The following is a 277,837-nucleotide window of genomic DNA, read 5'->3' on the forward strand; positions in this document are numbered from 1 at the left end:
AAGACAATTGTTAGCATTTGGGGGGCTTTTCTATATGTAGACTTTTTAAACTTTTTAAAAATTATTTTAAACAATTTTTTTAACATTGATTCATTTCTGAGAGACAGAGAGAGTACGATTGAGGGAGGGGCAGAGAGAGAGGGAGACAGAGAATCCAAAGCAGGCTCCAGGCTCTGAGCTGTCAGCACAGAGCCCGACTCGGGGCTTGAACTCACAAACTGCGAGAACACGACCTGAGCCAAAGTCGGATGCTTAACCGATTGAGCCCCCCAGGTGCCCCTTTTTAAAAATTATTTGAGAGAGAGAGAGAGAGAGAGAGAGAGAGAACGAGTGCAAGTGGGGGAGGGGCTGAGGGGGGTTGGACAGAGGATCCCGAGAGGGCTCCCAGCTGACAGCAGAGAGCCCGATGCAGGACTCAAACTCACGAACTGCAAATCATGACCTGAGCCAAAGTCAGACGCTCATCCGACTGAACCACCCAGGCCCCCCTATATGTATGCTTTTTTAATGTAGCTGTGGTCATATCATCTATGTGTTGGATGTCTTACTTTTTTTCACTTAACACTACAGCATTCGTGATACGTTGGAAATGATGCATATTGATCTATTTGATCATTCTGGAACAGGTTGCTTTTCAAATATATGCTATGATAAAAATACAACCTGAAGCATTTTTAAATTTTGCCTTGGGTAGACGAGGTGATTCTTTAAAAAGTGGGTGATCTCTGGGGCGCCTGGGTGGCTCAGTCGGTTGAGCGTCCGATTTCAGCTCAGGTCATGACCTTGAGGTCCGTGAGTTGGAGCCCCGCATCGGGCTCTGTGCTGACAGCTCAGAGCCTGGAGCCTGTTTTGGATTCTGTGTCTCCTTCTCTCTCTGACCCTCCCCCATTCATGCTCTGTCTCTCTCTGCCTCAAAAATAAATAAACGTTAAAAAAATTTTTTTAATAAAAATTTTAAAAAAAGTGGGTGATCTGACCTCAGGAACCCATCCTGGTGACCCTCGATTTCCAAACCCTGCCTCGGTCCGCCCTCCCCAGCCGTGGTGGGCAGGGCATTCTGTTTGGCATCCCAGATACACCCAGCTTCACCCAGGGAACCACACTGGATTCTCTGGTGATAAATTCATCACTGGGATGTGGCCACCCTCCTAAAATTCTCTTCGGGGAACGATTTTCTGAGGTCTCACTTCGTGCCTAATTGACAACTTTCTTTAATGGGCTGGGATGATAACTCTTTCTTGACGCCACAAATGATGATTAATGGAGCTCCAACAGGACACGGGCTTTGCTTTATTCTCACCTTCATTATTTTAATCTCTCTCTGAATGACCGTCTAATGGATCTGTATTGCTGTCACACTGCGGGAATGGTGGGTGGGTGTCCATAAATCCTGCAAAACCACGAGAGGGCCCCCCGCTGGAATGCCGAGGCCACGGACAGACTCAGTGAAGAGCCTTCCCAGCCCTTGGCTTCAGGAGAGGTGAAGGCAACAGGCAGAAATTATTGTAAAGTGGCCGGGTGGCATCAGTGTCCCCAGAATGGCACTGAGAGTTCAATTATAGTCACTCCTTGAGGGAAGGGATGAGAGGCAGAGGTTGAAATGGCAACTTGCAAACTATCCGGAACGCAAAGGATGGTGGGAAATTAAATAATGAAGCTGCGATTCATTCATTCAGTCCTTTGACATTTTACTGAGTTTATTGGTCGGTGCCAGGCACCGGGAAATCAGCATAACTGCAATGGCCCAGCCCTCCAGAGGCTCACAGCCTCCATGTTGGAAAAGACCTACAATCCAACGATGGCCATGAGCAAAGTGTTTCGAAGTGACGTAGGTTAGCAGGGTGGGGTTCACAGGCACAGGACCTGTGCAGTCCCACGGGCCGCCCACGTAGAAGGACCTCGAACTTGGGTTAATGCTCTGCTTTTGTTAGCCTTTAAACTCATCCATTCTGGGGGCGCCTGGCTGGCGATCTCGAGGTCGTGAGTTCAAGCCCCATGTTGGACGTGGAGCCTACTTTTTTTTTTTTTTTTTTTTAACGTTTATTCGTTTTTTGATAGAGACAGAGCGTGAGTGGGGGAGGGGCAGAGAGAGAGGGAGACACAGAATCCGAAGCAGGGTGGAGCCTACTTAAAAAAAAAAAAAAATGCATTCATTCTGCAAAGACTTATTGAGTGCCTACTATGGGCCAGACACACCTCTGGGCGCTGAGGACGACACAGACACAAATCCAGGACAGGCAGCAGCAAATAATTATGGAAAACTTGTAAGGTGCCAGATGGGAGTAGGTGCCCGGGAGGAGGGCAAGACTGGAGACAAGGTAAGGGCAATCCTAGGATGCTCTCGTTTGCGCAGTCTGCAAATACAGAATGACCGCCTACTATGTGCTATCACCTCGCGCACCTAGGCGGCTGGGATGGTTAATTTTACGTGTCAACTTGGCTTGGCTACACTACGATATTCAGTTGTTGGTCAAACACCAGTCTAAACATTTGCTATGACATTTATCAGATTTTTTAGATGCAATTAGCATTTAAATCGATAGGCTTGGAGTAGAGCAGATTACCTTTCAAGATGTAGATGAGGCTTATCTAATCAGTTGAAGGCCTTATGAGAGAGTGAGAGAGAGAGAGAGAAACTGAGGTCCCCTTGAGGGAGAAGGAATTCTGCCTCCTTACTGCCTTTGGACCCATCAACCCTTCCTTCCCTGCGTCTCCAGCCTGCCGCCTCCCTGCAAATTTCAAACTTGCCAGCCCCGGCCAATTCCTTCACATCGCTCGCCCTCTCCCTCACTCTCCCTCTCATTCTTGTTCTTTCTGTATACCTTTTTAACCTACCTCTCTCTCTCTCCCGTTGGTTCTGTTTCTCTGCAGAACCTGAACCAATACCGCAAAGCACAAGGCACGGCTGCTGGTTCCCCGTTGCTCCCTAGCTGCCAGGGTCAGAATGCAAAGGGACGGAGGTGCGTCCCAGCCCAGGGACGCGTCTCAGGACTCCCCCCCTTGAAGTCTCTACCGCAAAGAGCGTGGGAGCTGCCCTTACCCGTGCCAGTGGTCAGATCACAGGTGCCTTCCCATTTCCCCCTCCCGGGGGTCTGGGGGCGGGAGAGCCCCCCACCTTGCCCCTCGCCAAAGTGCCCAGCGGGCCCTTCGTGCAGAAGAGAGGCTTGCTTTCTTCCTGACGGCTGCTGTGTTCGGCTTGAGTTGGACCGACTCGGGATGGACTCACCTTGTGGCAGGTACGGCCCTTAAATCAAGCCCAATAAAATCTCGCAAAAGCCACTGATCACTGCAGCGGCTGGCACTGTGCATGCAGTCATCTGCACACACGGTCCCCACAGACGGACTGTGGCCTGCGAGTGGCCGGAGGCTGCTGCTGCAGCCATCTGGACGAGGTACAACAAGGCCTTTTAGTGAGAAGTACAGGATTCTCCGAAGAGATTTTTGCTGGAGTGCCAGGCTCTGCTCCTTTTTTTTTTTTTTTTTTAACATTGAAACGCGTGTCATTGTTCCAGAACGCTGTTGTCTTCTGGGAACAAACACAGAGGCCCATTGTTTACACTGCCAATTAGGAGCGGTGATTGACCCCGACGCACAAAGGCCGGGTTGTGTCCCAACGGCTGAGGAGAGTGTCTCCGATTCACTGACACAGGTCTTGGGACGAAGGAGCCCGGGCTGGTCACTTACGGGATCCTGCCGAGCCATTTTCTCAGGCTCTGGAGCTGGCGGTGCAGCCTGGAGCTGGGGGAGGGCCTTCCAGCAGTTTCCCCCGTGTGGCTGCAAGGCCCAGTGGGGCTCTCCAAGGTCATATCTCACCCGGGGGGGGGGGGGGGGCAGCCGCTGGCCCTGAGGGCATGCGGCAGTTCCTCCCTGAAGAGCTGAAGAAGAAAGGTGGGTTCGAAGGAGGAGCTGGTAAACTGAGGCTTCCTGGGGGGGGAGGGGGCGTGTGTATGCTCCCAATGGACGAAAATCCTTTGCCACCACACAGCCAACCCGGAGCCACCGTGAGCAGCAAGCCACTTGGCGTCCGGGGGCTCCAGAAAGAAGCTCTGTTGGGGGGGGGGGGGGCAGAGTCACCCAAAGGCAACGACCATCTGCTTGAGTTTGACTTCTGTCAAGTAAGCCAACCCAATTCTTTCATCTGCTTTAAAACTAAGACCGGGGCGCCCGGGTGGCTCAGTCGGTTGAGCGTCCGACTTCATCTCAGGTCCTGATCTCGCGGTCCATGAGTTCGAGCCCCGCCTCGGGCTCTGTGCTGCCGGCTTGGAGCCTGGAGCCTGCTTCGGATTCTGTGTCTCCCTCTCTCTCCGCCCCTCCCCTGCTCACTCTCTAACTTTCTGTCTCTCAAAAATAAACGTTAAAAAAATTTTTTAAAGATAAGACTAACGGGGGGAGGGGTATCTGGGTGGCTCAGTCGGTCGGGTGTCCAACTTCGGCTCAGGTCACCATCTCCCGGTTTGGGAGTTCGAGCCCCACATCAGGCTCTGCACTGACCGTTCAGAACCTGCTTGGGATTCTCTCTCCTTCTCTCTCTCTGCTCCTCTCCCACTTACACTCTCTCTCAAAATAAATAACTTCAAACAATAAAAGACTAAGTGGGGGCAGCCAGCTGTCTCAGTCAGTGGAGCAAATGCCTCTCGATCTCAGGGCCACGAGTTCAAGCTCCACACTGAGCGTAGATCTTATTTAAAAAAAAAAAAAAAAGAAGAATGAACGGACATAAGACTTTCCCAAATAAATGCAGCAGTAACTAAAATCTGTTCTTCAGGGGTAAATAGCAACGATCAAACAGGTGGAAGAAAGCCAGGGGAGCTGCTTTTTCTATAAACAGCATTGACCCCCTCCACATGGCATCTTTTCCAGAGTGGCAGCCCCAAACAAGACCGAGAGCCCCCAGGTCCCAGCAGAGACAAGGACCTAGATCCGAGACCCTTTTGTATCTAGTAGGAGATTCGTTACGCAAATTATGGCCTGTTCGTTTGATAAAATGGTGTGTCTGCCATTAAGATGGTTTTCATAGAGTTGGCTGTGATAACGTGAAAAATTACAACGTGAAAAAGTTTCTTCCTCCTAGACTAAACATGTTTCTTTTTTCCCCAGAGAGTAATTCAAAAACAATTCGTGGACTGTGAACATGTCCACGGCTTTTTAAATTACGCTAAGATAGGAGTCTGGAAAGAAACACTTTTAAATGTGAACATAATCTCGGGGCGCCTGGGTGGCTCAGTCGGTTGGGCATCCAACTTCGGCTCAGGTGATGATCTTGCGGTTCCTGAGTTCGAGCCCCGCCTCGGGCTCTGGTGCTGACAGCTCGGAGCCTGGAGCCTGCTTCAGATTCTGTCTCCCCCTTTCTCTCCGCCCCACCCCTGCTTGTGCTCTGTCTCCCTCCCTCTCTCAAAAATAAACAAACATTAAAAAAAAAATTAAATGTGAACATAATCTTTGAGGACCAGGATAACGTGATATTTTTCTTCTTTCTACCTTTCTGTATTTTCTACCAGTTTTCATAAAGAGTGGGTATTATTTTATATCTGCAAAGAATAAAATAAACATAAAGAAACAAACAAGTGGCTGCTGTGGGAGAACAAGGTGGCAAGTCTATTATCTAGCTTTTGCCTTGTTCCCGTATCACGTTTGCCCGTGTTCTGACAAGTGACAGCTGGGAGCCCTGCCCAGGCCTCCTGGTCGACTCCTGACCACACCAGATGCCAAATTTAGAGGTTTGGCAACATCTGAATTTTATCAGGTTTGGGTTGTTTTATTTTTTTCCCCTCACTCTGGCTACACACACACACACACACACACACACACACACACACACAGAATCCACACATTTTGGCTCATGGGGCTCAACACGCGTGACAGCTTTACAAGAAGCAGATTCACAGGGTACTCGACACAGTCCCCTTACGGGAAGATGACCCCCTTTCATCGAGTCCTGCTTTCCGTTCTTCTCCAAGGGACACTGACCCTGGATGCCTGGCTGTGGGTGAGACAGATTCCCGGGGTCATGCTTTCCAACACAAAGGCTGCATTCCAGAGGTGACTTCTAGAGTCAACACAGGGTACCTCCCTGAGCTTCCTCCCCTGGGTCTAAGAGCAAGACCAGTCCCCGTAGCGGCCAGAGTCCTGTCTCTCTGGAAAATGCCTCTAAGTCTTTCATCACGGCCACTTAATCTCCACATCCTCAACGTCTGTCCTTCCTTCCTTCCACAAACATGTCCTCAACACCGTCTACAGGGTGCCAGACACTATGCAAGGGCCGGGGAAGATCAGCAAGCAAAGGAACAAGCACTCTCCGCTCTCGTGGGAAGGACAGTCTAGTGAAAGGAAGGAGCGCTACCAATGGTCCATTTGTAAATGTAAATGAGGAAGTCGAAGGGATAAATGAGCGGATGAACGAATGCCTAAAAGGCCAAGGACCTGGACTGTCATATGATCCTTACTCTGTTCCATTCCACTGTGGTGCTGCCTGGAGAAGTATCCCCTGGTCCTCCCGCTCCCTTCTTCTCACATCACTCCCCTGCATAAAACTCTCAATGGCTCCCTACTGCACACCAGATTACATTCTAACTCCCCAGCCTGGTGGCTCTCCGTGCTCTAGTTCCAAGCTACCTCTCTAGCTTCACTTCCTTCGAACCCTCCAGGATAACCTACATACTATTATAACTGTTGCTGTGTTTACTTTGCCTGTCTAGAAAACTCACCTCTGCCGTTGAAATCTTACTCATGTGAGGGAGGGGAAGTATGCAGGATACAGGATTTGGTGAAGATCCAAATACTCATCTTCTAAAGTGGGAAGTCCAGGGGTGCCTGGGTGGCTCAGTCAGTTGAACGTCGGACTTCGGCTCGGGTCATGATCTCACGGTTCGTGAGTTCAAGCCCCGCGTCAGGCTCTGTGCTGACAGCTCGGAGCCTGGAGCCTGCTTCGGATTCTAGGTCTCCCTCTCTCTCTCTCTCTCTGCCCCTCCCCCATTTGTGCTCCATCTCTCTCTCTCTCAAAAATAAATAAAATGTAAAAAAAAAAAAATTTTTTTAAGGCATGGATTTGTCTGTTTTAAAGCATTTTTTAAAACCCTTTTTAGAGTGAGCTCTATGCCCAACGTGTGGCTTGAACTCACAACCCCAAGATCCAGAGTCACATGCTCTACTGACCAAGCCCAGCCAGGCGCCCCTAGTCTGGTTTTTAAAAGTTGTTTTCTAAAAGTTGTTTTTCATGCCCAATGAAGCAAGATAAAAATTTAAACAGGGACTAAAAATATTAAGTGAGATGATGGCTCTAAAGTGCACAGCATAATGTCTGGCATGCAATGAGCAGAGAAGAAACAGTCATCACTACTTGGGTTTTTCCCATGAATCCTGCCACCAAGCAGAGGCGGGAGTGGGGACACCAGGCTCTCCCAGGTCATTTCATGTGGCAATCCCACAACAGCAACCTAACCAATTTCAATTCCTCTGTTCGGGGTATACTTTCTTCCCCTTGCTTATTACAGCATCCGACCGCCCAATGGCATGTTCATCTAACTAAGACTACTCCCCATGGAAAGACTTTCTCGAAGGTCTTCTAGTGTGCGGTGGGGCAGTGGTAGCTGCTGGAAAAAACAAACAAACACCAAAGTCTAAACAGGGCTTCACGTGATACAGGTGCATTTTTCACTCATCTGGCATTCCAAAGAGATGTTACTCTTGACGTCTCTGGAACATAAGCCCTTTTCGTTTTGAGGCTCCTCCACCCCCTGGAGCCCTGAGATCCTCTCCACCCAGGAAGCGGGGGGTGGGGGGAAGGAGCAAGGGAAGACATAACTGCTTCTCTGCTGTCTCCGTGTAGAAGTGAAGCACATCACTTCTGGTCACGTCCCATTGGCTAGAAGTAGTCACATGGCCCAACCTAGATGAGAAGGGGATGCTGGGGAATGTAGTCCCCGGCTTCACAGCCTCTGCTCAGGGGAGACTCACACTGCGGAGGGAGGGATGCATTTCGATGGAGGCATCTCGGCCACCTGCAGAATGACCTCCAGAATCTTCATTTACTTATCCAAACTGTGTGGGTCCTGCCTCCCAACAGGGCCCTTCTGTAGTCCCAGCTGCCAGTCTTGTTAACATCTCTCCCAGTTAGTTCTGTATGTTCATTCCATGGGGCCATTCCATCCTTCTAGGGGTTTTTTCAAATACAAACTTTTTTTTTTTTTTTTTTAAAAGAACATATTTTTTTTTTCAATGTTTATTTATTTTTGGGACAGAGAGAGACAGAGCATGAACGGGGGAGGGGCAGAGAGAGAGGGAGACACAGAATCGGAAACAGGCTCCAGGCTCTGAGCCATCAGCCCAGAGCCCGACGCGGGGCTCGAACTCACGGACCGCGAGATCGTGACCTGGCTGAAGTCGGACGCTTAACCGACTGCGCCACCCACGCGCCCCAAACTTTTTTTTTTTTTAATGTTTATTTATTTTTGAGAGAGGCAGAGACAGAGCGTGAGTGGGAGAGGGGCAGAGAGAGAAGGAGACACAGAATGGGAAGCAGGCTCCAGGCTCTGAGCTGTCAGCACAGAGCCCGACGTGGGGCTCGAACTCACGAACCATGAGATCATGACCTGAGCCGAAGTCGGACACTCAACCGACTGAGCCACCCAGGCGCCCCGAAGACTTTTTCATTTCTATAACCCTGCACTGACTCACTGAAACGGAATTTCTGAGTTATGGAGTTTGAGAGTTGGACAGTTGGCAATATGGTCCACCCGCCTGATATAAGAGAAGGGAAATGAGACCCAGGAAGGCTGAGGGAATCCCCAAAGCGTGGCATTCAGAGCAGACCTGTTTGCCCTGCATGTGAACCGTTCAGCAAGAACTTCGAAGGCAGCGACAAGTCATGATCTGAATTTTGCTGAGCCGGGAATTTGAATTATATATATGTACAGGGAATGAGCCTGGCTGACCTCCAAGCATGGTGTCTCCTTGTTGTGATGGGAGCCAGCCTCCAAGATGGCCCCATGGGCTCTGTCTCCTGATATTCACACCCCATGTAATCACTTCCCACACTGAGCCACGGTCGGTCTGTGTGACCTACAACATCTGGCAGAAGTCACAGCGTGGTTGCTTGTAATATTTGACTATAGAGGACTTTGGCTTCTGTCATGGCGCCCCCTCATTCTTGGATCGCTCACTTTAGGGAAACCATGCCCTGAGCAGCCCTATGGAGAGGTCCATGCGACAAGAGAGCTGAAGCCTCCTGCCAACAGCAATGAGAGTGAGCTTGGGACAGATCCTCCGGCCCCCATCACAGACTCAGCCAGCACTCGCCCCAACCTCATGAAAGATTCTCAGCTAGGACCACCTTTTCGGCTGCTCCGGGGCTCCTGAGTCTCTGAAACTGTGCGATGCAGCACGGTTGCTGTTTTAAGCTGCTAAGTTTGGGGGTGATTTGTCACTCAGCAACAGATAACTAACACAGCCATTGTGGTTTTCTACTCAAAATCACATACGCGTTTTGGTTTACCTGGGAGGGGGAGAAAATCGAAAATCATAAAATATATTAAAGGTCTCTCTTTTTTAAATTTGGGTTCTACAAAGTTCTCATAAAATGCCAATTGTAAATGCCCAACATTCTGGTATTTCTTCTGTGTGCTGCCCTGAGTAACCAAATAAACGGAGAAAGAGAAAAAGAGAAAGAAAGGAAGGAGGAAGGGAGAGAGGGAAGGAGGGAGACTCCTATTCGTATTTATGGAGCACCCAGAGCCAGCACCCAGAGCCAGCTCTGCTCTGGGTGCTTAAGATTCATTAGTGAACAAACAACACAGAAGGGTTTTGCACTAATGGAGCTCACATCCTAACCGGAAAGAAGGAAACAATAAACACAATAAAAAGTAAGCTGTGTACCACGGAAGGTGATAAATGCTGTGGAAAAGAGTAAACACAGGACAGGGAGACAAAAGTGCCTCCAGCTTGATCATGGGTCCTCTGTTAGGGGCTCAGGAGGAGTTACCGGTGAACTTGAAACGTCTGCAGTGCTTTGCGTCTGCCAGGTGCTTGCAAATATTTGCTCAATTCGTGCAAGGCTGAAGGAGCTAGCCCCGGAATGAGGGGTTCCCGCAGATGGCAAATCCAAGAGTTACTGGCTGCTGAGACACTCCTAGGCGACCATCAGATCTGTGAGCAGATTTGGGCCACAGAGAAGCCCAGCTGAGGGACAGCCTGGGAGGGAAAGCTTGCTTCTGTCCCCAGTGACAAGAGTCTCCTTTCATTCATTTCAACATGAACCACCTTCTCGCTCTCCGGGACACCAGATTGCCAATTTGACAGAAGAAACAGCAGTGCCCCCAGAAGACTTCTGCTCAGTATCACGGGACCCAGACAAACGAGGCTGTTTTACATCCCCGAGCCCCTCGCAGAGGTGACATCCTCCTCGTGACTTCATCAGTCTTATGTTCTCATAGAACATCCTACATTCCGTACTCAGGTGACCTCGCAGATTCTCACCCCTGAGTCTAGAAGGAACAGACGCGAGTAGAAAGTGAGCATCGAGAAGTGCCCAGGTGCTGGGCACATGCAAACCCAAGGCTTGCCTCCAGAACATTCCAAATGTCACATTATGATTCAGACCCAAAGAAACAAAGGCAGACAAAATATGCCTCCCATGGTTTAGGTATGCGGTCCCCTATAGCTTGGGGTTTGGGATTTGTTTTAATAACAGGCAAAGATAGGAGAAGTATGTCTTCCTAAGGGCTTAATACACCACAGACAATAAGTTAAAACACATTACTATTAATGTAGAATAAAACAGTAATTTGTATTTAAATAGCTGTGGGTTCCAAAAGATCTAGAAAGAGAATTTTAGACCCATAAGGAATCTTAGGCTACTTTTAACTTTATTTAAAAAAAAAGAAAGAAAGAAAGAAAGAGAGAAAGAGGGGCGCCTGGGTGGCTCAGTCGGTTAGGCATCCAACTTGGGCTCAGGTCATGATCTCACAGTTTGTGAGATGCTGTGTGTCCTTCTCTCTCTGCCTCTCCCCAACTTGTGCTCTGTCTTTCTATGTCTCTCAAAAAATAAATATTCAAAAAAATTGAAAGGAAGGAAGGAAGGAAGGAAGGAAGGAAGGAAGGAAGGAAGGAAGGAAGAGGGCTCCGTGGTGGCTCAGTCGGTTAAGCATCCGACTCCGGCTCAGGTTATGATCTCACCACTCGTGAGTTTGAGCTCTGCGTCGGGCTCTGTGCCGATGGCTCAGAGCCTGGAGCCTGCTTAGGATTCTGTGGCTCCGTCTCCCTCTCTCTCTGCCCCTCCCCTGCTCATGCTCATGCTCTGTCTCTCTCAAAAATAAGTAAACGTTAAAAAAATTAAAAAGAAAGAAAAAGGTGGCATGCCTTCCATTTTTGGCAAAACATACCCTACTCCAGTGCACACGTGCATGCGTATACACACACACACACACACACACACACACACACCTCTAGTCTCAGTAACAGAAGTGCCCCCTCCCCTGCATCTGCCCAAGGCCCTTCTTACTCCAGGCTTAACCCTTTCCAAACAAACAAACATCCTCTTTTCTGGCTCTTTCTTCTCGGCTTATTCACGCACTTAGGTGTTCCCTTTAAAAAAAAAAAAGAAGCAAACAGAAACAAAATGACTGAAAAACCACTCTCTTGGCCTCACCTGCCTCTGTAAGTCACATTCTCCCTTCCACGGCTTTAGCAGCGTCCTGGCCCTGCAGATGTGGGGTAGCACGTACTTGGGTGGCTTAAGCAACGGAAATTCATTGTCTCCCAGTTCTGGGGTCGGAAGGGCGGGATCCCGGGGTGCTGCTGGGGGGTTGCTGGCCACCTTTGCTGCTCCTTGGCTCAGGGATGCATTCCCCCTGATCTCTGCCCTCATCTGCACATGACCTTCTCCCTGTGTTCACGTCTGCGTCCACATGTCTTCTCGGGGTAGGGCCCACTCAAATGACCTCAACCTGACTGTATCTGAAAGACCCTGTCTCCCAAGAAGGTCCCATTCTGAGGGAGGTGGTGGGGTTAGGACTCCAGCAAATCTTTTGGGAGGAGAGACAATTCAACCCATAGAACCGCCAAACTTAAAAAAAGGGGTCCGTCCTTACTCTTCCCGCTCCCCGCTTGCCCCACAGCCTGCTGCCCCCTGGCTCCTGCACTGCCCTTGCTAAGGACTAAATGACCTCATGGTTGCCCAATTTGGTAGAACTTTCCTGACCCTAACAGGTGGACCTTACTGTCACACGGTGTCACACTCCTGCCTCCTTTGGCCCCTCCAGTTCCACCGGGATTCCGTAGGTTGGGCTGGCATGTCCTCCTCCTGGGTGTTCCTGGGCTCAGCACCCAGCCACCCCAGCTTCTCTCCTAACCCCCGCCCCAAGCTAATCCTGTGTGCTCCTGCCTTTGACCTACACCCCGCCGAAGGCCATCCCTGACCTCGTCAGCCCAGACGGTTCTCCCAGCTTGCAGATCTGACCATCTCTCCTGGCTATTCCTCTGGTGCCTCTCAATCAAATGTACTCCACCTGATCCCCACCCCACCCCCGGGGGTCTCATCTAGGGCCTTCTGCAGCCCCTGTCTTACCATCCCCTGCCTCTAAGAAAACCAGGATCATCCTTTACCACCTTTACCACCTCGCTCATGCCTCATATACATCAGTTCCAAGTCCCCAGGAGCGAAAACTCTTTCAAATGGACCCTTGCTGTGTGACCTCTGTTGCCACTCTGATCATTTCTCTAGGTTCTAACTTCCTGCCCCATGGCTTTGCTCCCACCCTGGGCCATCACCTTCTGTCCCACCTTCTGTCTCGTCCTCTTCTGTGTCATCGACCACGATGTCCCCACAGTGATCTCTTGGACAGCCAAACATGGTGTTCAGAATCATTCAAGGGCTCTCCATTGCCTTCAGGATGAAGTCCAAACTCCTAAACGTGACATGAGATGCTCCTTATGATCTGGCCCCTGGTCATTTCTCCCGCTTCCTTTCCACCCATTATATGAGGGCTGTTTCATCCCTGCTGACAACTTTGCTACCCCCTGAAAGTGCTGTACTGCTCTTTTATATTTCCTTCATACCCACTGTTCCCTCTGTCTTCAGTGCCCTTCCAACAGCTTGTGGCAATCTCCCCTCTGGCATCTTTCAAGAATCAAACCAGAGGTCCTTCTGGGAAGTCATTCTGAGCCCCCTAGAATGACCTAGGTCTTTCCTCCTGCCTTTCTTAAGCACCTTGTTACATATTATAATCCTGGCTTTCAGCTTTAAAGCCCTAGTCCACTGCCTGACACACAATACAGCTTCAATAAACAAATAAACTGATGAGTTATCTCTAACTCACTGGCGGATACAAAGAAATCTGAAGTCCTCATTCATATTTTAAGGTTCTTGTCTCTGTTCTAGGATTTTCCTCAGTGTAGTGGGAGGACGATAGCACCAGAATCCCTCGGGGAGCTGATAAAACATGCAGCTTCATGGACAGCACCTTGAACGTGATGAATCCGTATTCTAAACAAGCTACCTTAGTAATTCATGTGAACAGGGTTTGAGAACCAAGGCTCTGGAAGGCCTTTCAAGCTTATCGTATATATTTTTTAAAGTAACCTCTACGTCCAACATGGGGCTTGAAGTCATGATCTGGAGATTAAGAGCCACGTGCCCTACCGACTGAGCCAGCCAGCTACCCCAAGCCTATCACATTTTAAAAAACGTTTATTTATTTTGAGAGAGAGAGAGAGAGAGAGAGAGAGAGTCCGTCCCAAGCAGGCTCTGCACTGAGTGTCATGCAGGGCTCAAAATTTGCCCCCAAACCTTGCATCCACTGACCCTAAGTCTGCCTCCTAGGATCTCACAGAATTTACCTGTGCCTATTTGTACATGGGAGTTCTTTAAAAATTTGAGGACAATCACCCTGTCCTGCCGGCTTCTTCTTCCCTATGTCGACTTCTTCCACTACCTCAGCCCTGCTGCATGACCAGAGGATTTCCATCAACGACCTGACTGTCTTTAAGCTTGCCAATTTCTTTTGCCTACCATATAGTGCTCAGAACTGGCCATGATACTCCATGTGGGATTTGGCCAGCTCAGAAAACACTCTCATGAACTGGACGCTATTTTTTAAAATTTTGTTTTTACGTTTATTCGCGCGTGAAAGACAGAGAGAGACAGAGCACAAGCAGGGGTGGGGCGGAGAGAGAGGGGGACACAGAATCGGAAGCAGGCTCCAGGCTCTGAGCTGTCAGCACAGAGCCCAATGCGGGGCTCGAACTCACAAATTATGAGATCATGACCTGAGCCCAAGTCGGATGCTTAACCGACTGCGCCACCCAGGTGCTCCGACCGTATGTCTTGTAACAACCCATTTTACATGGTTAGCCATGTTGAGCATATGGTCACCTGAAACTAGAATTTCTTCTTTTTATATGAGCTTGTGTCTAGCCAGGTCTCCTCCAGATGTCATTAAGTAGCTGACTTTTTAACCTAGGAGCTACATTCAACATTTAATCGTCTTAAATGTGACCCTGGGGTGCCTGAGTGGCTCAGTTGGTTGAGTATCTGACTCTTGATTTTGAAACATGAGGCATCTCACGTGTTGTGAGGTTAAAGCCCTGTGAGGTCAGGCTCCATGCTGATAGTGCAGAGCCTGTTTGGGATTCTCTCTCCCTCTCTCTCTGCCGGCCACCCCTGCCCCCTGGATTTCGTGCAAATGCACTCTCTTTGTCTCAAAATAAATAAACTAAGAAAAAACGTGATTCTGTGGGTTTTGCCAATTAGCATAGATTATTAACTCACATCTTAACTATGAGATGGTAATGACAGGGCCCCTCAGGGGATGGAGACCCCAAATAGGTACTTACTCATTTTATAACTTTGCTTGGGGTCTTTACTCATTCTTTACTCAGCTCAAACAGCCATGAATGAGTGACACTGCGTTCTGCAATCTCCACACTCATGGCATATGTCTCCATGTTTCTGGGTCAACTCTCATTTTATTTTATTTTATTTTATTTTATTTTTAAAAAATGTTTATTTATTTTTGAGACAGAGAGAGACAGAGCATGAACGGGGGAGGGTCAGAGAGAGAGGGAGACACAGAATCCGAAGCAGGCTCCAGGCTCCAAGTTGTCAGCACAGAGCCCGACGTGGGGCTCAAACTCACTGACGGTGAGATCATGACCTGAGCTGAAGTCAGACGCTTAACCGACTGAGCCATCCAGGCGCCCCATCATTTTATTTTAAAATGTTCATTTATTTTGAGAGAGACAGAGAAAGAGAGAGAGAGAATACAAGTTGGGGAGGGACAGGGAGAGAGGGGGAGAGGAATCTCAAGCAGGCTCCACACTGTCAGTGCAGAGCCTGACTCAGGGCTCGATCCCAAAAACTGTGAGGTCATGACTTGAGCTGAAATCAAGAGTCAGATGCTTAATGGACAGAGCCACCCAAGCACCCCTGGACCAACCCTAATTTTAAATATTCTTTCTGGTGCCACAGGTCCTCATGCCAAACTGCGAGTCTAATTTTTGGTTCAGAAAATATGGTCAATATAGTGCTGCCTTTCCACCAAGTGTTTATAGTCTAAGATAATAGGAGGAGACAATTGTTCTGTCTGGTTGAAGCTGAGGGAGGCAAGCAGTAAAGAGAACAAGACAGTGGAAAGGTGAGAAGTTACAGCACAAATTTAACATCAAGAACAAACACTAAATAATGTAACTTTGGTTCCATTTCCCCCAAATTTCTGCTTACTACAATGATTGGTCTACCCAAGTACCTGGATTCCTCCATTGATTTAGCAGTCTTACTTAGTGGATGTTGCATATTTTGAAGATGTTATTATTTTGCACTCCCTCCTGGAGCATGTGGTAACACTTCTGTTTTTGAGAAAGACGAAAAAACGCAGGTTTCTCTGCAGTCAAGAATTAAATTAATGTAAATAAAATCTGACTTCAGATCCTTCTAAGGGATGTGGGTGTGGGGGAGGGGAAATCCACCACCCAGACATTTGAAGAAAGTGGTTTGTGAATCTGGCTCAAAATATGGCAGGAAGAAAGAGTGCATGACGCTCACGAGACCCTGATGGGAAACAAGAGCGGAGAGTTTGTTGTGTCTCTTTCATCCACGGACTTGCAAAGCATGACACTTGCGGTAACAAAATTGCATTGCCTGAGTACTGTGTCATTATCTGCTCTTCAAGATGGGGACACGTAGACAGGGAATGGCCTCTTCCAACGCGAGCAACTTTCAAGGAGCACCGCTGAGCTTCCTTCCACCCCCACGACGGGGAAAGCCGGCCTGCTACCACGACCCTGCGTGAAAACGGAGAAAATTCTTGGTTGTAAAAACAATTCCTCGTCATTGGTACCGCAAGTTGAAAAGAGACTTTTAAATTGCACATCGCTCCTGGCCCTACCTACGGTTAATCACTACTGTCTACGGAAGAGGAGCGGCGGCCTGGAGAACCACCACCCGGTACCCAGCGCCGGGGCGTCAGGGTCCCGCCCTGTCCGGGGTCGGCGCGGTGGGGGCGGAGTGTTCGCTCTCGAGGGCACTGCTGTCCTCCCCGGGAGGCTGTTTCGCAGGGAGGTTCGTTCGGCTCGCAGCAGGGAGCTCCCCGGGGGACTGCTGCGTGCAGGGGCAGGCTGGGAGGAGGGCGGCGAGCTGGATGCTCCGGGGCCCGGGTCGGCGCGCCTAAGTCTGTGCACGGTGGGGAGGTGTAGGGCGTGTGCACGGCACGGGCGGGACGCGCGCCGGAGCGGCCGCCGGTCGCCGCTGCACAGAGGGCCGGCGCCGCCGGGTGAAAATACCGCGCAAAACCGGGGCCCGGAAGCCTCAGGGCGCCGGCGGGGGGGAACTGAGCGGCCTCGCAGGGCCGGGCCCGGGCCCCGCCGTCCAGTGCGCTGACACCGAGCCGCAGCGCCCACACATCTCGAAGGTCTCCAGGCACCGCAGGCGGAGCGCGGGCCCCCGAGACCTGCACGCGCCCGGACAGGGGGAGCGCGCGCACCCGCTGGCGCCCCGGCGCGCTCCCCGCGCGGTCTGCGGAACCACAACGCGAGCGGGTATTAAGGGGGAAGGACGGGGCGTGGCCTAGGCGGGATGAGCCAATGGGCCGGGGAGGGGCGCGTGGGGGCGGAGCTCCGGCGCGGAGCGCCGATTGGCCAGTTCGCCCTCCGGTATGCAGATGCGGCGGAGTCACGTGGCAGGGGCCGGGACGACTTCCTGTTGGAGGCCAACGCGGGGCGGGGAAGGGGGCGCGAGCGCCCCGTCTGGCTGGAGCGGGGGGAGGGGGGTTCTTGTCAGTTAGAGCAACAAGATGGCCGCGGTGGCAGCTCCGCACCTCAGCGCGACGGCCCCGGGAGCCGCAGCCGCCGCCGCCCGCCCCGCCGCCCCGCAGCCCTGAGCGCCGCCCCGGCCGCCCCCGCCGCCCCTGACAGGGCCGTCCCCGCGCCCGCCGCGCTCCTGCCGCCGCCGCCGCGGGCCCGCCCGAGCCGGAGGCGGAGGGAGCGGAGCCGGCCGAGCGCCGAGCGTCGCCGCCGCCACCTCGGATCCCGGGCCGCGCCGGAGCTGCCGTCCCGCTCGCGGGCGCGAGGAGGGCGCGTCGCGGCGTCGCCGGGGCCGGACCTGGACCTGCCGGGACGCGCCGCCGCCGCCGCCGCCGCCCACCCGCCCGCGTCGCCGCCACCGCCGCCGCCGCCCGCGCCGGGACCTGAGCCCGCGGCGCCGGCGCCGAGCGGGCCCCTGCCGCCCGAGCGCCCCGCAGGCCCCGGGGCGGCCGCCCGGGTCGTCGTCGCCGTTGCTGTTGCCTCGGCCGCCGCCGCCGCCAGGCCCGCGCTGCCGGAGCCCCGCCGAGGAACCGCCGCCGCCGCCGCCGCCGCCACCGCCGCCGGGGACGGAGCCCAGGTGAGCGCGGGCCGGGCCTCCGAGCCGCCGCAGCTGGCCGAGCTGGCGGCGTCGCCTTTGTTCGGCCGGGCCCGGAGCGCGAGGGGCCCCGGCGGGTCCCGGGCGGGAAGGGATGCGCGGCGCGGGAGGAGCCGCGGGCGGCGCGGGGCCGGGGCGTGCGTGCGCGCGGGGAGAGAGGTTCGCGGAGCGCCGGGTGCGGGGGAGCCGGCGGGGTCGCGACGGGTGGCGCGGCCGCACGCCAGATGTGTGCGCGTTCCACTCGCGCGGTTGCTGGAGCCGGGTTCCCCCGGAACGGTCACCCGTGGATTTTTGCATCTCTGATGGCACGCACGAGCCCGAGGCGTTTTCGGTGGAGGGCCTCCCGCGCCGTTGTTGGGGGGAAGAGCGAGCCCCGGGCGTGCTTTGGGGGAGGGTGAGGGCTCCCCTCGGCCCTCTGCGGGTCTGGAGTCAGGTGGGCTGCTAGCGGTGCTGCAGACTGCGGAGCAGTGCGCACGAGGAAAAGGAGCCGCGCCACGGCTGCCCTGCTAGCACATCACGTAACCCGAGCGTCCCAGTGCCACCTCCGCTTGAGCGACGCCTCGCTTGCACCTTTGCCTTGTGGATGACAATCAGTTGATTCGTGGCCGTTCAAACGTGCGTGTGCGACTGGACGGGTTCCCTGCGTGTTAGCCGGGCCGAGGAACCGTCCGCTTGCAGGTCACACGGGGCTTTGGGAAGCTCCCCGAAGATGCACGATCGGTGCCGCGGGGGGCGGCGGCGGAGGAGCCGCACATCCCGGCTGCACCTTCCGCGTTTGAAGGCACTTGACCGCATCAGCGGTTCTGTACAAGATGAATGGAATTGCCGCGAACCTTTGCCTCCCTGTCGGATTAAACCTCCATTTGAGTCGTCTGCTCGGTGATGTCTAGGCATGAACTGCAGATTCGGAACTCAAAATGGTGCTCTGTGCATGTCCAACTTGAGCGCCTGGAAGGAAGGAGTTGCGAGTTGGAGGCATCTGGCTGGGTTAATCCATTGTGTGGCCGACGGTCGGATTTTCCCCGGACACCGCGGTGCTGCGGTCGGTGTAGGTGGTCAGTGCGCGGTGATCGCTGTGTAGAGACGGCTGCGTCCCCGAACGTAATCTGACCCGCAGAAGGCTTATTGTATGCAACTTGTTTCCTGCGTTTAGAATCCAGTAACTGTAAGGATGCGTTGGAGACCCTGGAAACGTGGCTTGAGTGATCTCCGCGGACAGCGGACGGTTTGAAATATGTAGGGGTGTTGACAGTTCTGTGCATGGATTCCAGACTTCCTTCGGTCCTGGGAGACAGAGTAGAGGAAAAAAACTTAGCCCCGGGCCAGATGAACTTGGTTGGCTGAGGGCACCTTGAAGACATTTGCATTATCCACCCCCCCCCCCCCCAACCCGAACCATGGAGGTGGTTCGGGTCTCGGTGCAGCGCTCCCAGGATGCTTTGCTGGGGGGAAATGATGCTAAATGAGGTTTTAAAAATGAGCGGCCCAGTTATGTTACCCACGCTACTTTTATTGTTGGTATTTACAGAAGATAATAATGGTCTAAGTAGCTGCTACTTTATTTACCTACCCTGAAAGTTAGTTTTTTCTACAGAAACTTTTTGATGTTTGCGTTTCATAAGAATAGAGGTTCTTAGTTAGAATCTGTTCTTCTTTCACACGTTGGGTCATGGGAAATTGATAGCTCAGAAAATGGTAAAAGTATTGGTTAAGTTCAATTTTACTTCCGGTGATGTAGAATAATTTCTTAAAGTTAGCATTTCCTTAAGCAAGAGAGAATGGACCCATGGGTCCCAGGTGTTTTGTACATATATATTCAGACTTGATTTTATTACGAGGATCTAGTTTTCAAAGACGGATTCTAAGCCTTACGTGTTTCTTGTCCAAACGGAAGACCTTACTGATGGATACCTCTGCTTTACTATTAAACTATTAAACTAGATAAGGTGGACACTGAGGCTGTCACAAGGCTTAATCCTCACTATTTCATTTTGGAATCTGGCATTTAAATATTTTAGTAGTAACCTGGGTACATGTAAATGTTGACTAGGTTTTTCTTCTTACAATGTTTACTATTGTTGTTCTTTTTCAAGTGGCATATGTTTTAACACTTTGACAAAGATTGTTTTGTAGCAGGTTTATATTTATACTTCGTCAGCTCAGGAGTTTTGGAACAAATAGTTGCATTAGCGTGCTGATTATGAGGGAAAGTAGGGGTGCACGGTTTCATTGGACCCACGGGGATTAAAACAGAAGTAAGGCATGGGGGAAATCTCCTTTCAAATTACAGTATTTCTCACCACCACCACCACCTTTTGGTTAAACAGCCGGCTCTACTGAGATAAATGTGTGCTTTTCCAAATGCTGTCATCTGGCTCACTTCCAAAACCAAGCTGGAGGAGGAGGAGGTCAGGGCTGGAGTGGGGCGGCCTTTTTCCTCAGTGAAGAGAGCTTTCAGTTGGAAAGAAATGGAAGATAAGATTCCTGTAGCACTGGCTGCAAATGCAATGTTTGCATTACTGCCCCAGCTTCAAGTGAGGGCCAGGAGGTCTGAGGGTAACCTTATTCTTGTTTGACTCAAGAAAATGATGCTAATCTTAAGTTTTTAAAAATAGAGTACTGGTGGAGATTAGTTTATTTATCCAGTATTGGATTGGAGTATACGGAATGTCTTGGCATCATAGAACTTTCCTCACAACATTTTACGGCTTACGGGCCATTTTAAAGACTACTTGTGGGTCTCTAGGGCCTTCCCCAGTAAGCATTAGGTCCATGAGATTACGTCGCACACGTGTGTTTTAGATGACCCTACCACTCAGTCAGGGTTTATTGTGCAGAGGTTGCTGTCTGAGAAGATTTTACAAGGAAGAAAATAGATTGTCAACTCTGAGACCGTTCCCCATATCAGAACAATATATGAGATCATTAAGATTTGGGGATGCAGCAAACACAGATTATCTAGCCGTCGCAACCGAAGCCCCAGGGGCAGGGGTGGGGAGCATGAGAAACGGAGAGGAGACAAGGGACAGATTTCTAGAAGGCCTTGGAACCAGGAGAAGGATGGGTTGAGGGAGCAGGAAGTGGAGCCTGGAGCAGGCAGAGCCTAGAAGGTCTAAGTAGGGGAAGAACCAGGCAACTTTGTTTTGTGTTTGTTTTCTTTGAAATTCTTACGGCCCCTTATTCATGGTTTTGAGAGAAGTGGGTTTTTACCTTTCGTGCCAGCTTTATTTCAGCTTTATTTCAGCTTTATTTTAACATCTCTTGATGTTAAAGATGAGCTGTAAGGAAATCTTTTGAAGGAGCATTGGTGCTGCAATCTGTTTTGTATGATGACTGGATTATTTGCTTAATTAAGACAGTTAGCATCTTAATTTTGTTTGGAGACGTCATGCATAGATGTAAGTAGAGAGAGCAGAATATCACATGAGAACTGGCCCCTCCCCCCTTTTTTCCAGGTAGATTTTACAGATTTTCTTTAAGCCAGTCTAATCACGGATATCTAACTTTTTACAGATTAGCTTTTTTTTTTTTTTTTTTTTTTTTAACGTTTATTTATTTTTGAGACAGAGAGAGACAGAGCATGAACGGGGGAGGGTCAGCGAGAGGGAGACACAGAATCCGAAACAGGCTCCGGGCTCTGAGCTGTCAGCACAGGGGCCCGATGCGGGGCTCGAACTCACGGACTGCGAGATCGTGACCTGAGCCGAAGTCGGCGCTCAACCGACTGAGCCACCCAGGCGCCCCTACAGATTAGCTTTAAAATAATCGTGTAGTCAGTCATGAGGAGAGCATTCTTTGCTCTGCAAAATAATAGACCGTAAGCTTTCTTTAGATAAATTTTTAATGCAATAATGATGTTCTCAATTATAAACATCCAGCTTATAAACAACTTTTCAAGAATATAATTACTTAAAAGTGTAAAGATTACCTGTCAGAAAAAAACTATAACCTTGTGTAGAGATTGCACGTGTGATGTTGAAACCAAGAAATATGTAATCCTTGCCCAGTGAACTTGTTCGAATAACTCGATTAAGATAATCCTGTAAATTTCCTATTGTGCAAAGCATGCGTTTCAACAGTAACTTACTTAATGAAAAGTAAAATGCGTATTTTTAAATTCTCCAACTGGGATGTGACAAGGTTTTGCATATTAAAAACGTGGTGAAAATTCATACCCTTTGTGCCATTTTTAGAGTTGACTAAAAATGAACTCTTTTCTTGGCCACGGATGCTTTCAGAGAATGAAGAAGCTCTTGCAGGGATGGAGAGCTGTTTGCTAAGAATGCATTCTCCCTCTGTAGCCTCCAAAGGCTGTAGAGCTGTGCGTGGAGCTAGACAATCTGGGCACCCAGCCATAAAACATCACTGCTGAAGCACAGATAGCTGTTCGCGCCCTCCTGAGCCCTCCTGGCTGCAACCACAGCAGAAGGAATGGCCTTGGCAAAGCAGTGTTCGCTGCTACTTTGAACTCTTAATACTCCATGTGGCTCTTTGGAGTTTTCGCCGTGCACTGGGACTTTGGTTTTCGAAGATACAGTAATGATTAAGGATGGGCAAGAATACAGCTTCTGAGATCTGTCTCTTCTAGGCCAGTAGATTTACATATTTGCTCTAAGAAGTAGGAGTAGTGGGTTGTCTGTCCCGTGGTCTCCCTTTCTTTATTTGCCTCTTTGTCACAACACTCCTCTCCTGTGGGAAGAACAACCTGCCTGAAGACAGGTAGGGTCACTGGGCCACTGGGTCACAGCACCCAGGGCCCAGAGGGTCATCTGGAATCTGTCCTCCAGAGAGCTAACCAGAGGAATTGGTCATGGCCCGGTTCCCACTTTGCTTCCTCATAAGCCTTTTTTGGCGCACACACACACACACACACACACACAAAATTGAAAATTAAAAAAGTTTTTGTGCAAAAGTATGACACTGAAAGAGTGTGCAGATATATCAGCTCATCGCCATTATAAGGTTACAGCATTTTCTGTGACCAACATCTGTTCATATAAACCCATGTGATCCCCTGTGATCCTCTGAAATACAAACACCTGAACAGCTCTTTTCTTCTTTAAAGACCCTCTCTGTTGCCCTTCTTTGGAGCGTTTGAGAAATTAATACTCTTATGTCTTCATAATGCCCTTCCTGCGAAGGCCTGAACTGCACACCTGCAGTTATCACCGTGTCGAGCCGGATTATTCTCAGCAGGGGGGTGACGCCTGTCTGTGGTGGAGCCCCTTGCTAAGGTGCAGACTGGCCAGTGTCAAGGTGCTTTTTGGGGAATATGTGCTTTGTTGGGTTCATTTTATGTGTACAGTGTAGCTCATTAAGAAGAGTGTCTCTCTCGCAACTAAAATCAGTTGCTTGAGTTGAGCCTGGCAAAGGTATTGTTTACTTTCTATTCCCAAAGATAATTTCTTTTTAATTACTCTTTTAATAAGCGGGGAGAATCTAAGTTAAATTAGCAAGTGGGAATTAAAGTTAAGATCTGCGATTGGGAAATGGCAGCGTTGGTACAATTTACCACCTTTCCAACCATTCGTGCTGTGAAAAGATGTTAACGGAGTTGTTCAGAAATTACGGGGGGGGGGGGGGGGGGATGCAGAATTGCTCCTTTGACTGCATTCTGTTTTCTCACACTGTGTACGAAATAAATGCGAAAAAGGAAGGGAAAGAGTGTGTAGGAAGGGAATTTAACAGGCTTTGTTCTTCAGGAGGGTGATGTTTAAAATGAGCGGGTTTGGGTGGGGAGACGATGAGGTGAGGGAGGAAGATGATGGCTGTGTGGAAGGAAGGCTGTTTGAGTCTCTGGGGGACAATGGAGAATTGGGGATGGGGAACAGGGGCATGTGCGGGTAACCAGGCCTCCACTTAAAATAATCTTCAGGGGCTCCTGGTGGCTTAGTCAGTTAAGCGTCTAGCTCTTGGTTCCGGCTCAGCTCATGATCTTGCGGTTTTGTGAGTTCGGGCCCTGTGTCAGACCCTGCTTGGCATTCTCTCTCTCGGCCCCTCCCCCACTTGTGCTGTCTCTGTCTTACTGAATTTTCACAACCCAGCATTCCTGGAAAATGGTTGCCTTTATTGTCCCCAATTTACAGACCAGGAAAGGGAGGCCAGAGAAAGATCCTCCAGCCTGTAGGAAGTAAAGCCAGAATTCAAACTCAGACTTTAAAGCCTCTCTCGCGGATAAATGACTTTGACTATTGGAATAACTTTTTAATTGGTCTCTCTTCTGGTCTGTGTCCTCCCAGTCCATCTGCTAACATTAACTGGATGCCTTTTGGGCACTTTGTGTGTGAGATCCATTCCTGCACAGTAAGTTGTAAGGTAGCTCATGTTACTGCGTACATTTTCTAGATGGGGAAGCTAAGGCCCACGGAGGTTGAATGACTTACCCAGAGGCAGAGCCTTAGTGATGCGTTCGGTCCTTTGATGCAGGAGTCTGAGCTCCTTGTCACCACCCCCCGCCCCCCACGCTGCCTTCTAAACCCCAAGCCTGGGCACAGCATTTCTTTCTTTATTCCACAAAAACTTCATGTCTTTTCTGAGCGGTGGCCTTGGTAAGGATCGACATCTCCCTGCCCTCCTGGAGTTTGACTAGTGAGAGGGGCAGGCACCAAACAAAAAACAAAACAAAAACGGAAAAACAATTAAATGTTGTGACACGTCCTTAAGTTAACAAAAACTTCTGGCAGCATATAATTATACATATTCCATATCTGCCCTCTTGAAGATGCACGTGAACGTGCTGGGTGCTCCGAGAAGCCCAGCAGAAAAAAATGATTTCCTTTGTTAGCCCAGTTTTCCCCAAATGTATGTGACCCACAAACACTGTTTTCACTTCATACTGCCTTTTGCTTCAGTGGAACCAACTTTGGGAACGCAGAAATAAATAGAGTGCCCGGTCATTCAGAAGAGGGAGAGGACCCAGGAGTCCCAGTGATGAAGGCAAGACTTCACTGGAAACAGGTCCTGGAAGGTTGATAGAACTTGGCTGGATGGGGGAAAGTTTTAGCGAGTCCCTAACATAGCAGCTGGAACTCAGTATTTTTGCCGAATAAGTGACACTAGGACCTTCTGTAAATGGGAGTTTTGTGTTGGCACGTAGGCTTAGAAGGGGCTGTTTGGGTACAGACTCCGTTCTTCGGCTGCTTGGGAACTATCGATGGTTGTTGATGGGCATGACATAGACCAAGTGTTAGATTAGAAACTTCTTTTGAGGCGAAATGTAGCAGATGGTTGGAGGAGAAGTGGGAAGGGTGAGGACCATGGCTCTTGTAGTTGTCTGTGTAGGTGATGCAGGCTTGGACAAGCTTGATGGCAGGGTCATACTGAAAAGGTGCCAGGAAGAATCAGCAGGACAAAACAATACAGAATGACTGGTGTGGACTGTTGGAAGGAGTAAGTTCTCAGAGGTAAGACATGCTTGCTGCTTTTCCTGGAAGTTGCAGAGAAGCTTTAAATTAAGTAAATAAAGAAGCTAAAGTTAAAATATTTGGTAAAATATATATAATGCATCCTTTTAAAACGCTGATTGGGGAAAGATGGCACATAAGATAGCAGCTTTAGGGGAGTTTATTATTTGAGGTTCTGGGGTATAGATTTGACTCACAGCATAAATCCCAGTATGGAATGAGCCATGTAATAATAGGGTTCTGCTGTTAATTAGGGTGAGTACTCTCAACGAAGTCGAATTTTCTTGGTATCATACCCATAAAAATATCTTAACTCAGACTTTATGTAACAGTCCTAGATATGTCATAAATTTTATGGGAATAGGATATTGACAGAAAAGAGAGACAACAAATCTTCAGTATTTCCAGGAAACATAAGATCAGATTATGACATAACAGATCAGTTTATAACATAAATAGCAGTGTTAGTAGTTAGGCTGTGTTGAAGTTACTAGAACTTTTTAAAGGTTAGATAAATGTAATAGAATCCTTAAACCAAAGTGATTGGAGATTCTGTTCTTTACAAAGAAAACAACTAAAACAACAAAATGGGCTCTTTTTTTAAACTGTACACCCCACGATAGAGCGGGGTGGGGAAGCCTTAAAGCAGACAAGAATCTTATTTATTTACCACAGTCAGGTGATGAGTAAGAACCTTAGCCACAGTCGTACTTTTGTATATATTATGGTTTTGTATTTAATTGATGAGCATGAGTCATTCTTGTTCATTTCAGACTCTAAACCCCAGCACAGCCCTTTACAGATTCATGCTTTACAAAGAAACCTTCATTACCATCATTTCTCTCTTAGATTTTGAGTTACTTGATAGCAGGGATGATGGCATGTTCATCTTTGTAATGTCTACAGTATTTGGGGGACACTAAGATCAGAATTTTCAGTTTTGTTTTGAGTCGTCTGTTTCTTCAGAGATGTTGCCCCCACCAGTGAGAGTAGGGAGAGAGAAGAGGCTGAGAAATGCGTACTTCTCTGTGTTTAGTCTTTTGAGGATAGTGACCGACGGACCATATCTTCAGCTAGTCGGCCCAGCCTGTTGGGGTGTCTGTGGTTGTGGGGAGAGCTTCAGAGGTGAGTCCACCTCCATAGTCGGCCGTGGCTCACTTGCACTGGATTTTCTTTCTTTCTTTCTTTCTTTCTTTCTTTTTTTTTATTTTTTTTTAATGTTTATTCATTTTTGAAAGACAGAGAGAGAGACAGAGCACAAGCAGGGGTGGGGCGGAGAGAGAGGGGGACACAGAATCGGAAGCAGGCTCCAGGCTGCGAGCTGTCAGCACAGAGCCTGACGCGGGGCTCCGACTCACAAACCGCGAGATCATGACCTGAGCCGAAGTCGGACGCTCAACCGACTGAGCCCCCCAGGCGCCCCTGCACCGTATGTTCTATTGGCACCCATAGCAGCCGGCTGTTACCTTTCCCAGGGGCCCTTGGGCTCCTCCAGGAAAAGTACCGCCAACCGAATGATGCTATTTCTTATGGGCATTTGAATTTTAGGAATGGTAGATAAATCACAAAATAACTCTGGGTTTACCTTCTACAGATTTAGTAACTATCTTCGGATACTAGCCCATTGTAAAAATGAGTATTTTAAGTAATGGACTCATTCTTGCCAAGCCAGAATATGTGGTTAGTATATATTTAACGTATTATTATATTCTCCATCAGGGGAACTCTGGAAATTAGATCAGATTTTAAAAGGATGTTGTCGAAATTCTTTTTCTTGAAATGAGTTTATGTTGACTCATAACTTGAATACTCCTTTGGCAGAATTATTGAATGTGGTTCTTAGCTTGCATACATTCCTGATTTTACTTTCAATGGCAGAATTTTCATTGTGCAGATCCAATGGCCTAAAAAAGATGTCTTTTCTTTTTATTAAAAAAAAATTTTTTTAATGTTTATTTATTTTTGAGAGAGGCAGAGACAGAGTGTGAGCGGGGGAGGGGCAGAGAGAGAGGGAGGCACAGAATCCGAAGCAGGCTCCAGGTTCTGAGCTGCCAGCACAGAACCCGACGCGGGGCTCGAACTCACGAGCGGTGAGATCATGACCTGAGCCGAAGTCAGATGCTCAACCAACTGAGCCACCCAGGCGCTCCTGTTTTTTCTTTTTAAATTGTGACTTTCTAACTAAGTCTCAAGTCAGTGGACATCAATTTCAGAATTCAGCCTTTAAGATCACTCAGAAGTTTTTCTTTTGTTTTTCCCATAGCCTCACCCCCGACCTTTTCATTTTATTTTTCATTTCTCTTTCCTGAAACTGCACTTTGGAAATGGGGGTAAGGCCTGGTTTGGCGATAGGGTGAAGAGTCCCCTTTTTTCCATTTCAGTGCACTTGTGTTGCTAAGCCTGTTTGCTCCGAAGGTATAAATTCACAGCTGGAGAAAGGATTCCAAACTTCATAATAGCTATGGTGTTTTGAGGGCTTATCACATGCTACGTATAGAAAGCCTACTATAATCTCATTTATTTTCATCGATAGCTGAAACCCCGAGGTACCTTGGAGAAGTCGGGTCTGTCTGACTGCAGTAACTGTGCACCTGACCACCCTGTTGCCCACTTCATTCAGATGGGCAGGGTGATTTTCAGTATTTTTAAAGATCTAAGAGATCCTTGGGGCCCCAAATTTGAACTGTGGCATCTGACCTATTTTAATAAAACAGTTTTATTAAGTGTCACATAAATAACCTGTGTCTAATGGGTTTGTAGTTCCAGACAGTGTCATTGTGGGCTCTAAGAGTATACTAAGAGAAAACTGACATTGATGTGTTTATAAGAAATGTTGTTTAAATTTGAAACGCTTGATGATGGATTCTCTTTTCTCTCTGATTTCTAACTCTGGCGTCTAGAATGAAGCTAGGCAAGAAGGGTGTCTGTGAGACAAACACACATCTCCTGGATTATTTCTTTTTTCTGCCACGGCAGCAGGTTTTTCTTGAAACATTATTTGAAAATTAACATCACTGGAAATTTTAAGCCTATTTAAAGGGATTCTAGTTTTGAGCCACATTATTAAAAGTGGGAAGACATTTCTGTAAAACTCTGTGTCACCTTGAAACTAGAATGCTTTAGTTAATGGGGTAAGCTGGAAGTAAGCTGCCTTTGATATATAAGAGCAGCATACAAATGGGTGATAACTGTCTTTCTTCTAATTCACCCACTTCCTTTTCAATCTCAAATCTCAGTTGGAAAGCAATTTCCCTCACTTGACCCATTTTTCTTCAGTATTCTATCTTTCTTCTGATTCTTCAACAAAAAAAGTTTGCAGGAATGGAGTGTTGTAAACCCTTGAAGACTTATATGGTAACAAGATTCAGACACTTGCTTTGGAATAAGCATGTTATCTTTTGTTTTGTCATGTGGTTGTCTGGCTGGAGGGATAACAATTTTGCTACTGCTTCTTTCTTTTTCTTTTTTTCTTTTTCTACTTTGCAGTGGTTTACTTGCCAAATAGTTGGAAAGGACTGTTGGTTTAAGAAGAAGCCCCAAATCAGTACAGCTTTTATTGCATCTTTTAAATATCTCGAGGGGCACCCGGGTGGCTCAGTCAGTTAAGCGTCCGACTCTTGATTTCATCTCAGGCGATCGTAAGATCAAGCCCTGCGTCAGGCTCTGTGCTGACAGCGTGGGGCTGCTTGGGATTCTCTCTCTCCTTCTCTCTTCCTCTCTTTCTGCCCCTTACCCGCCCGTACTCTCTCTCTCAAATTTAAAACAAAAAGTTTAGAATAACACAAATAGGTCTGAAAAATCCTCTGGCATCCTGCTGTTTCTGTACAACCGGACAGAACTTAGATCTTGGTCATTAGCCTACTGAACTGTTCCTTTTTCAGAAAAATCAATACCATCCAGAAATTTTCTGATACCCTTATTTTGAACTGTTGTGGCTTGCTGAATCCAAGCAGCTGAGTTTGTTACAAGTTCAATGTCATTTCCTTCAAGAATTAACCCATCTTTTGGGGCTTGAGATACTGAACAAGCAACACCTGGCCTCTTCCAGACCCTGCGGATGTCTTTTTCATCCAAGCAATTTCAGATTTCCACAAGAGGACCATTCTCCTAAGTAGCAACATTGACGGGGAAGTGAGCATCCCCCGACCTCATCTCGTAGCAGAAGCCCAGGGTAACACCCTTGACCATGTTCTGTAGGTGACTGCAGGTAGTACGAGCAGCATTCGTTTCGTTTCTTTTCTACTTCCCCATCATTTGTCAGCTCAGAGCCTCTCCTTTTTCTTTCCAAGGAGACTGAGTTCTACATTGATGTGATTGAAGTCCCTCCGGGGCCTTTCACAGTAACAGTGTGCCCCTTCAGAGTGACATTCCTGAGAATGGTCTTCATTCCCGCAGTAGAGCAACAATTTTGCTCCTTTGATTTCACGGTTTTCAGAAGAGACATATGTTAAATGACTGGTAGAGATACGGACAGAAAAGTAAGTGTGTGAGGTAAAGATCTTGTTTTAGGAACATGGACAATTTAAGGGCTGTTATCATTTTAGCAGACATATATACAGTAAGCCTGACATAGATGTATGCATCCGTATTGTAAAATGTCTATTTATATGGAGATCTAGATCTCTTAATATCATTATCTTCAGCGCCTCCATTAGTCACAGATAATGAGGTGTTATTATGTGATAACATTTATTTTACATCTGTGGCTTACAGAGTGCTTGAATTGCCTTGTCCTTGCTAGATCAAATTCTAAATGTCCTAACATACCTAAGTTAACAACAGTCTCCTTCACGAAACTGTCTCAGACTTCACACACGGAAACTTTCTTCTCTCTATGGACATTCACACCTTTGGTAATTCAGTCCTGTGACTTTATATACCACACATGCCCTGAAGACTCCTAAGTTTTATATCACCAGCCTGGACTGCTCCCCAGACTCAGTATTTGCATATCCAATTGTCCATATCCCCACGTGACTGTTGCGTGAGAATATCCACCTCACATGTCCCGGACTGAACTGCTGCTCTTGCCCCTACGCCCACTGCACCTGCGCCCCCCCCCCCCCATCTCCAACAGCACTTCCCTCCTTATAATTGCTCCGGTAAAAAGTTTTGGAATCCCTTTGGACTTCTCTCTTTGTCTCCATGTGTAGTCCATAAGAAACGAGGCAAGAGATTTCTGAGTAATTGGGTCAAAGAAGAGATCACAAGGGAAAGTCAGAAAGTATTTTGAACTGAATTAAAAATAGAAAACACAACATATTAAAATTCATGAGGTGCAGCCAAACTGTACTAAGAGGGAAATTTATAGCTTTAAATATCTATATTAGAAAAGGAGAAAGATCTCAAATCAAAAATTAAGGTTCCACCTTATGAATCCAGAGAGTGAAAAACAAACTGAAAAAAGCAAAAGGAAGGAAATAAATATTAGAGTAGAAGTCAATGAAGTAGAAACAGAAAAGTAATAGAGAAGATCAACAAAACCAAAAGCTGGTTAATTGAAAAGATCCACAGAATGGACAAACCTGTGGCTAGATTGATGAAAACAGAGAAGATATAAATTACTAAAATCAAGAATGAGTATTGATCTTACAGAAATTAAATAGGAACTATGAATAACTTTATACCAACAGATTTCATAGCTTAGATGAAATGATAGTGGTAGAAATGGACAAATCACCAAGACATTCAAAAAGAGTGAAAAATCTGAATGGGCATATAACAAGAAAAGACATTTATTAGTAATTACAAATCTCTCTGTCTCTCTGTCTCTCTGTCTCTCTCTGTCTCTCTCTCTCTCTCTCTCTCTCTCTTTTAAAGTAAGCTCTATACCCAAGGGGGGCTTGAACTCATGACCCTGAGATCAAGAGTTGTGGGCTCCACTGACAGAGCCAGCCAGGAGCCCCCATAATTACAAATCTTGCCACAAAGAAAAACCCAGGTCATCTTGGGTTCACTGGTGAATTCTAATTCAGAAGTAAAGAACTAATACCAGGACGTCACAAACATTTCCAGAAAATAAAGGAGGAAGAAATGCTTCCTAACTGATTCAGTGGGGCCAGTATTGCCATGGTACCAAAGCCAAAGACATCACAAAAAAATAAAACTGCAGCCCAATATTTTTTGTGAATGTAAACACAAACATCTTTAGCCAAATATAAGGAAGCTAAGTCCAGCAAGATATAAAAACGATTATAATCAGGTTACCCTGGCTGGCTCATTCAGAAGAGTGTGCGACTCTTGATCCTTGGGGTCGTGAGTTTGAGCCCCATGTTGGATATAGAGATTACTGAAAATAAATAAACAAACTTAAAAAAAGGGTGGGGGGGGGGGGAATAAGTGACCAAGTGACACTTATTGCAGAACTGCAAGTTTAGGTTAACATCCCAAAATCACTTTATGTAGTACACCATATCGATTAGAATAAAGAATGGAACCACATGACCATCTCAATAGATTCAGAAAAAGCACTTGACAGAATCCAACACTCCCTTGTGATAGAAACTCTCAGCAAATTAGATATGGAAGGGAACTTCCTTTTTTTTAAGATTTTATTTTTCTTAAGTAATCTCTACACCTAATGTGGGGCTCACACTTAGAACCCTGAGATCGAGAGTCAGGGGTTCTGACTGAGCCAGCCAGATGCCCTTAGTAGGGAACTTCTTTAACTTGATAAAGGGCATGTAAGAAAAACATACAGAACACAAGAAGTTAACATCATACTTAAGGGTGTGTAATGAATGCTTTCCTCCTAAAATAGGGAACAAGACATAGAATGTCCATCCTCGTAATGTCTACTCAACGTTGTGCTGGAGATTTTAGCATGTGCAGTCAGTTTATAAAGGAAATAAGGGCACCCGGGTGGCTCAGTTGGTTAAGCATCCGACTTTGGCTTGGGTCATGATCTCACCATTCGTGAGTTCGAGCCCTGCGTCAGGCTGTCCGCTGTCAGGGCAGAGCCCACTTCAGACCTTCTGTTTCCCTCTCTTTTTGCCCCCCTCCCACTCACACGTGCTCTCCCTGTCTCAAAAATAAAACAAAACATGGAAAGGAAAAAAAAAAGAAAAGACATCTACATTGGAAAGGAAGCAGTAAAACTGTTCTTATCCACAGATAACATGACTCTGTATGTAGAAAACCCTAAGGAGTCTGTAAAAAAAACAACAACAGCAACAAACTGAGGGGCTCCTTGCTGGCTCAGTCAGTGGAGCATGCAACTCTTGATCTTGGAGTTGTGAGTTCAAGCCCCGCGTTGGGTGAAGAGATTACTTAAAAATACAATCTTTAAAAAAAAGCTACTAGAACTAGTAAACAAGTTCAGCAAAGTTGTAGGATACAAGATTAATATACAGAAATCATTTGTATTTCTATATACTAGCAGGAAACAGTTTGAAATCATTTTCTTAATTTCATTCAGTATAACATCAAAAAGAAATACTTGAGAATAAATTTAACAAAAAAGTGAAGGATTTTTACACTGCAAATTGCAAAACATTGCTGAGAGAAATGATAGAAGATCCAAGTCCTTGTAGGGATAGCCTACATTCATGGATAGGAAGACATGATGTTGTTAATGTAGCAATTCCCCTTAAATTGACCTATAAATTCAATGGAATCCCTATCAAAATTCCAAAAGGCTTTTCTTTTTTTTTTTTTTTTTTGCAGAAATTGACAAGCTGATTCTAAAATTTATATGGAAGTGCAAAAGACTTAGAATAGCCAAAGCCATTTACCAGATAAAAAGTTAAAGAAAGGACTTCAAATTCCCAATTTAAGAATATACCTTAAAGCTAAAGCAGTTAGGACAGTGTGGTATTGGCACACGGACAGACATCTTGACTAATGGAGCATAATTGAGTGTTCAGAAATAAACCTTTACATTTATGGTGAACTTATTTTTGACACTGTGCAAGGCATTTTAATGGGGAAAAAATAGTCATTTCTTTTTTAAGATTTTACTTTTAAGTAATCCCCACATCCAACATGGGGCCCGAACCCACAACCTCGAGATCAAGAGTTGCACGCTCCACTGACTGAGCCAGCCAGGTTCGCCAAAATAGTCTTTTCGATACATGTTCTGGGACAGCTGGATATCTGTGTATCCACAGGTACACCTTTTTTTTTTTTTTTAAGAAGGTGATTTAGACCCTTGTCTCACATCATACACAAAAACAAACTCAACATGGATCATAGACTAATGATTTAAAATGCTACAACTGTTAGAAACGTAGCAGAAGACCCTTGTGACCTTTGCTTAGAGTTCATAGATGTGACACCAAAAGCAAGTTCCATCACTTCATCAGAATCTAAAACTTTGTACTTCAAAAGACACCATTAAAAGGCATTAAGAGCATGAAAAGACAGTCCAGACTGGAAGAAAACATTTGCACATCATAGAGCTGATAAAGGACTGGTATTCAGAATACATAAAAAGAACAACTCTCATAAGTCAATAATAAGACAAAGTGCCCAGTTAAAAAATGGACAAAGGATTTCCATAGACATTTCACCAAAGAGGATAACACAGATTGCTAATAAGCACATACAGCGCTCAACATTGTGAATCATTCAGGAACTGAAAATTAAAACCAAGAGGTAACCACTCTGTACGCACTAGAATGGCTTTGGTTGAAAGGCCAGGTGAGAACACGGATGTGGAGAAATGGGGAACCTCACGCATTGCTGGTGGGAATTGCTTGGTATAGGTGCTTTGGAAAACAGTTTGGCGGTTTCTTAAGTTACACGTAAATTTACCGTATGACCTGGCAGTTCCTCCCTGCGTATCTATCTCTGCGGTGCAGACAAGAACGTCTGCTGACACAAAAATGTGACCGTGAATGTTACTCAAAAGAGCCAACAAGTGGAAACAATCCCAGACCATCAACTGGTAAATAGATATCGGAAATGCGGATAGCCGTGCAGTGGAATATTATTCAGCAATAAAAAGAATGAAATTCCGATACATGCTGTAGTGTGGATGAATCTCAAAAACATCATACCAAGCGAAAAGAGCTGTGCTTAATGTATGGGCTGTTTCCACAAAGGGCAAAACCATAGGATCCAGAAGCATGTTTGGAGCTGTCTGAAGCTAAGGGTGAGGCTACAGACTGGATCTTTGTGGGTAATGGAAGTGTTCAGAAACTGGATCGTGGTTCTTAAGGCTGCTCAACTCTAAACGTACTGACTCCTTAGAGAAGGAAAAGCTGTCCTTTTATCTGAAGGCTTTGATACGCATCGAATATGAATGTATTCTGTAGACATTTTTTTTTAATCTTGTTTTTTTGAGAGACGGAGAGACAGAGCACGAGTGGGGGAGGGGCAGAGAGAGAGGGAAACATAGAATCGGAAGCTCCAGGCTCCGAACTGTCACGTCAGCAAAGAGCCTGACGTGCGCTCGAACCCACGAGCTGTGAGATCATGACCTGAGCCGAAGTCGGACGCCTAAACGACTGAGCCGCCCGGGTGCCCTTATTCTTCAGACACTCTTACTGTATTTTTCGTTAAAAATATGAGGATTTTGTGTGTGTGTGTGTGTGTGTGTGTGTGTGTGTGTGTGTGTGTGTGTTTGCTTAGTTTTATTCGGAGTTTATGTTACTGTTGCTATTTAACGTTCTCTATAGTCAAGGTGATGATGCGTCAGCAACAGCAATATTATTATCAGCATTATATTTTGTGTGCCTGCTGTGTTTTTAGGAATAAGTCTTAATTAATGTAAACTACTTAAAATTCATGGATGTTTGGGGTTTCTAGGGGAGAAAACTGAGATCCAAAGAGGTGGCATGACTTGCCTGAGATCAGACAGTCGTGGGTTCAAACCCAGGTCTTGGAGAAAACTAGTTTTTTTTTATGCCTTTTGGCACAAAAGAGCAAAAGGGAAGACAATTGTGAAACAGGTCAGTGAGCAAACATATTGTAAAAATTAATCTTGCCAATAATCAGAGAAAAGCAAATTAAACCAGATTCGGAGAGAACACATTCAGCTGGCAACGTTTAACTAGAATCCTCAGGACGATGAGAAGAGAAATTCTTCCACTCCTGTGCTGCTGGTGAGAATGTGGCCTTGAAGATGGTAATCCATGTCAGGGGACGGAAATACATGCTGACCTGTGAGCGTGTCTGTTGAGATTGAGCAGTAGAAGTGGGGGGTGGGGGGAGCAGGGCAAGGAGATGAGACCCCGAGGGACCCCTGGAAAGACGGCAGTGACAGGAATGGGGGTGCCTCCCTTAGAATTTTGCCTGTCAAGGAGGCTACACACAGCAGTTTTAAAAAATGTTTGTCGGGGCGCCTGGGTGGCGCAGTCGGTTGAGCGTCCGACTTCAGCCAGGTCACGATCTCGCGGTCCGTGAGTTCGAGCCCCGCGTCGGGCTCTGGGCTGATGGCTCAGAGCCTGGAGCCTGTTTCCGATTCTGTGTCTCCCTCTCTCTCTGCCCCTCCCCCGTTCATGCTCTGTCTCTCTCTGTCCCAAAAATAAATAAACGTTGAAAAAAAAAAAAATTAAAAAAAAAATGTTTGTCATTCTTGTGGAGAAGTAGGTATCTCCTAAATATGATTTGATCAGACCTTTCTTTTTGAGGGCGAACTCTGTTCTTTTGAAAACACGGAAAGGCATTGTGGTTAAGACTCCGTACACCAGTACAGTTACAACACAGAAGTGGAAGCCAGCCTATGGTTGCCATCTTTTAAGTGCCACGTAAGACACTCAAAAACCACCGCCATCCACCCTTCTCATTATAAAAGAAAAGACGCTCCCGTGCAAAGAACTACAAAGGACACCAGCTTCGAGGAGAGTCCTGTAGCGAGTGAATGTAGCTTTATGAAAAGTTTACCTGACGTCATCCTTCTTTTTCCTCCTGTGGAGTTATCTTGAGTAGCGCGCGCGTGTGTGCGTGAGTGAGTGTGACAGGGGTACACGTAGAACAAAATTCATTGAATGGTACACTTTAAATATGTGCAGGGTATTATTCTTGTCAACTGCTAACCAGCATTTGGGGACCACTGGGGGAGGTGTGGTCTTGGGAATTGTCGACACAATTCTAGGCTAGGTTTCTAGGGATGCTCCTTACAAGCTGAGTAACTTTGGGTTTATTTTTTAATTGCTCTGGGCCTTTGTTTTCTTATCTGGAAGGTGGGAATACTAATGCCTACTACAGGGTTATTATATGTTTTAAATGAGAGAGTGCGTACATTTGACACCTTGTAGGTACACATTATCTTCTCTGTGTCCAGGCCTGCAAAGTCTGTTCCTCACTAGCACGTGTTTGCATTGTCATTATCTATTTGTGGGTGTGTGTGTTGCTGTAATTTCAGAGGAGTGATTCCGGTGCAGAGGGTGGCATTATTTTAATCCTGCCACAGACATGGCCATGTAATCGCTTTGGCCTGATTTATAAGGTGTGTGGGGTGGTCAGGGCGCAGGGTGTGTTACTCTAAAAACTCCACATAAGCTGACATAAAATTATCGTGTGAGCAAAGACATGGGATAGAGATCGAATTCGTATTCTTTGTAGACTATTAGGATTTGTTCTTGTGACGATCATATTGTCGGTTTAATTTGCTGGATTTCACACAAAGAAGCCCCAGTCAGTGTCCCAGAAATGCTTATAAATTGGTCTCCTGTGGCATTTAATTACCATAATGCGTAAAGCTTTATTCACTAAGATGAGATACTTAAGAAATATACAGTCGCTTAGTCATTTACCTATAAAGCGTGGTTTCCTCCTTCGTTTTAAAGGTATGTTAAAGAGGGAAAATAGAATGTTTAACTTGTTGCTACTTGGCATACAGATTGTATGAATTATTGAATGACGGGTGATTCTGGTTGGTAGCTAGCTATCTTATGGGACGTGGAATTTCTACTTTTTATGATGATTGTGTATGTATGCATGTTTTCTTCTATTAGATTATAAACTCCTTGAAGGCAAGATTCAGGTTTAATTTTTTTCATCTTTTATAAAACTGAGCTTAATATAGAGTATGCACTCAGTAAATAACTGCTTGGGTGAATAACTAAATCTTCATATGTGTTAGATTGCTGACTTCTAATGGCACCAGTTCTCTCCCCCCAAGTTCAATGAGATTCCCAGCAATAAGGAAAGTAAGGTGATACAGTTTCACAGTATCTTTCCTACATCTGTGCTCTCCAGTAATGGTAAAGCTTCAGGTCATGAAAAGCAACTCCCTGACTCAAAATGGTAGATATTCATGACCTGGTGCAAAACAAAAAGAGAACTTTTTAGGTCAAAAGGAAACAGGAATTGTTGAGTCGTAGCTTTGTGCTAGGACAGGACCTTAACTTTTTAGGTAGTCACAGACCCTTGGAGAATCCAGAAAATCTAAGCAGAACAGGAAAGACATTTTAATTGTAAAAGCATTTCTCTCCAGAAAGTTTCTCCTTTTCAGATAATGTCAATAAAAATTAATTCTTTCATATTTTTAATATTTACTGTGTGAATCGTCTAAGAACTTTATTACCTTTTTTATTTGAAAGAGAGAGAGAGACTGCGCACATGTACGAGCAGGGGAGAGGGGCAGAAGGAGAGAGAGAATCTCAAGAAGGTGCCACACTCAGCATGGAGCCCGATCCCCCAACCCTGGGGTCATGACCTGAGCCAAAATCAAGAGTCAGACGCTTAGCTGAGCCACCCAGGTGCCCCTAAGAACTTAAAAAGGAGGGAAAGGTGTCCTCTTTATGAAGCTAGCATAATTATGATACCAAATACTTGAAAGTGATAGCAACAAAGCTAACTTAAATTGCTGTTACAGAAACATAGTCTGAAAATCTTAAACAGTTTACCAACAAGTATAATTTGTCAGTATTAATACTGTTTCTTTAACATCTCTAAAGAGGGGCGCCTGGGTGGCTCAGTCGGTTAAGCGTCCGACTTCAGCCAGGTCACGATCTCGCGGTCCATGAGTTCGAGCCCCGCGTCGGGCTCTGGGCTGACAGCTCAGAGCCTGGAGCCTGTTTCAGATTCTGTGTCTCCCTCTCTCTCTGACCCTCCCCCGTTCATGCTCTGTCTCTCTCTGTCTCAAAAATAAATAAATGTTAAAAAAAAAATAAAATCTCTAAAGAAAGTTTGAGATAAATTGAGCAGCATATTAATCAGGAGAATGGTAAGACCAAGTAAGGGTTACCTTGGGGATGCAAGAAATCTAACATTTCACTGCACTAGTAGATCAAGTAAGAAAACTCCCAAGGTGATCCTAATTGCTACCTGAAGAGTTATTGAGTAAAATCCAGTACGTTTTGAGACTTCCTTTTCTGGCTAGGGCAGACGAGTTGTGTCAGACCAGCACTGCTGCCAAAAACAAAAAGTACTAGGTAGACCAAAGAGCAATGATTTGAAGGCATTAGAGGCGGCCAGGGCATTGAGGACTGTGAGGGGCCAACATCCCTAGAAGAAGAGAGGTCTGAGGAGGCAGGATCAACATTTGGTGCTATTTGACCCCCAGAGGCATTGCCAACACAGAAGCTGTGACTGAAAAGCTGAACAGAAGACAAGTCGAGACGCTGAGCAGAGTGTTCAGCAGACTTACGAGCATGGGAGGCACAGAAACTGGAGTTCAGAATGACAGCGGAGGAGGGACCCGGTGAACATCCCGGGCTCAGCACAAGTCTTGGCGTAGGAATAATGATGAACATAAGGATGACCCTGAAATCCAGTTCTCAGAAAAACTAACACTCAGTTTTTAATGGAAATACATTAAGATGATTTCCCTCTTCTCTTTTTCTGTTTACTTATTTATTTTGAGAGAGCGTGCACGCACAAGCAGGGGAGGGGCAGAGAGAGGGAGAATCCCAAGCAGGCTCTGCACTGTCGGCACAGAGCCCGATGCGGGGCTCGCTCTCGCCAACCGTGAGATCATGACCTGAGCCGAAATGAAGAGCAGGACGCTTAACTGACTGAGCCCCCCTCGTGCCCCTGTCTCTACTCTTGGGTGCCTGTAGAAGGAGAAGTAAATCCTCTCTGGAGGAAGATTCCATCTTTCAGAACCTCAGCTTAGCTCCACAAATTTTCACACACAATAACAGTCAAAACCCAGGCGTATAAAAAGATTGAAAATCAGGAGAAAAGAGAGGCAACAAGGACACCCACAGAAGATCCAGATATAAGGGTCATCGGCCTTGGACTTTAAAATAACATTGATGAGGAAAAAAAGTAACATTGATGACTATTCTCAGAAAATTAAAAATGGAGAGTTTCAGTAGAAAACCGGAACTATGACAAATACTGAGTAGAAATTCTAGAATTGAAAAGTACAGTAACAGAAGGGTTTCCTAGCAGATTAGTCACAGTTGAAAAGAGCATTAGTGAACTGGAAGATAGATCCGAAGAAAATATCCATGCTGGAGCACAAAGGTTGAATGAGGAGAAAAAGAAAAACACATTAGAGACAAACAGGACACTATTAAAAGTCTAAAAATAATTGGAGAGTCAGAAGGAGAGGAGAAAGGACAGAGGCAATATTAAGAGAGATGGTGGCCGGGAATCTTCCCAAAGTGACAAAAGCTATCAAGCCACAGATTTAGGAATCACTGTGGACCTAAGCAGGATAAAAATAAAACAAAACAAAAAGAAGGGGAAGGGGGAGAATAGGAAGAAAACAAAAGAAGGGAAGAAAAAGGGAAAATTGTTAAAAACCAAAGAAAGCCTTAAAATTAGCCAAAGGAAGAAACAGACGTTACCTTCAAAGGAGCAACTAACACTTGACTTTGCAGAAGAGATGGAAATCTGAAGACCAGAGAACCAAATCTTCAAAGTGTTGCAAAACAACAACAAAAACTGCCAACCTCAAAATTTGTATCAAGCAAAAAATGAAGGTAGAATATAGACATTTTCAGACAGACAAAAACTTGTGCGAATTCATCACTGACCGATTCACACTAAATAAACTATAAAGAGAGTTCTCAAGGTAAGTGGAAGATTATCCAAGATGGAAGCGTGGAGATACAGGAAAGAAAGAACAGTGGAAAAAGGGTAAACGGTGAATAAATCTGAAGTAATATTAAATGCGTAGAACAGTAAAATTAATGACAACAGTAGCACAGAAAGCAGGAAGAGGCTAATTATAGTTTCAACATCCTAAGGTCCTTGTAATTTATATTTAGCAAGATTAAGGAGTCTGGGATAGAAGATACAATACCTAAGGCAGCCCGTCTCTACCGTGTTTAGTGAGAGAATCATGTCCTAATGCCCAAAGACAGGGGATTGACAAGCTTCTGCCTGTGGGCCAAATCCGGCCTGCTGCCTTTTTAATAAATAATATGTTTTTTAGAACACAGCCGTGCCTACTAGTTTATGTACTGTCTATGGCTGCTTTCATGCTCTCGCGCCTGAGTTGAGTAGTTGTTGTGGAGACCGCGTAGCCCACAAAGCTCAAAGTATTTACTACCTGGCCCTTGATAGGAAAAGTTTGCTAACTTCTGTCTATGCTAAAGGATCCTTTGTATCTAATGAATTAGCTTATTTGCATCTAGAAGGGCACTGGTTATGTATCAACCTTGGAAAAATTAACAAAAGAGCCACTCAGATTGTTTTCTGTAAGACAGTTCTCTCATGGAGCTTTAATTGCGAGAAGCTGCTCTAGCATAACCACTAAAAGGATAGAAAGAGGGTTTATAGCTACCATGTTAATAGAGGAGGAGAGGGGAAATGAGATAATAAAAACTACTTACTCGTCAAAAAAAAGACAAGAAAGGAGAGAAGAGAAAAAAAAGAAACGTGGGACAGATAGATCGGTGAGACAAGTTACAAAATGAGTAGTAAGATGGTCAGTTGAAGTGATGTTAGGCCAAGTAGACTTCAAAGCAAAACATATTCATAGAAATGAAGAAGGAAATTTCATAATGAAAAATGAGTCAATCCACAAGGAAATTTGTATGCACATAATAACATAGCTTCAAAATGCAAACAGCAAAAATCAACAGGATCAAAAGGAGAAAAAGAGGGGCACCTGGGTGGCTCACTCAGGTAAGCGTCCAGCTTCGGCTCAGGTCATGATCTCACGGTTCGTGAGTTCGAGCCCTGCATTGGGCTCTGTGCTGACAGGGCAGAGCCTGCTTGGGAATCCTCTGTCTCTCTCTCACCTTGCCCCTCCCCCGCTCATTCTGTCTCCTCCCCACCCCCCTCAAAAAGAAATAAACATTTTTTAAAAAAGGAGTTGAGGTGTTTGGGTGGCTCAGTTTGTTAAGCAGCCAACTTTGGCTCAGGTCATGATCTCACGGTTTCTGGGTTCTGATCCTGTCTCCCTCTCTCTCTGCCCCTCCCCCACTTGCTTGCTTTCCCTCTCAAAAATAAGCATTAGAAAAAAAAAATTTTTTTTTTTTTTTGAAAAGAAAAAGATCTGCTATTGCTGTTTCTTCTATTAGACACAAGTTAGGAAGAGTAGGGTATTTGTTTAATGTGGTATAAATTCTCAGACCAGCTTTCCACATCATACTTAATGGTAAAACCCTAAAAGCAATCTCTCACTATTATTGTACCTAGTAACCCACTTGCAGAATTTCTGCTTTCCATCCTAGCAACTTTGAGCTTGTTGGTTTGGAGTTCTTATTTTCCCAGCGGGAGGGAGTGCTTCTCCCAGAGGATACAGGAGAGTTCCACTGAATTAGAATGCAAGGCTCCCACCCATTTGCGACTCTCTTACCACTGAACCGGAGGGCCTACTTTACTGCCTGGAGTGCTTGATCCTGATACTAAGGGAAAATAGGGGTGATGCTACACAGTGGGGACAAGGAAGGCTATGCTAACTCAGGATTCTCTGGGGTGTCTCTCGGTAAGTATGCACTGTATTGAAGAGTAATGAACAACTGCAGTACCCCCAAAAAGGCAGGTCTGATGGGTCAGATCCTTTAAGAATGAGGGGTAGCATAGGGTGCCTGGCTGAGCCAGTTGGTTAAGCATACAGCTCTTGGTTTCGGCTCAGATCATGATCTCATGGTTTGTGAGGTCAAGACCCGTGTTGGGCTCTGCGATGATGGTGCAGAGCCTGCTTGGGATTCTCCCTCTCCCTCCCTCTCTCCCTCTCTCTCTCTCTCTCTCTCTCTCTCTCTCTGCCCCCTCCCTTGCTTCTCATGAGCTTGCTTTCTTGCTCTCTCTCAAAATAAATAAACTTAAAAAAAAAAAAAAGAATAAGGGTTAGGGTTATCCTGTCATGTTGAGAACTCTGACTACGTGAGGTTCTGATTGAAGACACAGGAGATATGGGACAGGAAGTGGAAAAGGAAAGTTGTGGACACCATCAGTGACCTCATGACCTGGTGCAGAAATGAGAATTGTAGTGAGTTAGCATTTTTTTCTTTGTTATATCTGTGTGTTGAACTCTTATTTTTCTTCTTCCCCGTATTTTATATAGAAATTTGGGGGATTTAATTTGACAATTTAGTCTTTGGAGAGGAGACTGTTTAGTGGAGCTGTACAGAATTTAAGAAATAATTAATATAGCCAGTGATGGATACAGTGGCTGTTAGGACTGTGGCTCCTTATTTTGGTGAGAAGGTGAAAGCATCTTCATTTATAGGAAGATAGCTGCGTGCTATTCGGTGGAAACAGTTGTTTGGTGCTGTATGTAAGTTCAGGTGTGCGTAGAGGGCATATGTGGAAGCCGAGTAGCCTGAAGGATAGCGTGTGCCCATTACCAATTCGTCCCGCATCTTCTAATCTGTGTAGATCCGACTCCCTCTTTGCCTGGCCTGTGATACTAGAGCTGGGCGCTGTGAGCATTTCCCTTTGGCTGGCTGACATCATGTTAGTCTTTGTCAATAGAGGGCGCTGGAGAGTAGAAGTGGGGAGAGAGGGACAAAAGGGGCTCTGGTTCAGGTGTGCTTCCTTTTTTTTTTTTTTTTTTTTTTTTCTTTTTTGGTGCAACAGTCAGCAAGCCAGCATCTGTAGTCCTGGTAGTTCTCATCTCAGTGACGCTTATGGCAGCGTGGCCTACCTGTACCCTCGGGACCATTAGCCGCCACCCAGTAGGGCGCCTGCGTGGACCATCTCTGACCTGAGCCCTCTGTTAGGTCTCTTTGCCGCTGATCGCCTGTGTGTCCTATGGCAGCCACATCCCTCATGGTCCTCGTGCAGAGCCCCGTCTCTCAATTCTTAGCCCATTATTTATATGCCCTCAGACCAGAGATTTCTGCTTTCTGCTTTGCTTCTTCCAGACCCCTTAAAGACTTTTCCCCTCTCTTAAAAGTTAGCCAACTTGTACTAGTTAACAGATCTTTCCGTTAAGTCCACCCTGTTCTCATGATCTCGTGGGCTCATGGGATCGAGCCTTACACTGTCGGCACAGAGCCTGCTTGGGATTCTCTCTCTCCCTCTCTCTCTTCCCCTCCTCCTGCTCCCACACACACTCTCTCCCTCCTTCTCTGTCTCTCTCAAAATAAATAAACATTAAAAAAAAAAGTCCACTCTGTTCAAATTATTGGTGTGGTTTCTGACTCCAACTATTCCCTCACTGCTAGGACTCACTAACTTTGTTATCTAGTCTTGTCTGACATTGCCATCTGAGTTCCTACCAATTAAGTAAGATAGGTGTGTTGGTTTTCTCTTGCCGCGTAACAGGTTACCGCAGACTTGGTGGCTTCGGAGAACGACCAGTGTTAGTTTAGTTCCGACCAGTTCTGCAGGCCGGGAGTGCTGGGCCTCTGCTTGGGGCCTCACAGGCTGAACTCAAGGTGTCGGCCAACGCGAGTTCTCCTGCAAGGCTCTGGGGGAAAAAATCTGCCTCCCGGTTCATGCTTGTTGTGGCAGAATTCAGTCCCTCGTCGTCGTGGGACTTGCTGGCTGTCAGCTCTGAGAGGCCGCCGTGTTCCCCGCCACGTGCCCTCCACTTCAGGCCAGCACCTGCTGTTCTTTCCTTCTCATACTTTGAGCTTCGGACTTCCTGTGTCTCTGACCTCTAAACGTCAAGGGTTCCTGCGATTAGGTGGGGCCCACCTGGATGTCTTAAGGCCAGCTGATTTGGGACTTGAGTCACATGTGCAGAACCCGTTCGTGACAGTGCCTACACTCATGCTTGATTGAATAACTGGGAGAACATATGCATACGCCAGGGCCCAGAACCTTGGTGGTGGGGGCCGGGGGGAGGGAGTCTGAGAATTCTGCCCAGCACAGTATGAAATAGAAATAAGAAATAAAAAGGTGAAAAGATATTTTTGGTACATTTTATACCCAGGAAATCCAAGATGATCAGCTGAAAAGTGATTTGATGCAACAGAGATAAGTCAGTAAGCTGACTAGACCCCTACCATCGGTAACCATTTAGGCCACACGTGGAATGTTTGATCGTATTATATCCTACACAACAATAAAATAAAATATCGTAAGATACCTAGAAATGAGCTTAACGTATATATAGGAAATAGGAAGAAAATGACAGTTTCATTGAAAGAGGAAAGAAGGAGATTTTCTCAAGCAGGAAAATTAAATCCTACAGAGCTTTCAGTTAATTTATAAGTTTAAAACAATTCTTTTTTTTCTCTTTAAGATTTTAAGTAATCTCTATACCCAACATGGGGCTCAAACTCACAACCCTGACATCAAGAGTCACATGCTCTACCGACTGAGCCAGCCAGGTGACCTGAGTAACTTTAAAAAAAAAAAATTTTTTTTTTTAAATCTTTATTTATTTTTGAGAGACAGAGAGAGACAGAGCACAAGCAGGGGAGGGGCAGAGAGAGGGAGACCCAGAATCTGAAGCAGGTTCCAGGCTTCGGCTGTCACCACAGAGCCCGATGCAGAGCTCGAACTCAACGAAACGCGAAATCATGACCTGGGCCGAAGTCGGACGCCCAACCAACTGAGCCATCCACGTGCCCCCTGAGTAATTTTTTTAAAAAGAGAAATGAAGACAGGAACCTGGCTGGCTCAGTCGGTTAAGCGTCCGACTTTGGCTCAGGTCATGATCTCACGGTTTGTGGGTTTGAGCCCCACGTCGGGCTCCCCACTGATGGTGCAGAGCCCGCCTGGGATTGTCTCTCCCTCTCTCTGCCCCTCCCCCACTCATGCTCGCTCTCTCCCTCTCTCTCTAAAAGTAAATAAACTTAAAAGTATGAGCAAAATGAGTGGTAGATAACAAAGATTTTATGAAACTGGACTAAAATCGTGGGGTCCTAGCAGAAGCACCTACGTATTCATGGAGCAGAGTGGTCTTCAGGCCCATCTGTTATATGTGACTTTGATGTATAAAGATGCAGGGTCACAACTGAGTAGTGAAAGGAAGGGTCATTTAATCTGGGGCACTAAATGATGCCCATGCATTCTGTTAGCTATTTGGTTCAAAAAGAAAGCAAGGTAAATCCTAATGTCTACCTTCCACCTAAATAAAACTTAAATAAAGCATCATCTATCTAAAAAAAAATTGAGAAATCTAGAAAAGAAAATAGCAAACGTAAAATATGAAAGCTTTCTGTGGGATTTTATGGAAATTTAAAACTTCTGAATGTGAAAAATAATTAAAAGGCAAACCAAAAATAGTAGAAATGTTTATAGCAACGTGATAAATGGTTAATCACTGAACATATATAAACTCTTATAAATTGATAGGGAAAAAGCCTACTGAGAACCCAAGGGATAGACCTAAATATAGAAACAGTTCATAGAAAATAAAATTTATGCAGGTTAACAAATATAGGGAAATATATTCATTAACAATCAAGGAATTGTAAATTAAGGCCAATGAGATACTTTTTCTATTTGATTATCAGCAAAGGTTAAAATTTAAGATACTCAGTGCTTGAAATAAGCATCTTATACTCAGCTAATAAAAGTACAGATTATTAAAATACTTTTTGGGTAACAGGTTATAAGTATTCATACCCTTAATTATACCCTTTTGTTTTAGTAAGTCTGTTTCTGGATATCTCTCTTAAGGCAGGAATCACAAATTCAGAACAAACTACACAAGAGGGAATTAGTGATGAACATAGTATAAAATGGAAACTCCTGAATAAGCACGGGGGAATTGTTGAGAAAATTATGGTCTACGTACACAATGAAAGTGTTGTGTTGTCTTTAAGAATGATATTTATGAAGCTTGTTTAGTGTGAGAATACTTCGTAAATGAAAACAGAATACAAAATCCTATATAAAGGATCATTTCAGCCATGTCCTTTTTATAAGTTTGGGAAATTCTCTGAACTGAACCGAGTACTTGTGAGAGCGTGAGTTCAGATGGTGGTCGGCGGTGGCTTGCCGCTTTACGCTCTGTTTTCCAGTATTTACCACCTGTTTATTCTTCATTTGCATCTTCCCAACATCAGGATTTCTCTGCACTTGCCTGTCTGTGAATTCATCTCACAGGAGATCGAGGTCGCTCCTGAACATGAGTGGTTCCTTGGTGAGAAACTCACAGCTCCCCCCCGCCCTCACCCCCACCTTTGCTTTTCTCTTTTGAGCATATTTAGAGTCCAAAACGGCTCGGTTACAATTAGCATCTTTTCCACGAGGGCTGCTGTATGGCGTATATTTCTTCTTAGACTGTAGAACTTCTTTGGTGGGATTTGAAAGTACACAGTTGCTTTTCCAGTGTTGGATGTCATTCGTTGGGTGCTGAATGTTTACATTTATGTTTTGGCACATGTGTCGATAAATGACCGCTTTAATGGGGAAAATAACATTACTTTTCAGAAGGCTGTTTATACTTTGCCCGAGAGATACAAGGTGCATAGATTCAAAATATTTCAAGTTGTTGTGTATACACTACAGTGTTCTAAAACGTGAGCTCTGTGAAGGCAGGAAGAACACCGTCCGGCACGTAGAACAGTCTCGGTAAGCCATGCCGAATGAAACAGTTGCCACTTGGTCACTTGGTGGAAGTGTCTGGCGACTGTCACGTGTCGCAGATACCGTTTCTCAGAATTTGTGTCATTTAGCACAGTGTATACTTTGTTGCCTTAAAGCAGTAGTTCTCAACAGGGGTGGTACCGACCCCTTTGAGGGGCGTTTGGAAATATGGACATGTGGTTAGGGGTGCCACGTGATTGGCGTCAGCCACAGTGGCGTTCAGCGGGTAGGAGCCAGAGATCCTGGATCTTTTCTGGTGCCCGGACCAGTCCCATATAATACAGACTCATACTGCGTCCTTCCTGCCTCGGATATCCCTCTAGACGGATGTCTAGGTAGGTGAAAAACCAGTTTATTTTAGTGCAGAACCTATCTTATGTGTATACTGTACGGTTTTCTGTGCTGTTGTGATAATATACACTGAATTTCCCGGGAAAGTACCTCTGGTGTGAGTTGGGGAAAGATTGTACTCTGTGTGGGATTTTCTCAGTAGTCACTTATCATTTTGGAAATCTCATCACTGATTTAGTGCCATTCATAGTATTTGAGTTGCAAAGCCAGTTTTATTTTCTTCATAACACTTATCACAAACTGAAATTACCTTGGTCGTTGACTTGGGTTTTACACTAAACTGTAAGCTCCTTAATAAATGGGGATCTTACATATCCTGGGTATCCGAAGGATACCTAAAGGATACCTAAAACAGAGTGGCACATTGTGGCCAGTTATTAATAACTGATGCATAAACAATGAATGGACGTTTGGACGACTGTCTCATCTATCTGAGCCTGACCTTTACATGCTGATGTTCCTTAAGCTTCTGCCCCAGGCCCTCCTTTCTGCTGCTCTAACCCCCTTCTCTACTGACCACAGCTATGAGCATGGCTTTGATTTGTATTTCTACACTGACATCTCTGTAGATTTTTCTCGAAATTTTTCTTTTCTCGAAAGAGCCCGAATCTTTGCTCTGAATCCAGAATTGCATATCTGTCTGCCAGCTCCCTTCCCAGCTTCATGCTCACACATCTCAAAGTCAACATGCCCTTCTCCAGTGTTTATCTCTGCGAACGACGCCATTATCTTACTTAGTCACCCTGGTGGGAAACCCAAGGGTTATCTTTGATGCTTCCCCTTCCCTTATGCCTATTTCTACTTAGTCACCAAGCCCCATTCATTCTTTCTCTTAAATAATTTTCAAACCCTGCTTTCTAGCCCCAAACCCCCTACCCCGAGACACCCCCTAATTTGGAAATCCTCAAATCTAAAGTACCAAGTCTAAACTCCCTCTGACTGACAGCAGGAGCCTACTCATTGGTTTCCACTTGTCCATTCTTAGCCCCTTATAATCTGTTCTCCATAGTAGCCAGAATTGTGCTAGCCATTTCTTCACTGCTCCCATGCTTTAAGCCTGCTAATCACTTGCTGTTTCCCCAACTTGTCTTATTCCTTCCCCGCTGTAGAGCTTCCATGGTCCGTGCTGTGTCCCTTGCCGTGGCAGCTGGCTGTCCTCCGGAATTTCGCTCACTTCCATAGGCGACCCTCCATAATCTCCTGACGAGGCCAGAAAGCCCTCCCATCCTGTGCTCTCAACAGCACCCTGTGCTTCTTAGCAAATTGTAATGAGTGTGTTATAAAGGTAGCTGTTTGTCTTTCCCACAGAATTGGGTTTTGTTTTGTTTCTAATTCCTGATGTATAGGTATGGCCTCAGTATATTTATATTATCATCATAAAGGATGGCCTAATAGCAACTATAACAATTTGTCTTCTAAAATTTAATTGGTTTTTATCCAGTGATTTTATAGGGTAGATCAATTTGATACGTTTTTTCGGGGGCGTACTCTATTTCAATGGTTCTAAGAAACGTTTTTCTCATTTTCACCACATCTGAAATAGGCACACATCTTGTAGATAACGGCATATTATGGTGCATTTGGCAGCATTTTTCTTAGTAGCACGTAAATTAATGGTGCATCTTACATCTGAAGGCCTCTTAGATTAGATACAATTTGGTATTTTGTAACCAGTTCATTGTGGAAGATTGACTGAGAACCTTGCCGTGCTCAGTCATTCCATGGAAGCATTGCTAAGATTTTCCTGTAGCCACTAGCAGGTAACTGGTCACTGATCCCTTGAAGAAGTTTCTGCCTATAGTCATTTTGGTCCTACTCTGCCGAGTTGAATGTTGGGGACTTGGTTTGTGTATCATTCACTCCAGTAACACACAGATTCAAATTTGTGTATGTGTGTGTGTACCTGTTTTTTGGAAGAACTTTTTTTGATCTCTGTGTAGAGGTGGGCCGGCCATCCATTGGTTCCCGAGGCTGTCGATGATCCCTCTGGAATGCTTTCTGTCCTTCCTTTTGGAAGAAGTTGTAGCTGTGCTCAAAGAGACATTTTCCGCTGCCCTCCTTGGATCTAGGCACGGGCACGCGGGTAAGTTCTGACTGGTCGGATGTCAGCAGAAATGAAGCGTGGGCTGCCCAGGAGTGAACGGAAAAGGAAATGGCTTGCTCTCCAGTTCCTCCTTTCCCCCTTCTAGTGAGAAGAACGTGGGTCCCTTGGTGACCTCATGCAACAGTGATGCCTGGCCAGCCTGTGGGCCGCGGGGGAGAAACATCTTGAGGACGTTGTGCTTGTGTTTGGGGGCCTCTTATAGCAGCTTTCCCTGTGCTGCACCTGATGATCATCGAAGAGACCGTCCCGGTCGGGCTCTTCTGTTTCTGACAACATGAGGGCAGCCTCACCATGGGTGTGTCTCAGGTGTGAAGCAGGTGGCTCTCACTCTTGGACCACAGCGAAGAGTATATGTGCTCTTCGGGGACGCAGTGTGGCGTGATGGATGAAGCACATGCTTGAGATGCGGTCAGGCCTCCGCTTGAATGGCAGCTGTCGCTTACTGTCAGTGTCACGGTGGGCTACTCACGGACGTCCTCTTCTTCTTGTTTCTTTAAGTAATCTCTGCGCCCAGTATGGGGCTCGAACTCACGACCCCAAGGTCGAGAGTTGCGTGCTTTACCGACTGAGCCAGCCAGGTGCCCCTCAACGAGATTCCCTTGAGGAACGAATGAGATCATCTATTTAAAAGGCCTTCCTAGCCCAGTGCTTAGTAAATGACAGCTATTGTCATCGTTAGTTTTTCCAAAGACTACAACCCCAGGCTGTCTGCTGCCCTAGTATTTTTTCCTTTGGGCTTGGTATTTATGGAGGTTTGTCTGATCTTCTAGGTTATATCTTTGGATTAGGCAAAATCATCAGAAACCTTCATGTTTGGACCGTGTTGCCTTGGTTCCCCAGAGAACTGCTGAGGTTTTGAGAGTTTCCTGAGATTTCCCATCATGCTTTTGGCTATGGGGAGGTTGTGAGAGATTGTTTAATCAAGCCTGCCCTGTGCGTGCCCCAGGGCACGGAAGAGGCTGTCCAGGCCTGGACTCTGTCACCTATGTGAGGTATCCCCTGAAAACCTTCTTTAGACCTGAGGGCCAGGGAAACTTTTTCTACCATTGTAGAACTGGTGTGTGTTCTCAGGGTTAATGAGAAGCCATAAAGGACAGAGAAAGGAGTTGAATCATAAATAGTAACATAATTTGGGAAATTGGTAGTTGCTTCCACTATAGGGCAAATTGTAGGTTAGCTCTGCATACCTGTATTAATCTTGACTAGCTGTGGTTCCATTAAAGTCCTTTAAGGAGGTAAATTCTAGGCTTTTTTTTTTTTTTTTTTTTTTTTTTTTTTTTTTTTTTAAATCAGAAAGCCAGAATGTTGGCAGCTAGCAGAAAGGTAATTTTATGAGCGTAATAGGAAATACTTGCTTAAAAAAAAATTTTTTTTTTTATTTTTAAGTTACCTCTGCATTCATTGTGGGGCTCAAACATACAACCCTGAGATCAAGAGTTGCCTGCTCGACCCACTGAGCCAGCCGGACGTCCCAGAAACATTTGCTTTTAAAAATGGGTGTATGAACATAGTATTGGAGACGCAGTTCAGGAGACTCCTGAACTTTGAGTGTTAGAATTGGGGGGTTGTGGCAGTAATTCCGAGATAGCAATTTAAAGTGCAGGGACAGCAGCCTGTGACTGGCAAATACTTGTTAATCCACAAAGCATGGGACTGAGCAGGTCAGGGCCTCAAACTGGCTCAGTAAGCAGTTCACCTTGAACGACTAAAGACTAAACCTGGATGTATAAGAATAGTACATACAGCAAATTATAGAATGCTTTCTTCCTTAACCTAGGTGGGAACCGTAGCATCTGTCTGGAGTGTTTGTTTGTTTGTTTGTTTGTTTGTTTCCATATGAACTTGGCATGCATTTAAAAACAAAATAGAAAATTAAAATTTCAGAGGCGCCTGGGTGGTTCAGTCGGTGAAGCCTCCGACTTCGGCTCAGGTCGTGATCTCACGGTTTGTGAGTTCAGGCACCATGTCGGACTCTGCTGACAGCTCAGAGCCTGGAGCCTGCTTGGGATTCTGTGTCTCCCTTGCTCTCTACCCTTCCCTCGCTCTTGCTCTCTCTCTCTCTCTCTCTCTCTCTCTCTCTCTGTCTCCCTCTCTTTTTCTCAAAAATAAACATGAAAATTTTTTTTAAGAAAATTAAAATTTGTTTATATAACTGAGATTTTTGGGTAGGTTTTCTTGTTCATCATTTCTGAAATACAGGTTTCTACATTTCACATTTTTGATGTGAAATATTAACAATCCTTTTAATACCTGTGGGATGTTTTTTTTTTTTCTTTAGCACGTATAATTGGTCATTTTTTTCTACCTTATGTTTCATTATGGAAACTGTTTAGGCGGCATTTGACTCCTTTACCAGCTTGTGAGTCCAGTGCATATCTGTGAACCCTTCTTTTCTGCTGTCCTTCCATACAAACCCTGAACTTCACAGATGTTTCCAGATCAGAGGACTGGCTGGATGGTGGTATCATCTCTTTTTATATTTGACTTTCCCCGTGTGCAGATTGTCATAAAGCTATTTCTGCTCAGGTCTTGTGCACTTGCCTGCTCTCCCAAATTAGAATCCAACCCTGAGCACAAGTTAGCTTAATGGCTTCCAAAACTGAATCTACAGTGAACAGTCTTTTTAGTTCACAGAATTGCAGAATTTCCTAATAGAAAGTTACCCTGGAGATCATCTGCAGCCCAGAGCGCTCATTGATAAGTGCCCCAGGCGTCGGCTTCGTGGCTTCAGGGAGTGCCCCGCAGTCGTATGGCGCTGGGACTTTGTCCTTTCTTTCATGATCATGAAGGAGAGCCTTTTCTGCATTTGCCCAGATGTACCACAAGTTTTAGAACACAGAGGTATAATGGAGTTTAAAAAAAAAAAAAAAAAAAAAAAAGGAAAAAAAAACAACACAAAACACTGGACAGATTCAGGCAAGTGGTCTTTTCCTCCATCTATCAGGTTTCATATTTGAGGTCTGTGTTATTATTTAAGTGTAACTTGTAGTTATATACTTCAGTGCCATTTATTTGTCATTTAGACACATCTGTGGTTTTTATTTGCTGGTGTGACCGTATCAAAAAGTCCAGTTTATTGACAGAATTGAAATAGGCTCTGATTTAAGGATTCTTCGATCAGTGAGGAGAGAGAAACCATGCAGCAGTGTGAACTGGGAAAGTTTAAGGAATCGCCAGCTATAGCAGGGGATTGAAGTAAAAGGGACTGGCTAGGTAGAAACAGAGTTTTTGAGAATGTGGGAATGGGGGGGAGAAGCAGGACCGCTGCCCCCAGGGCTGAGATGAGGCGCCCTGTGAGAGCCTCCCAGGCTGAGGTCCAGACCTCATTGGAGAGGGCACAGCTGTGGCTCATGGGATAGAGGCGAACTCACTGAGCAGGGGGAGCAGGGGAGCAGCTGGGAAGGAGGTTGCTGGGTGGCCGGGAGCATTGCAAGGAGCCTGCCAAGGAGGGAAAGAAAAAAAAAAAAAAAAAAAAACCCCACCACTCTTCTTCTGCCGTATCTCTCCAGCGCCCTCTACTGAACAAGCGTAGCGTCGTGCCAGCTGGCAAAGAAAAAACGTTGAAAGGCCCCAGATCAGTTTTCACAGAGCGGGCCAAAAGCTGAGTGTGGAGCTAAGAGGCAGGAAGTCAATAGCCAGCTTAGCTCCCTACCTCCAGATTCCTTAGTATTTGGAAGGAGACACTTGGGGAAAGCATGCTTATCACTGATTACACACAGGGCGTATTTTGAAAATTTGTAGCGAACAATGAAATCCTGATCATTAGTAACAACCACTTGGTAGGTACACACCAGGACGTGGCAGCAAGGACCACTGTGTCTGAGAGGCTGGTTGGAGATTCGCTTCTGTTATTTTAAGCATGTTTAAAGTACACATATTCAAGTGTCATTATATAAATTGACTCTGAAAACGGAGTAGCGTTAAAAATTGTAGTGTCGTTTTCATTTTGAGGCTGCTTTAACTCAGGAATGAAATAAAAGGTTTTACAAAATGGCACTTGTGACTCCTACACCTGTAATTGACATGTTAATATGGTAATACGAAAGCAGCTTTTATAGTGGTTAAAGTGTTTACTGAACCTGATTCGTTTTGAGACAAATCATAGTTAAATAGTGCTGAATCCAGTCAGCACTTCCCTTTCTATGCAGGCCTAAATTAAATAGATTATTGAAAAGTTATTGTGTCTATCGGTTCTTTGATTTAAGGAGGGAAGGGAAGGGGGACTTCGGGGATGCTAGGAGGCAGCTGACATCACTGAAGGCAACACCAGAAAGCTCTCGGGACCTGGGTAGCCAGCGCCAGTGGACGGCTTTGCAGGGAGCAGCCGGTGAGACGCATCTGCCCCAGCTGTCTGCCACTCGGCGCAGGATTCACATTCCGAGGAGGGACCAGGAGCGCCAGGCACGGGCAAGGCACTGGGGTGCCAGACCAAGGAACAAGCTGTTTCTGGGCTCCAGGGACATAGGTCCTGGTCCTGGAGACTCCATTCTCACTCCATTTCTCAGCTTCTCTTCCTTGGTGTTGGTTTCATTTCCAGGCCTCCCGTGGTTGGGAGATGTTCCAGCAGCTTCCGTTCCTCTGATCCTGTTAGGTCCATCCCTGAACCTTAGAGTCGTCCCTGAATCTAGCGGATGGCTCGGGAGTGTGGTACCTTTTGATTGGAGCCACTGCCCTAAAAAAGTCCATGGAGTTCAAGGGAGGGAGGGCCTGGTGCTCCAGGGGAAGTTGAGGGGTGCAGTTACCAGTGGAGAAGTAGAGGGAGCTGCCTGGCAAAAATAACAGACAGGGGTAACCAGCCTGATGGTTCAGAGAAACGCCAGCCGAAATGAGGAACATCCTTTTGTTCTGTGATAAAAAGCCAGCGGAAGAAGATAACAGAATGTAGGAACACATTGGTGAAACCGGGAAACGGATGTACCTGTGTGGTGGACAACCAGCACCCTGAAGGTGAGAAGCAGGAAAGGCTGTTTCGCAAGTCTCTGCTGGGTCAGACTTCAGTAGCCGCTGCTGAGGCGCTGTCGGGTGGTCTGGTTCGGTGTTGTAGACACAGCAGCACGTCTTGAGACCTGAATCCTGGGGCTGGAGGCCTGTTAGCACTAAGATGAAAATTACGTCGGAGTTCCTTTGAAATGCCTTCAGGCCTACTGATTTTGCCGTGGTTCTTCTCCATCCTTCCAAAGCCCAGGTTCCTGCAGGATCTCTTCCGAGTCAGTTTCTTTGTCCTTTCCTCCAGAGCTTCCCTGAGTGCCTTGTGGCATTCTGGTCCTGTGGGAAGTGAAAACCCTTAACCCTGGCCCTTGTCCGCCCCCAACCCCATCCTTTTACTTCAAACCCTTCCTCTCCTCAGACCAGGAATGGAGGGACAGGGGGACACATGAGGGAGGGATTCAGCATTCTCCAGAACCACACCCCCTGCCATGACCATTTCTAAATCATTATTTCTTTGCTTTCGCTTTTTTTTTTTTTTTTTTTTTTTTGCTTTCGGTTTCTTTGTTCTTTTCGCTTTTTAAAAGTACATGCAGTAGAATTCACTCTCTGGTATCCAGTTAATGTAAGTCCCAACAAATACATGCAGCGTATATGTAATACATACATGCACATAACCACCCCCACCGTCAAGATTTATTGGGAAATCCCGTCACCCTTCACAAACATTCCCCTGCTCCGCCCCTTCGTGGTCAGTGTCTCACTCCACCCCGGGCCCCAGGCAATCCCTGGTCTGTTTGCTGTTCTATGATTTTTCTTTTCCCAGAGTGTCACATAAATGGAGCGAAACACCGCATGGCCTTTTGAAACTGCCTGCTCGTATATGCTTAGTATATGCTATGCCCCAGTATGTACTTAGTATATGCTATGTCTGAGTGTGCTTTTCTTCTAGTTTATCCCTATTTGGAGTTCACAGAGCTTTTTGAATCTCACCATATTGGGGAGGTTTCCCACCATTGTCTTTTCACACGAGTCTTTCTCTTCTACTTCTAGAGGTCCAATAACATGAATATTGGGCCTTTTGATAATATCTAAGGGTCTGTGAGGCTCTTCATTTTTTTTTTTAATCTCTTACCTTTCTGTTCTTCTTCTATAGTTTCTATTTATCTGCTGTGAACTCCCAAATTCCTATTTGTTTCAAATGTATGTACCTTTATTGCCTCCTGGAACAAAGTTACAATAACTGCTTTAAAGTTAATTCCAATCGCTTCTCGGCCTTTTGGCTAAGATCAAGTGTAAAGTTAATTCCAGCACCCGGGTCATCTGAGAGCCAGCTTGCTTTGTCTTTTGTCCTGGCAGTGGCTACATTTTCCTGGTTCTGTGTATAAGGAGTAATCTTGGATTCTATTCGGGACATTCTGAATATGTTGTGCAGATTTTGAGTCCTATTATAAACTCCGCCAGAGTATGTTGGTTTTTGTTGCCCTTGTTTTCTCAAAGCCTTTACTCTGCTGTTCTGGATCTGTCCCACTCGTGGGTGACTCGCATGTGAGCCCAGAACTGGGAACGTTTATACACCGCATTTAGAGGTCTTCTCCGGCCAGTTCCTCTCTGGGATTCCCCCACACTGTGTTGCTCTCAAGAGCTCCTTTTCCTAATCCTCTGTTAGAAAGAAGAGGTTCTCTCAGGGCGCCTGGCGGGGCTCAGTCGCTTGAGTGTCTCAGTTCAGCTCAAGTCATGAGCTCCTGGTTTGTGAATTGGAGGCCTGCATCAGGCTCACTGCTGTCGGCACAGAGCTCGCCTCGGATTCCTGCCCCCCTCCCCCTCCCCCCGCCCCTCCTCGCGTGCGCTCTCATTCTCTCAAAAATAAAATAAACATTTTAAAAGGAAAGAAAGAAAGATGGGGTTCCCTCAGTTTTAGCTGCCTGTGCCACCACTGCCCCAGGACAGCTCTGTGACTGGGACCTACCCGTGGACAAAATAACAGGCACGAGAGAAAAAGGGAAGAGGAGAAACTCACCCCCATACGGGTCACCTCCCCAAGTTTGTTTGTTATTTTATGTTATCTTTTTTTTTTTTAATTTTTTTTTTTTAACGTTTATTTACTTTTGAGACAGAGAGAGACAGAGCATGAATGGGGGAGGGTCAGAGAGAGGGAGACACAGAATCCGAAACAGGCTCCAGGCTCTGAGCTGTCAGCACAGAGCCCAACGCGGGGCTCGAACTCACGAACCGTGAGATCATGACCTGAGCCGAAGTCGGCCGCTCAACCGACTGAGCCACCCAGGCGCCCCTTATCATTTATTTTTTGAGAGAGTGCGAGCAGGGGAGGGGCAGAGAGGGAGACATAGAATCCGGAGCAGGCTCCAGGCCCTGAGCTGTCAGCACAGAGCCCGACGCGGGGCTCAGACTCACAGATTGCGAGGTCGTGACCTGAGCCGAAGTGGGACGCTTTACTGACCGAGCCACCCAGGCGCCCCTCTCCCCAAGTTTTAAGTCTGCTCCCTACCCCACCTGCTTTTCACTTTCTTTTCTTGCTGTGTTTTTGTATTTACATTGTACTTCATCTGGTTTTTTTATTGTAATCAGCAGCTGAGAGAGGCTCTTGTGGGCTTCCTCCGTCTCGGTCAGCCCCAGAAGTCATAAATTACTGCAGTGGTTTTCCATGCCGCATAACAGATCACCACAAACCTAGTTAGAGCCTAACACTATACATTCAGTATTTCACAATGTCTGTAGACAAGGAGGCTGGGCATGGCTTAGCTGGGCCTGCTCTAGGCTGCAGTCCAGGCCTGGGCTGGCTTTTCATTTTGGGGGGTTGCGGGAGGGGGGCTTGACTGGGGAAGGATGGGCTTCCAAGCTCACTAAGGCTGTTGACAGAATTCATTTCCTTGCAACAGTAGGATTCATGGCAGCTGTGTCTTCAAAGCCAGCACCCAAGAGGGAGACTAAAACCCGTCTGCTAAAAAAGGGGGAGTCTTAAATAACGTAGTCAAGGGAGCAGCATATCATCACCTCTGCTATATTCTAATGGTGAGAAGCAAGTCCTGGGTCCCTCCCACACTCACAGGAGGGCATTTATACAAAGGTGTGAACATCAGGAGACCTCAGAGTCTCTATCAACTACTTTATCCTTTGATCCTCAAATAAAAACTCTCCCTCTGCTCTTAACTCATCAGAGCCGTGGTTCTCTTTTCCATCCCTAGTCCTGGTGTAATGCCGAGTGACTTCCTGGTTCTTCTAGACAGTCCATCCAGCACCCGGACCTGTGAGTTCTTGACCTCCTGTATGCTAGTGACCTTTACTTTAGAACCCTGTCCTGAAATCCCAAGCATATGCTCTTTGCTACATAATTCTGTTTATTTCCATCATCTATCACGTATTAAGGGTAATTCAGGTCTTAACTTCACTTTCCTATTTATTAGATTCTCTGTCCCTTGAGGTCCAAGTCTGTTTTTATGTCCCCTCCCTCTTGTATCGCCCACAGGATCTCCTGAGTATTTCCTGCACATAGCAGGTATTCAAACACATGTTGAAAAATTAAGAACCTTAAATATTTCAGTGACAGCTGGACAGGATACCACTTCCTTCTTCCCTTTTGAAATTTGTCTCATAACACTTTATCAGCCCTTTCTAACCTAAACACTGCCAGGAAATTCTAATTGGATTAGCCAAACTTTGAAAATAATGGGATGAACACAAACACACGATGAATTGGTGAGTGCTTTAACAACTAGGCATTGGAGTCTAAGCGGGATAACTTCAGAGTATAGGCTGTGGTGGGTCTTGTAGGTGAAACTAAGGATGAGGACTGACTGTAATTTCTGGTAACTAAACCTCCAAGGCAGAGACAGGCCCACCCTCTTATTGAATCATGCTCTTGTACAAAAAGAAGAGTTATCAACTCACAGAAAGGCTGGAAATTTGGAAGGTTTTGCAACCAGCATAGTTTTGCGTGGGGTGGCTACATTCCCAGTCTCCCTACATAATTGTATCTTTTGAATCCTGGTGTCTCTGGGAAAATGTGAGTTTAACCAGGAATACTGAGATGATTGGTACACATCGAGGCTTCAATTATGGGGATTCCCTACTTCCCAACTCTCCCTTCTTCTGGCTGCTTCGAAAATAAGGGTGTTGCTCCTTCCTCCACCCAAGGCCTGCTAGTAAGCCAGTGATTGCTAAACTATTTGAGAATAAAAGAAAGGTTAGATTCTTAAAACCCAGATTATTAAAAATACTTTCTTTCTAATCCAGCTCAGTATAGTGGATATGCCTTGTCATGCAGAGTATAGGTGATTTATTATCCAGTTTGGCCTTGGGTTCAGTTTGACATCCAGAAGTTGAGCCTCATATCAGATTTTCTCCTTACCCAGTTTTCACTGCTACTGAAACAAGCTGTACCACCAGTCAAAGCAATGCTGTTTTCTTGAGCAGAAGCTGGACAGGAACGCGGGAGTTACTGGTGGTGGTGGTGAACCAGAGGGGAAGTGCATGTGTACGAACAGAAAGGGAGAGGATAATGTTCCCACCATGGCATATTATGTAGCCATTAGAAATAATAGATTTGGGGCACCTGGGTGTCTAAGTTGGTTAGCGTCCGACTTCGGCTCAGGTCATGATCTCGCGGTTCTTGGGTTCGAGCCCCGCGTTCGGGCTCTGTGCTGACGGCCTGGAGCCTGCTTGGGATTCTGTGTCTCCCTCTCTCTGCCCCTCCCCCACTCATACTCTGTCTCTCTGTCTCTCAAAAATAATACATGTTAAAAAAAAAAAAGAATAGATTAGATCTATCTGTTGGGGGAGGGGATGAGGAGATTCACACATACGTACTGAATGAGAAAAGCAAGATGCGAAAAAGTTTGTACAATGTGTTCCCAGTTTTACAGAACTGACCAAATGAAATGCTTCATAAGAAATGTGTAGGTAGGTATGTTTCCATACCGTCCCAGGAGAGTGGGGAAAGACCCAGAAGGGTGCGAACTAGGTGGTTAATTGGGATTATCTGGAAGGGCAGTGAGGGCGAATGGAGCTTTGCTGTGGTTGTGGAGGGAGGAGGAAGGCCAAGCCAATGAGAAACTAAACCGCAGAGTATGCTGGGAACAGTATAGGGTTACATTTACACACGTGTATACAGCTGTGCATTTACATGTAAGATTTAAAAGACAAAATTGAAATTAAAAATTAAAGTTACAAATGAAATTCTCCCAGCCTGGCCATCCCGTTTCTTTCTGCTGCTTGCAGCTTAACTTGTAAGTCCGCCTCGTACTTGTCCCACGTCAGAAAAATACCGATTAACTCTATACGGTTGACCCTTGAACAACAGGAATTTCACCTGTGGGGCTCCACTTACACATGGGTTATTTTCTTTTGGTAAATACAGCACAGTCCCATAAATATATTTTTTCTTCCTTATGATTTTCTTCACATTTCATCTTCTCTAGCTTATTTTATTATAATAATACAGTATACAATATATATACAGATATGTGTTAATCGACTGTTGATGTGATCAGTAAGGCTTCTGGTCAACAGCAGACCCTTAGCAGTTAACTCTGGGGGGAGTTAAAAGTTACATGTGCATTTCTGACTGCTTGGGGAGTCGGTGTCCCTAAGCTGCACAATATGCAAGGGTCAGCTGTATAGTCGATACTTGATACATGTTAGCTTTTTCCTCTTCCACTAGGTCAAGAAACTTACCAAATCTAAGGGTGGTTTTTCTTTTCTTTTTAAGTAATCTCTACACCTAACTTGGTACTCAAACCCATGACCCTGAGATCAAGAGTTCGTGCTCTTCTGACTGAGCCAGCCGGGCGCCCCTCCAAATCTAAATTTATAATCTTCTCACTAGCCCTGAAAGGTAGATAGAATCTTATTACTTGATCATTTCAGGTAGTAATAAGGTGTCCCTTGGAAAGAGAGTATACTTATGGAAGATGTCTTTTTAAAGTAAAAAATGTGATTTTTAAATCACATTTAAAATGTTGATTTTTAAAGCACATTTAAATCACATTTAAAACGGTGATTTAAAAAAATAAAAATAAAAAAAGATTTTTAGCAAGAAATGGCCGTAACTGTGTGTTGGAGTCAGAGGTAGAAGTTACTGTTAATTGGGGGAAATCAGATAAAACTGTACTGAAGACCATATGTGTGAATTGCGCCTTGTCATACACACATGAGCTCGGGCAGGTAGGGATAGGATACCTCGTGGCTACTTGGGCTCTTTATTTACAACATTTTATTTTACTGTTACGGTGAAACCTTAACTGTGCAGCTGGGGGAGTAGCCGGCTCTAATTACTTTAATTGTCAGAGCAGTAGAATTAAGCAATCTTTTTTTTTTCACTTCAGTTGAATACCTTTTACAAATGTACCCATACTTGCCTATCTTACTAAGTTTAATATCTGAAGATAATTTAAGGCTTTCATTGTACTGTAGATTAAGAAAGTGTAACAATAGAGGTAGGCAGCCACGACTTGGTTTTTATTTATTCACTTTGTTCCAAGACGTGTGGCAGGAGGCATGACGATTATAGCACTGCACCCATCACTCACAGACTTGCCTGCGCCTTATAAGAATGTTTTTTTTTTTAATTTTTTTTTTTAACGTTTTATTTATTTTTGAGACAGGGAGAGACAGAGCATGAACAGAGGAGGATCAGAGAGAGGGAGACACAGAATCCGAAACAGGCTCCAGGCTCTGAGCTGTCAGCACAGAGCCCGACGCGGGGCTCGAACTCACGGACCGCGAGATCATGACCTGAGCCGAAGTCGGCCGCTTAACCGACTGAGCCACCCAGGCGCCCCTATAAGAATGTTTAAATGCAGATTTCTTAGGGTCTCTGCACTTTTTAACATGAAAATATTCCTGGAAAAATGAATAATAACCATTTCCCAAACTTGATAAATGTACTATCCTTCTTTAAAAGCAATATTCTCGGGGCGCCTGGGTGGCTCGGTGGCTTAATAAGCATCCAACTTCAGCTCAGGTCATGATCTCACGGCTCAGGAGTTCGAGCCCCCGAGTCGGGCTCTGTGCTGACAGCGTCTCTCTCTCTCTCTGCCCCTCCCCCGCTCACAGTCGGTCTCTGTTTCTCAAAAATGAATAAGCATTAAAAATAATAAAATAAAATAATAAAGAAGAACATTCTCTAAGGACACCCACCCACAGGGTGCTGACTTGAATTATGTTTATTATGATAGTGTTTAAATAGGTGCACACAGACAGTAGGTTGAAACTCCTTATGCGTGTAACTATATGTATATAAAACACATTTACGAATGAAACTCTCAAAACAACATTAATGTATGCTTGGATGAGGTTTTCCTGAGGCTTCTGTGCCCGCTGCTCCCTGTTTGGTCTGGTGAGTCCTCTTTCCCGCCAGCACCGGCGCGGGCGGCCCAGGCAGGAGACAGGAACGGCACGGTCACGTACAGGGCAAGTTTCCCACAAAGAAGAAGGAAGCTGGGGCGGGAGAGGAGCCGCTGTAGAAACTGCGCGGCGCCTTGGCTTGAGGGAGAGTGCCCGAGCGAGGCCGGGGCCCAGGCTCCCGGAGGGAGGTGTAGCTGCGGCCCTCTGGTGGCAGAGCGCCTCCCTGGCGGCGTGGGCGCGGGTGCCGGGCCGCAGGAAGTGCCCCTCCGCGGCACGCGCCTGGCGTGGGAGAGCCACGGCCAGTAGCCAGGCGTGCGGCTGCACGGGAGCACTGGAAGCGCGGCCCTGGTGGCAGGCCAGCCGCGTGGACGTGCTGGGGAAGGAGTATCAGTGCGGCAGGAGATGGGGAGCACACGGGGTCCCAGCGGGAGGGCCGTGTCATTGGCGGGACCACAAAAGACGAATGTAGGGGCAGGGTAATTGGCAGGAGGCCTAGAGCACGCGGTGTCTGTGTACAAAGGGTCACGGGCAGGTGACACTAGACCACGTGCTGCAGAGTTGCTTGAGGGACCGCCCTTCCCGGCCCATGGCTGGGGTCCTCACTGGCGTCTTCACAGCGAGCTACATGCTCAGTTGTGCCCACTGGAAAGGAGAAATATTGAAGGAACCCGCCCAGGTACGCACAGCAGTGTGTGTTGAAGGTTGAATTTGGAGCTGCCCAGCAGTAAGTTGGTATCTGACCCACCAGGCCATGCCAGCCGGATGCTCCTGCAGTGTTCGAGGCCTAGCTTACAGGGCTCACCCTTCTGAGGGCCATGACTCTGTGCTGTGTTCCCGTGTAGCCTTGTAGCAGCTCTCCACGCTGGGTAGGAATCTTTGCTTGACTGCCTTGGGGGTACCTGGGTGGCTCAGTCAGTTACGTGTGCAACCCTTGATTTCAGCTCGGGTCACGATCTCACGGTTGGAGACTTCAAGCCCCACGTCGGGCTCTGCGTTAACAGCACAGAGCTTGCTTGGGATTGATTCTCTGTCTCCCTCTCTCTCGGCTCCTGCCTTCCTGTCCCTCTCCCTCTCCCTCCTCCTCCCTCTCTCAAAAATAAAGAAAGAAAAACTTAAAAAAAGAATCCTCTCCGAAGGTTCTGATTCGGGCTAGGGTGGAACCCAGGAATTTGCGTTTTTGATCAGTGCCCTCGGGGGGTGCTGACAGCGAGGCTCCTGAGCAGAGGGACGCAGGCCTGGGGCTGGGCTGTATGAGTACCAGTCTTACTGCAGGCCGTGCCCTTACCGCCTAACACACTGCCTTCTGGAAGCATGGCGTTTGACACGTGGGCTGAATGAACAGCCACGGAACCACTAGTGCGCTCAGGACAACTGGCCGTGGCCCAGAGAAGTGGCCCGTTTTTAGTGCCTCTTCTCAGAGTGCCCTTCTGCATCCCATTTGGTTTAAGAGGGACTTATACTAATGCCATCTTTCTTTATGTTGAACAGGGAGAAAGAACAAGAAACACAAAAAGAGGAACGTTTGATGGAAGAAAAGAAAAAGAAAAAGCAGGAAGAAAAGAAAAAGAAGGAAGGTGCTCAGAAAAAGGTTTGGCCAGAACTACCACCCCATTGACTATAATCACCACGTGCCTCATTTGCCCCGTCACAGCCATTATGTTACAGAGTTTCGTTTGATGACCCTCCAAAAAGCAATATGCCAAATCTTTGATTAGCAAAAAATAGGTGTTATACTAGCGAAACGGAAATGGGGTGACAGCCACAGAGTATCTGTCTTCAGGGGCTAGAAGTGGTAGAGCGGCGTTTGAAAGGAGTCTGGTTTTCGTTGTTGCCGCTAAAGAATGTCCGCGCTCCTCGCTCATGGCGCCCCGTCCAGGGCAGTCGTGTCTGAGAAGTGAGGACAGGGCCGCGTAACTGATTTGGTTAGGGAAGCTAGAAGTCAGTTTCGCAGATTTGGCCAAGGTTCTTTTATAAATCCTGTTAGTAAATGTTAAGAATTGAAAGTCCTACTGTAAATCTTTCGGTCGCACTTGAATCTTATGGCATTTAACACACCAAGTTATGCCATTTGTTGTTCTTGCCTAGTTTAATGTATCTTGAGATTTAAACTGTATACTTTTTAGTCTGTATTAAAATACAGAGCTCGGATGAGCTTCCACATAGATGGTTGTTTTGGTCTTGAGATCACTGTTGGCATGTGATAGCATGTAGGCAATTACACATTTTTCTCATTAATAAGTTTTAATAAATCACCCGGGCAAAAACTCATTTTTAAAATTTACAGTATTAAAGTCTGTGTATAAACTTTCATAGATGTGCACACTCTACACATTATTATTCCTAAAGAGTTTCTGATTTTTTCTTTTTCAGGCTGCTGATCAAAAAACCAAAGGTAAGTTTGTTTTATTTGCGGGTGGTACATTTTACTGCAGCGGCAGACTTTTTATGATGAGGGTGACTCTCGTTTTAATTGGTAGTTAGAAACAAAGACTCTAACCCTTTGAATCTTTTGAATCTTCTTTGATTATTCACTGTGAAATTCTTCACTTATCACTGTTTTTACATCTGTATTTCATTGGCATTTGTTTGACCTAAAAATGCTTAAAGAACGTTGTATTCGCTTTCTAAGAAATGCTTTTTCATTTTCCTTTGGTTTGCTTTCCACCAAACAAGGACTAAGCTGATAATGTTGATCCGGTTTGAATAAGACTGAAAGATACTGAAATTTTTGAAGCTTCCACTTTCTCTTTGCTGACTCTTTATAATAAAAAGAGGTCTATTCTTTTCTTATTCCCTCTTTGCTTACTGATACAGAAAAGATTTCTTTATTATTTTGAGTCCAGACTTTGCTTATGACTGCCTTGTGGGTGTTGCAAACACACATAGTTCCCTCAGGAACCTGGGCATCCCTGGGATTTGCTGGAAAGGGAGCGAAGCGGCAGCCACGCCACGAGCTTCACTCCGTGCTTACTCTCGTCAGGGACGATCCGGTGGCGCGTGCGCGTGCGGGATCTGCGCACACCAGCTCTGTAATTTGGGGCCGGCGACCTCACTTGTCAACCTCGAGCACCTCCTGTTTAAAATGAGAAAGCTGGGGGGGCGCCTGGGTGGCGCAGTCGGCTAAGCGTCCGACTTCAGCCAGGTCACGATCTCGCGGTCCGTGAGTTCGAGCCCCGCGTCAGGCTCTGGGCTGACGGCTCAGAGCCTGGAGCCTGTTTCCGATTCTGTGTCTCCCTCTCTCTCTGCCCCTCCCCCGTTCATGCTCTGTCTCTCTCTGTCCCAAAAATAAATAAAGGTTGAAAAAAAAAATAAAAAATACAATAAAAAATAAAATAAAATGAGAAAGCTGGTAAAAAAAAAAACAAAAAAAAAACAAAAAAAACTTGATGAGATGAGCTAAAATATCCAAAAGTCTAAACTGCCTTGGCTGCCTAGAGCAATCAACTATCACAACATCAATTTTAAAAAGTGAGTCTGAAAAAAATTAAACAAAATGCTGTTAAGATGAGCTCATTTATTTTAACATTTATTAAATAATGTCTCCACACCAGCTAAAGGTAATAGGCATTAGAAATGCAGATTTAGAAATGTAAATGTGCGTTCTGGACAAATTCCAAATTTGAAAACAATAAAAAATAACAATAGTTTAAAAATAAATAAATAAATAAATAAAATGAGAAAGCTGGTGAGCGCATGGTTCCCACCTCGTAAAGCTGCTTGTGCAGATCCAGTGAGACCATGTAGGGAACGGGCTCAGGGCCCGGCATACAATTGGTGCTCAGTAAGGGTTAGCTGTAATGAATGGTTACGATGTTACAGTTTCTGTTGGACCGTCACGCGTGCACAGTCACACACGCGAGCACACGCAAGCATGTACACACGCTGTAAACACTTAGCGGGGTGCCGTTTCGGGTGGTACCGCTGTTAAGACCCTACTTCTGTTTGGCGTCTTAGTTTCCAAAGTAAAATCTGTGTGTATGACTTCATTTGAACTGCATGCCTGAGCAGAGCAGGTGTTAGTTTACCGTGAAGAAACAGGCTGATGGCGCAAGTTAAGTGGCCCGCACTTGGCCAGCAGTTCGTGGAGAGAGCAGACCGGAGAGGGCCTGGGCTTCCGACCCCCGTGCAGCGGGCCTCCGAGTCCCTGCATGAGGGTCGCAGTACGCCTGGGACTTCCTATCGAGTCAATACTGAGCGGCAGCCTGGTTCTCAAAAAGGACATTTTTCTCTACTCTGAGAAGCAGTGGGAGTTTATATCACACTTTTCCAGAAGGTCCAAGGGGTTGTGGTGCATAGTTGTATTGGCAGTGACCATCTTGAATAAGAAACAGGGGTTTCTTAACACTCACCTCTTGCAACTACAGGATCGTTGTTCTGAATCCCCCCACTTCCCCCCTTTTTTTTCTTTTTTAAAACATTCTGGGAAGCTTTTATAACCCGATTCAATCTCAGCTGTATTCTGTTGTCATCGTTGTCTCTTCAGATAGTAACAAACCGCTTTTGGTTGTGCAGTGATCGTGAGTTACGTACGTGGTCCTGCCACACTACATGGAGTTATCATTTCCCGTTACTGTTCTGATGAGTATTGCCATTGCATACTCCAAACTCTGCTGGTATTTTATGCTCTCCTTTTCTCTCCTCTAAATTACTGCTCCTTTGGGTCCAATTTGTCATCAGCTGTACTAACTATAACTAGCCTCAGCACACATAATAGTAATGGTTATTAATGTCTTCTAAACAACGAAAAAAGGCGTTTTAAATTATAAATAATCTAACAGTGCTGTTAGGTAATTCATTAATGAATATGAGCAGTATCAAGGTTTACATTTTTCTCAGGTGCTCCCCTATTACTGGTTCAAATTGAAATTAACTGCCTGCAGGAAGGTGGTTCTGAATCTCTGACTGGACGTGCGTGTTGGGCACCACAGGCTGGGCCTGCCCTTTCCCTGATGAGCACTCCCCTCGGCCCCTGCCCCTCAAAGAACTGCACTCAGCACTTGGAAAACCTTCGTGTGAGCCTGTTCACAAGCAAAATTGTTTTTTGTAAATTCTGTGAAACACTCTCTTTGCATTATTGGTGACTAGAGGGAGAGGGAGCGGAACACAGTGACTTGTTACGCCTCGGTGAGACTCGGGGTGCTCTCGTAGCTGGGGGCTGGCAGTCAGACATGACCCTGTCGTGAGATACCACCAACCTATGTATTGTATTTCTGCCATCTGAGCACCTGACGCTTTTTAATGGGTTTTGCTTCGGTAATCAGTGATCTGTTTTCTTTATTTTGGGCACTGCTCTTAATTTGGGCACAGATAACAATAGCTTTCTATGTGATGTGATGACTTTGTGAGCCCAAATTGTCTATTATTGTGTTCTGGGTCTTTTATGAATTTAATTTTTTTAGGATTAATTATAACATCCATAAATGTGAAGTAATTTAATTTATTGGTTTTGGCCAGATTTCCTAAAGTTCATAAAATAGATAAGTTTTCATACAAGAAGCTCAGTTAATTATATCATGTATGAAAGCGAGTATCTTGATGACCCAATATGTCTCAAACTCCATATGATTAATGCTTTATGGTTTTGAGTCATATACTGTAATAAATTCACACATTCTGATTAGTCTCCTAATCTTGCTTCAAAGGATGGACTATAATTTAAGTTTTGCGATCGGGTATTCAACTTTGCCATGCATTCAATTTGTAATGCTAATTTTACGAAAATCTTTATGAGCTTTTGTTAACGTAAATCAGTTGAAACCGTATGCTCTCGGCAGCCTTATGCGGAGTGACAGAGGTTTTGGGGGGTCACAGATGATACGCACTGTGCCGTAGTCCTGTTAAGGCTCGTTCTCGACGTGTGTTTCTCTCAGTACGAATGCAGGTGAGAAGTGAAGCTGGAAGCGCGCCTTCCCAGGCTCGTAGTCGGGTGTAGATACGGACGAGGGGAAGTGAGAACCAGCCTCTGCACCTCACCAGTTAGCTGGCCCTCCTCTTCGGCGGCGCTGGCCGATTGCGGTTCACTCAGTCCTGAGCTATTTGCTCAGCACAATACTCAGCGGTTTGTTTTTATCAGGCGTCACGTCCGTGTGTTCCTGAATTACACGGTGTGGTGAAATTGGCCAGGTTCCCTGAGTTCACGTGTATTCACGTTCACATCCACATAACCAAAGCAGATATTATTTTGAGTGTATGAGCTACTCTTAGAAGCAGTAGCTAAAAGTCGTTAGCGTGCTCAACATAGTATGGTTTATAAAATATGGCGTTTTGTTTGCCTGTCCACAAAATTAATAAAATCTTAGGGGGTGAGGGATCCTTAGAGACTGTCCAGTTCCTTCATTGATTAGGAAATGAGGTTCAGAGAGGTTAAGCACTTAGTCTATGTCTGGACAGCTGTAATTAGGGGCAGAACACTAGAACCTCATCTTCCGGCTGCCAGTTATATATATATCGTACTGTCCTGTGAGGGACATATCAACATCGTATATCCATGGTCAGTGTAATCGCTCATTTTAGGAAGTAACTTAGGGTCTTGTTAAGTGAGGCTGAAAGAAATTCCTAAGGGATTCAGTTTGTGAGGGATCTTTATGGGATGGTATCTTACAGGATTTTAAATATTAGATATCTCTCTTTAGCCATGTTACCGTGTTTAAGGTAATCGTTTAATTTTTCTGTTAAATCCCTGGAGAAGGAAGATATAATAAATGCATTCCTATTTTTTCCAAAGGAATGAAAGAAAGTATATTAAGGTGTGGTACTTTTCCCCTAATACGTAGGCAGCTTAAAAGGATAGAAATTATCGGGGGGAAGACAGCTAAGCGGGTACATGCGTAGAAGTTCCCCCTCAGACTTAGAAGGAAGGGAATATCCGCCGGTGGCTGGGAAGCCGCACGCTGCTTCTGTTACAGGCCCTTTGACAACATCTCCTTGCAGGCCCTTCTGATGAGTCTCCGACGAAGTGAAAGTCCACATCCCCGTTTAGCTTAACTAAGCCAAACGTTAAACATAAAGGCAGTTCCAAGTTTAGCGAAAGTTACAGTTTATAGCTCCAAAGGAAGCTGACAATCTGCTCTCGGAGAAATCACTTAACAGATTACTTTCTTTTTTTTCTTTTTTTTTAAAACAGCTTTATTGATTTAAATTGGCACACAGTAAACTGCACGTGTTTCGTAAGTTTCGGTGCGTGCGAGCCTGGAAACCATCCCCGCAATGAAACCACTCCTGAAGGTTTCCCCAGCCCTTCCTGGCCACTTCTCATGCCCTCCCCGCCTCCATCGGTCCGAAGGCAAACGTTTGCTGATTCGCTTCCCTTCACTACCGCAGGTTTTCTTTTCGAGACTCTCGTTAGGGAAACGGAATCACACAGGATTCACTCTTGGCTTCTTTCCCTCAGTAATGCTTTAGAGATTTCGTCCCTGTCGTGGATATCAGCAGTTCACTCCTCTTCATTGCTGAGCAGAGTTCCATTGTTTGGGTACATCACAGTTTGTCCATTTACCCATTCGTGGGCACGTTGAGTTGTTTCTAGTTTTTAACTCCCGTGAATAAAGCCTCTGCGAACTTTGATATCGAAGTCTCTGTATGGACATTTGCTATGATTTTTTCTGTGGTCGATGTGTAGGAATAGAACGGCCGGATCTTGGAGTAGATACGGCTTTACCCTTCGAGGAAAGTGGTTACACCCCTTCCCAGTTCTACATCTTACCAACACTTGGAAAATCAGTCTCGATTTTGGTAGCCATTCTAATAGGTGGGTGGTGATCTCTCATTGTGCCCTTGATTGGATATCTGTAAGGGCTGATGGTGTTGAATGTCATTCCTGTGCTTTTTTGCTCTCCACGTATCTTTGGCGAATTAGTCAAACATTTTGCTACCTTTTAAAAAGCTGAGTTATTTGCTCTCTTATTCCTGATTGGTTTCTAATATTAAATTGGCCTCTAGAGCTGGGCAGAGAGACTCATCATGGCAGCTCAGTTTTCTTCATGCCTCAGTCGTTGCCCTTTCTTTCTATGTGTGCGGTTATTTGTAATACAGTAATTTCAGAAAATACAGTAGTTGTGATCACGTTCTATCTAGCTTTTAACACGTCTACTAAAGATTGCATTAATAAAGGAGTGGTTAGTCACCTTTTGCTACCTAGAGTTGTCAAGTTAGTTCATTAATTAGACAATGAACAAATATCCACCAGACAGAGATAAATTCTCTGTTCTCAAAGAGATAGGTTAGATATATAAGCAGATGAACTCAATAAAATGTTCCGGGGGTTGTGTTTTATTTATCCCACGTCTTGTTCCTGAAAGGATTTAAGTACATTTCACTTTTCATTCAATATTTATATCCCTGGAAGAAAAGATGGCCTGTTTTTAAAAATAAGTGGGAAAACTGGGGGAAAGGCAAATAGTGGTTTAGAATGAGATAAACACAGGCTGGGACTGGCCCCTCTCCCGGTTGTCCCCAAGTCAGCTGTGCACATGACACAAGGTGGGAGGGTGCCTTATCCCAGCCATCCTGAACCCACCCATGAGGCCCCTCTCACCAGCCTGTCCTGCCACGAACAGTGAGTTGAAACTAGAGAGGTGGAGGGCAGGGAGGCCCACAGGGCCCATGTTGGGACTCCAGGTGTGACCTTTTAGACCAGAGGGCACCACTGGAGATTTTGAATGGGAGAGTGACATCATGAGGTTCACATTTTAGAAGGATCACGGAGCATGCCAGATTGAAGATGAATGTGACAGTGGCGAGAGAACTGGGGGCAGCGGGTACATTTAGACCGCTGCCTACTTGATGACCGTGTGGCGCGGGGTGGGCAGAGAGGAAGGGTCGTGGTGCGGGGCAGACAGAGCCTGGAGGCTGACCGGGTTAATCTGTTCCGGCGGATACTTTACCGAATACCTGCTGTGTGGCTGGCACTGTTCGCTGTGGGGGGAGAGATTTAAAGACACAGATAGGCTTCCCACCCTCCTGGAGGGGAGAGTCTTACGGGGAACGGGCAGAAACCTCAGCCACAGTGCTGTCCGTGTCGTTACTGACTGGGACGGCTGCTGTGATGGAAAGGAACGTTGTTTAATGAGAGCATAGAACAGAAGAATCGGAACCGGGCTGCGAGGGGCCGAGGCATCCTGAGTGAAGCTTGAATTGAGATCTGAAGGATGGAGAGAAGGCAGCTAGCTAGGCCGGGGAGAGCAGAGAGGGGACTCCAGGGCGCCCACAGAGAGAGGGAACGGCATTTGCAAAGGCTGGCCGGTTGGGGTGGCATTCTCTGGAACCAAACAAAGAGCTGGCACAGCAGGTGAATTGTCGGCCACGGGGGAGAGTGGCGTCACTGAGGCTAAGGTGGATGGGGACCCAGTGTGCACAGGGCACGTGGAGGTGGGATATTCCTTTTCAAAACCCATTTGCAATATGGCCGGTTTGCCTCCCCTTCCCCAGCCTTCTCCCACTGAATGTTGGCATAGTCTGTCTCGGGCTCCCTCTTCTGGCAGGTTGTAGGATTCTGCACTTCTGGAGGATAAACATCCCAGGATCGACGCCGTTCCACAATTTGTACATTTATTACAGAAAACACACACACACAGGCACGCGCCCGCGTGCGGTCCTGCCACACGAGGCAGTAAGCATGCCCTAAGAGAATACATTTCAGACATAATTCCACTTAAACCTTCTGTGTTTCATGAGATTTAGGATCTGCTGTTTTTCAAGAGCTACGTCAGTTCCAGATGATTGAGTATGGAAAGAGACGAGGTCAGGCTGGAGGTGAGAGGGCAGAGAATCTCTGTGCTCAGGGGACTCTGTTCACCCTTCATGTCTGTCCAGTGTGTTGCCTCATCTGGGGGCATATTCATATCCCCAGTGTTCCATATTAAAAAGGTGATAGAAAAGCCAATATATATTAATGCTGTATTGTTTACTTGGCTTTAACATATGCTGTTATCAAATTTTTCTACTTGGATCTTCTAAATCTGCTGGCTGTTGCTTAAAAGAGGTTGGAAATATTTGCCTGTGTGATAATTGCCTGTATGTTCATTTCTTGAGAGTAGAAGAATCCAAGGACCAAAACAAAGTAATCTTCTAATAAAACGATTCTTACTGTTAGTAGTCATTATTAAAGCAAATTTACTTTAACATTCATATTACCCAGTCTGGTGTACTAAGAGTAGCATTTAATTTAATTTCATGCTTTTTTAGAGAGGTAACTGTAATACATTAGAATAGAAAATATCTCTAAACAGCATTCTCTCATTAGCAACAGGCACTAAGATAATGTAGTTAGTAGTTAATGAGTTTCTGCTCATTTTGAGTTGAGCTCCCCAAGTTGCCATGGTGACGGATGGGCCAGAAGCCGTCAACAGAACACACAGAAGGCCAGGGCTTGGTACCCCGCCGGGGCTGCCAATAAACACAGCAGATGGACCCTCCTGCACGTAGCGTCTTCCCCTCGCCTCTTGTTCTAAGGAACTTCTTGCTGCCGCGTTTGCTGCTCTGTGGGTTGCAGAAGAGATCGTAATAATGAAAATCTTCCTTGGAATCACAGATTCTTTTAGGCCTGGAAAATAGTTCTCTTTTATATAGATTTCAGTAAACGTAAATTAAAATTTTTAAGAGCTCTACATCTTTGAGTATGGATTCTGAAATAGCTAGAATTAATGCATGATTTTTGAGTATTTTTCTTTTGCCATTATGTGGTATCTGTATGGAAGAGAAATTCTATGCTTTATCATGCAAAAAACTTCTATGTCTTGACTTCTTTTTTTTTTTTTTTTAATTTTTTTAATGTTTATTTTTGAGACAGAGCACACACATGCAAGCAAGCAGGGGAAGAGCAGAGAGAGAGGGAGACAGAGAATTCAAAGCAGGCTCCAGGCTCCGAGCTGTCAACCCAGAGCCTGACACGGGGCTCGAACCCACAGACCGTGAGTTCATGACCTGAGCTGAAGTCGGACGCTTAACCGACTGAGCCACCCAGGCACCCTTATTTCTTAACTTCTAAGAAGCCACCAGTTCTGGAACATCATTGATCTGATAATGTCTTCCATACGGGTGCAGTTGGAGGGCTGATGAAACTATATTAAATTTATACACTAATTGTAAGGTGCATCCAAATTTCAGAAATAAGGCATGTTAACATGTCCCTCTAGCTTGGCGTTTATCTATAAAAGGTTACTTTCCATGCTCACCTGCCAGTGTGCTTTAGGGTGATTGCGGTAGCCCATGAGACTCTAACGGGGGGCATGCATAAGGAGGTCCCATTTCAGTAAATGCCGTCATAAGGAGACCACTGTGGAATATCTAGGTCATGACCACATACCATGATGTTGTCAAGGTGAGAGAGTTGCATATACTACTTGCTAAAAACAAAAGTCAGGTCTTTTTTTTAATTTTTTAATGTGCACTTATAGAGGGAGACAATCTAAAGCAGGCTGCAGGCTCTGAGCCGTCAGCACAGAGCCCGGTGCAGGGCTCGAACCCATGAACCGAGAGACTGTGACCTGAGTCAAAATCGGACGCTCAACCGACTGAGCCACCCAGTCCCCCCCCCCCCCCCCAAAATCTGGTCTTAATCAGAGTTCAGTTGAAGTGTATAGAAACCGCTCTAGCTGTTTTTAAGTACAAGGCGCTTGTAGAATCATTGTGAGGGAAGGGAGAGGGGCGCCCCCCTAGGCTGGGCCTCCAGAGCGGATTCCCCACAGAGTCCCCCCAGAGAGCTGCCTCCTGGGAGAGTCAGGAGGCCGCACCGGCACCGGCACCGTGTCGCCACTGCAGCCCAGGGATCGGGAAGCCGCCATCAACACTGTCGCTTCCCTGCCCGAGTGGTCGTGGTTGGGAACTAGGACCCTGCACAGCAACGAACGTCCACCACCCTCAGGGCTGTGCTTACGGCTGCAGCTGGTGCAGCAGGCAGAGAGCAGCCAGGCCACTGGCTGCCGGATCGCACGGGCACATGCATCTGACGGGCCTGATCCACAACTGAGGCCTCCTTGCAGCCATGAGCCAGACCCCTGTGAGTCCTGCTGCTGGTGTGCGTGTTGGAGAAGGGGGGCAGGTAGAGACGGCTTTGACGACCGCCCGGTAACATTTTTTAAAATGATGGGATGGGTGACCGTTGATTAACTTCTGTGTGGTGTTCGACACTTCCCAGACGGTGGAGATGTGAGACCCAAACGAAGTGGGAAGTTTAGGGCCAGGCTAGAGATCTGACCCTGCAGTCAGGAGTACAGATGTCAGTACCTGTGCTAACTAACCATGGTCACTTCTGTCAGAGTCTCTGTCTACCTTCCTCCCTTCTTTAGTTCATTAATTGCAGTTCACGTCACGTGACTTTGAGTTTTTGTTCATCAGCCTAAAGTCCTTCCCGCTGCTTCCTCGAGGAGGAAGAGGAGTGAGAAGGATTATTAAGACTGACCAGGACTGGGGCGCCTGGGTGGCTCAGTCGGTGAAGCGTCCGACTTCGGCTCAGGTCATGATCTCACGGTCCGTGGGTTTGAGCCCCACGTCGGGCTCTGTGCTGACAGCTCCGAGCCTGGAGCCTGCTTCGGATGCTGTGTCTCCCCCTCCCTCTGCCCCTCCCCCGCTCATGCTCTGTCTCTCTCTCTCTCTCTCTCTCTCTCTCTCTCTCTCTCTCTGTCAAAAATAAACAAACATTAAAAAAATAAAAAAGACTGACCAGGACTGCTGACCAAAACTTCAGTCAGGCTCCTGAACCCTCTGGCAGCCCCATCCTCGAACTTCCTTGTCGAATCCAGTTTTAGCAAGAACCCTGCAGAGTCAGTTTCACAGAACCACCCTCCGCTTCCCAGATACCTGACTGGGTTCCCCATCCTCCACCGGCCCCTGGGGGACGCCTGACCCCCCGGCCTGCCTCCGGCCAGAATCCTGCTGGGTCGGATCAGCCAGAAGCCCCCTGCCCCGTGATGTATTGTCCTCGTAGCGATTTTCCACCCGCTGCCCTCCTCCTGCTCCCTCACCGTAAATCCCCACCTGTCCCCGCTGCACTCAGGTATGAGCCCTGTCTGTCTCCCCCACTGCACATCCCCTCACATGGTCCCTACACCCGCACGACGGTCCTGAGTGGAGTCTGCCTCAGTGTCCTTAAGTGTCACGTGGCATGTTTTTTGTTTAACATAATAAACACAGTGCACTTACTATATGCTGGACGTTGTTCTGAACAGTTCTTTACCTATAGTAACATTCACCCTTCAGAGAAGCCTCTCGATAAGGTGCTCTGTTTTATCCTCCACTTACCCCCACTTGGCAGATGGCACAACTGAGTGACACAGAGGTTAAGTAACTTACCCAGGGTCACCCGCCGGTAAAGGGGCAGTGCTGAAGTTTAAACCCCAAGTGCATACTCGTAGCCACTACACTGTATCTCTGGAGAGGTGCGTGGGAATGGTAAATCCCAAATTGCTCGTGGTGAGAATCTCTTCAGGGTATACATCCCGGGAGGGGAGGATGGGGCTTTGGTGGAATCCGTGACATTGTATTTCTTAAACTGGAGATTGGATACATGAAGGTTTGTTGATTATTCAGTCTTTGTGCTTTTTGGTCCATCTGATAATTCCAAATTTTTTTAAATATTTATTTTTGAGAGAGGGAGAGGGAAAGTGTGTGTGTAAGTGGGGGAGGGGCAGAGAGAGAGGGGGAGACAGAGTCTGAAGCAGGTTCCAGGCTCTGAGCTGTCAGCACAGAGCCGGACACGTTTTTAAAGAAAAGAAGGTCTTGGTAGTATGACTTGGGCAGGAAGGTGGAAACGCCTTGGTGCCCTGGGTGCCCTGTGCTTCTCATGCTCCCGGTTCTGTTGAGCCCCTGGTGAGGAGCGGAAGGTGGACGGCGGTGGGAACCTAACCTCCCAAGGGGGGCCCCGCAGAATTTCTAGAGTGGAGCAAGGAGGGGGCTGCTGCCGTGGGCACTGGCTGCTGTGTTGTCTCCCTTGCCTGTGAAGGCGACGTCGGCCAAGCAGACAGGATCCCGTGGCTCCGGAGCCTGCACAGACAGGGTCTTGATCAAGGTCACCTGCTTGTGGAGTTTAAATAGCAGTGAAAGAGTGCATCGAGACCCCGTGAACTTGTAACCGAAGGAGCCTTTCCCTGGAGAACTTCTCCCTGGAACTGGGGGCTGCAGCTGGAACAGGAACACCGCGGAGCAGCCCTTCGTCAGGCCGCCCCCCGTGCTCTCCCAGCCATCGGTGGATGGATTCCAGAACCCTTGCAAAGCCTGCGCCTGCCTCTCCAGCCTCAGGCCCAGAAGCCCTCCCTTCGGGCACCGAGCTCCAGTCACCCTGGCCTCGTGTCAGTCCTTGAGAGCACAGAAGCTCCCTCTCCGGTCAGGACCTTTCCCTGCGCCGTGCCGGCCGGTAGGTGTGAGCCCGCAGACCCCACAGCCCCCACAGCCCCCACACCCACACACCGGCTCAGGCACACACGTTTTACCCGGCCACCAGTTTCCCAGGCCCGGCCTGACTGTCACTGCCTCACAGGAGTTAGAGCCTTTGTCCCACTGTTACTCGTATCGGGCTTCCCACGACCTGTGTATCTGTGGAATCGTTACAATCTCTTACTAGATTATAAACTACAAGGACGGGAACTGTGTGTATTTTCCACGGTGTACCCAGTATACTCATTAAATTGTCCCAAGTAAATAAATACGGAGAGGGTACGTGAGGGTAAGACACAGTCTGTGGGGTAAAAAGAATGCCGGGCAGAGAGAGTGAACTGTGATTTGACCCCTTACTCCCCGCAGCACCTGCCCCCTGCTGCCGTGCATCTCACAGGGTGGCGTTTTCTGTCCTTGTCTTCTTGCCCTGCCACGGTGTCCGCTCCACGGGTGGGAGTCTGCCCTTTCTCTTCCCTGGCGTTCCCCCAGTGCCTGGAACAGTGGCTGGCTCTGGAAGGGCTTACCGGCACGTGTGAGTGAAAGGTCGGCCAGCGTCTCGGTGGCCTGCAAGGCCCGCGTCACACACCGAGAGGGAGCTGGGTGGGATCCGGGTTTGAAGAGTATTGCAGAAGTTTGAACAGCCCTCCTGTCCCGAAGGCTCGGCCTGAACCCCCCACCCATACTGCAGCTGGCTGTCTTGGGAAAGAAGTAGTGGGAACTTAGAACCCGTCTGGACCCCGTTGTGACAGTGCCCTCCGAAAACTGCCACTGAAGGCAGAAACCTGTTTCTTGGAAAGAAGATTGTTCTAAAGATTAGCCGAACTTTCTGAGAGGATGGTTTCCTATCTGCCTTTTCCCCAGCAGGTGTCGCCGTCATTTAAAAGAAAAGGGGAAAGCTTATTAGGGCGAGGAAAGCTCAGGGAGAGAGTTCCGACCGACCAAAATGACTTGGCTTGGCTGCTGTCTTCATGTTCTCTAAATCAGTGACTTGTCGACAGTCCCTAAATCAGGCTAAGATTCCCATCGCCTGGCTGGGTCCTGCTGCTGTATTGGAACAGTGATGCGTGGGGTAGACTCGTGCGTGAGCCTCTGTCATCGAGGGATAACCTTAGAGGCAGGTGAGTTTGAGAAGAGCAGTGTCGTGATACCCTACCCACTCTCTGGGTGGCGAGAGATGGAGACGTTCGTATATGAAGAGGGTGGATGGCTGGTCAGAAAATGCCCGTTTGATTCATCGATATCATAAGAACAGATCCAAAGGGGAAATAGTCCGTATTCAGATACGTTAGAATTGCTGTTTTATATTCAAAAACAGTTACCGATTGGTAGCATTCATTCTTTGTACTTCGAAACCAGGGACTGACAGCATTCGTTTATTACATCACACTGCTTCGTTTCTGTAGCATGAATTCCTTTTCCTGGAAATATCTTGAAGAAAAATAGCCCCGAATTTGTCCTTTGATCTTTCCGGAAAGATACTAACAGTGTAGTTAGTGGCAGAGCTGTGGCTGGCTGTCAGAGATTAGAATTCTCCTCTCGAGGATGCTGGTGTCATCTTGGTTATTAGCTCACCTGGGCCCTGGGGGTCTGTGCGGGTGAGGGTGAACACGGTGATTTCTCAGGTGCCCGTCAGCTTGGGTTCTTTGCTTCTGAGCCCTTGCCAGTTGTCTCCATCAGGTTTCTTTGTTTTATTTTTTTCATATTTATTTATCTTGAGAGAGAGAGTGGGGGAGGGGCAGAGGGAGAGAGAGAGAGAGAGAGAGAGAGAGAGAGAGAGAGAGACCCAAGCAGGCTCCACACTGTCAGCGTAGAGCCTCACGTGAGGTTTGAACTCACAACCCGTAAGATCATGACGGGAGCCGAAATCAAGAGTCGGGTGCTTAACTGACCGAGCCACCTAGGCGCCCCTCCATCAGGTTTTGAGTTCAGGTACGTTTGCTTCCATTTCCATCCTTTGAAGAGGCTGGATGACAGACAGAAGTACTGTAAGGATTCAGCAATGCTGTGCATGACTCTGTGCTCATCCTAAGTGTGCTCTTATTTTTTTTTTTTTTTTACATTTATTTATTTTTTGGGAGACGTAAAGAGAGCACAGGTTGGGGAGGGGGCAGAGAGAGAGGAAGACACAGAATCCAAAGCAGCTCCAGGCTCTGAGCCATCAGCATAGAGCCCGACGCGGGGCTCGAACCCATAGACCGCGAGACCATGACCTGGGCAGAAGTCGGACGCTTAACCAACTGAGCCCCCCGGACGCCCCCTAAGTGTGCTCTTCATCCCCTTCACCTATTTCTCCCCAACCCCCCCCCCCCATCCCCTCTGGGAGCCACCGGTTTGTTCTCTGTATTTAAGAGTCTCTTTGTCTCTGATTGTTTTGTTTCTTAAATTCCACATATGAGTGAAATCATACGGTGTTTGTCTTTCTCTGACTTCTTTCATTTAGCATTATACCCCTAGATCCACCCGTGTTGTCACAGACAGTAAGATCTCATTGTGTTCTGTGGCCCAGTGCTATTCCTCTGCGCGCGCGTGTGTGTGTGTGCGTGTGTGTGTGTGCGCGCGTGTATTTGTACCACATCATCTTTACCCATTCGCTTACCAGTGGACCCTGGGGCTGCTTCCGTATCTTGCCTATTGTAAATAACGCTGCGGTAAGCGCAGGGTTCGCGTATCTTTTCAAGTTAACGTTTTCTTTTCTTTGGGCAGATGCCCAGTAGTGGAATTAGCGGATCCTAGGGTGGTTCTGTCTTTCATTTTTCGAGGATGCCCTGTACTCTTTTCCACAGTGGTTGCACAGCTCGCGTTGTCACCATCGATGCACGAGGGGTCCCAGTAGGCTTTGTCTTTTAGAGCAGTTTTGGGTTTATGGAAAGATTGAACAGAAAGTACAGAGAGTTCCCGTAATGCTCCCTCCGCCCACCCCGGCACATCCTCAGTTTCCGCTGTTAGGAACGTCCGCCTCGGTGTGGGCCGTTCGTTGCAGTCTGTGAGCCAGCGTCGATGCGTTACTGGCGACTGAAGTCCGCAGTTTCCATCTGAGTGTTGGACGCTTCGAGTGGAATTAGGCAAGTGCGTAATGTCACGTGTCCACGGTGACTGTGTCATCCTGTTCCCTGCCCTGCAAGTCCCCTGTGCTCCGCCTCTTGGTCCCTCCCGCCCTCCTCAGGCCCTTGTCGCCCGCAGATATTTTACTGTCGCCATAGTTCTGCCTTTTGCAGAATGTCACCTAGTAGGCATCCTATAGTGCGAAGCCTTTTCAGACCGGCTTCTTTTACTTGGCAATTTGTGTGTATGATTCTCTTCAAGGTTTGGGAACTCATTTCTTTTTTTTTTTTAAGTTTATTTCTTTTGAGAGAAAGAGAGCTTGCGCGTGAGAGTGTGAGCGGGGAGGGGCAGAGGGAGGGAGGGAGGGAGAGACAGAGAGAGAGAGAGAGAGAGAGAGAAAATCCCAAGCAGGCTCCCATGTTGTCACTGCAGAACCCTACGTCTCATCCCAAGAACCAGGAGACCGTGGAGACCATGACCTAAGCAGAAATCAAGAGGCAAACTCTTAACCGACTGAGACAACCGGGCCCCCCATAGCTCATTTCCTTTAAATGCTAATTTTCCATTGTGTGGTTGTACCAGTTCCCTCATCCATCACCTATCGAAGGACATCTGGGTTGCTTCCCCTTTGGGGCAATTAGGAATAAAACTGCTCTGAACACTCCTGTGAATGTTTGTATAGATAGAAGTTTTCCTCCTCTCATTGGGGTAAATACTTAGGAACTTCTGCTATTTTCATTGGCTAAAGGCCCGTGTCAGAAAAAAATACGTGTGAAGGCCCCTATGTTTAGAAATCAACCTATAATAGGTTTTATAGGTTTCTTTTCAAAAAAGGAAAGACGGAATGCATATTCATCTCCTGTGCCTTTGTGAATAGTCTTCAGATCTAAAGAATTATAAAAACATTCCATGTCTGTACCAAGGCCAGGGAACTAACTAGGAGCAAAGAGGGGCCGGGCATCAGTAGAGACATTCAGTGGACTCTGAAGCAACGGTCCTCGCAGAGTAAAACCTTAGAGAGTCAGCTGGTCTAAACTTTTCATTTCCAGGTGAGGAAACTGAGCTCCAGGGATAGTAAACTTCTTGAGCAGGATCATACACACTATCGGGTAGCTGGCCTGAAATCCAGGGCTTTGGCATTCCAGTTTGGCATTTTTTCTGTTGCGTGGTCTTTATATTCTGAATATTCTTTATAGTCTGCGATTTCTACGTTGCTTTTTAACTTCAGAGTGTGTGTTCAAGAAAAACAGTCAAGTCCTTTAGTGTTTGTTGAGCACTTCCTGTGTGTCAGGCACCGTGCTGACATCAGATGCGGGGAGACAGGCCCAATAGTAAGCAGTCTAGAGGCGCCTGGGCGGCTCAGTTGGCTATGCACCTGACTTGATTTTGACTCAAGTCGTGATCTCATCGTTCATGCGATCGAGCCCCACATCGGGCTCCACGCGGACGGTGCGGAAGCCTGCTTGGGATTCTCTCTCTCTCTCTCTCTCTCTCTCTCTCTGCCCCTCCCCTCTCTAAATACACGTATGTATACGTACATACTTATTTACTTAAAGAAACAGACAAGCTCTTGTAGTGTCCAGACGAGTCCTCCAGGCTCTGGTCAGGGCAATAGGAACGGAAACAGGCAGATGAGCTTGATGGGCACTTAGAAGGAACATTTAAGATAAACTATGAATGTCAAGGTTTGGTGGTTGGCTCATGGTAGGTTGGGGTGGATTAAGGGACGAACCAAGGGCGGAGCCCAGGTTGCTAGCACAGAGCCACAGGCCCAGAGCGTGATTGCAAAACTCCGAAGAAAAGCGAGTGAGGAAGCTGATGAATACCGGGAGCATGCTGAGTTTGAAGTGCCTGTAAGACCGCCAGGTGTAGATCTCTGGAAGTCACAGGGGGCTCGGATGGTGAGCACAGGGCTGATGGGTGCACACGGGATGACCCACGATGAGTGTCTGAGCAGAGAGAGTCTGCAACAAAACGTTAAGGAAGGGCAGAAGAAGAAGCCCCCAGAGGGGAGCGGGAAGGAGTGGCCCGAGAGGCCAGCAGGAATCCAAGCGAGGACTTTGAGAGCCATGGAGGCCGAGAAGGGAGGGTGTCTTCGGATGGCCAAAGCGACCATCGCTGCAGAAGACAATGGAGAGGTGGAGAAGACAGCTCAGAATGTGGCATTGGATGTTAGCATCAAGGAAGTGCTGAATGATCGTCATTTCCGCAGAGTAGAGGGCAAGATGGGCTGGGGAAGGGCCAGCGGTGGGTGAGGAGGCAGCACGAGGAGGCTCTGACAGGCCCTCCGAGAAGTTTGGACAGGAGGGGAGGCAACAAATGGGGAGGTGGGATTGGGGCCGAGGAGGGTGGTGGTGGTCGCCGTCTTTGACAGTGGTGGAGATTTGGGACGAGGAGGAGTTCGTTGCAGAGAGCGGCCACACACACAATCCCTGGGCAACTTAGAAGTCGCACATGTGCTTTCCTATACTCTCCACACAAACCCAAGTGGCTAGATCTCTTCTCTTGCGTACTTGTGTTTACAAAACAAAGAATCAATCAGAGGCTCACTCTTAAGCTTCGGGCCTTTGTGTTTGCTCTGGAGGGTGTCCGGGGCTTAAGACCCAAAGCACACGAAGTCCCCGAGATGGGATCCGCCGGAGGGCAGCATCTTGCAGTTGTCTCTCCAAAACCATTCGTTGTGGGATGCGCCAGTATTCACGTACCAAGAAGGAAAAAACACTGCCAGTTGACTGACCTGTCATCAACAGTAAGACACATCCCAGTGTAAATGCTTTTCACATATGAAGAGATTTAAGTCTTAAAATTGGTGAAATACGGTATTTGCTTCCGGTGGGAGCATCAGAAGCATGAGACGGAGAACAGTGTGATGCTCTTGTGTTTGTAGTGGCAGAAACTTGAAGATTGTGCCTCACGGCTTTTATTTCTTCTGGAAAGTAAAGTCCGACTTCATCATCCGCTCCAGAGTGCAAGGTCTTTGAGCGAGTCATTGACAGCAGTGGGGCCAGGCAGACCCAGGAAATTGTAGGACGGCCGGGGAGCACTGAGGGTGTCCTCAGTTAGGGATGTAAACTCCTAATGACACCAGACTACCTGGCTGTGATCTGAGTCAGGACTGGAGAGTGGACAGTGGCTTCATCTAGGATTAAGGGTTTGCTGGGCAGCACGACCGAAAAAGCAGTGGACCGAGGCCTTGTGGACGCAGACGGTGCAGACGGCACAGGGCCCCGGGCGCACCCGTGGGAAGCCCCGCCCCCCGCCCCGCCCCCCCCCCCCCCCCCCCCCCCCCCCCCGCCGCCGGTGTGGGTGGTGTAAAGGCCGACAGGAACGGCTTGTGTTCCCCGCAGTGTGGACCCGGCGTCTTTTCATACTGTTACTCACACGCTTAAGATATACACCAAACTAGGTATAAACGCGTTTTGCACAAAGACATTTACAAATTAAGTAGAAAAAAAATTTTTTTTTTTTTTTCCCCAAATAACAAGGTAAATGTAATGTCTCGGATATTAACGTTTCAGGTTCAAGATAGGAATGACTTTTGAGGCTCAGATTCTTTGCATTTGATGCGTCTGTGCTCCCTTAGGAGTGCAGGTGACTACTCAGATCTCCTTTGCATTTGGCCTGCTGGTTACTGTCAGGGTCACCACTCCGCTCCCCTCTCCCGCTCCTTGTTTCTGTTGAAATTGCTGTGGAGCTTCTGTTTGTGCAACACCCAGATGGCATTTTGGCTTCCGCTTAATTCAAATGCATCATTTGCACGTTAGTCCACTTGCATTCTTTTCAAGTAAATGTTTAACGGAGTGCAGTCAGTGCTATTGATAGCTCCACCAATGCTTCCATTATTCGGATAACGCAGGATGCGTGGGGGTGGGGGTGGGGGTGGGGGTGGCCATCAGAATTAAAACAAAAATCCCTTAATTTTGAAAAAAACACCAAGAGCAGTGGTTCTCAAAGCGTGGTCCCGGGACCACCAGCGTCGGATCAGAGTTGCGCGGAAACTTGCCAGAAATGCAAAGTCTCCCCTCCTCGCTCCACCCTGCTGAGTTCCCTGGAAGGGGCGTGGGGGGCAGGCCTGGGGCCTTCATCGGCCCTGCGTGGAGTCTGACGAAGCCGAGGTGTGAGCCGCTGCTCCGGCCTAACGGGATCGCCCACGTCGCAGACGAGGCACCCGGGGCCCAAAGCCTGCTGCTCCGAATTTCGGTTAGTCTGTAAGAAAACCGGGTCTCGCGCCTGACACCCTGGACTTCGGTCCAGTTCCGGTTCCCGGGTGCGACGTCGACCCTTTCCTTCTCGGTTTTTGCTTTGTCTCCCTTGGTTTGGGTTGGGGCTTCAGGAGGGCTACTAAAGTTCTGGGTTCTTTCCGTTTTGTCCCTTGCAGTGCCAGAACCTCCCAAGACCTGTTCGAGCCAGCCCCAGCCTGCCGGTACCGCCGCCAGCGTTTGCACCAGCGCCCTGCCGAGCGGCGGCAATGGCAAACGTGCGTCCGCCAGCAGCCAGCAGCCGGCTGCGCCCCGTTACCTGCCTCGCGAGGTGCCTCCACGCTTCCGCCAGCAAGAACAGAAGCAGCTGTTAAAGAGAGGCCAGCCGTTGCCTGCCGGGGCTCTGGCCAGCGTGAGCCCGACCCAGGGTGCCGGGCCCGCAGGCGTAAGCCCTCCTCCCCTCCCTGGAGCCGGAGCACAGCAGCACCCCAGTAAGCTCCAAGCAGGTAAAATACTCAGAGGGAGGCATTCCTTTCATCTGACCACGGTGCGCCATTTCAGCCTTGCTGCCCGCTCGTCAGAGAGACGTAGTTGGGTCCCCGTTCACGGTGTACGTGTAACAGCGTGAGCCAGCCAGCTAGCCAGATGCGTTTGTATCGGACCTTAAAGTTGGGTTCTGTTTTCGCCTTCTTCTCCATATGGTTCCTCGTATGTCTTGAGATGGCATTAGCTCCGTCAGCCGAGTTCGTTTCTCCCCAGAAGCCAAAGGTCTGCACGTGAGTCCTCGTAAGTCTGTGACGGCAGGTGCGGGGAGGGTCCTTCAGTAACCCTTCCTGCCCGGCCACCAGGCTGCCCGGGGTGGGCCCGCTCTGTCGGGGGTGAGGCTCTCGAACTCGTTCAGACACTTGGAGCCAAAGCTATCAGACCTCGGGCTGGGCCCCCGCGGCGTCCAGGGTCCCGCTTCTTGCCGGCGTCCTTGCCTGCAGTTGGACACCGGCTTTCTCTTGGCTCCGAGAGCACGCGCCACTCGTCCGTTGGCTCTCCAGCCTTCAGACTGCTGACAGCTCTCATCGCCTCTCTCTCCTCGTCCCGCCTTCTTGACCTTACTGGTGGACTCAGACTTAAAACACGTCTTTACTGACGTTTTAGAAATTTTTGGAAGAGAGCAAAGTACATGTGCTCAACGGCCACATTTCTCGTTACTTTCTTGAATCTTTCCACTTCCAATGATTTAACGGTTGGCACTCGTTCCAGCATGGAAACCGTATTTGCTGATGGCAGTGAAATTCACGTCTGTAATTAGAGAAGCAAGGAGGCTTCTTGTGCTAGATTGGAATTTAAAATTTTTTTTTTTTTCAACGTTTATTTATTTTTTTGGGACAGAGAGAGACAGAGCATGAACGGGGGAGGGGCAGAGAGAGAGGGAGACACAGAATCGGAAACAGGCTCCAGGCTCTGAGCCATCAGCCCAGAGCCCGACGCGGGGCTCGAACTCACGGACCGTGAGATCGTGACCTGGCTGAAGTCGGACGCTTAACCGACTGCGCCACCCAGGCGCCCCATGCTAGATTGGAATTTAAAAGAAACATGTCACAAGTTATATTAATGTTTTCTTTCATGTGCTGCCTTTTAACATGGAGAATAATTCCAACATGGCTTAAAAGTATCTCTAGGAGTATTTCACAAAACTCTGACTTTGTGATACATTCGAAACAAATCTTTTTAGACCACTTTGCCACGTCCCTTCAAATAGTCCCGACTCTTACCTGCTAAATTCCCGGGAGAGGGGATGTAGGTCAGTGATTGTCAGCAAAAAGCAAGGAAGAAAAGAAATGATCAAATATAGTCATTGGCCAGGAATATAGTCCCGTCTGCTTCGCCGCAAGCAATTATATAATCGAGCACCGTTCCTTTCTACACTGAAGGGTGGTCCTCTGGACAGTCTTAACACACAGGGAGCGTGTGGCTGTCCCTAAACAGCTTGGTGTATCAGCTGAAGATGCTTAGTTTGAGAACCTGGACAAGAAGCGTAACACCTGCTCTCTTCAGGGCTTGTCCTGTTGTCACGATTTGTTGGAAGGATTGCGTCCGGGTACTCTTCAAATGCCGTTGGTGCAAAAGCTGCCACTGGTATCTCCTTGGCTTATTTGCCTCTGCAAATACCCTTCTCCAGAAAGCTAGTTCTAGTTTATTATGCTTTAGAAAAAAAGAGAAGACTAAATAAATCCACATTTTCTGTAAAACCGCTCAGAAAATGGAATCAGTCTGTACTCTGTCAGTAAGATAAGAAATGACAGCTTTATGGCTCCTGAGCAGAGGTCTTCCTTTTACACCGAGTGCATCTCTTTCCCACCAGTTGCTGGTCTTGTAGCCAGATGAACCTTTCTGACTGGTTCGGGTCCCCTCAAAACCTGTCCTGCTTCCCCAGCTCCTGCTGCACAGGGTCTGGCTTTCCCGGGCTGCCACAGCCCTTCCCGTCTTGTCCAGTCCGTGCTGCCCCTCCTAGTCTGCGTGGCCACTTCCCACCCTAACCAGCCCTGTGTCCGCCAGATCGCCTCTCGTCTCTTCCCTCCTTCCTGCCTGCCTGCCCAGGCCGCTGCCGCCCCGCCCCCCCACGAAGCCCCTTCCCTCCTCCACTCTCTCTGTTCCTCGTCTGCACGCACAGCCTCCCCTTCTGGCACACGGTGCAGCCCACATTGTTTGCTGGCTAATTGTAAGAGTCTCACCTCTCTATCAAATTGAAAGTACCCTCTAAAGAAACCTTCTTGAACATCTGGGTGGCTCAGTCGGTAAAGTGTCCGACTTCAGCTCAAGTCATGATCCCACGGTTCATGAGTTTGAGCCCCACATTGGGCTCTGCACTGACAGCACAGAGCCCGCTTGGGATTCTCTCTCTCTCTCTCTCTCTCTCTCTCTCAAAATATATAAACTTAAAAAAAATTTTCTTTTTAAAAGAAAGCTTCTCACTTTCCTTTGGATGGAAAGAGCTCTGCACCAGGGGGAAGGCCTGACAGCTGGCATGGGTCACACCCCCAGCTAGGACTTCATTCCCCCCTAAAATCAGAAGTCTGAGACTCTCAGGACCTCTAGTTGCTAAGGTCCCTTCCCTTTAATCTCTGACTCAAACACTGGCTCCAGAGCGCTTGCTTGATTTTGTCAGCAGAGGCACCGCTGGCACCGTGCCCCGTGTTGCTCAGGCACCAGCACAGGGATTGGCCAGGAAGCAGCAGCAGCACGGTCAGGACACAGGCTTGCAGGCCCCGGGCCTGATGACGTTTCCAGACCTGTGACCTCCTGTGTGACTTCGACCAAGCCGCTTTCACTGCCTATTCGAGCCCTCATCTCTGACATGGGGGGACCCCTACTTCACAGGACTCTGAGGGTGAGATATTTGCTTCACGTGTGGCACAGGGCCTTGTATACAATAAGTGCTCCATAAGTGCAGCAAATATGTGCCCATCTTTGAAACGCTATGATGGGGCAGCAGTCGTTTTTTAAACTCGCAAAATCTTTAAATGAGTAAATTCTGCAACAGCACAAGAAAGCTCTCTCGTCCCTCTGTGACCTGCGTACATTTTGAAATTTTAGCCGACCTTCCTAGAGATGAAGCGTTCTATAAACTTTTCTTTTTCTTTTTTTTTATTTTTTTTATTTTTTTTTCAACGTTTATTTTTATTTTTGGGACAGAGAGAGACAGAGCATGAATGGGGGAGGGGCAGAGAGAGAGGGAGACACAGAATCGGAAACAGGCTCCAGGCTCCGAGCCATCAGCCCAGAGCCCGACGCGGGGCTCGAACCCACGGACCGCGAGATCGTGACCTGGCTGAAGTTGGACGCTTAACTGACTGCGCCACCCAGGCGCCCCTAAACTTTTCTTTTTCATGGTGCGTATTATGCACTGAATTCATATCCAGGTGAAATCCAGAAGAGTGGCCACGTTTTCTTGGTGCATTTGAAACTTTCCTAGATACTGCTTCAAGTAAAAGTTCGTGTAACTTCTATTTTAAGTAACACGTAGATCGTCGTTGTGTTTCGTTCTGGGTAAGCAGGTTTCCACTCCGCAGCCACACCTGCGTGAAAATGAAAAATGCGGTTTCACTCATTATTCCATTCCTCCAACTGTAATGTTAAGTTAAAACATAAAGAAGGCTCGGTCAGGGAACTAAGATTGAATTACCCAAGCAGGGAGTGGGTACGTGACTCATCCTTCAGATTTTAAGAGCAGACCGTTTCTCATGAAAAGAAAAGTGGGGTAAGGGGTTATTTCAGCCCAGCACGTTAATTTTCAGCCCAGCACAAAAATTAATACACCCATACCAGGTGTATCAGTATGTGGACCCTTCTTCCCCCAAAAGGTTTCGTGTGGGGGCACCCGGGTGACTCAGCCGGTTAAGCGTCCAACTCTTGATCTCGGCTCAGGATATGGTCTCATGGTCGTGGGATCGAGCCCCGTGTCGGGCTCTGTGTTGATAGTGCAGAGCATGCTTAGGATTCTCTCTCCCTCTCTCTTACCTGTCCCCTGCTTGCGTGCGTGCATGTGCACACACGATCCCTCTCTCTCTCTCCCCCTCTCAAAATAGATAAAAAAGAAAAAAAAAAGGTTTAGTGTGATTGGCAAAGATTAGAGAAGGCTACATATCCCTGGAAGGAATTGGTGGCCTTTGAATCACCTTTATCATAGCTCTTAGGTTTAAACAGTCACACGTGCAAACCTGCCAGAATTCATGAGCATCCTGGTTGCCTCCCATCTGAGTGCTGCCTCCTCCATGGGGAGGGGACTGTTGCAGTCCTCGCTGGAGTAAGGGACAGTGATCGCATCCATCCGGTACACAGAAAGCATTTACAGATACCAGTGAGCGGTGGAGGTGGAGACATGGGAGCGTTTTTGAAGAATTGAAAGCCGAAGTCACACTTGCTTTAGCCCAGCAAGCGGAGATACATTTTCTCTACTGGTGTAGAAGGCGCTGGTAGCATATGGAGAGAGACCCAGCCTGACAGTGATTTTTTAATTCATTCGTGTCCTTTATGTTGCACATGCTTCTGAAGAGGATATGTCAGTAGATCAGTCCAGCTCTTAAGTTTCATTAGGATTCACCTTGTAATTTACATTAATCTGTCACACTTGTTCATATGGAAGAATCGCAATGCCAGTTTTTGCCGTATTTTGACAAACCGATACACTAGCTTCATCCTTTTTCACTGTCTCTTTCCTTTTGTTCCTCCCTCCGAATGTTTAGGCAGCCGTCCCACACGGCCGTTTGTATGCCTCTGACAAGGGAGAAGAGGCTGACCTTCCAGAGTTTCTTCTAGCGTTAAGTCATCGAGCAAAACACGTATTGAATGCCTACTAAGTATAGGGAGGCCCAGGTGGGTGGGGTGCCCAGTCGGAGATCACGGTGGGGTATCACATGCGCCATAACCCAGACTGAGGATGGGCGCCCGCCAAGGAAGGCTTTCTGATGGAGGCGACACAAGCTGAGTTTTGGATTCGTCGGGAAGGCGATAGAGCAGCCTGCGTGCGGGGAGGGCCTCGTTGGGTAATGAAGGTGGTTCTGCGTGGCAGGGGGCAGCGTGCCGGGGTCAGCAAGAGGAGACAGGGCTGGAAAGGTGACTGCCAGTGAGTATAGCAATAAACTAGCAAACTTACTGTGATGACCCAGTCCCATCAAATCCACATTCAGAGCTATCCCAGCACATTACTTTTCGAACTTGATAGACTAATTCGGAAGTTCATCTAGGAGAGTAAACGTACATAAATAGAAAAGCCAAGAAATTCTTTTTTTTTTTTTTTTAATGTTTTCATTTCTTTTCGAGAGAGAGAGAGAGAAGAGGGGGGCAGACAGAGAGAGAGAGAGAGACAGAGGATCTGAAGCGGGCTCTGTGCTGACAGCAGAGAGCCCGATGCGGGCTGGAACTCACAAACCATGAGTTCATGACCTGAGCCCAAGTCGGAAGCTTAACCGACTGAGCCATCCAGGTGCTCCCAAGAACATTTTTTATTTATTTATTTTTTTTTTTAATTTTTTTTTTTCAACGTTTATTTATTTTTGGGACAGAGAGAGACAGAGCATGAACGGGGGAGGGGCAGAGAGAGAGGGAGATACAGAATCGGAAACAGGCTCCAGGCTCTGAGCCATCAGCCCAGAGCCCGACGCGGGGCTCAAACTCCCAGACCGCGAGATCGTGACCTGGCTGAAGTCGGACGCTTAACCGACTGCGCCACCCAGGCGCCCCGCAAGAACATTTTTTAAAAGAATAATGAGCCACCCAGTAGAGCGAATGATGCCCTAGTAATTGATTACAACTGTGTGTGACTGGGGCAAGACAAAACAAACGAACAGAGGCGATGCAGTGGAGAGACTGTGGACAGGCACGTGCATGCGTGGAGACCGAGGTGAGCATGACGTGGCCTTACAGACTCCTGGGAAACGGTGGCCCCGGTCAACGGAGTGCTAGAAAGCCACACGCAAAACGCACGGGAGAACTATCAGAGGCGACACAGGAGAATAGTTCCACATCATGGCCTGAAGGTTTCTCTCAAGCAAGAAGCCGTGCAAAGAAAGGCAGACAAAGTTATGTATAAAAAAGTTACAGATTTTTGTACGAACCCGTAAATAAAACCTGAGAGGAAATACCAAGCATTCCCATAAATCAACGAGGAAAAAAACCAGTTCGGTAGGAGAGTGGGCAGAGATTGTTGGCCGGCAGATCATAAAGCTACTTACTACAAGTGAGTCCTAAGCATTGAGAGATCATGTTACGTGTGGCCACGGGAAACATAAATGAAGACGAAAACAACAGGGCTACATCGTTCTTCACGTACCAAGTTGCCAGAACTTGACAATCTATTGTAGTCACTGTGGCACCGGTGATTGAGGGAGCGCTCACTGTTTGCCGGATCCAAGTGCTTTACGCATATTAACTTGTTTATTAGTCTTCGCAGCAAGAATCCGGAACCACCACACCCGGCAGGTGGAAGTGTGGGAAGGGGCAGTGGGCAACTGGCTGCAGGAAGGGATGTGAACTGGTGCGGCCTCTGGGGAGGGCAGTTGGGGAGAACTGATAAACACGCTAGGTGGTCCTGTCCCCTGACCCAGCGGTTCTAACTAGGAATACATCTGTTCGCCGGCCCCGTCTCTGTTGGCTCGGCGCTCATCGCCTGCCCAGTGGCCCGATCTGGTGGTCGGTGAGCGGCAGTCAAGAGGCAGTACGGACAAAGACCCCTTGGAACAGTTACATGTGTAGGGGACATTATGAACCTTCCAGAGACAGACGCCGTGCTTTGCCATGCGGAGATAAAGAATGACCTGTGTTCGAGAACCAGCCGAGCTTTTGCTGGGTCTCCCTCCAGTCCCCTGTCGTGGGCGGTTTCCACAGAGATACAAGTTGCCGGGCTGGAGAGGGGCTCCTGCAAAACGAGACGAGACGGAGAAGCCAGGGTTCCCCAGCCTTGGTTCCAGGTTCCCTATTTAAACAGCATTTGTCCTGAAATAAAACATTGGCCTTCTAAAAAAATAATGGGGGGGGGGGGGAATTGATTTTTTAATTCATGTATTAATTTGGAGGGGAGCTCATTTAGCCAATTGGCAAAAGTTGTAACTGGTAAGATGAGTGGTAGATAAATGTAGTGATTCACACCATCCAGGTTCCAGAAAAATGTCATTTTGTCATGTGATTTTCTAGGCAGACTATGTTTTTGCAAGTCTGCCACATAACTGTAGCTCGAGACACTTGAGAGCTTGAAAAAAAAGTCTTTTTCATTGTGCTAAAGGCAGAACAATATATTGTTTTGGTGGCTGCTTTGTACATTTATAAACAGAGGCTTTGATTAATATGCAGTAGGGTAGTGTTTGCTACTTAGATCTTTTTTAGATAGAGGCAGGAAAGTAATTAAGAAGTTGGACACTTGCCAGTTTACATATGGGACTCGTTTAGAATACTATCGCCAGTGTTGGTATGCCAAATGTTTCAGGGCTGTTGAGAGAAAGCGGGAAGGAGGAAGGAACGGAAAACAAAGGCACTATGAAAGAACATTTATTTGCACGCAGCCAGTAGGCGCTAGGCCTTATTCTTCTGGCTGCCTTTCAAAACAACAGAAGAGGGGCCCCCGGTGCGCCCCCCGTAGCCTGTCCTCAAGTGCAAACGTTGGGTGACAATCGAAAGAATTTCAAGAGGAAGGAAGATCGGTTTAGTGTCAGCTGCAATTAGATAATCAGAGCTTTCAAATCCCTCGGTGGGTGCCTCCCCCCGCGTGGCAGGGGATGAATCGGGTACCTCCCGGCGCGGAAAGGGCATCGCCGGCCCCCCCCCCCCCCCCCGGCCCCGCGGGCGCCCGCAGGTTGCCCGGCCGCAGGCCTGCGCGGGAGGGTCCCGGCGGCGCGCGGCCGACATGGTGGAGCCGCGCGCCCCCGCCGGCTCCCGAGGCAGCGTCTCCGGGCCCGGGCGGGCCGCGCCTGCAGGTACCCCACCCCCGGCGGCGCGAGCGAGCGGGGAGAGCGGGGAGGCGAGCGGGGCGGCTCTGCGCCCGGGGCCCCGAGCGGATAAAATGGCGTCGTGGCCACCCGCTGCGCCACCTCGGCCGTGGCCGTGCTGCGGGGGCGGGGGCGGAGGGCTCCCGCGGCTCTCTCCCCAGCGCGGCTCTCTCCCCAGCGCTGCCGGCTCCCTCCCCCGAGCTGCTGAGCGCCCAGCGGCCTGCCATGGGTCCTGCCGCGCCGATAGGTCCCTAACCTGCCCCAAGCCATTTCTTTGCAGAAAGCACAGGCCCAAAAGCTGAGTGTTGTGGACACTTGGACTGTTGTTCTCAGTAAACCTTTTACTCTGTTCTGCATTTCATAATTCCTTGTATTTGTGGAAGTTGACAGATGAAATGTTTAGAGTTGTGCCCCGAGATGGAATTGGCGATTCAGAGCGCTTTCTCCACGATATGCTGGCGCACGGGAAAGGCGGTGGGAGGGGAGGCGGCTCTGGTTGTCAAAAGCTGAGCGCAGGTGTTCCGTTCATCCCGCTCCTGGAAGGACGAGTGGCAGGCGCCAGGCGCCGTGTGTTATCAGTCAGCATTAGGAAACATTTTCAGCTATGGAGAGCGTTGGGAATTCCTTTCTATAATGTATGGTTTGCTGTTTGGTCGTTTCAGTCCTGGGGACTTTGGGGGTGAAGAACGAGCAGCGGGCTGTTTGTCAGTGGCTCAGTGCTAGTGCTGATTCAGCGTTCTGCACGTTGCTGGGTGAACCGTGTGGGCGCTTCCCTATCTGATGAATTTGATCCCTCATTAGGATGTTGCTTACTCCAGCTGCTGGAAGTTCTGAGTTAAATACTTGAAGATCTTGTGTGTGTATGGTAACATTTTGGAATTTAAAAAAAAAAAAAAGGAGGCTTTTCTCTTTAAATCATGCTATTGTGTAACCCGTTTTAATTTAATCACTTAAGACAGTTATGTTACTTAGATTTTTATAGAGACACCTATTTTTAGAATGTTAACAGCAGAAGAAAAGAGATTTTAACGTGATAGACCAACTTCATTCGATTTTTCTTTTTACAGCTCTTTTAGGGGGAACTAGTTTAATAGAATGGTAGAGTGAGAGGGGCACTAGATGCAGGGTTCAGTTCAGCCCTTACTGCTTGTTAGCCGAAACAGCTTTTCCAAGTGTGAGCTCTCTGAAACAGAGGTTTCCCCGTCTCTGAGATGGACATTATTTGTTAAGGTTCAGTTAATTCAGTGTGTGTGGAGATGCTTGCAATTTCAAAGTGCTATGTGCTGTCTTATGGCTGTGACAACTCTGTACTCTGTCTCAGACTTATGATCGCAGGCACGTTAGCCTTCCAGAGCCCCTGGGCGACGCAGGAGAGTCTAGAATACCTGTAAGAGAATACGGTCTCGCTTCGCTTCACAGCTCTCATTCATTTCAAAATCCCGCTCCTAGGAAGTCAGTCACTTCACAAATTCTTCTAAGCATAATTCTCTCTGTGAACTTTGGTTTATGAGAAGCATGTTATTCAATTATTGTTGAAGTCAGAAAGTTTTCTTAGGAAGAATGGTGTGCCTTCAACATAAAGAGAATGACGGCCTTTTTACATTCTCATTTTTGGAATAAATTATCAGAATATGTCGTGGGGGCACCTGGGTGGCTCAGTCGGTTGAGCGGTGGACTCTCGATTTCGGCTCAGGTCATGATCCCAGGGTTGTGGGATGGGGCCGCATGTAGGGCTCCGTGCTGAGCATGGAACCAGCTTAAGATTCTCTCTCTCCCTCCTCCTCTAACCCCACCCCCCGCCTGTGCACACACTTTCTCTCTCTCTGTCTCTCTCTAAAAAACTGAAAGAGAAAAAGAGTGCGTGGCAGCAGTGCTGGAGGTGGCAGGCTAGTGATAAAGACGGTGGCCGTGGTGACGGCAGGAGGACAGGGAGGGGAGACACAGTTAGGGATCCCTGGGACAGAGCTGCTCAAACTGTGCTCCTCAGAGGCCCACAGATTTCAGAGGCATCCGCGTGGGGAAGGGACAGCGGCGAGTGAGTCTGGCCTGATTTTCCAAAGTGGCTCAGGGCGTCACACCTCGTGTGTTGGCGATGTCAGCTCTCCTGCTTGTGTCTGGGTGCTTGTGCTGTCTTTAGCGCTGCGCTAAGAAGGCTGCGGTGAGTGGTGTTTTCAAAACAAGTCTTTAGTTGAAAACCGTAACCATGGCGTTAAAATCATAACTTTTTGCTTTTTAGTTTTTGAGACCTTTCGGGCTTCTGAACACATTTTTATGTTCGAACTGTTGGTGTTTTTTAACATTGAACCAATAGAACATGATTCTCCTCGTAAAACTTCTTGAGCAGGGGGAAAACAATGAGGAAACAAGATACAAGTGGAATAAGGAAAATAAGGGAAAAGTAGCACAAGGAATGGAGCCTGTGTGTCCTGTGCCCGCCTCTGTCACGGCCCAAGGTCCTCTTCTTGAAGACACCGGGTCCGTTCACCTGAGGAGTCCCTGTAAGCCCATCAGGTGGGCCTGGGAAGCAGGTGTGCCTCAGCTAGACGTGTCTGTCCAAGGGAACAGTGGTTGAGGACACTGTGGTGGGGGTTGCACGCGGACAGGTGTGATACGGGGCCCTACCCTATACAGAGAGACGTTTGAAAGAACGCTCCCAGGACGGGGCGCCTGGGTGGCTCAGCCGGTTAAGCGTCCAACTTTGGCTCGGGTCACGATCTCGCAGTTCGTGGGTTCAAGCCCCGCGTCGGGCTCTGTGCTGACCACTGGGAGCCTAGAGCCTGCTGCGGATTCTGCATCTCCCTCCCTCTCTGCTCCTCCCCTGCTCACACCGTGTCTTTCGGTCTCAAAAACAAATAAACGTTAAAAAAAGTCTTTTAGGGGCACCTGGGTGGCTCAGTCTGTTAACCTTCGGACTTGGGCTCAGGTCATGATCTCATGGTTTGTGAGTTCAAGCCCCGTGTTGGGCCTGTGCTGACAGCTCAGAGCCTGGAGCCTGCTTCGGATTCTGTGTCTCCCTCTCTCTGCCCCTCCCCTGCTCATGCTCTCTCTCTCATAAATAAACATCAAAAAAAAAGGGTTTTTTTAATCTTTTAAAAAATAAGAACACTCCTGGGGCACTGGGAATGTACCAGAACTGGGAGCATCAAGGAATAGGGCCAAAAAATCAGAAGCGTAGCCCTACAGCATAGAAGGGATTGTTACTACTCATCCTTAACTTCTTGGTTTTTTTTTTTTTAATTTTTTTTTTCAACGTTTATTTATTTTTGGGACAGAGAGAGACAGAGTATGAACGGGGGAGGGGCAGAGAGAGAGGGAGACACAGAATCGGAAACAGGCTCCAGGCTCTGAGCCATCAGCCCAGAGCCTGACGCGGGGCTCGAACTCACGGACCGCGAGATCGTGACCTGGCTGAAGTTGGACGCTTAACCGACTGCGCCACCCAGGCGCCCCTTTAACTTCTTGGTTTTTATGTGTCTAATGTAAATCGCGCCCACAAAAGTACTTTTCTTAGATAAATACTTATATTAGTTTGGAGATCTGAAAGTTTAATTACAATGAAAAACATCATAATGATTGTCCCTTTCATTTTGTTCCTTATCCACCGTTTTCATTACAACTAAAGACGTTTAAATAGAAACTGTTTGTAGCAGCCTACGTAGTAAGTAATAACACCACTGATAACGAGTAGCACGTTAACTTGTTAGCCTCCTTTTCGGCCCCTCCAAAGAGCTGCGTGTGTAAAGACCGCCGGTCTTTGCAGTGTTGGGGACAAAGGCCCTCGCTGCAAGTGGATGCAGGCTTTTCGGGCAGCGCTGGGGACCGAGCAGGCCCTCTCCTTTGTCCTCTCCGTGCGGGAGTGCAGGGCGTGCGCCGTTCTCTGGAACACTCTTCAAAGTCGCTTCTGAGACATTTCTTCATCTGCTTTCATCTCTCCCTTCCTCGTGCTCTTCTCCCCCGGCCTTCTCACTCTTTTCTGCCCCTTCCTGCTGTTCATGCCTAGTTCTGGAACGTTCAGCTCACCTCTGCGGGACGTGTTCTCGCTGTTGAGGAAGAGGATACTGCTCAGGGACGGCGCCTGTTAGATGCGGCTCCCACTCGGCTGGGCTGTTGAGGAGGCTGACGGGCATGGAGAGGAGACAGGAGTGGCACTGGTGGCCTTTTAAAGAGCTAGATAAAGCACCGGCAGCGTTGCCCCCGTCCACGCGGAGACAGAGGGGACAAGGACACGCCCTGTGCTGATGAGCTGAACCACGCACATCTGAGCTCCTGGCTGATTTCTCCCCGGACTTTGGGGCGGATCTGCCTGGATGTCTCACGAGCACCCCAGACTCCCTGCTGAGTCTGCACCGTCATCTCCCTTCCTCCTCCCCCTTCTCAGAACTGCTCTTGGGGCGCCTGGGTGGCGCAGTCGGTTAAGCGTCCGACTTCAGCCAGGTCACGATCTCGCGGTCCGTGAGTTCGAGCCCCGCGTCGGGCTCTGTGCTGACAGCTCGGAGCCTGGAGCCTGCTTTGGATTCTGTGTCTCCCTCTCTCTGACCCTCCCCCGTTCATGCTCTGTCTCTCTCTGTCCCAAAAAAAATAAATAAACGTTGAAAAAAAAAAAATTAAAAAAAAAAAAAAAAGAACTGCTCTTACTCCAGTGCTCCCGAGCTCAGCGCCCAAACCCCAGATCTGGGCTTCACTCTTGGGTCCTCCTGTCCCGCTCCCCACATGTCCAGTCTTTCTGTAGGTCCTGTTAACTCTGCCAGCTAAATATCACTCCCTGTCCCCATCTCCCACGGCAAGGCCCTCAGGTTAGATTATGGTTACTGTCTTAGCCTCAGCTACGGCCACCAAAGTGGAGGATGGAGAAAAATTAGCCTTTGGTTTTATTTTTTAGCATAGAAGGTAAGGAAGAAATCCCAGTGTTCTAGTTCTAATATTTGCTCTACAGCGTGACGCGTGTGTCCTCTACCGACGATCCAGGCCTGGGTCGCAGGTCTCACACGTGTGGTGGGTGTGGGCGGGTTGGGGTCTCACCTGCCGGAAGGGGCCGTCTCAGGGCCGCGGTCATTCCTTCTTGCACTCCGGGTTTTGAGCCAGGTCGGCTCGTGTGGGCTCGGTGAGGTTTCCATAGACCTGACGGCCCCAAACAGGGCCGTCTCAGCAGTGCTGCTGCCTCGGGAAACAGGGCCCAGGGCACCACCTTTGGTGCCGAACAGACTCCCGGCCCTCTCCTGGCAGAGTGGCTGGCATTCTGAAACTCACATGTCTTTGACAAGAGGCTGCGCGTTCCCAACTTGCTGATGTGCAGCAAATGAGAAGTCTTGTTTATTTTTGATATAAAAAGTACAGGAGGAACGCATTACTAATCTTTGCTCTGTGGGTTAACGTTGGGCTTTCTGTTGGCCATCCTGCGTGGGTCTCACTTCCCACATGTGCTCATTTATTTGTTTTGTTGGAGCAGCATTCGGAAGTAAACTGCAGGTATCACGGCCCTTCGATGGCTCCTGTGTACAGAGATGCTCTCTTGTACAGCCACAGTGTAATGATAGATTTAGGACCTTTAACTTTGGCATAATCCCATTAGCTAGTGTACCTGGATTTAATACACTTGAATTTCACCAGTTGTCCCAATAATGCCCTTTATAGCAGTTGAACTCTGTGTATTTTTTTAAGTTTTATTTTATTTATTTCGTAATGTCTGTGCCCAGTGTGGGGCTCGAACTCACAACCCCAGGATGAAGAATCTCACGATCCACCGACTGAGCCGGCCACGCAGCCCTATCTGTGTCTGTTGATGCCACTTCCTTGAATGGAAAGTAAAATGAGAGGATTCGCTGCTTCAGAATTGTTTCTGATAGTAAAACGATAGCTCGGTGTGATGTTTAGTCCTGGCTTTTTTTTTTTTTTTTTTTTTTAATGAGAAAGTGAGAGACCATGCAAGCTGGGAGAGGGGCGGAGGGAAGGAGGGAGAAAGAGACAGAGAGAGACAGAGAAAGAGAAAGAAAAAGAGAATCTCAAGCAGGTTCCATGCTCTTCGTGGAAGTTGGACACTCAGGGCACCTGGGTGCCTCGGTCGGTTACGCGTCCAACTCTTGATTTTGGCGCAGGTCGTGATCTTGCAGTTCATGAGACCGAGGTCCATCCACATCAGGCTCTGCACTGACCATGTGGAGTCTGCTTGGGATTCTCCCACCACCACCTCCTCCCTGAAAATAAATAAACAAGCTTTTTCCAAGAAAGTTAAAAAAAAAAAAGTCGGATGCTCAACCAACTGAGCCACCCAGAGACCCTTTTAGTTTTTTTATGTATTTATTTCTGCATTCGTAATTTTCAGAGAAATACCTAGAACCTGCCCTTGGAAACACAAGAATACCTTCTGTTTACTTTTTAGGTACTTTTTGTGTACTTTCGGTCTCCACATACTGCCACTGAATTAATTTTTGGAGACCTAGTTTATTCTGATGTTGTTGAAGGACCAAGAAGTAAGAAACGGAAGAGCCCCTGAACTAGAAGAAAGGAGGAGGAGGGAGGAGCAGTGTGCCCAGTGATGGCAGGCCAGACGTGAAATGTCAGCAGCCGCAGCTGAAACCGACATGGGGACGGGAGGTGTGCCAGGCCACAAGGTGCCCCAGAGCCTGCAGCTTGTCTGGGACCCAGGGGGACCCGGGGGGAGACCGTACAGGCGGCGGGGCGGTGGGGGAGGGCATACACGGCCCAGCAGTTTGTTTTAAGTAGAACGGTGTTGCCCCACACTTCTTCACTCCAGGACCCATCTTTGAAGGAAACTACGTGTCCGTTGTAGATGTCTACATCTGATCTTAGCCAAAAGGCCGAGAGGCGATCGATCGTTGTAGATTTCTAATGTCAGTTACAACTTTTTGTAAATGTAAACTTTTTCACTGCTAATGGTAATCGTGTCAGATGCTCTGCCGAACACGGGAGGAAAGAACTGGGCCATCCTTGCCTTGTCAGAATCTACAGCCTAGAGGGAGAGACAGACTGTCACACGGATGGATAACACACACCAAGATGTACGCTCCATGAGAGAAGGAGCTTGTCTGTCTGGTTCAGCACTGTGTCCCCAGCATGATGCCGGCACGTAGGAGGCGCTCCGAGATAGTTCTCATCTAAATCAGGGCTTGGCAAGCGCGGCCCGCAAGCCAAATCTAGCCTGCCACCTGCTTTTGTAAATAAAGTTTTGTTGGGACACGGCCATACTCCTTCATTTACGTATCATCCACGGCGGCTTTCGCACCGCGGTGACAGAGCGGAGTGGTTGTTTCAGAGGCCATATGGCCCACAGGGCCTAAAATATTTACTCTTTGGCCCTTCACAGAAAATGTTTGCCAGGCCCTGGTCTAAACGAATGAAAAGGAAAGCAGACTGTCAAGTTTAATGTGTCCGAGGGCCCCGGCGGCGAGGGAAGAACGCTTCTCGGCTGAGATGTCTGCGGAGCTGAGATGGGCGAGAAGAGGAGGCCTGGAGTCTGGGCCGGAGGCAGCTGCTAGCGAGGCCCTGCCCGTGGGGAGCAGAGCGCGGGTGGAGTCTGGTGGACCTGGCTTGAGCACAGAGGAGGGGAAGGGACGGCGTGAGATGGAGTCCCGACAGACAGCCAAGCCCGGTGGGTGACCCGCAGACTTGGGTCTTTACGTTAGGAGCCCTTTGAAGTGTTGCAGCGCACAGTCGCGATGTGCTGGGTGTCCGTCTGGAAAGAACACGTGGTGTGGGGCTCCCTGCAGAGGAGCAGGCTGGCTTCGGGGGGCGGGGGGGCTCCTGGGGCGCTGTGACCCTAACCCAGTCGAGAAGTGGGGAGCTCGGCCAGGGGACGTTCGCAGGGAGGTTTTGTTTCTTTCTCTCTTTTGTTTAAGTTTTAATTTATTTATTAATTTTACGTAGTCTCTGTACCCAACATGGGGCTCAAACTCACCACCCTGAGATCATTTTGAAATGGAAGTTTCTAGAGAGACTCACATCTAAACTCACAGGCATGACTTGATCCTGCCCGTCTGCTGTTTCAGATGTCGGGCATGTCCGTAGAAGTGACTTTCCTTCCTGCCAGGACTGCCCTGCTCTGCTTTTCTGGAGCTCTTTGCCTCAGACCCTGGGAAGGAACGAACGTCAGCGGGGGCCTTATTGTCACGGCGGTCATCTCTTCCCAAGATGGCCGTACTGACAGAGACAGCCGGCTGCCCCCGCGCCTCTGATACCCCGGCTGCACCTCGGTGCAGTTATCGGCCTTTTTTAGCCTAATGACTGGGGTACTTCAAACTTTGAGATGTTTTCCTTTTTGTTAATGAAAAGAGTTATTTTTCTCACGTGGTCATCTCCTTGAATCCAGCGTTAGCCTTTGGTCCTTGGCCCTTTGTTGGTGTTGGAAAGCTCTAAAGACAAAGAACTATCTGTGAAAGTACAGAATTTAAGTATTTGTCAGCCCTGGCCTCTTCCTGCCTCATAGAGAAGTTTATAAATTGCTTTTTCTTACAGAGTGTTAGAAAATGTAAAGATCTGCATTTGTTTATTTTTCTCATAAGCAGTAACGGTGCCCCTATATTTTATCATCTCATAATGTCTCAAATGTTCTGGCTCATTTTTGTATTCATATTTATTATTTACAGTTTCATGTTTTGATTATAAATATTTATAGAAAATTCCAAAACAAAATCATCTGAGTAACAGGATGGCGTATGTTGGAATTGTTCTACGGTATTTATTGAAAATGCACTGGGTTTTGTGGTGTTTTCTTGCCAGACCGTGTAGCGTTTTGTCTTTGACTCTGTTTATTTTAAACAGAATAAGTAAGTTCGACTATAAAAATATCCATTAGGATGGCTGTTTTTCCAACAGAAGGTAACAAGTGTTGTCAAGGATGTGGAGCAAATGGAACCCTGTGTCTTGCTGTTAGAAATGCTTAAAATGGTGCAGCCACTATGGGACACAGTGTGGCATTGCCTCAAGAAATTAAACATGGATTTACCCCGTGACCCCGCTGTCCCACTTCTGCATGTGTACCCAAAAGAATTGAAAAGAGGGACTGGAACAGGTATTTGTCCACTCGTATTTATAGCAGCATTTTTCACCGTAGCCAAAAGGTAGAAACAACCCAGATCGTCCCTGGACGGATGAGTCGGTAAACACGATGTGGCGTATGCACACAGTGGAGTGTGGGTCAGCCTTAAAGAGGAAGGAAATTCTCGGGGCACCTGGGGGGCTCAGTCGGTTAAGCGTCCGACTTCGGCTCACGTCATGATCTCATGGTCCATGAGTTCAAGCCCTGCATCAGGCTCTGTGCTGACAGCTCGGAGCCTGGAGCCTGCCTCCTTCTCTCTCTCTGCCCCTCCCCCGCTCACACTCTGTCTCTCTCTGTCTCTCTCTCTCAAAAATAAACGTTAAAGGAAAAAGGAAGGACATTGGGACACCTGCTACAACACAAATGAACCCGGAAAACGTTATGCTGACTGAAATCAGCCAGACCAAAAAGGACAGAGATTGCACGAATTCCATTTATGGGAAGTTCGTGGGATAGTCGGAGTCCCAGAGTGTGAAAGTCGAGTGGTGGTGACCAGAGCCTGGGGGCTGGGGGGCGGGGCGGAAGGAGGAGCTGCTGTGGAACAGGTATACACTCCAGTGTGCTGATGCTTGTGCGGCATGAATGTGCTTCAAGCCACCGCACTGTATACTCGAAAAGGGCGGAGATGGGAAATGTCTGTTTCACCACAAAAAATCTTTGCTTAAGATTGAATATGCCACACACGTCGCTTGCAACTTGTGTGTGTGTGTGTGTGTGTGTGTGTGTGTAGTATTTGTCAGTTCCAGAAATCGTCCAGTTTGGAATTGAGAACCCTAGGGTTTATGTGGTCTGTCATCGTCTTTGTGGAGTGAAGGGACTTCACATTGTTGGGGTCACTTGTGCCTTTAGCTGGAACTCAGGTTCGCTACTCGACGCGTATGCTTTGGTTTGTCCAGGAAACCTTTATTGGTCGCCTGCCAGGTGGCAGGCATGATGCCTCTAAAACTCAAAAGAAACATCCGTGCCCTCGAGGAACTCACCTCCGGAATTAGACGTAACTCAGTGACCAGATTGGTGTTTTCATCACACTGAATCTCTTTGCATGCGTAAAGTTAGAACAGTTTTCGAACAGTAGAGGTTTGATCTTTTAATTGCATTCCTACTGTCTAATAACAGTGGCCGCTCATCTTGGGTACCTTTTGGGATTCCAGCTATGTCACTTTTGTTATCACAATTAAGCATTTAATTTTTTGTTTTGTTTTGTTTTGTTTTTTTTGTTTTTTGTTTTTTTTTTTTAATTTTTTTTTTCAATGTTTATTTATTTTCGGGACAGAGAGAGACAGAGCATGAACGGGGTAGGGGCAGAGAGAGAGGGAGACACAGAATCGGAAACAGGCTCCAGGCTCTGAGCCATCAGCCCAGAGCCTGACGCGGGGCTCGAACTCCCGGACCGCGAGATCGTGACCTGGCTGAAGTCGGACGCTTAACCGACTGCGCCACCCAGGCGCCCCTGTTTTGTTTTTATTTAGAAGGAGAGGGGACGTGCGCACATACGCAGGGGAGGGGTAGAGGGAGAGTCTTAAGCAGGCTCCGCCATCAGCATGGAGCAAGACGCAGGGCTTGATCCCACAACCCTGGGACCATGCGTGACCTGAGCTGAAACCGAGGGTCGGACACTGAACCGACTGAGCCACCCAGGCGCCCCTAAGCATTTAATTTTTTTTTTTTAAACATTTGCAGTAGAAGAAAGTGTACAGAAAATGATACAACTATCTACAATACAGAGTTAACATAATCTTTTGCCATATTTGCTTCAGACCTCTATTTTAGAAATGTTCCGGACGTTGCTCGATCCCATTCTCGTCTCTGCCGAAGGGAATCAGTCCTCATGTTTTTGTGTAAAATGACCAGAGTGTAAAATGGTGTCTCATGGTGTTCAAGTGCGTTTCTTAATTATTGATGAGATTGGTTATTATTTCATGTTTTAGCAGCTATCGCGGGCATCCTCTAAATTGCGTCTTCCTTTTCCCATTTTTGTTGGGTTGTTGTCTTTTTCTTACTGAGTTTAGGAGTTCTTTATCCTGATAATCATCGTTTATCTGTTCTCTCTTCTTCCTGTCTGTGGCCCGTTTTTTAGCTTCCTTTGTATGATATCTTCTGTCATACAAGTGTTTTTAATATTAACATAGATTTATCAACTCTTTAAGAAGATGAATGCCCCAGGTCATGGCGACAGCTTTCTGTATTTACTTATTGAGCTTAAAAAAGTTTCACTGGGGCTCCTGGGTGGCTCAGTCGGATAAGCCTCTGACTCTTGATTTCGGCTCCGGTCACGATCTCATGGTCTGTGAGATCGAGACCTATATCAGGCTCTATGCTGACAGCGCGAAGCCTGCTTGGGATTCCTTCTCTCCTTCTCTCTCTACTCCTTCCCCACTCGTGCACATGTGCGTGCTCTCCCCCTCTCTCCCTCTGTCTCTCTCTTTCTCTCTCTCTCTCTCAAAATAAATAGACATCTTTTAAAAAGTTCTACTTTTCGTAATTAGGTCTTTAATCCATCTAGAACTTATTTTAGTAGATGAAAGAAGGCAGGTATCCACTTTTATGTTTTCCATATGGCTCGCCACTTGTCCCAACAGCATTTATTAGCTCGGCCTTCCTTTTTCCACTGGCCTGTGATGCTGTCCTTCGTACCATCAAGGATGCAAACACCTTTTTCAAACCTGATGTATAACTGTGTGTGAGTCCATCAGATTGGGAGGTGAGCAGGAATCAGAAAGCATTTTGCCCAAACCCTCTGGACCATTAAGAGAGAACGGACTCTTACACTGTGACCTGTCACGGGATAGAAATGATAATACGATGTATTCAGAAGGTACTCCAGGTCTCGGAAGGGACACACTGGAAGCCAGGTGGTTTCTGTCCTGGCTTCTAGGTGTGGGTTGCAGTGAGGGCTAGCCTGGTCAGGAGGGGAGTGGTCTGCCTCCTGGTATATCCTGTCCCTGAAGGAAGCAGGACTGATGGGGAGTGAACAGTGGGAGATTTGTTGATAATGAGCGATAATCCCCGTTTTTTAACTTGGTCTTATTTTCTGTGTTCAATGACAAGAGGCTCATTCATTTCTTTAAATTAGTTATTACAAAATCTAGTTTTTGTAGCACACACAAAACCCGTGGGGGAAATTGTCACAAACCAGGGTTGCAAAGGGGCTCCTGGGTGGCTCAGTCGGTTGTGTCCGACTCTTGATTTCGACTCTGGTCATGATCTCACAGTTTGTGAGATCAAGCCCCGCGTTGGGCTCTGTGCTGACAGCTTGGAGCCTGCCTGGGATTCTCTCTCTGCCTCTCTCTCTCTCTCTGCCCCTCCCACACTCACTCACTCTCTCTCAAAATAAAGAAATAAACATTTTTTAAAAATAGCTTAAATTCATCACCTCTCAGTTAAATCAGACACCAAAACCTTTTTTTTTTTTTTTTTTTTTTTTTTTTTTTTTAAGGTTGAAGTTGTCTCTAGGATGTTCTTTGTGGCTGTAGTGATCGTTCTTTGCATTCTCTCCTTTTCTTTTAGCTTCATTAAATTTTAAGGGGGAAGCCCAGTTTTACTGCCTAGGAGTAAGTTTTTTCTTACTAAAAATTTGAAGAAAACATAATGATGAAAAGATTGTAAAAGAGAAGAAATATTTATTGCAATTATCTGTCATACTATTTGAAGAAACTGTCAAAGATTTCTAAGTTGTGTGAGTTGTATGTATAAGTTAAAGTAATTTTTTATATTAATTTTATTTACTTTTGAGTGATACATACATACATCAATTTTTTTTTTTTTAAACGTTTATTCATTTTTGGGACAGAGAGAGACAGAGCATGAACGGGGGAGGGGCAGAGAGAGAGGGAGACACAGAATCGGAAACAGGCTCCAGGCTCTGAGCCATCAGCCCAGAGCCCGACGCGGGGCTCGAACTCACGGACCGCGAGATCGTGACCTGGCTGAAGTCAGACGCCTAACCGACTGCACCACCCAGGCGCCCCCATACATCAATTTTTTTTTTAATGCTAATTTATTTTTGAGGGAGAGCGAGCACAAGTGGGGCAGGGACAGAGAGAGAGAGAGGGAGACACAGAATCTAAAGCAGGCTCCAAGCTCTGAGCTGTCAGATGTTTAACAGACTGAGCTACCCAGGTGCCCCGAGTGGTACATACTTGTAATGCAGTCTGCTGGAAAATCCGTTGGAGTAGAAGTTGGATTGCAATGTTAGAAATACTCGAATAACTAGGAAATAAAATGCAGATACCAAGTGGTGGATTCTTTAAAAGCATTTCACCTTGGGGCACCTGGGTGGCTCAGTCGGCTAAGCGTCTGACTTCGGCTCAGGTCATGGTCTCATGATTCGTGAGTTCCAGCCCCGCATCGGGCTCTGGGCTGACAGCTCAGAGCCTGGAGCCTGCTTTGGATTCTGTGTCTCCCTCTCTCTCTGCCCTTACTTTACGCGCGTGCTCATTCTCCCTCTCTCTCAAAAATAAACATTAAAAAAAACTTTTTAAATAAATAAAAGTAATTTTGAAAAAAATAAATGCATTTCACCTTAAATGCTTCTTTTTTTTTTTTTTTTAATTTTTTTTTAATGTTTTTATTTATTTTTGAGACAGGGAGAGACAGAGCATGAGCAGGGGAGGGGCAGAGAGAGAGGGAGACACAGAATCCTTATCAGGCTCCAGGCTCTGAGCTGTCAACACAGAGCCCGACGCGGGGCTTGAACTCATGGAGTGTGAGATCATGACCTGAGCTGAAGTGGGACGCTCAACCGACTGAGCCACCCAGGCGCCCCATTAAATTCTTCTTTAAAAGCATTTCACCAAGAGTGAAATGATATAAATGCAATATAGGAAGACACTGTATAAAGTGATTCTGGGGGTCTCCAATGAAAAGACTGCAAGTTAAGGAAATGGAAAGCAAGGGTGGAAGGAATCCTTGGAGAGCCTTCGAGACTTCTTACTTGTTGTTATTAACACAGAGGAAACAATGATAAGCCATAATTGCTGGTCATACTAGATAAATAGTGTAAATGTCATTACACATATAAATTAATAGTATAACTAATCCTCGGTACCCCTGATAACAAGATAGCATTTTCCGATGCCTCTTCTCTCTCTCCCTCTGTCCCCCACCCCCAAAATACTGGTTCTGTTCCGCAGTTTTGCACCGTATTTACACTCGTTTTCTACTAAATGAGCGGTGTAGCCTCTGTACTCTATGCTAGCTCCGGCTGGAGGTCTTGAAGAGAACTACGGGCTGGACTCAAGGCCGCGTGTGGACACGTCGTCCCCGGCATTTCCAAAGTCTGAGTAGGTTTAGGTGTGCCACGGCCACCGAAATTTCCAGCGTGCTGCGTTTCAGCTATGCAGCTTCCTTTACTGCGGACGCCTTCCGAGACGCCCGCGTGCTCACGCGTCCTGTGAGGCTCCTCCAGAGGGATGACGCTGTGCTGTCGTGGTCAGAACGGATATAATTGTAGAAACGTCAGCCCTTTTTCAAATGGGAACTTAGGATGACGCTGAATAACTGTTTCCTTTGAGTCGTTTTTTAGCATGTGCCGCTCAGAGTTGAAGCTGGAGATGAGCGGCCTCTCCCAAAGACTAGTTAACAGGGGCTCCGCTGACCCACGCGAGCAAGATCTAATTCCGCGTGTGTTTCATCTTTTGCAGATCTCAGTCACGGCGGATCGGCAGATCACTATGACAGTTCCCACCGGGGACAGCAGCCCACGCACAGAAACGAAGCCAGCTGCAGCTGGGACCAAGTGATCACAGATAGGACCGACAAGGAGGCGTGGCCTTCCATCACAGGAACAGAGACTGAGTCTGCCTCAGAATGCACTACGGACACTGACTCTGCCTCCAACTGTGGCTCGGAGAACAGTAGCATGGCTACGGGGAGTGCCCAGGGCGCCTTCACCGGACACACCAAGAAGACGAACGGCAATAATGGCACCAACGGGGTGCCCGTCCAGAGCCCTTCTAACCAGAGTGCCCTGGGAGCAGGGGGCGCCAACGGGAACGGGAACGCGGCCCGAGTGTGGGGCGTAGCCGCGGGCCCCAGCTCGGGCCCAGCTCACTGCTCCCTCGGCGGCGGGGATGGGAAAATGGACAGCATGATGGGAGACGGGAGAAGTCAGAATTGCTGGGGTGCTTCCAACTCCAATGCCGGCATTAATCTTAACCTGAACCCTAATGCCAACCCAGCTGCCTGGCCCGTACTCGGACACGAGGGAACTGTGGCGACAGGCAACCCTTCCAGTATTTGCAGTCCGGTCAGTGCCATAGGTCAAAACGCGGGCAACCAGAACGGGAACCCGCCGGGCACTTTAGGTGCTTGGGGAAGCCTGCTGCCGCCGGAGAGCACAGAACCACAAACGTCCGCTTCTCAGAATGTGTCTTTCAGCGTACAACCTCAGAACCTTAACACTGATGGACCAAATAACACTAACCCCATGAACTCTTCGCCAAACCCTGTCAATGCAATGCAGACGAACGGACTGCCAAACTGGGGCATGGCCGTCGGCATGGGGGCCATCATCCCACCCCACCTGCAAGGCCTTCCTGGTGCTAACGGATCCTCGGTCTCTCAAGTCGGAGGGAGCGGCGGCGAAGGACTCGGCGGGTCCGTGTGGGGCCTGTCCCCGGGTAACCCCGCCGCGGGAAGCAGCAGTTCTGGCTTCAGTCAGGGGAATGGAGACACTGTGAACTCGGCGTTGAGTGCTAAACAGAACGGATCCAGCAGTGCGGCGCAGAAGGAAGGAAGTGGCGGTAACGCCTGGGACTCGGGCCCTCCTGCCGGCCCCGGGCTCCTCGCCTGGGGACGGGGCGGCGGCAACAGCAGCGGCGTCGGTGTCGGTCACATCCATTCGGGGGCTTGGGGCCACCCCACCCGAAGCGCCTCTAACGGTGTGAATGGCGAGTGGGGGAAGCCCCCAAACCAGCATTCCAACGGTGACGGCAACGGGAAAGGATCGACAGGGTGGGACGGTCCGAGCGTCAGCGGCCAGAATCCTGCCGTGCAGCCCGGCAGCGAGCACGTGAACTCTTGGGCCAAAGCTGCGTCTTCTGGAACCACGGCAAGCGAAGGAAGTAGCGACAGTTCCGGCAGTCACCACGAAGGGGGCTCCGGGAGGGAAGGAGCAGAAGGCCGGAGGCGAGAGAAAGGGATCCTAGACCAAGGGCATATCCAATTGCCAAGGAACGATCTGGACCCAAGAGTCCTGTCTAATACTGGTTGGGGACAGACTCCCGTAAAGCAAAACACTGCCTGGGAATTTGAGGAGTCCCCTAGGTCTGAGAGGAAAAATGACAACGGGACAGAGGCCTGGGGCTGTGCGGCTCCTCAGCCTTCACACTCAGGGGCGAAGAGTGATGGGTCCATCGTGAGCAGTACAAATACCTCTGCAGTATCCGGGTGGGTCAGCTCACCGCCTGCTGCTGCGCCGGCGAGCACAGGGTGGGGGGACGGCAGCAACAAAGCGCCAAATGGCCCGGGGGTCTGGGGGGACTCGATAAGCTCTACTGCTGTTAATAATGCTGCTGCTGCTGCTGTCGCCAAGAGCGGCCACGCTTGGAGTGGGACCGGAAACCAGGAGGACAAGTCGCCCACCTGGGGGGAGCCCCAGAAGCCCAAATCTCAAACCTGGGGAGACGGACAAAAATCCAATCCGGCCTGGAGCGCTGGAGGGGGAGATTGGGCGGACTCGTCTTCCGTCCTCGGACACTTGGGGGACGGGAAAAAAAATGGCTCTGGATGGGATGCCGACAGTAATCGGTCAGGGTCTGGTTGGAACGACGCTACCAGGTCTGGGACCAGTGGCTGGGGTAATGGCACAAACGCAAAGGTGAATCCAGGGACAAACTGGGGAGAGTCTTTAAAACCTGGCCCCCAACAGAACTGGGCGGGCAAACCCCAAGACAGCAATGTGAGTAACTGGGGAGGAGCCGCTTCCGTTAAGCAGACGGGAACCGGGTGGATCGGGGGTCCGGTCCCTGTCAAACAGAAGGACAACAGTGAGGCCACGGGCTGGGAGGAGCCTTCTCCGCCATCCATTCGACGCAAAATGGAAATCGATGATGGTACCTCAGCTTGGGGTGACCCGAGCAACTACAATAATAAAACTGTAAACATGTGGGATAGAAACAACCCGGGCATGCAGAGCAGTACCACGGCCGCCGCCACCACCACCACCACCACCACGAGCAGCAGCACGGACGTGGTCGAGACGCCGCCGTCACACCAGGCCGGCGCCCAGCTGAGTCGATCGCCGCTGCTCGGTCCAGGTATGGCGGGCCCTTTAGGTGACTCTCGAACTTACGCAAGATCGCTTGTTCCTAGCACTGGTGTGTACGTATCCCCATGGCGTTTTGAGGTAGCAGAGGACATTGATTTAAGTGCCCTTCGCCTTGTAGCATCGTACTTAAATATTATCCCCGGAGAATAAATAAAGTAGGATTCTCTGATAGCTTTCTACCCGAGAGAGACAGAGAGGTTCGGCACTTCCAGTGTTAAGGAGAGTAAAGAAGAAATACCCCCCGTTCGGGAAAAGACCGGGGACCGTTGTGTCAGCTGGTGTTTCCTTGCGGCAGCCTTCGTTTCCTTACGGGATGAGCCAGTGGTCCTCCAGCCCGGCCTTGGTTAGAAGTGCTTGGGGGCCGGGGGACCAGTCACCAGCGTCTCTGGCGACGTGGGTCTGCGGGAAGCCCGTTCGCTGGTAGCTTTAGAGCTCCGCGGGCGTTCCTGATGCGTGGTTGCGCTGAGATGAAATCGTGCGTAGCGGGAGTGGCGTTATACAATACAAGACACGTTGTGATTCCAGTCGGAAGAAAAATCCTAAAATTAGACTAAACTTTTGGGTTTTGAGTTCTGCTTTGCGCAAGGCACTCTGCTGGACACTGGCAGGCAGGAAGAAGGCCCAGACCAGAATCCCTCCCCAGGGAGCGGGAATTGTGACAGGATGAACACACACAGTACTCACCGCGTGGGATCCAGATAAGATCCAGCCGGGCTTTGTGACGGGAGCGGGTAGCGGCCCCGCTTTCTAGCTGGGACGTCGGTGCGTGGCACACAGCCTTACTGCCCCGGGCGTGGAGCCTGCCTAAGCATTGGCCCCTAACCGGGCCCCCGAATCACAGAGTCCCCAGGTACAGAAGAACCAGAAGGAGAGAACAGTCCAAGTCAGGGCCTCCCCCGTCCTGCACGCTCCCCACACAGCTAGAAGCCTCTGCGTCAGGGGCCCCCCACGGTACCGGGGAGGCCCCCTCCCGCCCAGTGCCCTTCTCGCCTGCTGCTCTGGCTGTCATGTCTCCTCAGGCGGTGCCGTCACCAGCCTCCCTCTGGCTTCTGTAATTGCTCGTGTAGTGCCGTCCTTGGGGACTACCCAAAGCACGGCAGGCCCTCTTGTCCCATATCGCAGAATTTCGAGCGGCAGTGTGGCACATAGTTGTCCTGTTCCGTCTGCCCGTTCTCCGGGACGTCTTCCTGGCTCCTTAGAGCTCCTCCTCACGGTCATGGTTTTAACTCCTTTTTGTTTGTCCTCTGGATAAGCTGTTAGCTGGCGAGGAGGGTCTTTGTGCCCAGAACTGATGTCGTGGGTTTACGCGTGTGGCTCTAACGAGCGAGCGCAGAATCAGGTGAGGCTGTAACCTCCTTCCCTCCTCAGAATCCTACTCCTTGTGATGCGCTCTAAGTTTCCTTTAGCCTTTTGGAGCCGCGTCACACTGTTTTTCTTAAATTCAGCTTAAAGTCTGAAGTACCTCTTTTCGTTACGACTGCTACGAAGCCCTTCCTTGCTCAGGACTGTTCCTTGTGCACTTGGCCCCTTGGTCCCAAGCGTAGAACTTTGCACCCAGTAAACGTTGGATTCCAGTCCCCTAGCCTGTTGAGATCTTATTGTTTCCTGATTCGGTAATCAGCGTATCAGTGATTCCTTCCAGTTTTCTAGTGGAATCCCTAAATTTTCGTAAACGTGCCATAAAGACAACACTAAAGATAGAGTCCTTTCTTCACGGTCACTCAGTCGGTCACCTTATATGTGGAACAGAATTTGCATCCAAATCCAACACAAGGGAGTCTGGAAGGTGACGTGTTTTAACTGTGAGCCTCATAGAAGGCAGGAGAATGGATGCTGAGTGGCTGTTGACTCTGTCCTGTGCAGAGATGTGGGTTTAAAAAAGATCGCTCTGACCACCCAACATCATTGAAACAGATACGAAGGGAGACCCGTTGGTGCACCCCCACCGCCTGGTACCACACTCTCCCACCCATCTGCACGAGTGCTTCTAGAACTGCTGCCTTTATCCCTTTATTTGGCCTACACTCACTGGAAATACATCGTTGAGCACTCTGGCGTGCCAGGCACGTAACGGCCTGGAAGACAGGAGCTCTGCCCTCTTTGAACCTCCACGTGGCCAGAACGACAAGCACCTGAACTACTTTAGCCTGGGGCCCGATAGTCAGGGCCAGCAAAGTGTGGCACGTAGGGTGGCATCCAACCAGGGTTCGGACCACGAGGGGTCGGGGCTGAGCAGACGTTGGGTGGCAGCGCAGAGGAGTGTTTCGGACGGAGGGGCGGGCGCTTGAGAAGGTCCACGCCGGAGAAGAGGCGGCGTGTGGGAGGAGCAGAAAGAAGTTCACAGGGATCTGGGGTTGGGGCAAGGGGGGGGGGGGGGTGGCAGGCCTTGCGGACAAGAGCTGGAGAGGGGCCAAGGCAAGATGGGGCCGGGCCTTTCAGGCCCCTGAAGGAGCCAGGTTGTACCCAGGGGTTTCTGAGAGGCCGGTGAGAAGCTTCACAGATTGAATGATCAGACCTCTTTGTAGGATCGTCCCAACTACAAAAATCAGTGGGAAGCAAAGCAGGAGAGGAAGAGCCAAGCTCAGCCGGGGTGTTGATGGTGACGGTGGCCTGGGTTGGGACGGTGGCTGGAAAGCACCATGGAGACAGAGGTGGCAACCGGGCTTGGAAACCAGGTGTGGGAACAAAGAGGAAAGGTGAGCACGGGGGGGTTCGGAGCTCTGGCAAGCGGGCCGGTGGGCATGTCCCTCGCTGACTCACCCAGGAGCACGGCGGGAGACATCTGTCCCGTGGAGATGTGGCAGAGGCCGGTTGTGGAAGCCGGTCCCAGCCACAGCTTGGGCGGCAGGCACAGCGGGGGGAGAGCGGCAGGAGTCGAGGGCAGGGTCGGGAGCCGAGGTTTTGTTTAAGACGGTAGAACTCAGCTTGTTGTTTGAAGACTGACAGAAAGGAGCCAGTAGAGAGGGAGAGTAAATGCAAAGGGAGGGGCTCCCTGCATCCAGCCGGGAGGAGGCCCGAGTGTCTGTGGCCAGAGGGTGACAGACCCCTTCCGGGATTCTTTTTCTCTGAGGGTGTCAAGGACCCCGGCCTCAAGTGCAGACGGGGCGGGCAGGAGCAGAGGCGAGGGTCGCATTCGCCCACGTAGGAGACGGAGCAGAGGGCTCAGCAGGGGTCCCCAGAGGGCTGCTGGACAGCGTTTGGGACCCAGAGGTCGGTTTCACAGTAGATGGACGTTCGTTTACTCAGCGTGTGTTCGTTAGGACCCACTGTGCGCCGGCTCACACTCTGCTTTGGGGGACAGCAGGGAACAGAACAGGCAGAACCCCTGCCCTGGTGGCGGTGTGATCCGGGAAGGAGGGCCGAGGCTCGCGGGTGAGCCAGCGACTGTGCAGGGTGTCGGCGGTGCGGAGGAAGAAGCCGGGCAGGGGCGAAGGGGGCAGAGGTCGTCACCTCGGGCAGGGCCGCCGAGCACGTGACTAGCTGTTGGGTCTTCGCTGTAAGCATCCAGCAGCTAGAGCGGAAGGAGGGCTGTCTCCCCTTGTGCGGTCAGTTCAGTTCAGTTCAGTTCGCTGCCCTCCAGACCCCTCCCTGCGCCGGTCCACCCGCCGGACGTGGCCTCCTGAGATTCCTTGGCGATTCACTCTGCTCTTGGCCGCCGTATGGGGAATCCTCTCTGGAGCTCAAGGCTCTTGTAGCCTCTGCACACACGCCTCCGTTCCCCGAACCAAAGGTCAGAAACCCGGTGGGCCGCGGACTGCAACACGTCCACAGCGGTGCCTTCAGCGGCCCACGTTTTCGTATGAATCAGCACTTATAACGAAAACGTTTTATATAAAATTCCAGATCTCCGGCCTCTTGAAATCCCGGAAGCTCTGACACGTTGGATTCGGACGGCAGCGGTCAGCTAGAGCGGCTGCCTGGAAGCCGTGAGCCTCGTCGCTCCCCCCCCCGCCGCCGCCTCTCGTGCCTCCCGGCTGAGAGGTCACGGGCCCTTTGCACGGGGGGCCTGTGTGCGTGAACCGGCTGGTTCCCTGGGGCGCTGGGGTTCGGGACTCCTGTTTCTTACCAGGTTATAACTAACATTTCTGAGCACTTTAAAATGTTATGTAAAGAACTTGAAGGAATGAGGAGAAGTGGGAAGCAAGAGAATTGAAGCCAGAAACGGAAGGATTCGGACGTAGAGACGTGGTGCGGTCTGGGGGCAGAGGTGATGAGCTATGTCACGGGGACTGTGGTGTGATTAGCGCCCCGGGGGATGTTTGCGCTCTGAGAAGAATTGATGGTTAAAAATAGCTGTCATGGGGCGCCTGGCTGGCTCAGTCTGTAGACCATGTGACTCTTGGTCCCAGGGTTGTGAGCTCGAGCCCCACGTGTGGCGTTGCGTGACACAACTGTCCTGTCCCGCCTGCCCAAGACTTCTTCTGGGAATCCTCACCCCAGTGCCACTCCTCCCAGGTCACGGTTTGAGTGTCTGTGTTTGCGCCCCCTCGCTCTACTCAGGGTCTTCTGGAAAAAGCTCCCGCCGCAGCGTGCCCCTGGGCGGGGGTTCCTGACGCGCGGTGCACCTGCGCACCCCCTCTCCTGGAACCTCGCGGCCCTGGGCCTCAATGTACGGGTGGAAAGTGGCCGACTGAGGGGCTGCGCACGCGCGGCGAGGTCCCGGTGTGCGGTGCCCGCCTCGCCCGCTGCCGTTCTGCGAGCCTGCGTCCGAAACGGCCCCACAGACATTGGAACCGTGTTGCGTTAGTGATTTTTTTCCTCTCCGGTATGTTCCCCTTAGGATCTACTCTTCCCGGGTGTTGTGGTAGACAGAGAATGAGACCTCTACCCCCGACAGAGACGCTCTCGCCCAAATCGTTCTCTTCGATGTGAAAAATATTTACCGGTGATTTTTCTTTAACAAATTGCACCTAATATCACCGAGTGGAAGGAAGGGAAATGCACTCCATGCAACCATAGCAGTGGTTTTCCGCGTCCCTGGTGTCCCCTGCAGGTGTCAGGCCTGACGCGCGTGAGCGATCGCGGGGCCAGAGCAAGAGCGTGGGGGCGGTGCGGGCTGTGTTTGGCCGCCTGACGGAGACGGACGGAAAGTGAGACCGGTGTCTTCCGGGCAGAAACTCCCAAGCTCAGCGGATGGTGATGTGGGCCGGGGTCCTGCCCCCCATCTCCCCTCACGGCGGTGTCCCTCTCCCTCCGGGCCACTGAGCTGTCACACGGAGGTATGATTCCTGCCCCACGTCACCCCAGGGATTCAAGTCCCAGGCCTGAAGCAGGCACTCTGTGCAGTGAGAGCAGAGCTCGTCGCCCTCAGGGGTTACAGGAGGTAGAAGCCTGTCACTTTCCCAGCCTGGCGCACCGAGCTGTTCTTTGAGGCCGTAGAAGGAGCAGTCCCCCCGTCACCCCAGCGAGCGGCCTCCTAGCGATGACAGCTCGCTCCTTCCTTTTGGCCCTCTGCATTCGTCCACACAAAGGTCAGCCCCGTGGCCCTCCTGGCGGGGACTGTGACATCACTCATGGCAGCAGCGGTCATAGCCCCCATCAGGCTGTGAGTCACCTTGTGGCTCGAAGCCTCGCCCCGACTGGTTTTCGTGAACCTTCCGGGCTTCTGCGCTCCCAGCAACTGACTGATGCACCCGACTAACTGACGAAATTTCTGCTCTTCATAAAGCTGGTCTTTTGCACGTTTTCGGCGGCTTGCTGTTGGCCTTGCTGGTTTCACACAGACTTGCACCTGTGTCAGAGCGTGGGTTCTAAGTAGTTGATCATGATCACTTGAGAGTATTGACCTCTTGTACAAGATATGTTTCCTCAATTACATTTGTGTGTGTCTGGTTTTACAGAAGGAAATGCTATACTTAGGACACTCACGTTTGTCCCATTCTTGTTATGCGGATATTAATTTGTTTTCTGATGAGCCTGAGGAAAATGGAAGGTAATTTAGGAAATGCAACATAGCTTCATAAACTGGATTGTTTGGATCTGCTTCAAACCATTCAGGAGATGGAACGTGGTAATACTCTGGACAAGTGTCCCCCTGCCTGTCTGGATCAGGGATGATAAGCTGCCGGAGAGGGACCCGTGGGGCAGTCGGGTCGTGTAAGACGGCACGACACAGAACCTGCTCCTTAACGTGCCCGTGACTTCACGAGAACGTGAGCCAGGTGTGCAGGACCTGCTCGCTTGTGCCCTAATGCGGCAAAGAGCTACCGAGTCTTTGGAGAGCCCGTCTGTTACTCTGACAGTCACTGGAGGTGTGGCCCAGAGTGGGGAAGTACAAGCATAGCGTTTACTTCTGTTCCTAAGGGAAGGACGCGGATCCTAAAAATACTCCGCGGCCTCCTTAATACACTTAGAAGTAAATGTTCTGGACACTTAAAACTCAATTTGCAGACGCAGGAGAACGTTGAATATCAGTTAATTAAACTTTGGATGTAAAGTAAACCCTCACTGCAGACTCTGAATCTAACAATGAGATTGGGGGAGAATGTCAGGGTGAACCCTCTCAGGTTTCGTCCAAACCTTTAGATCGACGCTTTGAAAGGAACCGGGGGGTCAGGGAGTAGAGAGATCGCTAGTCATAGAATTAGTTTAGCGTCAGATAGGAAGGCCATTGTAGACTGGATCCGAGCTAAACCAGCAGCATAGCGTCCTCGTAAAACCTTGCTTGGGGCTGTGTTTTCCAGCAATGAACGGAAGTGAAATGTTAATGCCATAGGCCGATCGGTAAACTGGGACCGCACTGCTCATGTTGATCGAATTGCAGGAGTTTTTTATCCGTTTTACTACCTGTTCTCCCCAGCTCCTCAGGCGTGTCTATCCACTGCCTTGGCGGGGCATTCCAGCAGGGAACCCTCCCCCCCCCACCCCGCCCCAGGGTAATCACTGTGGCTGCCCCCAGCAGGTCGGAGAAGGCTCCGCCAGAGGCCCACTGCACTTTGCACTTGGGTACTTAATCCCCTGATACTACATAGGTTTGTTTTATCACTTAGTTTTCCAGCACAAAATCATAACCAAAGGCAGAGATTGTGCAAGCTAATCGTGGAAGAGGCTCATCACCTGTCCGATAAACTAAAACTTGGAACAAACTGGATTCAGGACCCCTCTGCCTAGGTTGACGAGACGCGTGTGTTGTTGCCCCCAGTCTCTTAAAGAGCAGAAGCTGGAGAACGCTGACCTTCCTGCAGCTCCCCCGCCCCTTCATCATCCTTTGGTATAAGAATGATACCAAAACACGGAGTCACCTGCAGAGAGAATCAGCAGGTGCTGCCAGGAGCGCAGCTGTTCTCACACCGCGACCTCAGAGAGAGATGGCCAGGACCGCCCCGGCCAGAGTGATTCTGTTTTAAGCACCACACGGTAGTTACTAAGAGGAGTCATCTGAGCAGTCTGCTTTTTGTGGATATGGGATTGGGGGGGGGGGGTGCAGGGAGGGGGGTGTTTGGTTGGGGTGTCTTCACTTTCCTGTGTTTTGGGGGGCGTGGTAAGTGGGGCTGGAGCAGAAGGAGAAGCAGGGCATCAGAAGCGTCCTGCCAGAGAGGTGGGAGGGACAGTTCTCAGTGCGCGCCCTGGGGAGACGGACACAGGTTTTTGCTGGAGGTACCTTCGGTTCAAAAGGAATGAATAAGACCATTAAAAGTACAATTTGGCTCCCCCTTGTATCAATGAAAAAGAGTGCATTTAAAATCTCTATTAGTGCACTCAAATGAAAACTAAAGAAACATCCCCTTTCTAACATCTAGCTCTTCTGAGCAGCTCGAGGCCACGTGGCCAGTGAAAAAGGACCTTATCTGTAACCCTCACATAGAGTCCCTTGAGTCTGGAAGAGAAGTTTTAAATGAATGCTCTTGAAACGAGCCATTCAGAAAAGTAGGAGACGTTACCATCTGACTGAGCGAAAACTCCTGTATAGAGAGCTTCACTATGTAAATATCTGTCTTGATTTCAAATATGAAAAATTCTTGCCATGGCTACCAGCTATTTGGTTGTCCCTCCATAAGCCAGTAGCCAACCAAGCATTGTAATAAATTTATAGTAAGCAGGATGGCCACTGGTGTGAACAAAATCCCATCTCATTAGTATTCAAGTCGGTACCTAGAAATGCCAAGCACATAGCTGGCGCTCAGGTGCTCAGTCGATGCAATTCCAGTCTTTTATCTTTCCTTCATTTAATTATAATTGGCCATTTTTTTTAATTAAAAAAAATATATTATTAGAGTGCACGAGCCGGGAAGAGGGGCAGAGGGGGGGGAGGGGAGGAGAACCTTAAGCAGGTTCCATGCTTGGCACGGAGCCCAACACGGGGCTCAATCCCACGACCCTGGGAGCATGACCTGAGCAGAACGCGAGTCGGGCGCTCAACTGACCAAGCCACCCAGGCGCCCCTAATCGGCCATTTTCTAACTGATCCTTTCTTCCCAATAAGGACCGCCTGTCATACTTACAAAACTATAGAGGTAGCACCCGTGGAACAAGCTAGAGTCGGTTTCTTATTTCACAAAAGAAAGAATGCACTCTGTGGATTTCGCTGTCTGGAGCACGTAAGATGAGGGTCACTGGTCAGACGGAGTGTCTGTTCTGTTTCCCGGCCTTATGACTGCTTTGTGTTCGTTTCCTACCAGTCTGCTGTGTGTGTACCACACAGGCACTTTGTTTTCTCCTTTCTGATGAAGACTGTGCGTATAAAGTTGAATGACAACTACATACTCCAGTGGCATTTCATTGTTCCCGTTCTTTCAGTCCCAATACTGTAGGTGTTCAGTTGAAGAAGGGGGTAATTCGTGACCCCCACGGTACAGAAATGTTCTGTCAAAAGCAGTAGCATTTGAAGGGCCATTTTGAAAAATCTAGTATCAGTGTTTCGAATGCAAAGTAGAAATTTATTCTGCTTCATTAAGCCCATGTGTGCAAAAGAACCTCTGTGAAATTACTAACAAAAAGCGTACCAGAATTCACTGCAGCAGTAGGCACTGAACAGTGGAGAGTATTTTCGTAGTATGTGCTTAGGACTCTTTTCTGCCTACTGAACGTGTTTGCTTTGCATCACAGCTTGCCAGTGTGCCTTAAGGTTGTAGCACCTCTTTTTTCCGGGGCCTCTCGAGCGTCCGTGGTGCACCCGTTACGATGTACGTGTTCGTTCGGCACTGTGAGCCGATTGTATTCTTGCCAGGGACCAACTCGAGATGGAAATATTGCTGGGGAGACGGTCTTTGAGAACTAGTCCGCTGTCTTCCTAGTGTTGGCATCGCTGAAATAAAGTCCTTTCTTGTTTGACCACTTAAAAAAAAAAAAAAAAAAAAAAGGAAATCTTGTTCTCTTGATTCGAGGGTGAATAGCCATTCTTCCATTTGTAGGATTTTGAAACGTGCTGCCTATAGACCGTTAGCCTTGTGTACAGAAATGCTCCGTAGACCTTTGCACCGCTTTAACAGGAATTGCAAATTCTTGGTAAAAATCGATTAACTATAATTAACATAGTCTTCATATTTATTCTTCATTCTGACTTCCTTAAGTAATCTGTCATAGTGCCTTTCAAAGAGATGGAAGTGTAAGGGTGACAAATTTTAAATGAGTTTGTTATTTAATTACCCACAATAAATCAGTGTATTTACAGCTGATTGCCCTTTAGCAACACCGAAATTATTTTATCTTCCTAAAACATCCATAATTTTTGTCAGCTATGTTAATTTTCCTGATTTAATTTTGTCCCTTCAATTTATAAAACTACTTTCCCCAATATACATGATTGTTTTCTGTGTAATTATAGGGACTAGTGTGGTTAGCAGTTGCTGACAATAACTGATTAGGGCTAACTTCCCTGTTATTGGCAATAATTTACATAATATATTGCTCAGCATGGAGCTTGTAATTTAAAATGATTCATAGGTTGCACGGCCTTTTGTCATTAATCAATATTACGGCATCTTATTAGAATAAAAAGCATCAAGGGAGCTCATTCCATACTGTCTTTAGTCAGAAAATAAATACATTTCAGAATTGATAATAGCCACTTGCCACCAAATAACCTAAAATTTACAGTTAACTGTTTGTATCGCGTGCCTCCTATTCTTTAGTTAGTATTTAAAATGTGCGCATTTCCATCGCTGAGAAACCGTGTCCGTACGGAGCTTCCAGCTGATGAGCTGCCAGGACTGGCGATGGGGAGCGTCAAGGAAGCTTTACGGGCAGAGGCAGAATGAAGTACGCGTTGAGTCGGAAGAACGCAGCTTCCGTGCGTGACGCGAAATGTTTCTCCTGGGGTACCCGAGCGGCTCAGTCAGTTAAGCACCCAGCTCTTGATCTCGGCTCAGGTCACGATCTCAGTTCGCGAGATGGATCCCCGCGTCTGGCTCCGCGCTGACAGCAAAGGAGCCTGCTTGAAATTCTCTCTCTGCTCCCCTCCCCGACTTGCGCACACACAGACACATACACGCACACACACGCTCTCTCTCTCTCTCTCTCTCTCTCTCAAAGTAAATGAATAAACTTTAAAAAAATAAAATAAAATAAGATGTTTACCTTACTGAAGCGTGAAGAGAGTGGGGAGATCCTTCTGGCCCCGTGACGCCTTCTGTACCTGTAGAGAGCAGCGCCGCGACCCTCGGGACTCAGTAGGGACCGCGTTTCCTCCGTGGCACGCCTGCAGGGTGCCAGCCTGATGCTCACAGCACTGGGCACACGGGGGAGGGAAGACCTCCCAGCGCGCCCAGGTGCTGCCGGGCGCTGTGCGGATTTTCCCGTTACTTTCTCTGCACGTTTCACCTGCCGTCGTCTCATTTCTCGGCCCACGTCTGTGTCTTTGAGGGTGGGTCTGAAAGACCAGCAAGAGTGAAGACATATTTGCAACTTGTAAGTTTGTTTTCGAAGAGAATAACGTGACGTGTGACGTAAAATTTCTTCTCGGCTGCTACCTGTAATACTGGAAGTGAAAAAGCTACTTCTTAAACATCGGTTTCTTAACAATTCTTTCGAACCCTGTTATGCTGCAGATGCCGAGGTCAGTGGTCTTTAATGTTTAAGGGACTCTCGATTCTAAGCACGTGGGGGCGGGAGTGGAAGCACTGTGATTTTAAAAAGCGAAGCAAATCTGATTAGATGAGATACTGCCTCCTCTCCCCTCTCCCCTGGCAGCCGTCCTAAAGATAGATCGTCTCGAAATGATTTTGAACTTGAAACTACCTTTTCTGCTTCTTCTCTGTTTCACTTTTATCACATGAATAATCTCGTTCTCTCTCGGGCGGTGCCCTTTGCAGTCTCATCGGGCTGGGGAGAGATGCCTAACGTCCATTCGAAGGCTGAGAGCTCTTGGGGAGAGCCGTCCTCCCCCTCTGCCCTGGTTGACAACGGCACCGCAGCGTGGGGCAAGCCGCCCAGCAGTGGCAGCGGATGGGGGGACCAGCCCACGGAGCCGCCCGTGACCTTCGGGAGAGCCGGCGCCCCCACTGCCGCCCCGGCCCTGTGCAAACCAGGTGAGTCCGACCAGCACTTTAGAAATGGGTCAGGATATTTTAGTTAGAGGGATACTTTTCATTGGATTTTACGAATTAATGTTTTAGGACACCTTCCTCATTTTGTTTATACTTTAAAACTAACGTCTATTTGCCGCGTCCGGCACACGGACACAGAGGAGCTCTTAACAGAAGCCCGTGCGCTCCTTTTTTAGAAAAATTAACGACCAGAATCCACACCATGGCGCATGGCTGCGGGATGCCGTCAGTGGCGTCTACACGGCAGCAGGACCACCCCCTCCCCCCCCCCCCCCCGTGCCTGCCGTCTTCAACAGTGCTAGCTCACTCGCTCACTGAGCGACGAGGACGAGGTGAAGCACGCCGTCTCTCCTTTCTGAGAGTGGGTTTAAGACCGACGTGACTTCACAGCACTCAGACCCTTCTGCCTTCTTCTCTCTTGGGAGCGCCGTTCTGCGTTGGGGCTCCAGGCTTACGCGTTCTCGTTTTGTTCTTTGGAAGATAAGAAAAATTAGGCCGCGCGTTCCTCACGTCATCTGAAAGTGTAATAAGCACACGTGCACCACGCGCGTTCTCACACACGTCCAGATCACGTTTACCGAGAGGAATTCTGTGACGCGTGGGGATTTTGCGGCACGACGCATGTGACGTTAGCGTGGACCTAAGCGTGTGCGTTAGGTCCTGTATTAAGATCCGTCGTTCAGATGGCTGCGAGAGCTTCATATTTTCTTTGGCCATCGTTAAACCTGTTAGATCTTAAAATGCAACCTTATTTTTGTATTTTTACTACCATATTTTACATGAGTCTTGTGTGTGTTACTTAGCTAACGCTGGATAGTGTGCTCCCCATAGCCACCATTCTGCTGGATTATTCCATTCCTATGACTTGTTGTTGCAAACCTAAAAGACAGGGAGGTCCTCAGATTCACCTGCCGTCCCGAGGCAGTATGTTTGCTCTTACAGTTTGTCCTCGGAGGCGCCATCGTATACGTGTCTACCTTGAAAAAGCGTCCTGTCCTCATAGTCTTACAGACTCCCGCTAACTGTACCATCACTTAATCTTTGGCCTTCTTCTCCCAGGAAATGAAAATTTGGGCTAACTTTTGTACCAGAAATCACTCTGTATCCTAAAAAAAGTAGAAGAGGGGCGCCTGGGTGGCGCAGTCGGCTAAGCGTCCGACTTCAGCCAGGTCACGATCTCGCGGTCCGTGAGTTCGAGCCCCGCGTCGGGCTCTGGGCTGATGGCTCAGAGCCTGGAGCCTGCTTCCGATGCTGTGTCTCCCTCTCTCTCTGCCCCTCCCCCGTTCATGCTCTGTCTCTCTCTGTCCCAAAAATAAATAAACGTTGAAAAAAATTTTTTTTTTTAAAAAAGTAGAAGAAATAACATCCTGAAATCCAACCTCAGTAGTCAGCTCAAGGCTCCATCACCTACGGCCTCAACTGGCTCCACCGTGTTACTCTGGGAGCTTGTCCGAAACATAGACCGTCAGGCCCAACCGCAGACCTGTGCGTTTCTCGTGATCCCCAGGTGACTCGGGTCTGGTCACGTGAGAGGGGCACTGGCCCACCTTCCGCTGCGGGTTCAAAAACCACGTGGCGGACAGTGGTATTTCCGGGACTCTGCATATTACCAGCTACCTGCCATGCAGACAGTGCCACCCTCCCCCGTGGCCCCCAGGATCTGTTGTTAGAAGCCCGTGCTTCAAAATGACCTGTAGCCGGTTAGGGGAGTGGGTAACAGCACAGACTACAGATAGCTGGAGTTTGGAGAAAACAATACGTACACATCTGCGTGTGTATTCTGTAACTCCCGCAAGAAATTCAATTCTTCGGTCTTGGGAAATGAAGAGGCAAAGAGGCAGCTCCCAGGGCACCCCCCTCGTCCCACCTCCCCCTAAACGGCGCTGTAATGCGGCACCGGCTCCCTGAGGCAGGGTGAGTTTGTGAAGTTCACGTGTGCTCTCCTCCTAGCTTCGAAATCTATGCAAGAAGGCTGGGGCAGTGGTGGGGACGACATGAACCTCGGTGCCAGTCAGTGGGAAGACGAAGAAGGGGGCATGTGGAACAGTGCTGCTTCCCAAGAAAGCGCGTCCTCCTGCGCCTCCTGGGGGAACGCCCCCAAAAAAGGACTCCCAAAGGTGCGTGCAGCCCTAAAGAAAAGAAACGCTAAAACCACCGGCACTTAAAACTGCATTCAGGGTAGAGGGGGTATCCAGTTAACGGTGACGGGTAGATCGGGAGTTCTCTGGGGCCCTCTGGGGATCCGGATGCTGCCCAGCACTGCTGTCACAGCAGAGTAAAGGCAGAGACGGACGTGAGAATCGAGCTGCTTCTAAGAAGCCAGACGGTAGAGACGTGCAGGCGCTTATGACAGTGCCACTCTTCACACTAAAGGGTCTTGTTTTTCAGAAAAGACGATTTTCCACTAAAACAGTGTTGTGGATGTTAACTGATGATGGGTTTGTTGTTGTAATTTTGAAACAAATTAATAAGTGGTTTTTTTCATTTCTCCTACGGTAAATATTGATAAGTACAATCAACATATCAACAGAACTTCTTTAGAATCCTCGATCTTGGGGCACCTGGGTGGCTCAGTCGGTTAAGCGTCCGACTTCGGCTCAGGTCATGATCTCACGGTTTGTGGAATCAAGCCCCACATAGGACTGTGTTGACAGCTCGGAGCCTCAAACCTGCTTCGGATTCTGTGTCTCCCTCCCTCTCTGCCCCTGCCACACTTGCACTCTGTCTCTCTCCCTCAAAAATAAAAAATAAACATTAAAAAAAAAAAAAAAAGAATCTTTAAGACAGAGTAATGGGATTGGTCCTGATACCACCAGTAAGTGTGAAGACTCCTGAGGTACATCATTAAGTGGTTTTGCAATAAATGGCAGCCATTTGAAAAACATTTAAGTGAGATCCATAACTCGTATAAGCACCGAGATAAATTCCAAGTAGATCACAAATTTAAATATGATAAATACAAATATAAAAATGTGAAAGAATTTTAAAAACAATCTTAGAGCAGGAGTGAGCGGCCTTTCTAACTATGAGAAAAATCTAAAAATCATCAAATTTACAAAACTTTCAGTCCTGAAAGATTTACAGACTTCAGTAAAACCGTGCATGACGGGTGCGTGGGGGGGGGAGCTCAGTCGGTTAAGTGTCTGACTTCAGCTCAGGTCATGGCCTTGCAGTCCATGGGTTTAAGCCCCGCTTCGGGCTCTGTGCTGACAGCTCGGAGCCTGGAGCCTGCTTCGGATTCTGTGTCTCCCTCTGTCTCTGCCCTCCCCCTCTCAAAAATAAGTAAACATTTTTTTTTAAAAAAGTGCACGGCAGAAAATACCATAAAATCAAAAGACAAGCTGGAAAAACATATTTGTATCATATCGTGCAGAGGGCTGATCTCCCTGATATATACATAAAGAAAGGCTTTTTTAATCGATAAGTAGATTGCTCCCTAGAAAAATGAGCAAAGAATATAAATAGATGCTCCCTAGAAAACAAACACTGACAGCTCTTCAACACATGAAGGGACCTTCAGCCTGCCCTGCGGAAAGAGTTCAAGTTAAAACCACACTGGGAGATGCCACTTTTCATCTCTCAGACCAGCAAAACCCCCAGCGTTGAGTAAGCGGGTTCTGTCCGCAAAGCTGTGAGAAAAGCAGCCCTCTCCCACGTCACTGGCGGGACTTAAGTCGGTGGGGCCCCCGTGGAGGGCGGTTTGGCGTCATCTGTCACGGTTACAGATGGGCCAGCGCCGGGATGTGGTGCTTCTGCCTGTCACGGGCGTAGCAGGTGGCACCCGTACACCGTCTTCTCCTGTCGCGTTTTTGTAGGGAAAAAAGCGATGGTTTAAATGTACATTAAATGTACGGTCACCCCACATCCATACCAGGGAAAGCTGAACAGATTAAAGGGAGTCTACCTATATTCATCTGAAAAGACCACCAAAATAGGCTGTCAAATGAGAAGGCAAGGGACAGAAAAGCGTGTGGTGCACGCCTTTGTGGGGCCGGGGAGCGAAAGCGTGCGTGCGCACACCTGCGCGTGCGAAGAGAGAGCAGGAGCTGAGCGGACGGAAGGTGAGGTAGGAAGAAGGCACGTTTGTGTGCACACCCTTGTTCTCCATCCGAATCCTACGAAGGTGTTACCTGTTCAGAAAAATGAATTCAGCAGAGCATTTAATTAGCAGTAGCAGAACCCAGAAACCAGAATCAGGGCTCGCGTCATCAGGAGTGGAGGTGATTACAGACATCAGACGAGGAGTCTTTTTTCGACTGGGCTGGCAAATAACCCAGTTAATGACGGCAGCAGGAATACGAAATTGGTAAATTAAAATACTGTGCAATCGTGGCACCTCTGGCCCCGGCAGTGATTCCAGGCGCCTCCAAATAAGCACTTCCTCGAGGAGAGAGCGCCCGTTGGTTGGTTTAATATCGCCACGTAGACCCCGTTCTGTAGTTAACGGCAGGCTCCATTTTGACAAGCGCTGTGAGGAGTGATGTTAGAGGAGGGTTCTTTCCCCTGTGTGAACGCATGGTTAGAACCTTTGTAGTTGTTGGAAGAGGAGGGACGTCACTGAGAAAACTTAACATCCTCGCCCAGCCCTCGTGGGCTGCCCCATGCTCCCTTCCTCCTCTGCCCTGCACTCCCCTCCTCTTCTCCGCTGCCCTGTGCTCCCCTCCTCCCCTCCTCCGCTGCCCTGCGCTACCGTCCCCTCCTCTGCTGCCCTGCGCTCCCCTCCCCTCCTCCGCTGCCCTGTGCTCCCCTCCTCCCCTCCTCCGCTGCCCTGTGCTGCCCTGTGCTCCCGTCCCCTCCTCCGCTGCCCTGTGCTCCCCTCCTCCCCTCCTCCGCTGCCCTGTGCTGCCCTGTGCTCCCGTCCCCTCCTCCGCTGCCCTGTGCTCCCCTCCTCCCCTCCTCCGCTGCCCTGTGCTGCCCTGTGCTCCCCTCCTCCCCTCCTCCGCTGCCCTGTGCTGCCCTGTGCTCCCCTCCCCTCCTCCGCTGCCCTGTGTTCCCCTTCTCCCCTCCCCCGCTGCCCTGTGCTCCCCTCCCCCCCGCTCCCCTCCTCTGCTGCCCTAGCTTGCTTTTTGTGATCGCCTCTCCTTTTCTCTTCATCTTCTCCCTCACTGACGTTTGCCATTTATGTCTTCTCTACCCCAAGGGCTGCAAGCAGTGAATAGTCAATAAAATTAACAGGCTTTTTGTTCCTTTCATCTTGTTGCCTTTTCATTCTGTTGGAATGAACCCCCTGCATTTTGTCATCTTTGACAGTAAAGCTTATAAAAGGGCAGAAAACATGTAATTTTTAGTAAACTTCACATAGTATTAGCATAGGGCCGTGTTCAAAGGAACGCTTAGGATTATTTGACAATGGGAGTGGCACACATTTGTGATGAACTGAATTAATTCTCTGGGGAAGAAAAATAATTATCTTGCTTTTTTAAAGTCCATAAATTACACACGTACGCCAACTTGCACATGCACCCTGAAGCATTCCGTAGTACTAGCCACGAAGCAGTCAGGGACTCTGGAGCACAGCATCGCTCGACGTTAACACAGAAAGATTCTTTACCTTGAAATCACCGTGAAGTTTAGGCTGCTCCCGTGTCTAGAAGAAATGTATTAACCTGTGACCCACACTTTGTCCTAGGGCATGAAAACGTCTGGCAAGCAGGACGAGGCCTGGATCATGAACCGGCTGATCAAACAACTCACGGACATGGGCTTCCCGGTGACTGGTGTCTTATTTTTACCGCTTCCCTCCGCGTGTGCCGCCATGCATGGCCCTGATTGTGTCCTGCCCGCGGTTGTCACACGTAACAAGCAAGACTTTTGAGGGAGGAGAGTGTTCATGCAGCCTAACTCGTAAATTCCCCTTTGACCTGAGTGCTTCTGTCTAGGGACCGTTGCTTTCAACCAGAGCGAGCATCCACACCATTCCATCAAGTAGGGTGTGCGAGCCTTCTGGAATAAAACATGCCGCGTGATCGTTCCTTTCTTTGGCTTCTGCAGCTCTGCATTTTCTTTTAAATTATAATTAAAAGTGAATTTTCGTTAGTTTATGCGGTGGATTGACAGAGATCACAAGAGAAAACTTGGGATCAAGTACCAAAGCGCGGGTCCAGAAAAAAGAGTCCTAACCAGTCCTATTGAGTGCCCGAGTCTTGGGTCACGTGTAGGGAGAGTTCAGATTGTACGGTGTCCCCCTGAAAATGTGCCATGAGGCATCCCGTTCCTGAGATCCCAGCGCAGGAGTTCAGCTACTGAGGGATATCCCCTGGGTCTGTTCGGTCTTCCCTTCAAAGGTCTTCTTTCCAGATCGTTACTCAAGTGAACATGTGTCTTTGATTTCTGTGGATGTCCCTGAAGAATGGGTCCAGAACGGCCCGGTCCAGAAACGACATGCCTCGCGTCGGGCACACGCCCTCTGTCACTGGGCAGGGCACAGACCCGGGGGTGGCCCAGCCCCTTCCCGCATGAGAGCGCGGGCGGGACACCGGAGGCCTGCCCGGGAGTCCCCATTTCCACCGTGGTGCTCGCACACACTGACACGCATCTGTTCCGTTCGTACGAACGTGAATAGTTATCGACGTGCATCTGCTTGTTTTGTTTTGGTCTTTTGTACATTGCTTGGTGGCAAGTGGTCAACAGCAGGGCCCAGGGTCCGCGCAGTGGAGAGTGGAGCTCTGTGCTCTGACTGGCTGCCGGGACGTTCCCAAAGTCGTTCTGGCAGAGAGTTCATCCTTGCCGAACCGTTGCTACTCACTGTGGTGTAGAGTCCACGACAAGATTCCACGGACCCCGCACGTTTTGTTTTTAAAGTGTTAGATGCAAGTTCTTTAAAAGTCAACCCGGTGCGTGTTCTTACTCGAAGTGCCTTTACTTAGAAGACGTTTGTGTCTAGCCTCGCCAACGAAGAGCAGTGTTTCCGGTTCCAAAACCCAGTAATGTTACGTCAGCCATAATCATTTCTCTAAGCTAATAGTGATCGAATTCTCTACTAGCTTTTTTGTTACTGTCGAAGCGTAATCTTCATTAAAGTTCTGTTTTCCCACACAGAGAGAACCAGCTGAAGAGGCCTTGAGGAGCAACAATATGAATCTTGACCAGGCCATGAGTGAGTACTCTGATGCCCTTAACGCATACCTTCTTAAAAGGTGCCAGTTTGTGGAGTTTGGATTTCCGGAAGCATTTTATCATAGTCTTGGGATAATGGTTTCAATTTGTGCTGGGTAGACAGGACCAAGCTTCAGCCAAAGAGCAAGCGTGTGAAGCGTGGTAACCACACAGCAAGTCTCTGGAGGCTGGTGGACCCTGGGGACGGATGGCCAGAGCCCACGTCGAGGCACGTCCGCTTGTTTCATTTTTCTCTGTACTTCAGCCAAGAGGCCAGTTTCTCCCATCTATTTTGAGGGGAGGTCATCACAGCGTTCGTAGAGAAAGGCACTGGGACCACAGGCCAGACTTCATGCGACACTGACTGAGCGTGTTCTTCGCACCTGGCCCCAGAACGGGCTTGCTCAGGGGCCCACAGAGACATGTCCGTGCTGGGGGAGCGCTTACTGGTGACAGATGAGATTTACCTCAAGGGACGAGCAGCCCTCATTGTGGAGCTGCTGTAAAAATAGTAACAACTAAAGGTGATAAATAGAATCGGAATACTGTAGCTGTGTTTTAGGATGGTATATTAAACTCTTTTGAACGTTTCCTTTTTTTGAGAGAGGGAGCGTGCGCACACAAGTGGGGGAGGGGCAGAGAGAGAGGGAGAGAGAAACCCAAGCAGGCTTCACACTCTCAGCACAGAGCTCGAAGCGGGGCTTGATCTCATGAACGATGAGATCACAGCCCGAGCTGAAATCAAGAGTTGGATGCTCAACCAACTGAGCCACCCAGGCACGCCTAGAATGGTGTATTAAACTCTTAACTCATAAAGGGTAAAGAAAAAGAGAATTAAACATAACTTACGGCTATTACAACTTGGGAACAAAATCATAGCACCTTTAAAAAGATCATTTGTGGGGCGCCTGGGTGGCTCAGTCGGTTGAGCGTCCGACTTCGGCTCAGGTCATGATCTCGCGGTCCCATCCGTGAGTTCAAGCCCCGCGTCAGGCTCTGTGCTGACCGCTCAGAGCCTGGAGCCTGTTTCGGATTCTGTGTCTCCCTCTTTCTCTGACCCTCCCCCATTCATGCTGTGTCTCTCTCTGTCTCAAAAATAAATAAAAGTTAAAAAAAAAAATTTTTTTAATAAAATAAATAAAAAGATCATTTGTGACATCAAAAATATAAAAGGGGGAGAGCAAACGGTTGGAACTTTTATAAGCCAACGAAGACAAATTGTTTTCAGCAGAAAAGGGACTATTCCATCAATGTTTAACGTAAACCTCGTGGTAACCGTGAAGCAAAAATCTAGCGCAGACACACAAACCACAGAAAGGGGGAGACTGAGAAAATGGAAGGCCGTCAACGTATGAAGGTAGACAGAGACAGAAGGAAAAACAGTAGAGAGACAGAATAACCAGAAGGCAAAAGATAAAAGGGCAGTAGTCCGTGCTTACATGTCCGTAATCTCTCTTAATGGGACTGAACTCACCAACCTAAAGGCACAGGGCTGCTGGATGGATGAAAGCCACAAGACCCAAGGTGCCTGGGTGGCTCAGTCAGTTGAGCGTCCGACTTCAGCTCAGGTCATGATCTCACGGTTTGTGGGTTCAAGCTCAGAGCCTGGAGCCTGCTTCGGGTTCTGTGTCTCCCTCTCTCTCTTCCCCCCCCCCCCCCACTCTCTCTCTTTCTGTCTGTCTCTGTCTCTCTCAAAAATAAACATTAAAAAAAATTTTTTTTATTAAAAATGTTTAAATAAGGCCACAAGACCCAAGTCTGTGCTGCCCACCGGAGACTCATTGCAGCTCTAAGACACACACAGGCTCACGTTGAAAGCATGGAAAATGATATTCCAAGCAAACAGAAACGGAAAGAAGGCAAGCATAGCCATACTCAATATCAGACAAAATAGACTTGAAGCCAAAAAGGGTGACAAGAGTCCAAAAAGATCATTATATGCTGACAAAGGGGTTAATACGTCAAGAAGATGTAAGCAAATTATAAATATATCCATTCTCAACACCTGGCCACCAAACTACATTAAGTAATCAATAACAGATCATAAAGGAGAAATAATATAGTAATTTTATGGAAGATTTCAGATACCCCACTGTTAACCATGGATAGATCTTCCAGACTAGAAATCAATACGGAAAAATGGAATTGAACCATACTTCAGAGCAAATGGACCTAAAAGATATACATAGAACATTCCATCCAGCAGCAGCAGAATATACACGTTTTTCAAGCACACAGGGAACATTCTCCAGGATAGATCTGATAGGCCACAAAACTTATCTTAGGGGTTGTTTGGGGTTTTTTTTTTTTTCTTTTTTTCTTTCTTTTTCTTTTTTTCATCTTTTTGATAGAGCACGAACAGGGGAAGGACGGAGGGGGAGGAGAGAGAGAGAATGACTCAAGCAGGCCCCACACTGAGTGTGGAGCCCAATGTGGGGCTCATTTTCACAAGCATGAGATCATGACCTGAGCCGAAGTCAAGAGTCAGACGCTTAACTGAGCCACCCAGGTGCCCCCAAACTATTCTTAGTTTTAAGAAGTTAGAAGTCCTACCAACCATCTTCCTCAACATGAGGAAAATGAGAAGATCCATAAACATGTGGAAACTAAACACACTTCTAAACAACCATTGGGTCAAAGAAGAAGTTGAAAGGAAAGTGAAAAATTATCCCGAAACAAGTGACAATGAAAACATGTCAAATGTGGTGGGAAGCAGCAAAGGCAGTTGTGAGAGGAAAGCGTATAGCAGTTAAACACAGATACTAAGAATTTAAAAAGAGGTAAGAGAAACAACCTAACTTTACACCTCAAAACTCGCAAGAGAACACATTAAGCCCAAAGTTAGCAGAAGGAAGGAAATAATAAGGATCAGAGCAGAAATAAATAATATAGAGACTAGAAAGACAGTAGAAAGGACCTGTGAAACTAACAGCTGATTCGTCAAAAAGAAAAACACAATTGATAAACCTTCAGCTAGACCTAAAAAGAAAAGGAAGACTCAAAGAAATGAAATCAGAAGTGGAAGAGGAGACACTGCAACTATTAACCACTAAAATACATGGAACCGTGAGAGGCTGCTGTGAACAATTATATGCCAACACATTACTTAACTTAGAAGAAATGAATACATTTCTAGAAACAACTTACCAAGACCAAATCAGGAAGAAATAAAAAATCTGAACAGACCAGTGAGTTAAGAGATAGAGTCAGTTGCCAAAACACAGAAAACTTCAGGACCAGATGACTTCACTGACAGAAATTCTACCAAATATTAAAGAAGAATTAACATCAGTCCTCAGACTCTTCCAAACTATCAAGGAGAAGGGAATACGTCCAGGCCCATTCTACAAGGCCAGCGTTACTCTGATACCAAAACCTAATAAGGATACCACAAGAAAACCGTAGACCAGTATCCCCAATGAACGTACATGCAAAAATTCTCAACAAGATATTAGCAAACTGAGTTCAACAACACATGAATACGATTATATTCCGTGACCAGGTGGCGTTTGTACCTAGGATGCAAGGCTGGTTCGACATACAGAAATCAGTAAATGTGATCTATCACATCAATAAACTGAAAGATAAAAATCATGTGATCATCTCGATAGATGCAGAAGAAATATTTGACAGCATACAGCATCCTTTCATGATTTGGGAGGGTGGGGGGAACCTTAAGCAGACTGGGTAGAGAAGGAACATACCTCAACCTAACAAAGGCCGTGGGTGACAAACCCACAGCTGACATTTTACTCAGTGGAGAGAAGTTGAAAGAGTTCATTAGATGAGGAACAAGGCAAGGATGCTGACTCTCTCCACCCCTGTCCAGTAAAGTGCTGGAAGTCCTGGCCAGGGCAGCTAGGCAAGGCAGAAGGGGGGAAAAGGCATCCATATTGTCTGTATTGAAAAGGAAGAAATCAAGTTCTCGTTATTTGCTGATGATACGATCCTGTATATAGAAAATTCCAAAGAATCAGTCAAAAAACCTAGAATCGGTCGACAGTCTTCGTAAAGCAGCAGAATACAGGGGCGCCTGGGTGGCGCAGTCGGTTAAGCGTCTGACTTCAGCCAGGTCACGATCTCGCGGTCTGTGAGTTCGAGCCCCGCGTCAGGCTCTGGGTTGATGGCTCAGAGCCTGGAGCCTGTTTCCGATTCTGTGTCTCCCTCTCTCTCTGACCCTCCCCTGTTCATGCTCTGTCTCTCTCTGTCTCAAAAATAAATAAACATTGAAAAAAAAAAATTAAAAAAAAAAAAAAAGCAGCAGAATACAGAATCGGCATACAGAAATCAATTGCATTCCTTTGCACTAATGATGAAGCATCTGGAAAAGAATGAAAACCATCCCATTCACAATAACATCAAAAACAATATAATACTTAGGAATAAATTTAATCAAGGGAGTGAAAGATCTGCACAATGAAAACTGTAAGACTTTGTTAAAAGAAATTGAAAAAGACACAAACAAATGGAAAGGCATCCCATGTTCATGGATCAAAAAAATTAATATTGTTAGTCTGGTTATATTACCCAAAGCAGTCCCCATCAAAAAACCAAAGGCATTCCCAGAAGTAGAAGAAACAAAAACAATCCTGGGGCACCTGTTTGGCTCAGTCAGTTAAGCACCCCAACTCTTGATTTCAGCTCAGGTCGTGGTCTCACAGTTTGTGGGATCGAGCCCCACGTCGGGTTCTGCCTGACAACGGGGAGCCTGCTTGAGATTCTCTCCCTCTCTCTTTACCCCTTCCCCCCTCAAAAATAAATATTAAAGGAAAGAAAGAAAGAAAGAAAGAAAGAAAGAAAGAAAGAAAGAAAGAAAGAAAGAAAGAAAAACAATCCTAAAATGTGTGTGAAACCACAAAATACTCCAAGTAGCCAGAGCGGTCGTAAGGAAGAACAAAAGTGGAGGTATCACACTTCTGAATTTCAGACTGTACTACAAAGCCACAGTAATCAAAACAGTGGTACTGGCACAAAAATAGACAGTCTGGGGCACCTGGCTGGCTCATTTGGTAGAACATGTGACTCAGTCTGAGTTGTGAGTTCAGGCCCCACGCTGGGTCTGAAACTTCCTTAAAAAAAAAAAATTAGACACATCGGCCAGGGGAACAGAATAGAGCCCACAATTAAACCCCAGCATATAGAGTGAACTAGTATTTGACAAAGGAGCCAAAAGTACTGATTGGGGAACGGATGGTATCTTCAACAAGAGGTTCTGGGAAAAATGGAGAGACGTGCAGAACAATGAAATTGGACCCCTATCTCACACTACTCACAAAAATTAATTCAAAATGGATCAAAGGCTTAAACAGCAAAACAAAAACAGAAGAAAATTAAAGAAGAGGCCTGTCAGTGTTGGTCTCAGCAATAACCTGGGGGGGGGTGGGGGCGGGGGGGTGGACAGCAAAAGCACAGACAACAAAAGAAAAGTCAACAAATGAGGACTACATCGAACTCAGTTGAACTCAGAAGTTTCTGCACAGCAAGAGAAGCACCAAAATGAAAAAACCTATAGAACAGGAGGAAAATTTTGCAAGCCATGTACTGGATAAGGGGTTAATATCCAAAATCTATGGATCTGTCAGTCAGACTAATGACCCAAAAAAAGTTTGATTAAAGTAACTAAATCGGGGTGCCTGGGTGGCTCAGTCGGTTGAGCAAACGACTTCGGCTCAGGTCATGATCTCGCAGTCTGTGAGTTCGAGCCCCGCGTCAGGCTCTGTACTGACAGCTCAGAGCCTGGAGCCTGTTTCAGATTCTGTGTCTCCCTCTCTCTGACCCTCCCCCGTTCATGCTCTGTCTCTCTCTGTCTCAAAAATAAATAAACGTTTAAAAAAAATTTTTTTTAAATAAAATAACTAAATCGGCATTTCTGCAAAGAGGACATCAGAGTGGCCAACAGACCCATGAAGCTCATCAGGGAAATGGAAATCCAAACCACAGTGAGGTCTCCCCTCACATCTGTCAGAATGCCTTTTCTCAAGAAGATAAGAGACAGCGGGTGCTGGCAAGGACACAGGGAAAAGGGAACCCTTGTTGCAATGTCGGAGGGAGCGTAAATTTGTTCACCTGGCATGGAAAACAATATGGAGGTACCTCCCAAAACGAAAAGTAGCCTTACTGTATGACAAAGCCATTCCAGTTCGGGCATCTACCCAAAGGAGGAAAGCAGGATCTTGACAAGGTAGTTGCGTCCACGTTTATCACATTATTCACAATAGCCAAGGAGTGGAAACTATCCAAACGCCCATCATCAGATGAATGCGTGGAAAAGATGCCACCGTATATACACAATGGAATATGATTCAGCCACGAGAAAGGGGAGTATCCTTCAGTCTGCAACATATCCTTCATTCTGACAGATCTTAAGCACATCAGAGGAAGACAAGTACTGTATGATACCACTTGTATGTGGCATCTCAAATGTTGAACCCCGTAGGAAACCGTGAATGACAGTTACCGGGGAGCAGGGGTAGGGGGATGAGTAATGGTGTTTCAGGGAACAAATTTGTAACAAGGGGTGGATAAGCCGCAGAGATCCAGTTCACGGCATGCTGAACGCACAGTAATGGTGTAGTATAATTATGTAACAGGGTAAAATATGGCTACGTGGACCATCATATTACAGCACGTAGATCTATCCAGTAGCATGTACACCTTAAGCTTATACAGTGTTACACGCCAAATTGATTCGGTTAAAAAATAAGTAAGTAAAACAATAATTATGTTAGATATTTACATGGAAAATGTAGCTGATTCTCATTATTCGTCTCCAGGAAATAATAGGGTCGAATTCCTGTAAGCCACAGCATTTTTATCAACCAGTCCGTACATAACCTTCCTTTATGTGCGTTTCTGACTAAAGATACCTTATTTAATATGTATTTCTCACAGAGATGCCGTATTTCTTTATAGTAAAACGTTGGCTAGAAGGAGTTAGCATTTTCCCGACCCTGGGTCCTGTGACCATAGGTCTCTTCGGCTGTCCACACTGAATCCAGTGCTGTCGGCCACACCTTTCTAAAATCAGTCGTCATCTTGTGACTCCAAAAAGTTAGCCACTCTTCCATTCTTTCCATAGCTTCATCGCACACGGTAGATGTTGCTTTAGCTCTTTCTGGGCAGCCTTACATACAAATGGGTGACTGTTCTCTTCCTTTTGCTGGATGCACCGTATCGTTCATTCACTCACATTGAGCTTGAACCACAGCACCGCAGCTCCTGCCTGAACAACACTTAGCTGGCGTGTTTTCTCCATCAGGCACAGCGCAGCCTTATTGCACCCACGAGCCCTACAGCATACATTAGCACTGTGCTTGGGGACCATTTCAAACACCGAAGCCGCCAACAAAAAGAACAAAACTGAAGAAAGTGGCACTAAATAGACCACAGAGGGACACTTGTGGCTGTAGGGGAGCTGAGTGAGAAGCAGAGCATCTTGTTTGGTCTGAGCTGGGAACGCGTGTGTCGGGCAGCCGAGATTCTTCGCCATCCCCTGCGTGTCCACAGATGACCACAGAAGTGCCACGGGTTCTGATTTGGGGGCTGCAGATAAATGTAGCCAGTCGGTGAATGCACAAATGCGGAATCCGTGAATATGAAGACCGACTTGATAATTACATGCAGGTGCCAAAATGTTCTGGTGCAAGCTTCCAGGACGGAAATGAGCCATCAGTGTGAGCTTGAAGAAGTTCATTGTACCCTGTTAGAATTGTAAGATGGCACAAAGGCAAAGGTAGCCACATGAAACCAGTCGCTGGCCAGAGAGCACATGAGGACAAAAACCTTGTCTGTCTTGTATGACACTGTGTCCCCAGCGTCTGGAAGAGCCCTCACGGGGATGTGGGAAATGGAAACCGATGGCTGCAGGGGGTCAGCGGAGCCGTTTTAAACAGGATAATCAGGGCAGGGTCCTGAGCACACCACCGGGGAAGGCCGTGTGGAGAAGGGGGTGCCTCCCAGGAGGGGAAGGAAGGGCGGACTCAGAGTGGCCCATGTGGTGGGAGGAGGGGCATGAGCAGGGCCCGGTTGCAGACTGTCGGGGCTCACGAGAGCAAAACCACAGCCTCCCTGTTTTCCGGGAGGTTGAGAGGCTCCCACCGGCACCCATCTTGAGCTCGGCGCTCCTGACTGACACTCCTCGGGCGTTTGGGTAAGTGTTGCCTCTGTTTGCTGTGCCCCAGGCGCCCTGCTGGAAAAGAAGGTGGACGTGGACAGGCGTGGACTGGGAGTGACCGACTACAATGGAGGGGTCACCAAAGCCCTTGGCTGCCGCCCACCAGTCTCCAAAGACTCTTCCGGGGACCGCCCCACCTTTCTTGACAAGGTATGAATTTAGGGGGTGTTTTGCTTGTTTGTTTTTAACACAAGGGACTTTTCATTTTAACCGTGTCCTTAAAGCAGGCTGGATCAAATACTTGCTGGGCTGTAATACTTAAGTGACTTTTACCCACTTTTTAAGATACATATGAATGTTTAACTCAAAAGAGATGGCGTTGTGTTTCATACGATGGGACGATGTGACTAAGAAAAAATACTGAAATTGAAAACTGATTGTCATCGTAGTGGGTGAACTTGGCTGGCTTGTCCGCTTCCATTTGCCCAGTAACGAGGGTCTTCAAATCTCTGTTTTACTGTCTTATTTTATATGCACAGTTCTTCCCCTTGGAAATGATGTTATGTGTTTACTCTCAGAAAAAGAGACTTGAAGTGGTTGTGCAGGTGCCCGTGTCTGGCCAGCTCAGCTCGGCCACTTGAGAGTTCGTGCAGGAGTCTGTCAGAAGCCCCTGGGGTGGGTCACGTGTCCAGACACCGGTTCGGTCCTTTCAGGACCATCCCATAGTGATGCCCCCTCTCCAGACTGGTGTGACTTCACAGGGAGACGAGGACAGCATCCCACGAAATTCAATCAGAATGTTGAACCTTGGAAATAAAATTAAAGCAAGGAAGGACAAGTTTAAAAACAAAACAAAAAGCAGCCTCACAGGAGACAGAGGTGAGACTTCGCCTCCGTTCTTAAACAAACAGGGTCCCCTACCGCACGCCCCCCTGCCGAACGCTGTGGCCAGGCTGGGCCCAGAGGGAGCGGTGCGCAATTCCAATTTAATTTAGTATCTTGTATTTACACTTGGCTCGGGATGGGACGCTGACTTGTTTCCTTACCTTTAACATGTAGAATACTGCTACACGTTTGTTGGGAAGTTAGAAAAAATAGATCTGCAAAGGGCCTGGTCCGTAACGTGACCTTAATAAATATAACAGGGTAAGAGCCTGTTTTGTAACCTACCCTATTATTGGCTTAAACGGCACAAAATTGCTGTTTGCGGGTCAAAAACAGCTGAGTGTCAGCAGAATCCAACCTAATGCACACCTAGAGCCTTGATGATGACTTCTCGGAAGGAGCAGGTTTACTTGAACACGGTTGTACACTGTTTTCTAAATGAGGCTTTTGCGAATGTTTCCGCCGTCCTCCTGACTCCTGCCCCTGGGCGGGGTCGGTTGTGTATGAGAGCGTCATAAGCTACCGTGTGTGCTTGTGGAATAATCGTTAACAATGAAAGCAGCGTCTCAGTCTGGTTTCTCTTTTGCTTTTCCCTCTTCCTTTGGCCCTTGTTCTCCAGTCTCTTGTTGCCCACACTGTTTTGACCTCCTAATTCTTTACCATCCACATCCCTCTACGCCCTTGGGAAATTGCTTTGTGCTCTGTGGATGGACACTGCACACAGCTCACCCTCTGTTTCTCCCATCAGGACGGCGGCCTGGTGGAAGAGCCCACGACTTCACCATTTTTGCCTTCACCAAGCCTGAAGCTCCCCCTTTCAAACAGTGCACTCCCTAATCAGGCCCTGGGTGGGATTGCCTCAGGGCTGGGCATGCAAAACTTGAATTCTTCTAGACAGGTAAGGCCGTGGGGAGAAGGCCAGCGCGGTCTGTTTCACCTGCCTGTAAGAAAACGTGTTTGAGCCACAAACTGTCCCATTTTTAACGAATACCCATACTTCACGATACAACCACGTATGAAAAGGTAGCCGAGATAGTCGAAAGATCATCCTGCAGGGTGTCAGGAGTGGAGTCCAGCTCTTGGGATTGAACCGTAGTAAGGGAAATGCTTCCAGATTGTATTGTTACATGTAAGTAACACATGGTTCAGTGCCCTTGGTGCTGACCTACCGCTAGACTCCTTCATGGAGCCAGGCGGTGCCGTCCTTTCTCCCGGCCTCAAAACTGGAAATACATTGGTCTGTGAGAAAACACCACCTTTTCCCCTGCTTTGCCCTGAGGTCGAGGTGACATTTCGGTGGCTTCCAGAGAGTCGTGTTGGCATTCTCCCTCTCTGACGCTCAGGGAAGGTGAAAGTCCCCGTCAGGCGTCGCAGAAGGGAAGACTGAGAGTTGCGTTGGCTGCTGCTCCCTGGCGCTTGTCCCTCCCTGTCCTTCTGGAAGACATGACCTGCTTTCCTGGCTTTCCTAGGACTTCCTTTTCCTGGGTTTCCTCACGCAGGAGGCTGACACGCACCCACCTCCGAGAGCCCTCTCTAGGTAGAGGCTAAGCTGCGTGAGGCGGCCACGTGCGCACCTGCTGTCCCCGGTGACGGCCAGCGGCGCCTCCTGCCACCAGCGTCCCTGTTTGTGTGGTCCTCGCGGCCGACATCACTGATGCCGGTGGTAGTTCAGTGCAGCACCTGTTTCGGGTGTCCTGCCGTCTGACAAGTGACCACCCTGCAGGCGGGGTGATGGGAGTGAGCCCCCCGTGCCTGGCTGCCAACTCAGCCCAGAGAAGCAGGGAGTACACCTAAAATGCATTGATTAGATCTCACACACAGATACCTGCCAGGATCTGGCCTTTTACTCAGCTTCAGCTTTGGCTTTTGTTGAGATCATACTTGTGTTTCCTGTTTGGAAATGTCACTGTCTTCGGCCTAGTGATCCCCGCCCTGACGACCCTGCGTCACCACAGGCCTCCCGTGACAGAAGTAGAGCAGCCCAGTGGCTCCGCGTGGCTGTGGTTCATAGCACCGTATTATCAGGGTTTGTCTGGACGGGATAGTCCTGTCCAGGGATGTTTTCCGGCTGGCACTGTTGTGTGGCTTCTGCGATTTGGAAACACAGGCAGGCCTCGTGGGCCGATCGGCCGTCGTTTGTAACCAGGCCGAACACAGCTTGCTGTGAAATTCACTTTGGTAGAAGTCCACGGTGCAGGGGGGAGTAGATACGCTTTGGCTCTCGGGGTCAGGCAGGCGGGGCCTCCCCCGGGGCTCCCACGGCGCCGGCGCCCTAACGCCCCGGTCCCTCCCGTGTCCCTGCAGATCCCGAGTGGCAATCTGGGTATGTTCGGCAGCAGCGGAGCAGCACAAGCCAGGACCATGCAACAGCCGCCGCAGCCGCCCGTGCAGCCTCTGAGCTCCTCCCAGCCCAGCCTCCGCGCTCAAGTGCCTCCGTTTCTATCCCCTCAGGTGGGGCCCGCACCTGCGCTCCGGGCAAGGCCACTCACGCACGCACGCACGCGCACGCACGCCTGGGCCATAGCCATGTCACCGCTGTAGAGTGAGGGCGGGCTCACCCCCGCCCGCCCGACAGGAGGCCGCGGGGGTCCTCCTGTCGTGCCGGCTGGAAAGGCGCCTCCCTCGCTACCAGGCTGCCATTTGTGTCCTGCTCTTGACAGCTGTTCAGACGAGCCCGATGCACTGTCCTAGCTGGGAGAGGAAGGTGACGAGCTGGCACTTGGCTTAGGACGTGAGGGGCCACGTGGGAGCAGTCAAGGACCGAGTAATGCTTTAGTGGCCGACTGAACGGGATCGTGTGTCAGACCATATACGTCACAGACGTCTTAGTTAAGTCCGTTACTTCGTATTAGACCAGGCTTGCCCACAGAGATTCCTTAAGAGTAAAAAAAGAAGTCAAACAGAAGTCAGGAAGAGATTGTTACTGTTTTGTGTAGCTCAAAAGCATACGGATTCTTTCATTTTAATGTTGTTTACTTATTGAGTAACATTCCACAATCTTACTCTTTGCACCGAATTTTTCATTACAATGTTTCGGTCTTTTCCCGTGTAAAAATATTCAATAATAGATACTGATAATAAGTTGTAGAATTAGCTGGAAGTAATTACTTCCCCACAAGTAATTGAACCCACGTTTGTGCCCTGAGCCGAGATGGCTGAAATGCAGGTCAAGTAACAGTTAAATTCATTAATCAGGACACGGGGTGAACTGCTCTGACAGAGACCCCAGAGGGCAGAAGCTCAGGCCAGACAGGCGTCTGCTTCTCTCGGGCGGCCGTGCAGGAGGCGGCGGCTCAGGGCTGTGGGGCGGCTCTGCCACGGCCCCTCCCGACAGCAGGGAGCCCCACAGCCCCACCTGGGCCCGGGTGGCGGGCAGCAGGCTTCCCACACTCGGCCAAGCGCGTGTCCCCCCCACCCCCGTGCCCATACGCGCCGCCTAGTGGCAGACACTGAGATCCCCAGTGCCGGGCCCCACCTGGTTCCCAGCCGCGGAGGTGCCCGTCCCGTTGAGAAGGGCGGATTGACAGTCCAGGCTCAGGCCGGCAGAGCCGGGGTGGACCACTTCCAGAGCCCGTCCTGCAATGAGACCCTCCTGTGGGGTGGCGCGGTGCCCGCCAGTGGGTGTGACTTCTCTGAGATCCCACATCCACGGTCTCCCGTCCTTAAATCGTGCCCGGCTGTTTTTTTGCGGTGACAGGATGTGAGATCCGTTTGCAAGGGGGTCCCCCGGAGCCTGAGCAGCTCCACTCGTGACCGCGGCGTTTGGAGGAGGAAGGCTTTCTCTTCTTTGCCTGCCTGCCTCCTGTGCGTCTTTCCCACAGAAGCACGTTAGCTGCGACGGCAAAACGTCCGGGAGTTTGTCAATGGCTTTGGAGTTCATCCCCGAGACCAGTGTCATTAATTAACCAGTCTGCGTCTTGAGAGACCACCTGCACAGGCACCTGACGCCATCCTTTGTGTCCAACAGGTTCAAGCACAGCTTTTGCAGTTTGCAGCAAAAAACATTGGTCTCAACCCTGCACTATTGACCTCGCCGATCAATCCTCAGCATATGACGATGTTGAACCAGCTCTATCAGCTGCAGCTGGTGAGTGGACAGATCCGTCCAACTCCTAGAACTAAGGAAGTGTGCGCCCCTGACATTCACGCATCTCTGCCAGCCACACACCCTGACCTGTACAAGTAGTTGGTTTAACGCTTTCTCCATGTCAGGGAAGCTCATTGAGACCCTCCTAAAATTTGTGGACTACTAAAAAAATGAGGAAGTTTTTCACTTACGGGTGTTGTTCCTTAGCTTTGTAAATTCCCTGGTCCCTTCACGGAGTCGTCCAGATCTTACTGTCAGGCATGCCCTCTAACTTGGGGTCTCAACTAGCTTTTCTCATCCAGAGTTTCCCGTCTGGACCACAGAACACAAGAAACGCTTGACGATTTTCTAAATTCTTCAGGATGGTATACACGAATACTCTTTTGGAAGCATAAAAGAGAAGTTACTTCATGACATACAGTAGAATGCCTTGGAGATTAGGATTTAATTGTCTCTCGAAACCCCTGTTGAGAAAGGTTGATGTAGCCTAATAATTCTGGAAGGCTTTACAGTTCAACATGTCTTCAATTTTTAATTGTCAACAGTCTTTCTACTTTTACTAAAAAAGCCAGGTCACGTGTCACGTATGAAGGCATACTACATTTGTATATGCTCAAGGACCAAGTGTGTTCTTTCTGTCTTTGATATGTTGACACCTGGTTTATTTAGAAGTCTCATCCAACAGCTTCATCTCCTAGAAAATGACCGGGAATCATGAAGGAAGGAAAAAAGGCCTCCGATAGACCAAGGCATTGATGCGAAACCTTTCCTCACAGGAGAGCCCTGGGCCCTCTCAGCCCTAAGCCTTTGCTATCTGTTAGACTCCCATCTAGCCAGCTTGAGTGTCGGCTTCCCAGTAAGAAGCAGCATGGGATGGGAGGAGACAAGTGCCCCGAGACAAATCGTGGTGTCGGGGAGGACACAGAGCTCTGGAAGGGGGGTCGTGACCGTGACAGACTCTCAGAGACAGTTTCTTTGTCCTTAAAATGGGAAACGGGGGCACCTTGCGGCCTGGGGGTGAGGCTTCCCAGGACCCAAAGGCACCAAGGGTGGGTGGTTCAAGCACACAGGATTAGTGCTTTTACTGCCAAGCTGACCTCAGATGACAGAGAAGGAAACAACCATAAAAATCAGGTACACACGTAAAAAGCATATTATTTAGAACTCTTGCTATAGAGGAAAATCGCTTTCTGCTCCTTGGTAACACTGAAGGCCTGCCTGTATTCTGACATGAGACATATCTGATTATCGTACTGATGTTCTAGAGTCTCTTATTCATACAGTCATTTTTATTGCCCCTTACGGTGTGAAAGACCTCAAGAAAATCTTTTCTTTTTTCCCATGGAGGCATTTTATTTACACGTATGTATCACATCTCTAGAAGCAGAATCCCAAGATCTTCCCTCTGGTGCGTTTTCACCTTGCTTCCCTCTGGTCCACGATGCCTGCTGAGGCGGTCGGCACCGTGACACCAAACGGCAGGACGGGAGCAGATTGCTTGGCCATCTTTCTAGATGCCTGGGCTGTGCATCACGTCTGGTGCTGGTCGCTCCGCCCGGGAGGCTCACAGCACTTTTCCCCACTCTGTGAGCATCAGTGATTTCAAATTGGCCGCCGTCACCGTGCTTCGTCATCACAGTCGCACACCACACGGTGACTTTGGAGCAGGGCCTAGCCTGCTAAGCTAGGTGTTTGCCTCTCTTTCCGGCGTCGTTTGTGCTCTCGAGAGCATCTGCCAGGACATTCACTCACACTGCCGTGAGAGCATGGGAAGATGGCGGAAACTACAGGAAAATCTTGAATTACGTTTCATGTATTCTATTTTAAAACCCAGCATGCTGTTTTTAATTTTTTTTTTTTTTTACTAATTTTTTTAAAGTTTATTTATTTTTGAGAGACGGAGCGTGAGTGGGGAAGGGGCAGAGAGAGAGGGAGACACAGAATCGGAAGCAGGCTCCAGGCTCCGAGCCATCAGCACAGAGCCCGACGCGGGGCTTGAACTCATGAACCGTGAGATCACGACCTGAGCCGAAGTCAGCGCTTAACCAACTGAGCCACCCAGGTCCCCCTTTAATTTTTTTTTTTTTTTTTTTCAAAATAATCGGTAAAAAAGTTTTGGTGCACTCTGACGTTTTTAGGGCCTTTACGGATTCACTTAAGTGAAGTATTTTATTTCTCTATAATTCACAGATTTAGGAGGCACTTCTAAATATTTTTTAAATTTATTTGTTTTTGAAAGAGAGAGAGAGAGAGCATGTGCGTGTGCAAGTGGGGGAGGGCCAGAGGAGGGGGTGGGGAGAGACTCCCAGGCAGGACCTGCATTGTCAGTGCTCAGCCTGAGCCACCCAGACACCCCTAGTTTTTCATCTTGCCATCATTTGTTTTTATTTTTAGTTGGTAGGACTCAAGCAGAAGAATTTTGATCTTGGGGCACCTGGGTGGCTCGGTCAGTTGAGCGTCTGACTCTAGATTTCAGCTCAGGTCATGATCTCGTGATTCGTGAGTTCCAAGCCCTATGTCGGGCCCCGGGCTGACAGTGCAGAGCCTGCTTGGGATTCTCCCTCTCCCTCTCTCTGCCCCTCCCCTTCTCTCTCCTTGTCTCTCAAAATAAATAAAGAAACAAGAAGAATTTTGGTCTCTTCATCAACTAAAAACCATTTGCAGACAGACCTCACTGTCTACACTACACAGGGGCGGGGGGTGGGGGGTGGGTACTGGCTGAAGTACTTTGTACAACTCCACACACTGGAAGGATTTGGGGAAGACATTTCTCCTTTTATTTATTTATTTATTTATTTTTTTTTTTTTTTTAACGTTTATTTATCTTTGAGACAGAGAGACAGAGCATGAACGGGGGAGGGTCAGAGAGAGGGAGACACAGAATCCGAAACAGGCTCCAGGCTCTGAGCGGTCGGCACAGAGCCCAACGCGGGGCTCGAACTCACAGACCACGAGATCATGACCTGAGCCGAAGTCGGACGCTCAACCGACTGAGCCACCCAGGCGCCCCAACATTTCTCCTTTTAAAAATGCTCTGCCTCACAGGAGGCTTAAACCACAGCACGGTCAGGGGACCAAGAATCTTGGCCGCTTTCTGCCTTTTTTTTTAAACTAATGCGCAACGGCAGAACCGCTTGTTGACGACTTTCTTACAGGATCTTAATTGTGTTCTCTCGACAGGCATACCAACGTTTACAAATCCAGCAGCAGATGCTACAGGCTCAGCGCAGCGTTTCCGGACCCGTGAGACAACAGGAACAGCAAGTAGGTGCCACCCGGAGGGCACAGCCGGACTCGCGGGCTCCCGTCTTCCCCGATCGGAAGACGCCAGGCGGCCGGCCGTTCCACTGTCGTTGACTTTCCGCCCGCCAGGCCGCCCCTGTTAGCGGTGCCGCGGTCCCCTGGGTTTGGGAGGAGGAGACCGGACGCCCCGGGTCTGCGGACGCGCGAGGGGCGCCACCTGGGGACCCCTTCGAATTCGCGTCTCTGCCGCCAGGTCGCGCGCACAATCACTAACCTGCAACAGCAGATCCAGCAGCACCAGCGCCAGCTGGCCCAGGCCCTGCTCGTGAAGCCGCCGCCGCCCCCGCCGCACCTGTCTCTGCACCCCTCTGCAGGCAAATCGGCCATGGACAGCTTCCCCCCTCACCCCCAGGCCCCCGGCCTGCCTGACCTGCAGACCAAAGAGCCGCAGTCTTCACCCGGCACCTTTGCTCCCTACCCTCTCGGTGAGTCCCCGGCGTGGCCGCTCAGCGCCAGGTCCCGGGCCCGCTCGGTGGGGGAGCGGCGCTGGCTGTGCCGCAGAGCAAGGTCTCGCCGCGGCCACGGATACCTTTAAGCATAAAATCTTTGAAGGCCGTCCCAGTGGAAGCCCCAGAATTCCCGCACTTCCGCTGTTGAACCGGTTCTATCCCCGGTTTCCTCCTCTTTAGCAGCTGCCATCCTCCACCCTAACCGCAGGGTGAGTTTCTAACAGTTTTGCCAGTAAAGGCGTTTAGGTTTTTACAAACCGGGCACTTCGTGGAAAGCCACGGTTGTCCCTACACGTCCTGTGGTGTAGAAAGGGGTTCGTGTCATCCACCCAATCACCATGCATGTGTTGACCCGTTCGCCTGCAGGAGGCGTGCTCGTGAAACCTACAGGTGAGCAGAAGGCAGGGGCCGCCCTCCGGGTCTCACAAGCTAGCCAGGGGGCACAGGGCACGTAACCGGAGGCCGTACCGAGGAAGTGTCGCGGGGAGGCGTCTGTCCGTAAATTGATGGCGCGTGAAACGTTTGCTAGAAGAAGCCAGGAACTGGTGAAAGCTCTCGGGTTCGTCTGTCAGGTGGCTGTTGGTCTGAGGCTACAGGACAGAGGGAATCAGCAGCCCAGGAAATACACATCCGAACGAGCAAAAGCCAGTTCATGATACTGCATTTGCTCCCGGCCGATGGTGTCCCTTTTCATGACACTACTCTGAAAAGGGCCATAAATCCCAATCGTGTGAGCACTGTCCACTTGACATACGATCGGTGTGGTGCGTCCTTACTATGAAACTGATGAATGCCCACTGTGCTCATTCCACCCCTTCCTCACTGGCCCGGGAGCTGGCCCACCCACCACCAGGGCTGGCTCAGCGCTTCTTGTGTGGCTTGCCCGACTTCCCTCTGCCTCAGCTCCTCATCTAAAGTGGGGGATATGGGGGCGCCTGGGTGGCACAGTCGGTTGAGTGTCCAACCCCTGATTCCCGGCTCAGGTTATGATCTCAGCCCCACGTCGGGCTCTGCGCTGACAGTGTGGAGCTTCCTTGGGATTCTCTCTCTCTCTCTCTCTCTCTCTCTGCCTGCCCCTCCCACACTCTCTCAAAATAAATAAATAAACTTAAAAAAAAAAAAAAGAAAGATCCTTTTCCTCCACTCCTCACCCCCAGCACACAGCTGCACACCCCTGCTCTCTCTCAAAAATCAACTTTAAAAAAATAAAGTAGGGATACTTCCCTCCTGGGGTCCTTTAAAGATTAAGTGAGTTAATACATGAAGCTGTCAGGACAGTGCCCAGCATGCAACAGGCCCGTCTGGAATGTGAGCTGGACAGAGGCACGTCTGGTTCAGGAACTGTTATTTCACGACCAAACTCCACTCTCTCTGCTATCCCAGAATGCTTCAGCTTCAGCCTCCTGGTGTCCCATGTGGCCTCCTGATCTTCTTTTTGGGGAACAAAGTATGTCAGTCTTCACTCTTACAGATTCTTTCTCAGGGCAAATGAAAGAGTTAGTACAGTGAATCTTCAAAACGAGATGAAAAATGATTTTGATGATATTGTATAAAATTGCCTATCCGGTTGGTTCTTGGCGTTTCTCTTCAGCGGTTGCATTTCCATCCACCTTCCTTCCCCCATCACAGCGTCTCCTTGCTCCGGTGTTTGCTGACTGCTGGAATCTGCCGTCCACACGGGAAGATCGGGCATAGAGTAACAAAAACTAACCTTCCCGGACAGCGCTTCGGAGGAGGGAGGGCACGTGCTCACCTCGTGGGGAAGGAGAAACCAGAGCAGGGTCTCAGCTTGGGTCTCAGAGGAGCGGGGACTTCAGTGATGAGGGAAGGGCGCGTCCCGGGCGGTCATGCTGACTTGCGGGGCGTCCACGAGTGAGCGGGCATCCCCTCAGCCGACTAGATCTGTGCAAAGCGAAGGTGGCCTTCCAGCAGCCTCTGACGCACACAGGGGTTTTGTTCCATCCACAAAGTGTGTGCGTGTGTGTGTGTGTTAATTGCCAAAATTTCTAAATTGGAGGTTTTTAAATAAAGGTGACTTCTGGCTTCTCTTCGAGTGGCTCCACTGGGTCTCCCCGCCCCCTGGCTGCCACTGGCTGGCACCAGCGGCAGGCACTTTAGGCGGGACGAGCCCTGTAGGGTTCATCACCCTCCCCAGCAGGCCCGCCTCACACCCACCTGGCTCCCGTAGGCATGTGAGTTTGCAGACGCTGATTTCAAGTTAAAACTAGAAGTGTTCGATACCTTGCTTGAGAGTCGAGGTTCACTTCTGCCTGGTCTGGGAAGGAAACAGTCTGTACGTACTGGGATGTGCTTCCGTTGGCTGTCCTCTCCCAGCCGCGCATTCAGTCCAGCCCATAACTGGTGTCCCCATCGGGGGCTCTTCACTGCGGCCTCGTTGCCATCCTCCTCACCTCTCTTTATTAACCTGGCGCAGCGCGGCCACATCCGACCGCACGTGCTTTTAGCTGTACGGAAAAACCCAGAATCGGCATGCCTTTCCAGCTGGGGGCACGTGGCGGCCCCACACTCTCAAACAGGCCAGGTCCTTAAAGGGAGTTCGGTGTTTAATTCCTAAACTCCTGAAGGGCAGACTTTTGTAGAGCAAGGTCACTAAAAGTGGAATTGAATTACCCCTACCAGCCTTGTTCTAGGTGGTCCTTTAGAGCCCCGTCTAGAACTCCGAAAGAGCTGTCCTGATCCGGGGGGCTTCCCTAAGATTGTCCTAATCGTCTGGACGCGTCCTGTCTCTCAGTGGGCTCTGAGGAGCTCCAGGACCATGTTCAGCTCTGAAGTGAGCAAAGTGGAAAGAGTCATTGGTCTTACTTAATCAGAGACCATTCGTTTCCACTTCACCTTAATTCAGGAATAATGTTCCTGGAAACAGATGTTGTTAGAAAGACAGATCGCTTTTCTCTCCACCAGCATTAAAAGTTGAAGTATTTGGCTACGAGTTGAGACTCGGATGGGTTCTCCAGGAGAGCGTTAGAAGGCAGTGAAATTTAGAGGAAGAGCGGGCACATCCTAACACGTTTCTATTTTCAGCTGGACTGAACCCAAACATGAATGTCAGCAGCATGGACATGACTGGCGGTTTGTCAGTGAAGGACCCGTCTCAGTCCCAGTCCCGCCTCCCTCAGTGGACACACCCCAACCCGATGGACAACCTGCCCGGTGCTGCTCCTCCCCTCGACCAGAACCCCAGCAAGCATGGTACGTCCGAGCCGGTGCCCCCGCCGGCTGTCCGGTTGCAGAGCGTGCTTGTTTTCTAACTCACGCTGCAGCTCTTTCCTGAGAATTCCTTTAGAACGGAATACTCCGTCCGTGAGTGCGTAAGCCCCCAGCCGGTCTGCAGTCAGGCCTCCTGAAACCCCAACCGCCACCCGCTCGCCACAAACCCAGTTGTTGAAGATGCCCCAGAGCAGTGAGAACATGGACCGTAGCCTAAATATTTGTTTATTTTTATCTGTATCCTTCAGGAAGAAAACTTGTCTATCTAACCGAGAAATATTTTTTTCAATAAAATAAAACACGGTAGACTTCCAACTTGACAAACTTCATGGTTCTTAAAGAATTTCGGTCTTGGGGCGCCTGGGTGGCTCAGTCGGTGAAGCGTCCGACTTCGGCTCAGGTTATGATCTTACGGTTTGTGAGTTCGAGCCCCGCATCGGGCTCTGTGCTGACAGTTCCTTTGGGCTCTGTGTCTCCCTCTGTCTCTCTGCCCCTCCCCTGCTTGCTCTCTCTCTCCTTCTCTCTCTCTCTCAAAAAAGGAATAAACATTTATAAAAAAAATTTTTTATAAAGAATTTCGGTCTTGGGGCACCTGGCTGGCTCAGTTGATGTAGCCTGCAACTCTTAATTTTTTTTTTTTTTTTTACATTTATTTATTTTTGATAGAGAGACAGAGCACAAGTGGGGGAGGGGAAGAGAGAGACAAAGACACAGGATCCGAAGCAGGCTCCAGGCTCCGAGCTATCAGCACAGAGCCCGACGCGGGGCTCAAACTCCCAAACAGCGAGATCATGACCTGAGGCGGAGTCTGATGCTTAACCCACTGAGCCACCCAGGCGCCCCTGGAGCCTACAGCTCTTGATCTCAGGGTTGTGGCTTCAAGCCCCACGGTGGATGTAGAGATTACTTAAAAATAAAATCTTTAGGGGCACCTGTGTGGCGCAGTCGGTTGAGCATCCAACGTCAGCTCAGGTCATGATCTCCTGGTTTGGGAGTTCAAGCCCCACGTTGGGCTCACTGGTGTCAGCGCAGAGCCTGCTTCAGATCTATGTTCTGTCCCTGTCTCTTTTTGTCCCTCCCCGCCTTGCGCGCTCTCAAAACTAAGTAAAATAAAATAAATTTTTAAAATGATAATTATAAAATAAAAGCTTTGAAAAAACAAAACAATTTCAGTCTTTCACAGACGCACTAACCGAAATAGTCACTTATCCTTAGAGAGTGCTGGACAAATCGAGTGTGCTTGTTCCTGTACCTCTGAAAGGGACAGGGCCCGGCGCCCAGCTGCGAGGGCTCACAGGCCCAAGAACGCCCTGTTCACTGGGCTCTTTACTTCCCGCTGTCCTCACAGGTGCTATCCCGGGAGGCCTGAGCATCGGGCCTCCAGCCAAGTCCTCCATTGACGACTCCTATGGCCGGTACGATTTAATCCAGAACAGTGAGTCACCAGCCAGTCCTCCGGTAGCTGTTCCCCATAGCTGGTCACGTGCCAAATCTGACAGTGATAAAATCTCAAATGGCTCCAGCATCAACTGGCCCCCAGGTAAGAGCGCACGAGACCTGCGTGCAGTGGCAGAGCAGAACTGCGCCAAGCCCCGGGAGAGCGATTCCGCCCCGGAGAAGCCGGGATCTGAGCTAAGCGTCCTGGAGGCGTGCGCTCCTGCTTTGGCTTTTCCACCGGAAATCCAGATTTGGGAAGTGGTTAGCCCCCAGCGCTTTCCTGAAGCCCCTTAGTTCAGTGGAAGGAGGATGGGCGCTGGGTTGCGTCTGGTCAAACGGTTGCTAGACTTTACACCTTCCCAACACTCTCTGAACGGGGCAGCTACGGTACCTGCTTCTAGCTGGTTCCCGAGGATTGATGATTCCCTGAAAGAAAGTCTAGGATGTGTCTCCTGTTTTGACTCCTAGATTATAAGAATTTGCATAAATTCTCGTGAGGCGACATGAAGGTGCTGTGATTCTCACGTGTCTTGATTTCCATTTCGTTTGGCATTTTCCAGAATTCCATCCTGGAGTCCCGTGGAAAGGACTTCAGAACATAGACCCTGAGAACGACCCCGACGTCACTCCTGGAAGTGTCCCCACCGGGCCCACCATCAATACCACCATACAGGACGTCAACCGCTACCTCCTCAAGAGTGGAGGTGAGGTGTCGGGTGCCGTGCGGGCCGTGAGGCAGGGACGCTGGGAGACGCGCTTATGTGCACTTCTCCCCACCCAGAGGTAGTGCTCAAGGTGAAAGTGGAGCCTGATTTCGACCAAGTGGGCTCGCTGGATTTATTAACGCACCGTTTTAGAGCACTATGTCGCGAAATGCCGATATTAAGGATTAAGCCTTTTAGGGAAAAAGTTCCCACTTAGGATCTATTTAAACTGCAGGTGAATTGACCCCTTACTGCCCTATCTCCGTCCACTTCCTTCCACGAAGTCTGGTAAAAAGACTAAAACCCGCCCCCCAGCACCGTGTTCCCAGCAGAGCTCAGGATGCTAGATTTTGGCACGCCCTGTGTCAGACGATAGGATCCAGCAGGAGGAAGTGAGGAGCTGGCTGTGAAGTTCACATCGTAAGTGTAGCTTCCGGGCGTGGCGCCGAGAAGGGCAGATGGCGCAGCTCCGGTGAAGTCGTGGCGTCACCGTCAGAATGGTGTGTGGGAATAGCTGGGCTGCCGTGGGTGCTCGTCCCCAGTGAGGTCCCTCGGGTCGTTCCCAGAACATTAATTCAGTTTTCTTGCTGTGGGTGAGACTGTGGGAGAGGTGCAGTTCTTTTCAGCGGTTCCTTAAAGTGACGGGCTTCTAGGCGTTTCTGTGGTTTGGGTAGAAAACCAGCAGAAGTTCAGATCCCGCTGTTCAGGGCTGTGCATCCCTCGCGCCTCGATGCAGCTTCTGCTTAGACCCTGCCGTCGGGGACAGAGGAGTGGTACAGGGGACACGAAATGGAGCCTGCGTGAGACGGCAGGGGACAGGGAGAGGCACAAGCCGGAAGTCAGACTCTGCTCTCACAGCTCGTCACCCTGAGTGTGCGGCAGGGCTGTGTCTGAGCAGGAATGGCCATCAGTGTATTTTGAGGCTCATGGCAGGTGTGAAGAGGGAGCACTGACCCAGGTATTGAAAGACCTCAGAAGGAGTCGAGGTGGCTTGGGGTAGCACAGAGCTTCTGCCAGTGCCCCGTGGGTCCTCCAGTGGTCCATTGGCCTCTGAATGGCCCTTGGAGCACCGCGGGCGACGCATGAGTGTGACGTGACAAAGGTGCCCTGCAGACGTAGGTAAATTCTGAGGACAGGGCTAAGCAGCCGTCCTCCAGTCCAGAGTGGCTGAGGCGGAGGCAGACAGAGGAAAATCTAGAAGCCTCAGAAGTGTCGGCATCAGGATAAGATGAGAAAACCGAACCTCCAACTCCGGGATAAAGAATCAGGCAGCCGTCCAACCTGGGCACCTCGGAGCTTCCCGTGATGTGACTTGGGGGGGTGACTTCAGGGGGTGGTCAGTGGACGTTTCGAGTCTCAGGCAGCTCCCGCCAGGCTCCCCCTGCACGCGCCAGAGGACCCTCTCCTCTGCTCCTGAGCCCCCTCGTGGTTTGCTCTTTGGGAGAAGGGAACCTACAGAACTCCTCTGTATGTAAATGGTTTGCATAGTCTGCCGCAGGGGGGACTGCCAGGGCCGGACCTGCTGAGCTAGTTCAGCCACCACCACCGCCGCCCCAGGTGGGGCCCCGGGAAGGTCAGCCTGCGGAAGGAAATGTGACAAGCCGATTGTGCTCATGTCCACCACCACCACCCCCACCCCCCCGCCCCCCGTGGTGCTCGGTGCTCGAGCAGGTATTGTCACACAAGGGCACCCAGCCCTCCAGCTCCCCACACGGCTCTCCACCACACGCCCGTGTCATGAGGGAGCGGGAGCGGGAGCGGCACGGACGGGAGCCAGAAGACACACAGAGACATTTGGAGTCAGAGCGGAGTGCTGGTCTTTAATGGCCAAATGGATAACCAAGAACTTGGAGGGTTTTTTTAGTTTTGTGGGTATTGTTTGAGGTGTGAACAGCTGGAGACTGCCCGTATTGTTAGTTTTCTCCTACTTGGGGGGGAATCAGTGTGACCCCTTCCCACGCAGGGCGCTGTTCTCAACACCCTGCTGGTGATGCCCTTCTCTCGGGCCCTGACGCCCCGCGTACCCTCCGGAGCACCCCGGCCTCTCCGCGTGGCTGTGGGACCCCACGTGGGGGGCGAGCGTCGGCGGCCTGCCCTGGCCGCGGTCCTGGCCGCGTGTCGCTCACGCTGTCAGCCTCCCACCAAAGCCCCCTTGGGAGACCCCCTCCTGGTTGCTAGCGCTGTCACACCGCTAGGCACCCTCTTAGCACCTCCTCTGCTCCTGCAGGGTCCTCCCCACCGTCATCTCAGAGTGCCGCGCTGCCTTCCTCGAGTGCCTGGCCGCTCAGTGCCTCCGGCTACGGTCGCTCCTTCAGCAGCATCGCGCCGGCGCCTAGCATTGCAGGTACGCTCCCCCTCTCCCCAGGCGGCACCGGCTGGTCCTGCTGTCCCTGCTGTCCGCCCGCTCCAGACACCCCGGGGCGCGCGCCCTGGGGTGTGGCGCCAAAGGCGGGGAAGGCGGGGCCCGGGCACCTCCGCCCCCTTCCGTGTGCGGTGGGCATGGGAACATTGCCTCTGCGGGGTTGTCGCAAAAGGCACGTGGTGGTGGGACGCAGCACACCTGTCACCTGAATGTACCTCCACCCTCCCTCCCCCGCAGCTACAGGACAGGGGGTGCACGGGGATTAGGGACACACAGGCGCAGCTGCTCAGACTTGGCCGTTACCTTTGCCATCACGGATGGAGGAGACGAGAGCGGGTCCCATAAAGTGTGGCTGCTTCTCGTCACTCGGATAAGTGCAGCGCTTGGATTATCTCTCTGTTACCCTAGACGCTTACGTCTTTGAAGTGAGCAGTTTTCTTCTAGGCTTACAGGAGAATTGAGAATTGTCTGTCATAAAAACCTTAGAAGAATTTGTATCTGAAAACCTTAAGACAAGGCCATAACGAGACGTGGGTACACACGCTCACGGAATGTGTATCAGGGTTGCAAATAGAAAACTTACATAAGGAAGGTTTATTGCTTATAAACGTCTTCAAGTACAGTTCTGTATTGCTTCAAACCTTGTCGTCCAGACTTAGTTAAACTTACTTAAACCAGCGCCATAGGAATTCTTTTTAGTACTCGTACCTGAGGAAAAAAGTAGTTTTGATATTATTTAGCATTTTTTCCCCTCACTCCGAAGTCCGTTTGTTTATTTTTTTAATTTTCATCCCAATGTAACAAACGTACAGTCTTCCACTAGTTCCCGCTGCACAGTACGGTGATTCAACATACAGTTTAGCGTCTTACTGGAAAGCGTCTGGGTTACTCTCCTCCTTCTAATGCTTATCCTTTCTGACGTTTACAGAGATGGGTGTGGACCTTTAATGCTTCCAAAATCATTTAGCTGAAGAAAAGGGGCAGAATCAAATCATTTTCCCTGTGTGAGGCAGTTTTTAGGGCGTTTTTGTTTTTCTCATCAAGGACACCTTTGCTAAGATTAGCGTTTGTTTGTTTGTTTGTTTGTTTGTTTGAAGTCACAGTCAATGCCAGTAGGCAGGGGTGGAGGGGAGCTGCACACACAGTCCATATCAGCCTGGTCACTGCCATGCTGTCCAGGGACCATGGTGACGCGACGACTCTGCCGCCAGCACTTCCTGTTCTTACCACACTGGGCGAGTGAGGCAGGCCCGGCCCTCGTCCGGGTGTCCGCACATCGCAGCCGAGCCCTGGGTGCGGGAGAAGCTGGGGCCGGGAGTCGTTGCCAGTTTGGTTTTTTCTCCCAAAGAGCCTTAAAACACCCTTCCCCCGGCTGAGGTTCCAAGATGCTGAACACTTGGCCGCCAGCACCCAGGGGCCACAAGCATCTGTGTGCGCAGCGCGGCCCTGCCAGCGGGTCTCGAAGCTGCGGGCGGTCAGGGCAGAGCCCTGGAAAGGGGCTGGTGCCTAAAGACATAGCTTGAAGGATCTACAGGTTAGGCTTTTGACCTCAGTTTGTTACGTTACGAGCTCGTCCCAGTGGAATATGTTGGTAAATTAGCTTTAACGTTGAACTACAAAAATGCCATTTTTTGGTGGCAAATCTGGTTCTGGCACATTTTGCGAATTAGTGTGAGAACCGGCGGGGTCTCTGCTGGGCGCAGGCCGCCTGCGTTTCCGGGCAGAGATTCAAGAGCGAGCACACCCCATGGTTCTCGGGTGGGGGTGCCTTGACTTGCTGTTCCTTGCTCGTGATGCTTCTGCCGGCACCGGACAGCACTTCGTGCGGTGCCCACACCCTGCGGTGACTTTTCTTCTGTCTCAAGAACGCCTGTGCTCCATCTCTCTGCCTTTCTAGGTAAACTGTCAGACATTAAATCGACGTGGTCCTCTGGCCCTGCCTCCCACACGCAAGCCTCTCTGTCTCACGAACTGTGGAAGGTGCCCAGAAACACTACTGCACCCACGAGGCCGCCTCCAGGGTTAACCAATCCCAAGCCTTCCTCCACCTGGGGAGCCAGCCCCCTCGGCTGGACCAGCTCTTACTCCTCGGGTACGAATCCATCCTCTGTGCAAGTGGGGTGGGGGTGGGGGAGCACGGGGGCTGTGCACCTCCTCCACTTACCCTTCAGGGAACGTGCCTGTCGCGTTGTCCTGGGACCCCTTCGCGAGGACTGCGGTGACCCCGCCCCCCAGGTCCCAGGGCGGGCTGTGGAGGAGGCGCCCCAGACTCTTGGGGCGTGTCTGGGCCCGGCGCCCCAGCTGCCCTGGTGTTCGGCGTCTGCCCTGGGCCCCGGCGGTCACGGCACCCCTCGAGGGGCCTCGCTGGGCCCGGGGAGGAAGCCCGTTCGTGCACAAGGGGCTCCGTTGCCACTTGCATATTTGCTTCTCCACAATATTTCTCTGGGGCAGATGGCCCCCAGCGTGAGGCAGCTCCTGTGTCCCGATGTGCCCTCCACCAGCTGTGCGGATGGGAGAAGCGCGTGCACTGGGAGTTTCAGAAGCTGAGATTAGAACCCACCGCAGATAGTTTGGCAATGGCTGTCGGCCCCTTGAGAGCAGCCCGGTGGGTCTGCGGTACTAACAAGGGGGATTTCAGAGCGTTGATTCCAAGGAGCATGGGGGCCGAGGAGGAGTCCCTCGTCACACCTGCCCCCAGGAGTCTGCAGGGATCGTGGGCTTGGGTTCCTCAAAGCAAAACGACAGCGTGGGTTTTCAAAGGTTGAGAAAGGCTTAGAACACGCGGCGGCGCTCTGGGCCACCAAGTGTTGGCGAGATGAGAAGCCTCCGGAGGCCGAGCTGACTGCTCTTCCCTGGCTCGTGCAGGTTCCGCGTGGAGCACCGACACCTCAGGAAGGACAAGCAGCTGGCTCGTTCTCCGCAACCTCACGCCCCAGGTACAGGCGCCTGCCGTGGGGGTCACCGTGCGGGGGCCCTCGTGTTCCTGGTGAATTGTGTATTTTTTAGGCTTAAGGACTCTACCCTTTAGACAGTTGCTTGCCTTTAATTACAGCCCCTCGAGAGTGATTTGTCCTGTGCTCACCTTTTCTGGGGTCAGGGGCCACAAGGCCACCAGGACCACGGGCTCTGTGCGATGTGCCCTGGCTGGGGGTGGGCGGGGAGGCCAGAACCAAAATGGGGTCTTTTCTTTCTCCTGATTTACTTAACTTATATTGAAGATTACATGGTAAGTTACAAGGCATAAAAGGTAAAACTATAAAGTCGTATAGGACAGACATTCGCCCAGTGTTTAGTACACAGGGTGACGTACATTTCCTTTGAAGAATGTCACGGAAGAAGCCCCAGGAAGCTCGTTACTGCCCCCTTTGCTTCCTCAATCAGATCGACGGCTCTACCCTACGGACGCTGTGTTTGCAGCACGGGCCTCTCGTCACATTCCACCTGAACCTGACCCAAGGCAATGCCGTGGTCCGCTACAGCTCCAAGGAGGAAGCCGCCAAGGCCCAGAAGTCCCTGCACATGTACGTCTCTCGGCCGCCGCTCGGCTGCCCAATGGCTGCGGCCCCGGCAGCGCTGGGTTTGGGGGTTGTAGGTGTGTCTGGGGCTGCTGTGACAAAGCACGCGGGCACAGACGTCGATCGCCCCGGTTCTGTGGAGCACCCACACCTCAGGAAGGTGTCGCAGGCTCCGTTCCTTCCGAGGCTCCTCTCTTCGGCCTGCAGACGTCTCTGAGTCTGAGCGTGTGTGTCCTGATTGCCCGTTCTTAGAAGGACACAGTCATCGTGGATTAGACCCCATTTTCATCCCCACTTTATTTTTTTTCTTTTAATTTTATCTTCAGTGTCTTTATTTTTGAAGGGGAGAGAGAGAGAGAGCACGAGCGGGGGAGGAGCAGAGAGAGAGGGAGACACGGAATTCGAAGCAGGCTCCAGGCTCTAAGCTGTCAGCACAGAGCCCGAACCCACAAACTGCGAGGTCATGACCTGAGCCATGGTCGGACGCTTAGCCGACTGAGCCACCCAGGCGCCCCTCATCCCCACCTGCAAGTCCCATCTCCCAATACAGGCCTAGCCAAGGTGCTGGGGGTCAGGGCTCCAACATAGGAATTTGGAGGGCCAGGCCCTAGCAGGTGTCCTATGACACATCTCCTTCTGCTGCAGGGTTGCTGTGGCCACACCCTCCACGAGGGAAAGCCCCTCCCCCCCAAGAGAGAGCACGTAGGACACAGAAGGAAACGCTGTCTCCATCGGGTAGCCCCAGGCAGGTGACACATCCTAGCCGCCACCTCCCTCCCCCAATTACAGGATGCTCTTGATAAGATATGTGAATGGACCTGCTCGGTGACATCACTGGAGCTGCAGGGCCCAGAAATTAGTCGTTCCCATTTTTAGCCCAGGATGTAAGTGAACAGATCCTAGATGATGCCCAAGTTGAGGGGCACCTTCACGTACCTCCTGAAGAATATGCTGTTACCGACACAGTATCGCTGCTAAAAGTGTCAGATGAGGTAAAAGCAGCTCGTAATCCGGGGTTGGAAACGGCAGAAGCAAAACGCGAGCTGTGGGCTCTTTCCGGGTGACCTGTGACCCCCCCCAGCTGCACTTTTTCCGTGAAAGCAGCACAGGAAGCCAGGGAGGTGGCACAGGAAGGCGCGGGGTTGGTCCACTCACGTGACTGCTGTCCCGCTCCTTCTTGCTGTTTGTTTTGAGGGTTTTGGTGGCTTTTTCGAGCTATAGTTGGCATACGGCGTTGCGTCCGTTTAAGGTGCGCACGTGTGGATTTAACGCGTTTGTATCCTGCACGAGTGTGATCACTGCGCAGCACTAGCTCACGCCTCCGCTGGCCCAGAATTACCGTTTCGTGTTTGTCGCGAGCACGTTGCAGATGTGCCCTCTTAGCAGCTCTGCCGTGTAGAGTGTTGCCAGTTGTCGTCAGCGCGCGGTGTGTTAGGTCCTCAGGACTCGCTCATCTTCTAACTGGAAGTCCGTACCCTCGTGCCAACACCACCCCACTTCCCAGCCCTTGGCGACCACCTGTCTACTCTCTGTGTCTGCAAGCGTGGATCTTTTAGACTCCGCACCCAAGCGAGATCACGCGGGATTTGTCTTTCGCTGACTTCCCTCCCTTAGCTTAAGGCCACCAGCATCCGTGCGTGTTGGTCACAAATGGCGGGGTCTTCTTTCCCACAGCTGCGTGATGTTCCGTGGTGGGGGCAGGGGCTGTAAACCATCTTGATCCGTCCATCCATTGACAGGCACGCAGGTTCTTTCCATATCTTGGTTACTTTGGACAACACTGCAGGAATGCCTTCCTTCGGATATGTGGCCAGAAGTGAGATTGCTGGATCGTACGATTCTTCCGTTTTTAACTTTCTGAGCAACCTCTCTAGCGGCTGGACTAACTCACATTCCCCCAGCAGTACAGAAGGGCTCCCTATTCTCAGCATCCTTACCAACGGTTGTTACCTCTTGTCTCTTTGAGGACAGCCATTCTGACAGGTGTGAGGTGATTTCTCATTGGGCTTTGATTTGCATTTCCCTGATGATGAGTGATGTGAATATTTTCGTGAATATTTTTCTCCATTCCGTAGAGTGTCTTTTCATTAGATTGACAGTTTCCTTTGCTGTGCAGAAGATTTTTAGTTTGATGCAGTCCTGCTTATTAACTTTTTTCTTTATTGCTTGTGCTTTTTTTTTAAGTTTTGTTTATTTAAGTAATCTCTATACCCAACATGGGGCTCAGACTCACAGCCTTGAGATCAAGAGTCGCACACTCCACCGACTGAGTTAGCCGGCACCCCATGTGCTTGTAATGTCGTATCAAAAAATCATTGGGGCGCCTGGGTGGCTCAGTCGGTTAAGTGGCCGACTTCGGCTCAGGTCATGATGTCGCGGTCTGTGAGTTCGAGCCCCGCATCGGGCTCTGTGCTGACAGCTCAGAGCCTGGAGCCTGTTTCCAATTCTGTGTCTCCCTCTCTCTCTGACCCTCCCCCGTTCATGCTCTGTCTCTCTCTGTCTCAAAAATAAATAAACGTTAAAAAAAAAAAAATCATTGCCAGGGGGGCGCCTGGGTGGCTCACTTGGTTGAGCGTCTGACTCTTGATTTCGGCTCAGGTCATGATCTCACAGTTTGTGGCCTCAAGCCCCGTGTCCAGCTCTGCACTGACAGCACAGAGCCTTCTTGGGATTCTCTCACCCGCTCTCTCTGCCCCTCTCCCCTGCTTGCACTCTTGCTGTTGCTCACTCTCTCCAAAATTTAAAAAAAAAAAAAAAAAAAAATCATTGCCAAGACCAACGTCAAGGAGCTTTTTCCCTGTGTGTTCTCCCAGGAGTTTTACAGTTCCAGAATCTTACGTTTAAGTCTTGAATCCATTTCAAGTTAATTTTTGTAAGTGGCGTGAGATAGGCGTCCACTTTTCATTGTTCTGCACGTGTTTTCCAGTTTTTCCAGCACATTTGTTGAAGAGACTATCCTTTCCCCTTTCCCCACTGAGTACTCTTGATGCCCTGGCCAAATACTAATCGATTGTCTACGTGGGGATCTATTTCTGGCTTTCTGTTCTGTTCCAGTGGTCTGTGTGTCTGTGTCTGTCTGGGTTGTTGTTGTTGTTGTTGATTGTTTTGGTTTTGTTACCATACTGATTTGAATACCGTAGCTTTGTAGTCTGGTTTGGAATCAGCAAGTGTGATGCCTCCTGCTGTGTTACTCTTTCTCGGAATTGCTTTGGCCATTTGGAGTCTTCCGTGGTTCCGTACAAATTTCCGTGAAGAATGCCACTGGAGTTTTTATAGGGACTACACTGAAGGTATAGATGGCGTCGAGTCGTCTGGACTTTTAATAGTGTTGATTCTTCTGATGCGTGAACGAACACAGGACGTCCTTCCATTTGTACCTTCTTCAGTTTCTTTTTTTTTTTTTTAATTTTTTTTTTTTTCAACGTTTATTTTTGGGACAGAGAGAGACAGAGCATGAACGGGGGAGGGGCAGAGAGAGAGGGAGACACAGAATCGGAAACAGGCTCCAGGCTCTGAGCCATCAGCCCAGAGCCCGACGCGGGGCTCGAACTCACGGACCGCGAGATCGTGACCTGGCTGAAGTCGGACGCTTAACCGACTGCGCCACCCAGGCGCCCCGCCTTCTTCAGTTTCTTTACTTAAAATTATTTTCGTTTTCATTGCACGAAAAGTGTTCACTTCCTTGCATCAATTTACTCCTAAGTGTTTTGTTGCTTTTGATGCTGGTGCAAATGAGGTTTTTTATTTCCCTTTCAGGTGTTTCACTTTTAGTGTATACGAATGCACTTGTTTTCTGTATGTTGGTTGTGTATCCTGCAACTTTACTGAATTCATCAGTAGTTTTTGGGTTGAGTCTTTAGAGTTTTCTCTACGTAAGATCACGTCATCTACAAATAATGCCACGTTTATCCCTTCCGTTCCAGTTTGGATGCCTTTTACTTCTTGGTCTTGCCCTATTACTCTGGCCAAGACTCCAGTCCTATGTTGAAAAGAAGTGGCAAGAGCAGGCATCCTTGTTTTGTTCCTGATCTTAGAGAAGATGCTTCCAGCCTCTCACCGCTGAGTATATTGGCTGTGTGTCTGTCTTGTGTGGGTGGCCTTTATTACCCGGAGGCGTGCCCCTTCTGTCCCCTGTCGTGGAGGGTCTTTGTCGTGAAAGGTCGTTGTGTTTGGTCAGATGCCATTTCTGCATCTGCTGAGACGTTCGGATTTTGACCTTTGACTCCGTCAACGTGACGCATCACACTTGTTGATCTGCAGGTGTCGAACCGTCGTTGCATCTCCGGGATAAATCCTACTTAATCACGATGTATGATCCTTTTAATGTGCTGTTGAATTCAGTCTCCTAATATTGTGTTGAGGATGTTTACATCTGTGTTCATCAGGAATACTGTTCTGTAGTTTCTCGCATCCTGGTCTGGTTTTGGTGTCAAGATGACACGGGCCTCATAAAACGAGGGTGGGAGCGTCCCCTTCTCTCGGTTTTTCTGAAGGCGTTTGAGAAGGATCGCTGTTGAATTCTAGGTAGAAATCCCCAGGAAAGCCATGTCGTGGTCCCGGGCTTTTCGGTCCTGGGAGGTCTCTGGTCACTGATTCAGTCTCCTTGCTCATTATCGGTCTGTTGAGACTTTCCGTTTCCTCACGAGTCCGTCCTGCTAGGTTATCTGTCTCCAGGGATTTGTCCGTCTCTTCTAGGCTGTCCCCGGTTTGTCGGCGTGGGATCGTTCCTAGGAGTCTCTCCCGATCCCGTGTGTGTCTGTGGTATCAGTCGTCGTGTCTCCCCTTTCATTTCTGATCTTACGGACTCGAGTCTTTGCGGTTCCGTTTCTTCGTCCGGCTGAAGCTCTGTCAAGTTTTGTATCTTCCCAAAAGACCAGCTCTTAATTTTGTTGCCGTCCTGCCCTTTCAGGTGTGTTCTGGGAAACACTACCATCCTGGCCGAGTTTGCCGGCGAAGAAGAGGTAAATCGTTTCCTGGCCCAAGGCCAGGCGGTGCCGTCCACCTCCGGCTGGCAGTCGGGCACCGGGGCCGGCCAGGCGCGGCTGGGCGCCTCGGGCGGCTCCCACGGCCTGGTGCGGAGCGACACCGGCCACTGGAGCGCCCCGTGTCTGGCCGGCAAAGGGAGCAGCGACCTGCTGTGGGGCGGGGTCCCCCAGTACTCAAGCAGCCTCTGGGGCCCTCCCAGCAGTGACGACGGCAGGGTGATCGGAAGCCCCACCCCGCTGAACACCCTGCTGCCCGGCGACCTTCTCAGTGGGGAATCCATCTAGGACCGAGAGGACCCCACGGGCACCACAATCAGCAGCGCTGGGAAGAGAAGGCTGACCCTTTCCAGTCCGGGCGGCGCTGAGGACCCCGCTTGGCCCGGAGCAGCCCGGCAGCCCTTGAGTACCTCCGTCCAGTACTGGGGACGCATGTCCGCCGCGGTCCTTGCGAACTGTCCACGGGACAGTGCGGGCCGCGCTTGGTCAGTGTCACACGCTAATGACAGGATGTTCCTCATAGCTTTTTATTTTGTGTCGTCTTATGTTCGTGTGGTGTGTCGTCATTTTGATTTTTTAAGTATAAAAGCTGCTTAGACTAGTTCTATCATGAAGGGCACTTTTCAGATCGTGGGCTGGAAAGGGTTATTTTATCAAGGGGGGCGGGAGGGAGGGAGACGAGAAAGCCTATGTAAAACGAGCCTGTGACGATTATGCACATTACCAGAGGCGGCCGGTAGTCAGGGCGGCTGGTGTCCATCCCTGGGCACAGAGTGCGGGCTCCACGCGGCCGCCTGCGCTCTGCCCTCCGCTCCCACGGGCCCGCCTATGCACATTACCCTTGTTTCAGTACTTTTTCCTGTCATTTTTTTTAATCCCAAAAAATATTTTTTAAAAGTTAAAGAAAAAAAAGACATATCGAACATGCAAATACTTGAATCCAGCAGCCAACAAGGAGACGTGTGCGCTCGCCGCGGCCAGTTCTGCACTCCCAGGCTGACACCAGTCGCAGAGACAGGCTCCAGGAAACATTTCTGAGTTCACAGCCTATGTGCGTGTGTGCGCGTGTGTGTGCGTGCGCGCGCGTGCGCACTCCTCTGGGTTTGTGTGTTAAGCGTGTGAGCATTGAACTGTGGGTTTTCCCTTTTCTTCAGTATATGCTTTTTTTTGTTTTGGCGCATTGGTCCGACGTTTGTTACTATTATTAGCTTCTAAGTTTGCACTGAGTGTCCCTGCTCTTCCTTTCGCTAATCCTATACGTTAAAGAGAATTCATAGGACAGGGCCGGTGACAATTCACGTGTAAATGTTTACTCAAGGACTCTGTTACTGCGTTTAAAAATTACAGTGTATATCTCTGGATAAATAATATGTATACCTACCTTTAGCAGCTTTTTATTGTGGACTAATGCAAGAGAATTATTACCAGAGTATTGCACCATGTTTCCATTTGGAATATAAAGCGAAAGAGAAAACAGCTGGTGCTGGACCGTGGCCATAGATACTGGTGAGAGCCACCGGCCCCGCACGAGGAGCGGGGCCAAGCACTTGGACCTGGGTGGTGACCGCTTTCGGAGGGGCCCGTGCTCAGGGCTCCCACCTGTTTACAGACCCTTTTTTCTCCTTCAGACTTTAAAATTTAAAAAAAAAAAAAAAAAAAAAAAAATTTTAAAAAGGAATTTAAAAAAAAAAAGAAAAAAAGAAAAAAAAAGAGACTTCGTGGTAAAGAAACCTATTTTCCGAATGCAGATTCGCTACTTCAGAGCTCTGGGATTGAACAAGTGTCGTCGCTTCCCTCCGGCCATCGTTGTGGACTGTCGAGCGTCCCCTTCGTCGAGGTGACGAGACGTTGTGGTCACTGTCTTGCACATGTGGACGCGCTCTCAGGAAAGCCAGGGTTCCCGAGGGGCAGCTCCACACCATTTCATGTATTTTGTAACCCGACTCCTAGCACTGAAGATGTTATTAAAAAACAAACAAAAAAAAATAAAAAGAAAGAAAAAAAAAGAAAAAAGGAAAAAAAAAACCACAAAGAAGAAAAATACCTAATCTCTAATGTGTAGCAGTTACATATTTACCAAATAACGGACTCAAAAGAAATAGATGTTTGAAGAGTGCTTTATATATTAAAAATTGCTTTATGTTTTAAAAATGATCAATGTTTTGATTGTTTTGCAAGAAAGAAAGACAATGGAGTAACATACCCTCAAGTATGTTTTAAAAATATATGAACATTGTGCTCCCTGCCTGCTTGATCAGGAAACTTGTGCATTACATTTTTTTTAATTAGCTTTTTAATGGTTTTATCAAAACAAAACAAAACAAAAAAAGAACAAAAAACAAAAAATTTAAAAAAAAAACAAAAAAATTTAAAAAAAAAGAAAGTCCTGCAAAATTGCAGATCGACAAAAGCTGGTTTTATAGAGGATCATGAACTATGCACAAACCGGGTTCAAGACTTGTTTTCTGAAGTTTAGTCGTGTATTTAGCTAAACAAACCTTCCTCAGAGTAAATGCATCTCATTGCCGTTACCTGCGTCCTATGTATTTGACGTACACGTACTGACGCGTGTACGGCAAATATATGTGCGAGCGCGCGTGCGTGCATGCGTGTGCGTCCAGACAGCGGGCCGTGCTGCCGCCTAGCATCGGGTTGTAGAAAAACGGAGTTTTTAAAATCGGGGATGGAAGTGAAGACGCTTTATTTGTTTGTTTTTGTTTTTTGTTAATTTTTTTTGACCTTTTCTTTTGAATTAAAGATGTCTGTAACTCTGAGATTAAAAAACAAGTTTGTGGCTTTTAATGTTTTTTCCTCATAGAATGTGATCGTTAAAGAACACGCACCGAGAGTTGCTTTCAAAAGGACAACGCTTTGTTGAATCTTAATAAATTGCAATTTTTTTCTTGGCTGTTCAAATAAATGTGTTTTTTTGTTTTTGTTTTTGTTTTTGTTTTCCCAAGGACAGGTAGCATCGATTTTCACTTTGTATGTGCTGGGGGAGAGAGCGCGCCCCTCTCTGATGGCCTCCGAGCCGACGCGAGTAAGGAGACGGAGCTCCGGATGCCGGCTGGGTGGCGGATAATGTTCTCATTTGTCTCGTACCTTTGCAGTTCGCACTGAAGCCCCACCACGGATGGTCGAGAGCCTGAGACGCAGCCAGGGCCTGCGGCCCCCCCGGCCCCCGCGACCCGGTTTGGGCGTCAGAAATATTTGAACAGAAGCGCATGATGGAGGTCTTCTGTGTTTCCTAGACGTTTCCTCGTTTATCCTTGTAAAACAACCCAAAATAAGCCGTGGAAGGTACATTTCACGAAGCACTGTGCGCGAGCAGAGCGGGAGTCCAGGCACGGCCAGGACGCGGTGGCTCTCTCTCGGTGCCCTATCTCCCTCCGGCGGCAGCCAAAAGGCGAACACTTCGGTTATTTTCTCGGGTCCGCGCCGAACACCATGACCTTAGAACGGTTCCGGAAGCATCAGGATGGTGAAGACGGTCTCTGGGAGACAAGCCGGCACGTCCGCCGCCGTGACCACTTGCCCAGAGACTGGCAGGACGAGGGACTGTCTCCACTCCCCTTCCGCGGCGGGAAGGCAGGCCCGTGGACTCCTGGCTCCGCCCCACCTCTTTGCAAAGCTGCGCAGGACCGCGCCGAGGGGCTCACGGTCCAGCTCACGGCCGGGAGAAGCGCAAGACCAGAAGGGATGGAAGCCGGAAGCGGGGCAAAGCGCACCCGGCACTCCCAACAAGCAGGTGCAGTGTCCAGGGTTTCTGCGAGAGAGCAAACTGGCAGCGCCTGCTCCCCAGGGCGACGGGCTCAGCGCCCCGAAAACATCCAAGGGGTGCGCCAGGCTGGAGGTGGGGCCGCCCCGGGCCCGGAGAGGCCGGATCAGATTTTAACGGGCTGCGGAAAGCTGGGGACGGGGTGGGAGACCCAACGTAAGCCCAGGTCGGGAGTGACTGCTCGTGGGCCAGGAGTGGGCAGCGGGGGTCCTGGTGCCCACAGTACAAGAGGAGGCTCGGCGTCTGGAATCGAGAAGAGGGTAGGTGCGGAGCTGCGCTTTTTAAAACGTCCTGGCAACACCTGGGGAGAATGGCAGACAAAAGACCGGATGCCTGGTGGGTGGTGGCAGAGTATGCAGAGAAGGGGCTGTTCCAACAGCCAGGAGGCCCGAAGAAGAGGCATCAGGGGGAGGGGGAGGGGGAGGGGCGAGCACTGATTCTAGCCACGGGAGAGGAGACCGGAGATGCTGAGCAGCTGAGCCCATGTTCATTGACCAGAGCGAAACGGAGAGCAGCATTTCAAGAAGATTCTTCCCTGGTGCAGTACGCTCGGGATGGATCGAGGGAAACCCCCAAGGAAGCATGACCGGAGTCATAATTACTTTGCCAGCTTTGTGCATCGCATCTCGGCGCAAACGCAGTTGATGAGCTCCCCTTGCGTGACCCTGTCTGACCAGGAACCGGATAAGTAGCAGGCCCGGCCGGCGCCCCGGTTTGGGAAACAGAAGCACGTTTCCCAGCACCCCCTACCTGGGCACTTCTGCCTTGGGCTTAAGAGACCGTGTCAGATGCTACACAAAGCTGCGTTAGAATTCTCTGGAAACTTTTTTTAAACCCCAGTGCCAGGACACCTGCCAAACTAAGCAAGCAGAATCCCTGGGGGCGGGCCCCGGGCCCCGAGTTTTAGTCTCCCCATTTGGTTCCATTGAGCAGCCAGAGCCGAGCAGCAGTGGCCTGGAGGAATCCTGTCATCAGCCCAAAAGTTCCGTCAACCTCCTGGCCCCTGGAAGAGCAATTTCTTTCTTTCTTTCTTTCTTTCTTTTTTTGCATTTATTTTATTTTTGAGGGACAGAGACAGAGGGTGAGCGGGGGAGGGGCAGAGAGACAGAATGTGAAGCAGGCTTCAGGCTCCGAGCTGTCAGCACAGAGCCCGATGTGGGGCTTGAACCCACGAACCACGAGATCATGACCTGAGCTGCAGACACTCAGCCGACTGAGCCACCCAGGCGCCCCTAAAAGCAATTTCTAAGTGCTCAGTTGGCCTCTTTTGGCAATTATAGATCACTTTTTTTTTTTTTTTTTTTTTTTAAGCAAAATCCCCGTGCCAAGCGTGGTGCTAAGCACCGTACAGGACCTGTCATTTGCTCCAGCAGCCCCACGAGGTGAGGAACCCGGCTGGGCAAGGTCACAGAGCAGGCGCGAGGCTATCAGCTCAGAAGGGTCAGGATCTGGACCCGTCCGACACCCCAGCCCTTGCGCAGGCCCTATCCCCCGGGGGCTCCGGCGCGGGAGGAACGTGGTGAGATGCGCTGACCGGAGGATCTTGAGGCCGCACGCTGTCAGAAACAGCACGACGGGAGGCGGGTGTCCAGGAGGAGAGTGGGCTCACATGGGAGCCGGGCCGGCAGGAGTCAGCGCTGCGGCCCTGGGGCAGAATTTCTTCAGAAAACCTGTGTTTTGCTCTTAAGGTCTTTCAACTGATTGGGTAAGGCCCACACACATTACTGGGGATAATCTCCCTAAAGTCGGCTGGCTGTACGTGCTAAACACAGCCGCGAAACGCCCTAACGGCAGCGCCCGAGTTAGTGCTCGAGTGAGTGAGGGACACACACAGCCGTCACACGCGGTAGTTCTACAGAAACCTGGGCAGGCCTTTGACTTGTCAGAGCAGTTTGGCCTGACCTCACAGGGGCCACGAGGCAGCTCAAACTGGGAGTGGTCTGTCTGTGCCCCGTTTAGAGGCCTGTGTCAGGAAGGGCGTGTCGCAGAGTCCCTGGCCAGCCTCCCTCCATCTGGACGCCCGTCCAACTTCACCCCGACGTGCTCGTGCCCAGGATGAGCACCAGCCATCTGCAGGGATCCCTAAGCCCCGTGTTGGGACTGGCCACGGCAAGCCAGGAATCGAGCTGTCGGGGGCATCGAGGGCGCCGCCCCCCCACCTACAGAGAGTGCCAGGTGAGCCTCCGGGGCCACATCAGCAGATGGACCTGTCCCCGCACATCTGCGAACAGTCCTACGCGCCCCCACCCCCCGTGAGACCGTCCTCGGAGAGGGGACGGTTCGGGTGGGCGTGGGCCCAGCTGGGGGCACTGCTGGTGGTGGTGTCTCCGCCGTGGGTTTGATTGGCGCTCCCCACTGCCTCGCCCAGGCCCGAGCTGTGCTCTTCTGGATTCCCCTGTGGGATGAGGAGTCGTGGGGCCATCTCCCCGGCTGCCACAGACATGGGACATGGGGGCCTGTGACGGCCTCTCCCCACCTTCCCTTACTCTCGGGTTCATGGCATCCCCACAGGATCGCCAGGCCGTCCCGGCCTGCGTGCTGGCTGCCCCTCTGCCTGGCAGGCTCCTGTCCCCGTGGCCCGCTGCTAACTGGGATGCTGTCCCCCAGCCTCCCTAACTGTGCTCTCCACACCCCCGGCCCTGTAACCGCGGGATACCACCGCTGACAGCTCTGTCACCCTGGACACCCCCCACACTTGCTCCTTGCCTGCCTGGCTGCCCACACAGGTGCCAGCCACCTGGCACAGGCTGGCCAGGGGCACCTGTCAAGCTGTGGGTTGGTCCACCTGCCATCTGAGGCTCTGCCAGCAGAGGGCGCCCTGTGCTTAGCGCCAGACCCTCGCACCCCTGCGGAGGGAGGGAAGAGAAGCCTCCAGCCAGAAAGAGGAAATAAAGGGGCCCTAGGTTCCCACGCCCTCCGCCTGGACGTCATCCGCAGGCGAGGGGAGGGGACACAGCACAGTGGTGCTTGGGCGCCCGGCTGGCTCGGCTCTGAGCACAGACTCCCAAGAGAGGCCCATTCTGCAAAATATTTTTACCAGAATAAATAGAGTTCCAAGCAGGATCTAGTCCACTGGGGGGGGGGGGGGGGGCTCCAGCCCCACTCGCCCACCCTCCAGCTCCAGCCTCGATGGGCTGCAGAGTCCTATCGACCCTAGGCACCCTCCCCGCTGCCCAGTGGGGTCGACCGGTGTGTGCACCGTCTCAGGTTGGCGTCTCTGCCTGCGGGGCCGTGGAAACGGAGGGTGACGGGCACGGGCGGTACTTGTGAGCGGATGCAGGGCTGTCCTAGCGGGCGTCCGGGTCCTCCTCGAGCCTCTCGGCCTCCTGGGTTCTACCACCCCTGCCAAAAGGGGGAGTCAGCAAGGGGCCCCTCTGTCCTGGGAGCAGCAGGTCACCCACCCAGGAGGCTGAGGAGTCGTCCCGCCAGCCTGGCTGAAGCCAGACACCCAGCAGCCCTTGTCAGGGGCTGCACTCAGACCCCCCCCCCCCCCCCCCCCCCGGCCAAGGGTAAAGAAGCTTCTGGAGAGCCTGAAAGGGGCTGGACAGACCTCCAGTGTGTCTGTAGGCTGGGCGGGGCTGTCAGATGGCTCAGTCTACAGGTTCCTGCTGCCCAGGGATGAGCCCCGGGGCCTGAATGGCCCTCCTCAGCCTGCCCAACCTGGCCCGGGTGGGGCGGGAGTCCGTCCCCAGGTGTCTGTCTGTCTGTCCAGGCAACAGGAAGACAGGTGGGCTTGCCCACACGTAAGAGAGGAGCAAGGAGAAGGGAGGCTACAGCAAGCTGCACCACCCCGCCCGGAGCGTGCACCCCCCGGGAACTGAGGGGCCAGCCCTTGGGCACCCCAACTTAGAAAGAAAAGGGCGTGGCAGGGAGGACAGGAGGGGAAGGGCCTCAGAGCCCAGCTCGACCCCACCCCTGCACACGCTTCTCCTCTGCCTTCCTTTGCCCACCAGACTTCACCACGCCTGAGCAGGGAAGGTGGGAAGGAGAGCAGCCAGGGAGGCCAGCACCCCCGCCCTCCTCACCCCTGCTCTGCACCAAGTGCCCAACCCCGCCATGGCCCCTCACCTGCTCCTCTCCTTCTTCTCGTAGACAGAGTGAAGCTTGTTGATCAAGAAGATTTTGTCTTCCCCCTCCTAGAAAGGCCAGAACACAAAGAGTGAGGGAACAGTTGTCCATCCGTCTGTTCAGAACGGTCCTTAGGGGCTCACAAGGACTGTTGGACAGGACAAGCACAAAAGGTTTAAGGGGGAAAGAGGCACCAAACAAGGATGGAAAAACCAAGAGCCAGGCAATGGGCATACATAGAGATCTAAGCTTCCTAGCGGCCAAGGTGAAGAGGGAAATGTGATCGGGGGCCCAGTGAAGGCCACAGAGTCAGCCTGACCCAATCTAAAACTGGTCCTGCCACTTACTAACTCTGCACTGGGCAAATTACCTCCTCTCTGACCTCAGAGTCACCATCTGTAAAAGGGAGATAAGAATGTCTGCCTCATAGGGCTTGTGTCCCTTTCTACTGTTGTTCTGACCAATTACCACAAACTTAGCAGCTGAAGACAACACAAATTCATACTTCGGTTCTGGAGATCGGAAGTCCAAAATGGGTCTCACTGGGCCTAGGATCAAGGTGTCGGCCAAACCGGCTCCTTCCAGAGACTCTGGGGAGCATCCTGGCTTGCTTTCTCCAGCTTCTGCAACCCGCCCACAGCCAGCCCTGGGCTCGGGGACCTTTCCGTCCCAACTGGTGGATCTGGAGGGCTGTGCGCTCAGTCAGCCACCCAGTTTCCCAGGCCCTGGGAAAAGCCACTCGGGGAGCTAGCTGAGCTCAGACCTGCAGCCCCCGAGGCCGCAGACCTGGGGCGGGGCCTGGCCTTGGGCAGACAAGGGCCCGCCTAGAGACCCGTCCTTCCTCCTTCCTCTGGCCCCGCTGGCCGAGAACTAGCAGGTGGAGCTGTGCGGCCCCCACCCCCACCCCCAGCACGCGCCTGGACGAGGCACGGCCCCCAGCCCCACGTGGATGCCGGGCCACAGGCACAGCTGGCCCCAAAGTGGCCCGAGCATTGGGTGCACGAGTGAAAGACCCCAGAAGGAAAACAGCCCTGGGAGGGCGGCGTCTGTGCGGGCACCCGCTGTCGCCGGCCGGTCCCGCCGAGCACCCAGCCCGGACCCGGGCAAGACACCTTCCCCAGCTGGGAAAATGCCACCCAAGCGACCCAGATGCCACAGCCACGTGCTTTTAACATGACAGGAGGTCCAGTAACCCAGCGGGGAAAGAGCCACGCTCGGGGCAGGAGGGACGGTCCGCAGGGCAGGGCGGATCCCGAGGGCTTCCGGGCCCACCCTGCCTCTCACACTTTCCTGACAAACTGCAACGTGCTTCGTAAAAATGTTTTAAATCCCGACCCGCTTTCAACCTCACTCCCCTGGTTTGTGAAACGGAGGCACGGAACGGGTCCGCAACCTGACATGAGTCCCCTAGGGAGTCCAGCAGCTGTTTCCATGTCTCAGAGATCCTCACAGAGCCTCCCCGCCCCGCAGGGCCGCACACCCTGTCCCGGGGTGGGGGGGGGGGGGGGTCTCTGCCACCCGCCTGCCTCCCTCCTCACCTCCCTCCTCACCTCTACTTAGTACAAACCACACACAGTCCCCTGTGGTGTCACGTGTTTGGCAAATAGACCCTTTCAGCAGCCCGGGTGGGGGGTGGGGCTCAGAGAGCAGGTGGCCCGCAGGGCAGGGGGTGGGAGGGGCACTCACATTGCTGATCTGCTCCCGGAGGAGGCAGATGACCTTCCGCTGGCCCTTCACCACCTGGATGTTGAGGTAGATCACAGCCCTGCGGGAAATGGGAGAGTCGGTTGGGGTCGGGGTGGGGGGGGGGGGGAACGGACAGGATGGGGCCTCCCCCCCCACCCCCGCGGGCCGGTCCTTCCCCCGGAAACCCCGCCCACCCGCACTCACAGCAGCAGGGCCGACACCAGGTAGACGGGGAAGGTGTTTTTCCACCAGGTACCGGTGGACCCAGGGCAGCCAGGAGACCCTAGGGCCCGCCTTCTCCAGGCGCCGCACCCACACCTTGCCCGCCTCGTACATGGTGTCCAGGGTCCGGAAGGGGCCGCAGGTGCTGGAGGGCTTCACCCTGGGGGAGGACGGCGGCCGGCGCGTGGCGCGTCACCCCACACCGCAGCGCCTCCCCCGCATCCAGGGCCGACCGCGCCCCCGCCCCCAGGCGGCAAGCGCCCACTCACTGCCACACGGCGTAGCAGAGGAAGACGGCGGCTCCCAGGAAGGACGGGAAGCAGAGCAGCGAGATGAAGACGGTGCTCATGTGGGAGGCCAGCCAGGGCCTGCGGGGCGCCTGGCAGTTGGCCATCAGGCTTGTCTGGGGGCAGAGGGACAAAGACTGCGCTCTGCCACTGCCCTGCCGCCTCGGCCCCCCCTCCCCCAGGCCCGGCAGGGGGCCTCCCGCGGGGGAGGGGCCCTGAGCCCAGACCCCAGGACGGGACGGGCTCCCCTCCCCCCCGGGAAGCAGACCCTCCGCGGGTGAGCGTGCGGGGCCGCGTGCGGGGCGGGGAGAGCCGGCCAGGCCAGCCTCCTGCTTTACAGGGGGGAGACCGAGGCACAGGAGGGGGGGCTCGTGTGCGGAAGAGTCCATAGAAACAACCGCCCGGCTGACTGAAGGTCTCTGCTGGGGCGGGCACCGTGCCGGGTGCTTTATGAACGTCGCCTCCAGGAGGGCACTGTCCCCATCGGCCAGACGAGGAAACGGAGGGGCAGAGAGAACCTGGTTCCCAACCTCAACCCGCTTCCCTCCGCCCAGGTCGAGGCCTCTGCTCAGAGCAGCTCCCAGCGCCAGGCCCTGAGGCCCGGCGCGCTCGAGCGCCCAGCAACGCCCAGGGACCCAACAGGATGCCACCCAGCCTGTGAAAGGCAGTGAGGTGGGGGGGGGGGGGGGGGGGGGGCCATCGGCTGTTCCCCGGGGACCATGGGACTGACCCCAGAGGGAGCCCAGGGATGCCGGCCCCAGACCACTCGGGCCGAGGGGAGGGTTCCAAAGCCGGGGCTCCGGGTCCAGCAGCCCGGTGACCCGCCCTGGCTGCACACTCTCCCGAGGCCCTGCCACCCTCCTGGGGGCCCAGCGGGCACCTTTACCTTCTTGATGTAGAAGAGAAACACCAGCTTGATGATCTGGACGGCAGGGAGGAGGGGAGCAAAGAGGACCCCCAGCCTGGGGAGACAGGGGCGAGGGCTGCAGTCCAGAGGCTGGGGTCACGACCCCTGTGCCGCACCCCAGGGCTACCGTGGCCCGGCCCGGGGTCAGACCTCCCGGCCGCACCCCAAGGCCGGGCCGGGCTCAGGAGCCTGGGAGGGGAGGGGTCGGGGCCCACGTCGGTCCAGAGTCCCACGGCGGGGCCCTGCTATGGTCCCGAGCGGGGAAGGGGGCTCCGCCTTGGCCGGGCAGTGGCAGGCCGGCAGAAGATGCTCACCAGGTCAGGGTCTGCCCGTAAATCAGCTCCAGAACGTTCCCGGCAATGTCGAACTCCGGCTTCTCCTTCCTCTTAAGCTTCCTCTCAGAGATGAGCCTGGGGCAGAGGAGCCCCTGAGGATCACTTAGGAGGCCCAGGCCCAGAGACCGGTCCCCGCAGGCAGGCACCCCGACCGGTGACCCTCCCCTCGGGCCGAGCCGCCCGCCCTGCCCGCCCCCCTCAGGCACCCAGCTGATGTCAGGGCACACGGCAGGCCGAGGCCCCCAACCTGAGGGGCTCCAGGCTGCAGCTGACTTCCTCCCAGTCTTTTTTCTGTTTGTTTTTTTTTTTTTTTTTTAAGGAAACTCCACACCCAACGTGGGGCTTGAACCCACGACCCCAAGATGATGAGTCGCACGTTCCACTGACCCAGCCCGCCGGGCGCACCATCCCCCTCCCCCCACCCCTCAGTCTCTATTCAACGTCCAGGCTTCACACGCTTCACTGTTAAACATCCCTTTTTTTTAATTACTATCAAACGCATATGTTCCCGGAAAAAAAACACAAACAAAAAAATAAAAACCCTTCCAGCGTCAGCACCTGCAGCGCCCTGAAAACGTCCCTCTCCTTCCTCCCTTCCCTTTTTTCCCTTTTGCACGAGACTGAGGTCATACGTCATTTTGAAAACTCTTCCCCCACCCCTGATCTAGAAAGAAAACGGGGTGGGGGGGTATATCCTGTCCTGTGCTTTTCTCGGTTTGATGATGTACAGAAGAGGCCTCGTGGGTGCGGATGGACGGCCCCGATCCGGGAGGCGAGGCCCGGCTTCCAGGCGATCCCTGCCTGCCCTGCCAGCAGGGGCGGGGTGGGGGGAGCAGGTGCCCAGGAGGCAGGTGCGGGGACCGTGCGGCCTCACCTCCACACCAGCTCCCCGAAAAGCGTGTCCAGCAGGATAAAGATGAAATCCAGCACCATTAGCCGGTACAGCTCCTGGCCCACAAAGTTCTCCCAGCACTGAAACAGACCGGGCCTCAGCCCCCTGGTGCTCCCGCCACCCTGCCCGCCCCAGCAGCCCAGCTGGGGGCCCTCCCATCGGCCGCAGACCAGGCCAGAGGCGCCACACGGCGGGTGCCCCCCAGCCCTCGCAGCAGGGCCGCCCCCCCCCCCACCCCCCGCGACGGGCCCGTGGCCTCACGCCTCCCCAGCGCCACCCAGGTCCCCCCTCACCTGGTCCCTCAGGGCGCCCACCCTGCGGCCCAGCCAGTGGTAGCAAAGAATCCCCAGGATGACCATCTTGAGGATGAGGTTCCTGGACAGGACGGGGAGGCGGGGGCGATGCTGAGACGGGGTGCCCGAGGGGGAGGGGGGACAGGGGTCATGCCCCAGGAAGCTCCGCCCGCCCCGCCTGCACACACACCTGCAGACGGCCACGTACACCTGCAGCACTGGGGAGTCGTGGCGCTCCAGGGCCGCCAGGCCGCGGTACAGGTAGGGGGCCCCCAGGTTGAGGAGGCAGACCACCACCGGCAGGGCCAGCAGTGCCCCCCCCTGCTCAGCAGACACGGGGCTCTGCGGGAGGGGAGGAGGGGGCGGCCGTCTCGGCAGGTGCAGGTGCCCCGGCGGAGGGAGGGGCCCAACCGCCCCGCAGCACCTCCCTCCCTCCCTCCCCCAGAACACCCCCACCCCAGTCCTCAAGTTCAACCCACACGGGAAGGGGGTGGGGACACAGGTGCCGGAAAAAAAAAAAAAGAAAGAAAAGAAGAAACTAAAAGATCAGAAGGCGGGGGAGAAGGCGCAGGGGCCCGGTCACCGGGGACCCATCCCTAATGAAGCAGGGGTCTGACCCCCTGCCCAGAGCTCCCGGGGCCGCCCGCTCCCTGCCCCCACCTGGATCATGAGCTCGGAGAAGGCGTAGACGGCCACGGTGCAGCCCAGCGTGATCGCCAGGCACAGCAGCCACACGAGGCCCAGCACCGCCACCTGCCTCAGCCGCCCGCACACGCTCCGGGGACCCTGCCGCAGCTGCCCCTCGGCCAGCAGCTCCTGCGGGCGGCAGCCAGCCCGTCACGAACCCCGTGACAGACGCGCGGAGACAGGCAGACGCGTGGGCGACACTCACAGGGACAAAGAGGGACCTGAGCCCCCCTGCCACCTGCCCTGGGGGGGGGGGGTGGCCCCCGGCTGACCGGGAGCCCTGGGGTGTGAAGACCGCCGGGCCACCCACGGGAGCTCCCTGAGGGGCGAGGGCCCATCAGCCGGGTCAAAGCTGGGGGATCCCCCGACACGAACCCCGGGAAGGTGGAGAACCCACAAGGCCCAGCTGGGCTACCGGCCTCGGACAAGGGACCAAACCTCGGCTCTCAGTTTGCTCACTGACAGCACAGGAAGAGAACAGTCCCTGCTTGCCCCGGGCCACGGGGGCGGGGCAGGGCTCCGTGCAGGCGGGAGCCCCGGGGCCTCCTCCCACTGGGGGACCAGAGAACACGGGGACTCCTGGCCCAGGGCCCCAAGAGCAGCCTCCGCCTCCTCCGCACTGGGGCACCGGCCCCGGGCTCTCCAGCCTGGGGGTAAAGACTCAGTGCCAACACTGAGGCCCCGCAGGCTGGAGGACAGGCCGACAGCAACGACCCACCCTGAGCACGCCTGCCCACCAAAACCCGCTGTGAGCGGCGCGTCCCGGCTACGCGGGCTCCTGCACATTCGAGGACCGGGGACGCTAGCCCCTGCCAGCAGACAGCCCTGAGAGAGAGGCGTGCACGGGAGGAAAATCCAGGATGATTCCCGGGGCCACCCCGTGTCCGGAACCCACTGTGAGCGGGGCCAAGACCCGCCCCCTGCCCGCCGCACGCAGGAGACACAGGCCAGGACTGGCATTGGGGGGACACAGGGCAGCAGCCCCAGGGCCCCCCGAGCAGCTCACCTTCAGATGGGTTCGGATGTTGTCGTGCTGGAGGCGGGAGGCCCGTCTCTGAGTCACCTTGTGGTCCCAGGAGCAGAACACGGTGATGGCATGAACCCCCGAGGTGCTGCCCACCCGGTAGCTCTCCCCAAAAGAGTGTGACATGCTGGGAGAAGCAGAGCCAGGCAGAGAGGTGACGAGGGGCACAGAGGGCGGGAGAAGGCAGTCAGGACACTCCCTGCAGCCGAAACCCACCACCCACTCAGAGGAGCCCTCCCAGCGCTACGTCGGCCTCCCGCCACCCACCCCCCTCTCCTCCAGCCCTGAGCTCCGGGCATCCCGCTGCAGACCGCTGGCCACCCTCGATCAAGCCTGTCATCAGGCCTGTCTCATACGGTACCCACCAGCCATACGCAGCTAGACGAGGGCTGCGGCTCCAGGACCCACTGATGTGGCCGGCTGCAGAATATGCCGGCTGACCCCAGGGCCTTTGCACTACCTGTGCCGAGAACCAAAACACTTTCCTCTGCTTCTCCCCTGCCTGCTCGGGTTTAACCTCCCTGTCTGACACGCCCCTCGGAAGCCAGTCTGACTTGGTCTCCCACGCTCCATAACAGTCGGCAAAGTCCTCTAAGACTAGATTTTCCCAGCCTCCTCACTGGTCTGTCTGCTCCCCTAGACAGCAAGTTCCTCAAGGGCAGGCCCTGTGCTCATTCACCTTCCTGCCCCGAGCTGAGCACAGCGAGTGTTTGTGGGGTAGACGAAGTGTTCAGTGGGTGGGTAGAAGGAGGGAGGGAGGGAGGGAAGGAGGGAGGGAGGGAGGGAGGAGGGAGGGAAGGAGGGAGGGAGGGAGGAGGGAGGGAAGGAGGGAGGAAGGAGGGAGGGAGGGAAGGAGGGAGGGAGGGAAGGAGGGAGGGAGGGAGGGAGCGAGGAAAGAGGGAGGGAGGGAAGGAGGGAGGAAAGGAGGGAGGGAGGAAGGAGGGAAAGAGGGAGGGAGGGAGGGAAGGAAGGAGGGAGGGAGGAAAAGAGGGAGGGAGGGAGGGAGGAAGGAGGGAGGGAAGGAGGGAGGAAGGAAGGGAGGGAGGAAGGAAGGGAGGGAGGAAGGAAGGGAGGAAGGAAGGAAGGAAGGAGGGAGGGAGGAAGGAAGGAAGGAGAGAGGAAGGGAGGGAGGGAGGAGGGAGGGAGGGAGGAAGGAGGGAGGGAGGAAGGAGGAAGGGAGGGAGGGACGGAGGAAGGGAGGGAGGGACGGAGGGAGGAGGGAGGGACGGAGGGAGGAGGGAGGAGGGAGGGAGGGAGGGAGGGAGGGAGGGAGGGAAGAAGGAGGGAGGAAGGAGGGAGGGAGAGAGGGAAGAAGGAGGGAGGGAGAGAGGGAAGAAGGAGGGAGGGAGGAAGGAGGAGGAGGAGGGAGGAAGGAGGGAGGGAGGGAGGGAAGAAGGAGGGAGGGAGGGAGGGAAGAAGGAGGGAGGGAAGGAGGGAAGAAGGAGGAGGGAAGGAGGGAGGGAGGGAGGGAAGAAGGAGGGAGGGAAGGAGGGAGGGAGGGAGAAAGGAGGGAAGGAGGAAGGGAGGAAGGAGGGAGGGAGGGAGGGAGGAGGAAAGGAAAGAAGGATGGATGGATGGATGGATGGACAGATGGACGGATGGAAGGAAGGATCCCCGAACGAACGGACGGGCGGCTGCCGAGTTGTGCCCAGAGCAGGTCACTGGGTGCGGGGCCCTTGCCTGTACACCAGGGTGACGCAGGTGATGAAGAAGGCTCCGCCCACAGTGAAGAGGTAGGCCAAGGGCATGTTGTAGGGCAGGCCGTCGGTCTCGCGGCCACACTGACCGCCATCGCCATCCGGGGCGGGCGCGCACGGCGGGTTCAGCGTGCCGTTGCTGTAGTAGCCGTAGTACATGACGGTGCGGGTGAGACGGCCCTGCAGGCAGGAGGCCCCGCCGCGTCAGGGACGTTCCCACGCCCGACCGGGGCCCAGGCTTCGCGAGGCAGAGGAGGGCACCCGTGGGGGCAGGGCGAGGAGAAAGGCAGAGCAGGGGAAGGGCCGGGGCCGGGGTGGGGGGAGAGCAGGGAGGTGGGCCGAGGGCCACAGCCGAGTCGGGGGCCACCACCCCCCCCCCCCCAGCCACGGCCGCCCCGACCGAGCCCTCACCCCGCCCGTGAGCAGCTCCAGGCCCGTGAAGGCGGGGACAGGGCCCGGGGAGGCTGGTGGCGGGAAGGCGGCCTGCACGCCCACCACAAAGGCCAGCACGGGCAGCAGCAGGAGGGCGTTGAAGGCCAGCAGGGTCTTGAGGAAGAGGAAGTAGGAGAGGACGCTGGAGCCGAACTGGCCTCCGATCCGCTTCAGGGCGTAGCGCCAGGGCTTCAGGCCGTGCAGACCCGCCAGCAGCCAGAGCCCCAGGCCGTGCAGGGCCTGTGGGCACCAAGGCGAGAAGGGAAGCAGGGTCAGCCCCCAGCTCCCGGGTTGGGCTGGGGGCGGGGGGGGGGGGGGGGGAGAGCAGGCCTGCAGGCATGGGCGGGGGGGGCGGGGGAGACCCCACCAAGAGGACAGCAGGGGACGAAAGCCACCCCCCCCCCCCACCTGGCTGCCCTGGGCCCATCCCAGACCGGAGGCTCCTACCAGGACGCAGGTGTCTCGGAGCCAACCGCAGCAGGGGAAGAGCCCACGCCGGCCCCGCCGCTCAGTGTGCTTCCCCGTCAGGGTCCGGCTCTCCTCTCTGGGCGCAGAGGCAACGTCACGGTTGGACCAGGGAGGGACCCAGCTCCCTCCCCGCCTGCTGCAAGCTGGGGGGGGCGGGGGGGGACCTTCTCACCGACCACCCAGCCCGGCCAGGGAAGCGGGTGCGGGGGGCCGCCCGGGCCCGATGGGCACTGACCGCAGGCTGCGTTTCTCGGCCAGGCCCAAGGGCATTCCCTTCAGCATGTGGCCCCGCTGGGCCACCGTCAGGCTCTGGAGCTCCTTCACCAGCAGGGACCGCTTCTCTGCAGGAGGACGGAGGACGGACTCGGGTCGGTTCCCGCCGTACCCCTCCCTCCCGCACCTGTGGCCGTGACCCTGGACAAGCCTGTCCGCCCCCCGCGGCCCCACCCCGACACACACCTCTGCCCGCCCAGGCCCAGGAGGCCGGCTCCCCTCTGCTCGTGCCGCCCAAGCCAGGCCCTGCCATGCCCGCCTGGGTTCCCGCACCAGCCGTCTTCACTCTCCCCCACCTCGGCCAAGGGGCCCCTCCTCCTTGACCCTGACTCTCCTCCTGAGCCCCCACAAGCACCTTGCTCTGACCCCCGTCGCACCTGAGCCCCCACCCCCCCCCCCCCGTCCCCACCCTGGTCAGCAGCGATGAGGTCCAACCCCAGCCCCGACCACGGCCCGCGACACCAGCTCTCGTGGGGTGACGGGGGCGGGCGCCGCCTGGAGACCCGCCCCTCCGTCTTTCATCTCCACCACCACCCTGGGAGGGGGCACCCCTCCAACCCCAAGTTCCCGGACAAGAGGTGACACTCGGAAAGCTGACAGACACCCACCCGGCCCGGTTTGCAAAGTGAAGCTGCAAAGTTCACCCTGACCCCGGAGCCCGCGCCTCCCTGCGCTGTCCGTCCCGCGAGCAAACTGGGGAGGAGACAGGCGGGGCCCCAACACAGTGCCTGAGCTCTGGGCACCTGAACGCCAGAGGATACCAGGTTGAAGGCCAACCCGTGACACTGGCCCTGCTACAACCACCGTCCCTTGCCCTCTAGCCCCTCCACACCGGCCTCTCACCTCAGGGCCTTTGCACCTGCCCCTCTGCTCTAGTGTCACTTTTTCCAGGAAGCCTCCCTGAATCCCCCTCCCGCAGCGTGCCTTTCCTCCGTCGCCCTTATCTGTGGTTTAATCATCTGCTTTTCCATTGAGTTGGTTCGATCTGTTTCGCTGCCGGTGAGCCAGACCCGGTCAGGGACTTTCCCACACTTGACCCAGCCCCAGGTTCATCGCACCCCAAAGCCAAGACCGGCATATGCAATGGGTGCTCAGCGTGGGAGTGTGTGGGCCAGGCGTTTCCGACCGCTACCCGCCCCGGGCCAAACCCTTCTCGGCCCGAAAGCCCCGCTTCTCGGCCGCCCCTGCCCCCCCGCCCCCCCCCACCGTGGCAAGGCCTCACGAGGCCTGGCAGCCTTCGGGCAGCCCCGCGGCAGGAGGGGAGCCGGCCTGGGCTCCGACGCACCGAGGCGCGGGGCCCACTCACTCACCCTCCTCCTCGAGGGCCGCGGGGTCCAGCTCCAGGTCATAGAGGCGGAGGCTGGGCCGGGCCGAGCGCCCCACGCCCCCGAGCTGGGGCCGGCTGACCCTGCGCCGAAGCCGCACCGTGCGGTTGTAGTACTGGGAGATGATGGCCCCGCGGCTGCGGCCTGCAGGGGGCGGCAGGTCAGGGGGCAGCGCCGCTGTGCCTCCCCGCCCCTCGCCTCTCCCGGGACCCAGGCACCACCGGGACCCAGGCACCACCGGCTGGCTTCCCAAGAGCCTATCTTTTAGCCTCTTTTTATCCGTGCGGTCGTTTCTGCGACCCAGCGAGGCCGCACGGGGGCTGCGGGCGGTGGCCGGGAGGGGGCGGGGCGGGTACTCACAGAGCCACCGGCAGCCCCGGCCGCCCAGGGTCCCACTCACCGATGGTGCGACTAGGCATGCTGGCCAGGATGCGGAGCGTGGCCGTGCTGTGGGCAGCAGCATCCTCGGGCCCCACGAGGGCCTGGCGGCCACTGCCTGTACACAAAAAAGACTCGTCCGGAGGTCCCGGCTGGCCAGCGGCCTCCGCCACCCGGTCCCCACCTCGGGCCCGCACGCAGCCGGGAGGGGTGTCCTGAGAGGCCGGGAAGGCTCAGCGCCCGGCCCACAGCAGCAGCCGGGCGCCTGGGCCAGGACGGCTCACCCGAGGTCCCCGGGGCTGCGGCCCCCAGCCCCCTCTGCCGTAGCTCCAGTCCCTCCTCAGCCACGCACTGGCTCTGCTCCTGGATGAGCTGGTGGAAGGAGTCATGGACTTCACTCTCGTCGTACGGGCTGGGCTCCCGGCTGTGGGGGCAAGAAGCGGGCAGGCGTCCAGGACTCAGCTGCCCCGGTCCCGCCCCAGCGGCCGCCCCTTCCCCGGGCCCCGGTCCAGATGGCCTCTCCCTGGCAGGGAGTTTGGGGACGTCCCTGCCCTCCAGCCCGCCGCCCAGCCCCCACCCCCGCCAGGCCCAGACCACTTACTCATGGTCCTCCGGGACCTCAGGGACATTGAGGACAAAGGGCAGCGGCTGGGCCATGTCTAGGGCCCACGCCCAGCCAGTCTGCAGCCCTAGGGCAGCTCAGAGCCTGGGTGCAGCCCCCGAAGCCTCCTGCTGCCCATCTGATGAGACAGAATATTGCACCAAGGTCACCCTTCCATGCCTGGTGCCCGGCCGAACCACCCGCTCCCTGGGGACCGCGGGAGGTGGCACTCACAGCCTGGGCCGCCCGAGCCCCTGCCCGCCCCCCATCCACAGCCCGATACGCGGTCAGGCTAGTGACCCCGAATAAAACTCATGCCAGAAGGGGGCGAGGGGGATCCCGTTCCACTGCCTGAGGGAGAGAGGAAGGAAGGGAGGGGGGTCTGGGCAGTCCCCGTCGGTTTCCTCTATGGCGCCAGTCCCTGGAAAGGGAAGGGTGGGTGTCTGTGCACACGGCTGGCCTTCCCAAGGGCTCTGCCCCGGGCACACCCCCATTCTCTTGGTGAAAAGGGTCGGGGCGACTCCGAGCCCTCCTTCCTGGGCCTGCCCATAACCCCAGAGCACTTCCTCTCCCAGGAAACCCCTCCCACAGCTAGCCCCCACCCCCCACCAACATTGCTCTCCCCACTGGGCCGGGCCGGGGCGCTGCAAGGTCACCAGACCTCCTCCCCTACATTCATCACCCCAGGGGCCGGCCAGGGCAGCTGCCTGGGAGAAGGGGGGCTGGGCGTTAAACAGGCTGCCTTTGTCCAGCCTGTGTCCAGGCAGAGGGCTCTGCGGTCGGCTGGGGCCAACTGGAACCAGCGTGACCTTGTGTGGGCTCTTCACTCTGTGCCCTGCGTCTGCTCGGTGCCCGGTCCTCCCTACACTCACCCCCAGGGAACGAGGCGCTCAGAAAAGTTGGCTCAAGTCAAGGGGACTTCCTTGGGCGAGGCCAGGGTGCCCAGACAGTGTCCTCACTTAGGGGCCTCAAGGACTTCCGTTTCTGAGCCCAGCCCCCCCCCCCCCCACACACACACACACACAGGCCAAGCCCCTTCCCCTCCCTCCAGCAGGAGCTCAGCTGGGAACCGGCAGAGCTGGAGGTGGGGCCGACCATGTGCCCCCCAATCCTGTCTCTAGAGCTAGAATCCCCTCCTCCACACAGACCCCTTGCAGGCTCAGACCCACAGGCCTCGCCCACACACCCCTTCTCCCTGGGAGGAGGGGGAGTTGGGGGGAGGGGGTTGGGGAGGGAGTGGGAGGTGCTCAGAGGCCTGGAACCCGGAGGCCTGCCTGGGGTAGAGGCTCACCTGGGCTCCCCGTCACTGCCTAGGACTTCTGCCAGCGGACACCCAGCGCCCGGGCACCCCGCCCCAGGCCCGGGCAGGTCCGGCAGAGTTTCCGGGGCACCCCATTCCTGAGCCCTGAGCCAGGTGAGGAGGGGCAGGGGTGGGGCCGGTTTCCAGGAGCCCCACCCCAGCCGGGCAGCGAGTCCCCTGGGAGCAGCAGCAGCCCAGCCTGGAGCCAGGGACAGCAGCAACTCCGGGAACCCCTCGACCCCCCCCCCCCCGGCCCCGCCAGTCTTCCAGCCCCCGCCCCCCCTCCCCCGCCGCCTGGGGCCAGTGATACCTGCCTGCGCGACCCGGCGCCCTCCCCGCCCCTCCGCGTCCCAGTCGCGGGCACCAACACTGCCCTCTCCCCCGGTGCGGCCCGCGGGGGGAGCGGGGGGGGGGAAGCAACCGGCGTGGAACCCCCTGCCCGGGGGCCCCAAGGGACTGGGAGCGGGTCCGCGGCGGCGGGAAGCAGCCGGGCGGGGAGGGCCCGGGAGCCGCCCCCAAGCCCCGGACCGGCCCCCGGGTCCCCGCCGCTCACCTGGGACGCGCGGGGTGGGGGAGGAGGGGCCCTGCGCGCGCGCCGCTCACCTGTCCCCTGAAAGCGCCGCCGGGAGCTGCTGTCGGGGCTCCGCCTCCGGGGGGGGGGGGCGGGCACCGCGGGGTCAGGGGGAGGGAGTGACCGCGGGCCCGGGGGGACGACCCGGGGCCGTCGCAGGACCCGCGGGGCCCGAGGGAGCTGCGCCGCCCAGCCCGGCCCACGTGGTGGCGGGCCTCCGGCGTCACGTGACCCGGCCCGCCCGCCGGCGCGCCCCACGCCCTGCGGCGACCGTGCCCTCGCCCGGCCACCTTCCAACCCCGCCCCCACCCCCCCGCCGGGCCTGAGCAGGGTGCCGGCGGCCGAGCGCCCAGGTCTACTTCGACCTCAGCCTAGGTCCACAGCGTCAGTGGGACTCAGTTTCCCCGAGTTTCAAACAATCGGGGCCGTAATTCCCAGCCGCCCCTTTCTCCCCCGGGCAGTTATCCAACCAGCACGATGCTGCAAAGCCCCACCGAGGCAGCGCCTTTCGACACCAGATTGGGTAACCCTGCCCTCCAGCGCGACCTCCTGCTGACAAACGACTTTCCGAAGCTGGCGTGTGGGGAACCCGGGTTGTCACCCCACTCTGGTCTGGGCGTGGTTTCTGCCTCCTTTGTCAGCCCACAGTTCTGGGTCACTTCCTGTGTGCTAGGTGGGGAGGAGGGGGTGAGACCCAGGGAAGACGGCCAGGCCACTGTGACTGTCCCCGTCGCTCTTCCCCATAAGCCAGGGAGGTGGGCACCCATGTCCCTTCTTCACAGATGAGGAAACTGAGGCTCAGGGGTTCATCAGTCCCCCCTCCCCCCATACCATCTGCCAGGGCGCGAGTCTAGTCCACCCCAGAGCCCCACTGAGAAACCTGACTTTGAGAAAGCCTGGCAGGTCAGAGGGCAGGCTCCCAAGGATTGGAGGGAGGAGGGGCGGGATTTGGAGAGTGGTGGGGGGACATTCCTGGTCCGGAGAAGCCTTGAGAGACAGGGAGGGTGGGAGGCAGAAAGGAAGGAGAGGGGAGGGGGGAGAACGGGTGGGCCAAGCCAGGATTCCCGGATGAAAAGATGCAGTGCAACAGGCAAAGGGGGCGCAGGCCTGAAGTTGGACAAAGAGGGAGGGGCCAGGGTTGGGGCTTTTTTGCAGCTGTCAGTGTGGACCTCCGGTGGATTACTGCGGGGGGGGGGGGGGGGGGGGGATCTTGGCACAAGGCAGGTGGCCATGAAGACCCAGGCCTACTACCCGCCCCCCACCCCCAGCCACGCACACCCACGCTCCAGCCCCATGTTACTTGCATGACCCTGGCCCAACTTGGAAGTCACCTCTTCAAGGAAGCCTCCCTGGATTGAACCCCTGTTGGATCACTTGTCACTTCCTGTTGACATGATCTTTTGCCGGTCTGTCACCCCTGCCGCCGCTCTCTGAGCCCACTGCGCCCTGGGAGCCAGCACCCAGCTTGGAGCCTGGCATAGCAGAGGGGCTCAGAAATTGAAGGGGTCTAGGCAGGGGTGCAGAAAAGCCACCAGAGCTCAGCTATGAGATGGACTGGGCCCTGAGGGAGGTGGAGAGGAAGCAAGGAGGAAGGGCATGACCCCAGGGGATCCCGGGAGAGAGAAATGGCCGAGATGGCTCTTAGACGATTTGCTCGCAGAAGATTCAGCCGCCCCAAAGGTGCCAATTCCTGAGCCTTCACTATAGGCCAGGCTCTAGGTCCCTGCCTTGTCCTCATTGCCAGGAACGCCAAGGGCTTCTGGAAACTGAGCAGCCCTAAGTGACGGGTCCCACCCGTTAGGCCACTATCGCGCTCTCCCGAAAGGACAAACTGGGACCCGCAGATAAGAAGCCACCACCCCCCCCCCCCACCTCCCCGGGTGTAAAGGGAGCGGGTCCGGGCGAGCACCCAGGAGCGCCCTCGCTTCGGGGCGGGGGCGAGGAAGGCGGCAACCGCAGGAGCCGCGGGGAGGGGAGGGCGCGACCCCCACCCAGGGCGCAGCCGAGCCGCCCGCCGGGAGGCTGCCCCGCCACGCCTCCCACCTGCTCGCCCGCCCCCCCCCCCTCCCCGCGCGCCGCAGGAAGTGGCGGCCCCAGCGAAAGCGGAGGAAACTGCCGAGGTGGGGGCGAGGAGTGGAGGGGGGAGGAGACGGCGGGAGAGCTGGGGTTCCTGTCACGTGACCCCTCTCCGCTCGGCTCCCTCACAGTCCCGCCTGGCTTGGCGGGACCCGGTCGAAGGAGGGGGCTCCTCCGGGGAGATGGGCCCTTGTCCCCAGGTGAGCTGGGCCCACACTGGGGGGAAGGAGGCAGAGCGTGAGGGGGTGAAAGAGAAAAACCGAGGTCGAGGGCTGCTGAAGGGGTGGGGGTCAGAGCCTGCTTATTAGGGTCCGGTTCCCAAGTCTGAGACCATAGCCACGCCCCCTCATCTGGGGTCCCTGGGGGCACCGGGCAGACCGAGTCCCAGCACATCCCAATCGGTGCTGCCACAGGATGCCGGATCCTTGGACCTGTCAGGGTTTGGGGCCCGTTCCCAATGGGAGAATTAGCACCCCGAGAAGAGGAATGGTCTTGCCAAAGGGTGACCCCACGGGCAGCAGGTGTAACTGGGGTACAGCAGGCCTTGGGCCCCCTCGCACTTAATCTGTGGCCACACCTGGCTTTGTCTGTGTCTGTGACAGTCCCATCTTTCTGTGCCCTTTGGACCTTTCTCCCCCGTGGACAAACAGGGAAACGGAGGCCTCTGGCTGTGTGTCGCTTTGAGATGTGGATGGGGACTGAGTCCAGACCTGCTCCGGCTGAGTTCTATCTCTTCATCTCTGGCCATGCCAGGGCCACGACCCTGAAGCCCGCCCGACAGGCAGCCCCCAGCCCTTCTGGGAGGAGGGGCGGGGCGGCCCGGCGCCCCCAACCCCAACCCCACCGCGGAGATGCTGCGGAGGCCGGCAGCGCGGTCCGGCCAGGACCCCGGGGAGCCAGCGCCTGAGCCAGGGGTGGAGGAGCTGGGGGAGCAAGAGATCGGGCGGCTGTGGTCCTCCCAGGCACAAGTCCGGGGGCTGCCGTATGCCATGGTGGACAAGCGCTTCATCCGGTGGGTACACGCGGACCCACACGGCTGGAGATCAGACGGTGGGGGATGGGGGGCCCCGAGAGGAAGCACCTGTTGAATGAGGGTACGAGTCACCGGCAGTGGGAAAACTCCTCTGCCCCGTGGCCCTGCTCTGCCTGGCCCGGTGGGCACAGCGGGTGACTCAAGGGCGCCCCCATCGCCACCCCGTCCCAGGCAGCTGCGGGAGCCCTGGGGGGTGAAGACCTCTCGCTGGCAGCGATGGCGGCGCAGGGGGCAGACAGCGGGCCGGCGCCTAGGGGAGGCAGCGCGGAGGCTGGTCCGGGGCTTCGGCCTCTGGGAAGACGCCCTCTACGAGATCGGGGGTAGGACCCGCGCCCTCACCCCCACCTCCCCTCTCTGGAGTCTCCGTGTCCAGTTTAGAAGCCCAAGGAGGGCACCAGCCCGCTTGTCATGACCCCTCCCTCCCCCCTCACCGACCCCCCCCCCAACAACAACCATCGTCCCCCATCCCATCATCCGCATCAGTTCCGCCCCAAGCGGGGCGCAAAACTTGATAGATGGCAGCACCCCCTGGTGGCCATCAGAGGTACTGCTAGGGCAGCCTCCAGGGCCCTCAACCGAGGTCCCCGCGAGGCTGGCCACCCACAGCCCTCGGATTCTCAGGGGGGCCCCTGGCTCGGTGCGGCCCTGAAGGACCCCTCCTCTCCTCATAGGCCTCTTTGGCACCGGAATCCAGTCCTACTTCACCTTCCTTCGCTTCCTGCTGCTGCTCAACTTGCTGACCGTGCTCCTGACCGCAGGCTTCGTGCTGCTGCCCCTGGTCTGGCTCCGCCCCCCTGACACAGGCCCCTCCCTTAACTTCAGTGAGTGCCCTACCCGCCGAGGGAATAGTGTCCTGGAGCCCACAGGCACCCCCGGGGACGCTGAGGGGCTGGTCCGGGGCTCAGGGTGTTGGGACAGCCCTACCCTCTGTGTCCCGGTCCCAGGCATCCTCCTGCTTGAGTCCAAGCCCTGGGACCCTCCCTGCCGGGCCGTGTTCATGACATACCTCCCGACATATCCTCAGGGCCCTGCTCGGGCCTCCCCAGGACTGGGGGCTATGGAGTTGATGTCCCTTGGGGACCCTTCCCTATTGGTTTTCTCTCCCTCCCGACAGCCCTCCAGTGCCCTGGTGGCCTCCAGCCCCAGACTGGTGTTCCCAGATTCCACAATCAACTTTGGAATGTTTTAACCGGCAGGGTGAGTGGATTCTGCCTTCACTATGGGTCAGGGGGGCTGGGGGACCTGGAGAACTGGCCCCAGGGGACCGCAGTCTAAGAGGACCCCAGTCCCTCCAAAGGCATTTTGGCTTCTAGGGAAATGGTTCTACACACACAGGCTGGCGGGGACACTGACAGGGTCAGAGAGAGGCTGAGGCCAGTATGCACAGCCCAGGCCCCTGGACACTTGCCCATGGCCCTCAGAGCCCAGCTGGGGGAGCGTCCAGGCCTGTGGACTAAGCACCACCCACCGTCACCCCTGGGTGCCACTGAGGGCTTACCGTATAGACTCCCATGTGCCAATGTCTCTTCCTCGAAGCTGTGTGGCCTTGGGAAAGTTGCCTAACTGCTCTGGGACTGTAACATAGGGAGGCTCTCACTCCCTACCTGATGCGGGTACTGTGAGTGTTAAAGAGCCGAGACCTGGAAAACACTTAGCACACACCTGCACGACCCGACCCGGTCCTTGTCATCCGCGTCCCCAGGCCTTCAACACCACCTACCTCTTCTATGGCGCATACCGGGCAGGCCCGGAGAGCAGTTCAGCCTACAGCATCCGCCTGGCCTACCTCCTGAGCCCGCTGGCCTGCCTGTTCCTCTGCTTCTGTGGGACTCTGCGGCGGTGAGAGCAGAGCCCTGGCCCCTACCTCCTTCCGGGGGGGGGGGGGTGGGTCTTCCCTGATCGCCCCTCCCCTGGCGTGGCACCCCCAAGTTAGCAGGAGGGCCCTGGCCCCTGTTCCCTAAGGCTCATCTATGCCTCCAGGGCCTGAACTCCGTGTCCCCAGCTGCAGAGCTCAGGGGCAGGGGACACCGCCCCTGTCTCCCCACCCCCAACGATAGCTGAGGCCACAGGCTGCCCCCAGGACTGTCAGGGGCTTCCCACCCCAGACCTGAGCCAGGGCAGAGGCCCCTCTCCCATGAGCCCTGGCCTCCGGCCCCCTCCAGGATGGTAAAGGAGCTGCCACAGAGGCTGTTTCTGGGCCAAGACTACAGGTCACCTGTCAGTGTCAAAGTCTTCTCCTCCTGGGACTTCTGTATCCGGGGACAGGAAGCAGCCACCATCAAGAAGCACGAGATCAGCAACGAGTTCAAGGTGTGTGCCAGCGTGTGGTGCGTGTACACCTGGGTATGTGAGTGGCCGTGGTTTGGAAGCGTGTGTCGGGGGTGTGTGCACATGCACGTGCGTAGGGCGTTCCAGCCGGAGGTGGGGCTGTGCCGCTGTTTGGACGTGAGCAGACACACACGGTGCGAGGTGGGGCGGTCTAGATAAGACCGGCCACCAGCCCTCAGCCTGCCCCCGCCCCAGGGTCGCCCCAACCTTGCCTGGATGCTGGCGGCCTGTCTCCCGACCAACACGGACCTGGGCCTGCGCTGTTTGAGGGCACCCGCCCCTTCCACGCACGCAGCACCCAGCCCCCACCTGTCTGTGTCCCCGCCCCCATGACAGGTGGAGCTGGAGGAAGGGCGTCGATTCCTGCTGATGCAGCAGCAGACCCGGACCCAGAGGGCCTGCCACCTGCTGACCTACCTGCGGGTCAATGTCCTCATCGGGCTCCTGGTGGTCGGGGCCATCAGCGCCATCTTCTGGGCCACCAAGTACTCACAGGACAACAAAGAGGTGCCTGGCAACTGACGTGCACGCATTTAACCCCGGCCAGAACTTGGCGGGGAGACGGGGCGGTCCCACTTTGCAGATGAGCAAGCTGAGGCTCAGAGAGGTTGAAAACAATCCGCCTGAGGTCACGACCAGGCCAGAGCGCCTCTCCCCGCGATACCCTCCAGCCGCGCATAGCCCGCGGGCTTCCAGATGCCAGGCCCGCACCAGTTACACCTGAGGGGGTTGTAGGGCCCGAGGGAGCCGTTGGGGAGCCCCCCAGCCCATGCGCACCCCCTTACCTGCTTTTCCCCGCAGGAGTCTCTGTTCGTGCTGCTACAGTACCTGCCCCCGGGGGTCATCGCCCTGGTCAACTTTGTGGGTCCCCTGCTCTTTGTTTTCCTCATCCAGCTGGAGAACTACCCTCCCAACACTGAGGTCAACCTCACCCTTATCTGGTGAGTGCCATCCTTGGGGGTGACAGGGGGGACAGCGTGTGGAGGGGAAGGAACGGAGGGCCCGGGGGCACTTGAGGACGCCGCGTCCTGCTGCCCGTGTTGGTTACCGCCTGGCACCAGTGGTCCCGAGCAAGGGAAGGTATGCAGAAGCTTCCAGAAACATGATCTCAAGAGCCTCCGTCTAAAGCTTTCCAGTCCCTTCCTTCCAAAGTAAGCCAGCTGCCTGGACCAAGCACCAGCCATTCGGAGGGGCCAGTGACAAAACAGCCAGGAGGGGTTGGGAACCAGCCTCTCGCCCGGGAAAACCAGGAAGGTGGGAGGTGCACAGCACCCACATGCCCCGAGGGTTTCCACCCCTCACCTTGACAACCTTCACCTGTGAAGTCGGGACCATCCTCATTCATATTTGACAGATGAGGAAACTGAGGCTCGCACGGGTCAAGTGCCTCAGCCAAAGGCAAGCTCACCATGTCTGTTGGGTGCAGGTTCAAATGCAAGCCCCCCCCCGCCTCGACCCCTATGCTCTGCTCTGTCTCCCCGCTCAGGACGAGGATCTCGCCTTGGACCCCAAGCCCCTCCTTGAGCCCCCGCAGAGCTCCAGCTCAGCATTTCCGTCTCCCCCTCCACCCCCCTGCTTGGCTCTGCCGGCTTTCTCTCCTGCTTCCCCTGTGCAGAAGCTGTCTGGAGCCCATTCAGCTTTCCTCCAAGGCTGACTGCGGCTTGAAACTTTATTTTTGGAATAGGTAATAGCACACGCACGTGGTAAAAACAAAAAAAACAAAAAAAAACTTCAAAATGCTGACAAAAAGCAAAGATAAAAAATAAGCCCCCACCCGCCCTGCCTCCCAGCCTCCCTCGACAGAACCACTGTTCGCAGCCAAACTCGTGTCACATGTCAGCTGAGAGTCCACACTTAGCTATAATGCGCATGAGACGGTTTGGGGTTAAAAGCCATCCTGCCTTTGTGTTCCAGTCATGCAACACTCAGGAGTGCCCGTGGGCATGTTTGTGCTACGTGAGACCGCGTAATCGGGCTAGGGTAGAAACAGAGCTCTCACCTGCTTCGAGAATATGAAACTCTAAAGCAAGTGTGACAGCGGGGGAGGGGGAGGGCAGCTGGGCTACACAGCGTCTCCCACGCTGATTTAAAAACAGAACGCTTGCCTCATGAATCATCTGGAGACCACGATTCTGGGGAACACACCTTGGGCAACGTTGCCACCGGACAGAGCAGGCTGGAAGTCGGCCGGGCTCTGGAATCAGAGTGCGCCGGACCCCGGAGAGACATGATCTCCAACGGAGCTCAACCGCACATGTAACCTGGGTGGCTTGTGCCCATGTACCCGAGCCCCTTCCCCTGACATGGTCCCCCCCCCCCCCCCCCCCCAGGTGCGTGGTGCTGAAGCTGGCCAGCCTGGGAATGTTCTCCTTCTCTCTGGGCCAGACTGTGCTGTGCCTTGGCAGAAACAAGACCAGCTGTGAGTCCTTCGGCTACAACGCCTGTGATTACCAGGTGGCTGGTGGCTCCATCCAGGCCTGTCCCTCCTGTCCTCGTCCCTCTCCAGTCTCACCTTTGGGAGAGAGCGCGCTGCACTCCTCCAGGGGGCACTGTTCACAGCACGCTGGGCAGGGCGGGGGAGGGGGGGGTCCCTGCTCAGCTCTTCCCCTGGAGTCCCCCGTTCTAACTTAGCAATCCTATCGGGCTCCAGGCAGGGCTCCTACAACACAGAGGCCCCCAGTGGGTGGGCGAGGGGCGGCCAGGGACCCTGGGTGACACGTGCCCCTCTGCTCCAGTGCTGGGAGAACGCGGTCGGGGAAGAGCTGTACAAACTGAGCATCTTCAACTTCCTCCTCACGGTGGCCTTTGCCTTCTTTGTCAGCCTGCCTAGGAGGTGAGCCCCGGGGACACCATGGGGAGACCTGGGGGCGGCAGGGGTGACCCGGGCGTGTCTGGGGGATGGCCGGTGGCCACAGCCAAGGGTGAGCAGTTCTTCCCACCACACGCTCGGCGCGACTGAGTGTGTGACGGTCAGTGGTCACGACTGCTGTGGGTATCTGGACGCTCCCCTCCCCCAGGCTGCTGGTGGAGCGGTTCTCAGGCTCTTTCTGGGTCTGGTTGGACCGGGAAGAGTTCCTGGTGCCCAAGAATGTCCTGGACATTGTGGCCGGCCAGACGATCACCTGGATGGGCCTCTTCTACTGTCCCCTGCTGCCTCTGCTCAACAGTGTCTTCATCTTCCTCACCTTCTACATCAAGAAGGTGAGGGCTCGTGGGCTGGGAGGGGCCGGAGGGGCACTGCGTGGGCGTCTGAGCCAGCGGCAGCGGAGCCCGGCTCCCGTCCCGCTTCCGCCCAGCCCCCCAGTGGCACTGCCCCGGGCCTCGGGCTCCCCCGGCTCACAGCCTCCCCACCTGCTGCCGCCTCCCCCAGTACACCCTGATGAGGAACTCCAAGGCCTCTCCCCGAAGATTCCGCGCCTCCAGCTCCACCTTCTTCTTCCAGCTGGTGCTCATCCTGGGCCTGCTCCTGGCCGTCGTGCCTCTGGGCTATGTGGTCAGCAGGTGAGGGCAGCAGAGGTGCCCGAGGCTGGGGGGCAGGCCGCCCCTCCTCGCCCAGGGCCCTGACGCCAGCCCCACCCTGGCTGTCTCTCCCCAGCATCCACTCCTCCTGGGACTGCGGCCTCTTCGCCAACTACGCGGCCCCCTGGCAGGTGGTCCCAGAGCTGATGGCCCTCCGGCTCCCGCCCTTTGGCCAGCGCGCCCTCCGCTACCTGGGCTCCCACGCCTTCAGCTTCCCCGTCCTCATCCTGCTCAGGTGCCTCTCAGGGCAGCAGGGGCCAAGAGCGGGCACACCTGGGAGGCCGTCCGCCCTTCGATGAGCACCCCCAGACACTCTCATGGGATCTAGGAGCAAGACAAGGAGAGGCAGGGAGGCAGGGTCCCAGAGGACAGAGCTTGGGCCCAAAGGCAGGTAGCCCTGGGCAGCCCCCTCGAGCAGGTACCTTGTGTGACCCACGGGGACACACGATCCCTCCTGCAGACACACTAAAAACCTGCAGTTGAGGTATTCTTACGGCCCTTTAGAGGAGAGAGGCTGCCAGGGGGAGGAAGGACAGGAGAGAGACAGGTGTCTGCAGACAGAAGAACTCCGGAAGGCGTTAAGACACTGGGGTGGGGAGAGAGGAAGTAGGGGAGGCACCTGCCCTCCAGGGATAGCTGACCTTGGATTCCTGTCTGTCCAAAGCCTTGTCCTGACCTTCTGCGTCTCCCAGTCCCAGGCCAATGCGAGGGCCATCCAGCGGATCCGAAAGCAACTGGTGTGGGTGAGTGTCCGCTGGGCTGGGGAGGGGGTCACACCTCGCCCCGGAGCGTGGCCTCAGGCCGGGAGCCAGATGACAGGCCTATGGCCTTAGGCTTGGGAACGCGGGGTTGATAGAATGTGGCTCTGGGTTGAGGGAGGGGCGGGGCCCTGGTGGGGGCGTGGCTTCTTTCTGGAGGCGGTACTATTGGGGGCGTGGTCTCTGGCTTCACGGAGGCGTGGGCGTGGCCTCTGGGTGGGGAGAGGCTTGGGCGGGGCAGGGGCGGGGCAAGGGCGGGGCAGGGGCGGGGCAGGGGCGGGGCAAGGGACCCGGCACGGCGGATTTCGTAGGTGCAGCTGCGGGGCCCGCTACTCGTCCCGGCCGGCTCCGGGGTGAAGGCGCCGCTCGTAACCGGCCGCTCGCTCTCCCCCAACCCCCGCAGCAAGTCCAGGAAAAGTGGCACCTGGTGGAGGACCTGTCGCGGCTGCTGCCGGAACCGGGCTCCGGCGACTCTGTGGGGCCCGAGGCCCTTCACTACCGAGCTTCGCGCCCGCGATCCTTCTGCCCTGGATTCCCGTGCCCCGGCTCCCCGGGCCCCAGGACCCCCAGGCCCGGACCTTGCCTCGAGGATCCCGCTGGGCTCTTCGGTGACCCGGGCCCCCGCGCGTAGATTCCGCCTTCCCAGCGGCTCAGAGCTGTAGCATCGACCCCTGCCTCGGGCCCGGAGCCTCCCCGGGGCTCGACCCACCTTCCCCACCAGAGTCCCCCTGGCCCCAAGCTCCTGCCCCCTCCCCGTGCCGGACAACACTGCCCTTCTCAGTGGGCCCTCCAGCAGGACGCAGGAGAGCCCCCGGGCAGCAGGAAGAAAATATGGTGACTTGTATTTCTATTTTTAGCCCGGTCCTGTAAAGTTTCTATTTTTGTTGGATGGTTTATAACGTACATAATACATTAGCATAGTAACCCACGAATGCGATATATAAATACACACCCACCGGAAGTGCTCAGAAAATGTTTCCTGTGGGGAGCGCCGCTGACATCTACGCGAAGGGCAAGACCCGGCCACCGCTGAGCACACCTGCACTAGGGGCTTGCTGTGCTCTGAGTGCACATTGCTGCCCCCCCCGCGCCCCCCACCCCCAACCAGCGTCCCGCTATCCCTTCTCCACCTATGAGAGCACTGAGACCCACAAGTGATGCTGGAGTCACCAAGCAGCAGAGCTGGTCCCAGAGCCACACTACACTAGCATGGTGCATTCCTGCCCCCTGACCTGGGTGGAGGAGGGTGGGGGGGGGGGGGGGTGCTTCCAGACCTTACCCGAGTCTGAGTAACAGATGGTCCACGGCCAGCCTCTCCCTGGCAGGATTCCTCATGGTCTTCTATTCTGACCCAGGACCCCACATCAACAAAGTGGGCCTCCTCAGGAACCCGGAACAGAGGTCCCTTGGCCCTAGCTTCTACAGAACCTGTTCTCTAACTCTCCTCCGTGCCCCCCAAGACCCCCGCCCTCACGTTCAGTTGAGCTCGAGGAGTGGCGGGGCTGGTGGCGGGAGGCGCCCCACAAGAGCTGTGAGACAAGTGTAGACCTGCATTGTTGGACACACCCGAGAGTCAGCCTGGGGAGGAGGTGGAGCCAGTGGGCCACGGAGCAGGGATGCAGCCCAGGGCCTCCACCCCCACCCCTGCAGTGACTCTCAGCCTTAGAGAACTGGCCTTGTGCCAGGACTGCTGATGTGCTCGGCGCAGGTGCAGTGGCCAGGCATCGGGACTTTCTAAAGCTGCCAGATGACTCTCCCCCGCAGCCAGGGCTGAGAATGCTGGCCCAAAGAACTTTCGGGAGGGAGAGTCAGGAGAAACCCCATGACGTGCTTGGAAAACCTCTACTTCCTCCGGCAGCCTGGCACCCGGCAGGATTCCCAGGCTGGAGGCGGCTCTGGCCCACTGCCCTCGGGCCCAGGCCCTCACGTGGGCATTGGAGGTTGGACCGGTTCACCTCCTCCCGTCCACCCACCCGGTGCCACATGACCCGTCAGTCTGTCAACAACTGCAGGGCCCTGTTCCAGGCAAACACGTGGTGCTGTGTGCTCGGTCAGGGGAGGGCCATTGGCCTGTCTCGGGTGAAAGTGACACATGTTATTAACAAGACAGAGCGTGGCCCTGACCTGCAGCGATAGTATCCCGTGGGAGCTTGGTAGAAATGCATCTTCTCAGGCTCCACGGATCTGAAACAGAAACTCAGGGTGGAGCCCAGCGCCGTCTGGTGATGAGCCTCCGGGGGTGATGCTCTTCTGGCCCAGAGTGGTAGAAGGCTGCACTGAAACACCAGGGGCCTTTCCTTATCACTTTCTCATGCTTCAGCAAACATTTGCTGAGAATCAGGCAAGCGCAACACCAGGGAGAAGACAGTCAAAGTCTGGGCCCGTTTGCTCAGCCGCAACATGGGGCTCACGGCACCCTCCTCTGACAGTTAAATGAGCAATTACTTATCAAGTGTCCTGATGTGTGCCTTGAGTAACTGAGGTTGTATTATAGCCCCAGCTCCACACAGTCTAGGTGACCTGGGTCCTGATGAGTCCCGTCCTACATGCAGCCTGCGGAGAGAAGAGACAGAAAAGCTCAGAGGACCAGCCTCCTCTGAAAACACCGACACAGGTGGTCACTGGAGAGGGCTCCTGGCTGGGGCAGGAGAGATGCCCTACCCATCAAAGCCCTGGGGGGAATGTTCCTCGGGCCTGCCCACCACCTCTCCTCCCACCTGGATGGAAGGAGGAGGCTTCTCATGAATTGCCTGAGCTCAGACCCCATCCCCAGAGCAGGAAAAGCCGTGAACTTCGGGGCCTCCCCGGGAGACAGGTGGGCAGCAACCTAGACCATCCTTCTGTCCTTCTGCAATCATTAATTCCTTCGATTCCTTCCCCCAACCATGTCAGCACAGTGAGGACAGACTTTGTGAAAGGGAATTTAGCTAGGAAACTGAGGGGGGGTACCCTTGCTCCCCAAATGCAGGGAGGTAGGTGAGCCCACGGGGCACATCCTTGGGGAACGAGCCACGATCTGGGGGGCAAGTGACAGATGCTGGTTCTCGCCTGCTGGGGAGAAGGGGAGCCACCAAGGCGCTGACCCATCTAGTCCCCAGGTGAGCTCCAAGCCATCTGCCCCCTGGGCTCTGGCTACGGGCCCCTCATCCTTCCTACTGCTCACAGGTGGCAGGGTCTTCCGTTAGACCAGCTTCCCAACGTGCCCAGACCTCACAGGCCCCAGTGGCTTTCCCTGAGCAGGGCCAGGGGTACCCAGAGGCAGCTGTCCCTGCCTTCCTTGGGTCAGGTGCTCACCCCTGGGCTGTATGGGGCATGGGCATGTGGTCAGCCTGTGAAGCTTGGTAGGAGAGAACAGCTCCCACTGGGAGCAAATGGTCCTCTGGGGGCGGGACATCTTCCCTGAGGAAGGCTGTCACAATGGGGCACCCTAATTGAACACCCTAATTGAACGTGGCTATAAAAAGGTCCCGCCGGCCCAGCAGCCCCAGGTTTGGCTCAGGAGGAGCCCAGCTGCCACACCTTACCTGCTCCCTCACTCCAGGCGGCTCTGAGCCCCCTGCCCTGAGCACCCCCAGCCCTGGTCTGGCCTTAGTGTTCTCTGTTTTCCTGGCTCACTCCCACCCTTTTCCCCAGATCCGGTGAGCTCTGTTGCAGACTGCTAAAAAGGCCACGCATGCCACCCGTACGTGATGTGGTTTGGCCTCCTTTTAGACTGGCTGGCATCGGTCCTGGGGAATGACCACTGTCCGCAGGTGTGAGAAAGGGCCCCCATGCCACTCTGAGTTCAAGGGCAGTCCTGGAGCACCGTGCCTGCCACACTGCATCACCGTCCAGGGGTGGCCAAGGGCTTCATCCAGTCTGAGCTCTAATTTGGGGGCTGAGCCCAGTGTCAGCCACCTAGCAGGTGCCCGACAGGGGGTCACTAACGAACTGGTGTGACATGAGCAGAGATGGCCTCTCCTGCCTGTGTCTCCAGCGGGTCTATCCCACCAGATACCCTGCCCGTAAGTCAGACTCCCCTGGGGGGGGGGGGGTTGGGGAAAGGATAACAGCCCGTCCCCATAATCCAGAATAATGACCCCATCTCAAATCAGAAAATTAGCAACCTTGGGGCACCTGGGTGGCTCAGTTAAGTATCAGACTCTTGATTTGGGCTCAGGTCATGATCGTGCAGTTTGTGGGTTCTGGCCCCGCGTCTTGGGATTCTCTCTCCCTCCCTCTCTCTCTGCCTCTGTCTCTCTCTCTCTCTCTCAAAATAAATAAATACACTTAAAAATATATACTAACAACCTTAATACCCCTCTGCCAGTAACATACATATTCCAGGGTTTATGACACCAACATCTACCTACCAAACAGGCCCAGGCCCCTACAGCCCAGCAGTGGCAGCTGAGTGTAAGCCCTGGTTTAGTTCCAAGGCCCAGGGGCCTACTAATTCCCTGGGGGGGCGGTGCGGGGGCCTAGCTGTTCTGGGCCCAGCCCTGGTTACTGAGCCCATGGGGTGCTGTGGCCTGCGGGTTATCTCCTTGTTGCAGGAACCCACCCTGGGAGCCTCCTAGGGGCCCCAGAGTGGAGGTGGCCCTGTTGAGGGAGCTCTCGTGAGCCTGAGCAGAGGGCCCTCTGCCAGCAGAGGCATGAGGCTCCTTCAGCGGCTCTGCTTGGCCCTGCTGGGTGAGCCACTGGGGACATCGCATGGGGGGCGGGCAGGAGGGAGCCCTGCCAGGGCCTCGGGGAAGCAGGCTCGTGCAGGGGTGCCAGTGAGCACAGGAGAGGGACCTGGAAGCACAGACACTTCTGGAAGCACAGGAGAGAGGGAGAGACGTGGGCTTGGGTCTCAGACCAGCCCCTTGTGGCCCCGTTACCGATCGCGGCATCATTCTGGGCCCTACTCATCCACAAAATTACTGATGACACCAAATGTTGAGGCCTCGAAAGAGCTTTTGTGAGCGAAGACGCTTGCTGAGTCCTAGGCTTCCCTTCTGGCCTCGGCAGGAGGCTCTCCGGGCGGCCTCTGCATCCTGGGCTCTCTGCTTACTCCCCTATCACCCTCGCCTCTGGAAGCCACCAGCAGCTTCTCTGCGGAGCAGGAGGAGGCCGAGTGGCCCGCGTGAAGGAGATGGCTGGTGGAGGTTGCTGATAGAGAGGCGGTATTTGTTGGCAGACAGCTGGACGATTCTGGAACGTGGCCTCAACTCCTGCGGGGTCTTGGAGGGGGGTGCGGAGAGGAGCGGGGTGAGCAGGCCAGTGTGGGACCTCCAGGGGCCATGGGGCCAGGAGAGTGCTGGCTTTCACCTGGGCTGTGGTGGGGGAGGGAGAGGGAGCAGCGCGCGTGTCCCTGGGCAGGCGTGTCCAGTCTTTTTACCCCAGGGGCCCGATCTGGAACAGGAGCCCTTCCTGGAGCCCCCCAGCTCTGCCAGGTGGGGGTGGCCCCAGAGAGGGCTGGGGCCATTCCAGTGGGGCGTCTCTGCCCCGAGGAAGAGGAAGTCCAGGCTTCCTAAGAGGTCGGGCCAAGGGAGCCTGACTTATTCTCAGAGGCAGCCGGAGGGTGGCAGGGTCCCCGCTCTCCACCAGGGGGTGGTACAGAACCAGGGGGAGGGGACGCTCCTGGGCCCGCCTCCGCGCCTGCCTCCCGCCCTGCTCTGCCCCCGCCCCCATTTCTAGCCCTGTGACCCTTAAGGTCAAGGTGGTGGGTCACCTCCTCCTCTCCACCAGGCTGGGGGCTGGCGCGCCTCCCTGACTTGTCTCAACCGTTACCTTCCCTGGGTCACTGGGTCACAGAATTGGCATCTGCCCCTATTCCACTGAAGGGTGGGCCTCGCGCGAAGGCGGCAGAGGCAGAACTATCATTTCCTCATTCGCTTTAAAAACAAACGCGTCAGTTGTGGTGTTTCTGCTAAAAAGAGACAGCAGCTTGAGGCGGCAGACATTCCTGTCCCTGACTCCGGGAAGGGAAGTACCTGTCCCCACCACCCCCCTCCCCCGATCCCCCCCCCCCCCCCCGTCTGCCCCCCGCCCTGCCCCGCCCCTGCCTTCTGCTCAGAGTCTTACCCAACAACCCTCGATAACCCAACTCCTGAGAGATCAGCTGCTAAATCATTCATTCATTCAGCACAGCCTGTTGGAGCACCTGTTCGGTGCCAGGCACTGTTCTAGGCCCCAAGATGGATACACAGGTGCAGAAACAAAACAGAGGTCTCCTGTCCTCACAAAGCTTACTTTCCAGTGGGGCTGGGAGGGGGGGGACACAGACGACAGTGAAAATGAGCGATTTTCACAGTGTGCTGGGCTGTGGTAAGTTCTAGAGAAAAGCAAGCAGGTAAGAGTAGAAGGGAATACGGGGTGGGGCGGGGCGGGGGCAGCAGCATTTACTGGGAGATTGTCACTGAGAAGGAGACATCCAAGCTGGAGCAGGAAATAGCCAGCGAGGCCTGAGCGCAGGAAGCAGTAGGGAGGGGAGAGCTTGATGGGGAGGAGGGTTGAGCAGTTACAGGGGCAGGGTTTGCACCGAAGACCTGGGCCGCTTTCCCCTTCACGGGTTCTGTGTTGAGGAGAGACGGGATGGGAACCACGGTGGCGTCCCAGGGGCCTTCGGGCTGCTCCCCGGATCCAGAGGCGAGATTTGGTGATAGCCAGAGCCCCGGGCGGGGGGCGGAGAGAAGCGATCAAGACATTCTGGAGGTCAGGCCAGTGGCCCGTGCTGAGGATACAAGGTGATGCACTGCGAAAGAGCCGCGGGAGATGATCCCGAGGTTTTGGGCCCGAGCGACTCAGAGGACTGGCTAAGTGAGGTGGAGTCTTGCCATAGGATATTGTGCAGCTAAACGCCTCAGTGGGAGCAAGAGGTTGGACAGGAGAGATTGGAAGTGAAGGAACCGAAGAACCAAGATACTGGAAAGATTATCTCTGAGTGTTTTGAAATCCCCAAGAGGGGGGTGGGAGGGAGGGGAGGGTGGGTGATGGGTATTGAGGAGGGCACCTTTTGGGATGAGCACTGGGTGTTGTATGGAAACCAATTTGACAATAAACTTCATATACTGAAAAAAAAAAAAAAATGAAATCCCCAAGAATTCGGGCAAGTGTGGTACCGTGGGAACCGGGGCAAGGAGCTTCAGGGAGTGATGGGCGGTTCTGGGTAATGGTAGCCCAGGGGAGCAGGGCAGAATACGGCTGAAGATACGAGGTTCCAGGATGGTGTTTAGGGAGGAAGGAGGGAGACTAGTCCAGAAGTGTCGAGGGGAAGTCCACCCCTGTCCTCCCAGGTCAGTGCTGGGGAGGCTGTGGGGGACCCCCAGCACCAGGGACAACAGCTAGGGTAGGCGGAGCTGGGGGTCTGGGGGTCCCCGTGGGGCCGCCATGAACACATGACAATGTTCTCATTCAGCAGGTGGGGGGGGAATCTGGTTGAAGCATGGATCCAAGCTAGATCGTACTCCCCCCGAGCGAGAGCAAAGGAACCTCGGATTGTCCCCCATTCGTTCCTAAAACCTGTTTGGAATTTTTGAGTGACGTTCTAGACCACTTCATAAGAGCCACATTGGAGAGGGTGCTGTATTAATTCCTTGCGGCTGCAGCCAATTACCCCCGGGGGGGGGGGGGGGCACGGTAGGGCTGGAAGGTAATCTTGGGAAGACGCAATTCAACCCTCAAAGGTGGGCTGGCTGTTCAGCATCAGATCCCTGGGCCCCACCTTAGGTCTAAGAAATTGGATCTCTGGGTTTGGGACTCAAATCTCCAAGCCTCCGGTTATGACACACACACAAGTCTGGAGAGCGGCCTAGCCACGGGGGCGGCAGCTCCGCTCTCCCCGCTTACACCCCAAGGGGCTTCCTTCTTCCCTTAGCAACAGAAGGAGGCTCTGCGCGGCCACCCACTCAGCCCAGCGCAGCCTGGCTCCGCTTCGGGTCTGAGCGTGGGCTTGTCTCCACTTCACCGCATCATTCCAGTGCTCTGACGCGGTGATGAATTTTTAAGTGCGTGCCGGAGCACTCACTACCCGTGGGTTAAATGCATCAACTAAACCATCAAAAGACGAAGACCACGCCGGTCCTGAAAAGTGACCCCCCCACCCCCACCCTGCACCCCACCCCCACCTCCGTTACAGAGCTCACGGGATTCTGGTCTGTGAACTTATGTAAATCAAGCTTCTATTAATGGCCATCGAAATGGAAACAAAGGCGGCCAGCTTTTCCTTTGAACTTTTATAGGTCCTCCTTCCGTTGAAGGGGGCAAAAAAAAAAAAAAAAAAACCACGTCTCCAGACACAAAGGTCCCCTGGAAGCAAGGCCACCTCTGGTGGAGAACCTCTGATCGAGAAAGAACTATGCTTAGGGGTCAGAAACTTCGGGACTCCTGGGAAATGTCTCTGGAGGAAGAACATTCTGGTTGGTTCCAGTTCTCTGCTCGGTGAGCAGTTTTCTGATGGCGGTGCGATTTCCAGAGCCAGTGTGCCCAGCAGGGCAAGGGTGGTGTACAAGGTATATATTTCGATTTGGTAAACCCTTTTCTCTACGCCCCCAAGCACTGCCCCCGCACACGGTTTTTTTTAATGTTTATTATTTATTTTGAGAGAGAGTCATATATGTCTTCCAGTTTGCTTCTTCCTCCTTTTTATATGTTTATTTTTGAGAGAGAGACAGACAGAGCATGAGTGGGGGAGGGGCAGAGAGAGAGGGAGACCCAGAATCCCAAGCAGGCTCCAGGCTCTGAGCTGTCAGTACAGAGCCCAACGGGGGGCTCGAACTCAGGAGCCGTGAGGTCATGACCTGAGCCGAAGTCATACACTCAACGGACTGAGCCCCCCAGGCGCCCTTCCGGCCCCCCCCCCCCCCACTATTCTTCAACAGGCACCATTAACATGAACAATCCGGCCCTCCCCCGCAAACCCCCATTCCGAAAGCAGCTCTGTTTCCTCCTGGCCTCTCTGCCTTGGAGAATTCACTATTGGCAGCGAGAGGGCCAGCCAGTAGGAAGCTCTTAGAAATGTCTTCTGCATCAGGTCGACTCCAGGATCCGCCTACAAAACAAAGAAGTTACTTCCAAATTCCGCGTCTTGATGGACGAGCGCCTTCGGGGCGTGGCCGGGCAATGGGTCTGGTCCTGGGTTTTCCAGGGGCTGGGAGCGTCCCGTCTCCTTCCGGAATCCTGCTTTCCCAAGTGGCATCTTTCTCTCTGGCTCAGCTGGTCCCTGTGGATCTGGGTCATACCCTCTACCCTCGCCTTCCGACGGTCCCTTTAAACCAGACATTGACCCCTCTGGGAGCAGGGGCCAGGCATCCCAGGCACCCTGGTGGGTCTGGCAGAGGAGGCCTCAGATACCAGGGGGCAGACAGGCCTTCCCGGTCTCAGCTCCCCCTCCCCTCCCCCGTCCAGCATCAGGTCCGAGTTCGGGGCCAGCTGATCGGGTGGCTGGTCGACTTGGCACCTAACTTGTCTCTATCTCGGTGAGGAAATCCGCAGCTCGGCGCGTCCTCGAGGCGCGCACTTTACCGCATTAGGAGATGCCTGGACCGCGCATGCGCTCCCGGCTGGCTGGACATGCGCATTAGGAGCTGCCGTCTCCTGTAGCGGGTGGTTCAGCCAACCAACCCGAGAAGGGTGGTGTCACCACGAGGCACACCAACGCCTGTCCTGCGAGTTCCAGTCGACAGACTTGTTGAATCTAGAAGCTGAATCCAGCGTCCGCTCTCCCGACCTCTGTTCAAACCTCTCCGTGCTTCCTACTCACATCCTAATTTCATTTTGTTTTTGTAGTAAAATATTGTGGACAAAAAAGAGTCTAAGTCCCAGAGGTAGACTTTTATCCAGTAGGGTTTGTTTCCTTCCTTCCTTCCTTCCTTCCTTCCTTCCTTCCTTCCTTCCTTCCTCCTTTCTTCTTCTTTTTCTCTCTTCCTCCTTCCCTCCATCTTTTCCCTCCCCCCTCCCCTCCCCTACTTTCTCCTTTCTAAATTGAGGTGAGGTGAATTTCACTTAGCACAAAATTAACCATTCTAAAGTGACGATTCACAGCATCTGATGCATTCACAATGTTGTGCAACCACACCTCTATCTAGTTCCAGAACATTTCCATCACCCCAAAAGGAAAGCCCCTACACAACTAGCGGTCACTTCCCATTTCCCCCTCCGCCGGCCCCTGCCCACTACCACCAGTCTGCTTTCTGTCTCAGGATTTTCCTATTCTGGACATTTCCCACGAGCGGAATAGAACAGATGTTGCCTTTTGTGTCTGACTTCTTTCCCCCGGCATAATGTTTTTAAGGTTCGTCTGTGCCGTAGCATGGATCGGAACGTCACTCCCTTTTTATTTTTTTATTATTTTTATTTTTATTTTATTTTTGAGAGAGAGAGAGACAGAGTCCGAGCAGAGGAGGGGCACAGAGAGAGGGAGACACAGAATCTGAAACAGGCTCCAGGCTCCGAGCTGTCAGCATAGACCCTGACGCGGGGCTCGAACTCACAAACCGTGAGATCATGACCTGAGCCGAAGTCGGACGCCCAACCGACTAAGCCACCCAGGAGGTCCTAGAATCCAGATTCTTCTAAGTGACAGTTCTTGTTCTGAAGGGACATGTATTCCAGTAAAAGGGTCAATACTGAAAAAATATAAATAGGGGCTGCCAGATAGATTTTGCACGGGACATATTCATACCGAAAAATTATTCATTATTTACCTGAAACTCAAATTTAACTGGGCATCCTGTATTTTTATTTGGTAAGTCTGGCAACCCAGAATGTACCATAAGAACAAAACCAAATGTGAAATTGTGTGGTACACACTGCAAGTAGGGTTGAAACCCAGACATATGACAGATGGAGGGGCGCCTGGGTGGCTCAGTCGGTTAAGCGTCCGACTTCAGCTCAGGTCGTGATCTCACAGTCTGTGAGTTCGAGCCCCATGTCGGGCTCTGTGGTGACGGCTCGGAGCCTGGAGCCTGCTTCGGATTCTGTGTCTCCCTCTCTCTCCGCCCCTCCCCTGCTCACGCGCTGTCTCTCTCTGTCTCAAAAATATAAAGAAAGAAAGAAAGAAAGAAAGAAAGAAAGAAAGAAAGAAAGAAAGAAATATTAAAAAAAAAAAGACAGATGGAGTAATCCAGAAGGCTGCCTGGAGGAGGCAGCAATGACAGGCCTCCAAACCCAGTGGGCAGTTTGAAACGAGGGAATTTGCTGGGAGAGGGTGTTAAAGTCACGCAGCCATGCCTTGCTAACCTCTTCCACCCTATCGGAGCCCATGTCTCAGCTACAGGCTAACTTCACCTTGCTGGACGGAGACACAGGCCCCAGGGTGGAGATTTCCTGCCAGGTGCCCTCAGGCAGCCCACCCATCGCCTCTAGCCTTGTCGGGAAGGACCCACAGGTCCACGTGGAGCGGGGACCCAACTATGGGCAGTCTGCCAACTTCCTCCCACTTACCCCGATGTCAGCCTGGCACTGAAGCCAGGCTGAAAACGACTTCAGTGGCCACCCCAGCCCATTCGAGCTGGTGTCCCCAGGTGAGAGGGCCCCTTGGCTTCCAGAAGGGCGGTTGGCACTTCTGGGTGGGTCAGCGGGAGGTAGGAGAGCCCCGCCCTGGCCCTGCCTAAGGGAGGCCAGCTCAGCCACCACCCCCCCCTCCCTCACGGGGCAGCTGCCCTGGGTACCCACCTCTGTGCTGGCTGGTTGGTAGCCTCACCTCCATTGCCGCTGTTGCCTCTGGGTTGCTGGGCCAAGCTCTCACGGATCGGGTAGGAAATGGGTGCAGGATGTGGGGGACAGCGAGAAGGAGGCCGGGTAGTGGGTTTGGAGGACAGGGCTGCCTCCAGGGCAAACGAAGGGCCATGTGGCTCGTGCATCACCTGCAAGAGTTTATGAAGGGTCTACTGTGGGCCACGTGTCTGCTGAGGGCTTGCACACCCGTGGCTTTATCTGACCCCGACCAACACTCCCCTGTGATGGAGTCAGTTGGCCTCCGGGTGGGGCATTCGCCTGTATTCCTGATGGGTCTGGGGAGGGACACGAGGAGCGGGGTTGAAGCCTCCTGGGGACCAGGCTGGATCAGGGGCTTCTGTTCTCCGTGGGAACCACATAGGTCGGTGCTTCCCAGCTGGTGACAAGAGGCAGGGGCTGGACCTCCTGGGGTCCCGTGTCTAAGGCTCTCAGTTCACTGACTTGTAAAGCGACCGGGCCTTTGTGTTGTCTGTCCCCAAGCCCCACAGGCCTCTGCGTGTTGCACCTGTCTGGCCTTTGGCAGCAACAACCTCTGCCCCATGAACTTCTCACCTGCCTTGGTCTCTAGACACGGCCATCTCCTGGTTGTCTTCCTTCCTCCCTGGCCAAGCTTTTCAGTGGCCGCTGTCCGGGAGTCTATCCTTGGCACTCTCCTCGTCTCACTTCAGTGTCCCTTCCTCCCGTCTCTGTCCTTTCCAGAGGCCAGACTCCTGGGAGAGCCGCGTCACCTCTCTGAGCCTCGGTTTTCCCTTTTATAAAGGGGATATAGAGGGGCACCTGGGTGACTCAGTCGGTTGAGCGACCGACTTCGGCTCAGGTCATGATCTCGCAGTGTGTGCGTTCGAGCCCCGCGTCGGGCTCTGTGCTGACAGCTCGGAGCCTGGAGCCTGCTTGGGATTCTCTCTGCCCCTCCCCTGCTCATGCTCTGTGTCTCTCTGTCTCTCAATAATAAATAAACGTTAAAAAAAAGTTTTTTAATATATAAATGGGATACGGAGACCAGGCTCTCCCTCGCCATGTGACCAGGAGCCGACGCTTGCCCTCTTGGTGATTCAGTGCCCCCTTCATTTAGTGGAGTGACTAAGCCTTATACCCCTTCTCCTGCCCAGGGCACTGATGAGCTTGGCATCATAAAATTCCTGGAGGCCTTGGGAGGGGTGGCTGAGAGGTGTGCTTGCCTAACCTGGAATCTTAACTCCTTTGTCATCAAGGCTGTGGCCAGACGATGCGGGCTCGGCAGAGTCCCCTCAGGAGGGCCCCGGCTGTCCGTCCCCTACAGAAGGACTCGCCATTTGAATGAAGGAAATCCCTGCCGGCCCTGATTCTTGAAGGCTGGTGTTCTTCCACGAACACACATGGTGTTAGTGTGACAATTTCAGGACGGGGATGGAATGAATAGAAGGGCCTGTGATGGCAGGGGAGGTCCATAGGAAGTGGGGGAACCTCTGTGTGGCCCCTGTCCTCACGGTCCCTGCAGGTCTGGGGAGAGGGTGGGGTAGGCTGTGAAAAGGCCCAGCTGCAACAACCCACTCAGCATCCCCTCCTCCTCCCCCCCTACCCCTGCTCCCCTCTTCCCTGGTGTGGCACCCCATCTCCTGGTGGCCTAGTCGCCTGTCACCGTGCGGCTCACCTGGGAGGATTCTGAGCACCGCCGCCCCCCCCCCCCCCCCCCCCCCCCCCCCCGCCCAGCACCCACTCATTAATCCTTACCGGCAACTAGCAAAAACTGTCTGGAATTTTTCCCTTCCGGTCAGTCCGTGGCCCCTAGGGAGCGCACCCCCACCCCACCCCATCAGCCTTCCCTGTTCAGATGCTCTAAAGATGTTGGGGTGGGGGAGGGCTGGGTTAAACTCTGCCCTCTGCCTGTCACCCTGGAAACTTTGTTTCTGTCTGTATACCATCTTGGGCATGGAAGTCTGAAGTCACACACCCCTGGGGCCTGGCTCAGCCCCGGAAAATTTGCAGAGAGGGTCCTCGACACCACCCCCAGGCTTAGCTCCAGACGGGAGCAAAGAGCGACAGGCCAGTCGAGGAGGGCGTCCAGGCTGTGGGCTGGGGTTTGGGATGGAATGGGGAGAAAAGAGGGGGTGCTTCTGAGCCTGGGTCCTGGACGGGTGAGGCCCAGACAGGCATCTATCTGGTGGGCTTCCTGGAGAAGGCGGGAGGGCAGGGGGCAAAGTGTGGGTGGGGCAGAGGGGCGGGCCCTCCTGGCGTCCCTCTCTTCCTGGGGACTCTCTGGCCCCTTGCTGGGGGCAGGGGGACGCGGTCCCCGCCACGACGTGGGCTGGACGTTTGTCGGCCGCCAGAACGCAGGCAGGCCCAGCCGTCGGAGCGTCCGGGCCGCTCTGCTCGCTGCTGGCTGCGGACCGCATTTTGCTCTCGGTCCCTGGGGCCGCGCTGGCCACGCCCCTGGGGGCGGGGCCGGGCCGGGGCGGGGCGGGGTGGTGGCAGGGTCCTAGGCTGGCGGCGGCGGCTACGGCGGCGGCGGCGGCGGCGGAGGCGACATGGAGAGCGGGGCCTACGGCGCGGCCAAGGCAGGCGGCTCCTTCGACCTGTGGCGCTTCCTGACGCAGCCACAGGTGGTGGCGCGCGCCGTGTGCATGGTGAGCGGGTGGGGAGCCGGGCGGGGGAACCGGACTCCGCCGCCGGGGACCGGGCGGGGGAGGGGGTGCCGCGAGCCTGCGAGCGCGACAGGTGGCGGCGGCCGAGGCCCGGGGGAGGGGTGCGGGTGGCGCGCGTGGGGCCGGCGAGGGGGCCCGGGCCCCGCCGCCCTCCATCCTCCGGGCCCCGCCGGCCGCCACTCGCGCGCCGCAGCTTTCCCCGGCTTCCCCTGGTCCCCACTGCCCCCCACCGGCCGGGCCCGGGCGCGGGGTGGCCCGGAGGCGCCGCGGGGGAGCAGGCCTGTCGCCCTGCTGGCGGTGGGAGGAGCTTGGGGCAGCTCCAGGACAGGTGGCCGCCGTGCTGGGACTCTCTGCTGGGGGAATTCATCCGGAAGGGGCTTTCCCAAGCCACGTTGGGTAATGGGGTCTCCCCTCCACTCGCGGAGCAAGTCACGTGTCTGCTTCCCCACCCAAGATAAGGTGACCCCAGGATGTACCCTTCCCAGGGAGGGTAGGGGATTCCTCCAGCACCAGATTACTGGGGGTAAGGGGATGGGGGGGGGGGGGGGCGGGGCACAGGATTTTGGACAACCAGCGCCTGAAGCTGGACAAGGTGTTAGTGTGGGCAGGCAGAGGGCTGGGACTAAGTGCCCTCACCATGCCTGCCTGGGACTGGAGCCTTCCGAGGTGCCCTGGTGGCACCCAGGCCCCCTCCCTGCCTGACCGTGGGGTCTGATCCAAGGAGCAGATGCCCCGTGTGTCGGGACAGCTGTGCCAGGAGTCGGGGCTGGCACACTGCTCCCAGCATCGGGGAGTTCCGGCTTCATCCCCAGCTGGGGGTGGGGCTTGTGACTGCCAGCTCCAGAGTCTATTCAGAGGGCCTTGTCCCGGCAGGGCAAGGGAGAGGCCTGTGCCTGTCCTAGTGGGAGCCAGGTGTCCAGACCGTCCTGCATCTGCTGACATGGGGTGGGGATGGGTGGTGGCCTTGATGTCTGGGGAGGCGAGAAGGCCACATGAGGCTGTTCCCAAGGGCCTAGAGCCCCTCCCAGAGTTCTGGCTGGTGAACCCCCTTCCACCCGGGCCCAGGACCTCCAGGGTTCCGAATGCAGAACTGTATCCACAGGCCTGCCAGTCAGACTAGCCTGGGGGGCCCTCAGAGGGGAGGGTCAGGATGTCAAAGGGGCCAGGAGTCCTTGTAGGAAGAAAGCTGGCCAAACTGGGGTGGGGGGTGGGGGGAGCAGCCTGGAGCAGGAAAGAGTGGGAGGGGGCTCCAAGAAGTGGGAGTCTGGGGACACGGGTTCCAGCTCAGGGCACACTGGTGCGGCTTTCCTGAGAGGTGGTGGTGGGGGGGTGTCTTTCATCACCCAGGTTTTGGGGCAGAGGTTGGGCTCTGCAGAGGTGATTCAAGCAGAAGGTGATCTGGGGGTGACTCCAGGCCTGGGATTCTGTGACTTTGTGGCCCATCTCCTACGGAACCACGATGGCCCTTCCCGGCAGGCAGCCGGGGTGGGGATCTCCCTCCCAGGAGATCCCCGTCCGTTCCCCACCAGCCCCTGGTCCAAGAATCTCCCGCCGTGCCCCCGGTGATGGCGACTGTGCTGGCACCTGCACGTGGCCCGGGAGCACGGAGAAGTGGGGACGGTGCACCAGCCAGAAGCAACTTGCTTACGAGCTCGGTCCCCAAGTTCAGAGGGGGCCCTGGTGCCTGCCGTCCCGAAGGGGAACAGCTGCAGTGGGGGAGCCCAGGGTCCCTCTCGCGTGTGCCCGCCGTGGGGCTTGTCTGGCGACCGCTCAGCCCTTCCCCACCTGTCCCCTCAGGTCTTTGCGTTGATCGTGTTCTCGTGCATTTTCGGCGAGGGCTACAGCAATACCCACCAGTCCCAACAGAAATACTGCGTGTTCAACCACAACGAGGACGCGTGCGGCTACGGCAGCGCCATTGGGGTGCTAGCCTTCCTGGCCTCGGCCGCCTTCCTAGTGGTTGATGCCTATTTTCCCCAGATCAGCAACGCCACTGACCGCAAATACCTAGTCGTCAGCGACCTGCTCTTCTCAGGTACCTTCCAGCGGGACCCCCAGTTGACTTGGGGGAGGTGAATAGGAGCGTTCCTAAGAGGGTTCTGGGATGGCAGGGCCTCGGCAACCTCAGGGGGAACCGAGGGCAGCCCCTACCCAAGCAGACAGGCTTGCACACAGGGATTTCTGTGAGTCTGCTTAAGCCCACCGGCGTTGAGTGACAGTCACGGGACCTTCGAGCCAGGCACCCAGGTCGCCACCCTGGCTTCCGCATCAGTGCCCTTCACACTCCTGGAGGCTTCTGGGAGATCCCTGCCACAGGGCCTCGCCATCGCCGCCCCCACAGGGGCCCCCTCCTGGGTCCCCAGACCGCCCCTGCCTCCATGGAAGTGACCTTGACCTTCCGGCCTTCTTCCCAGCTTTCTGGACTTTCCTGTGGTTCGTTGGTTTCTGCTTCCTCACCAACCAGTGGGTGGCCACCAAGGCGGAAGACGTGCTAGTGGGAGCCGACTCGGCCCGGGCAGCCATCACCTTCAGCTTCTTCTCCATCTTCTCCTGGGTAGGTGGGCCGGGGCGGGCAGGGGTGCAGTGTCTTTGGAGAAGGGTGGCGGAAGGCTGAGGAACCCAAACCTCGGGGCTCCCTGCAGGGCGTGCTGGCCTCCCTGGCCTACCAGCGCTACAAGGCCGGCGTGGACGACTTCATCCAGAACTACGTGGACCCCACTCCAGACCCCGGCACCGCCTATGCCTCCTACCCTGGTGCGTCTGTGGACAACTACCAACAACCGCCCTTCACCCAGAACGCTGAGACCACGGAGGGCTACCAGCCGCCCCCTGTGTACTGAGCTGCGGCCGGAACGGTCAGGGGAGCAGAGAGGGTGCTCGGGGGCCTTCACTCTATGCTGGACTCCTCCCGTGAGCTTCGCCTCCTGGAGCTGCGGCCCCCTCACCCTGCCGGGTGCCCGTTGGAGCCTCGCACGGCCTGGAGAGCCCCTGCTTCCCCTGCCCTGGCTGCCGGGCTCCCTCTAGCAAGGGCTTCGCCCACCCACTCCTCAAGGGCATTTTTTAGAAAAGGGTTTTTAGCCAGATGGGTTTTGTCATTGCTTTTAATGATCCCCAACCCCAGTTGGAATAGTTAGAAGTGCCCGACACGCTGCTTTGACAAGTGCCTTAGCTTCTCCCCAGCCCAAAGGAGCCGGGCCCAGGTCCAGGACCTGGGCCCTGGTGGCCACAGTTACTCGGGGTTCTGTGCCAAAAAGGAGACTGTGGGGCCAGGGCCCCCTTTCCTGCTCACTCAGGTTTGTTCCCCACCTCCTGGCGCTGCTGTGTCCCCAGCCCCCTGCCTGCCCTGGGAGCCAGCAGCCCCGTGCTCACTGCTGTAGCATCTGCTTGCTCTTGGATCTAGGGTCATTGCCCCATGCTAGTGCCTCCGGACTGCCTGCCCGCCTGCCGGCCTGCCAGCCGTGGCGCTGGATGCCCACCCCAGGGGGCACCGGGAGGCATTCCCTCTGCCTTGCTCCCAGCCCTTGGCAACCTGGAGGGGCTTTGCCTGCCGGGAAACACCCAGCTTTATGTAAATACTCTGCCACTGTGAGGTGTGGGGTGTATCCACAGCCCCTGGGCTGTTTTGAATGTATTAAAAAGCCTTGGGGGTAAGATGCAGACACTTGGTTCTGTTAGACCGATTTGAAGACGGAATAAATGTTTTTCTCGTTCATAATCTCCAGGGTCATCAGTTGGGCCTCAGCCCAGGGGTTGGAGAGAGATTCCACTCTGGGGTGCACCCTGGGAGGGGGCTGCTTTATGAACTTGCATTTTGAAGTCACGGCAGTGTGCCCCTCCAGCACGCCCAGCGCGCGCGCGCACTTGTCTGGGGTCTCATTCCTCACAGTGCCGTCCAACAGCATCTTAAAATAGCAACTGTGCTCAGCTTGTAAACAAGACAGTCTTTCTGGACTGCCTTGCCAGGGCCCTGCTGTGCCCTTGCTGGAGTTGGGGTGGGGGCCCCTGGGAGCGGACCCTGCGCTGTAACCGTTTCCTTCCCAACCCTCTTAGCAGAGTGCGGAGTGATCCGGCAGGGCCCAGAGGCCTCCATCTCTAGCAGACAGGGGTCCGCACGTCTGGAGCCCGTCCCGGGATGGCCCACCCTGAGGGAGTGAGCCCATCTCTAGCAGGAAAGGCCAGGGCCCCTGAAGCACCTCACTTCCCTTTTGGAGCAGAGACAGCAAGAACTGTCAAAAGTGGGCCTGTTAGTTTCAAAATCGAGTAGACACTCATAGGGTTCTGCAAATGCCTCACTGTAACTCGGGACCAGTCACTAGCAAGCCAGAATAGAGCAAAGGGGAGAGGCAAGCCAGGGCGAGGAGGCCACCCCAGAACCCCCATCCCATCTCCACTGGTGGGTACACCCAACCCCAGAAGGTTCTGGCCTCCACGCAAGCCACTGACGGCCCATGTTACAAGGTACAGCTGAGCTAGTCTTCTGGGCTCCTGAACTATCAAGTGTCTGTTTCACAAACAAAACCTGACCCCACAGCCCCAGCGGGCAGCCCCGAGTATAGCCTTGTCTTTCCGTCCCGGGCCCCAGCCTCCTCCGTCCACCCATTTTGTCCTAAACCTGTCCAGACAGGAGAGCAAGCAAATGTGCCTCTTGGGACGCGCTTCGCGGCGCTTCTCAGTGAAAGTGTTGTGGCTAAGGGACCAGCGAGTAGTGCTAAAAAAGATCTGGAAAGAAATCCCCACCCGTGGTCCCATCAGAGCTGTCGACAGGGAGACCCAGGGCATCCCAGGCTGTTAAAGACACATGTGCTCCCACCAACCAGTAAATTTTAATATTAGTTATTAATTTCACACACAACAGAATCAGAGATCCTGTCCCCAGCTACCTCTGCCCCTACCCACCCTACCCCCCCCCCCTTTAAAAGATAAGCCCCTGCGATCTGGGCCCCACTAGGGTAAGTGTCCCCCATGTGAGAGAAGCTGTAATTCTGGAGAAAATGACCACCAGAGAGAGGGAAGAGCTTTTAGCCCAAAGGGAAGCCAGAAGGCACAAGTCCAGCCACCCCGAGGGACCAGGAGCCCTTTCCAGGCCAACAGAAATTTTTGCGTGGGATGACACTGTGCTGAGCCAGAGCAACTGGGGAACGGACTTCCCAGCAAGAACAGAAACTCAACAGTGAAAGCCACAAGGGGGAAGAAGCGGCCAGCGGTAGTGTCGCCAGTGTGTGGCTCGGCCCCTCACCCCACGGGAGGAGGGGGCGGGTGTCCGCGGTGGGTGGCCAGACCCTGAGCTCAGGAGTGGATCCGCAGCGGGGAAGGGAACCAAGAAAGCGCCGGCGGGCAGGAAAGGGGAAACGGAACGTGCAGACCACCAGCCCGGGGAAAGCGCACCGCCGCCGCCGAACGTTCCGTCCCCGCACCCCACCCCCCTCCACTTCCTCCTCTGGAAAGGCTGCGCCGCACGAGGGCGGGGGCAGTCCTGCAAGCATCCGCCAGGGGGCGGCAGCGGGAAGGGAGCCGGCGCTCCCCAGGCGCCCACACCTCAGTTGGCCGAGCTGCACTGCAGGATCTGGTGCGGAGCAAACAGCTTGCGGGCCCCCGAGGCCTCTCCTGGCTTCCCCAGCAGCGGGCAGTTCTCCTTATTCTCCTTGCCGTCCGGCCCGGCGGGCAGACCCGAGGCCTTCTTGAAGTAGCACAGGCGGCACACCGAGTGGTATTTGTCTGCGCCCCCGATCACCTCGACCTGGCCGCGGGGATGCAAAGAGCCATGGGCTGAGTGAGGCGGGGCGGGGCGCCTCCGGGCCACCCTCCCCCCTCCACCCCTGGAGAAGGCAGGTGGCGGCTACCTCCTTCTCTGCGCCCAGCCTCTTGGTATAGGCGGCTTCGCGGAAGCACTCCATGCACACCGCCGTCAGCTTCACAACACTCTCCGCCAGGGGCACCAGGTTCAGGATGGTCCCGAAGGCCTACGTTCCGGGGGGAGAGACAGCCTCTGGGCGCATCCACCTCGCCAGGCGGGTCTTTCCTTGCAACCCCTTGACTCACAAGCACGGACACAGGGGCACTTTGCCTTGACCTTGCTTTCCCCAGAGTGCCGTCCCCTGCAACACCCCCAGCACCCAGACTGGGATGGACTCGCTCCCAGGCAAACCCCGGGGGGCCTGGGTCCCGCTCACCTGAGTGCCCGGCTCAGCCTGAGCCGCTCAGAGTGCCCCCCCAGGGCTAAGCCCCAGTCATCCAGGTGGCACCGCGCTGAAAGCAAAGGCTAGCTGGGCTGTCCCTGCTCCTCCCCGGGCCCCCTTCTCCCTCCAGACCCCTTCCCAAGACCTGGATCAGACGACTCACCTTCCTCTGGAAGGTCCCATCCAGTGCAGCCACAATCACGGTCTTCCCGGCGTTGGCCATAGTCTCGCTGAACTCCACGATGTCTGGGAACTGGGAGGGGGCGGAGGGGGGACGACAGTGGGTTTCCACCCCGAGCAGCTTGCAGCAGCCACGGAGAGACACTGCCACCGGTCAGCGTGGAGCATGAGAACAGGGCGACCCCAACGCTCCCGCCAGTGCCCCGACGAGGAGACCGGCGTTCCTGTGGTTGCCCCGCGGCACACAGCCATGTGCACCCACAACCACCCATGCCGCCTCACCGGCCACCGGGACAGAATAGGGACAGAATACGTCGGCTCCAGGCCCCAGCACAGCACCACGGACCTGTCGCCAGGTGATGTGGCCCCCCTGGAGGCGGTCTAAAACCGCGGTGGCCAAAAGCTCGGGCCAGAGGGCTGCCTGCCTTGAACCCTGCTCTGGTGGGACGCGTGTGCTTGGTGACCTTGGCAAGGACTTCACGTTTCTGAAGCTTAGAAATGGCAAGGACCGCCCTCGGTGTTGTTTAAGGATCGGAGGCCCTCATATAGGGAATAATGTGCCACCTGATGCCTCGAGAAGGGCTCGGGGTTCCACTGGCCATTTACAGAGCAGGACGCCACAGCGGGCCCCGCGTGTACTTGGTAAATCAACTGTCATTTTAAGTGGCCCAGGGTGAGGTTGCAACTTCTGCAGATGCTCAGGCGAGCTGTCCCCGGTCAATCCCCCTGCCTTCGGCTGGTCGTGTTAGTCTGTCTGGATTGGTCTTCGGGCTGTGAGAACGCGCATGTGCTTGTCTTTGGGCAGCAGGGTCTCTCTCCAAGCCATCAGGCCTGACTTGGCGTATTTATTGAGGTGCAAGGTTACCGAGACCTGGACGGTTGGCAAGACAGGTCCCGTGAAGGTGGCTAGAAAAATCACGAGCAATTCAAGTACGATTCGGCCGAAGAAGCCAGACGTGACTCCCCTCTGTGGGGCTGGCCAGTCCCGAGCTACAGAAACACCCATGACTCCTGCACCGTCACGCACGTGTCCCCACTCCGTCACAGGTGACAGAAATGCAGCTCCCAGCCTGCAAGGAGCTCTCAGCCAGTAAATGCCTCCCTCCCTAAGTTGTTGCAAAGCAAACGGTCTCCATACATTTCCAAGGAGAGAGACCGGGCACACCCTTCCCCTCAGGGCCCTGAGAGGGAAAGGAGCCTGCCCACACCCTGATGTCGGGTTTTGGGCCTCCAGAATTGGGAAAATCAATTCTTGCTGTTTCAGCTGCCTGGTCTGTGGTACCTGTTAGGGCAGCCCTAGGAAAATATTACAGGTTACACTTAAAGTAGAACCTCGGGGTGCCTGGGGAGCTCAGTCTATGGAGCATCCGACCCTTGGTTTTGGCTCAGGTCATGATCTCCCCGTCTCGTGAGTTCGAGCCCCACATCGGGCTCCAAGCTGGAAAGGTGGAACATGCTTAGGATCCTCTCTCTCTCTCTCTCTCTCTCTGTTCCTCTCCCACCCGTGCTATCTCTCTCTCTCTCAAAATAAACAACCTCAAAAGAAAAATACTTTAAAACAGAACCTCAAAGTACTTAGTAAATTTCAGGTTTTCTTGGCAGACAAAAATAATCACGAAACCCACATAGGAAAGTACCGGGAGGTTTCTTGCTGGGGACGAGTGTGCCCACCCGAGTCCAGCGGCCCGTTCTACACCTCCGGGCAACCTGCAATGAGCCACTTCCCAAACGAGTTCTCATGAAGGGGAAAGAACCCAAAGAAGAGATTAGGGAGCCTACGAGTGGATTTTCACCGCGGCTGTCTTCCTGCCAGGAGCCGGCTGGCTTGAGATGTGCAGCCCAATGACCCCTGGCCCTGCCCCAGCCCAGGCCTCTGCTTCCTGGCAGACAGGCCGGCCTTGAAGGGGCAGAGGTCACAGAAGCCAGGGATAAAGGACGTGACAAAGCAAAACATTTGGCCATGAGTGGTAAAACATGAAACGGAATGCCACAGACAGATCTCCGGGGCAAATAAACAGGGAAGAAAGAAGCAGACCATGTGACAAAGTGGCATCGGCCACTTCAGGTCCACGGGAGAGAGGAGAAACCAAGAGAAAAATGAGCGGAAGCCCTTCAAAGGCCATTGGAAAAAGGAGAAATAAATACAAATAGCCCATAAACACAGACACAGACATCAGACAGCAGCGATGAGACAAACTTTCACTGGGGTGTGTGTTCGTGTGTGTGTGTGTGTGTGTGTGTGTGCGCACATGCGTGCAAGCTCTGCCACCTGCCCCTTACTCCTCCCCTCTCTCCTGGGGATTTCTGCAGAGGCCCAGTGGTCACACTGTCCTGTCATCCGCTCTCCGTCAGTGGGGCCGCCCTTTGGCGGGCTCTGCCCAGGCTAATTCCCGAGTCTTCTCCGCTAGCCTGCCCAGAGCCACCTGCCTCCATCCTGCCCCTGGACACACCCAGCCGGCCAGCAGCTCACTCCCTGGCTCTCCCTCAGAGCCCTTTCTGACCACCTCACCGTAGCTCTGTCCCCTTCACATTGCCCGTCTGTCCAGTTGTCCCCACCTGACCTAGGACATCGTTCTCTCCCTAGAAAGGACAGACTAGACGAGGGACTAGAAAGGATGCTCAAGGGGGGAGACTCTGGCTGTACCCCACCCCCCCCAACACCAAGAACACTGCTGGCATGGGGCACAAGCCCAGAAAATACTTAGGAATGAATGAATCAATGAATGAATATTGCACATTTGCTGACATGGGTAAATGGTCAACCATGCGATAGAAGCCCACTCTATTTACTTATTTATTATTTACGAATAATTTATCATCAAGTTAGCTAAATACAGGGTCGTCTTGGCTTCGGGAGATTCCTGCGATCCGTCGCGTACATCCAACGCCCGATGGAGCTCGCGCTATTTAAAAATACACATCTAGAAAGACTAGATGAATGCAGACCAACACGTAATGAGTTTTCGTTTGCTTTTCTGGGCTGCAAAAAGAGAGGAGCAGCCCCCACAGCAGGAGCTGGCCTGGCGTTGGCAGCTGGGCCCCGGTGGTACCACGTGGAGCGAAATTCATTTCCCGGAACGTTCGCATCCGGCAAGGCCACTCCTCGACTGGGATGGGTCAAGATGAAACCAAGACCCTCCGTAATCCTGTCTGAGCACAGAGACAGACGTGAACACTGTCCAGGCTACGGAGGACCACACGTTCCCCCTTCCTGCCCAGGAGGAGTGACCACTGCTGCTCTACCGACTTGGCCTCCGCCTCCTGGTCCCCCCTCCTCCCTAGGGGGAAGGTTGAGGAGGCCGGTCAGTTACTCCCTTCCCGAGGGCACAGAATCGAGAGCCAGGCCAGCCTCTTAGAAGCCTTCCCAAAATGATCCCCCACAAGCCCTCTCCAGCTCCCTCTGTGAGAGGTCCCTGGTTCCCACACTGTGGGTTCTCCCTGCAACAATCAATACCCACTCACCAAACACACACACAGAAGAATTTCAGGGCACAGAGGTAGAATAGATAGGCAGCACAGGGGACCCTCCACCTTCGCCCAATTCCTGTGTCAGGACGCGCCCACCCAGGGAAATCGTAGAAGCCGTGTCGGCAGACCTCCCCATCACTGACTCACGATAAAGTTCTATGTTATTCAGCTGCTGAGATTTTGGGCCTGATTGTTACAGCAGCTCACGTCACCCTCACGAGTGCACTGGGTGGAGACAGATGCACTCAGAACTTTCCGGGGGGCTGAAGTGAGCCCTGTGGGGAGAGAGCTACAGTTTCATTCATTCCAGATGAACTCGCGGAAACAAAAACTCCCAAAGCACACGAAAGACGAAAGACGCCAAGACTACGAAAGACAACCCGCAGGCTCACCCAGAGAGTACACTCCGGAAGAAAGGGAAAGAGTGAGCCGGAAAAGCCTTTAACACAACATTCTCGGAAAGACAAGGAAAGGGACAGCGGCCGCCACACAAACAAACAAAAAACGGTAAACTTGCAAACAAAAATGAAGATATGTGAATTAGAGCAGGAGCTACACAAAGAGAACTAACCAGAAATCCCAGAAACGAATAGAGTCTTTGAGGGGCGCCTGGTGGCTCAGTCAGTTGGGTGTCGGACTTCGGCTCAGGTCGTGATCTCACAGTTTGTGAGTTCGAGCCCCGTGTCGGGCTCGGTGCTGACAGCTCAGAGCCTGGCGTCCGCTTGGGATTCTCTGCCTCCCTCTCTCTCTGCCCTTCCCCCGCTCGTGTTCTGTCTCGCTCTCTCTCAAAAATAAGCAAACATTGGGGCGCCTGGGTGGCTCAGTTGGTTGAGCATTGGACTTCGGCTCAGGTCATGATCTCACGGTTCGTGAGTTCGAGCCCCACATCGGGCTCTGTGCTGACAAGCTCAGAGCCTGGAGCCTACTTTGGATTCTGTGTCTCCCTCTCTCTCTCTACCCCTCCCCCGTTCGCACTCTCTCTCTCTGCCTCTCAAAAATAAAGAAACGTAATGAAAAAATGAAAAAAAAATAGGCAAACATTAAAAAAAAAAACTGAAATAGAAAAAAAAAGGATCAGAAATAGAACGAATACCTTCCAAGCCAGCAGAGGACAAGGGGGGGACAGATAGGGAGTCTGTGGGCAGAATGCCAGGACAAACCAACTTACAAACTGCCCTTCGTCGATGCCTATGACAGCCACGCCTAGGGCCTCCTGGGCCACATCCCGGAGCAGGCAGGCTGGCAGTGCCTCCATGGTGTTTCTGGGGAGAGAAAGCCAGGGCGTGAGCAAGGCAAGGGAGTGGGGGCCTGAACGCAGGGGCCGGGGAACAGCTCTCGTGACCGCCCTACCCGCAAATCACGAGGCACTATCTGGCTGGAGTGTGAAGTTAGCGCCTGTGGGAGGGCATCTGGGGAGAATAAAGGCCCATGCTCAGAAAACCAGTTATTCAACACAAGCTATTTCACTGGATGCTTTGGACTAGAAATTAGCAACGCGCGATACAAAGCTTTACTGAGACTCAAAAGCTCCTCCCCACTTTGGTTTAGTGGGCCAGGGCAGACGAAAGGCTTTAATTTGTTTTAAAAATGAGAAAAGGAATAAGTAAATATAACTCAGCCTGCATTACAGATGTCTTTAGATCAATGCAGTCACAAACTAGAATTTTTTACTTCTTTCTTTTTATGGCGGAAGGGGCCCATGAAAGGCAAAAGTGCCCAGGGAAGTCCAACGTGGCCCTGAGCCAAACATTAGCACCAGACTCGGAGCCCTGTGTATCCTGGCAGAGATAAGTCCGGAACCCCAACCTTCAGCTCTCTAGAGTTCCCTCCATCTGGCTTTTCTGGCAGATTGAAGGGTTTCTCCAAGCTCACAGAGCTGTTAACCAGCAGAGCCAAGATTTATATCTAAGGTCCCACGGCTGCCTGGCGTGCCCTGCGGGGACAGTCATATCCAGAAGGGTTTGAAAGTGAAAGGTCACATGTGGGAATGTTCCAGGGCATTAGACCCCATCCTGCTCCCACACCCAGGGCCCTTTCTGAAGAGAAATGCCTTTCTCTGACCTCTTAAATAGCGTCTCTGTTTTCCACAGTGTTGTTTTCCTTTGTATTCACTTTTCCTGCTGGTACTTAACTAAAGCTCAGCAGTTTGGAGGTGTATTTAGAAAAACATAAAACACAACCACTGCTTAGTTATTACCATGCTATAATTCTACTCCAAGATCTGGGAAGAGCATGAAATGGTATTCCCTGCATTTTAAATTCCCCCTTTCATCCCCAAATAGAGAAGACCAGAGGGCGGGCAAGGGCAGGGTGTGTGGAACTGTCACTCCTGCCAGGGGCTCAGTCCCAGCCGCTGCAGCCCGAGTTAGACAGCACCTGTGCTCGGACAGGCAGAGCTCAGATGTGACCCTGATCTGATGGACTTCTCATCACTGCACAGTACTGCCTCCTGCTTTCACGGACTTCCCTGGATGCTCCCCTGCCCAGTGCATGTTTTAAGGAGGAAGAAGCAGGGGCACCTGGGTGGCTCAGTCCGTTACGCATCCGACTTCAGCTCCGGTCATGATCTCACAGTTCGTGGGTTCGAGTCCCACATTCGGCTCTGTGCTGACAGCTCGGAGCCTGGAGCCTGCTTCGGATTCTGTGTCCCCCCCCCCCTCTCTGCCCCTCCCCCACTCGTGCCCTGTCTTTCTCTCTCTCTCAAAAATAAATAAACATTTTAAAAAAAAGGCAGGGAGAGAGAAGCAAACTGGAAGACATACGTGGCCTACATCAGACAGCACGGCCAGGAAGCAATGGTCATGCAAATCCCGGCACTTAACTCCAAACCCCGGGCACTGTCCACCCCACCACCGGCCTGGCTTCAGAAAACCCCATGCTCCCACCCTGAAGCCACACATCAGGCGGTTCTGAGGCTGCAAGCCCCGCCTCCAGCTCAGGTGGACAAGTCCAAAGGGCAGAGACGATGTCCCAGGCTCAGAAGTGTCAGGCCCCAATCTGCAGCAAGGAACAGGCCCGAGTAAGACTAAATGTAACCCTCCACCCCCCACCTCAGGTTGCAGACTGAAATGATCCCAAGGTGCAGGCAGATAAACATAGAAGGGGATATGCACACAAGCCCCAAGGCCACAGGGAATCAGCCCCAGGGCAGGGCAACTGAAAAGTTACATAAAAAGCCCTGCGCAGCGCAGGCCCAACAAAACCAGTTTGCAACCGTACAGGTGTAACCTCCAGAGCAGGGTTCCTCAGCCCGGGCACGGCACTGTTGATAATTGAGGCAGGATCAACATTTGGGGGGGGGGGGGCGGTGCCGCCCTGTGCATTGTGGGATGTTCAGCAGCATCTCTGGCCTCTAGCCACGGGACGCCCACAGCCACCCCTAGCCCGCTCCAGTTGTGAAAAATAAATATGTCCCCAGACATCGCCAAATGGACTCGGGGAAGGGGGGGAGGGGGTGCAAAATCTCCCCTGGTGAAGAAACCCGGGGCTAGAATCCCGTGAGAGGCCAAGTCCCGAGATCCCTTGCCAAGCAGCCCTCAAAGTCTGCAGAGTTGCACGGAGGGCACGAGCCCCGCCCCCCTGTGAGTTTCCACCCGGCTTCCAGAGGAGGTGTTAGGAGAGGACACAAGAGAGCAGACACTGACCGGTCGTGCGTGGAGAAGCTGCTGCTATAGCGAGTGTCTTTGGCGTACTTGATGACCAAGCACTTGTACTGGGCGATCTGGAAGCGACGGACCCGTCTCATCAGCTCAGTACTACCAGAGCAGAGCACAGTGGTTAAGAGGGGGCAAAGAAGACTCTATCAGCACAAGCTGGGCTCCCCACCACCGTCTAGGGGTCTGCAGCCTGAGGCCCGCGCCTTTGGACATAAAGACCAGCGAGGACAGAGAGGGCCGGTGCTCTGAGAGTTCAGTCTAGACCTGAGAGGGACGTCAGGACTGTGTGTCCCTAGGGAGCCCAGGAATAATAAAGGCATGCCGGGGCAGGACGTGCTCTCCACGTGGGGGGTGGCAAGGGATAAGCCCCCAGGTGGCTGGGGGAGGAGGCAGAGAAGTGCAAAGGCCACAGGCAGAGGGGAGGAGTCTAAAGTAACCTCACTCCAGAGGTCTTCACAGAGTCTGAACTGACGTCACAAAATCTTTTTGTGCCAAAGAGGGCGCTTTGCCACTGGACCCCAGAGCCCACCTGAGCGTCACCGCAGCTGTCCCCCAGGGCGGAGGGAGGTACTCAGGGGGCTCACCAGCCCACCAGGTCAGCTAGTGGTCCTGTCACATCGGGGGAGCAAAGGGCCCCTGGCCTGACTCCTTAGTGTTAAATTTTTAGGGGCACTTGGGTGGCACCAATCCTCGGTTTCGGCTCAGGTCATGGTCGCCTGGGTGGTGAGTTGGAGCCCGGCATTGGGACCTGCGATGACAGTCTGGAGCCTGGTTGGGATTCTCTCTCTCTCTCTCTCTCTCTCTCTGCCCCTCCCTTGCTGATGGTCACTCTGTCTCTCTCTCTCTCACGCTGTTTCTCCCTGCCTCTCAAAAATAAATAAACATTAAAAAATGTTAAATACTTAAAATTAAAAAAAAAAAAATTAGGAGACCTGGCTGCCCCTTTCTGAGAGGGCTCTAGCGAGGGGCCAAACCGGCAGCAGCTGCACCCAGCTGCGCGAAGGCGCGGGTGGTTATCGGACCCTAATGGGAGGGCCTAAACTGGGCGGGCTGGGAGGGAGAGCCTCCTCCAGGACCGGATCCAAGGGCGGAGCGGCATCCTGGGCGGGAAAGCGCGGGCGGGCGGTGGCGGCTGACCTAGGGGGACTGCACGATGGGGGGCTGTCCGAGAGGGGGGACAGGCCCGCAAGAGGCGCCAGGGGAGGACAGACCCTCGGGAGGGAGGGGTGGAGGAGGAAGTGGTCCCGGCCCGCCCTGGCCCCGCGAGGCCATTACCTTTTTCCCGAGAACATGGGTCCTAGAATCACCTAGGAGAGAAAGCGGGGTCACTTCGGGGTCCACTGCACACGGACCCCCGGCCACGACCCCGCCCCCGCCCCCGCCCCCGCGTGCTGGCACCTGCCCCCCGTACCTGGATCTGCCCCCGGGTCTTGCTGGGGGAGCCGGGCAGCACGGTGGGCAGGTTGATGCAGCTCATGGCGCCCCTAGGAAGCTCGCCACTCAGGGACCCTCAGGTGTCACCGCCCAGCTGCCTGGAGCTGGTTCCCGCGCCGCCCGTCTTTATCCCCGGCGCGCTGGCCAATCGGGAGCCGGCGCCGGCGCCCGGGAGCCAATCAGCGCGCGGCCGCGGACTGGCGGGAGGTTTGACCGCAGCCCGCCCCTAGGGGGCAGCGCCGAGGACCCGGCGGGCTGACGTCACCAGGACGGCAGGCCCCGCCCCTCCCGCCCCCCCGCCCCTCGCGTAGAAAAAGCAGGCGGGGAGCACCGTCCCGCGGTAGCGGCGAGATGGAGGTTCCCGAGCGGGGTCGCCGGGCCGAGGCTCCCTGGAAGAAGCTGTCTAAGGAGGTAGGCGGGTTGCAGGCGGCGGCTGGGGCTGAGCTGGGCAGCGCGGAGATTGGATGCAGTTCCAGGAACGGAGCTTCGGAGCCCGTTGACCCACCACCCCCGAGCGCGCCGGCGAGCGCCGGGCATGCTTGCTCCGAAAGCTTTGGCGCCCCGGTCTGGTTTGCTTCTGGCCACAGGCAGCCTTTTAAGGCAGAGAAGACCGAAGCTGTGCCGATAGCCATCCAGGGGGCCACGCTGCCGACCTCAAGCGCAGGGTCTCACCGTGCAGGCAGGTCGCAGGATGCTGGACGCAGGAAGGCTGGTGTTTACTGCAGGGTGGTTGGGAGGGCTGGAAACCACACTGGCAAAGCATGTGTTGTGATCATTCAACTGTAACTTCCTAACCAGTTTCCCCCGCATCTCAGGCAGTGGTTGGTTTGTTTTGGGGGTTTTGTTAGTTTTTTTTTTTTTTTTTTTTTTTTAATTCTGGCCACTGATACATCTGAGAATCTGGTTAAGTTATGGACACTAACCCCCCCAAGAAATCCCATTCTCTGTCTCTGTGTCTCTGTCCCCCACACACTTGCCTACAATATCAGAGGACTCTCAGAAACCCGTTGCATTATCATTAGCATACTTAAGAACAGTGAGGACGGTGACGGCAGTCACCGTGTGTGCCAGGGATGGCTGTGAACGTCTGACAGGCACAGATTGTACAGATCTAAAGAACCCTGGCCAACAACCTCGTTCAGCTCGAGGAGGCAGTAACCCACATTTGAATGGCTGCTTTTACTTCATTTACGTGCCTTATGACCTTTCACCTTGTGAGGCTGCTATTTTGCCCATTATATAGATGTGGCAACTGAGACTCAGAGACTATAAGTTGCCCAGGGTAAAACAGCCTGTAAGTGACAGAGCATGGATGGCCCTCATTCCATCTGACTCCAGAGCCCCAGATCCTTGTGTGAAGCTACCCTGTCTTCCAGTCTCCCATTTGGGGCTTCACTCTTTCTCCTTGCCTTTGAACTTTTTCTCCAAAACCTGGTTCTTGTTACTTTTCTACATGAAGTCTGAACATCTTAGCCTGATATGTGAGACCCTCCCGTCTTCCGGTCCCAGCTGCCCAGCCTCACCTCTGTGATTCAGCAGTCTGGCCTATCACTATCTCCAGACCGACCTTTGATTCCCCCCTCCTGAGCCCTGTACCTTTGCTCTGGGCCTTCCTGCAGTCAGAACCGTGGCCTCTCAGAGATAAACTCTGCCACACTTTGTCTGCGGTGACCACCCCAGCAACCTGGCCTCCTGCAGTAGGAGTGGTGCCCATGGTGGCATTAACCAGAACACATTTTATAGGACCCTATCTCCCCTTTAAGGCTGGCCACTAGTTAAAAGCACGGCCATAGCTCTAGACCGTGAATCTGAGAGCCCCTGTGATGTTGTATCTGAAATACCTAATTAATTGGTGTCGGGGGAGAGTGGAGAGTGGGATACCAGGGGCTTGAAGGAAGCTGAGGGCCTCTAAAGAGCCTGAGATATTGGGGAGGGGGCTTCTCAAGGCAGGCATTCGGAGGGGTGGGGGCACGTTGTGTGGAGAACAAAGGTCTTATGGAAACTTCTGTCTGTGTTCCATAGGAGCTGGAGAATCAGTACAGCCCCAGCAGATGGGTCATCCGACTGGGAGCCGAGGAGGCCCTGAGGACCTACTCACAGATAGGGGATGAGGGTACTGGGGGCCCTCCCCTTGTATGCTGTTGTGGGTGGACTCTAGCATATGGCAGTGGTTCAGAATGCTGGGGGCAGGAGGAGGCTCTCGGGACAGTTCCCAAAGTCCAGGTACCACGCAAGCCTCTTTGGCTCAGGGCCAGGCATCCAGGAGTCCTCGCCACAGGTCAGCTGGAGGCAGGAAAGGCCCAACAGGCTGTGTTCCACCTTCTCTCCTGCTCAGCTGACAGTGCCCAGACCAGTAAGGCCACATGCTACAGGGGAACCAGGAAGTAGGGTGAGAAAAAGGCAGGCCTCCCACTTGGCCGAACCTGGAATGTTGTTGATATTTATAAAAAGCAAAAGGGGCTCCTGGGTGGCTCAGTCGGTTGGGCGTCCGACTTCGGCTCAGGTCACCATCTCGTGGTTCATGAGTTCGAGCCCCGCGTCGGGCTCTGTGCCGACGGCTCGGAGCTTGAAGCCTACTTCCGATCCTGTGTCTCCCCCCTCTCTCTACCCCTCCCCTGCTCACGCTCTGTGTCTCGCTGTCTCTCAATAATAAATAAACGTTAAAAAAAATTTTTTTTAATTTAAAAAGTAAAACAAAATAAAATGTTGACATTTTGTTGGCCATGGACATTTAGCATTAATTATTAATTTTGATTTGTATATATATGCAATATATATATATATGTATATATATATATATATTGCATTTAAATACTATTTATCTTTATATTGGTCAGCTTGGGCTGCCATTGCAAAATGCCATAGAACGGGTGGCTTAAATGATAGGAATCTGTTTCTCACAGTTCTGGAGGCTAAGAAGGCCCAAGAGTGAGGTGCTCGCCAGTTTGGTTCCCTGATGAGTGTCCTCCCGGCTTGCAGACAGCTGCCTTTTCCATGCTGTCCTGACATGGCAGAGAGACAGTGAGAGCTCTGGTCTGTCTTCCTTTCCTTTTAAAAGTTTTTTAAGTTTATTTATTTTGAGAGAGAGAGAGAGAGAGCATGCATGCATGAGCAGGGGAGGGGCAGAGAGAGAGAGAGAGAGAATCCCCAGCAGGCTCTGCACTGTCAGCACAGACAGAACCCGATGTGGGGCTCGAACCCACGAACCCTGAGATCCTGACCTGAGCCCTTAACCGACTGAGCCACCCAGGTGCCCCCTCTTTCTTCTTCTTATTTTTTTTTAATTTCTTTTTTAATGTTCATTTTTGAGAGAAAGAGAGGGAGAGAGAGAGACAGAGCGTGAGTAGGAGGGATGGCAGAGAGGGAGAGAGAGACAGAATCCGAAGCAGGCTCCAGGCTCTGAGCTGTCAGCACAGAGCCCAACGCAGGGCTTCAACTCACGAACCGCGAGATCGTGACCTGAACCGAAGCCAGATGCTTCACCGACTGAGCCACCCACCCAGGCGTCCCATTCTTCCTCTTTTTATAAGGCCTCTAATCCTACCATAGCGCTTCACCCCATCGAAACCCAACTACCTTCCAAAGTTACCACTGTCATACCATCACGTTACGGGGCAGTGCTTCAACATATGAGCGCTGGGGGACACAGACCTTCAGCCCAAAACGAACTTCATGACTGAAGTTTTGGTGCTGACGCCCCCATGCTGTGCCCAGAGCAAGGGCCTCACCCCTGCTCGATGAGGTTAAATAACTTACCCAAGTCACGCAGCTCGTGATGGTAGCCACCTCCCGGAGCCGAGCTTCCAGAAAAGAGTGGGGCAGCCCGATGGGGTGAGGTGGGTCGGGCAGTGTCCGTGAGTGCTCAATAGTCGGCCTCTCCTGGAGGTGCTCCCCAGACCTCCTCGGTGCTGCCTGCCGTCTCCGGGATTGCCTCCTCCCATGCAAGCTCACGGGGGGGGGGGGGGGGGGGGGCGGCAAAGACACAGGAAGGGCAAGTGATGAGAAATAGATTCCCGCTGAGCCAGAAAGCCTCTCCACAAAGGACAGAGAGAGAAAGAAAATCAGTTTTTATTGAATAAGGGTTAAACCAAACTGTGATGTGCACCACAGGCAAGCTGCTAAAGAGACTGTGAAACCAGAAAGAAACCTCACCCTTTTTTTAAAAAAAAAAAAAAGCTTTTATTTGTTTATGCATTTAAGTCATCTCGACGCCCAACGTGGGGCTCGAACTCACGACCCAGAGATCGAGAGTTGCACGCCCTCCCTACTGAGCCAGGCGGGCAGCCCAGAAACCTCACCCTTTTATGCAGGCAGGCAGATATACCCCCACTGCATACCTGTTCTCAAGATAAACGATAGCTCTGCTGAAGCAGGTGGCCTCACAGTGCCACTTGTCCCCCTAGATCTTCCTAAGTCCACCTGGTAATGGGGGTGGCCATCTGTGCTTGCCAATTGCCTTTATCCAGAGGAAAAAGAAACCTTCCCATAGCTTAACAACAAAGTAGTTTTGTAACTTGGAGCCGGGCACCTGGAGAAGGTAGGCTCCTGTCTGACCGCAGAATCTGGGGATAGGGGCACTGTGTTTTGATGATTACATTGCAAAGTGATGACGCCCCAGGTCCTGGAGGAAAACATTCCGAGGTTGGAAAACTGGCAAGAGACTCATTTAGCTCTTCAGAATATTTACGTACACTTCAAAGGGGAGAGAAAAGATTCATAAAGAGTTTCTTAAAATAACTGTTCTGAGAAAAGGGAAGGAGGAGGCTCTCTTTTCCTTTTCTGCACCAGGGAGACTTAATCTCTCTCTCTCTCTCTCTCTCTCTCTCTCTCATATACTTTGATTTGTATTCATCCTCATAGCCATCAACCTATTAACTGGCAGGGGGGTGGTATTCTTTTTTAACAAGTAGACAGACCACCTTTATCTGCCACAAAGACCTGGCCTCCCTCAGGCCAGGGGACTGCTCGGTGAGCAGGGGCAGAAAGCAGAGGCGAGCTGGCAGGACAGGTTTTCAGAACTATTTCCTCTCTCAGTAGTTTTAGACTTTTTTTTACCAAGACTCTTAGTGTCGTAGACTCTGGGTCTAGAGTTCTTTCTTGTCCAGCAAGAAAGTGGGACGCAGGATTAAAATCCGAGAGACGGCTAACGCCCGGGAGAAGACAAGAGCCCCGATTCAGAGTCCTTGCTCTGTTTTTATTGGGATCAGAAGGCTTACAAACATGGTGATGGGTGTGCACAAAGAGACAATAAATCTGTGAACATTAACTCATGGGCGTGAGGGAAAGGGGGGTTTGAAGATCTACGGTGTTAGGGGTTTGGGTCAATATAAAACAAAATCCTGGCGCCGGGCAGATGGTTGTTAACGGCAGACAGGAGGCGCCGTGTCTGTTTGTCTTAGGTAGCCTAGGGGATAAGACGGACCGAGTGTGCTACCTCAGGGTCAGCAAGGCACCTTTCTTTTGATAATTAGCTCCTCTCTGGGCCACTTCACCACACAGAGATCTATGGCCCTATTTACCTGTTTACCTAACTTGGTTCTTCCTTCCTGTGAAAGCAGCTTTCTGCTATAGTACTAAATTGGGGGGTCCGCCCTGAATACCTAATCTTATTTACCGCATATACCTTCGTATTGGGGCCTTTGCCCCACCCTCTCTCTATTTATTTACCTCATCTTGTTTACCCAGACTTGGGTGTGAGCATCCTATGGCTTTGCAATTCTTTATGCCTTGTTAACCCATCAGTGCAGGCTCAGGGAATTCCTAAGCTTATTCCCCACCTCTTAGTACCAATACATTGTACACGAAATGAGGGAGGGATACATGGATGGATAGATGGATGGATGAATAAGGTAGGTGGGTAGGTTGGTAGATAGGCAGATCCTGAACTGCCGCCTGGGCGCCCTGCCTCTGCTAGCTTCCGGCAGGTCCTAGTCCACGCCCCTCTCCAGGAGAACCAATCACCAGTGACGTGGGTGGAGCCTCGTGTCTCTACTAGGGATCCCCACCCCACTACCTTCGCAGGCTCCCCGCTTGGGCTTTTCCCTCTCCACCGGAAAAGTGAAAGGAGAAAAACAAAGGCACAGAAGATACAAGCCCCAATTTTGTTGGACTGTGCTACAGTACATATAAAATTGACCATTCTAACCATTTTAAAGCGTACAATTCGGAAGCGTTTAGAACCTTCAAGATTTGTGCAGCCATCATCAGTACCTTGTTCCAAATATCATTTTCGTTGCCTCAGAAGGAGCCCTACCATCAGTCACTCCCCATTTCCCCCCCTCGCCGTCTCTGTCTATGGATTTACCTATTCTGGACACCCGGTCGGAATGGAATCCTACATGTATGTGTGGCCTTTTGTGGCTGGCTTCTTGGCATAATGTTCTGGAGCTCCATCCACGGTATATAATGCCGATCACTACTTCACGCCTTCATCGTATGGACCTACCACGGCTTGTTTATTCACTGACAGACATTTGGGCTGTCCACCTTTTGACAACTGTGAATAGGGCTGCTGTGAACATCCGTGTACACGTTTTCGTTTGAAAGCTCTTGATTTCTTATTACTAAGTCCAGTAGACAAAGCCGTTCGACACAATTGCATACATTCCAAATGCTTACTTTCACTTTGCGTATTTAGCTCATCATAGACCGGTAGCAAACAGGGTAGGGCTCCCAGTATCCCCAGATCGCAGGCCAAGCAGCCCTGCTCTGCCCCACCTTGGCTATTTTTAGGTAACCATTGTTTTATTACAAAAGGAGCATATGCTTACTGAAATAGATTTACAAAATAAAATCATCAATAATTCCACCACCCATCGTTAACCAGAGGGTGGCTGATGGGACCCTGCCATTTTTTAAAGTGCTGCCACAGCCTGGAATAAGGTCTTCAGCCTTTCTGGGACCGTGTGGTCCCCCTGCTGTATCTTGCATAAGTCCCTAAGGACTCTGGTCTCCACTTCCTCTAATCCCCCTGACATGTGCTCTGGATGGGTCCCCGGGACTCATTTTGTGCACGGAATACATCAGTGAGCAAAACACACAAACCCCTGCCCGTGCATCAATGTGAATCTTTTTGTCTTTCTTCTTATTTTATTATTTAAAAATAATTTTTTTTAACTTTTATTTATTTATTTTGGAAGAGAGAGAAAGCTCGTGCACGTACGCGCAAGCGGGGGAGGGGCAGAGAGGAGAGACAGAATCCCAAACCAGCTCCTGGCCATCAGCGCAGAGCCTGGTGCGGGGCTCACACTCACAAATTGTGAGAGTTGTTTTTTGTTTTTGTTTTTTTTTTTTTTTTTTTTGAGCAGCAGGCAAAGGTTTACTAGAGTATAAGATCAGAAAGCAAGAGGAGTAGGAAAGCTCTCTTTACAGAGAGGGGGGCATTCAAAAGGGAATGCCCCACAAGTTGTGAGATCATGACCTGAGCTGAGATCAAGAGTCCGAGGCTTAACCGACTGCGCCCCCCTGGTATTATTGAAATACAGTTGACTTACAAGGTATATTAATTTCAGGTGTATAACGCAATGATTCAACAGTTCTCTACATGACTCTGTGCTCATCATGAGACGTGGAGTCACCATCTGTCACCTTCCACGTTATCACAGTGGTATTGCCTGTATTCTCTGCTGTCTTTCACTGTGATTCTTTTTTTTTTTTTTTTTTTTTGGAGAGACAGAGACAGAGTGCAAGTGGGGGAGGGGCAGAGAGCGAGGGAGACACAGAATCGGAAGGAGGCACCAGGCTCTGAGCCGTCAGCTCTAACTCGTGAATCAAGAGGTCATGACCTGGGTCGAAGTGGGACACTTCACTGACGGAGCCACCCAGGTGCCCTGGTCGTGACTCTTAACGGGGCAGGGGAAGAGGACAAAGTAAATGCCGTGGTCCGTTAGAAGGGACAAGCGCTCTGGCAGTATGGAGCAGGCGAGGCGGGTGCTGGACAGTGGGTGTTAGGGTGGCCAGGGTCGACCCCTAGAGGAAGGTGTGCTGGGCAGCGTTGATTTTGTAGAGCCCCAGGGCTTTTGGGGGTGGTGTGCCAGATGCTGTGGACTGAATCTTTGTGCCCTCCGCAGATTCACGTGTTGAAGCCTTAACCCTTAGGGTGGCTGTATTTGGAGTGATTAGGTGAATTGGTCATAAGCGTGGGGTCCTGACCTGGCTGGATTCTTAGAAGAGACGCCCGAGGGCTTGCCTCCCTAGGGAGGCCAAGAGCCCCACAGGCCCACCCAGAAGAGGCGTGTATGCACCCAGTGAGGAGGTGGTCACCCGCCACCCAAGGGGAGGGCCGTCCCCAGACACAAGCCCCTCTGGCGCCTGGATCTAGGCCTTCCGGGACCCAGAACTGTGAAAAGTAAATGTAGGTTAAGCCTCCTCACCCTGTGGTATTTGGTCACAGCAGCGGGAGCCAACTGGCACAAGAGCCCCGGACGGACTTGAACCTGAGAGGGAAGGGTGCGCCCAGGACTGGCTCACACCTGTGGCCGGAGGGCACTTGGCGGAAGAAGTAGGAAAGCCGTGAGGGCCGCCCTTGCTTCCAGCGGAGAAGGGGAGGGACATCCAACAAGGTAGTCGCGGTGGAGGCGGGAGGAGACGCACGGAGAGGATTTCCTGATGATGGGATGTGGTTTGTTGGGCCTGCGCAACTGGCATGACTGGTTAGCATGCAGCCCTCAGATGGAATATAAGAGCGGAGGAAGGCCTATAAAGAAGGGAAGAACAAGGAAGCTATGTGCAGATGGGGAAAGCTCTCCAAGAAACACTACGCCAAGTGGGCAGGGCAGACACGTATTTTATATGCTGCCATTTGGACGAAAGGTTGAGAGGGTCTATATCCGTGTTAGTAACGGAGGTCACTTTGGCAAGGGGCCGGGAAAGCAGGCAGGTGAGAGGCGGTGAGGGAACGTTTCACTGGAAAGGCTTTTTTTTTTTTTTAACGTGGATCTATTGGGAGAGGTGGGGGAGGGGCAGAGAGAGAGGGAGAGAAAGAGAATCCCAGACAGACTGTGCGTTGTCAGTGCAGACATGGAGTTCAATCTCAGAACCATGAGATCATGACCTGAGCTGAAATCAAGAGTTGGACGCTTAACTGGCTGAGCCACCCAGGCACCCGTAGGAAGCCTTGTGTGTGTGTGTGTGTGTGTGTGTGTGTGTGTGTGTGTGTGTGTGTGAACCATACAAACATATTGTGTCTCCATAAGAAAAATTAATGACAGGGGCGCCTGGGTGGCTCAGTCGATTGAGCGTCCAACTTTGGCTCAGGTCATGATCTCGCGGTTCGTGAGTTCGAGCCCCGCGTCGGGCTCTGTGCTGACAGCTCGGGGCCTGGAGCCTGCTTCGGATTCTGTGTCTCCCTCTCTGCTCCTCCCCCTGCTCACACACTCTCTCTCCCTCAGAAATAAATAAACATTAAAAAAAAAATCTAATTAATAATAGATCCATTCCATTAAGCATGTCCTTCAGAGTGAGCTGTGTTCAGTGTGGCCGGCACAGGGGGAGCCTGTTTTGTTCCGTTCGTTAGACACTTGCAGGAGTCACACATCAGGCTCTCTGAGCAGCTGGTCGCTTTGGGAGATGGGAAGTCTCCCCCTACCGCTGCCCAGCACCAGAGAGGGAGCAGGGACGCACAGCAAGCCACATCTCTCTCCTCTAAGAAGCCTTGTCTCATCCTTTCACTCTCAGGACAGGGGCGTCCGTAGACAAGGTCTGACAGCAAAAGTGGTTTTGCAGCCCCTTGGCCTGTTCTGCAGAGGCAGCCTGGCCTCTGGTTTTGGCATGGGGGGAAACTTGGCATCTCCCATCATTGTTTCTGTTGCCCTTGAGCGGTCTCTCTGAATGGAGACGGCCTATTTTACCAGTTAGTTTATGCCTAAACACACTGTATACAAACTATCTTTTCCTACTGGGTTTGTCCCTTCTAGAGTTGCAGAATCATCCAGCCAAGAGGTGCACTGGTTTCCTTTTGGGCCCGCCTCTATGGACCCCAAGGTTGGGGACCTGGGCACCTCCAGGGACACGGATCCCAAGTTCATGTCTCACTGCTCCAATGTTCAGTATCAGAAAGATCACACTGATCAGGCTCTATTGTATTTATGTAAACTGTTTTGCAATTAATCTCCACACCCAACATGGGGCTCAAACTCACAACCCCGAGATCCAGAGTCACATGCTCTACTAACTGAGACAGCCAGGCACCCCTCCTTTTTGATTAGTACACGTTGGGTCCTATTTATGCAATCTTTGTCTATCCCAAGATCATGAAGATCTCCCGTTTTCTTTTCCAAGAGCTTTGTTGCCTTCGCTTTCATGTTTAGATAGTCCATCAGGAACTGATCTGATGTGGTGTGAGGTAAGGATCAAGAAACTTTTTTTTTTTTGACGTTGATTTTTGAGAGAGAGAGAGAGAGAAAGAGAGAGCACAAGCAGGGGAAGGGCAGAGAGTGGGGGGGGACAGAGGATCCGAAGCAGGCTCTGTGCTGACAGCAGACAGCCCAATGCGGGGCTTGAGCTCACAAACCTCAAGATCATGACCTGGGCCGAAGTTGGACGCTTAACCGACTGAGACACCCAGGTGCCCTAACAAACTATTTTGTTTTCATTTGGATATTCATTTGACCCAACACTGCTTATTGAAATATTTATTTATCACACAATTTTCTTTTTCTTTCTTTTCCACACAACTTTCTTTGAATTGTTTACTACGTATCAGATCCTGGGTGTCCAGAGGTGGGCAGAGCTAAGCCCTTGTCTTGACAGTGAGGGCAACAGACAGTAAACAAGGTAAAAAATACATCAAGGATGATGAATGCCGGGCTGCACGATAACGCAGAGAAAGGGGATATACCATACTGTATTTAAGCAGCCTTCTGTTACAGGCTGTGTCCAGTGTTTTGCCGTTACACATAGCATTACTGTGGGCATCTTTAAAACAAGTCCTTGGGAATGTTTCTGATTGTTTCCTTATAAAAACTACATGCATAAGGACTCATGCATCAAGGAGTATGATCTTCTCGGGCTTTGATACATATCGTTATTTATTTGAAGTGAGTTTATATCTTGCTTCCCTAGAAGATTGATTTTCCAAAGACTTGGAAAAGTTTATACTTCCTGGAGCGTGAAACAGAGTACAACGCACAAAATGAGCGCGTAATAAAGTGGTGGTAAAAGGTGGCCTTCAGAACCACAGCTCACTTGCAGACAGATGTCAGCACACAGTATTGGTCGCACTTGGATGGGACAGTCTGGTCTCTTTGCAACTACACCCCCAGGGGAGGCTCCAGAACCCGGCACAGTTGATCATGAGGACTTGGGGGGGAGGGGCACCTTTCATGGAGTTCTGAAAAGTGGGGCTGATCGGCCCACCCAAAGGGGCTTTCCGCAGAAAGGTTTCTACCTTCGGTAAAATGGAAAACGGCTGCAGGTCAGCAGGTCATGCTAATAGTGACTTGTCCACTTCTCGAGACAGCTACTAAGAGGGCCCGAGCCACCAGGAGGAACCTGCTGCATGTCCCCTACGGAGACGGCGAGGGGGAGAACCTGGACATCTACTTTCCCGAGCGAGTGTCTGAAGGTAGGCGAATGGGCAGGTGGTCCCGCAGCAGGGCTCGGCTGGGCACCCGGCTCAGCCCCCACGCCCTCTGTCTGTCTCACAGCCTCGCCTTTCTGTGTGTTCTTCCATGGCGGATACTGGCAGAGCGGAAGGTGAGTCGGGAGCTTGGATGAGCGGGGAGAAAGGGACATCCACCCTTCCCTGGTGTAGGAGATCGTGCGAGCTGCTGCTGCAAACTCCGTGTCTGACCACAGGAGTGCGTTCTCTCACAGTTCTGGAGGCCAGAAGTCTGAGATAAAGGTGTGGGCAGGGCCCTGCTCCCTCCAGAGGCGCCGGGGGAGAACCCACTCCTGCGTCTTCCAGCGGCTGGGGGCTCTGGGTTTTCGTTGGCTGTGGCCGCATCACCCCCGTCTCGGCGTCCATCCTCACGGGGCCTCCTCTGTGTCCGTGTCTCAGATCATCCCCCGCCCTTCTCTTTTTTTTTTTTTTTTTTTTTTCAACGTTTATTTATTTTTGGGACAGAGAGAGACAGAGCATGAATGGGGGAGGCGCAGAGAGAGAGGGAGACACAGACTCGGAAACAGGCTCCAGGCTCTGAGCCGTCAGCCCAGAGCCCGACGCGGGGCTCGAACTCACGGACCGCGAGATCGTGACCTGGCTGAAGTCGGACGCTTAACCGACTGCGCCACCCAGGCGCCCCCCGCCCTTCTCTTATAGTGTCACCAGTCATGGGATTTATGCCCACCCTGAATCAGGGATGATCTCACCTCGGGATCCTTAACTACACCTCCGTCTCTCTTTCTGCAGTAAAGATACATCAGCCTTCATGGTCAACCCACTGACAGCACAGGGAGTGGCCGTGGTGATCGTGGCTTATGACATAGCCCCCAAAGGTAAGGACGATGGTCTCACAGGTTTGCAGCCTGGTGGGCTTTGGAGGGGAGAGAGCCCCTGACGGATCCTGCCCCGACTCGTGTTTTCTGTGCAGGTACCCTGGACCAGATGGTAGACCAAGTGACCCGGAGCATCGTGTATATCCAGAAGCAGTATCCACGCAACGAGTAGGTATCACCGAAGATTTCCCTTTTGCCAGACGATGCGGGAGGACCGTGGATTCAGCCCCCGGGATGCAGCCCAGCTGCTCCCTCTGGCCTGGGGAGCAGAAGGCGAACCGGGACTCCTCGATACCAACCTGATGCGCTCGGGCCACCGAATGCAAATCCGGCTCTCTCTCCTCTGACCCAACCCAGGGGGATTTACCTGTGCGGACACTCAGCTGGGGCCCACCTGGCCGCCATGATGCTCCTGGCCGACTGGACCAAGCATGCAGTCGCACCCAACCTCAGAGGTTTCCCTGGGACTGCGGGCTGGCCGAGCAGCCTTCTCCCTCCCCAGATGGGCCCGAGGGCCGCACCAGCTGCACAAAATCCCAACAGCCATGACGTGCTTGAGCTGGGGGCTTGGAGCCCTGTGACATGGGCTCGTCTTTGCTTCTTCTCTACCCCTACCCTGGTCTCGCCCCTTTGGGGCTGGCCCCATATTGCCCCACTGTGTGCCTGCAGGAAGCCTGGTATGGGTGGGGTGTTGGCCCCACCTAGAGCCTGGCCCTCTGACTGCTCTTCACCTTTACAGGCTTTTTCCTGGTAAGTGGGATCTATGACCTAGAGCCCATCGTGTTCACCTCTCAGAACGGCCCTCTCCTCATGACCCTGTGAGTCACTTGCCCCCTCCTTCCCCAGCTGAGCTTGAACCTACCAGGCGGGCCAGGGGTGATGCGTGGGCTTTTCTCCGTCCTGACCCATGCCTGCCCCCCCCCCCCCCCCGCCACCCCTGCATCAGGGAGGATGCTCGGAGGAATGGTCCACAGCAGCTCCTGGAGGCGGCCCTGACGCAGCCCGTGGATCCCGCCTGCCACGTGCTGGTGATCGTGGGCCAACACGACTCCCCCGAATTCTCCCGACAGTCCAGGGAATTTTATCAGGTACCCCCAGCACCCCGCTTCTGGCCAGAGGTTGAGGGTCATGCGCTGTCATTACCTTCCCCTTTATTTCACCCAAAGGGACCCCAAGACCATCAGCCATTTATTCAACAAATACCGAGCGAGCACCTGCTCCGGGTCAGGCAGGGCCCTGCTGCCTCACGCTCCTGCTTGGCCCTTTTCTCTACCCAGACACTGTGCAGAGGAGGATGGAACGCCTCGTTTGAAGAACTCCACGATGTGGATCACTTTGAAATCATCTGGAAGCTAACCCAGGACGACTACGTACTCACCCAGGTGGGGCACATCCCTTCACTGTGGAGGGCATGGGTCCTGCCTTAGCACCCCCGGACATACGGACAGGAGGGTAGGTGGGGAGCACAGAGGAGTCATTCACTAGTTCCTTGGCCTCCGGGAGGCTGGGGACCCTACGGTAGGACTTGAGTCCCTCCCCCCCTGGCTTCCTAGACTTCACCTCTCTTTGAAAGAGCCCCAGAGTCTGTGCCTGGGCACACAGGTGGGAGCTGCACGGGGCTTGGTGCCGAGGCAGAGAGGCATCGATCTGGGCCAAGGAAAGTGTTAGCCTGTGTTAAGCATAAGGCAGAGCCAACTCCATACAGGACAAGATGGGCGGATTTGGTTCAGAAATGTTGATTACAACTTAAACGTGGAGAATCCTTTTGAAAATCAAACATTACAATTTTAACGTGGAGAATTCTTTCACAAGTCAAAGAATAAGCTGGGGAGGGTATTTGCCACAGACCTGGCAGATACAGAGTTACCATTTCTCTTCTCTTCTTTTTCTTTTTCTCGCCCCCAACGGGAAAGTGGTTCTTCAGAACTTCACTTTTAATCAGCTGCCACCTCAGTAAGGCTTTGATAGCATTCAGTGTTTTTTTTTTTTAATTTTTAAAAAATATTTTTGAATGAGAGAGAGAGAGACACACACAGAGAGCAGGGGAGGGGCAGGGAGAGAGGGAGACACAGAATCCGAAGCAGGTTCCGGGCTTCGAGCCGTCAGCACAGAGCCCGACATGAGGCTCGAACCCACGAACTGTTGAGATCATGACCTGGGCCAAAGTCGGATGCTTAACTGACTGAGCCACCCAGGCACCCCTATAGCATTCAGTTTAATTCTTACATAACTAATATTCTTACTGTATAAAGAGTACTTTCAAATCAATAAGAACTGTTTTAATTTCTATTTATTTTTTTTTAAATTTTTTTTTTTTTTCAACGTTTATTTATTTTTGGGACAGAGAGAGACAGATCATGAACGGGGGAGGGGCAGAGAGAGAGGGAGACACAGAATCGGAAACAGGCTCCAGGCTCTGAGCCATCAGCCCAGAGCCCGACGCGGGGCTCGAACTCACGGACCGCGAGATCGTGACCTGGCTGAAGTCGGACGCTTAACCGACTGCGCCACCCAGGCGCCCCTGTTTTAATTTCTATTTAGAAACAGACAAAAATGGATAAAGAATAAGGGATAGTTTAAGAAAAAATATAAATGGCCAATAAATATGGGGGGAAGATTATACCAGGGATATTAGAAATGTCGCTTAAAATGACAGTCCTTGGGGCGCCTGGGTGGCGCAGTCGGCTAAGCGCCCGACTTCAGCCAGGTCACGATCTCGCGGTCCGTGAGTTCGAGCCCCACGTCAGGCTCTGGGCTGATGGCTCAGAGCCTGGAGCCTGTTTCCGATTCTGTGTCTCCCTCTCTCTGCCCCTCCCCCGTTCATGCTCTGTCTCTCTCTGTCCCAAAAATAAATAAACGTTGGAAAAAAAAAAAAAAAAATTAAAAAAAAAAAAAAAAAATGACAGTCCTTTCCCACCTGTCATTGAAAATGTTCTAATAAGGGCGCCTGGGTGCAGTTAGTTAAGCGCCCAACTCTTGATTTTGGTTCAGGTCATGATCTCGTGGTTTCATAGGTTCAGCCCCATGTCAGGCTCTGTACTGGCAGCACAGAGCCTGTTTGGGATTCTCTCTCTCTCTCTCTCTCTGTCTCTCTCTCTCTCCCTCTCCCTCTCTCTGCCCCCACCCCCAACACACTGTCTCTGTCTCTCTCAAAATAAATAAACAAATGTCTAAAAAATTAAAAAATAGAAAAAAAAAGGAAGAGAAAATGTTCTAATGATAATTATGCCCAGCACTGCTGGAGAGATGGTGGAGGGGGTCCTCTCCAGTTCCGCCGGGGGGCGCACAGCCTGGCAATATGGATCCAAACCCACTAGCCCAGTAATTCTGCTGCTTGGAATTTCTCTTCCGGATAATCAAAGAAATACACAGAGATAGCCCCTGCAACTGTATTAATATTCAAAACTGGGAAACAACCTAAATGTCCCAATGAGGTTACATTATGACATAATCAGGTAATGGAACACAGTTTGTGAAAATCAGTTAGGATACATCAAATTGATTCAGATGTGAAAGCAAAAACACAAGAAACAACTGATCCGGTATATTCCCAATTCAATGATACATAGACAGCTAGACCCTTGGAGGCATATGTATGCATACGAAAAACTCAATTATCAGTGGTATCACACAGTGCATTTTAAAAATTCATTTCCAGGGGCGCCTGGGTGGCGCAGTCGGTTAAGCGTCCGACTTCAGCCAGGTCACGATCTCGCGGTCCGTGAGTTCGAGCCCCGCGTCAGGCTCTGGGCTGACGGCTCAGAGCCTGGAGCCTGCTTCCGATTCTGTGTCTCCCTCTCTCTCTGCCCCTCCCCCATTCATGCTCTGTCTCTCTCTGTCCCAAAAATAAATAAACGTTAAAAAAAATTAAAAAAAAAAATTCATTTCCAAAAAAAAAAAAAATTCATTTCCAGGGGCACCTGGGTGGCTCAGTCGGTGAAGCGTCCGACTTCAGCTCAGGTCGTGATCTCATGGTTCATGAGTTCCAGCCCTGTGTCAGGCTCTATGCTGACAGCTTGGAGCCTGGAACCTGCTTCCGATTCTGTCCCCTTCTCTCTCTGCCCCTCCCCTACTCACACTCTGTCTCTCTCTCAAAAATAAACAGTAAAAAAAAAAAAAAAAAAAATGCAATTCCACATTTGCTAACATGAGCACGTATTACTTAAAAAAATGTGTTTTTTTTTTTTTTTTTTTTTTTGAGACAGCACCAGTGGGGGAGGGGCAGAGAGATTGGGAGACAGAGAATCCCAAGCGGGCTCCACCCCGTCAGGGTGGAGCCCCATGCAGGGCTCGAACTCATGAACCGTGAGATCATGACCTGAGCGGAAATCAAGAGTCATACACTTAACCGACTGAGCCACCCAGGCGCCCCTGTGTTAGGTTTTCAACTGGGGGAAAACAAATGCTCATAAGTGACATGAAAACTTTATTTATGAATGCTGACACTTGAATCTTATATAATTTTTACACGCTGTGAAATAATATTGTTCCGGTCTTTTCTCAACCATTTAAAAGAGTGAAGCCATTCTTAGCTCATGGGTCGTACAAAACCTCATGTTGAGCTGGAGGTAAATCTACGTATGGTTGAGAGCTTATTTTGAACCCTTCAAAGGAGAGATGGGACTGGGCTGTCATTTTAAGTGGCATTTCTATCATCAGTAATGCAGCCTGTTTCTTTCTTTCATCAAATTCCTCCTGAGAGATCCTTGCAAGCACCTCTCCAATCCTGAGGCTTTTGTGTCTTTTCTTATATGTGTCTTTTCTTATCCCTGCAGATGATTTTGAGAACAATCCTCCAGGAGCCCTGACAGCATTGGACCCCCACCAGCGGGCACCCCGATGGTGAAGCTCCCCCCAGGCCCCGCGGGCTTCCCCTTCCTGCCGAACTGGCCTCTCCCCACGCCCAGGAGCGCCTCCATTTTCTCTGAACACCACTAAAAATCTCCACGGCCTTTTGCTGGTCTGGATACATCAGATCGATTCAGATGTGAAAGCTGAATGTAGCATGTAATTTGAAACACTAAAATATTCAAAAAGCTTCCACGACGGAGGCACACGAGAATGACATTATAGGAGTGACTTGAATTTATTCCAGATCGTCAAAGGAAATGAGTCACAAAGTGTGGGACTTCGTTTAACGTTTGCAACAAATTCCTTGCGGGACACCCCACAGCTGCTGGCAGGAAGCCCAGGCTGTCTCCACACCTAGGTCAAGAATTGCGCCCCCTAGGTCATGCCCTGTCAAAGCAAAATGCCTTAAACTAAGCAAAAGACAGAACAAAAATGTGTCCGCCACCTCTATGGTCCTATTTTCACTTAAGAAGGATGCATAGACCTCTATGTGGGCACGTGACATACGATACACAGATATCTATAGATCTAGAAAAAAGGACCAGCGGGATATACACAGGGTAACGGCAGTAAACAAAGCGAGATCGTGGGAAATTTTAATTTCTTCCTCTCATCTAATATAAATGATTGTATTACTATAAACAATTGAATATAAAAGTTATACTAAATAGACTGTGGACTGGATAACTATTTTTATGGCTTGTTAAAAATGGGGTAGGGACGCCTGGGTGGCTCGGTCGGTTAAGCGCCTGACTCCGGCTCAGGTCGTGATCTCACGGGTCGTGAGTTCGAGCCCCGCGTGGGGCTCTGTGCTGACAGCTCAGAGCCTGGAGCCTGCTTCGGATCCTGTGTCTCCCTCTCTCTCTGCCCCTCCCCTGCTCATGCTCTCTCTCTCAAAAATAAACATTTAAAACTAAATAAATTTAAAAACTGGCAGGGCACCTGGGTGCCTCAGTCGGTTGAGCATCTGACTCGATTTCGGCTTAGGTCATGATCTCATGGTTTGTGATTTCAGGCCCGGAGATGGGCTCTGTGCTGACAGGATGGAGTCTGCTTGGGATCCTGTCTCTCTCCCCTTCTCTCTGACCTTCCCCGGTTCGCGCGCTCTCTCTCTCACACACACAATAAATAAATATTTTTTAAAAATGTAAATGATACAGTAAAAAGTTTCCCGGGGTACCCGCCTGGCTCAGTCGGTAGAGCACGGCAGACTATATGACTCTTGATCTCGGGGTCATGAGTTCAGGCCCCATGTTGGGCTTGGAGCCTACTTAAATTTTTAAAAAAGAAAAAGTTTCCAAGAAGTTGTGACATTAAAAGACTAGAAGCCAGCAGCCCGCGTAGAGCTGGAGCACTGAGGAGTTCTCTTATTTCTGGCCTGCGGATGTGAGAGGCGCCACTCAGCCACCCCTGCAGCTCGGGAAGTGACTTCAGAACACCCTGTTCCTGACAGAGGACACACAGATTTTTCCCGTAGGCTGCAGGATTTGCCGTTGCTGGGACACCGCTTTGAGGTGGGAACCAGCCCCACCCACCCTCCCTCTCTTTCCTTGTTCTCTCTCAAGTTTGCCACTGCCCCCGGCCCCTCCTGGACGCCCAGGTCTGGGAGTCAGTGATGCCTTCAGGGACTCCAGCTCTTTCTCTGTCCCTTTGTCCTTCAAGCTCCTTGAAGCTTTGGGGCGGCAGTGAAGCCCTCTAGAATTCTCCTGGCTTTGTGGAGCAGGTGGGGGCCTGTCTTGGCCCTCTTCGGTTGCCTAGCAGTCAGGAGCTGCTCAGAGCTCTGTTCCTGGAGACTGGATTCACTCCCTGTCCTTTCCAGACTCCCACCAGCCACTCTGGGTCTCCGTTTATTCACCTGTAAAAAAATCTAGCTAGAGCAGGAGCAAACAGACCCATGGGCAGAAACAACGCGGCAGAGATGGGCCCCAGCATATAGTGGACTTAAGCATGTGACTCGGGTGGTGTTTCAAACCTGCCTTTGTTCAAAGCCACTTACTGGACAGTGTGGGGGCAACTGGCCAGATCTTGGAAAACAAATCTGAACCCGTTTCATGCACCTTCCACTGGTATACTTCTGAAAGAATCAAGACTTTTTTTTTTTTTTTTTTTTTTCAACGTTTATTTATTTTTGGGACAGTTAGAGACAGAGCATGAACGGGGGAGGGGCAGAGAGAGAGGGAGACACAGAATCGGAAACAGGCTCCAGGCTCTGAGCCATCAGCCCAGAGCCCGACGCGAGGCTCAAACTCACGGACCGCGAGATCGTGACCTGGCTGAAGTCGGACGCCCAACCGACTGCGCCACCCAGGCGCCCCAAGACTTTTTTTTTTTTAAGATCAAGACTTTAACAATAAAAGAGAAAACCAAAAGAAATCTTCAATGAATACCTTTTCTAAATCATCTCAGAGCAGAACAAGCCTTTCTAAGCGTGACAAAAACAAAACAAAAGAAGCCAGCCAGAAACAAAAAATAAAAGTCAGGGGCACCTGGCTGGCTCAGTCAGAAGAGCCTGTGGCTCTTGATTGGGGAGGGGTTGGGGGTGGGGGCTGAGTTCAGGCCCACTTTGGGTGTTGAGATTACAAGATAAATAAATAAACAAACAAACAAACAAATAAACAAACAAACTAAAAAAAGAAGTCAAAAAGAAAAGGAGTGATAAATATGACGGCATAAAAATTTAAAACTTCTGCAAGAAAAAATATACGACAGAGTGAAAAGACAACAAACTGGGGTCCAGGGCACGGAGGGCAGGACAAATGAGGCTAAGTGCCTTTTGAATAAAAACTCACCCGGCAGTAGGAAAAATGTCATTAACCCAACAGCAAAGCAGACATGAAGAGGCAATTCACAGGAAAGACGAAAGTGACAGGTTTGAGATGATCAATCAGCCTCCCTTGTAATCCCAGCAATGCAGTTTAAAACAAGTGCGTGTAGCTCGCAATTTTCTTGTGCATTAGGCTAGGAAATAAATGCAAGCTACTAACTTTTTTTTCTCCTTTTTAAGTTTACTTATTTAAATAATCTCTACACCCCACGAGGGGTCTGAATTTACAACTCCAAGATCAAGAGTCACAGGCTCCACCCACTGAGCCCGCCAGGGGCCCCTGCAGGCTACCAGTTTCTTATCCAATTCTTAAAGACTGTTACCCATAGAAATGAACAAAATTAGTCTGACAACGGCCAAAACTGCACATGCTCAGTGTCTTTACTAACGCTGATGAAAGCCTCGAGATTTTTTTCTTTCAGGTACTACATTTAGATGTTAAAATGTTGACTCCAGACAATAGGAACGTGGTACAAATAACCTAGAAGGCTCAAACTGGCAGAAGCTGTTATCGGTAAAATTTGATTTAGCCAAAAGCTGATCTGTGAATTAAATATTTGTTACAAAAACTTATGAAAAAGGGGAGTGAGTGTTTAGTGGGCACAGGCTTAATTTATATGTGCTCGACAGGGGCCAGTCCCTGAACCCGTTACAGGGACTCCAGCGCCTTCTCAGCCCCTCTTCCCACCAGACTTTGCAATCATTCGGGAAAGCGCTAAATGGGGGAAGGGACCAGCGCCTGCGGGGACGGCGCAGGGCGCGGCGGAAGGACTACAACTCCCAGCAGGCACCGCGCCGCCCAGCCTTGCATTCCCAGAAGGCCGCGGGCGGCGCGCTCAGGGACCGTGCGTTCCCGACATGCTCCGCGACGGCCGCCAACCTCCGGATTTGAATCGAGTCAGCGCTCGGCGGTTGCGGTGTCGGGATGGGCGCTTCGTCGTTGCCCCCGGCCTGGCAGCTCTACCTCAAGGACCACCGCATCTCTACGTTCAAGAACTGGCCGTTCTTGGAGGGCTGCGCCTGCACCCCGGAGCGGGTGAGACCTCACGGGCCCCCGCCGGCCCCAGGCCCGCCCCTCCCCAGGGCCCCGACGCGGCCCCCGGGCGACCCCTGCCTCTGCGGGCTCCCGAATCCCGGGCGACCCCTGCCTCTGCGGGCTTCCGGTCCCAGGCGACCCCTCCCTCTGTGGCCTTCCGGGTCCCGGGCAGACCCTCCCTCTATGGGCTCCCGAATCCCGGGCGACCTCTCCCTCCGTGGACTCCCGGGCCCCCGAGGCATCCTCTCCCTCTGTGGCCTTCCGGTCCCGGGCGACCTGTCTCTCTGTGGACTCTTGGGCCCCCCGGGGCGACCCCTCCCACTGTGGACTCCCGGGCCCCTGGGGCGACCTCTCCCTCTGTGGCCTTCCGGCCCCAGGCGACCCCTCCCTCTATGGGCTCCTGAATCCCGGGCGACCCCTCCCTCTGTGGGCTCCTGGGAGCCTGGAGCGCCCCCGCCAGCGCCTGAGCCTCAGCTCTCCCCTGCAGATGGCCGAGGCCGGCTTCATCCACTGTCCCACTGAGAACGAGCCCGATCTGGCTCAGTGTTTCTTCTGCTTCAAGGAGCTGGAAGGCTGGGAGCCAGACGATGACCCCATGTAAGTCCCCCGGGCCGGCCTCGCTGCCGCTTCCAGGGAGCCCCGGCTCCACCCCCGGCTTTTGTTGTGGGCGGGGCCTGCAAAAACAAAGTGATGGGGCCCTGGCTTTGCAATTTCATTTTGTGCCCTAAACAGTTACCGCAGATGGAGGAGGCTGTGTGTCGGTGCCCCGGTGGTGCTTTCAACTCAACCTAATCAAACCTGATGTGGCCAAACGGCCCTCAGAGTAGATGCCGAAGAAAGGCTCGCTCTTAGGGTTCTGTACTTGATGTCTTTCAGGTTTGACAGAATACAGGAGCGGATCCTGTTGTGACCTGCGGGCTTCCCTGGTTACAGAGTTTTTTCAAGGTTTATTGAGGGGCACCTGGGTGGCTCAGGTCATGATCTCGCCGTTCATGGGTTCGAGGACACCCCACCCCCTCCCCATCGGAGCCTGGAGCCTGCTTCGGATTCTGAGTCTCCCTTGCTCTCTGCCCCTCCCTCGCTCACATTCTGTCTCTATCAAATATAAACATTACAATTTTTTAGTTAAATAAAACGTTATTGAACTGTAATTCATGTACCACAGAAACCACCCTTTTAAATGTTTTCATTTTTTTTTGAGACAGAACGACAGAGCATGCGCAAGCAGGGGAGGGTCATAGAGAGAGGGGGACAGAGGGGGCTCTGCTGACAACCGGCAGCCCAACACAGGACTCGAACTCATGACCTGAGCTGAAGTCGGACACTTAACCTACTGAGCCGCCCAGGCATCCAGAAAGACAGAGCACAAGTGGGGGAGGGGCAGAGAGAGGGAGACACAGAATCCGAAGCAGGCTGCAGGCTCTGAGCTGTCAGCACAGAGCCCGACGCGGGGCTGGAACTCACGAACTGTGAGATCATGACCTGAGCGGAACTCGGACACTTAACTGACGGAGCCACCCAGGCGCCCCGGCATCTAGTTATTTTTAAAAATTCTGCGTATTGGGGCGCCTGGGTGGCTCAGTTGGTTAAGCGGCCGACTTCGGCTCAGGTCATGATCTCGTAGTCTGTGAGTTCAAGTCCCGCGTCGGGTTCTGTGCTGAGCCTGGAGCCTGTTTCAGATTCTGTGTCTCCCTCTCTCTGACCCTTCCCTGTTCATGCTCTGTCTCTCCCTGTCTCAAAAATAAATAAGATGTTAAAAATAAATAAATAAATAGAATTCTGCGTATATGTTCAGATAGACAGTGACAGCTGACTTTCTGTATGTGATGCTGATGCCACGTTCTTTTCTCACCTTTTTTTCCCTCTCGGGACCGATCGCTTCCATCACTTTAATATTTTCCTCTAGAGAATCACCCGAGTTGTCTCTCCTTGGCCAGAAGAGAGTTGCTGTTTTCACTAATGTGTTTGCTCTCATGACCCATTGTTGACTGGAATGGCGTGGTGATCATACCAGGGATCACTGGCAAAGTACTGGCTGTATTCTTGCCAGTGAAATTTTTTTTTTTAATTTATTCATTTATTTTGAGACAGCGCGTGAGCGAGTGTGCTTGTGCGAGTGGGGGAGGGGCAGAGAGAGAGTCCCGAGCAGGCTCCAAGGCAGAGCCCAACATGGGGCTTGATCCCACGACCGAGAGGTCATGACCTGAGCCAAGGTCCAGAGTCGGCCACTTAACGGACTGAGCCACCCAGGCCCCCCGGGAGTGAATTTCCCAGTGCTAGAATATTTTCAGAGGCTAGTTTCTGCGGGCTGTCCTTTGGGTCTTTGTGTGGCTGTGCGTTCATTCCAGTACTATTGTGGTCACTGCTGTCCGCTGTGTAGGGAAAAGTCCCAGCGCAGAGAGTGAAGCCGAGGAGTCCCCTGGAGAAGCCCGGCCGATGGTGCCCTTATTCGGGACCAGCAGATTATGTAGCAATTCCAGGGAAATGACATTACTTCAAACGGTTCCTTCCTTGAGGATCTTAGAGGGATTTGGTGTGTGCCACCTCTGCGCTCACACCGTGTCACGCTTCCTATTCGTCGAAATGCCTATTCATTTATACGGGACTCCGTATAAAACCCATCCGCCCTAAGCGTGGTGGCGAGACGTCCACGGGGGCGGGGGGAGGGCAGAGACGGCCTGTGCGGCAGGGTGCACCGGGACCTCCCGCCGGCCCTGTGCACTTCGCGCTGCGCTCGGGAAGCCGAGGGAGGCGTGTCCGTGAGGCGGGGTGGTGGGTGTTGGTGACAGACGGTTGCTTTTCTCCCTCTCCCCGACTCTTCTCTCCTGATGTGCTCCTGTATTGATTTTTCTAGAGAGGAACATAAGAAGCATTCATCTGGTTGTGCCTTTCTTTCTGTCAAGAAGCAGTTTGAAGAATTAACCCTCAGTGAATTTTTGAAACTGGACAAAGAGAGAGCCAAGAACAAAATTGTATGTATTATCGGGAATAAGAACCAAGGGCAAGCTGTTGAGCACCTGTACCACTGAGCTCCCCGCCCCTCATTTTGGAGGGGCTCTTCTCCTCAGTTAACATTTGAAGCCCCTCGGATGCACATGTGAGGGTACAAAGGACAGGAAAGCATCTGTCCTGGAATGTGGCCTTGGGGTCGTGCAGTCAGATGGGAGAGAAGCGTGCTCCCTCCTGTGTTTAGCGTGAGGTGCCTTTGGTGGTGGGACGGCGGTGGTTAGACCGGCGCTCCTGCCTTCGGCGACGGTCTGTGGGAGGCCGTTCATGTGGTGTGTGAGCGTGGTGGGGACAGAGGGTTTGGGAGCATGTAGCTCCATTTCGGGGAAGGAGCATTGTGGGTGTTGGGGGAAAGGACCTTGGGTTTCTGCAAGTGAACTTTCACCGGGGGACAGGCATCCTAGGGTATCCGGAGAGGAGAGGGGTGAACCTGCGGACCCACTAAGGCGTGGGAACCCAGCAGCCCAGACCGTAGAGAAAATCGGGGCTCCCCGTTAAATCTGAATCTCAGGTACACAGGGAATAGTTTCTTAATAGAGCTCATGTTTTGTATGGATGTATACGAAAAAATTACTTGGGTTTTTTTTGGGTTTTGTTTGTTTGTTTGTTTGTTTGTTTGTTTTTCCAGAGTTTTATTTGCTAAGTATGGCCGTGTTACAGAGCACAGACGTTCGGGGGTTGATACCATAGCGAAGCACTGGGCTGGCGGTCAGTGTCCTGGTTCTGTCCCTGCCACTCGTGGGCTTTGCGGGTTGAGACCAGCCTTGGCCACACTTTCCCTGCTGCAAAATGGAAGGCTGATCTGCCCCGCCCTCCCGGTTTCTGAGGTCCTTTTTTGATTGAAAATGACGTTCCCTTTTAGAGATGGTTACGAAATAGTTCCAGTAGGGTAGGTTTTAAATGCTGAGGACCGGTTATGTTTTGTTAGGAAGGGGGAAGAAATTGGTGGTCAGTATAGCAAGGTGTGGAAGAGGTGTTGACTCGTGGGGGCCTTGGGAGCCGCAGTGTTGGAGTCGGGAAGTGGGCTGGGGAGAGCCTTCTAGGCTGGGGGCCCGCACACCTGTGAAGTGCCAAGGTATTTTAGCCTTCGCGGGCCTTCGAGGGCTGCCTGGTTTCTGTTAGGTAGTATTCCTGTTCTGCTTCTCGCAACCGTTTAAAAACGTGAAAACCATCCTTCGCCTAATGACTGTATGAGAAACAAGCCATGTGTCCCGCAGACCACAGCTGGCCGACCCCATTCTAGGTGACAGAGCAGCCTGTATGCTTAGGGGACAGTCGTGAGAAAGCCGTCCTCCGGCAAGCAGGAGGGAGACTGATGTGTGGCCCGGGGCGGCTGAAACCGAACTGTGGGGCACTGAAACAGACAAAACGATGTCAAGTGGGGGGCTCTTGGGTGAGGGCAGTCAGTCCGTGGGCAGAGGGGGCTCATTGGAGCGGGAAGCCCACCGAGAGACGCTCAGTCACCAGCGTCTGCGTGCACAGCGGTGGGGCGGAACCGGACCAGGTGAACATCCAGGGGACCGAGGTGCGGGGTGGGAAGAAAATGCTTTGCTTTCCCCAAGGCTGCTTTTGTTCTCCTCAAGTCAGGATAAGGAAATACTTTAACATGATGCATTTATTTTTATTACTTTAATTATGAAATAAATAATATAAATTCCTGTAAGGAAGAATCAAAAGCCCTACCTACCTCTATACTTAGGGTGCCCACCATTAACGGATGTGTTTCCTTCCAGATCATTTTTAAATGTATGTATTTTAAAGAAGAATGCAAAGTGTAAGCTTTCAGACTTTCCTTATTTGGTTTATACAACTTCCACAACAGGAAAGTTTCTGTCGGCCGTGGCACTCAACTATACCACTGCGACGTTCTAGAGCTGTGCTGCCCAGCACTGTGGCCATCGGCCACACTTGGCTTTTATGATGAAGATTCTGTAAAATGCAGAATTTGGTGCTCCGGTCATACAAACAGCATCTCACCTGTCCAACGGCTGCATGCGGCCAGTCGCTGCTGCACTGCATGGTGTTTTTGTCATTGCGAGAGGTTTCGCTGGACGTGGTGTTGTAGAGTGTCAGCCAGTTGTGATTTGCTGTGAATAATTTCTAAGTTTATTCGCTTATTTTGAGAGAGGGAGAGAGAGCACACATGCATGCGCGCATGAGCAGGGGAGGGGCAGAGAGAGGGGGAGAGAGAGAATCCCAAGCAGGGCGCGAACCCACAAACCACAAGACCGTGACCTGAGCCAAAATCAAGAGTTGGATGCTCAACCAACTGAGCCATCCAGACGCCCCTGCTGCAAATAATTTATCGCTAATATAAAATAAAACTCGGGTCCCCTCGGGTCCCCATGCACGTTTCCATGTGAATGGATGGTCACGTCGAGTCAGAGCCGAGTGCAGGGGACCGGCATCACCAGAGGCCTGTCTGCTTCGCCCTGGAGCACCCAGGTGGGCACTCTAGGGTACCGCCCTCCTGGAGGCGGGCTGGCACGCAAACCTCATGTTTTGTAGAGATAAATAAGGTTGGAGGCTGATACTTTGAATGATGTATTAAATCGGTTATGTGATTGCAGTATGTAGTTTAAGATAATCGTTTGCCAGACGTTCTGGCAAAAGAACACGATGGAATAATTGTTTTGGGTTACACGAATACCGAAGGGACAAATGTTTGCTGTGAGGCCGTGGATTTCTGAGGCCCCAGATTTAAATGTGAGGTGCTAAGCAGCGTGACAGGATCACCGATGAGCAGCCCATCCGGGTCCTGACGCACAGAAGGCGTGCTGCATCGGTAGACGGCCGGGGCTGTCGGGGGTCTAACTTGGGAGCACGCCACATGCCCTGCGACTCGTTTTCTGCTGCTGCATGGCCACCTGTGCATTTAGAGAAAAATGAAATAAAGTGGAACCAATTAGAAAATAAATCTGTTCAGGGGACGAACTTCATATGGGAGCAGCAGAGAAGTGCCAGGCTTGAGTTTGTGGGCACCAACAGTGAGGATAAAGTGAGGCACGAGAGGAAGGAAAAAGGGGTTCTAAGCTCCAGATAGCACATGTGTGCTCAGTGAGTTTTAATATGCTTTTAGTTAACTTACTTATTTTTTTAATAATTTTTTTTTATGTTTATTTTTGAGAGAGACAGAGCACAAGTTGGGGAGGGGCAGAGCGAGAGGGAGACAGAATCCGAAGCAGGCTCCAGGTTCTGAGCTGTCAGCACAGAGTCTGACGAGGGGCTCAAACTCAGGAACCGCGAGATCATGACCTGAGCCGAAGTTGGACGCTTAACCGACTGAGCCAACCTGGTGCCCCTTACTGTGTTTTTCATAGTGAGAGTTTCTGAATTTTGCTTCGATCCACCTTTATTAAGAAAATAGATAAAATGGAGATGTTGACTTCCGTGTTGTGGTGGTTAAATTACAGACTGTGTACATAGGGGCTTAATTAATTTTAGGCTTTTTTGAAAGAGAAGAAGAAAGTAAATAAAAAATATAGTTTGCAAGGCCATGGGCCAGGCGCCTGGCTGGCTCAGTCGGGACAGTGTGCAACTCTTGATGTGTATAGGTCATGAGTTTGAGCCTCATATTGGGTGTAGAGATTACTTTACAAACAACAACAAAAAAGCCATTGTCATCTTTCCATTGTCAGTAAAGATGAGGCTCCGTTACTAGGCACACTGTTTCTTGTCATGTGCTGTTTTCCCTTTTTCATGTTAAATCTTATTTTTTTAAGTAATTTTTTAATTAGTAATTTTAGCCTTATACGTGCAGCAAAAGTAAGTTATCCAAAAAAGTACATATTGAAAAGTAATTCTTTTTAATTCTTATTTATATTTGAGAGAAAGGCAGAGTGTGAGCGGGGGAGGGGCAGAGAGAGAGGAAGACTCAGAATCAGAAGCAGCCTCCAGACTTGGAGCTGTCAGCCCAGAGCCTGATGTGGGGCTTGAACCCATGAATGCAAGATCGTGACCTGAGCCTAAGTCAGAGGCTTAACCGACTGAGCCACCCAGGTGCCCCTTGAAAAGTAGTTTTTTTGTTTTAAGTTAGCCTCTAATTAGACAACTATATATATATATATATATATATATATATATATATATATATATATATATGATGATGCAAGTGGAGGTGAGGGGCAGAAGGGGAGAGAGGGAGAGAGAATCTTAAGCAGGCTCCACGCTCCACACAGAGTACTCCCATGGTCGTGGGATCACACCTGAGCTGAAATCAAGAGGCAGCTGCCCCTAGAAAACAAATTCAACCCGATAAAGGTCTGTTCGTTTTTAATGTGTCAGAGAAGCCGAGGAGAACACAGATTAGGGTAGGGGAAAGGTCCCTGGATCTGCTAATGAGGGCGGCATGTGTTCTCCTGGAGAGAACGCTTAGGGGAATGACAAGGTCGGGAGGCAGGTTCCGGGAGCGCCTGGCGGCAAAAGACGTTCTTCTGTTTTAGGAGAAAGCTGATGTTCAGCCGTGTCTCTGAGTGGACAAGGAGAGGGCTCTGGACTTCACCTGGGGGAGCTTCGGAAGCCGTGCAGGGTGCTGGTCGAGAGCAGGGCCCTTCCACAGACAGTTGGGCACGTCGCCGGCCCTCGGGTTCCTCATCTGTATGATGGAGATAATGATACGCCTGCCTCACAGGGACGCTGAACAATAAAGCAGTTCATGGGTGCGAAGCAGGCGGAATGGTGTTTGCGCAAATGTCGTCTGTTATAATTATTGGGGTGCGGTTTAAATGACAGGCCCTTGAGTTGGATCAGCACGTTCACCCCGTATGGCTGGGTGTCCCCACCCAGGCACAGCACCCGATTTACTTAGGTGCTCAGTAAATGCTTCCTTATTTTCCCCTTTTGATCTTACCTGCAGGGTGTGATTGGGAAGCACAGTTCAGCTTCACGTGGCCTTTTTTTTTTTTTCCAGGCAAAGGAAACCAACCATAAACAGAAAGAATTTGAAGAGACTGCAAAGAGAGTGCGCTGTGCCATTGAGCAGCTGGCGGCCCTGGAGTGACCCCCGGCCACCACGCTGGGCCCGGGGCGGAGCGCGGCTGCCCACGCACGCGCCCCAGAGTGACCGGCTCTTCTGGGGCCCTTTCACCGCGCCTTAGGAAAGGACATCCACGTTTTGAAATTAGAATATTTAAGCTATGCTTTTGTTTTTTTCTTGCAAGTGGTGCCGGGGGCTCCTCTTTGTGCAGCCGGTGCTGCTGAGCACAGGAACTGAGTCTCTCTCTCTCTTTTTTCTTCGGTAGTTTCTGGGCCGTTGGTTCCTGGACTTTCCAGGGTGGCCAGGTGACAAGAGTGTTCTCGTGGGCAGAGCCCTTTCACAGGGAAACATCTGGGCTTCAGGTTGACTAGCCGTGGAGCCTGAGGTTTGATGCCTGAATGCTACTGTGGGTCTGCTGTGACTGGACAAACCGAGAGTGAAGGAGACCATTTTAGATGTTATTCGTGTAATAATCTAAGTGTCTAGCGCGCGTGTCTCGTGTGGTCAGCACCCCGTGTCACCTCACCTGGATGTGACAAGTCGTGCGGCCATCCTTTTCCCCCGTCAGGTCTGTGGTACTGCACGGGCCTCCCTTGCTCCAGAGCGGATTATACAAAATCCCACCCCTGCCAAAGCTCTGAAGGTGCCGTGTGTGGGAAGGGGCTTCCTCGCCTGTCTCGTCACTTTGTAATCTTCAAGTTCGTACCGGGGGAGCTGGTGGGATTCCACCCCAGACTGCCTCGGGCCTCGAGGTGTGACAGAAGCCCAGACGGCAGGAGTGCGGTGGGGGAGGGCAGAGGTCTTGACAGTGAAGCCAAGACATCTCTTCACCTCCAGTGGGCACCGTAGGCACACCACAAGGTTGTGACATTTCTCTAAAACGGGTGAGGAAGAGGTCCTTAATGCGAGACAGTGCATTTTCTAGAGGCCTGGCTCCCTGCTCGGCTGGGGACAGGCAGGGTGGGACGAGAAACCCGTGGAAGGAGTTTCCTGGTCTTTGTGTTCCCGGGCCTCTGCAAACAGCTGCTTCCTGTTCATGACGTGGCTCAGGTGGCTGACAGGGCACCTGTGTCTTTCTAATGTGAACCCTCCTCAAGGAAGGCAGTGGACTCGATGGGTCTAAAAGGTGGATCGGGACTCTCTTGGGGGAACTCGTTTTTATAGGGAACTCGTCTGTATAGTTGGCAGTCTTTTACAAGATCATCAATGGGGTGATGTACGAGTTGGAGCAGTGGTGACGAGCATGGCACTTCGGGTGCTCCCTCGGGCCCCGGCCACAGTGCCCTCGCACAGGCTGCCCTCCAGGGGGTCCGGTCCCTGCCCTTGTTGAACCTGAGCTGTGGTTTCTTCATCTAACATGGGGTCATGAAACCTGTGCTGCCTCGGCTGGCTTTCTCGTGTCATGATGTCTGTGTGAGACGCATTCCTCAGCTTCTAAGGTTCCGCAATGTCCTTTTCTTACTTTGTTTGAATTACTACTTCACAGAACATCACAAACTACAATTAAGTGAGCACAAAGCCATCCCAAGTCACTGGGCAAACAGGGTGACCCTTAGGTGGATTTGGAGACAGAGCAAGGTAGCAGGAAGTGGGCAGCAGAAATTGTCGTTTATGAAATTGCTTCGCCGCTAGACGGCCCGACTGAGTCTTCAGCCGCACGCCGGTTCTCCCTCCCCGAGCACAGCGCAGTGGCTCAGGAACTCGCCTCAGACGTGTGGGGACTCGGTGGCCACTGCGGGTGATCCGCCGGCCCTGGTTGGCCGAGTCTCCGTTGCCGCTTCTCGCTCCTGCACACCCGTGTCCCGTCCACGTCGTCGTCTCCACACCGGTTCTCCCTGCTGTCCTCCCAGAGGCTCACACAGCAGTTAAAGTGACAGATTTTGTTTCTCCCTCCGTGAAATCGAGCTGCAGGGTGGATTGTTTCGGCCCAGTTGGAGGTCATCCCGCCACTTCTGAAAAATAAAAACTACTTCATTTCAAACACTTCATTTCAGGGTCTCCTCCTGGGTTTTTAAAGTCTTGTTGGGTTTTTGTTGTGGTTCCCTAGCCTGCCAACTGCTGCTTCCCGCCCACACGGGTGTGGGGAAGGGCTGAGCCTTGGCAGACACAAAGCCGGCCCTGGGCCACAAGGCCCACTTGTGCGTGTCGTCTGGACCCGTTCCAGGTGTAAACCAGCTAAGCAAGATGCATCTCCGGCTTCTTTGTCTTCTTAAAAATTTGTTTAATGTTTACTTTTTATTCTTGAGAGAGAGAGAGACAGAGCACGAGCAGGGGAGGGGCAGAGAGAGGGAGACACAGAATCCGAAGCAAGCTCCAGGCTCCGAGCTGTCAGCACAGAGCCCAACGTAGGGCTCGAACTCACAAACCATGAGGTCATGAGCTGAGCTGAAGTCGGCTGCCTAACCAACCGAGCCCCCCAGGCGCCCCACATCTCAGGCTTCTATTTTTCTGCCACATCTCAGTCGTTGAGTAAAGTGTGCTTTTCCCTTCAATCTTGGAGAATATTTATTGCAGTAGTTTAGTTGGGGGAGAAAGCATTCTAGCCTCTATACTCCTCAAAGCTGCTTATTTTTGGTTATTTGTGCCAGTCTGTAAGTGGATACTTTACCTTAATAACTGGTCCTTACAGGTTGGCTTTGTAGAGAAGCTGGCCCTTTGCACAGCGGGCAGTGATGCAGTTCTTGGCTTTGTCGAGCTGTGCCTTGGAACGGGACCATGCTGGAGCTTGACCCTCAGTCCCTCCCACATTTGCACATCTACAAATGTATTTTCTGTCTTTTGTTCTTGTTTTTAATCTTTCTTTAGAGAGCGCAAGTGGGGAGAGGGACAGAGAGAGAATCTTAGGCGGGCTCCACGCTCAGCGTGGATGGTGGGTTGGCAGGTAGATAGGGTGATTTAGAGGTTAGAGCCCTGCGGTCTGCCTCGGGAATCCGAATCGTCCACCTGCCCCAGCACTGTGAAGAGGACCGGCCTGACCAAAAGTGACCCGCCAGGTACGGAGCCACTTGCCACTGTCTGCGGGTCGGCACCCCTTTGGGGTGCTGACCATTCTTTGCAGACTGCCCTTGAAAATAACTCAAAATCGTCTCTGAAGCCTCCTGTAATCTTACCTGCATTGTGTGTGTGTGTGTGTGTGTGTGTGTGTGTGTGTGTGTGTGTGTGTAGACCTGCAAAGAGGCAAAGCTTGTCCAAGATGGTACAACTAGTAAGTATTAGGGGTAAGGCTTGAACCCAGGCATTCTGGCCCCAGAGGTGGGCCCTCCCTGATTCATGATGCTGCCCGGCCTTTCAGGTGTGGCCGGGGTCAACTGCCTGACTCTGGGGGCTGAGGCCTATCTTGAAATCCATTTTTCAGACTTTGTCGAAAAGGCCTTCGTTCTACGGAACTGAAACCTGCCTCCCCAGGGTTTCCGTTAATCCGGTACAACGTTTTTAAAAATTTGAACTAAGATTCATGGGAGCTTGAAAAGATAGTACGAAGGGGCCCCACGTACCCTTCACCCGCTTTGTCCTGTTGTAACTACAGTAACGTGTCTGTACTTGTTTTCAGCATCTTTACTGTTGGGACGCCTGGGGGCTTCAGTCAAGCTTCCGACTCTTGGTTTCCGGCTCAGTTCGTGATCTCACAGTTCAGGCCCTGCATCAGGCTCCGCACTCACCCACTCACCGTGGGGATCCTGCTTGGGATTCTCTCTCTCTGCCCCTCCGTCCGCTCTCGCGTGTGTTCTCTCTTTCTCTCGATAAAAATTGGAAAGAAAAGAAGGTTCTGTTGTGCAGCTCAGCTTGCTGTGAGGCAGTGTTGCCGGCACAAAGGGTTTTCTTGTCTGGGCCCAGCCAGGGTGAGTCTAGCCCTTAGAGCAGAGCCGCGGAGCCAGAGCTTTCCTCACCCCTGGGCTCAGCCTACAGGATTCGAGCCCGTTTTCAGCTGACCAGCCGAACTGGGGCCTTGGCTTCTCTGTGGTTATTTCCCACCTGATCTCACGGTGGTCACATCTACCCACTCGTTCACTCAGATGCTTGTGCATCTGCTGTGTGCGCATGCTACGTCCAGGAACTGAACGAAGGCCAGAGAGGACTCGTCTCCTGCAGGGAACCCGGGAAGACCAAGGCCAACAAACGGCCGTACGGTGTGGAGGCTGAGAAGACCACGAACTCTGCACTGGGCGGAGATGAGATAACTGAGCTGTGTGTCCAGGAGCAAGGAGGAGGCTGCCAGACGACCAAAGAGGGAAAGGTGTGCCGGGCAGAGGGAACAGAAGCGTACGTTCTGGAGACTGCAGGTGCATCCTGTGATGGGGCATCAGTGGCACCTTCCTGTTACCCTGTTAGCAAAGCTCCATCAGGGGTGACCAGGCTCACGGATGGACAGATGCTGGCAAGCCCAGCTGGTTGTGAGGAGCCCTTCATAGGTCTGTCGGTCCCCGGGGAGGAGACTGACTAGGTATGCGGCTGGCTGCCTCCCAGTTAGGGCCGGGTCCCTCCTGTCCCTGATTTTGGTGGCGATGTCCTGGAGACGGGCGTGGTGCCTGCCAGGTGGCCCACCGACAGCTCTAATCATGAGTGAAGAGTTGACGGGAGACGGGTGAACGGTGAAAACGGGGGGGTCACTCTGAAAAGTGGCACTTTTCCAGAGCCAGGCTAGGGTATAATTTGGGTCCATCCCAAGGACAGAGACTGGGGGAATTCATCAAAGTAGCCCCTCGAGGGCCAGTGCTTACTGCCTGGGGGACAATCCAGTCAGCGGCTCCAACTTCACATTGGGTTTAAAAACACTGGACTTTAGGGGCGCCTGGGTGGCGCAGTCGGTTAAGCGTCCGACTTCAGCCAGGTCACGATCTCGCGGTCCGGGAGTTCGAGCCCCGCGTCAGGCTCTGGGCTGATGGCTCAGAGCCTGGAGCCTGTTTCCGATTCTGTGTCTCCCTCTCTCTCTGCCCCTCCCCCGTTCATGCTCTGTCTCTCTCTGTCCCAAAAATAAATAAACGTTGAAAAAAAATTTTTTTAAAAACACTGGACTTTAAAGCAGTGAGGCGTAGACTGCTAGCCTGGCCGTCTGCACTGCGGTGTGGGGGGAATACTTGTCTATTCTGCACAGAGCTGCATGGCCCTGTGGGAACAGTGACCTCAAGCAGTGCTGGCCCTGGCCCTGACAGCAGAATCCTGTTTAAGTTTTATGGGGGTGCAAAGAAGACCCTTCGAAACCAGCTCTGGCTGAACAGCGGGCATCACTGGGAAGGAACGTGTAGAGCACACAGCCAGAGAGGGGCTCCTCGGTTCTCCCCATCCCTAGATTCGTCCTTCAAGCCCACAGGAAGGCTTTGAGCCAACTAAAGCAATCTTGGTCCTTGTCACCTTATAGGTAAACGTTAGGGTCACTAGTCACCCTTTTGCCCCGCAAGCCCCACCTCCATGCTCCCTGCCCTTCTCACCTCCTGCTTTGTAGATGCCTGTCTCGCCCAGAACACCTGCTTTGTGTTTGCTGAATTCTTTCACCTGCCAGGCCCAATGCCCCCTGAGAGGGAAGCCCCCCCCCCCCCCGCCCCGGCACTCCCCAGCTTCTGAGCAAGGCAGGGGGGCACCCACACTGCCACAGCTGGGAAGCCCCTAGGCCTGCTCTGTGCCCCAACCCAGCCTTGGAAAGGTGCACAGCCTGCAGGAACCCCGAATGATTCCATGGGCTCTGAATGCTGCTTGAGGTAGTGTCTCAATGGCTGCTTCCTGACTGTATTCCTCAACCCTAGTGGAGGAAAAAGGGCTGGAACATTCAGAAACGAGAGCCTGGGTGACCCTGGGTCATGAAGCTACTTGGTCCGAGAAGGGCCACCTTCAGTGACGATGTGGACATCAGCCTCGGACCCTGTCTCTGCAGGCTCTGCCCGGCCCTGTGGGGCAGCCACCCACCATCCAGGGGCCCAGAGAGAAGGCCCCCCCCCATCACCCACAATTGCACCCAAGAGAGCCCCCTCCCTACCATGCAAGTCATTGCCTGCTCCTGGGTGGGGGCCCTTTGAGACTCCCCTGCTTCCCACCCACAGCGTCTGACCGTGTCCTAGAAGTTTGCTGAGTGAGTGAGCGACAGGCAGGGCCGGGCCCTGCCCCCTGTGACATTTGTAATTAGAAGCTAACTGGAAGCAAGCCTTCACCCTCCTGCGGCCCCCTCGCCAGCCTGCCTAGGCCCTTTGCCCACCCACCCCGCTTCACCGGATCCCTCTGCTTAGTCGGAGACCGATTAAGACCAGGACCGCAGGGCCAGCCAGCGGCCAAGGGCCCCAGCCAGGGGCGGCTGCCTCCCACCATTCAGGCTGTCAGCTGCCTGCTGAGCCCCCTCCTGGGACGACGCAGGCCCCACCCTTCCTCCTCCTCGTCCTGGCCGTTTGGAGGCTGAAAACTCGAAGGTTTAGAGCGATTAAGACATTTGTCCCGGGATCCAGTCCAGCGGCCGGCCCTTCGGTTCGCTGGGATTTGAACCCAGGTCTGCAGCGGCGCTACCTGCCGCTCTGAGACTTCGTTCTGTCCCCTGGGGCCCAGCTCTGCGATCGCCATCGCCGAGAGGTGGGACCGATCTTCCTGCGAACCTGGGGGGGGGGGGGGTGCGTATCGCGAGGCCAGCGCGCAGGCAGAAAAGGGGGCGCCGCGCCCCGAAGAGGCTCAGAGCGGACGCACCGGCTTGCGCGCCCCGGCTCCCCGCGCCCAACCCTGACCCCGGCCCGCTCCCCAAATCCCAGGCGCCCCTCCCCGCCCTGGCTGCCCGCGTCCCCCCAACCCTGCCCCCCTACTCCCCGGCCCGGCTCACCAAATCCCTGGCGCCCCCTGCCCGGCCGGGCTCCCCCACTCCCCGCTCCCCATCGCCCCCCGCACTCTCCCACTCCCGCGGCCCTCCCCGCTCCCCGGGACCCTGCACCCCGAACCCCGCATGGCCCGGCTGGGCGCGCTGCTCAGCTTCGCGCTGCTGGCGGCCGCCGTGGCCAGCGACTACCGGTACGTCCTGGAGGTGGCGGACGCGGGCAACCGCACGGGGCGCGCCGCGCGGCGGTCCTGGCCCTCCGGGCTCTGGCGCGTCTGCGAAGGTACGGCGGGCGGCGGGCCCGGGGCACAGAGGGCGCGGCCAGAGTGGCACCCCCGCACGCCCCCACCTCCGTCCCCTCCCAGAACTGGCTGGGTGGTGACAGTCGGGCTACCAGTGCAGGTGCGGGAAATGAATGTGTTGGGGGGGGTGGGGGCGTTGCGGGACCCCTTAAGGACCCAAAAGCCTGGGGAGCAGGAGCCGTGGCCAGTCCCCTGCCCACCCTGGTGTGTGTGTCGGGGTGGGGGCGGGGTGTCTTGTGTTAGGAGCTGCGGCACGCACTTGACAGATGACCGGTCAGCCCCAGGCTCTCAGTGAGCTCTGCTGCTGGCTGATGCCTGACCTTGTCCTTGCTCAGCCTGCAAGTCGTTGCCGGAGAGGGAGAGAATGATGCTTCTCAGGATGCAAGCTGGGTGGGGGGCGGGGGCAGGAAGGAGGGGGCAGAGGCAGGGACAGGGGGCACCCAGGGGCCACTCTGCGGTTCCTCCTCACCAAGGGGTGTGGGGCCCCTGGGAAGGCACCCTGGGAATGTGACCACCAGCCGTGTCTTGATTGCTGTCCCCGGGGTTGAGCCTGGCACAGCCAGGGCTCTGGGCTGAGACCCACCCCCCCCCATCTCTCTACACACACACCGCTGCCCCCACCTGATCGTCTGACATGCACACGGGCACAAAACAGGAGTGCCACGTGCATTTCAGACCTGTATAGATGCTGCCAGGTCCAGAGAGAGGAGGGCATTCCCAACCCCCCCCCCCTGGGGGGCTTCCCCTGCACGGAACCAGCCCTGGGGGTCAGCAGGATCTATGAGAGGGTGTGAACGTGTGTGCATATGTCAGTGTGAGTGCAAGCGTGTGTGCACGGAAATGTGGGTGGTGAGCATGTGTCCCTGTGTGTATGAATCAACGTGTGAGCATCTCTGTGTGTGTGACTATGTGCACGTGCGTGTGCCCGTGTGTTTCCAAACGTGGGCACGAGTGCACGTGTGTGCAGGAGTCAGACACCCCATGACCTGCACCTTTTCCTGTCCAGGCAAAGCCACATGTGAGCACGCACACAGCCCCGGGCTTAAGGTTGAGGGCAGTGTGAAACTGTAGACAGGCATCCGCGTAGGTATCGTGGGTATGTTGTAGAAACAAAACACAAGGTCTGAAACCCTCCAAACCCATTTGGAGCCACGGCTCTGGGGTCCAGGAGAGAATCTGACGGGGCTCCGGGGCCACTGGTCAGCCCACTGGGTTCTGGCAGGAACCTCGCCGCGTGCCCACAGGCCCACCCATCTCAGAGGAACGCAGGGTGGGTGGGGGCCCGGCAGCTGTCCAGCCCACCAGGTTTCGCGTCCTTTCTGCTTTGCAGGGCAAAACAGCTGCGTCCCCCTGAGCGACCCCTTTGCCGGCGAGAGCCTGGATGCCTCCACTTCGGTGCGGCGCCTCGTCTGTGAGTCCTGGGCCCGAGTCACGCCCGTCCCTTCCCCAGTCTCCAGGTGAGACTGTCCTGTGAAGACGGACCTCCAGGCAGACAGGACTCTGAAGCGCTCACCTGCATCTGCCTTGGGGGGGTCGGTCCGCGTCCCCGCCCGCACCCTGAGCCCCCGCTCCTGGCAGCCCTCCACCGAGCTGTCATGGTGGTCTTGCCCCTGAGCCTCGTCCTTGTCGTGTGCGGCTGGATCTGCGGCCTCTTCGGTTCCCTGGCACAGAGCGTCCTTCTGCTGCTCTCCGCCGGCTGCTACTTCTTGCTGGGAGGTGAGTCCTGGGGGCCATGGGCCCTGGGAGGGCGTGCCTCCTCTCCTGCCACCCTTTCCCCGCTCCCATCGGTTGTGCTGAGCCTGGGCCCACCCTGGGGATCCAGCAGCAGCAGGCAAAGGCACCTTGGGTGGCAGCAGCCTTGATAGGGGCAGGGGCAGGGGCAGGGGTAGAGGCCTTTATAGTAGGGACAGGGGCAGGGGTTCTGGCTGTGGGCCTAGATCGAGGGACAGAGGAGCCCCGAGGTTGAGCTTCTAGGCATGGGAGGCATGAGACTCCCCGAGGCGACCCCAAGACCTGCCCTACTAGACCCGCAGGAAGGGCATGGGCTGACCCCTACCTGTTCTCCTTCCCAGACTGGCCTGGAAGGAGGAGAGAGAGTGGGCAGGGCCAGGCATTAAGACAGGTGAAAAGGGGCCTCACAGTCCTTGGCAGTGACCCCAGCCTAGCCCAGACGATGACTGGTGACAGTTCATCAGCTGACATTCATCTAGACTCTGCTGGGCACCGGGCCAGGCACTCCCGCAGGGGTGCAGCCGAGGCCTCTCTGTGGTCCCAGCCTCCAGCTGAGACGGTCAAGGATTCACCAAGGTCAGCAGGAAGCTTCACTGCTTTTTGGTGCCGTCTGCCCCTGGCAGCCAGCCGGTGCCCCCAGAAGCCCAAGGCTGGAGGTCACTGACGGTGGGCTGGGGCTCCTCGGGGTCAGTCCTCAGTGGCCTGTGCTGTCGGGGGCGAGGTCTGAGCCGAGTCTGGCATCCGGGCCAGCTCTACTGTCAGGGCCATGGCACTTGAGACCCAGACCATGTGGGCCTGGGGCTCCCTCTCGGGCAGGCCCGCCTCCTCCCCAGGGGATGCTGTGCCCTGTGGGAGGCCTTGGTCAAGACGGACTCGGCGGGCTTGCCTGAAGCCAAGAGACTGGGAGACCAGGAACCTGGGCGTGAGTGTGCTTTAGAGAACGAAAGTGGGAGAAATCAGCTGTGGCCTGACCCCAGAGACCGGATGTGTGGGCCCAGATCCAATCAAGAGGACCTTGGGAAGCCAGTGAGAGGAGTAAGAGAGTGGAACTGTATCCGGGAAACCTTGGCATTAGGCTCTCAGAACCAGGGCGCTGGCCAGTGGGTGGAGGGAGAACCTGGTTCAAAGAACAACGCCTCACGTGCTCCCCTCGCCCAGGGTCCAGTCTGGCTGCACCACTGCTCTCCTTGCGGCGGGGGGGGGGGGGGGGGGGGCGGGGGGGGAACTCCTTGGAAACAGGTCAGCTGACATCATTGACAGGAGCCCGTCCACGTGGCAGACACACTAGCTGTAGGGGCTCAGGGACAGGAATGTCACCCCGAGGGGACCTGTCTGAGGCCAGTTTGCCCCACGCCTACCCCCACCATCAGCGCCATAAGAGGAGGAGGGACAGAGGGGTCGGGGGCGAACACCCAGCCGGACGGGGTGCCCCCCCACCCCTGAGACAGGAGCATGAGTTCTCCTGCCACTGCCCAGCTTGAGGCTCCGTTGCCGGCCAGGGGTGGAGGTCAGCGGCTCAGAGAGTGGTCTGGCAGGAGCTGGAGCTGCTGTCCCCGTCCCCGGGCCAGGGGACGGGGTTGGGGGGTTGTTCCAGGTGGGGAGTCAGGCTCCAGAGATTACACCGCGTCCCCTCCTCTGCCGGGCTGGACGGAGGCAGCCAGTGGGCAGCCTGGGTGGCCTGGTCGGGAGCTCTGAGCGCCACAGGCTGAGACAGACACCTCTGTTTTGGGGACTCCCGCTGCGTGAGAGCTCCCACGGGAGCCTGAGAGCGGCCGTTTGCCAGCCCTGCTGCGGGGTGGTGACCCCAGTTCCAGGGCCCCCTCCAGGGGGCTTCAACGTCCTTCCCCAAATTGAATCCAAAACTTGTGCTGCGGCTCTGCCCAGCCCTAGTCTGGTGGCCGTGAGTCCTGCCTTCCTCCTTCCCAACTTTGGTCAAGTGAGGGATCACAGAGGGCTGGGACAGAGTCAGGCAATATGGGGACCCCAGGACTACGCCCCTTCTCTGAGCCCCAGTGAGATCCAGATCAGCTCCGGTCAGCCTCCTGCCCTGGGCGGAGCAGAGTCCAGAGGGAACCCTATGCCAGGAAATGCCTGTGGAGGGCATCAGGACCCCCCCCCACCCCCGCCAGCTTTCCCTACAGTTGGCACAAAGGGTAGGCTCAGCCTGCAGCTATGGGACACGGGGTGCTTCTCTGGGCTGGTCCTTCTGACTCGGGGTGAACGGGAAAATGTCCCAGTGGCCAACTCTTAGCTTGCCCCAGAATCTCTGGGCACCGGGTCACTGCACCCAGCACCCTGTGCAAAGTCGGAGTGTCAGAGGGAGGAGGGTGTTCACTTCAGGGGAAGACGGGGTGATGGGATCAGGCAGGCAGGGCCTGGATCGGAGACCTTGGGGGCGGGGAGAGGGCCTGCAGAGGCCAGACACTTAGGCTAGGGCCAGAAGGAGAGGAGGGGGTAACCCAATGAAGCGGGGGGGATGTGCAAGGAAGAGGGGGCCTGGTCAGAGCTCTGGAGCCCCCGACTCCCAGTAGAGGTCACTAGCTGTGTGTGTGTGTGTGTGTGTGTGTTGGGGACTCCGGGGAATACAGGAGGGTGCTGGGATACAGAGATGGTTTATGTGAGTCGGGACCGTTGCTGGGGTGTAGGTGGTGCTGTTTGTAAGGGGTTTTGTGGGGTGAGTTCAGGGACTGGACAGGAGCCTCCGCTTCCCCCAAAGGCCAGTGGACAGGGGCTCCGAGGCCGTGTCTGCAGGACCGCCTTGGCCAGGACCTGGTTAGGCAGCTGCCCCCAGCGGGCAGCCCCACAGAGTGGTCCCCCTGCCCCCTCCCCCAGGTGCCCTGACCCTGGTGGGGGTCAGCATCTACACCAGCTACTCGCACCTGGCCTTCCCTGAGACTGCCCACCAGTACGGCCCCCGGACGTCCGCATCAGCTTCGGCTGGTCCGCAGCCCCGGCCTGGGGCTGTTGCGACTCGGAGGCACTCAGCGGCCTCCCCCTGCTCACAGCGGCCCGAGCCCTCAGCCTGAGCCGGCAGCCGGGTGTCCCCCCCTCCGTGGTCATCTGAGTCTCAGAGGGGCGAGCGGCGGCGGGGAGAGGGGCTCAGTTTCCCTTCGCATGCCTAGGCCTGGCTGGAGCTCTGGCTGGGAGGGCACCCCTGGGGGTGGGGCAGGGGGCTGGGGGCAGAGCCAAGGATCCGGTCTCCTCTTGCTTGGCAAAGCCAGATGTTTGGGGGGCCTCCCGTGCCCGGTTCGTGCCCTTTAAGGACCAACTGGTTTGGCCTCCTCTCAGGCATGAGTTGAAGGGCTCCCAGCAAGAGACAGCAAGTGGCCCGAGATCGTCAGTGGGGCCGGGGCGGGCGTGCTCAGCGGGCCCCCTGGCGTCTCTCGGGCGGGGCCTGCACTGGCCCTCCTCCGCCAGTCCTGGTGAGCCATCTGTCCTCATTCCCAGGGCCCTGGCTCAGGCGCAGAAGCCACCCTTTGACCTGGGGAGGGGTGAGTTTGAGAGAGAAGCAACTACCCCTTAAACATCCACTGAGTCAGGCCCCATGCGGAGTGCCGCTGCTCGTCTGCCTGTGAGGTTCTCGGGGTACCCTTCACATGAGCTGCCATTCACCCATTTTACAGAAGGGAAGTCTGAGGCCCCGACCATCCCGGAGCAAATGGCAGAGGCAGATGCCCTTACAGGCAGGTGGACCCCTAGGCTCAGTTCTGTCCGCTGGTCTTCGAGGGCAGGCGTTGGTGGGGAGGATGCTGAAGAGGGGTGCCTGGGAGCCCCCCGGGATTTGCAGAGGGCTCTGAGTGGGCTGGATGCACCTGTGCCCCCTTGTTCTCGGGCCTGGTGGGGCTGCCGCTTCCGACGGGCTGGTACTCCGGGACCCCACTCCTCCCATCTGCAGCTCCCTGCGGGATGTCTGGGGGTCCCGAACAAGCAGGTGCCGAAGTCCCGGTGGGGGTGGGGGAGCCATGGCAGGCGGCGAGGTGACCCAGAGCGGCAGAAACCAGGGCCCAGAGCTTTCGGCGCCTCCGGCTTCCTGAACGGAGGTGGGTGGGGCTCAGCACGCAGACCCTGGGTCATCGGGAGACACGAGACACGCTCACTCTCCTGTAGGTAGAGAAGGCGGGAGACCCCGAGGAGAAGGGTCCCTGAAGCCCCAGACAGCCCCATTTGGGGCTCAGGACCTTCCAGAGTCTGGGATGTGTGTGGGGGTGGGGGAGGGGGATGGTGGCCTCTCTGGTCTCGGTCTTCCCCTCCCCCAGCCTCCCTTCATCGCTCCAAAGGTTACAGGAAGCTCCTTGGGGCCTTCGGGGGCTGCACCGCTGGGGGCCCCCACTGAGGGCTTCCCTTCCTATGTGTGCGTTAGCATTTACCGTTCCAGGTAGCAACGGTGTGCCCACTTGTCCTTAAATAAATCAGTTCATGCTACGTGCGGATGAGCCTTGTTTTTCTCTCCGAAAATTTTTTGCAGAATAAATAACACACGCGTGTGGCTTATGAAGAGTGCGAGGGCAATAACCTTGTTACCAGCTGTGTGTTTGTGTGTCTGTGTCTGTCCATCCAGGGATGCCTTCTGCAAACCCAGCAAAGCTCCTTCCCTTCAGGTCAGCACAGGGGAGAGGACCCCCGCCTCACGCCAGATCCTGGATGGGGGCGGGGCAGGGGGGGGTGCTTTGCCGGCAGGTCTTCTCAGCTTGTGAGGCTCTAACTTGACCTCTCCTGCGGTTCCCTGGGGAGCGGGGGGTGCAAGGGTTCGCCTCCCTGTCTGTAGCTGGGCCTAAATTACCCCCGGAGTTGCTAAAAAACGAGATCCGATCCCAAATTCTTTACAGTAAAGACATATTCTTTTGTAAGCAGATTTGATTTATCTTTTTTTTTAATGTTTATTTTTGATAGAGAGAGAGAGAGAGAGAGAGGCAGAGCATGAGCAGGGGAGGGGCACAGAGAGAGACAGAATCGGAAGCAGGCTCCAGGCTCCGGGCCGTCAGCACAGAGCACGACGTGGGGCTCGAACTCACAGACCGTGAGATCATGACCTGAGCAGAAGTCTGATGCTCAACCGACTGAGGCACCCAGGCGCCCCAGAAATTTTATTTTAAAAAAAAGGAAAATGCATAGAGATGAATACGGGCTAAAGCCCAGCCCCCCGACACGGGAGTTACTGCTCTTTGCCATCCAGCGCCCCGCTGTCCCTTTCTGATTTTCCTATCACCTTTCCCCCGTGTCCCCGAGTACGAGCACAGGACACGCTCATCTGCTGCGTGACTCTGAGCAGATGGCTCAGGGCCGCTTCCTCTTCTGCGCACTGGGAGCAGAGGCCCTGCCCTGGCTGCTTCCTGGGCTCTGGTGGGGGGCTGGAATGGGGTCCCTCCTGTCGGCATTTGTGGCACCCCGTCCCTGTCCCCGTTCCCGACACAGGTGGCGCTCCGGGCTTGCTGAATGAGTGCCAGAGGAAGGTTTCGCCCCGGGCGTGGGAAGTCCAGGGGTCCAAGGAGACAAGGGGGAGACGGGGTGTCCTTTTACTGCCTCTCCTGCCACCCGCTCCCTCGGGACACCTCCACTCCCCGCCTGGAGCCCGGCTGGGGCCCAGGGGCCGGTCACCCTGTCCTCAGGGCCCCCAGCTGCTTCAGCACGAACCCCCACTTCCTCAGCGCCAGCTCGGTGTCCCGTGCGGAGACGTCGCGGTGCCACACGGCGCGCACTGACCGCCCGGTCCAGGGGAACAGCAGCACGCGCACCGCGCGGCCGGTCTGCGCCACCTCGTCCGCGCTCACGGCCTGCAGACGCTGGCAGAGCTCCCGGGGCGGCAGCCCGTCCACTCTCACCATCACCATGTTCGTCTCCACGGCGGCGAGATCCACGGAGCAGATAGGGGACGCCAGCTCCTGGAGCCCTGGGCCCAGGTCCCGTGGTGAGTGGAGCCCGACCCCAGGACCCCACCACCGCCTCCACCGCCGGGCCCTGTCGCCCCGGGAAAGGCAGAGGGCAGCCCGACGGTAGTGGGGCAAAGAGAGACCCGGGATCCTGACACGGACTTCAGAGTCCGACAGACTTGGCTGCACTAGCTGCGTGACCTTGGACGGATCAGTTAACCTTCCTGGGCCTCAGTTTACTCCTCTTTCAAGTGGGGACACGAAGGGGCTGTTTCGAGGACTCAATTAGGAAACGTAAGGCCCAAGTTAGAGGCTCCGCTCTGCCGGATCCCGCAGGAAATGAGAATTCCTGACCCCCGTGGAGGGTTTAGTGGTACGGGCCCCGCATCACCGTGGTCTGGGAAACCACCGTCGCCCCCGGGGCCCGACCCGTCATGGCTCGGTGGCTTAACCCTCGTGTTCCAGAATCAGAAGGATGTGGCCCTGCTGGGGATTTGGGTCCCGCTGCAGAGGACCCCCAAGGCACTCTTCCGGGAGCAAAAGGAAGTGAGGGAGGGGGCATGAGGTCCGGGCACCTTGGGCAAATCTCCGAGCGTTCCGGTGGTCCCTCAGCAGCACCTCCTCCACGTCTGCCAGTCCTACCAGGGCAGCTGCGGCCAGCACCCCCGCCTGGCGCATCCCCCCGCCCAGGGCTTTCCGGAGGCGCCAGGCTCCTTCGATGAAGTCCTCGGGCCCCCCAACCAGGGCTCCCACCGGTGCGCCCAGGCCCTGGGAGGAAGAGAGGAGAGAGTCCCGCGTGCCTGCGCCCCCAGGTGTGCATCTCTGTCCTCTCACCCCGGGGGGAGGGGGATGTGAAGGGGACAGGGAAGGGCAGACACCGCGGCCCCATCTGGGGTCGGGGCTCGAGGGGCCCGGGGCCAGCAGCGGCCCTCATAGGAGCTCGGGCACCGGCTCCGACTCCTCTTGTGGGCACCCCCATCACCCTGTGTCTGGGAGGCAGCCGGTGGCTTCCCCACCTTGGAGAAACAGAGAGACACAGAGTCACAGTGTTCCACGATGCGGGCGGGGGGCACGTGCAGAGCCACCGCAGCGTTCATCAGCCGGGCCCCGTCCAGGTGGACCCGGACCCCGCAGCTCTGGGCCAGGAGGCGCACCTGGGGGCCAAGTGCAGGCCACAGTCAGAGGGGCTGGGCTTGGGGCAGGAGCCGAGGGAGGATGGGTCTCCAGAAGGTCACGGGGTTTGGTTCCTGGAGGAGCCATGGCGGGGGCGGGGGGTGGGGGGTACGAAGTGAAGAGAGCTGGGTCGGTGACCAGCTTGGCCGCCTGGGACCTGAGCAGGCACACCTTCTGCCTGGACCTGGGTGCCGTCCTCTAGGAAAGGGGGTCGACGGTGAGCGTTTCATCTCACGCCTACGGTGGCTGTGGCCAGAGTGGTAGATGCCCCTCCTACCCAGGCCGCACCCCTGCTCCGTGGAGATGCTCTCAGCCCTTCTCAGCCCTTCTCACAGGCAAAGGGCAGGTCTGGAGACTTAGCACTCAGGTTCTCACACCGGGGAGTGGGTCGGTTCCTGCACAAGCTGGTGCTACTCTGGGCTCCCTGGGAGGGAGGGGTGGGGGACGGGTCTCTGTTCTGGGGCCTAAAGTGGGGCAATAGTGCCCTTCACATCTGCAGCCTGGGACCACATATCCTCCCACAACACTTCTGGCTGCGATGGGCACCCACGGCCCATGTCAGAGACCTAATCCCCAGAGAGGAGGGGCCCCATGGGACAGGAAGCCAGGAGCTGGCTGGTGGGGTGGGGGGCACAGACGTGGGGTAGGGCCTACCTGGCGTAGGTAGTCGATGGGGAGAACCCGGCCCCCCGAGCTGCTGTGGGTGTTTTCCAGGCAGATGAGCTCACAGACCGGGTGGTAGGGGCTCCCGAGGCCCCGTGTGACCATCCTCTCCAGCTCAACCAGGTCCAGGGTCCCATGGGGCAGGTCTGGGAGGGGGTGGGAGTGCACCCCAGCAATCTGCAGGTATTGGGGTGGGGATTCAGGATCAGGTGCAGGGGCTCAGGGTCACCTCCTACCTCTGTCCTGTCTGCTTGTCCCCAGCTCTGGACCATGGAGCCTTGCCCTTGTGCTGCAGCCCGAGGGTTCGCGTGCTCCCCCCACCCCCCCCCCCGCCCCAGCAATCAAGGGCCGCGTGCTCTGGGTACCCACTAGGGGGCAGCAGGACACCAAGCACAGCCGGTGTCCCCGTGGCGGCCGGAGCCGCGGCTGCCCCCACGTGGTCAGTCTGGGGATGGCTCTCCTTCCCGCCTCCTTAGAGACGCCACCACCCGGCCATTTCTTCCCTCTGCAGGTCCCATCGCGGTGCCTGGAAAGCAGGTTCCCACCAGAAATGCTGAGCAGCTCGTGCTGGCTCCAGATGAGGGGTGACGGGTCCTTACCTGAGCCACCCCGCCCTGCTCATAGACGTGGAGGTGGCTCTCCTGCCCGAGGAGGAGCTGGGAGCCCCTGCGCTGGCAGTGACACATCACTGAGATAGATGGGGGAGGGCAGTGTCGGCTCCGAGTGCCACGGGGCCCACCGGCAGAGCGTCTCCTGCACTGGAAGCCCACCACGGTGCTGCCCCTTGGGGCCAAGCAGCTCCGGGCACGAGCCTCAGTCGGGCCCAGCAGGAAACCGAGGGCGCATGCGCACTGGGGAGCCAGAGAGTTTGACAAAGGGACAACTTCTAAAGGTGTGGCAGCATGTAGGGAAGTCAGAAGGGACAGTGCAAGACCCCCCAGGCCTTAAGGGGCAAGAGAAGGCTGTGGTTACCAGAACCTGGAGACAGGGCAGTGTGGAGAGGGCTGGCCCAGGGAGAGCCTCTGGGGAGGGAGCTGGGGGAGGAGCGCAGACACGCTGGCCTCACTCTCCTCCCCCCCTCCCCTCCTGCTAGGGGCCCTCCTGACTGAGCCCAACAGAAATCCAGATGGCTCAGGACCCCACTGATGTTGTCCCAGCCCCGCCTCCAGCACCAAGGAGAGAAACACGGAGGGAGGGGCTGGAGGGCAGAGTCACCCGACGCCTCTCACCAGAGATAAGGTTGGCCATGGTGTTGGTGGGCACGAACAAGGTCCGATCCACCCCCAGCAGCGTGGCTGCCTTTTCCTGCAGCTCTGAGGAGGAGAGGGATGGGGTGCAAGGAGGATTCATCAACAATGGCAGTCTCCTTGCATCACTCATAACCGTGAGCCCATGTCGTGATGAGGTGAGTGGCCAAGCCAGACAAGAGCCCTGGTCTGCCAGCTGCACAGTCTGTGGTCTTGGTGACCGCATATCTGGGTCCAGAGGCCCCTCACTGAACCCTCTACACCCAGCCTCCTCCTGGGCCACGGTCTCCCCCCCCACCCCCAGTTGAAACTGTGGTTTGAACCCCCCTGTCCCATCCAGACCTCACACCTGTCTCACTTCCTTTCCCATCAGGCCCTTGCAGGTGGGGCCTTGCGGTTTCTCTGCTGACTTCCTCTCCCAGAACAGGACAGGAGCTCTCAGAAGGGGGGACTCGGGGAGGGGGTGAGCGGGGCTTCTGGCTCCTGCTTTGAAGCCTGCTGTGGCTCCCCTCTGCCTGTGGCATCAAGTGCAAAGTCTTCAGCATGACATTCAAGGGCAGTGGGATTTGCCTTCTGCCTCCACCTCCAGGGACAGGGGTGGCCCCGGCACCCCACGCTCCAGCCACATTCCCTTATCCATATCCTGAACACCTTTCTCACCTCCCAGTGAGCTGGCTCCCTTCCTTGTCTGGGGGCTCCACTCACCCTTCAGGAGGCTACTCTGCAAAGTCCCCCTTCCCTGTGAATTCCACGCCTCCGCTCACCCCCAGTTCTCAAGGCCCTCTCTGTGGACACATGTCAACCCCAGCACTTCCCCCACCCCATGGTGGTATGCCACTAAGCAGTGGGCTCAGCATTTTTGAAGTTCCAGGCAACAGTAGGTGTCTGCAAAATTCATGATCACCAGACGCCATCTGGCCCCACAGACAGGCCCTGGGGGCTCAAGTGGCAATCTGTAGCTTGTCCCCAGCACCGGAGAGGGTTGTACGCACCCCGGCAATAGCAGTGGTCCGCAACTGTCAACCCAGGGTGGGAATGCTGTCACTGTGTCACTTGAAAACACTCCCTAGCTTATTGGAGCCCGCTCCTTGAGAGGTGCAGGCTGCGGAAAACCCCCTTATCTAGAGCGGCTTTCTGTTTGTCTTCACGTGGAAAGACAGTGGATCCAGGACAAGAGCTACAGGTTTTAGAGAAAAGACCTGCGCTCACATACTGCCTTGCCGTTTACTGGGTATGAGACCTTGTGTGCCACACTCGCTGCGATGCTGATCTTAGAGCCCTCCTGTGCAAGGTGAGACCACACCCATCTCTTCCAGCAGTGGCACGACACTTCAGTGTGCACACGCATCACCTGGGCATCCTGTTAGCGTGCCGATTCTGGCTCAGCAGGTGGAAGGGTGGGACCTGGGGATCTGCATCCCTAACAGACTGAGCAGCTAGGCCCGCAGAGCTTCACGCCCAGCCTGCCGCTGAGCCGCCACCCGCGCGCCCGGGGCCGCCTCTCCCGCCAGCACCACGGACAGCGCCCCGGGGTCTCGGCGACGACCCCAGGCCCCGGCCTGCCCACCCGGCTCACCGCGGACGGTGGGGTCCTCTCCGTAGTCGTCGTCCCCCACGACCGCCTCGGCCATGGCGCGCCTCATGGCCGGCCCGGGCTTGGTCACCGTGTCGCTGCGCAGGTCCACCACGTGCACCGGGACCCCCGCCCCGCCCCCAGACCCCCGCGTCCGGAGGGCCCCCTGCCGCTGGACCGCGGCCCGAGCCAGTCCACGAAGCATGGCGGGGGCAGCTCCCGACCCCACCCCGACCCTCCCGAGGGAGCGCTACCCGGAGCGGCGAGGGTCGGCACGGCTTCCCCGACCTCGACCTCGGCCGCTGACCAGGGCCTGCGGGGGCGCCCGCGGCATGCTGGAAGTTGTAGTTCGGACTTCGTCCCGGCGGGCACTGCGCAGGCCCGGGCAGGAGGGTGCCGAGGCACGCTGGGAGTTGTAGTTCGGGCTTCGCGGGGTGGACACGGCGCGAGATGGGCCTGGGGCAGAGAGGGAGTCACAGACGGGGAAACTGAGCCGTGCACCAGCTAATGCCTACAGTCACATGTGGCGGAGGTGGCCCGGCCGGCTGTCCCCGGAGTCCCCAAGGTCCCGTTCTGAACCACTACTTTCCGTCGCCCCTAAAAAATAGCATCCCGCCATCTGCTTTTTTCGATATGGATTTTTCTGAGGACCTCCTGCGTGTCAGGCATGGCCTAAACGCCAGGCAGAGGGATATGAGGATGGCACAAGCGGTCTGAGCGTCCCACTTCATGGGGTATAATGAGAGGCAGAATTAGAGGGGTGCGCAGGGAGCCCCCTCCTCCATACCCCCTGCCCTGGAGGGGTGGGCTGCCTCCAACTGAGGTACAGTGCAGGGTAATAGTGAAGGGGACCGACTGACTCAGTCCTCACTTACCAGCTGTGCGGCTTTGGACAAGCCTTTCAGCCTCCCCGTGCCTCAGTCTCCTCCACTGCAGAATGGGCTGCTTTGAGGAGTCCCTGACCTAATGTGTTCAGCGCTGACCCTGGTGCCTGGCTGTGGGTAAGTGCTACGTGTGAGTGCTTACTTCTTGCTGCTGCTGCTATTATCATTGTTACTGGCCACAGCCCAGGGCCCTGGGGCTTGGTGGTGCTGCTGTGGGGCGCACGGTGACTCAGCCCAGACTGGACCTTCTGCAGCGTGACCCTTCCTCACACGGAAGGACGGGCCTCCCTCTGAGTGCCCAGCCCCACTCGGCTGCTCCCCTTCCTGGAGTATGGCCACAGATGTGTGTCCCCCGTGGGAGGAAGTTGGTCCCGAAGGGCCCAAGTTCACCAGAAGAGGCACCCACGGCTCTGGTCAGGGCACCCCTGATCAAAGAGGACCCCGACGCCTTCATCAGAGGTCTGCCATGTGCCTGCTCCAAATTGGGTCTGGGGGTGAGGGAGAGTAAGGCCAGGCTGCCTTCGGAGCTCGGGTCCTCGGGGTGGGGACAGGATGCTGCCCAAGAGAGGAGCACTGGGAAGAGGGGGGATGTCAGCACCACCGGGGGGGGGGGTGCTGCAGCAGGCCTGGCTGAGGCATCAGGGTGGGCTTCCCGGAGGAAGCAGTGACTGGGCTGACTTTTGAAGACAGAGCAGGTCGCTAACCGGACAAAGGGAGAACTCGAGGCAAAGGCTTGGGGTAGGTCTCAAAGGAAGGCCAGCCTGGCGGGAGAATAGAGCAGGGGTGGAGAGGCAGCTATATCCAAGGTCGGGGCAACTTCCCCGGGGCTCTCCCCCTCCCCCCCCAAGCCTAGCGCAGGCATCCTGAAGGGGCAGAAATCTCAAGTCCCCGCGGGATCAGTGGCCGCAAGGACCCCCGTCTTAAGGAAAGGCTCATCGTGCCCTCCCCCACCCCAGTGCCCCTCTGGCCTTGACCCACAATCTGCACTGAGTTCCGGGCCCTTGGAAAACAAGCCCCTTATCTCGGAGTCTGGCTCCAGCCCTTCTGCTGGGAAGTGGGGTGGGGAGCAGAGGCCTCTGTGGGCAGGAAGGGAGGGGTTGGGGCCTCAATGGTGGCTCTCAGGAGAGCAGGGAGTAAGGGGCAAAGAGCTGGGTCCCCAGACAGGCGGCCTCTTCCTGGGGGAAGCTGGGGCCTAACAGGGCTCATCACCCAGTCCAAGCCTCCCCTCCGCCCCCCTCCCAGGGCCAGTCCCGCCAGTCCCCCCACACCTTGGTGGTGGAGGGGGCCGGAGGGGTGGGGGCCTGGAGCAAAGAGGCCCTGGTTTCTGGGACCCTGTCATGGGGGGAGGCCCTCTGACCAAGGCTGGGTCTTAGGGGGCCTGTCTACGCTCATGTGTGTCTGTGTGTATCTGTGTGCACACACGTATACAGGTATCAGCGTGTCCGTGCGCACGCGTGTGAGCATGTGTTTGCAGGTGCACACGTGTGTGTACACGCATGTGTGAATGTGTCTGTGTAGGTGTGTGTACGTGCGTGTACAAATGTGCGGGGTGCCTGTGCACGTGTGTGTATACACGCGTGTCTGTGCGCGTGTGCCTGCGTGTGTCTGTCCCTGGCTGCGGCTGATATCGGAGTCATCCTGTTGGTAAGCTGGGAACACTTCACAGCCCCCAGGCTGGAAGGAGAAAGCAGAAGGCCCGTGAGCACCCCCTCCCCTCTACCCCAGGTCACTGAGCAGACCCCTTAAGTCTTTCCCCTCAGAGGAGAGCCCAGCCCCCTAACCAGCTGCCATCCCTGGAGGTCAAAGGCCTAAGGTCGTGGGATAGTCTCCTGCACACACAGACCCGCCTCACCCCACACATCAGCTGCCTCCTCCCCCAAGGCCACAGCCCTAGGCTAGGCCACCTCCGGGTCTGCCCCGCCCCGCAGCCCTGGCTCTGGGTCTAGCCCCTCCCTCTCACCGCAGGGCAGCCAGATGGCAACACCTCTGTTCCCCGAATGCGCGCTGTGCACCGGCCTCGCTCTCACCCCCAGGTTTTGCACCTGTGTCCTTTCTACCCGGAAACCATCGGCACGTGTCCTTGGTTATCGCCTTCTGAGTCTTCGGGTCTCAGCTGAGAGGTCCCTTCTTCCAGGAAGCGCCTCTGGCCCCAGCGCCAGCAGGGCAGGGAGATGGCCTGCCTTCTGCGGTGTCAGTATCGTCCCTTCCCATCGCCCGCAAGTTATGGGAAAGGGCCGAGATGCCCTCGGCCTTTGGAGTGTCCTGTATGCCCAGGCTGGCCCTGGCCCACAGTAATCCCAGCTGAATGAGAGACAAAAGGGGCATACAGATTGACTCCCCCCAACACCCCTTCCCTGGGGAAGCGTGGAGTCCAGGAGCCGTGTCAGGAGCTCTGACCATGGAGGGCCCTGGGTCCCCGTGCAAGAGGAGGCCAGGAATGGCTGAGGAACAGACATTCGTCCTGCCTTGGTCTGTCCACGGAGGACTCTCCAGGGAGGCCCCCAAGATAGCCCCTTCCCTGGCCCCTTCCCTTGCCACTCCCCTGTGCATTGGGAGGACACTGGGCAGGCTTGCGGGGGGGAGGGGCAAGACATGAGTTCAGAGTGGCTGCTTTCGTGGCACCCCGGGCTCGCTGGCACCCCTCCAGGTGCAGGCTCTGGGGTGTGGGCACAGCGCACACACACACACACACACACACACACACGCACTAGCCGAGTTCAGCGTGCGTATTCCTGTAACGCTGGGCCGCTGGCAGGAAGTGAGTGGCGGGAGGCCGCTGCTGGGAACCAGGGGCTGGCCCCACGGAGATAAAGGGAGGCAGCAGATTGGAACTGGAGATAGCGGCCTTGGGTCCCGGTAAACAGGTTGGGGGAAACGTCCTTCCCATCCCAGCCTCTTGGCCCTGAGCCCGCAGGATCCATAGGGCGCTGGCCTGCGTCCAGGCCCAGCAGCCTGGGAGTCAAGGGAGAGCTGTTTGCACCATAATCTTCCCAGACTGGGTGGGGGTGGGGGCAAAGGAGAGAGGGCTGGGCCCCCCCCCCCCATCTCCCGTCAAGGCTACACGTGCTGGTGTAGAGAGGGAAGGGGACAGGAGGACCCCTCCGAGCCGCTGCACCTCCCCCACTGCAGAGGGAGATGTCAGAGCACGACAGAGGGGACACCTTCAGAGCCCTCTCAGCACATGCTTGGGAGACCAAGAGAGAATGGAGGCAGTGAGGGGGGCAGGGGCTGCACCCCCACTGCCCAGCGGGCAGGCTCTGCAGCAACAACCCACAGTGGGCTTGAGACGCTGGCAGCCAGGAGGCCCCTCGCTGTCCAGGCAGAGGGGAAGCTCACACCTTCGCTGGAACTCAATCAGGGGCCGGCTGGGTGGGGTCTGCACGGCTGATGCCCAGGACCTGGCACAGTGGGGGCTCACGTACACGTGTACTTCTAAAAGAGTTACAATGGGGCACCTGGGTGACTCAGTCACTTAAGCGCCTGACTTCGGGTCAGGTCATGATCTCACGGTTCGTGAGTTCGAGCCCCGCGTCGGGCTCTGTGCTGACCGCTCAGAGCCCGGAGCCTGCTTCGGATTCTGTGTCTCCCTCTCTCTCTCTCTCTCTCTCTCTGCCCCTCCCCCGCTAGCTCTCTCTCTCTCTCTCTCTCTCTCTCTCAAAAATAAAACTTTAAAAATATGAATTAAAAAAAAAAAAGAAAAAGAACGTGACCAGGATTCCAGAAGGTTCCTTGTAACTCACAAACCCTCCCTCTGCCAACAGTTCCTGCTGCTGTCTGACTTTTACGATCATTACCTGCCACTCTTCATGGTTTTGCCACCATGGATGGGTCCCTTAGTAACAGCTGACTGCCGCTAGTTTCTGAACTCGCCATGAGTCGATTCACTGTGCACGCTGGTAGCCTGGCTGGTTGGTCAACATTATGCCCGCAACGTTCATCCGTGTCGGAGCTGCCGTTCATTCTTTGCCATGGCTGTAGTTTTTCCACCGTGTGCCTGGACCACAGTTTGTCTCTCCGTTCTGCCTGTTTCGAGACCGCCTTACGGTCGGGTTTGGGTGCCGCTGTGCGCGTGCGCATTCGCATTCATGTTTCCTGGGGGCGAGCCCCCCACCCCCACCCCGCCAGACCTGCTGGGGCAGCCGACGCTTCTCTGCGGCTCCAGGGGGCGATGCCGGACCCCCTCCCAGAGTGGCTGAAATGCAGGATCGCGCTTCCTGACTTGTGCCATTCCGGCGCGCGCGGGCAGTGGCGTGTTTTGATTCGTATCTACTCTTTCGCCTGCATAATGGAGTTGAACGCCTCTTCTCCACGTGTGAGCCGGTTTGGATTCCTCCTCGGGGCAGAGCCTCAGTCTTTTCTCACCGGTTTGCGTTTGGCACTCACTCACATATGCCGTGTACCAACTCTTCTTGGTTGCACGTCGTGCCAAAAAATATTTCCCTTTTCTGTGGCCTGTCTCTGCACTTCTATGGAATACTTGATGGATTCCAAGTTCCTCCTTTTATGTCCTTGAATTCATTGCGCACCCCGCCCCCCCCCCCCTTTATAATTAGTGTCTTGCTTAAGAGCTCCCTTTCCTCAAGGTCATGATGATATCCTCCTAATTTTCTTCTAAAATTTGGAAGCTCTGCCTTTCCCGTTGGGCCTACACGTGTTGACTATTTCCCTGCAACCACTCCCTACGCCCACTGAGGTGGAAAGTGCAAATCCAAGGAAGGACCCCAGACACAGAGGTCATGTTCCCTCCACCAGATCCTCCCTTTGCTGTGCTCCCGGATGGCCATCATGCCCTGGGCCAGGCCGGCGGGGCTGGTTGCCTCTGTCAGGGTGGCAATCAGGAGGGAGAAGTGGTGGTGGAACGGGGGAAGGTCCTGGTCAGAAGTGCCAGGGAGGCCTCGAGTCAAGCGCCACCATAGCTGGGTCCCGCGAACCTCAGAGTACCTGGTGCCTAATAGGCACTGCCCCATCCCGCCTCCGCCCAGCACAGCCCTCCATCCCTGAGGCCCGGAGTGGGCAGACAGGAAGCCTTTAATGCCTTTCAGGGCCCCTCCCTAGCCCGTGCAAGGCTGGGGGCTCGGCCTTCCAAGATGGGAGGTGTTGGGTCAGGATCCGACCCCTCCCACGGAGGCACCCTCACCTTGGGCCGCAGCGGGCAGGCCCTTGAGGAGCTCCAGGTCCTAAGAGCGTCTCAGGGGGCCCGGAGGGGACAGAGTGAAGACCTGGAAACTGGGTGGGTGGGGCGGCTGGAATCCTGGGAAATCCTCTGGGACGGTAGCCCCAGGGCTCCCTCTGCTATGCTGGGAAGCAGCCAGCCTTCCAGGAATCAGCTGGGGGGGGGGGGGCGGGCAGGGAGGCCTGTGGGGGGAGCCAAGCAAGCCCAGGGCTGGGTCCCCACTTCAAGGACCTCCCTGGGGTGGGGGGCTGGGGGACGCACGGCAGTGGAGCAGGAGACGTGGGGACGGCGCCCAAGGGACCTTCTGCAGAGCTCTGAAGATCCCTTGCGTTTCAGGCCCTGCCCGGGGACACTGGACACTGAACGCTCCATCCCTGCCTTCCAGGGCCCCCAGCTCCGGCTGCAAGCAGAGCACACCTTGTACCTCCTGCCCTCCCCCCTCCCCCCTTCCTGGGGCCCCTGCGCTGCACTCAGCTAGAGGCAAGTGTTCGGGGTCTGGCCTTATTTATTGCTGCAGCTTCCTCCTCCTTCCAGTAATCTGTCCTCCGACTCCAGGCTGCTTCTGATCAGGCAGCAGACCTCTGATCCCTGAATCTCCGTTGCTTACCGGCATCGGCCTCTGGCTTCCTGTTACCCGGCCTGGGCTGAGGCTCGAGGTCAGCTTCGTGCAGGCTGGGCCCTCGTCTGTTCCCGGGGGCCTCTGTCCTGGCGGCCGGGGCCCAGCAGGCAGGGAGGACAGAAGGCTCAGACTCCAGGCCTGGGCACGGGGGCCCCGTGTGGAGGTGGGTCCAGTTCCACAGAGGCTGACCCCCTGCCAGGTGCGGAGGACTCAAGAATGAGGGCCCCCCAGGCTCCGGGTCCTGCCTGGTGGGAAACCACGGCTCCCACCATTGCCCCCCAGTTTGTTAGGGTGCCCTTCCCCGAGACCCTCCCCTGCCTCCCATCGCCTGCTTCTGCAGCCGGTGGGGGATAGACGCTGTGTGGGCAGGAAGAGCAAAGAAGGTTCTAGAGGGTGGCCATGGACAGAAGGGGTCCGGGCTTTGGGGTCCACTGCCCTAGAGACTCCCTTTGGCCCTTATCCCTAGGAGGCGAGGATGGGGAAGGGCTTCTGTTGTAGAATTCCAGGCTTGCCCACGTCGTCCGCCCTGCCCAGGTGAGCCCCAAATAGCCCAGAGGAGCCGCAGGTCATAAGGGACACGGACGAGAACGGCTGCCCAGCATCTGCCAGGGTCTGGATCCAGGGACAGACGTCCGGCGCCCTGGGGGCAGGTCCCGCCTCGTTTATGGACAACATTCCTATGTGTTTGACACCTGCCGTATGCTCCGTACAGCGTCTTGGGTTTGCAGCCAGTTATCAGTCACTGAAGAGTGCCCTCTTGTTCCCCAACTTCAGGAAGTTTCTCTGCTTAGGATCCCCAGTCTCTCTGTTATCGCGTTCCTGGTGGGCCTGTTTCTGTCCTCTGTGTCATACACGAGTCGAATTTCCTTCCCCGCTGGCAGCGCTGAGCACCCCAAGCTTGGCTCCCCAGCTGCTGACCGAATGGCTGGGATCAGGGAAGAGCGTGGTCTTCGTAGTGGCAGAGTGGTTTTTGGGGGGAGGTGGTCTTTGGGAAGAAGGAAGGTTGGAACTTGAAGTTGGAGAATGGATCAAAGTAAGGGAGGCACCAGGGAGACCCCATCACAGCTGGGGATCCAAAGAGCCTCCCCCCCCCCCCCCCACCAACCTTGGTCTCCAAAGTGAGCTACACAGGATGATCCCCTGGGGTGGGGAGGAGAATTTTATGCTTAAGTGTTTAAATTTGATCCTTTTAAAATCTCTACCTTCGGTGGATATTTTATAATGCAAATAATACAGTTGGAGCTATGAGCTCCAACATTTTGTATTCGAGGGGGCACGATCCAAACAGAACGAAGGCTTGAAAGTCACTGCGTCTTAGATCTTGGAATTTCGCATCCTGCACACCTGCCTAGTGAGTTCAAAGTCCAAGATGGGAGCATGAAAAAAGAGCCCGTACTCAGGAGCCTGGAGTGCCGGCTTCAGTGAATAGTCCTGAGCTGCCTGACGGGAGTCACAGTGGGATCTGACGACCAGGAGATGTCGGGGCGCCTGGCTGGCTCAGTGGGTAGAACACGCGACTCTTGATCTCAGGGGTGTGAGTTCAAGCCCCACGTTGGGCAGAGAGATTCCTTAAAAAAAAAAAAAAAGCTAAGACCAAGAGGGTCATGGGCACAGATGGGGCTCAGGCCTCTCTCTGGTTCCCACTGGATGCAAAGACAAGACTGA

The 277,837-nt window shown here is 53.0% G+C and overlaps 9 protein-coding genes and 2 long non-coding RNA genes across 22 annotated transcripts; 7 read left to right on the forward strand and 4 right to left on the reverse strand.

Annotated features, from left to right (window-relative positions):
* The first annotated feature begins 63,353 nt into the window (after positions 1-63,353).
* On the forward strand, positions 63,354-163,779 carry TNRC6C (trinucleotide repeat containing adaptor 6C). 3 transcript variants are annotated; one of them, XM_045490927.1, is made up of 22 exons: positions 63,354-63,404; positions 64,187-64,208; positions 83,604-83,930; positions 106,590-109,205; positions 120,466-120,681; positions 122,650-122,816; positions 126,329-126,409; positions 127,738-127,795; positions 135,975-136,117; positions 137,541-137,690; positions 139,097-139,243; positions 140,760-140,879; positions 144,060-144,143; positions 144,376-144,607; positions 147,674-147,841; positions 149,208-149,399; positions 149,857-150,000; positions 152,228-152,344; positions 154,260-154,454; positions 155,228-155,298; positions 155,744-155,883; positions 160,787-163,779. In XM_045490927.1, exons 4-22 carry the CDS (start codon positions 106,808-106,810, stop codon positions 161,145-161,147), a joined length of 5,184 nt encoding a protein of 1,727 aa, XP_045346883.1. In that variant the 5' UTR covers positions 63,354-63,404; positions 64,187-64,208; positions 83,604-83,930; positions 106,590-106,807; the 3' UTR covers positions 161,148-163,779. The 3 variants fall into 3 exon arrangements, with proteins under 3 accessions (XP_045346883.1, XP_045346885.1, XP_045346884.1); XM_045490928.1 differs by lacking the exons at positions 63,354-63,404; positions 64,187-64,208 and adding an exon at positions 72,271-72,294; XM_045490929.1 differs by lacking the exons at positions 63,354-63,404; positions 83,604-83,930.
* A 2,119-nt stretch (positions 163,780-165,898) lies between these two features.
* On the reverse strand, positions 165,899-181,766 carry TMC6 (transmembrane channel like 6). Its single transcript, XM_045490941.1, is given in 21 exon segments — positions 165,899-167,979; positions 168,706-168,773; positions 170,392-170,470; positions 170,596-170,633; positions 170,635-170,773; positions 170,883-171,016; positions 171,787-171,862; positions 172,122-172,217; positions 173,017-173,114; positions 173,328-173,409; positions 173,518-173,669; positions 173,988-174,143; positions 175,021-175,165; positions 176,719-176,915; positions 177,147-177,407; positions 177,615-177,711; positions 177,871-177,976; positions 179,219-179,377; positions 179,634-179,729; positions 179,896-180,035; positions 180,213-181,766. Coding segments are annotated over 21 exon segments (2,430 nt in total). The 5' UTR covers positions 180,269-181,766; the 3' UTR covers positions 165,899-167,924.
* LOC123604636 lies at positions 171,023-172,696 on the forward strand. Its single transcript, XR_006715405.1, has 2 exons — positions 171,023-171,567; positions 172,462-172,696. It is a non-coding gene; the product is annotated as an uncharacterized LOC123604636 (long non-coding RNA).
* A 2,402-nt stretch (positions 181,767-184,168) lies between the features above and the next one.
* Positions 184,169-192,725, forward strand: TMC8 (transmembrane channel like 8). Its single transcript, XM_045490942.1, is given in 17 exon segments — positions 184,169-184,359; positions 184,810-185,171; positions 185,364-185,512; positions 185,864-186,013; positions 186,307-186,389; positions 186,895-187,031; positions 187,355-187,502; positions 187,857-188,027; positions 188,322-188,461; positions 189,851-189,974; positions 190,256-190,353; positions 190,538-190,721; positions 190,891-191,021; positions 191,116-191,274; positions 191,704-191,782; positions 192,201-192,413; positions 192,415-192,725. Coding segments are annotated over 16 exon segments (2,172 nt in total). The 5' UTR covers positions 184,169-184,359; positions 184,810-185,010; the 3' UTR covers positions 192,460-192,725.
* LOC123604623 lies at positions 185,131-188,315 on the reverse strand. The gene is made up of 3 exons (XR_006715392.1): positions 187,938-188,315; positions 187,408-187,627; positions 185,131-185,240 (listed from the first exon to the last, which is right to left on the reverse strand). It is a non-coding gene; the product is annotated as an uncharacterized LOC123604623 (long non-coding RNA).
* A 13,213-nt stretch (positions 192,726-205,938) lies between the features above and the next one.
* SYNGR2 (synaptogyrin 2) lies at positions 205,939-209,833 on the forward strand. 2 transcript variants are annotated; one of them, XM_045490970.1, is made up of 4 exons: positions 205,942-206,100; positions 207,916-208,153; positions 208,533-208,672; positions 208,761-209,833. In XM_045490970.1, the coding sequence occupies exons 1-4, from the start codon at positions 206,002-206,004 to the stop codon at positions 208,956-208,958; spliced, it is 675 nt and encodes a 224-aa protein (XP_045346926.1). In that variant the 5' UTR covers positions 205,942-206,001; the 3' UTR covers positions 208,959-209,833. The 2 variants fall into 2 exon arrangements, with proteins under 2 accessions (XP_045346927.1, XP_045346926.1); XM_045490971.1 differs by lacking the exon at positions 208,533-208,672 and having other exon boundaries at positions 205,939-206,100.
* Positions 209,834-210,922: 1,089 nt separating this feature from the next.
* Positions 210,923-221,344, reverse strand: TK1 (thymidine kinase 1). Of its 2 annotated transcripts, none has more exons than XM_045490968.1 (7): positions 221,010-221,344; positions 220,874-220,905; positions 219,587-219,697; positions 217,111-217,204; positions 212,458-212,547; positions 211,959-212,078; positions 210,923-211,855 (listed from the first exon to the last, which is right to left on the reverse strand). In XM_045490968.1, exons 1-7 carry the CDS (start codon positions 221,073-221,075, stop codon positions 211,655-211,657), a joined length of 714 nt encoding a protein of 237 aa, XP_045346924.1. In that variant the 5' UTR covers positions 221,076-221,344; the 3' UTR covers positions 210,923-211,654. The 2 variants fall into 2 exon arrangements, with proteins under 2 accessions (XP_045346924.1, XP_045346923.1); XM_045490967.1 differs by having other exon boundaries at positions 212,458-212,595; positions 221,010-221,150.
* Positions 221,343-238,990, forward strand: AFMID (arylformamidase). Of its 6 annotated transcripts, XM_045490960.1 has the most exons (12): positions 221,343-221,443; positions 223,055-223,145; positions 232,491-232,595; positions 232,678-232,726; positions 233,382-233,467; positions 233,563-233,635; positions 233,825-233,922; positions 234,207-234,285; positions 234,414-234,555; positions 234,745-234,849; positions 235,983-235,989; positions 238,214-238,990. In XM_045490960.1, exons 1-12 carry the CDS (start codon positions 221,384-221,386, stop codon positions 238,273-238,275), a joined length of 957 nt encoding a protein of 318 aa, XP_045346916.1. In that variant the 5' UTR covers positions 221,343-221,383; the 3' UTR covers positions 238,276-238,990. The 6 variants fall into 6 exon arrangements, with proteins under 6 accessions (XP_045346916.1, XP_045346918.1, XP_045346919.1 ...); XM_045490962.1 differs by lacking the exon at positions 235,983-235,989 and having other exon boundaries at positions 234,745-234,919; positions 238,243-238,990; XM_045490963.1 differs by lacking the exon at positions 235,983-235,989 and having other exon boundaries at positions 238,243-238,990.
* A 2,964-nt stretch (positions 238,991-241,954) lies between these two features.
* BIRC5 (baculoviral IAP repeat containing 5) lies at positions 241,955-252,147 on the forward strand. 3 transcript variants are annotated; one of them, XM_045490972.1, is made up of 4 exons: positions 241,955-242,178; positions 242,666-242,775; positions 245,033-245,150; positions 250,094-252,147. In XM_045490972.1, the coding sequence occupies exons 1-4, from the start codon at positions 242,068-242,070 to the stop codon at positions 250,181-250,183; spliced, it is 429 nt and encodes a 142-aa protein (XP_045346928.1). In that variant the 5' UTR covers positions 241,955-242,067; the 3' UTR covers positions 250,184-252,147. The 3 variants fall into 3 exon arrangements, with proteins under 3 accessions (XP_045346928.1, XP_045346929.1, XP_045346930.1); XM_045490973.1 differs by lacking the exon at positions 250,094-252,147 and adding an exon at positions 249,627-249,845 and having other exon boundaries at positions 241,977-242,178; XM_045490974.1 differs by lacking the exon at positions 250,094-252,147 and adding an exon at positions 245,813-245,842 and having other exon boundaries at positions 241,978-242,178.
* Positions 252,148-257,042: 4,895 nt separating this feature from the next.
* Positions 257,043-263,395, forward strand: TMEM235 (transmembrane protein 235). Its single transcript, XM_045490976.1, is given in 5 exon segments — positions 257,043-257,223; positions 258,573-258,653; positions 258,821-258,958; positions 261,806-261,889; positions 261,892-263,395. Coding segments are annotated over 5 exon segments (603 nt in total). The 5' UTR covers positions 257,043-257,069; the 3' UTR covers positions 262,038-263,395.
* A 621-nt stretch (positions 263,396-264,016) lies between these two features.
* Positions 264,017-269,823, reverse strand: LOC123604611 (probable low-specificity L-threonine aldolase 2). The gene is made up of 7 exons (XM_045490959.1): positions 269,500-269,823; positions 267,906-267,989; positions 267,276-267,364; positions 266,668-266,853; positions 265,857-265,994; positions 265,416-265,608; positions 264,017-264,860 (listed from the first exon to the last, which is right to left on the reverse strand). The coding sequence occupies exons 1-7, from the start codon at positions 269,699-269,701 to the stop codon at positions 264,565-264,567; spliced, it is 1,188 nt and encodes a 395-aa protein (XP_045346915.1). The 5' UTR covers positions 269,702-269,823; the 3' UTR covers positions 264,017-264,564.
* Positions 269,824-277,837: the final 8,014 nt, after the last annotated feature.

This window comes from Leopardus geoffroyi, chromosome E1, assembly GCF_018350155.1.
Source record: "Leopardus geoffroyi isolate Oge1 chromosome E1, O.geoffroyi_Oge1_pat1.0, whole genome shotgun sequence".
Classification (NCBI taxonomy): Eukaryota; Metazoa; Chordata; class Mammalia; order Carnivora; family Felidae; genus Leopardus; species Leopardus geoffroyi.

What these genes read in the sequence shown, in the direction of transcription:
- SYNGR2 (XM_045490970.1), top strand. Translation starts at nt 206,002, where the DNA reads ATGGAGAGCGGGGCCTACGGCGCGGCCAAGGCAGGCGGCTCCTTCGAC. An exon ending in CAGCGACCTGCTCTTCTCAG is followed by an intron (nt 208,154 to 208,532) that starts GTACCTTCCAGC and finishes CCTTCTTCCCAG; the next exon opens with CTTTCTGGACTTTCCTGTGG. An exon ending in TCTTCTCCATCTTCTCCTGG is followed by an intron (nt 208,673 to 208,760) that starts GTAGGTGGGCCG and finishes GGCTCCCTGCAG; the next exon opens with GGCGTGCTGGCCTCCCTGGC.
- LOC123604611 (XM_045490959.1), bottom strand. Translation starts at nt 269,701, where the DNA reads ATGCTTCGTGGACTGGCTCGGGCCGCGGTCCAGCGGCAGGGGGCCCTC. An exon ending in AGAGGACCCCACCGTCCGCG is followed by an intron (nt 267,990 to 269,499) that starts GTGAGCCGGGTG and finishes TCTCCTCCTCAG; the next exon opens with AGCTGCAGGAAAAGGCAGCC. An exon ending in CCATCGACTACCTACGCCAG is followed by an intron (nt 265,995 to 266,667) that starts GTAGGCCCTACC and finishes CTTGGCCCCCAG; the next exon opens with GTGCGCCTCCTGGCCCAGAG.
- TK1 (XM_045490967.1), bottom strand. Translation starts at nt 221,075, where the DNA reads ATGAGCTGCATCAACCTGCCCACCGTGCTGCCCGGCTCCCCCAGCAAG. An exon ending in AGCTTCTCCACGCACGACCG is followed by an intron (nt 217,205 to 219,586) that starts GTCAGTGTCTGC and finishes TTCTCTCCCCAG; the next exon opens with AAACACCATGGAGGCACTGC. An exon ending in GGCTGGGCGCAGAGAAGGAG is followed by an intron (nt 211,856 to 211,958) that starts GTAGCCGCCACC and finishes CCCCGCGGCCAG; the next exon opens with GTCGAGGTGATCGGGGGCGC.
- AFMID (XM_045490960.1), top strand. Translation starts at nt 221,384, where the DNA reads ATGGAGGTTCCCGAGCGGGGTCGCCGGGCCGAGGCTCCCTGGAAGAAG. An exon ending in GGAAGAAGCTGTCTAAGGAG is followed by an intron (nt 221,444 to 223,054) that starts GTAGGCGGGTTG and finishes TGTGTTCCATAG; the next exon opens with GAGCTGGAGAATCAGTACAG. An exon ending in TCCCGAGCGAGTGTCTGAAG is followed by an intron (nt 232,596 to 232,677) that starts GTAGGCGAATGG and finishes TCTGTCTCACAG; the next exon opens with CCTCGCCTTTCTGTGTGTTC.
- TNRC6C (XM_045490927.1), top strand. Translation starts at nt 106,808, where the DNA reads ATGGCTACGGGGAGTGCCCAGGGCGCCTTCACCGGACACACCAAGAAG. An exon ending in AGCTCTATCAGCTGCAGCTG is followed by an intron (nt 140,880 to 144,059) that starts GTGAGTGGACAG and finishes TTCTCTCGACAG; the next exon opens with GCATACCAACGTTTACAAAT. An exon ending in CTTTGCTCCCTACCCTCTCG is followed by an intron (nt 144,608 to 147,673) that starts GTGAGTCCCCGG and finishes TTCTATTTTCAG; the next exon opens with CTGGACTGAACCCAAACATG.
- BIRC5 (XM_045490972.1), top strand. Translation starts at nt 242,068, where the DNA reads ATGGGCGCTTCGTCGTTGCCCCCGGCCTGGCAGCTCTACCTCAAGGAC. An exon ending in GAGCCAGACGATGACCCCAT is followed by an intron (nt 242,776 to 245,032) that starts GTAAGTCCCCCG and finishes TGATTTTTCTAG; the next exon opens with AGAGGAACATAAGAAGCATT. An exon ending in AGAGAGCCAAGAACAAAATT is followed by an intron (nt 245,151 to 250,093) that starts GTATGTATTATC and finishes TTTTTTTTCCAG; the next exon opens with GCAAAGGAAACCAACCATAA.